The sequence below is a fragment of the Lates calcarifer genome, linkage group LG6 (genome assembly GCF_001640805.2).
Source record: "Lates calcarifer isolate ASB-BC8 linkage group LG6, TLL_Latcal_v3, whole genome shotgun sequence".
Lineage (NCBI taxonomy): Eukaryota > Metazoa > Chordata > Actinopteri > Centropomidae > Lates > Lates calcarifer.
Genome location: NC_066838.1, coordinates 9215538 through 9494469, shown reverse-complemented (window position 1 = coordinate 9494469; position 278932 = coordinate 9215538). Strand labels below are relative to the sequence as shown.

The following is a 278932-nucleotide window of genomic DNA, read 5'->3' as shown; positions in this document are numbered from 1 at the left end:
AGCATCCTGAACAGCCAGTTTCCCTGTCCAACCATAATAGACCCATCTCTCATCCATATGTACGAGGGCGCGCGCATACATGCACATACATACACACACATACACACGTTGTGTACACTCAAGCTCTTTTTCTATAAACTTTACGCACACGACACATGATCTCCACGCAGTTTTAGCGTGGGTATCCCATCTGCATGCTTCTAATGGGCCCATGTTGTTAGTGTCCAACTGAAACAAACCATCCTCGCCCCCCTGCTTAGAAACTCCGTGCTGCAATTGTCTCCTTTAGCTTGACTCTTGGATATTTTAGCGTCCAAGCTATCATGAGATGCTTGTTTATCAATGTTATATGGTGACGACGAAATACAAAGCTCAATCTGTTGATGGAGATGAAAGATGTTTGTCTGGTAGTGCACACTGCCTCTCTGCTCCGTCGATCAGGTTCTGTTTGAACGAGTGCTTTTAACTTAACTAACCTAATAGTTGAAAAACGATTGGGAAGAAGGGCGTGAAGCTGTAGTTTTATTCTGACATGGTGATATGTTCCCAAAATAGAAACACAAAATCCAAAGAATTACAAATATAAAACTGTAGAATATGAGCAAAACTGCTATCCAAGGAACTTGGCGCTCAGTGGCATCAATCACAAGTCTGCAGTCAACTCTGCACTAATATTTTTTGTCATATATAAAAACGTATTATTTTATTATTATTTTCCTACTTGCAATACTCATGCGGTTTGATTTCTTTTGTTTTTATGGCGCACTGGATACGAATCCTTTATATGGAATCTGGGGAGATTTAGCCACGCATATCTTCTTTATGAGTATTTACACAACTTGAAATGAAAAATAATACAGTGTACAGAGTCGAAATGTGCAGGTCCCCATCATTCAGACATGATGATCTTGTTGTTACTGCTTCACAACAAAAAACAAAACAAAACAAAAAAAAACCCAAGCGCTGCCCTGAAATTGAGAGGCACACTTGCTGCACGCGCCCCTCACCGTCCCACTGGGATGGAGGGATGATGGGGGTTGGGGCCAGGGAGGCGGGGGTAGGTGGGGGGTATACACTTCTCCCGAGTTTTTGCTCTTACGGTTAGAGTCCTCTTTTGTCTTTTCAAGCAAATTCGGCGTCGGTAACCCATCTGTGCAGGCCGGATAACAGGGAGCCTTTGTCTGAAAATGTTCCGACACTTCATGGGAATTAAGAGTCACACGCGGGCTGTTGGATGGGGGAGAAGCAAGGAGAGGGACTCCACCTGACTTTTGCCGCAGCGTGATGTGAGCTGAGAGGCTTCGCTGTTTTTCTGAGTCACAAACAATGGCAGACGCCTTTTTTCCAGCTACAACTTCTATAAACATCGTTTGGTTGCCATATGTGAACATCAGCAAGTATTAACAGTTTCAATTATCAAAATAAAACAGAGTATGTTGATATATTTTATTAAGACTGCGTGTTTAGCTCTTATCCAACTCACTTTATAACGAAAGCAGTCTCGAGGACAACACGTCAGACTGCGCTGCTTTTGTGGGCAGACAGTATCCCAATAATAGCTCAATGAAACATTATTGCTATTTAGTGTTTTTCAGGTAAATATCTTATGCATTACTTTTCTTTATTGGACTGACTGATTGTGTCAGAGCACCAAGTCAAAGTTATCACGCTTTGAGTTTATATTTATGGACAATCTCGAGCCATTTATCATAAAGATTTCAATGTTTGCTTTGCTATAAAATAATGGATTTAGCTATTTTTTTTATTATTTGCTCTTTCTCAGTGAAAACAGTAAGTAGAACTAAAATTAACAGGAAAATGTAAAGCTGAAAAAAGGGGAAGTTTAGTTAGCAACAGTAAACTGGTTTTACTGCAGCCTATGGTTCAGTTTGAGTGCTGAGCATCAGACTGGGTGCTACTCATCCAATCTGTCAACAAATAACGTTTTACACAGAGTACACACCACATGTTTGCAAATGGTTATATGGGTCATCTCCAGTTCTTCACCTGATTTACAGAGAAGCATGGACTTTGAGAGTAGAGAGACTTTGAGAATCTAATTTAAGCTGCTCTTTGCTTCTTTCTCACAGCTGTCATGTGAAATTGTTGTGGTTCATAACAATATCACTGATCACAGAATTAAACTAATGTGATGCCAAAACAAGCAATCTGACACTTAATCAACTGCAAATCTCTACCCATAAAGAAAGTGATGTGTACAGATAATATCATGTCCTGATGAAGCCAAAACAATAACAAACTGGGCAACATGGACGTTAGTCTTAATAATTAATAACTGTACATTGCCATATTCTCCTTAGACGCATTCATGTTTTACTGATTTACAACCTTGAATCAAGGGGATTTTTTACATTGACCAAGAAACAACAATTCTTTAAATGTTAAAGTTAAAACAGATCAAAGTGATCCAATTTCTATCCAATAAAAACATGCATCAAGTGTTCACCCCAGTAGAACACAGTTAAGTCATGGTGCAGCCACATTGTTTTAGAAATCACAGCTGGTTAAATGAAATCGAGGGGTTTCAGTTGGTTGTAGTATTAATACATCTGCATCTCAAAGAGAGTCAGTATCATGGCAAAACCAGTACCAGAAAGACGGAACAGTCCCAATAAGTCAGCCAAGACAGACTGTGAGGAGACACAAAAGAACTATGAGGACTCTGAAGCAGTTTCAAGCTTCAGAGGCTCAGATTGAAAAAACTGTGCATATCAAAACACTCCGGTTTGCCAGAGGGCATGTGGGAGACCACCAGATTAACCTGTTCAGTAGTTAGTGTGTATCTTCACAAGTATACCATCCTTGATAAAGCATGCTGCTGTGGGGAATGCATCTGCAGCATGTCCTGAAAGGCTTGTGGGGGCAGAGGGTAAAAAAATGAAGCTGAATGCAGTCTGCTATACAGCGGAGTCCAGTTCTCACTCATGATCACCCATGCATCTGACAGAACTTAAAAGGTCTTGCAAAGGAAAATGGGGAAACATCAGCAGTGTCCAGATGTGCAAAAATATATATTGATTCAGTCTGTAATGATATTAGTCAATTAAGTGAAATTTGCAGGCATGAAATTAATTTTAATAAATCAGGGGTAATGCCAATGGGTTGAATGCACCACACTCTACTCCCAGTTTAACACCTTTCCAATGTGCAACACAAAGCTTTGCTTATGTATATTTTTCACTTCTATGCTTCAAAAGATTACAAAACCAACTTTTAAACTCTGCTTAAATGACAGATGGGCCTCTCTACCACTTTCAATGCTGTGAAGAGTCTCTGATCAAAATATTTTTCCCCAGCTACCTTACCAAATCCAAATGATTCCAATCCTGCTAAATAATAATACCATGAAGACAGAAAATAGTTGGTTTGGGACATTCATTTGGAACCCAAAGAGACCACAGCTTAAATATGCACATTACCTTTAGATCAAAGAGGGAAGGCAGTCCCCAACATTAATCTATCAGATTCTGTCTGATTGGATATTGAAACATTCTGGATAAACCATTAATGCTAACTAGTCTCCCATTTATCTTTAAAAGGAGGAGCAATTAGAGGTTGCAGATGGTAACTTCATTGTTAAATCTACACTAAAGGCTTAAAATAAGATTAAGAAAAGGGAAAAAGAACTGATACTCTATCAACAATAACCAATTAGACATTCTTCCAGGAATGACAGATAATGGAGTTTCTCTGTGGGAAAATGCAGGTATTGCAATTTTGAAAGAAAGGGACAGAATGATGTTATTTGGTCACCAGAGGTTGAAATAGAAACTACCTCAAACATATTTTTATATTCCTTCAAGTCTTAAGTTCTATCTAGAATCAAAGTGTGTGTAAAATTAATTTGGAAATATGACTGTCTAAGCAACAGGTTTACAGTAAGATGATGCTATTAGGGACCTTTACAGTCTAGTAAAGTAAATGATGTTGTCATGCAAATGTGAACTCAAGGTCTTGATAGTAGAGAGATGAAGCTACAGGGACAGGTATATGGGAGTAACATATCCATAGATTATAGAGCAAAAGAAATATAACTCAGGTTGTTGCATTGCCCACAGATATCACCTCATCTCAGATATAAGATGGACCCAAAGAAGTCAGCTTTGTGCATCAAGTGTAGTAGGGAGGTTGGAAGTTTTATGGACTTGTGTACATATTTAAGATTTCTGGGTGAAAGTAGTGTCAAAGTTTGGATCACGTATATCTTACATTTGGAATGCCACTCCTATAAATCGAGGGGATTTACAGTCAAGGGGAGCTGGTAAATGTTACTGAATCTTCAACCTCAGCCCACCCCCAACCATTATCTATGACCCCATCCCCCACAGCTAACAGCTAATCTCCCTGTCCAGCCATGGTAGAGCCATCTCTCATCCATAAGTACAATATGATCGATGCATAATTGAAAATAAAAATATGTTTAACAAAAGCCACATTAACTCAATATTGATTTTGAAAGACAATAAGAGACACAAAACACAGGAGCATTAAACATGAAAACTTCTGAGGGTGGCAGATACTTGTGCAGTGCAACTGTTTTCCAGTGTTACCCCTTTCCTGTACATTTAATCCTCCACTTTGTAGACAAAAGGTCTCAGCGGATGGTTAGACAGTAGAACTTGTGACATCTTTTTGATTTACAATAATGTATATTACATTATGTGTTGTACGTTATGGCAAAGTTTTTTGTTTCTTAGGGATAAGCAAAAAGTTGTGCTTTTGTCTTAGTCACCTGTAAAAGACATTGCCACATTACAGAGCATTACATGCATTTGTTCATTCGTGGGCTTTTAATCTCCATGGGAACAAGGAACAGTCAAAGCCAAGTAACAGTGAGCCCAGCACAGTAATAATTTAAAGGAAAATTTCTACTTTCTCATCATTTTCTATTAATATACTATTTATTCTGTCAATTAGTGAATGAATAGTTTGATCCATTAAAATGTCAAAACAGTGAGAAAGAACAAGACATCTACAAATTGCTTGTGTGGTCCAAACAAATCCCAAAAACCCTGAGACATTTAACTTACTGCCACACAGGACGAACAAAAGCAGGAAACCCTCCTAACTGAAACAAGCAATTGCTTGGTATTTTTGCTTGAAAGATAATCTAAATGCTCTAAGAGTTATTGTTCATATGCTCTATACAAATGTACGTTTTTAAATTCAGTTTAAGCTTGTATGAGGCTTCAGCTGTCAGACTTAGTAATATTAAGTGAGTGTGGTTACATGATATTTGCATTATTATATATTACTGGCCACTGGTTTCAGTTAGTCAACCTAAAACGACAGAAAATGTGCTTGAGATGTAGCAGGTTATCTATCAGGTAACATGTTGGTTTACTGAAGAATTCTCTCCACAAATCCAACATTTAATACTTATGAGCTGTCTGTCTGTCTGACACTGCATTTGCAACAATAATGTCAGAAAATAAAACCTAATAGAAACAATATTTAATCGGGTATGGTGTCAAAAGGATCATCTGATTTTGGTCATCTTTAATGGGGTTTCAAAAGATCCCCTGCTCTTTGTTTCATTACCATAGTAGAATAATATCACATTAGAAATTCTGAGAGGAAAATAAACAGAACTAAGCTAAATAAATGAAAATAAAAATAAGGTTATCTGTCTCAAGTGTGTTTCAGGTCTCTATAAGCTGATTTTAAAATGAAGTGAATGAAATAATGTCTGCCTAAAAGCTGAGAAATCAAACTCCACGTTACTCCTCAGAACAAGTTTACCTCCTGTCACAGCAACAGTCTGCGTCAACAGTGAGCAAACAATATTACCACTTACACTTAAGATAACCCATATCTGAACATATTACAGATACAATAGATGCATACAATCAATAGATAGATACAATCAATTAGAGGCCAAGAGATGCTATGTATAAACCTCCATAAATCTTTATGATGTTATATTTAAAAAAAAAAAAAAAAAAAAAAAAAACATATGGTGCGCAAAATTTAAATAATACTGAAATAATACTTTACTACTGAGTTAAGTATTAGAATTGGTCAGTATTATTCTGCCCAGGTTCAATGAAATGTCAGAAAGTCGTATTAATAGGACATTCATAATGGCTGGAGAATGAGGTTTGTTTGAACAGAGCACAGCTTATTTTCTGTTTAATGGAAAATTATTTTGTTGTTAAATTGACAGTATATCCACCACTTCCTGCAAGAGTGTAAACTGGAGCACCAGTGAATATGTCTTATATCCCTTGAAGTCAGCAGTAAATATGGAGGGGATTCTTAAGAAATAAGAAACATCTACAACTACAGGGTGTACAATCTTACATGTTAGTTTAAAGAATAATACACATGGGAAACAGTAGTAATAACTTCCAATATTATTGCAAGTGGGTAATTCAGGGTACTGGCCAACCATGCATATCACTGAAAAACTGCAAAGCCTTCTTGTAATAATAGGTTATTATGTTGTGAGATGTATAAAGGTGTGAGCACCAGTTGGTCTATAAATCTATAAGTCTGCTCCTGTTACATTTGTTTATTCATTTATTAGGAAATGTAACATATTGTAAAACTACTGGAAACAAGTGTGTGTTTTGGGTTGTGTGAAATCAGTCATCGTAATTCACAACTGCGGTCATCTCAGTGTGTGTCCCATCACACAACCAGTCCAACTTCTTCCCACCAATTTGGCGGCAACTAGAGAGGCGCCACCAACAATAGAGCAGCTGCTCATCAGCATCAATAGGCTCCGGCTGACCTGTGGCTTTATGCGTTTGCGCGCCTTTTTTATTCCTTTCATATCCCTGAGAGTCCTCGCTTTAAGACGCCTGAGTCTAATGATAAGTCTGAGATCCCTTTACCACCACGAAATATAAAGATCACACAACACAACCATCTTCGATGAATGTACATTTATTGAAAATCTTATGTCAGTGACAAAATATTTGTTTCACAAAACATGTTTTCCTCTTACACGCCATCAATGGATAATATATAATCCTATTTAACACATAGTGTTTACAGACTATTCTGTTGCACAGACCAAAATACTTTTAAGTCCATCGTGCAAACCTCAAACAAAATAACCCTTGGGGTTTTACAAAAGTGTTGTCTACAACCCGCATCTTTGACACCCCAAAGAGGATTGCATTTTTAAAAAGCTCATAGACTTTACAGTTTCTTTAAGATCTGTGCTCGTGTGCTCTCTGGCATTAAACGCAAAATGAGCCAAATGCTGAATTAAATTATTATACAGCAACTTTAACAATTCTTCTTCTTAAATCACTACGACTATAGCTAATGGAGGACAAGTAGGAAAAATCACAGCACAAAATAAATAACACACATTAAATAAATGTTCAGCTAATCTACCACGGTCTCCACACGGCAGCGCTGACGGGCTGCGGGCCTGGCTGTGCTCGGCTCGGAGCCGATGCGCTGCCGCTGCTGCTGCTGCTGCGGGACTGGCTCTCCAGTCTGGAGCTAAAGCTGGATTTGAGGCTCAAGAGTCTCTGTTGGATCTGAGGGAAGGTTCTGGAGCTCTGAGCGCAACAGTTCAGACAGGTCGGGGTGACGGTGGCGGACATGGACTGCTGAACGAAGTCGTTCACCCGCTGGCACGCGTCTTGATCCAGACTCGTTTTGGGAAGCAGAGCGGAGACGCGCTGGAGGCAGGCTTTGTAGCCCTCTCTGTAACTGTCTGCGGAATCTGGAGGAAGCAAAGGAGATATTTGATCAGTGACTGGAATTTAATGGGAAGCATATATGAAACAAGAACCTTTGAGCATTTCTTATCGTAGTTCAAGAGATGATGCTCACCTTTGACTGGAGAGGAAGGAAGGTCTCTGAGGAAGCGGACTGTCATTTCCAGAATATCAGCTTTCTCTAACTTGGAGTAGCGTGCGTTGTCTTTGCCAACAAGAGGCAGAATCAGACTCTTCAAATGACTGAGACTGTCATTGATACGAGCACGTCTTCTCTTCTCAAGCAAGGGTTTCAGAGTCTGGAAGAAACGATGAAAAACCATTATTCCACTGCACTTTTAAAGGAGACATAATCAGAAAACATTTCCAGTAAAATGAATGAGTTGTGTAGTTTCTCTCTTTTCCTTACCTTTCTCAGTTCGTTGGCTTGTTTCCTCTGGGCCACGGTGGACCTGGCGGGGAGAGGCTGGCTGGCCTCGGTAGTGATGCTGGGACTCATTTTGGTTGCTTCTTGTTGTTGTGCTTTTTTGATAGGGAGGTACTTGCTCTTGGAGCGGCTGAGCTGAAGTGTGAGGCAGAGCTGGAGAGCCTCCTATTTATGTGGGTCCGGCGCGTCATAGCGGAGGGAAACACAAGCCATTGTGCTTGGGCCTTTGACACGGAAGGGGGGGCGGGGCGATGCCTTTGGGAGATGAGTGAAGCTCTGTCTGGACCATCTGGTCCCGTTGGGCCCCTGCGTCTACCGCTGGTATGCGGAGTTTCGTGATGATGTTGCGCTTTATTGCGTTTAAAAATTTCAGTTCTAACGTTCCTCCAAGATCCACTTACGCATACATGCCATATGCTGGTGTTGTTTTCTCTTACCATATAGGGTATAGCAAATACCTGCTCTTTTCATTTTCTACATTATGGTCTGCTTCTTCTCTCACTTGGCTTTGTTATTAAATTATCTTTCTGTTTATTATTCAGTTGTTTTGTTTGTTTTTTTTTTTTGGAGGGGGGTGCATCTAAAAGTCTCCACAAATCAGTGGTCAGATCAGTCAAAGATCCTTTTTGCATGGAAAGTTGCTATAAATGAACAATTAAAAAGTTAGACCAAAGAATAGTGAAAATATATTAGTCCAGTTCGTTTATTAACGCTTACGGGCTCGCACTGTCCACCCAACATAACAAAAGAAACATAGAACCAGACGAGTAATTCTGAGGTGACAGGAGTAATCTATTCCTAAAATTAATAAACCAGATACCCACGCCACGCTATGTATGGATTAACATCTGCTTATGGACCCCCCAGCAGCTTGTTTCCAATATCAACAACACGGTGTTTACCTGGAGCAGCTGGGGGAGGAGACTGAGTGTCAACCTGCAACAGACGCAGAGAGGTGCGTGCATCAGCGCAGTATGAACAGATATGTGTATACAAAGAGCCACGCAATACGCAAGTCTGCTCAAACACTGTAGACTGCGTGGACGACTCAGAGAGGAACAACCCCGTGCTTCGTTAAAAGATTGGACTTATTTAGAGTGGTATTCCCCTCGTTTCGATAAACAAACATATCATTGTATGTATTTTAAACTTAAACGACTTTTATTTCTACATCTTTGAAAAGTTTCAGTCCATCTCTGCTGTTGACCATTAAACCAAACAGTGCTCTGAGCTGCCAGTAGGATTCACGCGTTCGGCACGCGCCACGGCCGCGCAACAGATGGGAAACCCCCTCCCTTCTCATCGTCCGCCTCTGCACACCACACACACACACACACACACACACACATCCCCACACCCCCACCCTCCCCCAGGCTCCCAGTGCTGCACCACTCTGCTGCTGCTGCTCCCATCAGCATCCCGGTTCGTGCTCCCTCACCATCAATGTTCCTCAACAACGTTTTTTGTCTCTCTCTCTCTTTTTTTTTTTTTTTTTTTTTTTTTTTTTTTGGCTGGGTGGGGTCACAGAGCATGGGCCCAATGGCGCAGTTATAAAGCAATAATACATATCAAACCAAGTATCAACAACACAGCGCCATAAAATACTATAAGGAAGTCCTAAAACATGCCAAATGTCATATAACAGATTAAACCATATTCGGTTATAGATTTTTTTTTTGTTTGTTTTGTTCTGTGCTGAATATATTTGAATAACACATTTCCATATACCGGCTTTACGCACCAAATTCACGCACGGAATGGTGCATTGGACATCTCCCAACCTTAAGGTTTCAGGGAATAACAAAGAGCGGGAACATGTTCATCAGACACAGCTTAATTTCAGGTCATTTATTTACATTTGGAAACAGATATAGCTCAACAAGCTTTGGTAGAAATGATGCTGCTCTCCGGCTGCAAGCTGTCCTGCTGTAGCTCGAGAGTTTTTCAACCCTCTTATTTTTTCAGTCATTATAAATGCGTGGTTTTGCACGCGTCCTGCCCCATGGGGCCCCACATAACTGCCACCATGTCCACTCCGGGAACGGGCCCTTCGAAATAAGAAAAAAAAAAGTTCAAGAGAGGCTTCGGTTAGGACCCTTTTTGTCCTGGTTTCAGCGTGGGTATCCATCTGTGCAAGATGAGCTGAGAGCACAGTGATCCTTTGTTGAAGGACGTGCAGAAAAGTGTAATGACGAAGAGTTTCTAGCAACTGCACAGGAACGAGATATGATTGGTTTCTTTGTTGTCCTCCTGTTAAAGTACAGAGTATTGCATTTAGTCTCTGACTATTTGTGTAAGATTTAAGTCAGATAATGGAAAGTCGTAAAGTACATTATTACATTTAATCATTATTAGTGCTGCTATTGTTTGTATAGTAACATCAACACAGTTTGTATAGTAACATCAGTTTTAGGCAAGTGTATAATGTGGATCAAAAATATTAAAAGGTAGAAGATATCCTCCAGAAAACATCTTTAGAGAGTCTGAGAATAAAATAATAAGTGAAAAATTGGTGGTATAAACGGCATGAGACTGACACGAGCCAAAATGGCCAGACAGATGGAGGCTGCGCGGATTTACTGAGGCGTGAAAAATCAAAAGCGTCCACGGACCCTGCCTTGCTGAAGGTGATCGTCGCCATAGTGGCTACACGGAGGCTCAGACTTCTAGGTTTTTCCAGCCTACAAGTCGTGACTCAAAGCTCAAAGGATGTCTGGCATCCCAAGCCAAAATCTACGCCAACATTATCCCCATGGTACTGAAGCATCTGTACTGCAGGCTGCTGTGTGTCTCAACACTGTGGTTCAGACTGAACATGTCGAGTTTGACTGAATATCCTGTTGTTCCCGGTTTGTCTTTAAATTGACTGAAAATACATTTGTTAAAAACATTTCTTTTTACCACGATACGCTTAAATACCAGGTTTTGGATCATAAAATATTCTAATGTTGTGTTAACTTAAAACTAAAACGTGGACCTTACAACTCTCATAGGTGTAAAGACTAACATAATATATTTTATAATTCTCTTGAAATGATAAAACTGGTTAGAAAATATGAAATGATTTCAAAATTGTTTCCATGTTTAAATGGTGCATAGTCTGGTTTCCCAATCTTCAACATCACTTCTGTTTTCTTTGTACTTAAAGGGAATAAAAAAAGATCATTTACCCTTAAGTTATTTAACAGAGGATATCTGTTACCTTGGTTATCATTGAACCAGGTTTTATTATTAAAAAAAAAAACCAAATCTATTGAAACTCTACACTGAGATACTTCATACTCATGTCATTACTTTGAAATGTGTCTAGTTATTGAAAGAAATTTGATGAGTGTGCCTCACTTACTCTGAGCTGGACGGTTCATTCATTCATTCATTCATTTTTCTAGAAACATTCATACTGAAATTTCAGTTTGAAAAGTCAGTTTTGCATTATAATGCAACAATATAAAAAGCTATTCAGTATCATTACAAACCAGATAAGCAACTTAACACACTGAAGTGTTTTGTGTGTGGGTAACACAGAGCCACTGAATCAACCATGATGGCTTAAACTGCCAGAAGCACCAAAACCATCAAGTGTCATATCTGAGGATATACCACAGAGGACAAAGACAGTGAAGTTGCATGATCAAGCTGGGTTTACAGACATATATAAGAGGTGACCTAGTGGAAAGGTCACAGTTAATAGTTGCAGCCATCTGTCTTAATTAGGTTAAATATAAATGTAACAAGCAATAAAACAACAGAGAACTCTCCAGCAACACATGCAACAGAAATCTCAGTAATACCAACATGTTTAGGTTCGTGGTCTATGGACAGGGAACGAGGAGAGAACAGATTTAGCATTTCCATGACTTGTCCATACACATTCAGCTGTTCCAAACAAACCCTCTTCTATACACTGCTGCCAGTGTGGTGCAAGTATAGGGTAACTGACAATAGTACACTTTTTTGTTTTTTGCTCTGATGTTTGCTCTGCTTTCAGTACTTTTTTCCTTGTTCTGTGGAGTAACTAATTCAGCTGTACCCCTTTTTTTTTTACCTGATAACACTCTCTGTTGACGTGATATTAGGCTGATACCTGGACTGTTAACAGGACTGATGGTTTTCTGAAAGGCTATGGCACCAGTGAGTTCATCACTAATTCATTTGTTAGGTTGTAATTTTTTTTCCTTCCTAATATTTGAAATGTTTAACAGCTAAATTTATACAGTTAATATAATGGTTTTCTCAGGATTATTCCTTTGATATAAGTGGCTTAAAAACACCACAGTTTTTTTTCGGTATGAATCTATCTCCACTCTCTGTTTACCTGACGGCAGGATAAATGACTGTTACTATTCAAGCTGCCTGGACAGTGAATTCTTAAGTAGGTGGATTTAGTTTCTTCCAGAAAGCTTGACTGACTGATAAGCTCCAATATCAATAGCTTAACCCTTTACAATAACTCCTCAATAATATGGAGCCACTCAACTGTGCAATTTTGACAACAGCTTTCTCTTGGCTCTTGGGCACATCTCTCTACTTTTGTGTACCCAGGACTTCATGTGCTTCCAGCTCAAAGTAAAGGTGTAAAGCGACTAAACAACTAAACTAAACAACTATTCCCTTCCTTTGCCCTTGGAATACCAAATGTTCATTATTATTTATCATAGAAGGGCTTGAACTTTCTGAGGAGTGAGCTATAAGATGTACATCATGTACTCATGACACTCTGGATTTGGACTCAGCCCAGGATGTCCTTTTTTCATGCTTAAATTGTGGTCACACTTCACTATTATTAAAAAAGGACGTCTAATTCTAGTTTCCTCTGTAGCTTTCAACAGCATCTTCAGTTTATATCAACAATATGATTAAGGTCATTAGATTAAGCTGAACACTCCAAAAAGCCAGTAGGTTGACCTTGAGTTAAAACAACATAACACTCAGGTTATTATTCTCACAACATTTATGGCTGGTCTCTATTCAGACTGACAAATAACATGACAGGTCAGAAAATAACACTCACTGTAATGTTAACAAGGTTCGGTTTTTTTTCAATGATGTCATCATCACAGGATACAACATGAGCATCAATATTAGTTAAAAAAAAAAAAAAACATGGAACTTGAGACATCTTTGAGACATGCACTCCTTTCTGTGGCTACTATCATGAGGCCTTGTGTGGCTTTTCATGTTGGATCAAGAGGAGTCAGGTGTGGGTGACTGGTCAATACTTCTGCTCCATGTGGTGGTGCTTTGTGAAGTGATCTCTATCCATAGCGCTGAAGAGTGAGAGGGTGTTTTTAGAGGTGAAAGCTGCCTGTGGTGCCACATTTAGGCTCTGAAATAATTCATTCAAGCATGACAGTACATGTTGGTTCATGTGTAGGAATCGCTCTCGATCACTGAAAATGGTTCAGGATAACATTTTCCTGATAACCAAGTGAGGGACTGGTGCTGGACCTGCCTTCTCTTTTGTTTAAATGTAGTATGTTGCTTTACTAAAACTCTGCATGAGATGTGTGTTGATGAAATGGAGAGGGGACCTCTGTGATTGGACTTCATCACAAGAGGAACAAACAAATACCCTGCTAGAAAGAAGGAATCCTTCAGCACAGCAGCTCTAATATCAGTCTCCATTATGGAGGATGGCATCTAATACAAAGACCCACCTTCAGAAAGTCTGATTTTGGTCACGTAGCTGTTTATCTTATCCTGACTGACACGTAATAAGTGCAACAAAGACGTCCAAACTCTGGAGTAATAATAACCATTTTGTTAAGAGCAAAAGGCCGTGAAAATGTGTATCATATATTCGGCTTATTAGGTACACCAAGCTAAAACTAATGTAGTCTCATGGAGCAGTCCTGCAATAAATTCTATACCCTCATAATGCTTCTACAGTTCAGCTTTTGTTGAGACCTTTAAAAAGGTCTTTATTCATCTCTATGATCATCAGGATATAATTTGTGATGCTGTTAAACTGTTTTGTCTTATTCTGATGACTGTTTCTACTATTCTGTCCACCCTATGGCATATCAATGAGAGCAGGATGATAACAGTAACACCACTGTGAATAATGCAAAAGAGTTCAACAGCAGCTCAATCTACAGCCTCCAAAATGATCAGCTAAATCAACACCTAAAACTCTTTCAATAAAAACAAACATTATAAACTTGGTGAAAGGAGGATTTCATGTATATAACTGTTATATCACACTGCATTACTTTTGGCCAAGTGTACCTAATAAACTGGTGACTGAGTGTACACTCTTGTTTCCCTTAGATAATCAACCCACTTTGTTGCTGTTACCACATGGCTCACGTTTAACTAAAATGCATGCTGTCTTTGAAAAAGCAAAATATCCTCAAATTATCCTGGGCTGTAAACCCAACCTTAGAAATAAAAAATAGTCAAATATTGGTTTCTAAACGTTTCTATATTGCGTTTTTTGTACTTTTTGTTCATGTTAGCAAAGCTGTGATGTGACATTGTATCACTTCTGCGTCATAAAGATGCAAAAAGAAACCCTATCAAAATATGCCGTGAAGCTTCCCACGCCTAAACCAACGCCATTTTCATGAAGCATCTGCTGCATCAGTGACGAAAAAACCCTAACTTTTGTTTTATCCTGCACGAGGTCCATTTGACGTCACTGATTCTGTCCAGAAGTCTACCTCTGCATCCCCAGAGGTCACGTGCTGACTGAGTCGGTAACAAAGGACACTGATAAACAGTACAGTAATCTGTAAATAAAACATCGCTTATCAAGCAGCCGCAGTGATACAGAAAGTCGACCTCGTTATCAATTTGGTCTGTGGGCTTTTTAAAAAGTTATTTAAAATCTTAAATATAAATCCAAGAGTCTAAAGATATCTTATGATGATGTTAGATTGTTTCAGTTGCCTCGTGTCCTCAGAATAATGCCATGGCTTCTTCAAATGACGTGTTTTCTTCCGGTTATTTGCTTTTCAAAACTATAAAACCAAAGTATATTCGTTGCGCCTACACATACACAACACTACCGACACCAGAGCTGAAACTGTGCGCTGTGCACGGCAGAAACTGAACATCATGTACTATGAAACATCCCAAAATATGCCCCAAAACACAAACTAAAGACACAACCTACACAAAGACGTTGAAGATCACAGATTATGCTTTTCTAAGAAAACACAGACTGGAGACTGGAGAACGTTTGACAAATGTATAGACGTTTAACCATTTATCACATCCACTGTCACTGCTCCACTTTGATGATGAGGTCTATTACAGTGCAAAGCATCAAGCCTGTAGCGTCCTTTTCAGAGGCGGACAAATATTTTTGCCTATACTGGGCTACATAAATCAGAGGGATGGCTCAGACAGGATTTGAATATCCAAATAAGCCTAACCAAGCCAAAAGCCAAGCTGTAGGGCAGAATACACATCTGGTGGCGCACATTTGTTCTGTTCCTCAAAGTTGACAAAGGTAAACTTAGGCTACAGCGTCGCATTGGCTTCTCCACCAATAGCTGTCCTCTCAAGCTCTGACAGACTCACTTCTTATTCGTGCGCAAACAAACACAGCCAACAGTCCAATACTGTAATGATGCTCAGAGATAAAAACACACACACACACACCCACATACAACATAAATCTTCAAATTAAATTGTTGTGTATTTCATCATCTTTTCGTTGCTGCAACATAGTAGGGATTAGAGCGGTCCCGGCTACAGGCGAGGTATTGGACACGCCGGACAGGCGGCTTGTTGGCGGGTTTTTTAAATATTGGATTTCTGATTGAGGGGCATCCATTGTGCTGTCATATCAGGGGCACGAGAACAGCACGAGCCAGGCGAACAAAGGCAGCAGATGGCTTTCCTGCTCCGATGAATTATTTTGAAGTTACAGAGACACAGGGGCTATTAAGAGTTGTCCGGGGGGAAATTAAGGAGCGGGGGGTTAATCACAAAAACACATTTATATGAAGCTGTTACATATTGCAGTAATGTCCAATATAGAAGAAAAATATCATCCAAGTGGTATAATAAAAGGCTGATTTCTTCTGTGTTTCAAAACTAAATAATAATACCAATGTTGCAACTGTTCATAACAATGGAGTGTATACTAATGAATAAACAGAATAAGAATAAAGGTTCATATTTGACCAAACAAAAAAGCTGGTGCCAGTTCTCCAGATGTATTCCTTGTTGCATGAGAATATCATGCATGTATGTCTGTCTCTGTCATTGTGGATTTCTTTGGATCACTTAGCTCATAAATGTGTGTGTGTGTGTGTGTGTGTGTTTTAATTACATTTTTAAATTTTTTAACAGCAAATAATTAAATGGTTCTTCCTCGAGTCTATCTACTCTCGCAGTGGAACACAAGGCTGCCGAACCAGTCTATAATCAGTCGACTGGGACAAAATCTAGCAAAATTAAATCAGCTCTAGCCGAGTATAATTTAATTTAAAATCTTAATATTCTTATATTTCTCTGTGCTGTTGCATGCTCCTGCAGTCCTTCAAGGCTGCAGCAGAGCCAAGCTATGAGAGGGCGTGGCATGTACAAGGTCTCCGCCCACAAAGACAGAGCGTCTCTGTCATTGAGCCACAAACCTCGTGTTGTAAAAGGGCGCTCAATACAACTGCAGCCTTCAACCAGCAACGACCTGCAAGCGCTGCTGCACTGGCTTTAAATGACGAGCAGAGGTGCAACCAAGCCACGAACTGGTATGTTATTTATTCATTTGTTCTGCGTTTTAAAATTTGTTAGTTTCATATTTGTACTTGTCTGTGTTTTGGACATGTCACGTATGTGGGGTGTATAGAGCTTAATTTCATCCCAGGACACATGAAATGTTAATTTGCTGTTTTAATATGATAATAGACTTTAGAATCGAAATATTAGTGTCAGTTTTACATGTTATGTTATCTGTGCTCGAGTAACGAGGTCTGTCCAACAAGTTGAAAATGACATCTGTAACCAAAGCTGTTTTAAGTGTAACACAGGACTGTGGATGGATTGGATTTTAGAGCCTAATATTGAGACGTGCATATAATCTGCTACTTTATATCTTTACATTTCTTGTATCGGATATAAGTATTGTGGCTCCATTGTTTGATCTACAGTTATTTGGTGTAGCTACAGTAACACCACTGAACCTGACCTTATATGTTATAAAAATAGTCATCTGAGACAAACAGTCCACGTTACCACATTTCCAATAAATTATATCACCCCAGAGTGGCCTCAAACTTTTTTGACTTTTCACTGCAGACGCTCCATTGTTAAAACGCCTGTCCTGTCAAATTAGTTGTCCTGTTTCTGTCTGCTGCTAATGAGCCTGAGTGTGAGAAAGTCTGACCATAGAAATTCTCACTGCAGCTCACGGATGACTGGGTCGTAATGGGAGAGACGTCGCGCCTGCATGGTGAGTTCAAGGGGACAGAAGACGTCCCACTAACGTAAAGGCTGCGTGAAAGACAGAAGAAAGTTCAACTTTAGGATAAGATGATAGAACTTATGAGATCAATCATCTGGTATTTCAGAAAACAAGGGTGCTTGCTTTTGTTATTATGCAGTTTGAATTTCACACATATTTTTATATGGGAATCAATCATGAACTGTACATTATACAGAAAATGTGATTATCTTTATAGGTCTACATCAGTCAGGAGCCTATTATGTCCATCTAGAAATTAAATTAGGCTCAGTTGCCTATAGGCTCAGTTGCAGTTGTTTAAACAGTGTTTACTACATCTATCAGACAGTAACATGACAGAGACATGGGCAGTTTTAAAGCTCACACTGTATTTGTCCGTGGTCAGAAATGTAAACAAAAAAGTTGAGCTTGTACTAGTTAAATGTTTGTTAAGATGAAGGAATCTGTGATTGTTAGGGTTCAGAGTGAGGAGGGGAAATCCAAATTAAAATGGAATGGAAAATCATTGAAAACTGAAATCAATTACACTATAGGTAACACATTTCTATGCTACAGAACCTCTTAAATGTTTTGTGCTTTACTCAATAAGAGCAGTAGCCCACATGTCTAAGTATTACTGTGCAGGCTATGGCCTAAAAACAAGATTTTCTTTGAGGAAATATAGAAATATAACCTTTTGAGAATGCTTCATATCAGACTGCTTTGAAGTCCAATGTTTTAAATGTGATTACAAATTAATTTCATCTCCAGCAAGAATGCCAGATAGATAGATAGATAGATAGATAGATAGATAGATAGATTTAGGGTAGAGGGATGCAGAATAATAAATAAAGTAATTTCCTCTCTGTGTGTGTTTGTCTTCTTTCAGCTGCTTAATAAAGTTGACTTTGTCTGGTGTCTTTTTTATAATCAGTACATTTTTATCATCAGTTATGGTGAATAGGTGTGTGCTTTTTATTCTTTATACTATAACGTTAAAATATAGCTTACTCAGTTTTATTATTAGTACTGTAGATCACAGACACGCTTCTCTCAGTGGTTCAGCATAGACTGAGGGCCCCCTCCCTGCACGCGCCCAGGTTCTTTCAAGCGAAAGCAATTACTCTACGGCACGCGCCAAGCAGCTGAGCCGTTGCAGATGGGCGCGAGGTGCTGTACATAACTACAGTCCTACACTGTAATGTTGCCATAGCCTTGTTTTAAAATTGAGTTAAAAATTGAGACGCCCGACATGGTAATGGGTATTTGAATAGAATTACTACTACTACTACTACTACTACTGTTATCGTTATTATTGTTGTTGCTGTTATTAATATTATTATTATTATACTTTATGGATCAAATCGGTAGGCTATAGCAAAATTCAGTCATCATAGAGAGTGGTCCTCGCATAAAGATGGCTCTGGGTCGGCCATAACAACAACAGGTTGTGATATCTGTGATAAGCGCTGACTGCTATGAACAGTGTTAACGCTCAAATTTAGGAGCACACTGATAAACTGTTCACTATCATAGCGATCCTGGGACCTTTTTTTTGACTGTATCCCACAGTTGAAGTTATTTCTGGGCCATTTATCGTTGCAAACTGACAGTGGGTTGTTAGGTAACAAACAGCGTGAACTTGAGCAGAAAATGTCCTAATTTGAATGTTCCCGCGCGCAGCAGCAGATGTGACCATACAATAGATGGGGCCCACGCGCTGAATAATTGAGACCAATTTGAATAACTGTCGCACGTCTGACGCGTGCAAGAAGTATTCCAGCTTTCCCAGGCTTCGTAGGGAAAACCGTTGGCAGCCCCTTTCCAGTTCAATAGGGATTTAGCTTCTCATTACTTGAAGTTGTGGGAGCGTCTTTGAAGAAGCCTGGGAAAAGACTCCAGTTCACCTACACATGATTGAACCCTGTGTGAGACCCTTCATTATACAGAGCTGCTGGGCTGCAGCTGCACCCAGGACGTCTTATACGTTTTATGTCTGGGCCTCATTTACCACAGAGAAAAGGACAGGGAAAGGAGGATAAATTCAAAAAGACAGAGCTGACCGTTAAGTAATCAATACCATTTTTAAAAATAGGCAATTCAATTCATTTGTGATATTACGTTTTTTAAACTGGGTCGAATATTATATTACATATTACATATTTAAACAAAGTGTGTGTGTCTATATTTTTACGAAACGAAAAACCACTCTGATTATTCAATTAAATTTACTATATTGATAATGAATCAGTGCTTTGCAGCGAGTTTTCTCTGGGCACATATATTGAAAAAATACAGTATCCCTATGGAAACCAATAAATATATTCAACCAAATAGTGTGGCTAATATTATATTTTTTACATACATAGAGGAGGTAATTTATAACTCCTTCAAGATCTTGTTATACATATTTTTATAAACAAGTAAGCATATCCCTATCATTCCTGTAATATAAGATGTGTAGGTCCATGCAAGATAATGGGCTGTAGTGGCATTAATGTAGTGTCCCTTCAGTCGTGTCAGAGAGTTGTTATGTTCCATTTCCTTTTGGGAATTGTACCATTAGTTAAAATGCTCGTGGGAATTTCCCCTCCCATCCCCCCGGTGTCTATGACAGTTGGACATGTGCAACAGATGGGCCGAGGCGGCACGCGCCGAGCACGAGACTCACCCATGCCCACCCCCCACCCCTCCCTCTGCAGCGCACACACCCACATCCTGCAGAGGCCGTTTGAGCGGAAAAATCAATCAACCTAATCTGACAGTGAAGAGGCAGAAAGTGCGGAACATGGTATGAGGCTGCAAATTTTTGTTATTATGATGCCAGCCCCCAAAGTATCTCATGAAAATACAGAATATTTCAAACGTATGTTGGGCTATAAATAAGCCTGAACACTATGCTGGCTTGAGTTTAAACGGCCCTCATATTTTCAGTGTTTAAATAGAAGACTTCAGAGCAGTGAAACTGGTCCAACGTTGTCACAACAGAGTAAATTTAGATTTTTTTTTTAATATAACTTCTATTATTCATTATTAGTCTTATTTTTTTTATATGTTTAATGTCCTAACGTGTGTGTGAGATAGCTTACAGTGATTTAGAGAAGCCAATACAAACTGATGACTTGACACCTGGACGCCTCTGCAGGTAGAGTTACACCTTACAGATTATGAAGCTTTCCTGCCACCGTTTGGTGATTAAAAGTATTACAGTTCACTACAACGCCAAATTCATAAACTGGAAATATCCGTTATATTCATGACACATTCCCATTAAAATAAACAAAAAACAGAAAACAAAACAGAGATCATGATGTGTGTGTTCAGATCTAACAGCATGTATTTAATAGCTTTGATAAAAGCTGCCCACAGTAACGTACAACTGGGCAGACTTGTAGGCTTTGGTTGGACTGTTATTGAGTTATTTGACTGGGTGAGTGTTGAGGCTCGGACCTTTGTTATAAGTCCTGCATTTGAAATTTCACTTAGGTGAAAGTACAATTATCCTTAAAATACGACTAAATGATAAAAGTACTTCCTCTGCAAAATAGTCCCTTTGAGAAAATTATATGATTATACAATTAAAGATGCCTTCACTTGTTAGCAGTATTTTACTGTGGCTAGGTACTTTATATGCTGTTAGGAGCTCCCTATGTTAAAGGCAACTGTCTCTATTGAACATACACAAATCTTAATCTGTATAGTAACAATACTAAAATTGTCAGATAAATGTAGTGGAATAAATAGTGCTACTGTTTCCTTTTGTAAAAATCTGAAGTTGCATAAAATGAAAATAATCAAGTAAATAAAAACTGGAAAAACAGTTCCACCACTGGACATCACACTATAACACTATAGTTTAAAAATAGAAATGGTAAGATGATTGTCTTCTCTACTAATACAATCCAGTCTTCACACAGTTATAAACTGAAGAGATTCACCACAACCATCATCTGTTTTTCAACTACTGATTTTTTTCATTTTCTCACTTAATAGTGAAACGAATACGAGTTAGGCTGCAATTATTTAGAGTTACAGTTTTACAAGAGACCACCAGATGGACCTCTACAGTGCACAGACAGTAAGTGTCCACTGATGCTGATTTCACGGCCAAATGTAGAACTAATGCCAGTGAAAGTTTGCAAACAAGACCGGACATAAGTTCAAAAGTTCATTGCTAAGTTGGTATCTAGCCTTAGACCTATCCTTGACCCACACCCACCTCCACCACCACAGTTGTATAACTTTCTCTGTCGGACTATACTCAGAGTTTAAAGCAGCCTGTTCGCACTGCCCCTTTAACTTCTGAGCCGATTTCCAGAAAGCAACAACCTGTAACAGGCTCAGCGATCCTCCCCCCTGATGGATTATTTAACAGGCGCTGAGTCCCATGTCGCCATCTGCTATAGGAAGAAAAACACTGCGGAATATTCTCTGAGGCACATGATACACGTTAGTTGCTCTGAAACAAACAAGGTAAAACAAACAAATTAGATTAAAAAAAAAAAAAAACCACTGTCCACTGGATCACAGAAACCGAACTGGTGCAACAGGTGTTCAACATCCTGCGGGCGTCAGACAGAAAAAGAGCGGATAACTGGCCCACATCATCGGGCAAAACATAGAGAGCAGGTCAGTTTACCAGTCAGATACACAACAATGGACTGAGTTTTATTTCAACATGTAAAACGTGCTGCTTATTAAAATGTGCAGCTTATGAACAGAAACGGATCTTGCTTTGACCGTTTGGCTCTGGAAAGATGTGGAGCGACAACTGAGCTGTCCGACAAAATTAACTCACTGAAAATATCTCAAACTTTGTAAGTACAATGCTGATCCCATCCACACGGTGAACTGATCGGGCTCGCACCAGGCAACCGAAAAGAAGGGAGTCGTCCAGTCTGCAGCAGTCATGGTGGTGGAGGGGGACAGGACGCTGCTCGCTGCAAGGCAGGGGGATGTGCAGACCCTCAAAGTGCAGTTAGCGGCAAAAGCGCTCACCAGCGACATCAAGGATGTCCTGGGGGCTTCGCCGGTCCACCACGCAGCCCGGGCAGGAAAACTGACCTGCCTGCGTTTCCTGGTGGAAGAGGCTGGACTGCCGGGCAACTGCCTGGCGAACAACGGGGCAAGCCCGGCGCATGACGCAGCAGCCACCGGTAACCTGGCCTGCTTACAGTGGCTACTGACCCAGGGTGGATGTCGGCCTGAGGTGAGTGACCTGAGCTATAGCTGGACTAGCTGTGTGGCAGACAGTTGCCTAATTCTCCGTTTCCTCTGACCTGGCTGACCTGGCCGCCAGTTGTGTAGCCTACCTGCCAAAGCCCCGCACCCAATCCAGTTCCCTTGGACCTTTCCAACCAGGGCTGAAGAAGTCCAACTGGGGTCCAGTGGATCTGGGCTATATTCAGACTATTGTCAGTGTATTTTCATGCCTAAAATAGACATGTTAGTGAATTCAGGGTTTGCACTTGGAAGTGAAAAAAAAAAAAATCTAAAACAATATTCTGACCATCAGTAGGCTAAACAAAATCCAACTGGTATTTGAGCTCAAGGCAGACTGATACATCTGCTCCTTCTCATCTAGTAAACCCATAGACACAGTACAGTCTACCCATAATTGAGAATTACATTAAATTGCGAAATAGCATGTTTCAAATATATTGTACAGCTTTTACAGAGTGCTGTTGTGTGTCTGTTCAAAGAGATACTTCCACAAGTTCTCAGTTGACCACAAGGCCAATGAACATGGTCTAAACCTAATCACAACACTGTCGATACACTTCTAGTCTCTAAGGTTCTGAAACCAGAAACCCAGAATCCTTTTCATCCTGAGTGGTGATCAGTTATCATTCTGTATCATATCATAACTGATCCAAGTTATCACTGCCTCATCCAAGATGACAACTGCCTGTAGAAATTCACCAGTTAGAAGCAAATTTAGCACCAAGACCTTATCAGACATCTGAATGTGGTGTCTGTACAGCAGTCTGGCTGAAAAACACAAACAGCTCCCTTTCAAACAGAAGATATCCTCATTCACAAGAGTCTGAATGCTGGTTTGTTGGCATTTTAATAAAGACATACTGAAAGGCATTACATGCTAAAAACATGAGTAAGAAAAACTAATAAAACACACAAAACTTCAGTACTAAATTACTGTCAACTGTGGGTCACTGCAAATGCACTGAAAATGTTGTGAGTCCTCTTTGTGACTTTTGTTCTGGTTTAAACCCCATTGCCCTTCCTCATGTCCCCATGGCAATGAAGTATGCAAAACTGCATTTGCAAATGTAATATCCTTTGTACAGTACATACAATGACTCAAAGAGAGCACAAATAGAAATGCACAATGACAAGTGTAATTTGATATGATAACCCAAGATGTTTGGTACTGTAAGTAGTATGGTTAAACCTTCTCGTGATAGATTAAATCTTATGAGCTCTTATGACTCAGGTACCTCATTTCCATGTCCCTGCTGGTATTAAGATGCAAAATATTCACACCAGAGAAGGAATGCAGCACAGACTTTGAAAGAGTCTTAGTAGAAGCTGAAGTACAGTTGTATTTCACAAAGTATACCCTCGTGTACCACTAAGTTTATATGTGCATGTGTTTACCAGCACTTAGCCATTATAGTCTGATGTGACTTTGATTCTTGTAATTTATATATGTTGTTTCTCTTTAGAAACACAGAATATCTGATACAATCCAGCCATCAATTTTCAATTTCTGCTTATACTGTGCTAAGGTAATGCTGCAGGGTATCCTAGCTTGCTGTAGGTGAGAGGCAGAGTACTCTCTGGACACGTCCCCAGTCTATCACACATAGACAGACATACTGTTCACAATTAGTGGTAACTAAAGATTTTACAAATCACCTTTATGACTGCAGAAGGAAACCCATACAGACATGGGGAGACTACGCAAATTTCACACATGAAGGACCCAAGCCAGCTGGGTCAGATTCATCCCATGACCGTCTTGGTCTGAGGCCACAGCGCTAAGCCCCCGTGCTGACCCAAATTATGCATTCTGTTAAAAATAATTTTGACTAACGCAACAGAAACAGAGGTGCAACACCCAGGTCAATCAGGTGCTCGATCTGACCTGTCATAATCTGTGATTCTGAATTACTCTGAAACACTGAGTAATAAGAGCTCTATTATCTACTTACTGTCTCCATTACTTTTGAGGACTGCCTGACAGAGTGCAGAAGAGCGACAAAGAGCATCCCACGCCAAGAACTAACTGATAAGATACTTGGCTGACATCTAGTAAAACCTATCAATTACCAGTTGCAGTGCAATTTAGGTGATGGGTGGTCAATGCTAGCTTCCACTTTTCACTATTGTGGCTTATGCTTCGTGTTAATGCATTATGATCCAGAGTTAGCTGGATGTTAATGATGTTCATTTGAGTCATTCTACTGCCTCACACTACAGCCTTAGATTCTTTGGTAAGACATAGGTATTCATACACATCTATCCAACGAGCATGCAAATACAAATCTCTATTCAACTAAGTTTCTTTGTTGTTTAGTTGACAAAAATAGAAAAAATGTTTTTATTCAGCCCTAAAATGAAAACATGATATCACTGACTAAACTGTGGTGGAGTGGCACTGGTTACTGATAATGTTTTTTTTGTCTGACACTATGACTTGGCTCTGGTCTCTGAATACAAAGCATATGCAAGTTTGAAGGTAGTAAAGTTTGCATGAAAATGAGTAAGTCTTGAATTTGTTGAAATTTGATTGTTAAGTACTGATTCCTCGAAAGATGTGAGCTATTCATTTCATAATGTGAGATCAGACTGCTGGCTACAGAGCTGTACAACTGATTCACAGTCTAATACTAGGTGTTATTATCTTATTCTGTCAAAGCATTTTGGTTACTGGTTAAGTTTTTTTGTGGGAAAATTTCAGAACCCCAGCTCTGTTCCTTTCTGGTTTCATTTATAGGACAAGGACAGCTCTGGTGCCACTGTTCTCCATCTTGCATCCCGCTTCAGTCACCATGAGGTCACTGATTGGCTGCTGAAGAGTGGTGAGGTGGATCCCGGGGCCTCCACCGATACAGGCGCCCTACCTGTTCACTATGCTGCTGCCAAGGGAGACCTTCCGTCTCTCCGACTGTTATTGGGGCACAGCCCAAGGTAAGAGAAGCATGGTTTTGTCTTTAAAGTGGTCCGTGAGCTTCCTTTCACTGTGCTCAGAATCTGGACTGTCATTTATAAGCTGTTTCTTCTTGCTGTTGACTAATAGTGATTGATTTAGTAACTTATATGAATTTCAGTGGATCTTATGTGCAGGGGTTGCAAATACTTTGGTTTAGAACACAATCTATACTAGCTCTCATTGATTGCATGCAGGAGAGTAAACAGTATTCCACAGAGATTCATTTCTATCTCAATATACTTTTCAAATAGTTTGTGATATTTAGTAATACACAGGATATGGTGGTTTTGTCACTTCATGACAGTGACCTTAACTGATCAGTCCCAAAATATGTTTGTCTCTAGAAGTTATTTTTATATCAGCTTTTTGTTATTCCCATCCCATATGCTGACGAAAATGTGAACTTGAAAATTGAAATGAAAATCTGAGGGAGGACAGTTGTGTTAACTGTTAAACACAGACAAAACAAAATTAGGATAAACAGCCCAAATCAATATGAAAGTACATTATCAGAGTTATTTATATTGCACATACAGGAGGATTTTTCAGCTAAACTTTCATACCTAATCTACACTTTTTTTCTCTTTCTTTGACCTAGCACCATTCAACACTGCCATGAAGCCAGCAGGGCAAATTTGATTCAAAAGCACCTTTAGGCTATTACAACTTATTTTTTAAAAGTCTACTGTCAGTTTTCTCCTGCAGTTTGTAACCGAAATAAGCTGCAGTCAATTCACAGTTAAGATTCAGATTCCACAGTGTTGGCACTCCAGCAGTCTGGCATTGATAAGTCAACTCTTAATCCTTTTCTGATTCTTACCAGCTATTTACAGAAACAGTCAAAGTTTTGGTCAGTAGTTTAGCTTCAGGCTCATGCAGTATAGGTTCTATTTACAGCACTAACTGGCAGTGGTTGGAACCTGAACATCTCTTTTTGATGCCTGTCGAACAATCTTAGTTCTCAAATCCCATTTAGCAAAAGAAAAAAAAAAACTCTTAGTGGTTTAACTTTCCTAAAATACTGCATGCTACCATAGCCCCCATGTGCTCCTTATGTAATACATTTACAGTTATTTCCATACTGTTGCCAGTAGTGTGTATACCTGTGTGAGTCAACCAAGCATGTGAGCGCTGCAATTTACAGTTATTTTCATTATCAATTAATCTGCAGATTATCTTCTATGTTCATTTATTGGTCTGTAAAATATCAGAAACGTGAAAAAGTGCCCATCACAATATGCTATAGTTCTCTCATTTGAGAACCTGTAACTAACAAATGTTTAGTGTTTCGTGTCATTTTTTCTTTAAAAAATTATCAAAACATCTATCAAAAGAGTTGCAGATTAAAGAGTGTTAATATGTTAATAGTGTACATTTGTGTGTGTGTGTGTGTGTGTGTGTGTGTGTGTGTGTGTGTGTGTGTGAGATTACCCCTTGATGAACATCATTCTTAATCAGTGCAGAGTCAGCCCCCACCCATGCCCTACAGAGATAACATGGTTACCATGGACATAGGTGAGGTGTAAGGGTGAACCATCCTTTTTAAGAAACAGCACTGATCGCACAGGATAAGCACCAGCTAACACCACAAACTCTTTATATGCAGCAGTCATATTCAATAATATTCATAGGGATTTGTGTTTGACATTGCCAAGTAAGTGGGTGAGCTAATTATTGGTTATTAGCCAGTGATCTGCAACCCTCTTGGCTCTACATACATGTATATTCTATAACACCACACGTTACTGTGTCTGTGTCTACTGTGTCTAATTCCAGAGCATTAACCTGTAGTCAGTGTAAAAGTATTTAAACTGCAGGAGTGAAGGTGATAGTTACAGACTCTGGAGTAAACACTGAGAGAGAGGGTGTCAGCTGTTGTTCTTCTAAAGAAACAGTTCTTCATATTCCATCAAAGGCTCCATGTCCTGACACTTTATCTCTCTGTTACTGTCAGATGGTGTTTGGTTTGATATTTCTTATGACTGCATTGCAACACTACATACAAATAAATGCACTTAGCTGACATACAGCAAATTAACAGAGAGGATTCAGTGTCTTGTTTGGAGCCATCTCAGTAGCACGGCTGTTGACTCATGCCTCCCTACAGAGAGTAGTGATCGATAAAGCTTTTTAAAAGTGCTAGTATCAAAGTGAATTTTGTGATCCATCTGGGTTATGTCATATGGGCTGGACCACATGGCCTCCTTCAGTTTGTTTTTCAGTTTAGCATTATTGGAAGGAATATCTGTCTGGTTATAAAAGAATAAAAAAGGAAAATATGGAGATAAGTGTAGAACTGATGTTCTCTGTTCTGGTGTCTGCTATGAACAGTGATCACTGACAGCTGCCATAAAAAATAGAAATGTAATTATTTTACAGCTTAGTCTTTAAATTAAACTGCTGTGTCTGTTTTGACTTTGCTGACCTCGACAGGATGAGCAGCTCGTCCAAGCTCTGTGTTCTGCACCTCCAATATTGTCTGGTTGCACCCCAGACAGGTGGATAGCTGCTGAAAAATTAATGAGTCTCTGGGACACGGTAGCTCCCTGATAGCTGGGTCCCATTCACTCTTCTCCACCACCCCTCCCTCTGTTGCTGTTTACCACCATCTCCACGGCGACACACAGTAGCGCCAACCGGCGATAAGATAATGAGGAAAACAAATCCGTTTGAATAGACAGACTGCTTTCTAGCCGCCCGCCTCAGGCTTTGTTTAGAATGGAACTTTGCAGCAGTGAGATAGCATTCTCGTCTCACGGTTTATTACCAGCCACAAATTTGTATCAGCCAGTTTTAAGAGGTAATTGGATGGCTCAGAGGTTGTTCTACTTGAAAAATCACAAGGATAACATGACCCTCTCTGTTACATCATCACTTTAGTAACTGACAGCCTAATGATGGTACAACATAATGAGAGTGTTGCTGCTTAGAGGTAGTATATGCTAACAGTTAGGAAACAGTAAAAAAAAAAAAAAAAAAAATAAAAAAAAAAAAAAAACCACCACACTTCAAGTCCTGTGCTACATTTTCCATTTCCAGTATTATACTACAGTAAGTTCTATTTCACACTGTTTACTCTAACACAGCCTTAAAAACTGAAAAACATTCCCACCTAGGCTTGGACCAATACAGACTTCTGAAGTCTTGTATTCTTAACATAGCATTTAGAGTAACTAAAACCTACAACAACCACTTAAATTCACACACAAAAATACTATTACAATACAATACAAAATATGATGAAAGGTCAGCTCTGGTTTAACCATACATGCAATACCCACTGAGATGGCTTCAGTTTTATTTGCAATTTAAAATATTTCAAATGTGACACAGCAAATGAGTTTTCTGTAGAATGACATGTGGACAAAAGTCATATGTGAACTAAGGACAAGAACTCAGTGGAGACGTCTTATCATAGAAACTGCTGCAGTATTTAACTGCCTGCAATCTTCTACTCATTATGCAATCCCTGTCTTTTTGTTTTAAGATTGGGGGAGCACAGATGCGGCTTTGTTTCCAGATAGTTTTGTTAGATTTATTAGCCACATCTGAATTGGTAGGTCATTTGCACGTTCATCCCAGTGAACCAAAACCAACAGGCTCATGTGCTGTGCCCTCTGCTGATAGCCTCAGTACACAAAAGACTGAATGAATGAAAGAAAGAGAGAGAGACTACAGACAGGTTATGCAATCAATTAGTGCAGATTAAGATCTTTGGCCAAGCCATAATTCCAAGATGCAGCTGAGAAGGGTAGATCTCTGCATTAGGATATTCTAGAAAGTTAACTGTCTTTAAACATACAAGGTGGACACAAAGGCAAATAACCAGTTTTCTGATTGCTTATTTTCTTTTCTTTCTCACTTCTCTTGTTTGCAGAACAGCTTTTGAAATGGAAGCATGTGCATAAAATGATAATAAATGTTTAGCATTAAATTTACATACACAGAGAGTAAGTTTTTCATTCAGCCCTCAGCTGAGTTGCACTTATTTTCTTCAGCTTTAATCTTCTTAATAACTTCTTGGTACAACTTTCTGTTCTCTTTTACAGCAGGAGGTTTAAACTAAGGAAATGCAATGTAACCTGCATTTTCAGATGCTTTTGGGCAAAGCACCCACAGTATTACAGCCAAACACTTTGTAAAAGCATTGTAAACAAGTTAAAATCTCAGATGGCTAGAATTCTTGAAGTAAAGGATTACATGCTGCTCTAGAGGTTTCAAAGCTCACGAAATAAACTGGCATTATGCACAGGCATCAGGGTGAACACAAGGCTGTTTTATATAGTTCTGATTATGTGTAGCTTTGGTGGGAAATATAACCCAAACCCCTTAAGTGTTCTACTCATTTAGGACTGCATAAAATATCCTTATTTTGTTGTCCTTTTGTTTTGAGGCTCTATTGTCAACTAAACTATAGACAAGAGTGGTATAAAAACCTTTGAAATCTAATATATAAGACACTGTGGTCACATCACTAAATATACAGTAGACATTTCCCCACAACAGTTTTCATTATTTAGACAGGAAAAGCCATTAAGAAGGTAATAAGCCTTTATCAGGCAGGAAGACCATTAGTGTGACATCAATTACTTTACTAGTAATGAAGATAACCTTGGTCTTTGTTACCGCATACATGGGGGGAAGGGAGGGAACAGCATACACACAATTACTGAGGTAAATTACTCATCGGAGCTGAACTGGAAATATATCAAATGTCTGCTACTTCAGAGTGTGTTTTTTTTCTTTGACTGACAAAGTGACGGACAAGGTAGTACCCCTTGTGCCATTCGTTAGCTGTGTCGTCACACAAGGCTAACCTCTTTCTTTGCCGTTTGAAATCCACACCTGTTCTCCAAAAGCACTTCTTCAGTGGGGAGAGTGTTCAAGCCTATTAACTTTGGAGAGTTGAGACAAAGGCAGTGCGTGCTTTGTTCAAATCGTATCCATCTTTACCTCAACTACACCCAGCGTTGTCACTCTTAGAGTTTGTGGTTAGGATTAATGACAAATGTAAGCTTCTCTCCAACAAAGACCCCAGTGCACAGGTGAACTTCAGCCCACTTCGGTTACAGTCATGAATTATGTATTTGTCTGCCCACTTCCTGATGACAGAACTGCAGTTTACTTCCCCTTCTTATTTTGAAATATTTAAGATGTGCTTGTTTTCATCCAAACAGGCCTTCATTGTTTTTCCTCAAGGACAAATCTAAGCCATAGATTTTTCATAGATTTTCCATCTATTTTCTGGTTCACAATAAAACCTGATTGATCATGAGCAGATGCAGCCTTGCATATTACATTTGGATCAGAACAAATTATCCACATGTAGGATTTTTTTTTTTATTCTGAAGAGTGTTGGCACTGAGCCAAATCCCTCTGAGGGAAAGCTTGGCAGGGTCATGTTTGTGTCTACAGGATCCACCCACCCACTTAAGCCCTGCCACTCATTCCCCTCACCTTCCCGACTCCTCCTCTTCACCTACTCAGTCCATCTTGGCCACTGGCAAACCTGCGTTAAGCAGGTAGCAAGTCTGGCAAAGCCAGTGGAGTCATAATCCTCTTAGGAGACTCATTGCTCATTTGTCAGTGTCCAAATAAAGCACGACCTTATGGGATTTAGTGGGGAAGCGCTCATTCACTCCCTGACCTCCCACTGTGACTGAAAAGATCTGGGACAAGGAGGAAAACACACATTGGACAAGCTTCTGCATCAGAGGCGGAGCTAAGGGCCTGTGGAAATAACGGAGAGCAGGATTTGGCTCAGCATCACCACTGTCTGCTCTCAAAATAGTCACTTGTTGACATTAACAGTGGCATGTTTTTCTTTCACAGTTACCTGTTCCCTGCAGACTACAGCTACACTTTCAGATACATCTGAAAACACCGGTTACATAAATAAATAAAAAAATTTGCATCTTTTCAAATCATTTTGAAGTGTTCCATCACACTGAAATGAGCCAACAACACATCACCGACAAGAACTGCCTTATAGCCAGCATCTGGTATGGAGTGGCATGCACACATCCAGATTACTTATTTTACTTATGATCTCTCCATTATCACTTTCATATGATGTCAAAACAAACATGTATGCAGTAAGCAGCGTAACAGAGTACATTTCTGCTTCTGCTGTTAAAACAACAACAATAATTTGATGGCAAATTGTGTATTGGCTGATTATGATATCGGTCCTGCCTCAACGTTAAAATATTTTTTTTCAGTTTGGGTGTCAAAGCAGAGTTTTACTGTCAAGAACTAAAGAAAATTTGGGATTATATATTTAAGAAACAGATGGGTGGATCCATTAGTGAATCTGACCGTTTTTAGGCACAACACCAGAATGTAAAAGGTGTTTTGTTTCTTTTGACAGACTTGTCATGACTATGTCATGGTTTTGCATTCAATTAAATGTTGTACTGTCATTTGAAACCCCGTCTCCTCTCTTCAGTGCAAGCAATCAGTGCTTTCATTAGACTTTACACCACTTCACTTGCCTTTATTGATACTCTACAAAAAATATTTTCACAAGGTAATGGGAGGACAAGTTCCAAACAAGATACAAGATGCTGCAAAGCAGAATCCAATCACACAATTGCAGTGAGTTGAGTGTAAATAACTATCTATTTCCGGATGTCAGTAGATCTTAAATAAGATGTCACCAATCATCTGATGCAGACTAGTGTGCACAATTAACTCTGCTTTTGTTTGTGTCCAATCATTTACTGTAGGTTTAAGTGTCAAAAACAGGATAAGCTGTGACAAACATCCTCCATCATTGACATGGTCTCTGTGAGGCTTTTATTTACCTTTCTGTTTCATTTCCCTACAGCGTTGTCAACTCCAAAACTAAGAATGGTGCCACACCGCTCTACCTGGCCTGCCAGGAGGGTCATCTTGAGGTCGTCCAATTCCTGGTCAAGGACTGCGGAGCGGATCCAACCATCAGAGCCAATGACGGGATGACACCACTGCATGCTGCTGCCCAGATGGGCCACAACACAGTCATCGTCTGGCTGGTATGTTGGAATGTCAGGGCACTACAGATCAAATCTTGTAATCAAATACAGAGTCCACTGATTTATTCCTATATCCACATACTCTATGTCTTACATTTTTATTTGTTTATTCTTTTTACTAAATCTGATAAAATGTAAATAATGATCAGGCAAATAAATGTTGGGTAATTTATTTGTTAAAATGATAGAAAATTATTTATCTAGTCTGAGTCTGCTAGATATTTCAAATCAAAAATGACTCTTCATGAACACCAGAAGAACTTACTGCTTCATCATTTGTATGTGCCAGTATCTTGTTGTTGAGCATGACTGTGACTTGTGTCATTATTCTCTCTCCCTCAGATAAGTTTCACAGAGATCAGTCTGACTGACAAGGACAGTGACGGGGCCACGGCCATGCACTTTGCAGCCAGTCGTGGCCATGCAAAGGTGCTCAGCTGGTTGCTGCTGCACGGAGGAGAGATTGTCAATGACAACTGGGGAGGGACTCCACTTCACGATGCAGCAGAGAACGGTGAACTGGAGGTGTGTGAATGTATCTTCTTTTTTCTTTTTTTTTGCTTGTGTAGTGATGCTTGAGTCAGACTGGATTTAACGGTGACATAGAGTACAGAAAAATAAAACTTTCTGTTCTGTAATAGTTTATATTAAACACTGTTTACAGCTCATCTCTTCAGTTTTGCCATGAGTTTTTTTCTCAAAATTAAAATAGTACAGTAGAAATTTAATAAAACATAATTTTAATATTGGCATTCTGTAAAGATATTTGGTGTTGTTAGTGGTTTCATTTTTAATTGGTCAGTGCAGTGATGTTGTTTATTACTTTACAATATTGTAGAATATTTATATAAGTTATATAGGAGCATTATGATTGTTGGTGCTTGCATATCCATACTCTGTTTCACACTTAACCATGTGTTTTGAATAAAAGGCCTCTAGCTTATGGTTTTGCTACAACTCCAACCAAATACTTTGACTAATATTTCGTTGTATCCAAGTCTGGTCAGTCAGCTGTTTCAGCATGAGCTTAATGTAAAAAAAAAATGTAGGGGAAACTACATTTTTGCCTTATATTTGCATTGAAATTGAACTTAAAGGAAATTAAGCCAAATCCTTGACTTAGAAGGTGCTGGCACAAATTTGGGACTGGAGAGAACATTTTTAAGAAGCTAACTGAAACAGAAGTCAATGTGGAAACATAAAGGTTTCTCAGTCTGAGCGGAATAGGCTTCGTCTGGCTCCCACCTGGCACTGCCTGTGTTTTCCAATCAATGCTTTTGTTTTTTGTTTTTTTTAACAACTCTTTTTTTTGCAGAACTAATTATCTGCAGCCATGTATGTGTACATTTATTTTTACTGACTGAAGCGGATTTTAAACACAGCAGTCACTCTCACTATTAATGTAATTTTCCATATTTTCTTCCTATATCACTTTGTCTGTCTCCTCTGCCACTATTCAGTGCTGTCAGATTCTTGTGGTCAATGGTGTGGACCTGGGCATTAGGGACCAGGACGGCTTCACAGCAGCCGACCTGGCTGAATACAATGGCCACTCCCAGTGTGCCAAGTACCTGCGCACTGTGGAGAACATGGTAAGAAAAACAGCATACACTCAACATACAGTGGGGGAAATACCAGATTTTGGTATTAACTCAATAAAGTGAAATGACAAAGGAAAAAAAGACAGTATAAAAAAAGCTGATTGATTTGTTCTCCTATGTGTGCTAAATACAATCAGTTAGGTTAGTGCACGTTGGAAGCTTAGTATTATAAAGGGTCACCCACTGCCTGAAAAATCATTTGTTACCAAGCTCTCATGCAAGAAACATCATGATGGGTAGAGGCAAAGAGCTTTCCTAAGACCTTTGCAACAAGATTGTTAAGCAGCATGGCAATGGAACTGGTTACAGACAGATTTCATAGTAGTATTCCAATAAGCACCATTTGGGGAATTATCCACAAGTGGAAGGAACATCACTCCACCATCAACCGACCACGTACAGGAGCTTCTTGTAAGATTTCCAAACAGGCAGTCAGAAATTGAGTCAGAAGAGTTGCCCAAGCTTCAGAAAGACCTGGAAGCAGCAGGTAATTGTCACAACGGGCAATGCTCTCCACCGCCACAGTCTTAATGCATGATCACCCCGGAAGACACCATTACTGAAGAAAAGGCATGTTTAAGCTCATTTGAAGTTTGCTACACAACATCTGGAGAAGCCTGTAGATTACTGAGAGAATGTGGTGTGGTCAGATGAGACAAAAATTGAACTTTTTGGCAACAAGACAACACACTATGTTGGAGGAGAAATGGCTCTGCATATGAAGCTATAAATACAGCACCTAAAATGTAGTTTGTCATGGGGTTTCCTCTCTTCTCATGGCACTGGCAATATCCAAATGATTGAATGGAAAATGAATGGAGCCATGTACAGGGAAATCCTTCACAAGAATCTGTTGCCATCCACCAGGACGATAAGACAGAGGTGTGGGTGGACCTTCCGGTAGGACAGTGATCCAAAACATACTGCAAAGGAGACTGTCTGCTGGTTCCACAGGAAGAAAATAAAGGTGTTGGAGTGACCCAACTAATCATGATATTTAAACCCAACAGAACATTTGTGGAAGGAACTGAAGATCAAGATTCACCAGCAGGCCCCCAGGAATCCAGATTGAAAGACTGTCTGTGCAGAAGAATAGGCCAAAATCCCACCTGAACACTGTGAGAAATTACTTTCCTCATACTGGACGTGTCTTAAAGCTCTCATTGCGAACAAAGGCTTCTCTACCAAGCATTAAATAGTTTTCAGTTAGTGTGTTTGATACTTTTTCCCTTTGTCATTCCACGTTATTGCACATAACTTTTTTATGGATTGGAATGTTACAAGTTCTTTAACTGTGAAGTTTTACTGAGTTAATGCCAATATCTGGTCTAAATTTCATGTAAATAGCTACATTGAAAATATGTTTAATGACAAAAATGCTGGTGTGTTGAATACTTATTTCCCCCACTATATGTTGCTGCACTGCATTCTCCTGCAACCTTCCTGTGGACAGGATCAAACTGAGGTGGAATTTATCAGTGAGGATCACAGCATTTTATCCACACAAACATCACAGGTTCATACTAACTACAAGGAAATAAGTTATACTTTAAGTTTTCATCAAACTTGGGGACATATGTCTTACTGATGTGTCATTTGCATTTCTGAAATTAATTGGCCCTGTGGGAGCTCAACTTTCACACGTCAAAACAAGAGAACATACAGTATTTGTTCTAGACCAAGAACGTTTGTCAAGTACAGCATGTGAAATGTTGCCTTGTTTGTTCTATCAACAGCACTAATACCCAGCTTCCATGTCACCCTGCTCTGAAATTATTAATTATTGTATCTGCTGCAGTGACTACATGTTCCATCACCAACTTATAGTCAATATTCTACATATTAGTAAAAGATTTTTATTAAAATTTTTCATATTATTCTTAATACTAATTCTAACTTGGTTTGTGCACAAAAAATATAATGAAAAACACAAGACTGCGCAGACTGCAGCAACAAAATAGTTGCTGAGCCAACAAGTCCCTTGACTGACATCAGTTTTCCTCACCTAATTACTAGAGCTATTAACACTTGACAGTGGCCTACATAACTTCAACCCACTGAAATCCCCAAGTGGCCAGAAGAATAATAACTCCTCCACGCTGAACTCTCTCTGGTGTGTGGGAAACATCCCCCCTCCCATGTATTCTTCCCATAAGGGACATTCAGCCAACTGAGTACTGCTCTGTGGGAAAAGCAAAGGGCCCCAGAGCCTTTCTGATCAGCTGTGAGATGTTTCATTAGTGTGCAGTAATTAAACTCATGCTGTCCTCCTCATGTAACTCATCAGGGACTGAGAGGAGGTGGGAAGGGAAATTATCAATGAAAAAGATAATTCATAATAATAATGAATTTATCCATCGTTTATAATGACACTGTATCCTAATGGTTCAACAAAGCAGATATAATGGCACTTGTATTCATGAACTGCATCCTCTGACAGAGTGTTGAGCATCGTGTGTTGTCCCGGGACCCCTCAACGGACCTGGAGTACAAGCAGCCGGACTCGGGCCTCTCGTCCCCAAACACCACTATGCCCCCCACCAGCCAGGTGGCACACTTTGACATCAGTTCACCATCCAGCTCCCTGTCCAACTACGACTCAGCCAACTCAAGCCAGTCTAGCACTGGTGAAAAGAGGAGCAGCTTAACAATGTCACGAGGCCCGCCTGCTCAGCTGAACACAGTTGCACATGCAGGTCTGAAACTTTTTGCACTTTAGACTAGAATTTTGTTTTCTCAGGTGAACCAACAAGGTAACTAGAAAGATACTTTGTATGACTTTTTCATTTTAATTCCAAATGATCCCAAATGGTCCCACTCTGTTTCTAAATCGAAATATCAAAGGCTGATGAGCTCAAGAATCAAATAGATTTTTTTCAGCTCATAATCAGAGTGACAGGTGAAACAAGCTTTGCTATCTTCAACCATTTAACCATAACTTCTCAACTGCTATTTCTTTTACATGCCAAACATAGCATCTCAGCAATAGTGGAAACCTCAGCGATGTACTTCAGTAGAGCTAACAACATACAGCAGCTTGCTTCCTGCTGTCCCAGTTGTACTGGTGCTGCACCCTAGTGGTCTGTATGAAGAAATTTTGTAATGGATGGACCATTGGAGTAACTTGTGTTACTCATTCATGTTTGAATAGTGTATTAAAAGAATGGAACTGAGTAAATGTTGATTTATTTAATGCTTTGTTTTTTTCACTTTTTTTCCACACACTGTTTACATTAAACATGCCTACACGGACTGTCTTTGTTACAGGTGCATCCGAGTCAGCCATTTCAGACATGCAGGCGTACATGGACATGCTAAACCCAGACATTGGCTCTGACATTCCCAAGAAGAAAGACATGCCAGATGAAGCCACCTCCAAGCCCCCACCACCACCAACCTATCCGCCCCCGCCTCCCCCACAGGCTCCTCCGGCGCCCCCTCCGCCCCCAAGCTTCCCAGCTCCACAGCCCCCTCAGGAGCCATCGTCAGCTGAGTTCCTGAAGGTGAAAAGCAACTTGCGGCATGTGGAGAGCAACTCTGGCAAGAAGGAGGTAAGGAGGGTGGTGGTGAGTTCTGAAATGAGCTCAAAAGATGAAGTGGTTTCTAAGTTGAGTATCAGAGATGTGCAAAGATTTGCTCATCTAGAGAGAAATCTCTAAAGAATTCCCTCATTACATTTTTCATTGTGATCACTGATGGTGCCTGTCCATCAAACAGTTGCACTGTGCAGAAATAGCAAATAGGCTCTCACCTTCTCATGCATTTGTAGTATAAAGACAGGCAAACAGACAGACAGTATAATTCCCAGTCTTTCTTACATGGGATGGGAGGTCATTATAGCTAAAATATGGTAACAGTTTATTAAAACTGTAGTTTTGACATGATAAATGAAAATAGAACAATCATAATCAAGCAGCAGGATCGGGTGTTTGGGATAAATTGGCTGTTAACTGCCATTTTCCCTTGTGTCTAATCAGTTGGGCTGTTGTTTCTGTGTAACAGTGTTCCTTGTCTGGGTGCCCACAATGATGTTATTGTGCTAGCATGGCTAACGAGGCTAACAAAGATGCTCATTACCGTGACAGGCCTCTGGGTTGACACACATAATGGTTGTTGTGATGGGTTTGATCTTAATTCCAGTAATTAATCTGGCCACAGATGACTCAAAAGCATGTTTAAAGAGCTGACAAGGAGGAGCAATTAAATTTGACATCAATAATAGTTTCAGTGCTTCTGGTGGTGGTTCAGTGCTGCTGTAAAGTACATTAAAACTGGTTGTGAAGTTGTAATTGAATTGAGTTGTTCAGGGAGCATTGTGATTATAGATGAAAGATAACCAATCTGAAGAATTGCTTTCACCTCATGAAGAATTTGTTTTGTTACCATGTCTCCCAGTATGATGATAACAAGATATGAGTGTTTGACCAGTTTCTTTAGCTTAACCAAATAGCACAAGATAAGATAACGTGAGATATACATTTCTTAAATTCTAGATCATTTGCATTTTAGTCTTTATTTCATTAATTTCTGCAAGTGTAACAGAAGTAAAATGTTTGCTTCTATCTTGCATAGTAATTGTCAAATGGCACACCTCCATGTCAGCGTTTGTAAAGGTTGTCTGTGCTGTACCGTTTCATCTAGAAGCAGTAAAAAGTTAGGGAGCTGTAGAACCAGATGACGTGCAGGTAAAATCAATTGTTCAAACGGAAAGACAAGGGCTGTATGCATAGATCTGCTATGCAAAGTTGCCTGCTTTTAGCTGTTATAACGTCCACAGATAGCAATGTTGTCCTGTCTCCAGGGTGAGCTCTGTGTCTCTGTATGTACACGCATGCGCCATCAGCCATGTGGGGGAGAGTTTTTTAATTAGTGCCACCCCCTCTCCTCTCTGTACCCAGGTGACCAGCCTGAGGCGTGCCCTCATTAACAATTTAGCAAAAGGAACACATGTACAAATGCGTGCACACACACACACGTACAATTAAGATCAGTGTGTACTATATACACTGGGAAAAACAATCTACCTGGGGCACCATAGTAACAGGGAACAGTAACCTCATCCAGGGACACAGCAGATCAAATGGACCAAACAAACTCTTACTGATTCTCTAAAGTGTAGGAAGCCTGTTGAATGCAGTTTTACGTCAAAGACTTTTTTTTTCCAGAGTTTTTTCCCGCTTCTCCCCCCTCATTTGTCTGTATTTGCTTTGACTGAAGTCAAATGTTTCGTGTGAGGCAGCCAAACAAATGACTGCTTTGTCATATATTCATATATTCTTCATTCTTTAGACCTACTGTTGATCTTCCAGTAAACTTAGTATTTTTTTCTACCATTTTTGGCTGCTACTTTGGGGCACAGAACACTAGAATATTCTAATAATCCTAAAGCTTGAGAGATTTGAGTGCAGCCAGCCATGGTGAGGGCAGCACTAGGGACGTTGTGTTTTGCATAAGAGGCACTGGGCTGGGTTGGGGAGTGGTTGGTCTGTGGGCTGGTGGTGACATCATTGTCACTGCTGTGGACGGTACGATAGGTTATTGATGAGGCCTGTGGGTAAAGTGAGAGGGCAGGTAGAGTGACAGGTGTAGCGCTGAGCGGAGAGGTGGTGACGCTCTGGATCTGGTGACAGCTACTCTCTGTGCTTTGCTGAGCTTTGTGGATAAGGCTTTGTCCAGCCTGGAGGAGAGCTGCAGGAGAGGATTTTTAACACTAAGGTAAGGTGTTAAGAGGAATGAGAAAGCTGTAGTTTTACTAGGGGCAAAAGTGGTGTCATGTTAAGGATTGAGCTACAGATGCAGTAAACATATTACAAGTTTCTTTGTATATTTTGGCTAATCTCCATGTTCTGGAGCTGCTAAATGGTTGAACAAGTAATGTATGACATCGTTTGTCATAATTTAACTGTGTCCTTTGTATTTTAATTGATTGTTGTAAAGTATTCCATTAACTTTTTAACTTTTTACTTATTTTACTTATTTTCTAAGTCTGCCTGTGTATGACTGTAATAATATAATCGGAGGCTTTTGCAAAACCACATGCAAATGTAACTGAACCATGTCAAACAGCAAACAGACTTCACAACGCATACAAGAACATCAGACTGTAAGAACAAATAAATACCAATGACTTTATGCTGACAGACAGATCCATATACCAGGAAAAAAGGCTGTGTGTGTGTGTGTGTGTGTGTGTGTATGTGTGTGTGCCTGTGTCTGTTGGGGGTAGGAGGGTGCAGCTAAAATGCTTTGTACATTTGCTATTGTTCGCCCACCTCCCTGGAGGATGACAATCAAACCATCTGTAGCGCTCGCCTGCTCACATTACCCTCCCACCTGATGAGTGTTCAGGGACCATTTCTTTGACAGCAGACATGAGTCAACAAAAACTAAACAGGCTTATGAGAACTCAGAACATGACACCACAAAGGAGGAGAGGTCAGGGGTCAATTTTTAATTATTTCCGCTTACGTTAACATCAGACATCTGCTTGACGTCTGAGGCTTTGGATTTCGTGAGGAGTTGTGGCGCTAGTAGGCATTAAAATGTAAATGAACTCAAGTCAGATTTGAAAGGCAAACTAACTTTAAATTTAACTTCAAAGACTAAAGCAGGCTTGTAGTTGACAACTTGCAAGGTAGATCTCTGTACATATACTGTAAAAAGGTGCTTACCTATTCAAATTTACACATCATTTTTGTTAAACACATTGCAGGGAAAAGATTTAATGCAAAGTTTATTTAGCAGAATAGTAAATGCAAATGCAAAGGCATTAGGAAAGAGTCTCCACTGATCGAATACAAGAAACATATTGGTCATAATTCCTGCTCAAAATGCGAATTGAGCTTATTCCCTGCTAATGACTGGAAATATATACAGTCTGGTCCACATATATTCAGCAGCATCCAGTGAGGACTCTCAGGCTGACAGAAGTTTGATATCCTGCTTTTACAGCTCCAGGATGAGATAGATGTCAGAGTCGAAAGTGAGAGTGCTGAAAGTTAGTGACCTCTGACCCCGCTCTGCAGACAGAAAGGGTCTTTTACATCAGACCCAAAGCTGCATGTGAAATCACGCATGTTCTGTGGCCCCGTAGCCTCCACATGAAACATTAATGCTAATGTTTCACTTGGACTGAATTAAAGCTTTGTTCTGGTATTCAGATAAAGCCTCTTTGGTCACATGAAAGAGCTAATCTGGCAAAAAAAAAACCCACTAAGTATATTTTACAGTGTGTTGTGCCACAAATGATAAGTTCACTCCCAAAGCACAGATTAACCATATAAATCCATGTCCCAGTGAGTATTTCTAAAAGATCTTGATTCTGTTTTTTTGTCAGCCAAATACGCATTCTTTTCTTTTTTTAGAAATTAATTCAGGATGTATTATATGGTTTATTACCATACAACATGTAAAACAAGCAAATAAAGCTCTGTGATTGGTCTGGTTTCTGGACTACATGTTTTGCATAGTGAACTCTGAATGTCATGTTTTACTTCCCACTTCCTGTATTGAAAAGAAATTTACCACCTTGTAATGTGTAGCCAGTTTTACTTTGGGCTCTAAGTAAGACTTAGGAGTCACATCTAAGAAACTGTAACCAGGGAGTGTTTTAGGTAATTAAACATCAAAACAGTTGAAATTTTACTTTGATCAACTAATTAATTTATAAAATATAATTTCAGCTCTAACTTAGTTCAACCATTTAAAGGTGCTAAAAGCAAAAATATTTGTTTCTCACACAAATCTTTTAACTGCCTGAATGGGCTGAAGTTGAATTTATAATTTCTGGAATGATTGATTACAAAATGCATTGTAAACACTTAAATAATAAAAAAAAACTAATGAATAGGCTGAACCAAAGCTATTTATATTTCTCACTCTGATTTATTTTTTTTTTTAATTAATGTTATGTCTTAAGCAGCTCACTACTGGAGAAAACCACGAGAAATTACGGCGTGTGGATTCAAACAGGAAGTCGAGGAGCTTCAGTAAGCAGCCCAGCACTGGGGACTACTATAAGACCCTGGGCAGTGACACGGCTGAGCCCCGTGGGAGCAAAGGCATGGCCCCCAACGAGGAGGTAAGACAGATATTCAATGTTGTGGCAACATCACAAATATGGTGATGGATGGATACATAAAATGGCCAAGGTCCAATAAGCTTATTGTATTAAAACGTCTTTCTGCCATTTTGTGCTTTAATTAAAAAAACATTTTGTTCTATATCACCCTTGCAATCCTGTAAAATGATATGTGTGGGAAGGTGAACCATAAACCAACAAGCACTGACCAGATGACTGAGAGGAAAATAACACTATTTTTAAAAAAGTAGTAAATAGTTTATTCGTGATGGTGCATGGGAACACACATATTTAGACATCATGACCTGCTTTTTCCTGTTAGAGGGCATTTTATGTAATTTATTCATATATGTTATTTAAAAAACACATGCACAATGATGATGATGTAACTGTGTTTACAGCCAGTCATCTGACATCCACTGGGGAATAATCTCTCAAAACTGGGTCACCTCACAAATGTAATTGTTACATCTTTTTGACACAGTACAGCTTTGTTCAGAGCAGTAGCTGATTTCAGCCAAGGGCTGATATAAAGGGCTTTTTAAATAAGATTTAAGATCAGTTACATCATGTATTGCTATGTAATGTATCTTGCACTGCCAAGTGTTTGTTTAATTGCAAATTAATAGTTCAATGGCTTTAATTGTAATGGTATACTGGTATATATACATGATATATACATGCATACATACTGGTATAGGGTTTATAAAGGGTTAACACTGTGCCCTTGTAAGGTCTAGGATTGTGAGGGCTCCTCAACTTCTTACAAGGTCCTGTTCAGGATAAGGATACAGCTGATGGCATATTGGCATTAGGTTACCACACTGACTGCACTATTTGCCTGTGCATTATGCCACTCAGCATGTTATGTAATCTTGTGTCCTCTTGAGCTTTTGTTTGCTGCCTGATGCAAACTGCCCCCTTATTTCCATCAGCTCTTTTGTCTCCACCCCATTGTGTAAACTGTCCAAGAATCTACAATGGAACAAGGTCAGGACAATCACAGGCAGAATGCTTAGCAGGACCAATGACCAGATGTCATATTAAAAAAAAAGAGAATACCCCTTAATTTTTTTTTTTTTTTCTATGGCCAAGGATCTGGTTCGTGTATTCAAGTATGTTAGTGGCTGCTTTCTCATTGTATTATTAAATTGAGATTGATTGGAGATTAAGCTACAGATGGAAATTACATCAAATTCTAAACATTTACAAAATAGAGCACTGGTCATTACCCAGTTCAAACAATGAGCCTCAAAAGACTTAGACTTAGACTTAGAAAACACTGCTGTAATGATAGCCTCATGAGATGAAATAATTTTCTTATAGATTTTTTGCACCTCATGAAATAGTCTGGCCAACTGGGAACTGAGTCTGGGCAGGCTGTAAGAATAACACTATCATTTTTCAGATTTTGAGTGAATAGAATACATTTTCTTGTGAAAGCAAGTTTGTATAAGATGCTAGATTGCAGGTCAGAATACATGTGCTTTTATATGTGCCCTAAAAATATTCAGCAAGGAAAATTTCTGTCTGACTCCACCAACACCTGTTTGCTGCCACATGCCTGCACAGGCAGCTGAATGAGGAGTCTGTTGGACTCTCATCAGTGTCCCAGAAGATACAATCCCATGGGTATCAGGGGGTGGGGGTGTCCTGGGTGATACGGGGTATAATCCACATTTAGCCAATTAAGGCCTCAGTGGGGCCCCTCCTGGTCTCAGAGGCACCCTAGCAGATGGACCAGCTAATCAACGGAAGCAAGGCACGTGCTGCCAAGGCCCATCTGGACATAGCCCACCCCCCAACTCTCTGGGGGGTTGAAAAGTAAAGGGTGCAACAATGATAAGCACGCGTCTGAAGAATAAAGGAGGGGCAGGGTCGAGTTAAATGTCACGGTCCATTAACTTGCACCCAGCAGAGTTATGGCACACTTTCAGAACGTGTCAGACGCGTGCGTGCTAGGGGAGTACAGGGCGTGGCAGTTAACGCTTGCAGTGTCACTTGCAGTGACAGATGGCTTCTTCCCTCTGTTTCCCCCTCAGTTTCCCCCAAGAGATTAGGTCATATTAGTGCTATTATTACCAATAGGGTATTATGTCTTTATGAGTTGATTAAAGATGGCAGGAAGCAGAGGGAAGGCACCTCTATTTGGGCTGCATACATCTGTCACTGTTGACAGTCTGTGTGCGAGAATTTAGGGATTGCTTATCCCAGCAGGAGTTTCAAGTGGCATGCCAATGCAAGCAGGCAAAATAAATTCAGTCACTGTGGATTTAGTAATTGTTTTGAATTTTTTTTTAATTTTGAGAAAAATAAAAACATTTATTTTTTTTCATTTGTCAAAAAAGTATTTTGAAGGAGCAGATGTATTTAAAATTTAATATGTTTTTTTTATTATTATTATTATTATTATACATGTTTTAAGAATATAAAAGCACTAATCACCAGAGGCCAAAAAAATCTTTTGGATTTTAATTATCAACATTTAAGAGGTGTTTAAAGTTAAGTGGGCAACATCTTTGCATGGGCCTCCTGTCTCATCCCTGTTATCAGTGACCAAATATTGGCTAACACAGTAATACAACAATGTAGTTGCTAGGAGAAATCCTACAGCGGTGACTACAACAAGTTAATGGGTATAAAATATGGCTGACTAATTCTGCCCTGTCCTTCCCTCTCGTCTCCAATCAGGGCTCCGTGTTATTGGAGGAGCCTAACGACAGTCCCGCCCACAGTTCTGAGAATGGCACCACAGAGGAATCCGTCCCACCCCCACCTCCACCACCTCCACCACCTCTTCCCCCAAGCAACCAGACGCCAACACCCCCTCCACCTCCTCCGTTGCCCCCAGAGACGCCAGCCACCCAGAATAATACCAGCACTACTTCCTCCAACCAGCGACGCCCATCTTCCTCATCAGGAAGTGAGTGATGTTTAACTTTTTTTTTTTTTTACCCCTACTTTCACCAGCCTTTAATTCTTCTCTTTATTTACTACTTTTTTTCTGGCACTTAATATCTGTTCAGAGATCTTAAAAAAACACTAATTAATTTATGCACATTTTACTTTTGTTTGCTTATACAGCATTATTATAATTACTCCTAGAAAGCAGAGCCCTTGTTATTATGGGCACAATGTAATCTCACTGGGTATGGATGAGTTGAGTTTGACCCTAGCATCCTAAATAACATGATAAATTAATGATGTTGAGCTACGATTACCTTGAGACCTGGTTTAGTGTTCAGCCATTTCCTTAAGTGCCCTGTTGCCCTGGATGCTGCTGCCTGACAGTGTACATGTTGTCCTAGTTACAGGGAAATTTTAACTGTGCAATGTTGTGAGTTTTTAAAGTATTAAATTTGAATAATTCTTAAATTTGGTAACACCTAATGATATGTGTGATTCCTGCTCAACCACAGGACAAAATAAAATAATAAAAATACTTAAATAACAGATAAAGCACACTACCATATGAAAGACAGTTAAGATATCTACATAACTGAGTCCAGCCTGTAAAGTGCTGACAACTCTGGGACTGCAGTGGATGAGGAAAACATCCCAAAGTAACCTTTATTTGTCAAAAAAATGAAGGAACTTTGGGTCAGTCAAGTTAGAGAGGGGTCCAAGAAGGCTGGTATGCATCTAGTGAGAGGCGACAAGAGTTGAAACATACAGATTTCTCTTTGGTTAATTATTATTATACTGATGCTCTACTTCATTCTTCTGATTGTCACGCCAACACTGTTCTTCTGCTAATATTACCCAATCCTTTTCTCCCCCATTAACCTTTTTACATTTCTGTTTACATGTTCCTTCTTTTACCTGCTCCTTTTCCACCTGTTTTTTTAATCATCATTATTTTTGCCTGCCATGGTCTGTCCTCACTGCTCCATCAAGGTGCGGATATCTCTGCCTCTCAAACAGAGGGAGGGGCACTAAGACAGATGAAGAGTAAGTACAGACTGGGGAACCAGTCTTTCAACTAAATCAGTTCACCCCGTTACACATCACATTTAAGGTTCACTGTAAGCCTTCACACTTTCCTTGTAAGATTCTGTTTCAGAAGAGTGTTTCATAGAAATATTTTGCCACTCTCTGTTGCAATCTTATTTAATGAAAACCCTGCTTCAACCTTTTTCCAGCTTATTAAAGGCATAAGTTGCTGGTCTAAACAACCAGTGTTCAATAATAATAATAAAAAAAATCACACCCTCTTTCACAGTTATTATATAGTACATACTGTATAGATTTCCACCATGGCTAGACAGAGCAACAAAAGAGCAACACCTGCGGAAAGCAGCTGCATTACCTTAAGTCAACAAGGGAACTCTACTAAGTTCCCTGCAAATTAAAATACAACCACAATTACCTCTAACAAAATTAGACTTAGAAAGCTTAACAATTTTCTTGTACAGGCCATAATAGTTTGTTTTTTTATTTTACAGTATTAAAAAAAATGATCATCACAGTAGAAGGTCTTTCCAAGATATTTAATTGATTTACAGTGACCAATAATTAATTATTTTTATTTTCTTGCAAAAAAAAAAAAAAGTCACTAAATTATTTCATCTCAGTACAGAAAAAACAGTTCTTCGGTATTCTGGTTTGGGCATATACTCTTTAACATAAGGTATATTCATTATACTAAACAAATTTTCTCATGATTTTAAAAATTAGTAAAACAGCCACATAGGTTGGAATAAGAAGTAAATGCTAGTTCAGAGCAGAATCAGACCAAGCATGCGAGTCAGCTCATTATCTTGAGCAAAGATTTAAGTGAAGGAACAATTTCATTATGAAATGGCTTCAGCTCTGTGTCATCATCAGTTAAGCTTTAAACTATTAAATCCTTCATTTAGGCACTTTTTACAGTCTATGTATTTGGTCTTTAAGCTTTGTTCACCAAACATCCAATTGTCTCATCTATTAATGCTCCACCTGCTGCCTAATGGCAGGATGGCAATAAAACACTTAGTGTATTATGGTGTATTATGCAGTGTATGTTCTCTAATGGAAAGATTTGTGCTACAGCATTAATCAGGCAATAAACAGGCAGTTAGGTGGTCATAAAATTAAAAACAACCAACACATCTCAGAGCTCAAGATGAATTTACAGCTCAGATACTCATTGAGACGACGGCAGCAAAACAGGTGGCTGAGTGAAATGGCTGCTATAACACTGTCGATGGTTAGATGTTCTGTATTGTTTTCTATTGATCAACAGAGGGAAGAGGGTTGTACTTTTTATATTGAACAGGACATGTCTTTATCTTAAGTGCTAAGGAGCAGTGTGTGCTCTCTAATGATAGGATTTGTTCTATAGCATTAAATGGGTGATAAACAGGCAGTTAGGTGGTCATAAAATGAAATACCACCAACATCTCTGAGGGCTCAAGAGGCAGTTACGGCTCAGATACTCACTGAAACGATGGCAACACACCAGGTGGCTGATTTAAAATGCTGCTGCAACATTGTAAATGGTCAGAAGTTCCTTATTGTTTTTGCACTGATTAACAAGATAGAGAAGATCCTACGTTTATATTACAAGACATACATGACACACCTCTATCTGATATGATTTGCGACAGCACAGCTGTTAATAGAAGCAGCAGTTTGACTGCGCTTTAAGTTCTACCCCAGAGCAGAAAACTTTGTGCTGCGATGTCCATCATGAGAGGCTATTTGTCAAATGTTCTCTACCTGTCACAGCTCCACCCTCCTTTACACTCACTCTGGCAGATCTGTTGAGTCCACGCCCCTTGCCTAAACAGAATTCAACTAACACACATACATAACCTTTGACTCCAGAAACACACTGATATAAAGGTGTATTCAGTGTACCAACTTCAGTCCAGTATAATTTTGTAGCTGTCATCTGACTGGATAATCAACTGTTCAGCAGCACAGGGACTTGTCAGGGGTAAATGGATGAAGGTAGGCTGTTTATATTGCCAAAACCTGATATATGTATTTTTAAAAAAATACTGAACCACTTATATTTTATTTAAGAATATTTTTAGTAGCACTCACCACATCTGGCAATGACAATTTACTGAACAATATAATCTGTTTTAAAGAGCTGTCACATGTTGCCATAAAAGCATTTCAGGGTTCAAAAGCTGTTTCCTTTCATCCACAAAGTTTATACAGGCAGTTACAACAGTTTGAGCGTTTACAAGCACACACTGTATAAGGATTATGAATGCTGGTCACCAGTCTCTCTTTCTCTCTTTGTCTCTCTGTAATCCAGTAAACCGTATGCTTGTCATATATGCGTGTATGAGTGAATTGTGTGTCAGGTTTGTTGTGGAGAGGATTGGTGCCGTAGGGTAGACTAACGAGCTGGGGATTGAAGGGTGACTCTGTATGTGTGTGTGTGTGTGCGCGTGTATGTGCACATGCCTGACCGCATCCGTCCATGTGTGCGCGTGTGTGTTAATTCCTGGCCAGCTTGCCAATGGCTCGCTGTCACTTCTAGTTACTGGTGATTCCTTTAGATTTCCCCCAACTGTGATGATGGGTCTTTAATAGAAAGCTGTTCTCTCCTCCCCGAGAGAGAGACAGGGGAAGAGAGAGCAAGGGAGAGTGAGGAGGGTTGGCAGGCTAGCGAAGCTCTGTGTTCAGCTAGACCCCATTGTGGTCACCTCAACAGGGAACATTTTTACAGGAGGACTCTTTTTCCATTCAGCTCATAGAAAATGAGTGACCAGTGAGGGACTAAGGAAATTCAATTCACTGGAGGTTTACATTCACTAAATAAGGTGAGGTAGCTGTTGGTTCTTGGTGTATTTGGCCCACAATATGTTGTAAAATAGATATGTGTAGCTGCTATAATAGTTGTATATTACATTATTGTGTTTGATTTGAACATTTTACAGTACATCTTTAAGGTTTTTGTATAGATAATGCTAAAATAATAGCTACATTGTCATTGTTCCATATTTTAGTACTTTCCCACTGACTCTGGAGATTGCAGTTTGAGTCATCATGTATTACTGTCACTGTTTTGAAATGCTGATGATTTGGAAAAACATGTACAAATAAGCAAGTGAACTGTATAAAAATATGGCCTCACATGTAAGCACTACTTTGCCTGGTTGACATTTCAAAATTCTTTAATTTTGTCTTTCCTATGAAAACAATGTTCCTCTGTAGTACTATTAGCAATAGAGGCTGTAGTTGAAATCTGTATGAATTTGCTGCATTGTTCACCATAAGCAGATTAGGGTGCGTAGAAGCTGAATGTACACATTTTACTATTGCCCTACTTTTTAAAAAGATGAAAGTTCAGCTATAGCTTAGCTGTGTCCAACAGCATAGGGTGACAGATTATGTGCCTCCTCTCTTTGAGTTCACTGTAGTGAAATAATTCTGAATTGCTCCTCCCCATCTAATCCCAGCTCACTAAGTGTGGACCGATGAAACAGTGCTGAACTCTCACCGGTTTATCTGCAATGACTCTGAAATGTATTCATTGAAGTTTGGTAACAGGGAGACCATTTCATTAACCCAGGCAAATGCCAATCAAAGTAAACAAACCTAAAAAGAAACGTTATTACACTTATCCAAGAGACAGTGGCTCAGTGCACCATAATGACCTCCCATCACTGTCCAACCTGCTTCAGGTCAGTATTGTTACCTGCCTGATCGGATGAAATATTTAACACTGAAATGCCACCCAACCCCTCTCTCGCTCCCTCTTCTTCAGTGTATCTCACTCTCTCTGTTTCTCTTTCCCTCTGTTCCATCTTTCTTTCTACCTGGTTTCACTTTTCTGCTCCATCCTTTTGTCTGCAGGCACAAAATCTTTCAACATGATGTCCCCCACTGGCGACAACTCAGAGCTGCTGGCAGAGATCAAAGCAGGGAAGAGCCTCAAGCCCACACCTCACAGTAAAGGCTACACCACCGTCTTTTCCAACAGTGGACCCACAGGCAACAATGTAGGTCCACAACCTTTCTCCAGCAGTGATGACACATTTATGTAACAGTCACTGACAAGTACATAATTGCTAAGTTCAGAAATTTAACCACAGCTTTCGCCATTACTTGTCGAATGGGAAGTGATTTTGTCATAGGGGGTGTGCTTGCTCTACAACAATATCTAAGTGGGTGGTATGTGTCAAAGTAACATTGAGATTATCGTTAGGGGACACTAGAGCACGTTGATAGTTCCCTAAGGCTAAGGGGCAACTGGCACTCCATGAACCCAATAACTTAACATACATCATGATGTCATAATTTAGACTGATTTAGAGTCAACATGATCACACACCATATGAGTTAAGCTCAAAAGATCACATCTCTCAAGAAACTAGTTAATGTCATGATCTCAAAAAAAATTATGCATCATCTGACATTAAATCTGAGTGGTTATTGGTTAAAAAAATTCACAAGAGTTTTGTTGTGCTCCGTGTTCTCTTGTTCATGTGTCTCTATTTTCCCTCAGGGAAACGCCACATCTCCACCCGAGACCCGTCCATCTAGCCCACCAGCCAAGCCATCATCCCCTCCACCACCCAATACATCCATCACCTCTCCACCACCCAATACATCCGTCACCTCTGCACCATCCAATGCATCTGTCACCTCCCCACCCACCACCCCAAGTCCCAGCCCCAGTCCCACTGGCTCTGGATCTGCCAGGACCTTGTCCACCTCTGCGAGCTATGAGCAACTACCTTCCAACTCTGTGATCAATGGGAACAGTGGTGGTGGCACTACAGGAGCCGAGTCGGGACGGAAGACTAGCCTTGCAGACGTAGAGGCACTAGTGCCCACTCATGACGAACAGGGAAAAGCGATACCTGAATGGAAGAGGCAGGTGATGGTGCGAAAGCTTCAGGTCAAGATGCAAGAGGAGGAGGAGCACAAGCGTAAGGTAGGCATGATGTTGCAAGGCTGTACAAAGATCCAGCAGTTCTGTTGTGTCTTAGCTATCCCTGTTTGTGGTCCGGTAAATGTGATGATATATGGCCTCAGTCTCAAATGATAGACACCACAACAGGGATAGCTCGTGTTGAGTGTGGATTTTTGTGATTTTGAACAATGACGTTGTACAAATGTGTTACTGGTATTCATGCATGACATACATTTGCTCTCTTTATGACTTGTCAGTCAAACAGTTAGTTGAGGGTGAAGTCAAGACTACAGGTTCATAAGTTCATCTGGCATCTATGCCTTCTTGACATAATAGCTGAAGGAGAATGAGTTTGTGTTGTATGTGTCGCAATTAGGGACTTGTTCACTTTTTGAGTATTTTTGCAGTTTAATTACAACAAATGCCATGGCTGAAGCTAGAAGCTGGCTGAAGATTTGGGGCAGCATACTTAACTTTATATCCAAATTTGATTATCTTGCATCTACCCGTCAGTTTCTCTCTTGATGAAGAGTCACTGCAGTGTGTGGTAATATGTGTATTTAGACATAGTATAAATTAGTAATTCATACCGTGGCAATCTGAACACTTGTTCATCCTGTGTAATACAAGAAGGACTCTAAGCGATTGATTAAATTTGACTAATTAATAATTTATTGTTATCAAGGATTGCAATCCTATACTCCTGCCTATACTTGAATGATCCAGTAGGTAGAATTTTCTCTCTAGTATTCTTTAGTGATGCTGGAATGTCGCAGCTTGTTTATTTGTTGAGATGCAATAGTCATTAGTCATTAGAGTATCATTAGAATATCTAACTGGCCTTTGGGCCTAAAAGCATTAAACTATGCTGACCATAAAGTATTTTACTTAAAATCTACTTACACATCTGTTCACTATTTTAGTTACTCCTGTGTTTCTTTAGGCATCTCTATGCATGATTTTTTTCCTCATTATAGTGTTTGTTAATATCAACAGACTTTTTGGAGTGCAGTGAACTGAACACTTGGCTACAGTGCCCATCACAGCATTAACACACTTGACTAACAGATTCACAGTGTGGGCTGGTGTTTGATGGAGTTTTGCGGCTTCAAGTTGTTACATGCTGATTCAGTGGTGTGATGCCGGGCCCATTCACACTACAGGTCAACCAAGTAATAATAACAAAAAAATAAATAAATAAATAAAATAATAATAATACTAACTACATTTGTACCGTACTTGCAAAATACTGCAAATGTGGGTGCACTAAAAATAAATAGAAACAATATGCCATCGTCTTTATTTTTTTCTTTATTTTTTTTGGCAAGCAGATCATGACCTGTTTAAGAGTAATTCCACACCAAGTCCCTTACTCAGAAAAACCTTTGTTGCACTGACGTCTCTGAGTTGACAGTTTCAACTCTGTTGCACCTTTAACCACATCCAGTGTGGTTTCCTATCACTGTTGGGTGTGGACTGTAGCGTGTCTGTCACTTGCACAGTTGCCAGTACCCAACAGTGATGTAACACTGCACAGTGGTGTTACATCAGTATTTGGGTTGTACACAGAACACGCAGCAAGATGAAAAATTCAACTGCTGGATGTCAGTAAAAGCAAAATTCTCTGTGTTTGTATAGTCGCTCTTTAAGGGAAAAAAAATATTAAAAACTGGAATTGAGAACTAAGGAGGAATTGAGCAAATATAGATGTTAAAGGTCTGGTCAGTGTCAAATGCCTAAGAAATACAAATGTAGACTTCTTGTAGTTTTGTAATACTTATGATCAATATTCTATATATCAGTATTGGTATAATCAATATTTGCCAAGTAATGCTGAAAGGACACAGCTTTCTTTGTTCTCTTTGACTAAAAATTAAAAGTAAAAAGTTTTGTACTTTTATTGAGGCAGTGCCATTGCACCACTAAATCCATGTAAAACCTGTGTGTCAGGATGGATTTGCACTGAAGCGTGTATTCACACCAGGAACTTTGAGCTGAAGGGACCCTTCCCTCCTTCCCTTTTTTCTTGTCCTCTGGTCTCCTCTGACCTCTGATTTAGTTTGCGGCAAGTGGGCACTACCAGCCTCAAGAATGGCACTACTCCCATGTCCACAATGCCATTTTGGGCCCATTTGGGGAACTGATGACAGAGGATGACCTAAACCGTATTGAGAAGCAAATTGAAAACCTGCAGGTCATGCACAAGGTCTCAGAAGTCGAGAAGGAGCTGGAAGAACTAGAGCGCGAGCTTCACCAGCTCCTACCAGTTTCTGCTGCCCTCAATCAAGGGCACTTCTCAGTCAATCCAAAGCAGGTACATGGCCAAGCTGAGGATCTTCCAGCTTGGTGCAGCAAGATTTCTACCCTACTTAAGAGTATGGCCATTCTTCTTGCCACCCTGGGGGGAAAAGAGATAGACATCCTGGACCTTATATGTCCTGGATATTCTCAGGAAGAGGCAAGGACTGTGAGTGCCAGTCTGTCTGAAACGGCAGTATCAGCTGGCACTGGATTTATTGGAAGATCTCAGTCCTTCTCAACAAGAGAGGATGTGGAAAAGGAGATAAAGCAGTGTGGGGTTTCAGTGAAGAACCTCAAGGCCAATTATGAAATTCAGAATCAGTCGCAATCTGTAGACAACAAAGCAAATAAGGTATACAAACGTAAGAGGTCACTTCCTGTGGTAAGTGAGTCTAGTTACCCTCCAGAGATATTTCAGGAAGATGTCCCTTGTTCCTCTGCTACAGTCCTTGAGTCCAAGACTAATGGAGATTTACATTCAGTAGAGGAAATGGTCTTACCACTTGTTGAAGAACCAGTTATCATTGCATCTCATGCTCCTCAGACATATGTACACCCTGAGATAATGGCTCCACCTAACATCGAACAGTTCAATCAGGTTCTTTCTGCAGACCCTATTTTAAATAATGATCAACTAACAAGAAGCTTGGAGGTACAGACAGATCTAAGCTATGTCCAGGAATGCATTGAAATGAGGAAAGAGAGAATTGTTTTCCTATTCCTTGAACACTGGCGGAAGTACACTATCTCTGAATCTTATCGGACTAAATATACAGGCAGGAGAGGAAACCATTTAGATGTATGCTGGGAGGACTACAACCAATTTAGTGCACAGATTGGTGGGGAGATACAGAGTGAGGATGACAAACTCCTCCTTTTCATGAAGTCAAAACAGGTAGTAGGGAATTTGATAGGCCACTGGAGGACAATCATGAGTCAAGTGCCCACAAGACAGATCCGGCGGCTGAGTCGTGCCCAGATGATCTACTGGCCAGAGCACTTTTTACCACACATTAATGGGTCACCCGTGAGCTATGAAAGCCTAACTCTTGACCTTTTCATGCTTGGATACTTCCAGCTGCTGGAAATGAACATGTCTCGTAGTGAGCGCAAATTCCGTCACCTCTTGTGCTATGAGATGTTTGACCGTCTTGGTAGCCATAAGTGGGAGGTGCATAAGGCAGTTTCACAAGGAAGTCATGGAGGAAATTGAGAGAGGGAAGCGAGACTGGGCGGATGGTTTTGAAGACATAAAACTAAAGTATTTTGGAGACTCTGGTGAGGGGATAGGTGTAATGACAGCTTCTCTACAGTCCATGTCTCCTGACATGGCCACTATGCCAATGCAGGAATCACTCCCTCCCCCACCTTCACATCCTCCACCTCCTCCACCACAGTCTACTACTATACCTGCCCCATCACCACAACCTTACCCACCAGCCTCACAATCAGATGTTTCTCCCTCATCATCACCACCTGCTGTAGCCCAGGATGGCATATCCAACAATAACCAGTGTGTAGAGCAGAAAACCCTTAAGAACTCACTGGAGGACAATGCTCAGGGGAACGTAAAAGCCAGTGAACAGATTACATCAAATGAGGCAGTGGTTTGTAATGGGAAAAGTTCAGAGCATGACCAGAGCTTGGCAACTGAAACTGTACAACACACTAATGGAATTGCAAAAGCTGAGACCACACAGACCACAGCAGAGAGCTCAGGACTAGATCCAGTGAAAGATGTTTCACCTGTTACAGTTAAAATCATAGAGGAACCTCATGTTGATAAACCTCAACGAAGAGATGAACCTACAGAAGACTCAATTAAAGTGATCTATGAGCTAAAAGAGTTTAGCAATGAGGAAATCATCAGATACATTGACCGAAGCTTTGCTTTTTGGAAAGAAAAAGAAGCTGAGCTTTTTGATATCTAACAACTATGGATTTGGTCAACTAAGAGCCCAGTTCACCTGTACAACCAAAGAGGAAAGAGCAGGATCAGAGAAACTGGCCTGCAGTGGAGTATGCTGAGAGAGGAAACTAATCTGGTGTGTTAGCATTTAAGGTCACATAAGGGACTTAACTGCAGCAAAGCAAAGAGCATCCACTTAGCTGTGCTGACTTTATCATTTGTATTTGCTTAAGTGGATGAAAAGATAGTGTGTGATGTCAAAAGACACATAAATTTGCTACAACTATGTCATTTTGAATTGTGTTGAAACAAGAGCTTTTTGAATCTAGTATGATTGATTGCCATGGTACACTGCTTCCAGGAAAACAAGTTTTTGAAGGAAAAGATTTGCCATAAAAGTTGTAGTGTATTGTGTTTTAGATCATCTTTGTAATGAAGGACAAAACTGATAGAACTCTACACACGTGGTATATACTGAATAACTCAGATTGCACTTCATGTTGATATCATTATTTCAGGAAGGCAAGGAATTCACTTCACAGTTGAACTCAGTACCTGATTAGACAGTTAATAGAAATAAAATGATAACATTTTAATAAAACTTTACCTTTTATTTTTTTCAAAACCATATTATAATTTTAAGTGCTAACTTTTTAAATGTTAACTTTGTTGCTTTATTTAAAGGCAATGAAACTTGGTTATCAGTTAGTTTAAAGAGTTAAGGTTATATAATGGCTCAGAAATGGTCCTTGTTTTTGAGTCTGTAATTTTGTTTATACAATGTGTGCCTTCAGTATACTTTACAAAGATAAACAGTGTGGTGAATACAAACCCTTGTTACTTTTATCATTAATATTCCAGAACTTGAAAACTACAAATTTCTGTCAGCATTCAACTGACAAAGCAATTATCTGAATGGAAAAATCAGAGAGTTTGTAGTTGTTTCACAAAGTATGCTCCATCCTTTTGTTCCTCTATTTATAATTGGGAGTGTTTTTGAAAGATTGGCTCAAACTTTCTATAACTGAATTTGTGTTCCTTTATTATTTGATTTCTACATTTCTGTTAGAAATAAAGTTTGTCAACATTTTTGTGATAACAGGATTTCAGTAGTTTTTCAATTCTATTTTAAGTGTTGGAATTACTGTACTGATGAATATATATTATATATATATTCACATACACACATATATATATATACACATATACACACACACACACACACACACTTAAGACTTTATATATATATATATATATATATATATATATATATACTAATATATGTACCAATGAAAGGACCAGTGTCAAACACCAAGTGAATGCGTAATCCTCCACTTAGGCACTTGTGGCCGTCAAGAACCAAGAACCACACTATTCTCATAGTGCGTCCTCTGCAGCATCAAGATTACCTTCAAATAACCCTCTTAGCACCACCCGCTGTCATGCTATCCGTGGCTTACTGGAGCCATAAGGAGGTTACAGTGAATCTTGATCAACTCACAGCCCAAAAAGGAATGTTGTCAACTGGTAAACTTAATGGCATATATATAGATTTGTATTTATGCAAAGTATTGGCATCAGATTTGATGAAGATGATGATCAATGTCAACTTCCTCTTTATCAACATTGGCCAGACGAATGAAAGTGGCACAACCACAGGTCACACAAGTTTTCCCTGATTCATTGGGAATTTTGAAAGGCTTCCCTGTTATCTTTTATTTCATCTATTACTGATAACTGTAATGGATGCTTGGCAGGCTAATGCAATGTACTGGCAACACACTCTGGCTCAGATGGATGCAGTCGAGTAGCGCAACAGTTGACACCCAAAAACCAACACCCTTTAGCGGAACTTCAACAATCATTGTCCATTAAATTTACATTTTTCATTACTTTTAACTGAAATACCCTAGCAACTCCTAAGCAGCAACTTTTACAACTGATTAGCTTAACTTTTGCCTTTACTTTTTGAGTATGTTATTAGAAACATGCTTCAGTTTTAAGGTTGTAGACCATTAATATTTCCTACAGCATTGGCAGGTCTTGACTAGTTCCATGTTAATAGCTTTGTCCCAGTGGTAATACAAAACATATTTGATCATGTAAATTAATTACAAACAAATTATAATTCTAGCAAATCTATACACAAATATTGAGCTTTTTTTTTTCTTGCTCTGTAATTCCCAGGGGAATCATTAAAAATTCACAGTGTAGATAATCTTACCTGGATTCATGTTTGCCAAGGCAAGTGAAATGCTTTAGTAAAAGGAATGCATAAGGGTAATGTATCTTGTCAGGTGAAGATGAGATATCCAAGATGGCTGCCCTCTTTCTCTCCCCCTGCTCCACCTCCAATTACAGCCTGAAAGAGAGTAAAGGATCCAGTTACTGTATGTGTGCACTGTCTGAGAGAACATCCTATAAAATAGTGTCCTGTCCTTTCAAAAGCCTTTATTTTATTTCAAAGACACAGGAGAAGAGTACCTATTGTGAGCTCTGTTTGCTGTCAAAAGTGCAGTTTACTGAGTACACTATATGCAGTGTTTAGTCTTCTAAGTCTTTCATAAAGGCTATTTGACTAAAATTTGACATTTGAGAATGTCTATGTTGGTTGAACTAATTGGTGGGGTAACATTTCATCACAGTTTTCTCTTGATGCAGGTACTTAAATGCCCTCTCCAATGTTTAGAGGCTTTATGTGATGTTACAACCATCTCTAATTTCCAATTCACTCCCATTTCAGTGAGTAGGTTTATTATTATCCACTGTGACTGTAAAGTGGCAAATGGAAATGCAAAAAAACTAAAACAAAACTGCAACACAAACTAATGTAAGTGATCAAAAACTAAAATAAGGTGGTTAATGACTGTTTTACAAATGTTCAGTATTTCTGCTGTAATACATCACTGTGGGACACAGTTCATTGCATTGAGCATCAGTTAGATCATGTCTAAAGTGATTATCCAAACATATATTTATATTAATTTTCATTTAGACTAATGATTGAACCTGTATTGCAAGACTGATCATTTTGCTAACCATCTATTGTGCTGCAACAATAAAGACTGTATTTCATAAGTAGAGGGGGGTTACAGAGGCAATGCCCTTAAATTTATACTATAATTCTTATTTGAAAGACAGCTTAAAAATTGACCTTCAGATTTGTTGAAGGCTGGTCTCCTCAATGGGGGATTAGGTTGCACAAAGAAGAATAGCAGGGCTGCTGTTACTATTACAATCCTTTACCAACTGGATATGGGCCCCTATCTATCTCTCCCCTCTGTCCCTCTACAGGCAGAAGAGGAGGCAGCACGCCTGGCATCAATGCCGGCCTGGAGGAGAGACATGATGAAGAAGAAAATGGACGAAGAGAGGTGAGTAACGAAGCTGTGCTGCTCTGCACATCTGGTTTTCATCTCATCTTAACTATATTTATGACATCTTGAGCCAGCAGGAGAAGGTCATGCTTCGTGTTTGTGCATGTTAGTGTGTTTCTTTTTTGATTATAGAATGCTGCCTCACCCAAAAGGTTCCAAAACGGAGCCTGTACATGAATTTTAAGTAATCCTAGTATATCAGCAACAATCATGAGATGGATATTGTGTACAATTCCACACTACCTTGATAGAAGCTTGTTTGCCACTGTTTTGATTAACAGGTGCATATATTTGTGGCCAGTATTTAAATACAAATTAATACTAAGAAAACATTGCCACCATAATGTCCAGTGTATTGCGCATTCTGCAGACCATCTGCTTCGACATTTGATGATTTTGCATTTCTAGTGGCCAGTCTTCACACCACTGTTCTATTTTATTATTTGCATATTTAGGCATTGCCTGTTATCTTGAACTATTGATGCATTTCTCCTGACAACTGTTATCAGTGATTATATTAACAAAGAAAGCCTTCTTTTAAAAAGAATTCACTACAGAGCACAAAGTCTTATTTTTGAGCCTGAAACAAGCATATCTGGCACTTGTATCAGCAGTACAGTATGTTTACACAGTTTATCGAGGCACAGGCTGAGGACACAGTAAGATTTTGAAATGAGATGCATCGCTAACATAATGTTGGAGATGTCTGACTTATTATCTTTAACATTTATTTCAAAAAAGATGATGGATGTTTTCTTTTGCAACCTTCTATAAAATTAGGTGCTTAAGTCTTCATTTATCTATAGAGCATTCTTTTGTGGATCTGTTTGAAAAGATATTTCTTCATATTTTTACAGCTATAATTGTTACTCCATTCTGTATTATTTTTAACTAACTGTTGTTGTTGTTTAAGATATTTACGCCTTTCCCTCTTGTTCTTACGTTCTCCTGATGTGACAGGGAACAAAAAAGGTAAGGAAACATTATTTATTCCACACATTTACACAACATCGGGGCTTCTTGAAACGTGTTAAATGTTAAGACTACAAATCTACGATTAGAGACAATGAATCTGAGATCAATAATTCCACCTAGTGGTCAAAAATGGGTACATCATGTCACATACCTTACCACTAAATAATACAAGGTTATGAAGAATCAAAAATGATACGGGGGAAACAGAAACAAGTTCTTATCTATAGTATTAGCTAAAAGCTGCATATTATCTATCCTGTGTTGAAACTAAAGGGGAGAAATTAAAGGACACAGAGGAAGGCTGTCACGGACAGAAAAAGTGTCGTGGTTTTGTTGTTGTTGTAACGACTATCGCCACTACGTTGTGCCCTTCCTTCTCACTGACAAAGCTAACACTACTGGAGAATAAGGTGGGCATTTTATCTTATGCTTAATATTTCCATAATTATATCTAACCGCTCTTAAAGTTAAGATAACGGGCATTAGGTATTTTTGGGCACACGACAACGCCCTATGGTAAAAGTTCACCAAACCACCACACACTCACCTGTCATTTTGAGGCCTAAAACACTGTGGAGCAGGTCGCATTGTGGAGTAAGTCATAACACATACGCATACGAGTGTTCTCTAATACCTACTGATACAAAAAGTAGTAGTACAAAACGACTCCTAAAACTAGGAGACGTTTATTTCAGTATAGCTGCCAAACGTTTGACTGCTGTGGCGATTTCAACGCAAGCGTTTTGCTCGTTTTTCAAATTATCCCCACGTGGGCTGAGCAACCAATCCCATGGCCTCGTTACAGAGCGACGTAAAGTGACATTACTGATTGGTTGATTTTTTGATCGATCCTGCAACGTACAGAAATGTACAATAATTTTAGACATCGTGTACTTTTTTACGGCTACTTATAGGGAAATTAACTTAAAGGGAATTAAGAGAAATTCAATACAACACACAATTATATTCAAGCCATAAGTATGCATCACACTTCTGAGTCAACATGACAATTCCCCCCATGCACAAAGCCATATCCAAGGATGAGTGGTTCTCCCAGTTTGGTCTTAGAGACCTTGACTGGCCTGCACAGAGCCTTGACCCATCAAAAATTAAGAGGAACATCAACCTGGGGCTTGTCACCCAATCAGTGCCTAATCATGTTGATGAATAAAAGTAAATCTCTGCAGTCAGGTTAAAAAATCTCGTAGAAGGTTTTCCTAGAAGAGAGGAGGCTGTTATAGCAGCATATTGACGCCCAGGGTTTGGGAATAGATGCTGGTGTCCACATACATTTGTCCTTATCCTGTGAGATATATTAGAGAATCAAACTAGCGTACTTACTAACTGTATTAACAGTACATTGTCACTAACTTTTTACATTTGTGTATATTACTTTTTGTTATATAACCTGTTTTAGTTTGAAGATTTGCATGATTGTCTTATTAGAAGTTGGACCAGTGTTGAGACACTTATTCTCAAGTTTCTCTTGTAGATGTAACTTGGAAGATGAACAATTTCATGTGATGAAAACCTAGAGTGTGTAAGTTTCTTGTACAATTCTAATTGCTGTTTCGTTTTTCAACCTTTCCTCATGGATGCATCCAGGAAAGCCGAGGAGGAGGCCAAACAGGCGAAGGAGATGGAGGAGAAGACAGAGCTGGAGCGACTGCGGACCTTGGGCTACGATGAGACCAAGCTGGCCCCATGGCAGCGGCAGATTATCTTGAAGAAAGGGGATATAACCAAACAGTGAACTGGGCTGTCCCCCCGTCCTTTGCCCTGCAGCACTCCCCACCCTCACACGCTCGCCCCACGGGCTTCACTGACCACCTTCCCTGTCCCTGATCCTCCACCCTGCGCAGTACACTGGACAGTGGGGAAGGGCTTTTCTCCCCTGAACCCTGTCTGACTCTTCGGTCTCCAGAAACACAGGACCATGCTGTGGTTGCTGCTGTCCACAGGGCCTCTGAGGCTCAGCTTGAGTGAAACACAGCACCTCACACTGAATGTCTCTCGGACACAAACTCTTGGCACTGATTCTCCTTCTTAAGACATTTGCTATAACAGCATCTGTCCTGAACTAAATTAGGATTATCTATAGAATCTTTTCCTGCAAATCAATAGAAGCTATTTTACATACAGTAGTGGATTTAAGAGGCTTATGATAGATTGAAAGTGTCTACTTGTGAGCATTTTTGCCATGTGGAAAAAGCCTGTTATTGCATTATTTTCCCTTTATTAGCCCCACTCTCCATTAAGAAATGATTGGAATAGTAGCTCCTTAACAGTTTTGTCATCTAAACGTGGCATGGACATACAAAGCAGAGGCTTATTACACCCTGAAGCAGCTAATGCATTATGTATGTAGACAGTATCACATCTTTATCATGTCATATACTTAGTCATGAGACTTTTGTATCAAACTCATAGAAGCACTTTCTAATTTGCTTGATTTTACTGCCAGAGTTTTAATCCTAACACTGCTCAAACTAATCTCTTTCTTTATATAAACTTGTTGTCATTTCTCCATGGATTTGGAATATTGATATAAATCCTATTTTAAATAACATAAAAAATTATGTAGTTGTGCAAATCGAATATTATTAATTGGATTTGGAAAAAAAGCTGCAATGTTCCAATTTCATTTTTCTATATGTGACCTAAATGTTCAGCTATTGTGATCATGAATGTGAAATGTTGTGTGCGATAATGTGTATCAAGCATTTTGTGATGCATTATTGAGCACATTTGACCCCAGGGCCCTGACACAGTACAAACACAGTGTGTACAGTCCTGCTAGGTTCTATTTGGATGTGGCCTCTACAAAAACAACAACAACAAACAAACAAACAAAACATGCACATGTGTAGAGAAGCAGACATCTCTCTGCACACACTGAATTTTGCAAAAGTAGAGAAAAGACATCAGTTTATCTCTGTGTGTTGTTCCGGCCTTTGTCCCATTAACCTGGGGGATGAATCTTTGATGAGCAGATCTGCTTACAGAGTGCTCTCTGTCCACCACAAACAGCTGTGACATCAAAAAGGTACTGTTCTTAGAGAATGTCAGTTGTGCTTTGGTAATATGCAGCCACTAGTATGAAGAGTCCAAATTCAATACCTGACCCAGTGTCTTTGGTCAAACATCTGATCACAAAAATGACTGACAAAGGTTATACAATGTACTGTATAATTAACTGTAGATGTTTGACAGAACTGACACAAATGCCAAGTTGATTATTATACAGCTAATTTTATTCATAATCTCTCTGATCTAAACAGCTCCTTCCAGTTCCAGGTGTTTAAGAGTCCCAGGATTCACACATTAGTTCATTCATTTGAGGTTAAATATGGAAATGTGGAAAATCTGAGTTGAATAATTCTGAGCGATCTGAGGAGACACAGAGATTTTGGCAAATCATGAACCTGTGCACTGATATGTAAGAGTAACTGAAACTCCCAATCATGGTGGATGTCTCTCTCTGAATATGAAACACAGGTATTCCCACATGATAGAAAATACTCTCTATGTTTACTACAATTATGTTGGATGTATGTTTTTACAAATGTAGGGTATTGAGCGTATGCCTGTTGTCATGAAAGACATGATCCTGGTTGGGGAATCATTTGGAAATATTAAAATTCATTTTCATCGGATGCCATATGATGTTGAAATTGAAAATTATGTAAACGTCATTGCCATTTGATTTTCTATATATATATATATACCTTATCTATATATATAATTTCTGTATATAGTTACCCTCTTAGAATTTTGTCATTTCATTGTTTCCTTATTGCATTATATTACATGTCTCAGCCTTGCTTGACTAGAACATCGGCTAATTCATGTATATTTTCAGACTGTTGAAAATGAAGAAAATAAATCTTTAATCACCAAAGTTCACAATGTGTTTGTGTTGCCTCCAACAGAAAACGTGTACAATAAAATCCACTAGAGTAGTGCAACAATAAAAATAAAAAAAATAAATAAAAAATAAAAAATAAAAATCCCATGAATAAATGATACCTGAGGCTTATAATGTTCAGCTTTTGCTGAGGTTGATTGGGTTGTGGTGATTTTTGAAGCCTCTTCTGGTGCTGCTATGTTGGACTGAGTTATGAAGGGATTTATTTAAGCTTTTAAAAACTGAATGCGGATTGTACAAAGTGGATTTTAACTCTAATGCACAATCACACATCACAACTTGAAGGCAGAATGAGATTTTAAAAGAATGCAATATAGAGCCAAAAAGAAAAAAAAAAGAGGGAAGAAGGTATCACACATTTGTTTTTTAAGTAACTAATAAAGTAAGCCCTACAGACTTATTGGTTGCTACTTTTGATGAATCCTTGTGAAAAGAAAGCTCCAACCACAAAACTGAAATTTGGGAAGGACATGTTAGCTGTTTGTACAGGGGAGTTTTCCTTAACATGCATTCTCTCCATACACGAGATCATAAGCTAATGCCTACTGTTGGTCACTAGAAGGCGCCAAAGATCTGTCGCCATTGATATAGACAGAATGTCAATAAATATTAGAATGAAAGAAACATAGTAGAAAAACAGTGGAAGATACTTTTTTATAGAGAACATATTATCCTTGCGTACTTGCCTAAGGAATACAGCTGTGCACAGGTCAGACCTTTAAGTTTTAATGCATTTGATTGAGAACTGGTCGAGCTTCATGTTGAAACGCTGTAAAATCCAAATATTAAAGTCTCTCTCTCCTGTGGAAAGTCTCTCCTGTGGCCGCATGCCTTTACCTGCTTGAATCTAAATTGGCGCTTTTCTATGATTGATTGACACTCACCTGTAGTGACGTAGGCAGCGCGGCTTAATGGGCGCCAGCAAACAGAGGAGGAAGTGAGTGAGTAAGGAGAAATATGTGACATAGTGGAGCGAAGGACTACAGCTGCTGCTAAAGCTGCACTTCTCAGCGCACCAGGACAGCAGCCCTCAGACAACTCGGAGACTGATCTGTGATAACATTTAAGAAGGAAGCCTGCTGTTTGTCAGCTCACCTCACACAGGTAAGACAGCTGTTAGACGACTAAACAGCCTCGGTGTTTGCTGAACTGCGTGTCACCTCGGTGTTATGAACCATGGGAATGTGAGGCGGACATTTTTTTCTCCCACCCTAATCCGTCTTTCAGGCGGAGAAGTTATTGGAAATTCAGACTGCGACTGAACACAGAAAAAACAAGCTGTTGATTGATTCTGCTGTGTGTGTTATAACGGTAGGTTGTATATTTTAAACCCGCACTTAAAGCTAATTAATTACTGTCTGTTGTGAATGTCATTTTAAGACTACCACTATAATATGTTTATAAGGGTTAGGCTCGCATAATAACGTCCCAGTGCGTCTGCACTCACAATCTCTGCACAGGGCACATCAAGAGTATTTATCAGGGGAAAAAGTGTACATTCGTTTTTTTTTTGCTGTAGTTTCTGTGGTGCACAGATTTGTTGGAGCAGGTCTTTATGTTCTTTTGTGTGGACAAGTGCAGAGTAGGAGTGAGCGGTGAGTCACGGGTTGAATCCCTTGATATGAGTTTGAGGACTGACACAACTGGCTGCTCTGCTCTATATGAGCAGGGAATTTGATCATGGGTTAGTCTCCCTTCTTTGATGGGAAGAGATCTGGGAGCCTTTCCCTCGTCTCCATTGAAGTTTATGTATGTTTTCTGCTCATAGTTTGAACTTATGTCTACTAGTTGTTCATGTAAAAGCTGTGTCCACCCCCCCCACCCAGACTCCTCCAATGTTGTAGGTGCTGGAGTTCTCAGTAGACCGGGCCGAGGTCACGGCAGGAGAACACCATGTCCGACAGCCAGTCAGACAGCTGTGTGGGCGACCATGTCCCTCTAATTCTGGAGAGCCAGTTCTCCACAGAACTACATATATATGAGCCAGGTGATGAGTGCTGCCAGCCACAATGCCCCTCCACACCCCAGTCTGAAACAACCACACCCAAGGAAGATGTAGTAGACACGCTTGTGGTACCTCAGCAGGTGGTTTTGAGCACCCAGAGTCCTGCAGCGCTGAAGGTCGGCACCCAGCAGCTCATCCCCAAGAATTTAGCCATGACTAGCCGGCCTAAAAACCGCCACCACACCACCGTGGTGACGTTCCCAATAGGACTGGAACACTCCAGCAGTGGGACCAGGAGCCGACACTCGACCCAGGGGCCAGATGTGTCCTGGGAGGATTATGACAGTGATGGAGGTGGTTTTGCTTTGAGGAGGAACCGCAGGAACAAGTCATACAGAGCAGCTGTGACCAGCCTGGATATTGAAGCCATGGCGGCAGGACGAGGGGGTACGACCACACTGAAACCTGTCAGAGAGAACAGAGCACCCAGTCCTAGTCCAGCTCGCAGCCCGGGACGCAAGGTGAATATACCAAGAAGCTGAGGTTGTACACAGTAAACTTACCATAAATGTATAGAAATTAAATGTAATGTGATAGGTAGTTGGCATTTATTTGGAAATCTTGGAGGAACTGCAACATTCTTTGATTTGAACCCAAACAGCCTAATGATAGATTGATGTTGATTGATGAAACAGTTTTGTTTCCGCTAATACAGTTTTGTTTTTCAAATAGTCTGATAGGTCACAGCCAGCATAGCCATTAGTGTTGGCAGTGACATCTGTCAAACTCTCCTTTAGTCATAGGGATGATGACAACTGTTTCCTATCTTCTAGACCAGTACCAGTGTTGAGTAAGTCCTCACAGGGTTTTTCCCAGATTCAAATTAAAAAATACAACATTTAAGGACTGAAAGAGAGAGGCAGTGCTGAAGAGAGAATGAGAAGTTTGGGGAAAAGAAGATTAGAAAAACAAACAATCATTGATGAATAAGTATTCCACTGTGATAATGTCAGACTACACTGCTGTCTCTCCTCTAGCGAACCCTGGGGAGAAAGAGGAAACAAAACCATCGTGGATCCTTCAAAGACGGTATGTTCACTAATGTGTCACTAATGTGTCACTGCTCTAAATTTGACTACATGACTACAAATAGCTGGGAAATAACAACAATGTTTGGTGTTTTTTTTTGTTTGTTTTGTTTTGGTTTTTTTTTGTTTTTTACTGGATTGCAAATGAATTATGTTTATATTGTATCTCTGTAATGAAAATGTTTACTGGCTAGCTGGACTTGAAATGTGGATACCATAATCTCCATGACACAGCTCAGAAAAGATCCCTTAAGGCAACAGGAGAGGGCCGAACAGGAAATCATTCACTGTGAACACTCCCAGCATGCTGTCTGTTGAAACCTGAAGGTGGATACTTGTCCCCTGCCTACAGACACAGTCACTGTGATTTTTCAATTCTATTTATGTGAACTTGTAATCATGTGGAAGTATATGTTGAGGAATTGTCTGTCCTTTTACAGAGCTGATGTATCACTGCACAAAGGCTATGTAAGAACAGTATAAAGATGTCAAAATTAATTTTGTAAATTTAAGTTAACACTTAGCACTTAACACTAAGGTAACACATTGAGGAATCTTTTGACCTCTTCTAAAAATGTAAAATGCAAGAGCGGCCATCTAAGAAGACCATTTAATTTGTTTTACTTACCTTACTTACTCTTCCCTGCATGTTTAACAAGCAGAGAATCACACCGGGGACTGTTCAAATGAATGGTCTCTGTATTATTCTGGTAATGAAACACTGTAGGCAGAAACCTGCATTTAAAAAACTCACTATGAGTTTTATTCCAAACAGATAAATTCTCACCTCCCACGCTACAATTCTCAAAGTGGCCCATGTTATTATGAACTGACAGATTCCAACTCTGCTTTAGCATTTTGTTTCTCACGCTTTACAGAATACCTACAATTACCTTCTTTCAGTACATCAGGCACATTTATGGGTCCATAACAACAGACTTCTGAATGCATTGGCTCATTATGTAAGAAATTTTTCAGTTTAGTGTGCATTTTAGATGGGCAGTGTGTTTTCCCTGTTTCTCTGGTTATGACAAAGGTTCTCTGTGTGATGTGAAAAGTCATGTAGATCCAAACTGCAGAACCATCCCACACTCAGACTCTGGTAGTCAGTGATGTTTGTTGATGTTCCTCAGCTACTCCGCGCCTCTACCAGGAGATCCGTGAGCGAGGCCTACACTCCACCAACCAGGACGAGCTGCTGGATGACTTTGTGGTGGTGGAGCCTCCTGTGGAGGACCAGAGTATCGTGGTGAAGAGCTACCGGCCAGCGCAGCTCACCTGGAGCCAGCTGCCACAGGTAAACCTCTAACTGTCCTGACTTACAGCGTGTGAGCACTGAGGGAAACAAAATCAAGTGCAGCCTCGAAGTTCTGAGAAGGTGCTTGAATTAGTAACAGTTAAACAAGTGTGGATGTCCATAAATCCATTTCAGCCACTTCCTTAGACAGAGAGCACGGACAGCCAGCATGTCAGGCTTCAGAAAACGATATCAAAGCTTTTACAGTACATCTTCCCATTGCAGCATTAATTCCCACACTCCATGGCCCTGTGTTGTTTGCTCTAGATGTCAGAATATCCACTGAGCTTGTCTGACAGGCTGGAGGTGTTGAGATTTTTTAAATAATTTTTTTTATCATCTTCAAAATAAACTTTATAGCCCAGTCTAAGAGCTTAACGTTGGTTTCTTTTTGTGTCTTTAACAAAGGTTAAGGACACAGGTATCCTGACACTGATTACACCGCAGGAGAGAAAGAGACAAGAGGTAAATGTGTGTGTCTGTGTGTGTGTGTGTGTGTGTGTGTGTGTGTCTGTGTGTCTGTGTGTCTGTATGTGTGTGTGTGTGTGTGTGTGTGTGTCTGTGTGTGCATACATTACATGCATCTCAAAGTGTGCAGAAATGTCATTTATCTGGATGTAAGAAAGAAAGAAAGCAGGACTGCTCTTATGCAGCTCTATGGCAGTGATAAAATATCTGTAGGAAAACACAATGGCTTGTAAGAAAATGTAAATATTAATGCACATATTAGTGCATCAACATGTTACATGCACCTTTAGAAAACCAGGCTTCATCACAAAACAAAATAGTATTTTCTGCTTTGTGCTAAAAAATCATTTCAGCACTGTTGTTCAGTTTCTGTTTATATCCTCAGTTTTTTTCTGTGTTTCTGCATTGAGCTAGAGAGGAAAACAGCTGCAGCATGTGGTTACAATAAAGACTGTTGCTGGAATAATAAAATCTGTAGGAGTAATCATTAATAGTTTTTTATTATTGGGTTCTCCAATGATTTAGTGTTGCACTTCCATAAAGTGAGAGAACTTATAAAAGACAGATTTAAAAAAGAACAGTAAGAAATAGCAACAGAGGCCATGATACCTGGAATTTTAGTCCCTCAAAAACAGCATTTCCCATGCTGCAATTCAGTAGCATCCTCATATCCTCATTACATCTGCTACCAGTTTTTTTTTTTTTTCAATCCCAGACCTGCCAACATTGTCTGGAAACTCATTCTTGGAGGTTTTGTCAAAAAAGCTTTCTAGGAAATGAAGAAGAAAACAAAAAAGGATACAGGAACAGGTTTTGACACAACCACACAGCCAGTTACATTTCATTACAAAGTAATTCCATGAAGCAACTGAATATCACAGTCTGATATCGTCTACGTAGTGTAACACCATCTAAGGCTGGATTTCCCCTTTTGTAATGTGTCTTTGCCAGCAGCAGATGTTGTGTCAATACCAAAGGTCCACCCTGTGTGCATTACAGTCCCTGAATAAAGCCACACCCTGCCTGTGTAATCACACTCAGGGCCTCTCCTGAGCAGGTGCTCATCTCGCTCTTTTGTACCTTTTGGTCTAGTTTTACTGAAGCAGTGAGCTCCAGATTTGTAGCTCTCCGTGGCAGGTTTAATTCTATGTTTTTAGGGATGTAAAAGTATTTGGGTGAAGTTTTGTTTTGGGGAGCTAAGATCAACTGGTCCTCTGGGTATGTTGTAATGTCAGAAATATCTCAACAGTGAAAAACTCACCCTTCTTTAGCTCAAACAGAGTGGAGCTCTAACAGTTTCACCATTCACAAACAAATACAGTTCTGAAATTCTTAGATTTTAGTCTGAAACATTAATGCTAGCCTGAGATTTTCAGGGAAGTAGTGTTCTTTATTTAGTTAAGCTAATGCTCTTTGGCCCTTTATCAGTCACTGCAGCATTACAGGAGTGTGGAAGGTGTGTTATCACCACCTGATAGCTCACCTAAGATCCTGACCACAAACAGTGGAGGTTAGCAAATACCATTACAAAATAGTTATACTGTTATACAGGAAGAACCACTGTACCTCGAACACAACTGCTGCTGATTTGTCAACCATTTCTGGAGCTCCTTTGTTGTCTGCTGGTATATTTTTGACATTCATTTGGATAGTTGGCAAACAGTTACTCTGCAGCACAAAGAGAATATGTTTCCATGGAGTCTTCAGACTTTTGTGTCATCTAGTATCAAACCCTAGATTCACCATTTTGCACCAATATTCAACACACAGGGAGAAATTTGTCAAGAAAGAGAGCAGAGATGCAGAATCCTCCACCAACAGTTGATTTTGAAGAGCTCCATTATCATGTTGCTCCTACTGCCAAGCAGAAAACCTACAGCTAAATGCAAAAATTAGAGGCCATTTTGCTGGAAATGAATTCTGGGAAATGTAGGAAATCACAAAATCACACAGAAGAGAAAAAACAAGGGGAAGGAAAATGGGTTCAGGAAAAAGTCAATGAAAAACTGACATGGCATCATGACAAAATAACACAGGATGAGTTTCTCCTTTTTAAAAGTCGAAGCTGAAATGAAAGCACATGATTCACGATGTCCACTTGTGTACTCATTTGGGTATGTGTGGTCATTTGACAGGCAATTTTTGAGATAATCACCTCAGAGCATTCGTACCTGCACAGCCTGGGTATCCTGGTGCGTCATTTCAAGAACAGCGAAGCATTGAGGAAAACTATGACGACCACAGAGCACCATCACCTCTTCTCCAACATCTCCGTCATCCACCAAGTCAGCCAACGGTGGGCACAACGCTCCTACAGACTTACTTGAGTGTGTATGTGTGTGAGAGGGCGATGAAAAACTAGCTGTGGGGAATGTTGGCCGTCTTGTAAAAAAGGATCTGATGATGCTATCAGTGTGTGAACAGTCCACAGGGCTGTTGGTTTATCTGTATAGAGGATCTGCTGTACTTTACAGATTTTAGCTGCATATTTGTGTTTTTTTAAACATATAGTCATGTTATATTCTCACAGATATGCAGTTTCAAGTGACAAAAGTGGGTTGTGGGGTTGACTTAAAGTTTAAAATAGAATATTTGCCCTTAGCATGTCTTTCTATCCTGTGGGCTTCATCAACATGTTAAAACATGCTAGCCAAACTGGTTCTGCTGCCTTGCTGCTCTGAGTGGTATTCCACGGTTTTATGATGATAATGTGCTCGAGAGCAGCCTGTTCATTGCTGGCTGTTTTGTTTTGAATGAAAATAGATAGTGTCTGTCTGTCTTTGATCCTCTTGTCTATTTCCAAGTAAAACAGGATCTGTGAAACTAGAGGGCAGAGAAATCTGACTTACAGTATCTGTGTGTGTAAATCTGTGTTCCATAGTGGCTTCCTGGGTTGGGTTGTTGTTTAGGTATCATTTTACGCCTTTATGTTAAAAGGCCACTTTGCAAGGGAAGGGCTGAAAGTCGTTCAAGTCAGAAGAGACCACCTGGATCTGTGTGATATATAAAATTACATAGGTTTAGTGTGTTAGTATATTGGAAGCTTGAAATTCTCAGTCTGTGTGCCTACAGAATTTTCTGAAGTTCACATTTTTCACATATGCACTGAGGAATTCATTTCATGTCAGAAATTACAGCCTCAAAAACAGTTTCTTCTAGTCATTCAACAGTTACAACATTACAGAAAACATAACTTTCCACCGTGGCACACTAATATAAACAGGCTCTAGTACAATATGTATATCTGACCAACCTGGATTGGTTCTAGTATTAAGTTCCTACTTAATTAGATTGTCATGACTGACTTGAAATGTTACTAATGTCATGGCAGTGATCATCATTTATACACTGACGGTGCAAGTGCACTAACAGCCTGAAATGTAATACCTAAGTTATCACATTCAGTTCAGACTGAACATAGTTTGTCCTCACACAGCTGTGTGTATCCTGCTCAGGTAATTAGTCTGTGGGAGGAAAAACATAGTCCTCTCACTTCTTTGCTAACCTCCCCCTCTCTCTCCATTTTCAGGTTTTTTGAGGACCTTGAACGGCGTCACTATGACAACCCAGTGATTCGGGACATCAGCGATATTGTTCAGAACCACGCTGCCCACCACTTTGAGCCCTACATTGTCTACTGCTCCAACGAGACCTTCCAGCAGAGGACACTGCAGAGGCTGCTGTGAGTAGCAGAGCAAACTGTAACGTGCTGTTGAGTTTTCTGCAGTGACATAGCAGGATGGGCTAAACTTCCGTTTTCTTTGTGTCTCTAAGGACCAGCAACAGTGCGTTCAAAGAGACCCTGAAGCAAATTGAAACGAGCAGTGAATGCGGAGGCCTCCCCATGCTCTCTTTCCTCATCCTTCCCATGCAGCGAGTAACCAGACTGCCACTGCTGCTGGATGTTAGTACAACCTTTCCTTCAAGCGCAGCTCTCAAACATAAAAACGAAGCAATGCCTTGTCACAGCAGGTGTCGCTTTGGAGAATGAGGTGCTTTTTTTTGCCAGAAGTGCTTAGAATCAGGATCAGGTATCTGACCTTTTCTAAAGGCAGGACTCACAAACATGGAACATCAACCTGGAGATCTCTTTGCAAAACGTTATGACAGTCCTGCCAGGATGGGCTCAGTATTGAGCAAAATATATGTTAATGAATTGCCTCAGTAACAACACTTTGCTGAACATGAGGTTTCCATTTTAGTTCACACAAATTGTCCCATTCTTCCTTCAGTATATTTAGATTTCTCTTCCCTTTCCTATTTTTGTTTTACACACAATGAGTTACATTTTGTTTGTTGTAAACCCCTATAAAGTTTTGATTGTCTTATGGTTTGAGTTCAAAACTTACACCTCTATGAAGAAGAATATTATCTAAATACTCCACCCATATTTAAACTGATGTTATCTACAGTGGTGCTGCCAGTTTATTTGCTGACAGAAGTAAATAACTGGTATTTTCATACCTGTTTTCTCCTCACAGACAATTTGCCAAAAAACTCCAGACAGGACAGCGGAGTACTTTGCTGCTGTTTGGGCACTGCACGCCATCAGCAAGGTAGAGATGCAGAGATCAGCTTGTCCGTATGATGAATCTCCAATTCCAACTAAATGAAAGTGGATTATGAAGTTGATGTTTTGTCTTCATTGTCATCATTGTCTTTGTTGTGATGAATATCTTGACAGTTGGTCACGAGCTGCAATGATGGAGCGAGGCGGATGGAGAGGACAGAGCAGATGTACACCATCCAGAAACAAATGGATTTTGGTAAAATCAAGGTAAGAGCTGATCATATGTTTCTGCACAAACACCTTCATGAAGAATACAGTCAATGTAGAATTCCCAGGGTTGAACGCTGAAAATGGCTAAAATATTGGCTGTGGGTGTGAATATGATCAGCAAAGAACATTATGAGACTTCTTCCCTTCGTGTAGCAATAATGCAGATCTAATACAGAAGAAAACATCTTGTTCCAGAGTGCTAAACTGATAAACCTTCTGTCCTCACAGCCATTTCCTCTGGTGTCGTCATCGCGGTGGCTGAAAAAGCGCGGCGAGCTGGCCATCTGCACCGAGGAGCTCAGCATCTGGAGGGCTTTCAGCAACAGGAGCTACTACCTGTTTCTCTTCAATGATGTACTGATCGTTACCAAGAAGAAGAGGTCAGTTCGTTTTGAATATTATTCTCTTAATTTCTAAAATAACGTGTTGTGGAAAAGGGCCTTTTACAAATCTGATGCATTTTTAAATCACAGAAATGTCAGTAAATATTCTCCAGGATGTCAAAATAATCATTGTACTGTGATTCTCTAACCTTAGAGTTTCCTTCACTGAACAAACCTAGTTGTGAATCTACTAAACTTGGGGCTAGAGAAGACAAAGTTCAGAATCACAACCACTTTATAGAGCATTTCATGAACTTTGCGGCTCTTTCCTGTTGCCTCCTGTGGATACTAAGTAGGCCCAGCTGCTGGTCGGCAGGGAACATGAGAAACAGAGAGAGAGGACAGGGGAGGAAGGGGACAGAGAAAGGAGAGTATGGATGTGGTGCATGCATACTTGAGATTCTTCAATCTTGCATTCAGCATGTCAGCTCAACTGACTACAGCTTTCTGTTTTGAGTTAGGGAGGAACCAAACAATGTCAGCTCAGAGGAGGGAGTGACCCACAACACTGAAGTCATTTTGAGGGTTGTTAAGTCGACACTGCGACCCAGTCTTCGGGTTATAATGTAGGAAATCCTGTCAGCAGATAGCCAAGGAATGGGGTTTGTTTTGCTTTTTGTGTGTATGTGTGTAAATTTATACATACACAGTAAAACTGCAGCTGGGTTCAGCTAGTCTATAATGTGCAAAAACTGCATTTACAGTCACATTATTTCTGTGAATGTGTCTGGATCTGGTTAAAAAGCATGAGCTAAAAATTGCTACATGAGTAAGAACTGTCGTGTATATCCAGTGAGGAGAGCTTCGTGGTGATGGACTATGCCACTCTGGAGAATGTGGAGGTGGAGGTCGTAGAGGAGGCTGAGGGACGAACATCTTCACCTGCCAAGGGCAGCTCCAGCCACCATCTTTCCTTTAAACTGCAGATGAGCAAAAACAGCGAGGGGAGATCAGAGCACATCTCCCTGGTGGCCGAGAACAGGTACTGCTGCTCTCACTGTCAATCAGCTGTGTCCTGTATCTACCGTAATTAGTTCAGTTAGTATCTCTCAAGTGGGAATTTACATTGGAAATGATTTATGCAAATATAGTCTTGCTATATCTGTAGACAGTAACAGTTTGGCCTCTGGGAAACTTGTTCCTGTCGTGATTTATTCAAAATTGCATTACCGTGCATGATCTGGAAACCACATCTGATATGTCATCTCTGGCTCCCTCTACTGACAGAAGTCTGAATACCAGTCCAAAATGCTCCCATACGTTTAGCTCACTCATAAGAAACAGACTTTTTTGGTCTTATCACATGTACAGTGGACTATACCGGGTGGGGTGGGATTGTATTTAATGGTGCTTTTTTGGTCTCTGTTGCCAAGGGTGGACCAGGCACGTTGGATAGTTGCTCTTACAGAGCACAAGCAGGCAGGTGTCTTCACTTGTAAAGATGGTAAGTGAGCATGCTTTATTTACCAAGGGTGTCGTGCTTTGAAATATGCAGTTAACTCTGAGTTTGACCATCATTTTCAGTATGTTTGTGTCTAATCTTTAAAAGTGACAACTAATGACAGATCTGGTCCCTTACCTTTCATGTGTAAATCATTCATTACACAGTTGGGTAATGCAGTGTGTTGCTCAGAAAACAGATGGTTCACATTCATTTTCCATTTCAAATGAGTCTGCATCTATTTGAAATGCTCCCTTCTTTGCCAGGATTTTGACCTATTTCTCAACATAATATTGATCTGTGTGAACCCTGACCAGACCATAAGCCCAGGGAACTCTTTAGACCTCAGCCATAAAATGGTGGTATGGCATAGATCAGGGCATGGGTATAAAACTATTTCTACAGCTTTCAGTGTTCGTGGGAGCACAGTGGACTCAATAATTGTGAAATAGAAGGAGGTTTGGAACCACCAGCACTCTTCTAGAGTTAACTAAGTAACCTGGCAAGAAGGGCCTTGGTCAGGAAGGTGATGAAGAACCCATCAGTCAGTCTAACAGAGCCTCAGAAGTCCCCTTCACATCAGCAGCTCTCCATCAGTTGGCTATTTATGGTAGAGGGGCTCAACAGAAGTCACTCAGAGTAAAAGGTATGACAGCCTGTTTACTCTGAAAACATGAGAAAAAAGATTTTATGGTCCAGTGAGACGAAACGTTAACCTTTGGGCAGAACACCAAACAAAATATCTGACTAACACCAGACAGTGCTCATCACCTGACTAATATCATCCCTGCTGTGAAGCATGGTGGTGGCAGTGTCATGCTATCAGGGTGCTTCTCAGCAGCTCAGACAGGGAGCGTGCTCAGATCTGACAGAGTTTGAGAAGACCTGCCAGCAATGTTCCCCCTAATTTTTCACGTGTCTGAGCATACACACAAACTCCCTGAGAATTCCTTGGACCACTGTGAGCAACATCAGACGTGCACACTGTCGCACATGGTAATTTTATGCGCTACATAGTAGTTGCTGTGCGTGGAGAAAGCAAGAGCAGTGCACAATTGCGCAGGCGCGCAGCTTAGCCTGCCAGGAAGAATGGGATCAACTGTGATTAAGTGTAGATTGATGGGCAAATTATTTTTTCAAATTAAAGCAGTGACCTTGTTCATACAAAAACACGCCCTTGTGATACTCCCTGATAATGAGGTATATTGCAACAATGACATTAAAAACAAAACCGTCATACAGGCAGCAATTGCAGTGGGTTTGTGTTATGGCTATTGTTTCAAGTGTGTGTGCATTTCTGTTATTCAATATCCTTATCAAAGGGTGTGCCTTTCCAGAGAAAATGGCACATCTCAGGAAGTAATGTGATGGACAGTATATATGTTTTTACAGTACAACAGGGCTCTTAAGACTTCACACCAACTCATTAAGAATTACGTACACAGAAAACAGAAAAATAAAATCCAGGAAAATATACTGCACCTAACATAAAAGCTTTGGTTTTATTCACCACATAGCATTACGGGAATATGTTTCAGGTCTGCCACAGTATGAGGCCACTAAAGCCTACATGCCAAAGGAGCCAGATGAGCTGGGGCTGCAACAGGCTGAGCTTGTCATCGTCTTACGGAAAGAGGAAGGTGAGGCCCTGGTTGTCACTACCTGTAATTCAACTTAGAATCCAGAGCTTCCAGCTCAGTCAGTGTCCTGTCTATTACAATTAATATCAAAGCTTGCAAGAGTGCTCATATCGAAACTGGTTCTTCTTAGCCTGGTGCTATGGGGAGAGAATGCGAGACGGAGAGAAAGGCTGGTTTCCTGCTAGCTGTGCCACAGAGATCACCAACCCCACTGCCATGGAGAACAACGTGCAACGCATGAAGCGCCTGCGCAAAGAAACCAATGTCTGAGTGACTCTCAGTGGCCATACTATCATATCAGGATGCACAGGGGGTGGACAAAATAACAGAAACACCTTCCAGTAGATTTTTGATGCTCAGTGTGTTTAGTTTTTGTTGAGACGGCATCACTGATGAATTGAACTGGACCATTAAAACTATGAATTACTCTTAACAGTGGTCCAGAAGTCCATTACCAACAGACTGAAAGCACATTTTAAAGCATTTAAAAAGCCCATTAATGCTGTCCTGGTGCCCTGTGGTATAACATGTATGCGGCTGTACATTTGGGTCTTTGTTTGAATCTAGCCAGTGTCCATGTTTCATGTTTCATGTTGCTCTCTACTGTCAGACTATCCAAACCATTTGTTTTAAAACACAGCCATCAGGCTAAATGAGAAGTTAAATTTCAACAAAGAAGAGAAAAAACAATCCATCCAATCCAAATGTATATTGAGGTGTTTTAGTCCACTCTCTATACTGTATGTGGAGCCAATAAATCAGACTTTTGCAGTAGCAGGATTTATTGGCCAACTTGTACAGGACTACTCTGTTATTACCTTGTTGGTGTGAATGTAGATTTGAACTTAATGGCTGTAGTAAATAATGAACCTCAGGTTTTATTTCAAGTCTAGGAACTACAAAATATAATTTTATTGTCTACATATAGAATGAGAAATTGCATGCAAAAAATGATTTAAGACTACAGTATTTGCTACACGATGCGTTCAGGAGTCTTGTCACCTGACCTCAACATGAGGAACCTGATCTATGTAGTGGTAAATACTGGTTACATTTCTTAGTATCACTTTATTTTAGTGTTGATTAAAGATGTTGTCTAGGGTTTCTTTGTTACCAAGGTTTTGGTAAACACTTACAATTTTAAAATATAGTTTTTGGTATAGCCTTTGTGCCATTGTTTCATCTGATTAACATTTGCTAGACCATATAAGGTTGTATTTGTCTAAAAATATGAAATGAAAAATACACTCCAACTTAACTGTCTACTGCCTGTAACTGAAAGAAAAATGATGTGGTTTGTGCCATTGTTTAGAGCCTGTGTACTTGAAAATTAAAATAAAACCACCATGAGACATTTTTCCTGGTTTCTGGACTTTTATTTGAGCTTGCATTTTGTTAAAATGTTTGAATACATAAAAAGTTATTTAAAAATGTCAAACTGACCAGATATCAAATTCCATTTTTTCTTTAAAAACCATTTGGTGTAAAAACTTAGGACAGATTTAGAAAAACATTTGCAGTTTCCCCAAAACTTTTTGTAGCTGTCACATAAAAATAATGGAAAAAAAACAAGTCTGCATAGATTCTGCAGGCAATCGGTGGTAATCTGGTCAAATGCATGGTGCAAGCTTGTGACGTTCGTCAAGTCAAATCTTTATTGCTCAGATCTTGTTTGATGTTTCTTCTTGTTGACAAAAAAACTGTAAAAGAAGAAAGGTGGCAAATTAATTCATTGGACATTTTCAATCATTCAGGTTTAGCCATGTAGCTTCCTACATAATGAGTTGCCTGAAAATGTGCATCATCACCAGACAGCAGAAAAAGAATCCAAATCCCAAAGCTACTGCTCATATGGAAGTGAAACAATAGTGAGTGGGCTCCATGGTGCCAGACAGTTTGCTTTATCAAATCCACTGCATTACCTCATACTTTCAATCATCCATTACAGAGCCAGAAAAGTGCAAATGACAAGCCCGGTAGCAGAGCAACTACTGAACTTTAATGATGCAAGTTCCCCCATATGTATTGTCAGTATCTTTTACAGTCAGCTCTAGATGTGAAATCTGAAGAAGATTGTTTGTGCAGCTAAAGCTAATGGAAATGCTGAAACTGATGCTGCTCGGCCATTACGAGGCTAGACTCACCCGGACGATGGTAAAAGATGGTAGGTGCCGGTGGGCAGTTTGCTTCCTACTCAGCCCCACCCTGCTGGGCCTCGGGAGCGGACGTTTTCTCTGCAGATGGGTCACCTCCTGTCTTGGCCTCCTTGGTTTCCGGGCCGGGTTTGCCACCGGTCTGTTGGCGTCTGCGGCGGTAGTTGAAGTTACGGCGGTAGCGCCGCTGGCGGGGCTGTTGGTTTTGACCACCTTCGCCACCCTGATTCTCCTTGTCCTCCTCACCGTCCCGCACCGGTCTGGGACGGGGTGGACCCCTGGAATGAACAAGGAAAAAAAAAAAAAGAAGAAGCGATAAGCAAACATTAAGCAAAGTGGCAATGAAATGGAGATATCATGCAAAGAACACATCAACCACATTTATTACTATTATGCAGTATTTTTTAGAGGACCCATTTTATTTGGTGGACTTGAGGATAGGATCCAGCTCAATGTTTCACTCTTCTGTTATTGCAACCCTGCATCAATGATCATGCAAACCTTGGTCGGAAGCCTCTGTAGTAGTTCTGCCTCACTGGTTTGTTGCCCTGGTCTGGACCTCCCTGGCTCTCGTCACCCTCACCTCCCTGAAAGCAAACAGATCAAACACCAACGGACACACAACTTTATCGAGAGTCAGTTTTGGATGTTTTTATGTAGTCTACAGGTTGTAATGAAACTGGCCAGGTTGCCTTTTACTGTTGCAAATAATAAAAGTGCAACATCAGTTTGCTCTGAAGTAGCTGAGGGGCCTATTTGTGTCAATTTGCTAAATATTGGCAAGACCCCCGATACACCAAGATTAATTGTTCACAACCACGTGAGTGTTAAAAAGGAGAGTCGAGTATGACATTAACATATCAAGGGTCCCGACTTTGTTACGGGACAGCTGGGTGCCTGATTCAGGATAGTAGCCCTGTGACGGCGTACCTCAGTCATCTCTCCGCGTGGTGCGTTGGTGTACGGGGGCCGGCGGCCGTAGCGTCTACGTACAAAGTATGGCGGGTAGCGCCGTCTGCCAGGATAAGCGGGTCTGCGCTGCTGTTGCTGCGAGTCTCCTTCAGGGGCGCTCTCTCCCCCTTCTCTGCTGCTTTTGTCACGACCTCCGCTGCCAGGCTCACCCTCTCCGTCACTCTGGTAGTTCTCTGGATAGTCTCCACCACGGGGAGGGCCCCTCCTTCGGGGATAGCGCCTATAGCGGTTCCTGTCAGCGGCGTACTTACTTCCCTGGACTGCAACGCCTCCTGGGCCGGTGACATTTGCCGCCTCTGCTCCCTGCGCACAGTGGGATTTTTTGTAAAGAAACACAGTTACCCAAATAAAAGATCTGTGAAATTACCATTAATTGGATGTTTTTAAGGATCTGCAAACTATAGTCAATATTTATGACCTAGCACAAAACTCAGTTACCAACCAGGGCATAGTTTACCTTCTCTCCTTCAACTACATCAAACTCCACAGTTTCTCCATCTCCAACACTGCGAAGGTATTTCCTCGGGTTGTTCTTTTTGATGGCTGTCTGAAACCACAAAGAGTTACAATGTGAGATTTTCATATTCACAATGGTTTTTTAAAAAAATAGGAAAATAAAACTACCTGCAACTTACCTGGTGTACAAAAACGTCCTCTTTTGTATCATTCCTAAACAAAGGAAGAAAATCACTCTCAGTTACATCTAGTTGGCAGTATCCTGCTGAGCCACATAATGCAGCAATATATCTCTAAACAGATTGCAACTAAACCAGCAAGTCTAAGGATTAATTAAGTGCTTCATGTAGCAACTGTATGGAGACCAGCAGACAAATCGTCTGGTCAGCGTTGTAAGCAACTCAAAGCTATAATAGGATTGGGAATGTTCCTTCACACACACACACACACACACACACACACACAGATGATGTCAGGGTCTTTGGGAAGCCTGGGTGGGGGTGGCATTCACTTACCTATTGATAAAACCATATCCATTCCTGACGTTGAACCATTTGACTGTACCCAAGACTTTTGTTGCTGCAAAGAGACACAATAAAACTGAATTATTAAGCAAGTTTAAGGCCAAGTCATTTCCTTTTAAATGTTACACAGAATATATCACACTGTGTATAAATGAAAAGCTTCAAACAATGTTCTCTGTGATTCACAAGACTTCTACCAATGAGAAACAGTAAAGGAGTCAAATGACAACAGATGATGAAAAACTAACCATGGCCACAGATAATGTGGATGTTATATTTAACTCCCAACTGTTGCCCTTTTTATAGATCCTGATGGTTAGGGGTGCTCTACGCCAGCTGCACTTGGTGTGAGGAATGACCACCGACATTAAGGACTGAGTACACAATTTCTCATGTGGATCTCAAGATGTCTTCTTATCCGCACTATCAGCGCCTCTGTCTTTCAGGGCTGCTTGTAGTACAGCATGACAAAGATGGATGAGGTAATAAGATAGTGCGCCGTGGTCGCTGACAACATTTCAAAGTTCAACTCCTACAGACCTACTGCCCCATTTTAAGCCGCACTGCTCAATGCCTGAGCGTTCACACGTGGTAAAGTCGCGCCCGGATACGTTAGCAAGCAATGAGCCCAGCTGGCTCGTTAGCATAGCTATGTAGCTAACTGGGGTTTCAACCATGTGGTTGGATTAGAGCCAGTGAGCGGAAATGGCCGTAATACATAAGACAGCATTTCTTGTGGCAAAGGACTTCGTAAGAATTAAAAAAATATGTCATTGTTGTAATTGTTTTCAGCAGACAAACGACTAAATGGCGAAAGAAATCAGTGGAATCATGCGGCGGACATTTTGGGTGGCCCCTCCAGCCATGTAAATAGCTAACATTAGCCAGCTAGGCTAACGTGGGTTCGTTAGCCAACGAGCTAACGTCGCTGTTAAGTAGCTAGGCCATAATGATAGCCCTTAAATTCGAGCAAAAATCGACGACCGTTGACAGTTGTGCTCTAGTGTATTTAGAAACCAGTCTTGATATGATCGTTTCGCCACCAACACGGGACGAAAGTTTGTGTATACTTTTCGGCTATTTTACAGAAACAAATACCATCGCCGAACCAGGCTCATTCGCGTGAACAAAGGGACGACCAGTAGCTAACGTTAGCTTGCGTTCGACGACAGCCGTAGCCGGTTTAGCAAGTGTGAAATAACTTCGTGTTCCACCATGGTGTGTGATTTACCGTTGGAACAAAATAGCTGAAGTTGAGTTTCTCGTGTCTCGAGGTCAACTACGGTTACCTGACAACCTGACATAGTGAGAGGCAAAGTGTTACTACGTTGGCGAAGAAGCACGGGTCTTAGTATTAACTTCAACGGTCGTGCATGTGACGGCCAACCGGCAACATGGGATTCCATTGCGGATACTGAACGTTAAGAGGCCGACGGAACAGTAGAGATTACCGACTAAAATTAAAGGATTATTTATACCAATCGCACACTCCCACCTGAAAGTAATTTCACGTTTTATAGACCCCGTTACTATTTTACAATTGACATTGAGTAAATTACCAAGCACCGGTAAAGCTAGTAATGATAACGCGATTCATCTTCCGACTGTTAATTTTAGGACTAAGGTTAAGCTAGTTGACAGCAAATGGAAATTCATTTTACTTTGCTTATGATAAAACCTCTAATAGTAACACCATTTTAGATAAAACGTTATCCAAATTTGGCAGAAATGTAGTGATATTAGCTAAATTAACGTTTATTTGACCTGCCAATTTAAAATATGTTATCGGAGTTGACAATGCCAGATTAACATTGATATCCAACGGTTAGTTGAGCCAGCGATCGGCTCGTTAACGTTAGCAACCGCCGCTTTTGCGCATCGCCTCTACTGCCTCCCAAACCACGTTAGCTAAGTTAGCTAACTAGCTAATTTCCCGTAGTCTTACCGATGACCTTCTTATCCCCCGCGGAAGCTGCGGCTGCCGGGCTGGATGGGCTCTCCGCATCGGCAGCAGGTTGCGGCGGTTGTTGTTGTGTCTCGGCCTCGCTGCTCATGGTTACTACTGGTTGGTAATGGCTTCTGCCGGCGGCGGCTCTCTGCTATGTTTCCCGGTGCTAGATGGTAACCTGGGCCGGCGGTGGTGGGGGCTACTGCCTTCGGGCTCTCAGCTTTCCTCTTTCCGCTCCCGTTGCCGATCGAACTGGGCAGAATGAGAAACTGTGCCGGGGAATGTTCTTGTTCAGGGGCCCGCCCAACGACTGTTTGTATTGGCTGGAATCCTTAGCGGAAAACAAAATGCGTTTCTATTGGCTAATACAACTGTCAATTTCGTTAGGGAGACGCGTTTGCTAAAATGATTGGCTAAAGGAGAGTGTACCTGTCTATTTTCACTGCCCCATAGTGATGTCAAAGCCAGACGAGTCAGACAGATAACCGTGACACTTTAGGAACAGCGTGTCTTAGTCTTTGTGTGTTAGTCTTTTGATGGATTTTTTATACACTGTGCAATTACCTGCCAAATGGGATGACAACAGTTATTATTATGCCATTCTTGCATAAAATGGCGTCTTGAAACTGTCTCAAAAGACCCGGAATGACTTTGAGATATCTCCATTTCACGTTCTGTAATTTTATGCCTATATTACATTTGCCCATTGAGAAGTGAAACAAAACTTGATTTTTTCCTATTTGTCTCTCAAGGTTTGAAGTATAATTGTCATTTTGTAAAGGGGTTACTTACCTAAGGTGTGTGTGTGGGAGGGGGGGGGGGGCGGGGGGGTCCTGTATGGTTACCATCACTAATGACTAAATATTAAATGCCTGTAGACAGTGCACACACACTATGTTTATCCTCATGTGCACTCTTATTGAGGGACAGCTGACCTAAATTAAGGGGAGGATTATGAAAGCCTTATTATTGCATTTAATGAGTATGATGTAAATGTTAAATTAATTTTAATGCAGGGTCACAGCAGCAGTGAAGTACCTCTCAAACATATATGATACCATGGAAGATTAGGAAGAGAGCTCATTTTGTTGCTCTGCACAGAACATTATGTTCTCACCAGCCAATACAGTCTGTATATGTACTGTAACAACACAGCTAACAATTGAGTACACTGTGCCATATCACAAAAAATGTCTATGACCCCATTATAGTTGAAATGTGATATTATTACCCCCAATCAATAACTGACTGTCTTAGATAAAGGTCATCTTAGGACATGGCACTCATGATGAACAATAAGCGCAATGTTCCTTCACAAATGTAAACACCAAGCATGATATTTGTATCATGAAATAATTCAGTTTTCACTGGGAGAATATTTAAAATGCTGTCAGTTCCACTTTCTTTAAATTGTTTCTTACATGATTATCCATCTTGAATTGTAATATATACACAAAAGCACAAATGGTGACACTGAATCCTGGTATAATACACTTAAAGTGTTCAGCACAATAAACTAGTTAAATGGTGTCGTTATCCTGAGAGCATTGAGAAACTCCACTTCCAGTAGCACAGAGCAGACAGACCCAGACTGAGTGCGAGACAACCCCACCATAGCCCCCCATCCATTGTCATGTTAATGCTCCGCTGGCACTGTTTATGAGCACTGGCTGATGTGTGAAGAACTCGGTGTTAATGGCCGAGCCCCATTCTTCCACACAAAGATGGGCTTTAGCATTGACCCCGGAAAGCCTCCCCACGAAGAGACCCCCCCAAAAAAAGAAAGAAAAAAAAAACAACCTTCTTCCTGCCTCCATAAGAACAGAGTCTACATCTGAAAGGATTCTTTTGTGCCAAGGGAACAAGGTCCAAGGCAGAAGAGGGAGAGCGTGGATGGGGGAGGGGCTCCGGTGGCTTGGATTTGTATGGATGGCTGGGACAAGAGGAGGTAACCATAAGTTCAGCGGAGGATTGCTTGGTACTGCAGTGAGTGCCTCTGAGGACTCTTGCCTCTCATTGTAAAGTGTTTCCCTACTCTGCACTACGGCAGTAAGGCTGAGATTGGTCATCGCCCATTATCACTTCCGAATCCAGTTATACATCTCTACACAATTGCTAAATGATAAATACCATCTATTTACAAGCTAAAGACAACATCCCTGTTTTCTCCAAGGTCAGACACACATGAAGAGGAGAAAATTACTGAAGAAAATCTACTAAAAACAAGACATATTACCCTGAGTACACAATGTTCTTAAGATACAAAGGTGAACTCAGAGCCGTTTACAACCCTATCAAATCAAATGAAAAGGGCCTGTTAAACTGCTACATATTTTAGATCTTTGTTACTCATTTGTAGTTGGTCTCACACTCCATGGTTATTATGAATATTGTAATAAACATATATTTTGTGAAACTAATTGACACTAGTTAAAATCCCTTGTTATGAGCTTAATGTCAGAATTAATTACATATTCATACAGCATATGCAAATAGTATGTACACTTTCACTATTTGGGTTTGAAAGAACAATATTAAAACTTTGAATACAGACAATGGAACAACCCAATATTTAAAAAAAATCTTCTTAAGAATGCCATTTAAAGGTACAAATGATCACCTCTGAAAGTTTATAAAAATGTAAAACAATTTATTGATAACAAATGATACACAGTGTGACTGATTTAGGAATGCTAACCAAATTCTTAAGGTTTTTTTTTTTATTTTTTTAAAAAGACAACTTTTCTTATTTCTCTTACTGTGACAAGATGTCTTCATTTGTATGAGAAAATACAACAACCGTGCTGTTCACAAAATGAATTTCAAACCCATATATTAAATTACATCCTGTCTTTATCAACACCTACAGGAGATGTGAGTCATCTTATTTGGGTTTGGATGTAGCTGTTAACCTGGGATTAGGCATACAAAACTCAGAAAATGGCCGAAATGATGTACTGCTGAACTTTATCATGTCCTTCAGTGTGTACTGTAGGAGAAAGAATCCATACAAGGAAAATAGGTGGACTGATATTTTCAGAGAAGTATCAGGCAACAATTAGCTTCATGTGTACAGAGGTTGTGTAGTTTTTACATCAGTGTTGTGAGCAAGATGATCACATCTCTCCACACTGTGCGATGATGATGGGGAGTTTGGGCTTGTTGTTGGGTCCCGTAGGAACATTCTGTTGGGAGGAAGGAGCACAAATTTAGAAAAAAGCTCAACTTTAAAATAAATGTGTGAACATCACACCTAACTACATTTACTGCAAGTGTCAATGGTTGGATGCCTGCTTTGCAGTATTTCTGGCTCAAGTTTTAAATATCACTGTGGAGATAATAATGTTCAGGACAGTGAAGCCAGTCACACATGATGAACGATAGAGGACATGTAACAAATCAGTACACTGCTGTATGAAGAAGAAAAGGCCCTTTAACTTTAAACACATTGTGCAAGAGCTGATGCTTTCAGACCATATTTATATGCTGTGTTTAAGCTTGAAAACATTTTCTTATTTTTCACTATTTTCACTTTGTGGGCTCCCTCCCCTCCCTCTCCCTCCTCTCTGTTTTGCTTTGTATTATTTGTCAATCTACATATCAGTTTAAAATGTATTTCTTGATTTATTCCTGCCAAAAGAGGAGGATAAATGTAAATAATTGAAACTATCAAAATTATATTTTATTAAAATTATATATTATTATATATATATATATTGATATTAATATAAATTAATATTCAGATGAGTTTTTACCTCAATTTTTCTCATGATCAGCAAACCATCGACCACTTTTCCTGAAACAGTCGTGAACGGGACAGTTAAAATCTGACACATAAACAAATTTTAAAAACAGCTCTAAATGAATATGAATGCACATTTAATGTTGTAGATTTACTCACCAAAAACAACATGCTTCCCGTCTAACCAGTCACATTTTGTACAGGTGATGAAAAACTGACAGCCATTTGTCCCTGGACCACTGTTTGCCTGAGAAGTATTTGGGAAGATAAAGGACTTAAATGACTGAGAAATAATGGCAGCTTTAAACATATTTAGGTTAGGGTTAATTCACTCTGAATCTATTAAACAAATCCTATTGTCCACAGAGGTTGGGGACAGTCCATATTGAATGGATTAATCAACTCTTAACGAACCTTTTTAGTTTGTACAATAAAATACAGGGCATTATTCATTTACTTTGACTTCAACCCCCTTGATTTGGTTGAAGTCAAGGTAAACAGACTCTTTCCTGATTCAGAAGTGTCGCTAACATCAGTGGTTTGATCTACAGACATACCATAGACAGAAGACCAGGCGCAGAGTGCCTCACTTTGAAGTTCTCATCTGCAAATGGACCTCTGTAGATGCTGCAGATACCAGTTCCATCACCCTTCACAAAAGACAAACAGCACATACAGTAAGATGGGGTTCACAACGGAGAGAGAGCTATACATTCAATGTGTTTAAGTGCTGTAATTCATCACATGTCCCCCAGATGGAGTGTTTTCTCCCTGCTCAGTTCAGAGTTACACTGCAATTAGTCCAACATCATGGTGACATTTATTTAATGTAATGAAAACAAAAAGCTGCCGTGAGTTATGATGGCTCAGCTCCTACAGTGACAGTCCATCCACTGAAGCAACCTACATACCTCAGTTTAAAAAACAGTGCTGACTAGTTCACCAGCTTTTAAAGTATCACTTTTTTTGTTTGTTTGTTTATGGTAAAATCTTCTGCTCACATTCAGATCTGTCTTACCTCTATCTACCCCTCCAAAACATTAATCCTATCATAGATGATTGAATTTGCATTTACCTATTTTAACCACTCACATGAGCTTTAGCACTCACAGCAAGCAGAAATGTATTGTTTCTTCTGCTTAGAAGAAAAGATTCTACTTTTACTCTGTAACTCTCTACTTGTTTGTGACATGAGAATAAGAACATTTGTTGCTCTGGTGTAAGATATGTGGATGTTCTACAAGTTCCCATAGTTAACTGTGGCCTTATTCCAAGCCATACATGCAAACACAGACAGACAGACAGACACAAAACATTAAACAATGATTATTTACTGTTTTCCTACAGATGCAACAAGAACACTAACACTAATCAGATGAGGTGTGCGTGAACTTACATTTACAAAGTCCCCTCCTTGTATCATAAAGTCTTTGATCACCCTGTCAAGGAACAATTGAAAACATGTCAGTAATCTCAGTTTTGCTGAAATAAAAGCTCACCTTTGGAGGGAAAGAAGATGTAACCAAGCAGTCTGAGACACGTTGATACAACGCCCATAAAAAAGTATTCACCCTTTTCTGTTGATCTGTGTCCAACAAGGACACTTTAAATTTACTTTGATCACGTTCTAAAACAGTGACATATGAAAACTTGATGGTGAATACTTTTTGCAGACACCATGGTTCCTGTTAAACACTGCCAGATATAATCACTGTTTAATCAGTGTTTATCACATTTATTTCAATATGTGTATTCTAGTCCGTGCATATGCATTATTAAACAAAAAACAGATACTATTATGCCCATGACAATGTTATTTAATATGATTGTAGGAAATCTGGGACCAACAATGGTCTGTATTATTTCATTGGTTTAATAATTGCAGTGAGGATTCTCCTCTCCAATGTGGCATTAAGTGCCCACCCTGCGTATTATTACAATTACTTTCATTTAAAAAGAACAAAAATGACAAAAGGTTGAAAACCTTTACTAAATGTTCTGTTTTAGAAACAAACTTCCAATTAGTAATTTTGCCTCCACAACAATAAAAATAAAGAGAAAAGCTGTTCCACAAGGCAATTAGCCATCAGAGGTTGTAGGTTTCTAGCTGAATTGAAATAGTTAATAAATAAAATAATAATAACAACAACAATAACAATAATAATAATAATAATAATTCAAAAAGTATTAAAAGCTATTAACAATCCAAATCCAATGTCCAACATCTCAGTACCACATGAGCTACACAAATCAAACTGCCAAACTGTCAAATTCTCCAAACTACCTGTGGAATGTGCAGCCTTTGTAACCAATGGGGACTCCATCCTTCCTGTGAGACAGATGTTTGAGACCAAACAAAATGAAGTTAGCAGTAAAGGCAAAACACTGTATCACCTCTCACAAAGCAGGCTTTTCCATGTACAGTACAACAACATGAATATGACAGTAAGTCATTATTTAAACAGGAATTAATACATGCTGCAAACCAAGATTAACTTTGGGCTGGCAGCTGTTCAGCCATCATCAAAAGGAACCTGTTATAATATAGCTGGCTGAGGTGTTCATGGAGACACCATTATATTTCACAGTGTGTGTGCAACAACTATCATCTTTGCATTTTGGAACAGCACAAGGGAAGAATGCTGGTCGCATTAAGAGCACCTAGTGCTGTTAAATGGCTTCATATTGGTTTGTGTTTGACGAGCATTCAGAGCATTTATCAGCCTGGGTGCAGATCCACAGCCATGTTTAATAGATGGCAGCACACACTGTGGGTTTAAATGCTTCCTTTGGCTTTCTCCAAATAAACCCATTCAGATGCAGAAATAATAGAGAAACAGCTCATTACAGTGTTTGTTTTCTTTATTCTGTTCAGTGTTTAGATTCAGAGTTTGTGCTTCTAACAGCAGGTTATGACTCAGTGCATACTGGATTACAAGGTCACAGTCACAAGTGTAATATAAAACCTAGTTTAGCTATATATTATAAATCAGTTTGAAAGAATCTACAGAGAAGAGGCCTGAGTAGAGCACATAATTTTTATTACTCTACGTATGCACTTAAATTTTATAGACATTCGACTTATCTGCATGTTATTTTTTAATTTGAATTTTGGCTACAACTTTTTTTATGTGTATGTATCACACATATTCATAATAGTTTGTCATAAAGAAAGCAAGAAATACTTACTACATAATAAAGACCCTTATAATAATTCCTGCATTTATTTACAGCATATCCCTGGTCTTATCTAATGCTTGGAAAGTATTTCCTGTGTTTCTACAACTTCTACCTCTGTCACATGAACTCATACGTAGCTGGACAAATAACCTTAGAGTTAACCGAGGCAGTTAATAACCAGCTTTGTGATAGCAGTTATTCAGGATGGTTGACATTAGGCTCGGCGAAGCCAGATAGTCTGCAGCCATGGCTGGATTGGGAAATCCTGGGTGGATTTACTGAGTTGATAACCACCAGCCTAAGACCACTTAGCAAGACCGCAGTTGTTGGGTTTAGTGAAGTCAGATAACGAAAAGATATCCAGGGTATACTGAACTTTACAGACTTTAGTACAGGTCTCTGACAAACCCTCTGTGTTTATCAGACTTCTCTTTATACCTTAATCTGATAAAGAGAAATGGGCATCTTATTTTCATATTCAAATATCAGGTTGGCGCCAAACACTGGGACCTATCAGGTTATTTAAGTATACAACTAAAGTACAGTGTATGAATGTGTGCCCAATTTATTGTGCAGAGTGGGGAAGCAGTGTTTTTGTACCATCAAAGCATATAACCCTTCACTGCCTTACCTGAACTCTCCAGTGCAGAACTGCCTGTAAGAGATGACGAAAATCTTTTTTAAATCAGAAATAGTCCAATCCACATGAACACATGTACAGTGAATGTGATGCAGTAACCTGAGCATCCTGTGATGCAGATTCTCTCCTTACCGGAAATTCTCCGCTGTCTTTGGAACCACATCAGCAAACAGCTCGACCTTCATTCGTCCAACATCCTGACAAACACACAAAACAAGAGATATCCAATGAGGACAGAAACATACACAAGTAAAAAGATGGGACAACAGACTAGATGAATGGAAACTGCTCATTCATGCTCCTGGAAGCTATTCTATTACAGCGACAGCCTCATCTGGACTAACCAGTTACACTCCGACTTGGGCAACAGGATCTAGCTGGAGGATATGTTCTGAATAACTGGTGTAGGAATTCTCACCCGCCTTTCTTCTGCTTCTGACCTAAGCACAATAACACCTTAGTTTATTCCTTTTACAAATTTCAGTTTCATGTTGCCTTTGCTGACGACATTAAATCAATTCATCCATACAAGCTACTTTCTGATTCCATTTTCCAGTGGTCAAAGCATACATAATAGAAATATGGAAATATGACAATGCCACAATCTTGATGCAAAACATAATTGCACATGAAATCCTCTTTGAGCTTTGTGTTTATGAGTATGTGTATGCATGCATTCAGCAGCAGGTCTCCCACAACCCAGAGGGGCATGCAAATGCACAATTGTTACAACAATGTCTGTGTGAAAACAAACAATGAGCTGGTGTTAAAAAAAAAAAAAAAAAAAAAAAAAGAAGAGTGGTTTGTCCTCATGACATCACTGCACAACCGGCCCTTCACACCACACGAACAACTCACTGTGAAACAAGCAGCCATTAGATCTCCTGTCTTTGCTACTTAGACAATGCAGTATATTTGTGTCAACCCAGTGATGAAATGAAACACAGAAGCTGAGTGTGCTGACACGGAACAAATGCCAAACACTGAACATTTCATCTGCTGTTTTCTCTGGATGGAGAGTGATGTTTACTGAAGTAAAGAGCCTAACAGGTAAGGCGACTTATGTCATAAAAATGATATAGTATCTTATCAGTGTCTTCATTTTAGAATTATGAGGAATTTATACAGTTGTACTGCTTTTTAAAGAAGATGAGAAAAGAAATGATTCAGACACAAAGCCAGTGGTTTCACTTAACACTCATCTAATCGAGTACAAAGTTCAGGCACTGCCACATCTACCACACCCACACTGACTCCTCCTATACCTAGAAGTGTGTGGACCTTTACGTGTTTATGACCTATATTTACAACAAGAGCAAACAAGTCAAGCAAACAACCTGTGACAAACTGTGAAACAAAATTAAATAGTCAACACCCCTTCTTATCGGATTGATTTTTGTAAGGTTTATGGTGTAAAAATATCAAATGTCATGTCATGCAATACAAAAATGACATGCTTTAACACAATCACTCCACATGCTTTTCAACTTTTATCCTAAAGCTAATAATTAACAATACAGCAGCCAGAGTTAAAATGTAGCTGCTCCTAGATTCCTTGTTTGAACAAAACCAGTCGCAGGGTGTGGTTTCAACTCACAAGCAATGCATAAGGATCTGAGTTTCATCTGGGTTACCTATCACAGGGAACGCAAATTAACACAACAAGAGGAAGCCACCTCTGGGGCATATGGGAGGAAAAACAAGCAGGTTTCCTTGAAGACAACACAGGTGTGGCCTATCAGCTGTTGGCATTCACAATGGAAAGGTGGAGCCATCAAGAGCTTATAGGACAACTACACCTAACAGTCATAAACCTGCACAGATGAGTCTCTGTGACAGTGTGCAACATTACTGGAGAAGAGTTAAGCATCTGGATCTCTACTGAGTTTCACTGGACAACAGTAACCCTGAGCAGACAGGTATAGGCAGCATCACGTGGTGTTTTACTTTCGTTGTTGTTGAGTAAATGCTGCATGCTTCAAGTGACAGAACATGCTTTACCTGACATTAATGTTACAAGTCATGTGGAAATTCAGGATGGTGTGGGTGCTGCTGTAGTGTATACCATTGATTAAACAATGTAAAACTGGCATGGTGTTTCAAAGCTGCAATGATAAAAGTCAACTTAAATGTCTTTTGCAAGAAAAAAAAAATCTTTACAAAAAATGAATGACACTGGAATCAGCAGCATTTTAAATATACCTTCAAGAAGTTTGCTGAGGTAGGTTGTGATGCCTTTTTCTCTTAGGCAGAAAAGTGTAGTCAAAGTCAGAGTGTACAATAATTACCATTAGGTAATTACCATATACCAGGAAAAGACAGATGTTGTACGACTTAGAGGGAAAAATGCAAATACTGTTTCTGGTGTATAGATTTGAAAGGGAGGACGAGAGCAGGTATCAAGATTTTCTACATTTATCACTTGTTGAAGTAATGAAGGAGTCTGTAGTGCAAAGGTTTTCCAGACTGTATTTTGTAGCAGAAGTGGGTCATCTCACCTGAAACAAAACCCACTGCTAACATCATTAAAAAATGAATACGCCCTTAGAAAATATAATATTAAAAATGCAAAAATATTTCTAATTAGCAGAAGTGTTGTTATTAAAGCTGTCATCTACAAACTAAATTGACAAGATGCATCTGGTTGACTTCCAACCTTGGCAAAACAATTTCTCAGATGAAACCCTGGTACCTAATCAACCATGCCTGTACAACCATCCAAAGAGTGTTGCACCTGCATCTACGTGTAATTTCTTGTAAATTCTAGCCAATGTTCCTAATCAATATTATCTTGTTTTTCACAGCTTTTCCAGGAGCATCTTGATACTAAACTGAGTGTTGTTGCAACAACTTCATCACACCTTCAAAATGCTGGCCATAGTAGAGCAATGGGTGGAGAGCTCTGGCTGTCACACCGACAACACAGAGAAGTATCTCTTCCTTATGGTTTTCAAGTTGGGACTGGATGCAGCCATCTTTTACCTTTGCTGCTGGAAGCTGCGTACATCCTTTTTAAACATGTGCAGCCTGTCCATTATCCTGGCTGACTTGGTGATGGTATCTTGTACGGCAGCTGTGTGGTTTCTTGGGGGTGAAAGGTCTCCTGTGTCATCCTGTTTCATTTTGGCTCATAGCTCTGCAATATTTGGAGCACTGCCACTGCCCATGATTTGCCTGGGTTTATTTGATTACTGTATAGAAGATACCTGCATTGGCAACAAGAGCGCCCTCTGCAAATTCCTCAGGAACGTGGTCTTGACATTGCTAGTGTGGACGCAAGCTGTTATCTACTCCTTTGTTTCTGTGAAAGCTGAGGTGACTGTACTGGATTATGCGAGAGGGATAAAGGCTGCGGTGTGTGTGGTAGAGGAATCTTCACTGATTATCTACTTCATTTTGGGGCTTTTCACCACAGTAATTTTTGCAATGCTGCCCTTTTGGTCCAGAATACCCCAGTGGGTGAGAGAGGCAGACAGGTTATCAGAATTGAGGGAAGAACGAGAGAATCAGAGGAGCGACTTGTTCACATCGTGCCCCCCCACAGAGACAAAAAACAGTAAGGAGCGTTATCCAGAGGAGACCATCGAGTCACGACCACCTCTGTGGTTCAGCCTGACTCTGGGCTTTACTATATTTTGGATGCCTTATCTCGCTGTGTCTGTGGCTTGTCTGGTCTTTGGCTACGGAGTACCTGCCTACATCACTGTCAACCTTCTGTGGTTGGAGTGCACCAACAGTTTACTGGTGGGTGTGGTGTTCTGGATAAAGGGCAGATCACTGGGGCCATACAGCCATCTACCAGAAAATGTATGCTTATGGCGCATTTACTGGTATTTGAGCAAAGGAACACAGCAGCAGCAGCTCCCTGTGGCTGTGTTTAACCCTTCAAAAGACAAGAGAAACACCCTTCTCTATGTGTGATATAAAGAAGCTCACACCACAGACTTCATGAGAATGAGCCAGCCTTTGTAGACAGTTCACCTATGTGAATGCTGTGACTGTCAAACAGCTCGGACACAGACATGCTGCATCTCTAGCGTCTAGCACAAGTTCCCTGGAGCAAAGACTTAGAAAAAGACTTGCAAAAATGTTGCAGTTGACGAGAGATTTTGACTGGACTTCTGAATATAATTCTTTGAAGAGCTGAGCAGCAAAGTATTGTGTATTGTGTCTTTACAGAAATTATCAGGAATTTTATATTTTCTAGATTCCTTTGTAAATGTTTGTCATATCTATATACAATTCCTTTTGATAATCCTAAACAGATGTAGCTTTCAAAAGGCTTTTTTTTTAAATAAAAAATTGTTCACATGGCAAATTTCTATGTCTACTGTTTTCTTAATGCTCTTCTCATTAGATTTAAGTGGGTGGGCCACAGTTTGGAAAAGATTACAACAGGTATGCCAATCGAAATCTGATGACAAAAAGTTATTTGCTCAAGTTGCATGAGTAAACCACACCCACACAGTCCCGATAAAGCTTTTCTAAGAACTTTAACTTTGCATATTTCCCTCTCCTAGTAATGACTATTCAATGGTACATACAAAAGCTTTTCCAGTTAGGAGTTTTAAAAGAACTGTCAATATGCAAGTGATAGCAAGTCCCAGTCCTGTGCTTCAGGGTTTTGTTGTGGGCTGACTAACTGGACCACAGACTACCTTTAAAGGGAAACTTAATCCACAAGGGACACACCAGAACCAAGAAGTCCCATAAATCGTCACAAAGCCTGTGTCACTCACAGAAAACACCAAGTGTTCAATGAAGGTAGCTTACTTTAGGCAACACTAAATGTATCCTACTTGACACAAGTTATTGATCACTACTGTGTTTTTAAATGCACAAGGTAAAAAGGGTAAAACATTTCCAATGCAGAGGCTTGGTTATTATACCTCAATAAGTCTCTCTTTTTCCACTGTGAGCACTATGACACCCAAGAGGAAGACAATCACTAAACAAGCAAAGAAATCAAGGTAAAATCACAGAGGAGGAGGTGAACCTGAAAAATATTGCTGCTTTCATTATACCAGCATAAACTGTGGAAAACAGGACAGCAGCCATAGTAATGTGTGGGTTTTCAGGCAACATTTTTTTCATTACCAGTTAATCTGATTGCAAAAGCTGCAAAATGTAGAGAAACATACTGTACATTTATAATTTCAACAACAGTCATTGACTGAACTTATTCTAAACTGAGACTGTTGAAATGATTCATGTCGAGACTGATACTTACATAAAAACACAGTTGAATGACAAGTTTTTTGGGGAAATATAGATAGATTTAAAAAGAGCTGGTAAGTACTTTAAAATAAATAACTTACACACTAAATGTACTGAAATATCAAGCCAAACAAACTGCTTTCAAACTACCATTCACTGAGAGGTATGTGCAGTATCTTGCCATGTATGTACTACATGTGTATTTGGAAACTACTGTCAGTGAATGCCTACGTCTCTAATACAGAGATTAAGTGTATTTATTTTTCTCTCCAACAGCACCACCTGCTTTTCCCTGTAGTATTTTCTACTGCCAGTTACACTGAATCTGATTGGGATGTACTGAATTTTAAGCAATAATGACTATGTATAACTATAAAAATAAATCTTTATTTATTTATTTATTTGGTTTTGTTTCTGTTTTTACAATTACATTTTTGCTCACGTATTAATTGAGTTAACTGACTGGCCTCCAGGAAAATGTTTAATACATTTTAAATTAGTACACAAAGTAATGTATTAGCACATAAACATAATAAACATATTTTTATTATTCCCCAATGTTAAACAGCAGGGCCTGTTCCTACAGCAACATGTACTTAAAACCTTTAGTTAAGTTCACATTTCATGGTGTATGGAGTTATATCTCCCATTTCCAGTCACGTTTTTCCGTGTAGCTCCGTGGGGTTCTGGTTATGAACTGTCAGGTCAGCTCTGAGTTCAGTATTTTCTTATTTGCAATAAACAAATATCTTATGGCGAAATAATGATGTTCAGAATTCAAAACTTCAACACCTACACCTCCCGTTTTAACACTTAGACCGTAATCACGCTACAAGACGCTCACCACAACATAAACCGCTGAGAGAAAAGTTAATCCTGTAAAGTTAAATACCAAAGGAAGCAGTTTAAACATTACCAACGTAGCTCACTATATCACAACTTGTAACCAGAACGAGACATTGTGGAGACGCTAGTGAGATGTGGAAACGTTAACTCAACGTTAGCTGTGAGCTAAAGTCATTGTTAGCTAGGCTCATTCTTCTACTCACCTGCCCTCCGATGGTAATGTCGAAGAAAACAATGGGGTTGTTGGGATTTGTTGCTTGAACAGACATTGTGACAACTTCCTCACCTTTTAAAACTAAAGAAATGATACTGCTTTATTACACGCCGGTAATTTGAACATCCAACATTTGCGCTGGTTAGAACTACGGTGGCTCATGAGGGACATGCTACGGTTCGTCGCTGGGGACAAAACAATGCAGTCGCGAAAGACGCTAGAATAACAGCTTGGGTAATAATACAAGGGTACCAGCAGGTGGTGTCCCAACTTTATGATTTAGATGTGTAACAAAATATAACAAGAAACCAAAATGTGCCGTTATTGTCAGGTAACTTCGTGAGTACTTGTGAAGCCACTAACTTTTCATTGTATTGATTTCTTTCTTTTTATTTTTGTTTTGTTTTTGTTTTGCAGAGAAATACCTACCACCTAGGCCCCAGACAGAAACATGTATTCAGGACAGGTACACAACAGCATACCGTAATCAGCAAATAATATAAATTTGGCTTTACATTATGAGCTTTCTGTGTAGCTTTTTCCTTTTTTTCCCCTTTTTTTAATCTTAAAGCCTTTCCGATTATCCTCTCTGATTAGTGACCAACGTTTACTTTGAGCACATTTTAAAGGAAACACTTTTTACTTGTTTTGAACATGATATAAATCCTTTCGCTACAGCATCCTCTACATGCACAGAGTATTAGTTGCAAAAACTTAACCCAGATGGAACATCTTAGACAGACATCAAGGTTTCTGATAAGGGTTTTATTTTCACAATAAAATGTTATGTTACAATTTAACATAACGCAAAGGTGGATCCACAAAAAATAACAAATTGCAAAGTGACTACAAAGATTTGTCAAAGCTGTACTAAAGCACTGTGATCCAAAAAAACATATTACAATAAAGGTTTTAACAGACTAGTGTGTCAGCAGGGAGATAAACCTAGCAAAAGCAAAAAGCCTCCAAGAAAAACAGTTCTATGTGAAGTAATATGGTTTCTTGACATTGACGCCATATTCTGAGAGGGCAGGAGTCAGGTCCTCCATAGTCAGAGTGTACTTCTTATCCTGTATATGAAGAAGACAAAAGTGTCACAATATTTTAACAACACTCCTCTTTTTACACACACAGCACTGTCAAAATATTGTATAGAGGTATTATTTAACACTGACCTTTGTCTTGCTCCTTGAGCTTCCTGAGGCAGTGCCCTTCATTTTACAATACTGCAGTGCATCATTGGCAATGTCTGAGATAAACTTCTGAGAAGCAAGGGAAATCAGACGAATTCTGTAGAATGAAAATGAAAATTATTACTGTGATTTTGCCTGTCTGCTCACAGCCAGACTGTGTCTTTCAATCACAGGGAAAAGGCAAAAGAAAGACAGACAGACAAGAAATCATAACACAAAGAGGACTATAAATGGCCTACTGGGCTAAAGGTCATGTAATTAATGATCATACATGTCAATGACAGGGAATATAGGAAATTAGTAGCAGTACTAATGTACACTACACATATACCAGTATAAAGATTTACAGGCATGGCTGTCATGGTTCAAGTGAGTTTTTCTTTGTTTAAAAGTTTATATTAGTATTATTTACTCAGGAATTACCATTATCATTCAAACAACACAGCCAGTCATTAAGAGTGGTAATTACAACTTTTTGTCAAGCTACTTTAACGCATGAAGCAGATCTTATTTCCCAAATCATTGTAAACACTGGAAAACATATTAAACAGGTTTCAGATGTAATTTGAAATAGTTCTTCTGTCCATAAGACTTTATTTAACTCCCCTTGTGCCAGTTTTGCTACGAGTAATGTTGTTTGGTTCCACGGCCTATTGGGCAGACGCACTCACACTGAAACATGCAGATTTAAGACTTACATTCTTGGATCAGAAGCCTCAAAGCCAGCCCGGTTGAGGTAGTACCCTGTAACTGCATCAGGAATCTGAAAACGAAAACAAACAGCTGACTTGTGGTCAAGATTCACACAGCTGACTTTCATTGCTACAGATGAAGAACATTATTACTGTGTCTACCATTCAGTGAACAAACTGCATCCATCTGCACATTTACTATAAACAGTTTCCTGAGTGAATTCCACCATATCTGATGGGTATCAGCTACTGTGGTTAATAAGGTAGACAAGCTTGCCAGATGTTACCAGCATTAATCACTATTTAGCTGCTAATATCACAAACATAAGCAGTGCTTTGAGTTTCTGGCCTTACTGACAGTGTGTCCTTATGTGTGAATGCAGCAGAGGAAGGTGACTGACAACACTTGACTTACTGTGGGAGTGTACTCTTCCAGCTGCATGAGGAAATCTGCCAGGGGCGTGGTGGAGACAGCAGGTTTAACGTCTCCATTGGTGATGCCACCAGGCACATAGACGCCGTTTGAGACAGATGTGTCTGCTGATGGTGTCACCATGGCCGCTGATGTGGAAGCTGTGACAGAAGTTATTGTGATGAGTAAGAATCAGAATAAGACTTTATTGCCAAAGAAGTTTGCACATACAAGGAACTTGTCTTGGTATGTCGGTGCTAAAGAGCAGTGATAGTAAACAAAGACAGATATATCAAATCGAAGAAACAAAAATGCATACCTATCTGCAACATGTCCCAAATAATAATAGACTGCAATGTCTAAAACTAAGTCCAAACCCTGAAAACAGGTATTGCACAATATTTCAGGTCCACACATGAGGATGCATGAAAAATGCATGATTACGTACACTTAGTTGCCAGTTTGTTCAGTACACAGAGCTAACATTACTAGACTGCATTGGCTTTAGCCAGGTAGACTAACAACTGAGGGGATATTGTGACAGACAGACAAATAATTCATCTTCACTAGAAATAAAGCACTAGCTACAATGCCTTGAACTAAGCTAAGGCTATGACATTAGCCAAAGTTACATAAATAACGTTACCACTACTCGTGACGGGAGGGATGCTGCTGACGTTAGTTGTTGCATTATCATTTGCGATACAGTTACTTGAAGTTGAAGACGTCGTAGATGGCACTCCAGTTGTGACCGACTGATTAACGTTGTCGATATTCATGTTGATGTTAATGTTAGCTAACGCGCTAACCTTAGCTAGCTAGCACAGAGAAACGTCCAAATACGCCAAAAGCGGCTCCGTGCTGTATAGCTCTAAGACTAGGCCTCTACAGAGTACTGAGTTATGAGGTGAACCTTCTTTTGAAAGTCGGAGGATATTACAATTACAGAATCAATCGTTAGCTAGCGACAGATATGTTTTGAAGCTACCGTGCTACAGAGAGCTGAGCTCACGCTGCAGAGCTGGTCATGTGACCCTAACTGTCTGTACTGATCGGATCTGACGAAAATGGCCGAAGATCTCTTTAGTGTCTCGATATTTACGTTTGTTACACTTTGGTAAATATTAAGTATGTATCTGTCAGATTGTAGACTGCTTTGTTTCATTTCTGTCAGCCGCTAACTGTGAATATAACTGCATAGCTAACAGAAAACAAGTAACCCCTTTAAATGTTAGAACAGTTATATATCTGCTAACCGTTATTATGATAAAATGATTAAAGGTACAACACAGCTGCCATTATTAAACACAAGAAACAATACACAAAATACAAAAATGAAAGAATAAAACTAAAAGCTAAAAACGTTGCCTTCGGGTGCTGTCGGAAATATCTAACATAATCTGTTGAGGCAGGTGGTGTTAAATTGTGATTCATCGGGCAGGCCTGCATGGTTAACCAAATAAAAGACCCTTTCAAGCGCAGCAATTCTTTTAAGACAATGAAGACATGTTGTTTAACAACGTGGAGGACGTCACACCACCACAATGTGATTTCTATCACGCTGATAACTGTCATGTGACTACTACTACCTTAATGACTCAAATGTGACCTCCACGACCCTCATGACGCCATCGTGTCCGAAACAGCTTAGGTAATCAATGGTTTAAACAAACAAGTAGAAATTAAATGCAATATCTCCGGTTTTTTTTTTTTCAAGAGATCAATTAAAAAACAGAACTAATGATATTAAATACCATACTCCACAAAAAGCTAAAGAGGTTCACTTTAAAACGTTAAGACTGATAGCCTTTATTGCTCGGGGTAATTTTTCTAAGGTAGTAGTTTGGATTGTACTAAGTGATGCAATTTCTGTGATGAAAATCCCTAGTCAGCCGAAAATATGTTTAATGATTGTATGTATAATGAAACATTTTGGGCTTATATTAATCACTGGTTGTTTTCTAAAATACTTGGTTTGGCTTATTTTACAAAGGAGGATATCATTTTTGTAATCACCTTGAAAGACAAAGGACACAAACAAGTCCTAAATACTATTATCATACTTTAAAAATTCTATTTGTGCATGTTAAGATTGAAGAAAAGTAAACAAATCCTTCCTAAGCTGTCACCCCTGTTCATCCTCAAACTTCATGAACAAAAAAATGCCAGAAGACTGGAAAATCTGAACATTGACTTTTGTCTGTCAGTACATATCTCTGTTAACAATTTTTGAGTCTCTTTTTATTAATTCTTATTTATTATTATTATTTATTATTATGGTTGTAAATGACTATGTTCGTGTAGTTTTATCTACATTTCCTCCAGATATCCTACTACCCGAATGACTGATAATGTCCAGGTGTGTGTCTGTGTGTCAGACTGAAACTGGCAGTTAACGAGGAGCAGTGAACGCAGCACATTGACCTCCTGCACACTGTAGGGGGCGTTAGGAGAGTGTTTGTTCGCCTTTGGGCTTGTCTTCGTTGCTCGAAGAAGTGACTTGCTCTGCTGATGTAGTCTTTCGCTGAGAGGACACCGGTGTCTCTGTTGTCGTGTCCAGAAGAAATTGGACCAACGCGGAAAATAGACAGAAGGTTTTGACAGCCGTATGGGACAAAACAGGTACTGAGCCAAACAGACATGCAGAAACTGACAGATATTATTTACCGGAAACACTACATTTTATTGGGCAACCTACTCTCAAAACTGTCTGGGATTGAATCAGCGTATTTGAATCTACAAAGTGGTGTTTAATCTGTAAATGAAGCCCACCTTCAAGTGATGGCTAATCTACATGTAGTGAACTGGAGATGTAGAGAATAATAACCCAGATTACTGGAAGTATGATCCTGGCAGGGACTGTCGAGGTGATCTCCTCTGTCTGATGAGTTTGGCATTGTTTGAGGTGTGTCAAACAAGCTTTGTGTCAAAGTTCACAGGGTGCCACAATGACTAAACCTGTCCGTGTCATCGTGGTGGGAGCTGGCTGTCGAGGAGAGATCTACTCCCAGTTTGCATCCATCCATCCTGATCGCATGAAGGTGAGGGAGGTTGCTCTGCAGCCCGATGTTGTCAACAAAGGAGGCAATTCAGTGAACAAATTTCTTTTGTGGACCGTGTTCTGAATTGACAGTACTGATACAAACACACCAAAAAGTCTATGTGGTATGGAAGCCCATTCACGCCAAAGTGCTGAAAAAAGAATCCCGTAAATCGTAACTTTATTTTGTTAAAATTTGTTATTATTTCGATCCTTATAATGGGAAACTAATTTAGTATTTTTTGAGATTCTAAGTCATCACTTCAAAATAAGTAAATAATTATTTCAAGTTTCTCATTATAATGATTAATAGGATTTTTTTCACATTGACAGAACGTGGCTTCCAAACTGTAAGCCAAAGAGGAGATCATTGACAAGATGCCCATGAAAGAAATACCTGAAGTATAATAGAAAAGTTTATGTCACAGTACGAGGAGAGTCTGTTTCCTGTAACAGTATAGGTTGGAAATGTGCAGTGAATTAACTAGTTTCTTAACTGCCATGTCCTTAACTTCCTTGACTGTTGTCACCAGCTTTTAAATTCATTTTGGTGATAATACAGGATTTTTACACCTAACAGAGTGTATTCTCCTGTTATATTGCTACTTTACTTCAGTAAGTAAATCATCAGAGTACTTTTTCCACCGCTGCCCAGGTATTGAGTTGTAATGTTATGACAAAGAACTTGTTATATCCCCTTTGTTTACTGTTACTTTATCAATTTCAGGTTGTTGGAGTTGCTGATCCAAGGAAATTTGCTCGCACTAAACTTCAACGGCAACACAAAATTGCAGATGAAAATGTATTTGATGGTCAGCATCAAAAGAGAAAAAAACAACATAATTTTATTGTTTATTATTCTCTGCTTCATGCTTAATTATTGAATGCTCTTTTTTTAGACTGGCATAAATTAGCTGAAAGAGAGATGTTTGCAGATGCTGCGTTAATTTGCACTCCAGACCGACTTCATAAGGTAATCATACAATGTCTATGCATACTCTATATGTATAACAAGGCAGTGTCATTGTCAGTCATTGTTTTTTTGTCCTATTTAAACTACTTTGCCTTTTCCAGGAACCTGCTGTGGCCTTTGCAAAGAAGGGCTACCACATTCTGCTGGAAAAACCAATGGCAGTGAGTGTTCTGTAAATGAGATTAAACATAAACTGTGTTGACATAGAGCGCAATTTTAACTTTGATACAAATGTTAATGATCCTACAGATTGATTTTTACAGTCATTTCTTGCAGTTTAGTTTGTAATTGTGTATTTTGAATTAAAATGACCCTTTTAAGAAAACACCTCACATTATCTTTTCCATCACATTTCAGTGCAATTTAATTCATATGTTGCAAAGATTAGATTTCTTCCAAGCACATCGCAACTTTTGGAAAAGATACCATTTCATTTTCTATTTCTGAATTACTGAGATTCCCCTCTCACTTTTTCTCTTTCTATGATTACCTTTGTGTGACACTCATGCCCTCCTTACACATTCATGTGTCCACATGACTTTAGACAACTGCTGAGGACTGCAAAGCGATTGTGCAGGCTTGCACGCAGAGTGGTGTGATGCTGTCAGTTGGACACGTTCTCCGATACGATCCCACCATCCACAAGATAAAGGTGAACACATTTCTGTATGTAAATTTGTGTACATTAAGAACTACTAGAATTGTCAGTTCTTCATTAAAGTTAATAACACAACACATAACATCTACAGAATTAAGATCACTCAGAAAAAATAACCTTTTTCAAACTTAAGTCCGTTGGGAGTAATAGCACCTTCAATCTGCAGAGTTAATAAAGCACTCAGTACGTGTTGGTTTAGGAAGTCTGACAGCAGCAAACCTGTGATTAAATTTTCATAAGGTTTGGTTTGGTGAAGTTGCCTTCTTGGTCAAAAATTAAATTACACAATCTCTTTCTAGGAACTGATAAATGCTGGAGCCATAGGTGATGTGATCCATATTCAGCACTTTGAACCGGTAAGATCCTGAATTTCTTTCAAGGCCCAACTGTTAGGCCTACAGATACTAATTATTATGATAATACAAAAATCCTGATAAACTCAAGAACCTGATGTTGTCCCAGGTCAGACCTATATACACTTATATTTTGTAGAGAATATGTTATATGACATTAATACAAAGTTACATTTATACAATATGTTGACAAGCAGCATCAACCTCTTCTTCTAGGTTGGTTTTTATCACTTTGCTCACTCATTTGTTCGGGGAAACTGGAGGAACGAAGCTGAGAGCTCTTTTGTTCTTTTGGCCAAATCGTGCCATGACATCGACCTAATACATGACTGGGCTGGAGCTCGCAGGTAAACAGTAGTCGATGATCAACTCAAAGTTTTTCTAAGGTTTAGAGATTAATATGCAGTCAACACTAAAATAGAAAAGTTATTTGTTCAACTGGGTGATATCAAGTGTGTCAGTTTGTCAGATGATAGCAGATCAAATGATGTTAGCAGGAACTAGACCCATTAGCCTGGTGGTTTTGTGGAGCCTCAGTCTCTGTGTTTTCAAGTGTACAAGTTTGTTTTCTGTTAATTTATTCTGTTTTCCCAAGATTAATCATTAATGCAGCAGTGTGTACTTTCCAGGTGTGTGAAAGTGTCATCATTTGGATCTGTCAGCCACTTCCAAAAAGATGACATGGTATGTGGTCTGTTCACACTACGTGAGATATGAAGAATCATTAATTTTACAAAGTAAATTAGTAGCAATTACAGATTGGAACAAACAATTTTCTGATTGTATTTTTTTTCTTTTATAAATGAATCCTTTTTTTCCTGAAGATCTATGGACACTTTGTGGAACAGCACATCACAGCACTTAAATTTTTCACTTTTCAACAGCGCACAGTTGTGTTTTTGTGTCATTAAGATTATTATATTATATTAATATTATATCCATGACTGTTCTCTGTACTATTGCTAACAGAGGAATTCTCTATACTGAGCATGAATATTAAATATGACATTGTTTGTTTTGATTTTTGCCAGCCAACAGGTGCAGGGGATCGCTGTGTGGATTGTCCAGTAGAAAAAGACTGTCCATACTCAGCATGCAAAATCTACCTGGACAGAGTGAAACAGGTTCACACTTCAACAAATTACTCTCACCAGCTATCTGCTATACCTAACCACCTGTGAACATAATCTTTTCCTTGTCATATATAATTTTATATGAACTGTGTGTATGTATGTGTTCCCAGGGTCACACTGGCTGGCCTGTATCAGTCATATGTCCGAACTCGTATCCAGACATCGAGTCAGTAACCGAGGCACTGAGGACTGGACCATATGGGCGCTGTGTGTACAAGTGTGACAACGATGTCTGCAGTAACCAGGTTAGAAAACACTGGCTTTTTAACACATTTAAGGCTGACTCTTCATCTCCATAGCACGACATCTCTGTTTAACACATTACATTTAGTTTCTGCTTAAATAAAACCCAAATCCCACCAGGTATGCACCAGTAGCCATTGTGATATCAAACATATCACAAAGTTTCAGATCTTTTCAGCTGATATTTCCAGACTGCTGCTACTACTGTACACAGTGACCTGACATGTTAGAAATCAAAGTAAACCATCATCTATCAAAGACATTAAAATATAGGGCGATTTTCAAATAACAGTTAAATATGGTCTAATTCTTAGGTTTTTTTACAGCATCATGTCAGATCCGGTCTAGAATTAGTTGGATACTATGTGCCAGCACTGTGTTTATTTTGCCTTAAGCTGTATTGCCCTCTTGCAACTGTCTGCTTTGTATTATTGCTCATGCTGCCTTTGATTAATATTATTTCACAGTTTTCAAGGATAGGTATTTAAACTGAAATTTCATAATTCACTTTACTCTAGAAATACTGTGTTTGTGGCACTGAAGTATTATGTGAGGCTTACTTAGATTCAGAAGCTTAACACTTTTTCCCTTTTTGTCTTGTTTGTCCATTCTGTTTGCCCAGGTTGTGAACATGGAGTTTGAAGGGGGTCTGACGGCAGCCTTTTCCATGGTAGCCTTCACTGAGGAGATGTGCAAGCGAAAAACAACCATCTATGGCAGCAAGGTAGGGCCAGAGGGACTGTGGTATTGCAGGAAAAAAGGGAAAACAAATGGTATTATTTAAGATACAAGAGGTGCTGTAAAGGAAAAAAGCACACGGGAATCAGCTATTGGCTCACAGAGAGAGTAGTGTTGACCACACACTCTGTATGGCCAAAATTACAAGTAAACAAAAACATTACACCATATGTCATTTAAGAACCATGATTATCAAAATGCTCTATAACCTTAAGCCTCAGCTTTTATGGGAAGACTTTTCGCTGGATTTTTGAACCAAGCAACAGGGATTTGCTCCCATTTAGTTAGATAAGGTTAGATAAGATTAGATAAGGTTAGCTAAGGCCAACCTTGCAGCTGTTGCTCCAATTCATCCCAAAGGTAACCAACAAGGTTGAGGTCAGGGCTCTGTGCAGGCCAGGCAAGTTCTTTCCACACCAAACTAGAAAAAACATTGATATATGGACCTCACTTGCGTGGGGGCACGGTTATGTGGAAACAAGAAACCAGTAATCAGTGAGTATTCCCCCTCATGGAATTAAGTGGCCTTGCCCATACCACAAGTGTGTGTTATCAGTCTCAAAGAAATTTAAACACCTGAAAGTTTTGAGAAAGAAAATCGTTAATGTGTGGATCAGATTAAACACGGTCAACTGTCATAACCTTAAAGACCATAAAAACAATTTTTAAGCTACTGTATGGTGAGCTGATGTATTATAAGATATGTTAACTAGCTAGCACTGTATCAACTAAATGCTACAGTACCTATATAATGAAGTGTATCTATACAGGGGGAACTGTCATATGATGGCCATGAGGTACACGTGTTTGACTTTCTGACCCAGAGATCCACTAAACACACAGCCAAAAGTAATACCCCCATGCACTTTGGCATGGGTGGACATGGTGGAGCAGACTACCACCTTATGGATGCCTTTATTTCTGCTGTGGCGGTAAGTACTTATAAATACATATAATTCTTTAATTGTGTCACTATATAGTTTTCTGCAGAGCTTTTATTTTTAAGAATCAATTCATTTGGTTTATGCAGTATATTATCAGTTTTGATATAGCTCCTTTATGGACAGTTTTTAAAGGATTTAAAAGATGTATAGGATTTGGAAACATTGACTGTGATGGTTGATCAGCCACGTGTGTTCGTACGTGCAGAACAATGATCCATCCCTAATCCGATCGGGTCCTGAGGAGACGCTGCTGAGCCATTTGCTGGTGTTTGAAGCTGAACGTTCACGACTGGAGGGCAGGGTGGTGTGCCCTGCTACTGCTGATATTAACCAGAGTTAGAGAACCAAAAACACTGTCATGAAAATGTCAGCTTAAAAATCAAACACTATGATGATACCTGGATGATTAAAGACACTGTTAGTCTGGTGAATGAAATGCCAAATCCATTAGTACTGCTATGCTCATGATGCTGATGATTCACTTCATATTGTTCAGGGGATTTTGATACTGTGTGTTTGTGTTTGTGAGTGAATGTGGGGACCTGTTTAGTTTTTTAAATTGATTAAAGTACTAAGTCAAGAACTTGATCATTTATTGTTCAGCATAATGTTATGACGTGATCATTCTCAAGCAAGTATTGTTAATGAATTCTCATAATTTTTAGTAAAAACTTCTGAATCTGTGTAATTTCAGTCATTGTTTCACTCTTAATGTGCCTCCAAATATACCTCAGGATATTTATGATAGCTGAAGTGATAGATCTGTCACCCTGGACTACTATTTAGCTTGATTACTGATTAACCTTTATTCAAGTGAAGAAAATAATGAAATAAATGTATTGAATGCATATGTACCACTTACTGTGAACAACTGCACATACACAAGATACACAATGCTTCTTTTTAATTTAAGTTGTTACCTTAAGAGGGTTACTGAATAACTGGTGTGTTTAAGCTTTGCAGCATGTCTATATAAACTCACTAAAAAGCATACAGTATAATATCATGTCTGAAACTCATGGCCTTGTGTTGCTCCATGATGTAGCTCATGGCAGCTCCAAGGAGCAGCACCAAGTGTAACCATGAGGTCAGTCTGCCTTCTTTTTCCTCTGAATCTGAGGGATGAATTAAAGAAAACCTCATTTTTATCATGTCTACAATAATCCCAATGAAACAGACAAAGATTTAAAGATAGGAATATTAGTGAAAAGGTTTTACAATTTGCTTTGTACAAATCGTTTTTTTGCATTTCTTTAATCTTAATTATGTCAATTGTACTCACCCTTCTTATTGACCAGTGTCAGGAGATCGTCTCTACTCAATGGCTCCTTTGCATCCAGCAGCACTGACTCCACTAAGTCTGGATCGTTACTGAGGTATCACACAAATCAAAAAGGCAAGAGGCTGATTAATGATTATACTATTGCTAATAATCTGCCCATGATTGATCTTTGTCCATCATTGATCTTTGAGAGTCACGTCTGAGATCTGCACACTTTTCAAGATAAAAAAAAAAACAAACACTTACCCAGGTGCGGGAGTCGCAGCAGCCGTGGTCAGACTGACAGATGGTGGAGTTATACCCAGGAGCTGGCTGGCAATAGTATTGAGACTGTCAATGTCCTGGAGGTGAGACAGTGCAGTTACACAGTAAGTAGTAGTGAGATTTTCATCACGTTCTAGCAGAGGCCACACTCAGTTTTCTGACTGCACTGGCTGCTATGACAGTATCTTGACTCTCCATTGACAAGATGTTTCATGCCCACATACCCACTGGCTTTCCTGGAAATGAAGATAGGACTGCAGAGCGAGCAGCTCGTTGACTCTGTCCTCCACCATTTTCAGGTACTCTGTGACATCTTCATCCTGGACCCCATCGGAGGAGCTTAATTGGTCAAAGATCTCAGAGTTGTTATAGCTGATCTGAAGCAGTGATTTGACACCTGGTAAAAAGAGTTGTGAGATATTAAAAAAAAACTGCTTCTACAAAACTGATGTTATATTACCTTTATTTTATCTCCCACCGTTGGATAAAACTTCATTGTCTGCAAAGTAATGAGCTATTATCTATACTTGTGTATACTTTTGTTTGATGATCCTGCTATCAACAGCTGCAATTGTTACCAAAAACAGAGCAAATTTACATGATTTAACAAAAGCATTTACAGCCTGTTTTTGCTTCTGTAGATGTACTCTAACCAAATAGGTGTGACTCTATGTGTTGTTTTTACCCTTCATGATCGTATCAATGAAAGAGTGACTTGACCATTTCACATGTCACTACACTTATCTGTATGAATATTTTTATTTTGTTTTTTATACAGTTTTTCCACATTGCCATGTTCATAGATAGATGGACACAGTATACTGTATATCCTATATATGATGTTACATGACGTTTTCTGCTGAGAAGAGACAAACTCCATTGTCATGTTTCTGTTGCCCCCCTACAAAGGATAATTTTATTCAGAGTCCTATGCTGTACCTTCTTTGAGCTGATCTAGGAGCTTTTCCATGAACTGCACACGCTGTTTATAAACTGGAAGCTGTTGATCAGTAGCTTCTTGCTTAATGGAAACCTTCATCTGACGAACCTGCTGTACGTTCCTGTTGCTGCTGGTCCTCAGCTGAAAAAATCTCCCTCTCACTGAGAAGCTTTCAGTCCGGTGCATAATGGAAGACAGTGTACAACCACAATATTTATTTCCCTCTTTATCTGTCTTCCTCTCCCACACACCACCACACACACCACCAACCTGAGAGATCTGTCTTGAATGGTCTCTGCTTCATTGTGCTGATAGTTGACAAAGTTCAGTAAAGTGTAGTTCTGCCCCTCCACTGATGGAAATATATCATAACATATTCTGATTACTGTTAAAATGCCCAACTTCCACTGCTTCTGTAATGTTAAATGGTGTGCAGAATTTTTCATACTTTGTATGAAGTTCCTGACCAGTTTGTCCAGGTCACTTTCTGCTGTCTCTCTGAAGATTTTTTTCATAGCATCCTCAAAATCCTCCAATGCCCATTCCTTTGACCCCAGCTCCTTGCATTTCTCCACTATGAGGACAAATGTAGAAAAATCATATAAGACCTTACTTTACCCATCATGCCTAATAGATGAGTAATACACCAGAGCTTATTTGCATAAGGAATGATTACAGCAAACTTTTTTTCTCTTACTTTTCTTTCTTTCTTTTCTTAAATAAGTCAAGTTAGTTAAATTGGGTTCCAGGAGTCCACAAAGGAGACTTGTATTGACCCATGTGTCTTTATCCATCTTATTAAATACCAATAAATAAAGACATTTATTATTTATAATGACATATTGACTCAAAATGATTAGATAAAGAAGATGCACAAACGTGCCAAAAAAGTTCAGCAGGACTAAAATTACAGGAACAAATACAGTTTGACCATACTGTAGAAATATTGTAATCAGTGCTAATATAAATAAAATATATAATTAACAATTATTTATACATTTCTGTTCAGCCTCTGCTCAGTATTCAGAATTAATAATAAGTAACAATGGAAAAATCTCCCCTCTGTCCTCCTTGTCAAGTGTTTGTAAAGTGTGAAGAAGTAACATCTTTTAGACACAAGGTGTCACTAGTTTATTTGATTAGAAGTCATCGCATTTGATTAGAAGTAAACATAGGCCTGGGATGACAGTAGTCAGTCTGTTGTGTCAAACAATCTATAATAAGCACTAGCAGACCTAATACTGTGGAATATTAAAGTAATAATGATAGGGTATATATTGACCATGTGGAAAAACAATGTCAGCAAAATGAGAGAGCAACACACTGCCAAGTAGCTTTGGCATAGCAGTGAATTAAGTACATAGTGCCACTCTTTATGGGAACAGCAGGGTGACGTGGTCTTACTGCCATGTCACCCTGCTGTTCAAATATTTGACATGGCGTAGTCAGAGGACAGTAAGGGATTTTTCTGATATGCAACATTGAGTGTATTTGTTATTGTTATTATCCTAGTTTAGGGATTCAGAATAATGTGATCTGACTCATCTTGTGTTAAAAGCATGAACTTTATAGTCACCTTGACTGTGGTCGATTTCCTGGTTCATGCGCACAATAGTCTTTATGTCTAGGAAAGCCTTAAAGTTGCAGTAATGGGAGATTCCTCGTTCCAGGCCTCTCCTCTCTTTGATGTACTGAGCCATATCCTTAGCATTCTGGTCCATCAGAATCCTCAGTTTTTCCTGGATTTTCACACTAGTTATAGCCATAAATATACAACACACTGGACAGTTAGACATAGTGGATGTATTTTATCATTATGAAGTCTAATCTCATGCAGTTCTTTTTTGTTTAAATGTTAAATATTAAAACATTTAAGTAAGCAATCTCTACCATTTGCTACTCAGAAAGCTTAATGGGAGCAAGTGATTCTTTGTGAGCATCACTGTCCCTGTCCAAATCCATCTGTGCTCTAACATAGCAATTGTGCAAAGTGGGTCACAAGAAATGCACCTATCTTCAGAGTGCTGCAGAACAGTTTACCTGGCATTAAAGGCTTCGGTGCATTTAGTCATCATGTTACAAATATCCTTGCGAATGGCATGCAGCTCCTGGAAGAGATAACAGAGTTAACTGACTATAATCTCAAAATATTTAAAGTCAAATCAAGTCAATTGTATTTATATAGCACCAATTCAACAACATAAGTTATCTAGGGGTACTGTACATATAGAGCAGGTCTAGACCATACTCTTTATCTTATAAAAGAGAATTATAAAATATTTCCCCTTTAACACCCATTTACTGGCAATCCATCATGAGAACATCTCCTAAATTTTGTCTGATACATTTCCCTGTACTCCCCAGCTTTGTAGACAGTGTTAAATCTTCTGTTGTAAGATAACGTGATTCTACAATTTTCTGTGATTTCGGTAAGATTTACAAGTGAAGGGGAAGAGAAGCATCATTCTGGCACCTGTTCCTTGGTATCACTCCAGTTGCTACATTTTGGCCCGATGTAGCAGCAGCAAATACAAATTTAAGAATTGACTGAAATAAATCTACCTTTGTCCGCTGAGACTGAACATGAAGGAAATGTTTCTTCTCCATTTGTAGTGTTTTCAAATCCTCCCTCAACTGTCCATTCCTTGTCATCAGCTCATTGAAGCATTTGCAACCCTAAAACAGAAACATACCTGGAGTCAGAATAACCAAAACAAAAAACAACAAAAAAACACAACTACAATAAAATAAAGAATGTTTACAAAAATATGAAGTTGGTGGAAATCTGATTTCAGTTAATGTAAAAGTGGATTGTCTGTGTAACACTAACCCTGTCCAGTTTGTTTTCTGTTAAGCAGGTGGTTTTAACTAAGTTTCTGTTATCAGATTTCCAACTATGGCATGTAGTTCCACCAGTGGCCCTCTTTCCCACCAACTTCCTCTCCCATTTCGATATCTGAAAAAAAGCCAATAAGTGGGGTCAACTGAGGAAAGAAAATCGTGATGAATTCACTCTCACGTGTGTTTCCACAGGAAAACACACTTGATATTACCTGGTCTTTCAAAGATGCCACTTTATCTTTTTCAGCCCTCAGCTCCTCATCTAGTCTGTCTCCACAGGCCAACAGGGAAGTAAGGTCTTGAACAGTGCTACCATCAGTCCAACTGCTACAACTGGTCTGAGAGACGCCAAGGTTGCGTAAAAGCTTGTCACGTTCATCTTGGAGTCGCTGGATTTCTCGTCTCATGACACAGACACACAAACACATAAATACAAAGTTTGGACAAAACATGTAAAACTTACAAGTTATGCTTCTGGAAAACACCAAAACAGAACAGATGTTTTTAAAAAGCTACATAAGTCTAATTAATTTTAGTATTAATTGTCGTTTTAACTTCACTACTCTTTCTACTTGTTTACAAAGCATCCTAAAGTGACATTGTTTACTAAAGGGCATTCTTCCATCTTCATTCTGGGGCTTCAATCTAACCCATAACCTTTGTACATGCCTTATTCTTCAATCTAATCCCCCTCCTGTCCTCCTCTGGCAACTAGTTTTATGCACAAATGACCAATTGTTTATTCAATGATGAAAAATACACAGAAGTCTAAAATTACCATCTGCACCTTCAGAGGAAAATGTTTCTATGAACATTTCACTTAATGTGATGTCAATGTGGACTTAAAATATATCATCATAAATTGTCTCTGGAGGTGGCAAGAACTGGTTAATGAATGACGCCACTCACCTGTGTCTGTAGATGAGGACTCTGGTGTTCTTAGAGTATGCCCGCTTGACTGCCTCTGATCTGCGATACTGCAGCTGCAGTTTGTTCAGGTCCGTTTCCGCTGTATTAAAAATATGATGTAACTATGTCCCATTTCAGAATTACTGTTTACGCTACTATAAATTTTATTAATTATTGATTTAGACTGGAAATTAACGCTTTTCGTGTTGTCTGGTGCAGAACTTCAGGAATCAGCATCACTTGATGTGTAGCGCTTAGGAATAGCTACAAAACTTACTAAAAAATTCTCCAAGTAGTTGACTTCTAACAGCCGATGATCGCTGACTCATGTTGAATTTTGGTCTGTCTTGAGTCTGAAGAATAACAGAAGTCAAAGCTGTGCCTGACTGCTAACTATACACATACATACATACATACATACATACATACTATTGTGAAAATTCAATGTTAAATTTAAAAGAGGCTTAGCTAGGTTAAACTGTGACTAACGGTAGCCTATCGTTGGTTGCAAACAATTGTCAAGTAAAGCTGCACTAGCTAAAATAATATACTATCTTTATACGTGTCTATGATGCTAGCTTTAGTATACTACCACATAAATACTTACCACTTAAATACTTAAATAATATGCTAGTGTTAAAATAGACCACAATGCCGAACTACTATTAGCTAATGCTAGGACATGTACGTAACATTAGACATAACGCTAGCAAAACTCAGCTACTTAGCTAACCATTTGAATTTGTATTTAGTCAACTTGATTAATTGGCTTCGGTTCCTCGGCATTAACGTCAAACTCGCTGAAGGTACCTAACGCTAAAAGTTAAAACGGCAGATTTATATAGATGGAGACCTTTGTATCAAAAGGCCTAATTTACTGTGTATGTTGGACAAGCTAGTTAGGAGCTAATTAATTAACGGTAATCACATAGTACGACCGTTAGCAGTTTTTTTTTTGTTTTTTTTTTTTAAATAAAAGCTAGGTCTCAACGTCCGTCTCGCGTGTGATTAGGGACATAAATGATTTGATTAAACTATTAATTAATAACATTATAATATATAACTCACTTTACGTCGCAGGAGATGGTGCTTGCTAAAGTTGGTTTCAGATAGCCAGTGTAGTAAGTAGTAAGTAATGAAAAATCTCGTTGAGTGTGCTCTAAATTTGTAATGGAAAACAAAACTAAAATAATGAACATTTCTTGTCATGGGATTAAACTGTTTGTTGCAGGTCTGCACATGCTGAAGTAGATTATGCCTGCATTTGATTTTCCGGAAGCAGCTAATGCTCATTGTTTTTTGTTTTCCAGTTTTGGCTTGAAATACAACCATCATTTTTATTGTGATTAAATTTAAACTGGCAAGTGAAGCCAAACAGGTCATTAGTGTGCATACCCAGTGTACTGAATACGTTATGACTCATATTGCATCACACTCGGGTAAAATAGTTGTACAATTTTATCAGGCAATCACATTCCATTATGGAGGGAGGTGTCTTTCTCAATTACCCTCTGAACACAATAATGTCCACAATAGCACACCATTCCTGGACCTTGCAACACAATCAGGATGACTAATTCTGAAGTGTGTCCCAGAGTCCATACTCCCAGGTGGATCACGTTGTGTTGATAGTTGGACTGACACAGTTATAAGAATATTGAGGCAAGAAGGGTGTGTAGATAAAACTGAAGAAATGACGAAATGATTGAATCACAGAAAAACATTCTGGTGCCAGGATGGGATTACAGCAGTGGTGTGAATAGGCACTCCTTTGGCCAATGCTGCATTTTCCATATGATGTAATCTGCCTATTCATTTTTAATGTCAAGTGTTAACCTCAGTCTAAATGCTCTCTTTTTCAGCATAATGAAGATTAATCTGGAAGAGGATCTGTCTTTATGAAGATGTTTGAACAGGTCTCACACACGTACACACACTCACGCATTCAATAAGCCAGATCAACTGGCGACGTGCTCCAGGAGAAGTTTGCAAACTGAGTCAGCAGCTGTATTTTTGAATGACTCAACCAGTCCACCGCAGAGCCCTTTCGTTTCTCAGAGCCCTGCCCTCAACCCTCCCTCACACACAGGCATGCACTGCCTACATTTACGCCAGGCCCTTACCTCACCACAGCATCACTTCCTCCCAATTTACTAGGATACGCCTGGAATTGCCAATAGCAAAACAGAAATATTTTCCAAGGAACTTCAACTCAGTTATCAATATTTTTGGAAAGGCTATGTAAAGGCTTACTTTATGTTTGACCTAATTATTTGATTTAGTTTTTTCTCACTGTCTCCTTTATTCCCCTTTTTCACTTTAAGCTCTATTTTTTCCATTAACGATACAGACTCTTGACATGCTGTGGCGAGTGATGTGGTGAATTTTCTGCAGCGCTAATAATCCTCTGATCCTCCGAGTCATAATCAGTCACATTGCCAGGAAGAGACTCCTACGTCTGCTTTGACTTTTCTCAGGCTCATCTGCTTTCATGCAACAATATCTGCTGGAGGGCTGTTATATTGTCACACTACGTTTTTCCTACTTACAAGACAGGCATCTGTGAACAAGGAAGTTGGAGGAGGAAAGCAAGGAGGGGAGCTGTAAACTGTAAAACACGGTGCAGTCTGGCTCTATCGATGACTCAACAGGAAATGATGGAGCCGAAGAAAGGTGAGAGAGAGAAAAGGGAGGAGGGTGGGAGTGAGAGATAGAGTGAGGAAAAAAGAAAGATTGACTTTGTCATGCCTCAGGACTCTGAGCTATGTTGTGTGGAGAGACAGACTAAAAGAGGTCATTACCATGATTTTCTGAGGAAATTTGTGGGCCGTGAAAACACAGCTGGCCTCATCATTTCTCCCCTCCCGGCTACTCAGCACAATAGACTTGTGACGTGCACACACAAAGTAAATAATAAGCAGTCAATCAACTCTATTACCAACCTTGACTATTTTCCGTTGCCCTCCTGAAAGATCACCTTGTATGTCATGTGGTGATTAAAATTGACTTTTACCTCAGGACAAGTTGGAACAGACAGTGTGGAAACAAGCAAATATTGACAATGTCATCCTGTCATGCATTTCCACAAAATGAAAAACACTCCATGTCCTGAGGAGCGCCCCCGTGTCAGTGCCAACAAATAATGTTTTTCACTCTGACTACAGGGGTAGAGAAGCTTGAGAGTGCAATATAATATAAAAGAATAAGTCCATTGCCTATATACACTTTCTCTGCAAAGTGCTTTTCTTCCTCCTTTATCCTCCCTCATTTCAACTGAAACTCTTAATGAACTGGAGATCAACTTCACAGTGCTGCGGAAGGCACCCTGCTGGGCCTGCAACACCCTCTGCCCACAGTGAGACCTGAGATCACGGGTACGGAAGCTGCCGAGGCCTCACAGTGCTGCATCCTGGGCAAAGAATTGCTCTTTTCATGCTTTGGGTCTCTGACATTCATTGAAGCTGTCACCATGAAATCAGATGTCACAGAGTTTAAATCACTTTAATCCTCGCCACTTCCTCAATCACTTCTTTGCCTGCTGATTCTGTTTTGTCTCTCTCTGTTGGTACCCTGGGAAAAAAATTCTCTGCTTTCTTTTATATTGAAAGTACCGCAATACATAAGGCTGTGTGTTTGTATATGTATTTGTATGAGTGTGTTTCACTTCTTATCCATTAATTTCCTTGTAACTACATTTTCTTTACAGGATACATTAACAGTAATGCACGTTAAATTCAGTTTTGCATCTGAATAGGTTTCACAGAAAGTATTTTCTTTTGGCCCTGGGCGCAGTTCCTGAGTTATCCAACAATCAAAGGCAGCCCAAACATCATTCTTCAGCCCATCCTCCTCTTCTTCCCAGTGGCTGTTGGTTCTTTGATAACTGAGCTGTCCCCTCACGGGATGAGGTCAAAGGCCATGGTGCGAAGCCCCCTCAGACATTTGAGGAGCCCGATTCCTTCCTGACGCCTCCAACTTGTCAGACCCAACAGCAGATCCATTAAATTAAAAAAGATTAAACGAAGGATGTGTTTTTCAAATCGCACATGCCTCTGCAGACAACAGTGATGCGGTCTGAGCGAATGGTAGGGATTCAGAACTTAATCATAAGTCTTTTGTAAAATGAATTTGTGAATATACATAGAAAACATATCTTCTTTTTGGCAGTCTACTGTGAAATAAAAATGTCAAACATGACTGTTCCATGTCAGGCTGAAGGAAGTGGTGGGTGGTGGGAGAGAAGCAAAAAGTACTGAGGCAATAAACTAGACCTGAGAATTTCCAAATAATCTCTCTCTGGTTTCTCACAAGTACTGCAACACAAGATTTGGATGACGATGCCCCTAGTCTCGGCTCTTGTGCCCCACTACATAGTTTACTCATCAATTCAGAAACTTTTGATTTAATGGATAGGAATTTTAATTTCTTACACATGTACCAGCTGTAACTGAGGCCTTTTTACCTAATTATCTGTCGTAAATGTGTACACAACTTTGATACAAGTCTTTCCATTTGTTGAAATATCTGGTATCGATTCACATTAACAGTGTTACGATTAAAAGGAATGTGAAACTCAAACACAAGATAGGTCGACCGTGACTTTGAAAACAGCCACAGGCTTGTCTGTCTCCAGTCTGTAACGGTGCTCTAATTACTATTACATGTTTGTACACAGCTGGTTCCTCTATAAGAGAATTCCCTGTGTCACCATGTCAGCACATCAACCTACACAAATGTATTTACCATAGAACACGTATGTTAACACCTACTTACTTCATTTCCTATTCCAGCTTGGGATGCTGTTAAATGTGTGGTGGGCAGACATTTATCTTTTGAGATATTCCTCATTTCAGGGGTTATCTGCTGTTCACAGCATTTTCAGAGGAGATATGAAACAGATCTGCTGTACCTATCCAGTGTGATATTTCAGGAATTATCTTTGCTTTTTATTTTTAACTTGTACTCACTTTTTTTCCAGCTCTAACCTTGATGTTTCATGCCTTTCATCAAACTGAGGTCATTAAAAAAAAATCATGAAAAGAGGCCCTTGATTTCAGTCCGGCTTTGATGATCCATCTTTAATTTTGAAGCAGCATGAGGGAGTTCCTTCAGAGCAATCCATCACATCTTTGAGAAAAGCACAAGGGTGGATGGGTGGGGGGTGGGGGGGTTACAGATGTGGGAGGTGGGCTTCTGACTACACTGACAGCTGTGAGGGACGGAGGTCTCTCAGAGCAGGAAATGGCTTGACCTCCCCTGTGGGAGACTGGCCCACCCCGACAACAACCCCCACAAGCTCTGTTGCATCCTGGGTCGCAACAAGCACCCACAGAGGACCCGCAGATCAACAGCAGAGCAGCAGGGACGAGAAGTTGTGCCGGTCCAGGTGGCAGAGATTTGACATTTTTTGGATGGTGCTGTGTGATCTCTACACAACCAAACGACACAGAACAAATGGCCAGACTAAGACCTTTAAAGGGATTGTATGTATTGAGTTTCAAAATCAAGACATGAGCTGCAACATTACTATTTAAAGACAAAGCCTTACGTCACAGCTGACAGCACTTTAGCCCATTTATGTCACGCCGAATTCACATGTGCTACCAATCACTTCATTGCACAACAGGAAGTTGATCAAACAGCTTATTTGCTAAAACGTATGAGTGTCCCTTTAAGCAAACAAAGTTATGTTGATAGGAGAGGGACAGTTGATGATTGCAGCAATACAAGCACATTACATGGAGTGTATTTATTTTGTGGGTTTTTGATTTACAGTGGGTATATAGGAGTATGGCACTCCTTAATCCATATATGCCCCTATATGGATTTTATTGCAGTATTTCAACAGTGGAACAAGTGAACAATGGTAGAGAGGGAAAGGAGGTCACAGGGTCATTTGGCATCTCCTTTACACTTTTATGAGGTGGTTATTTTATTCAGCACTTTGCAATACTTAATGTGCCTATTTTTGTGAGGATTTATTTGGATTGTTACCACAGTAAAAAGATTATTTGGCAGTCTGGAGGAAGACTGTAGGCTCAGTGTGGTCTGGGCTCTGTGGTAAAAACAAGAATGGCCTGCACTCACTTCCCTGCTATTTTCTGGTAAATGGCCTCCTGTATTGTCCTACTGCCTCTCTCAGCGTGGGCGAAGACAAACACAGACAGTGAACTCCTATGTGACATGCAGGCTTCAAAACAAGCCCCCATCCACCATGATTAGGCTGCCAATCTTGTACTTGTTCCTCTCTATCAGCCCTAACTTGTACTCATGCCAGAAGCCACCCACACACCCTTTGACTCCCACACAGGTCAGACCAAAATTGTTTACTGTGTTATGAAGGGCAATTTCCCATACACTCAATCATTACACAATGCAGATAAAATGATACAAACCCTGATTCTGGAGGTCTCTGGAGGCCATTTTTGCTGTTTCACCTACAGAGTTACTTTGCATAGGAGAAGCATTGTTTCTGATTTAACATTGTCTCTCTGATTTCTGTATATTAACATGAATTAGCTTAGAATAACTGAAAAGTATTGAGAACAGACATTTTGTCAGACTTAGGGCCTTGAAGTGCTCATGTCTATCACTGATTTTCACAAATTTCCTGATCCAGTGGCAGTGAGGACACACTTTTGTGGATAATGACAGCTATAGTGTGATTGTCTGTGTGACTACAGGATTAGTTGACCCATAAATTGAACTGAAAATCCACCCAGCTAATAACTTCCTCTCTGGTTCACAGTGGTGGAAGTTCAGGTCTTTTAAATACTAATTATACTAAAGTGTCAAAAGTAATTACTAGTTATGCTGAATGACAGCTGTGTTGGACAATGACTGCTGATACTTATGTACAAGCAGCATTTTGATGCTGTGGCTGGTCAAAAAAGATTTGAACTTCTTTGTACAGTTTGGTAGTGTAATCAATGCACTTTAATGAGATTATCATGTGTTTCATGTGTGAAATTTAAATGGGAAAACTAAAAAGAGGCAATATTTGTAGAAAATCCCTCTGAAAAAGGTGGAATAAAGTCAGATAGCACATGTTAACATTTAAGTAGCCTACAAAGACATAACAACCAAACACAAAGAGTAGTTATTTATGGTTTAAATGCCATAGGCTATTTTTCCTAACGGTGTTTAAATTTTCCTTTTGCTTTTGATATTTTAGGGGGGATTTTTTTCCTTTAAGGCGGTGCTGGGTGGAGTTACAGTAACGTGCTCGGGGTGCTGGATGCATTTATAAGGAGATGTGGAAACCCGCGTCACTCTGACAAAATGAGTTTCACCTCCCAGCCTTGTTGACAGAGGAGGGATGTTGCACATGGTTCAGTTTTGACTGGGGAGTCCGGACTCGTACTATCACAGAGAGCATTTTCTTTCTTTGGACGGGAGCAGATCGCCTGACAGGAGCTTTACGTGATGGAGAAGTAATCTGCATTTTCATGGTAAGACTTCTTCCCGTTTAGCTGCGAAAATAACCATTTAAATCGATGGTAATCTATTTAAACTGAGGGCACAGGAGCAGTGTTTTATGTAGTGTGACTGAGACAGCCACTTTATTTTAAATTCAAACTTAGAGAGCAGGACTGGTTGGTTTTCTTTCTCTTAGGGAAGTTAAACGTAAAAAGAGTCGGGAGACGCGGCCGTTGGTCAAAAAGGTTGGTCATGAATAGTGTCGGTTCTTTGATAAGACCCTTTGGTTGAACTGTGTGTTGATTGATACAGCTCATTTCCTCGGGTAACTTGTCTGTGAGCAGCGGTAAAACTGTTCTCCTTAACCGCGGCATGGCTCCCTGGTGTCCGCCAAGTGAATCCATCGAGGCGGGATGGTTCTGTGGCATTGCTCGGCCCCTCCCCGGTGAGCCGCTAGTGGGCGCTGAAGAGGCAGGTAGTCAGCAGTTTAGCTGGTGCATGGTGTTTGGTCAAAGTATAAATAAATAATTTAAAAAGAACTGATAATATCTATCTATCTATCTATCTATCTATCTATCTATCTATCTATCTATCTATCTGTTTGAGTTGCTATGTAGTTATGAAAATATTGGACATGAATAATGAAGTTAAATTGTTGCGTCACAAGATTGTTGCTATTTATGACCGGTTAAAAAATATTCTCCCTCTGCTAATTCAGGATTACTCATTTTTATTTGAAAGATGGATTATAAATGTGCAAGAATCCAAAAATGCCATTTTGGATAACTATAAATAGTTCAGCCTATAAATATTAAGCTTTTTTCTCCATCAGGTTTTCTCTTATCTACCCTTGACAGTGATGTTGGAATACAGGCACTGTAATATTAACCAAATTATTCATGTAAAATTTGTGAGTGCACTGGAGTCAGTGACTTAATTTAAAGCGTTACTGAGTCAAAATTTCTGTCTAGAGCCGTCATTCACTAACTCAGAAAATGTCAAATTTGCTCCATTAGCTCCCAGGGTAGATTTCCACACCTGCTGCCTTTTTCTACCACCTAGTGAATCAGTGTCAATCAGAGTCTTAAATAAGATTCTTCTTAATGTGAACAGTGTTTAATGGTTAATATCATAATGAACTACATGACTGTCATTGAGTAAACTACAGTGTAGTTCATGAATGAAATGAGCTAATTCCAGAGACTGATGATTCACCAGCATTGGCCTACAGTCAGGAGGATTTAAGTCAAGATTTAGAGAGTTTTATTTAAAGGCTTTATTCTTTCATATGGTAACACCAAACTACAGTTTGTGTAGTGAAATGTAATGTGGCACACTGAAGAGGGTAGAGTGCAATAGTGAGTAATGATTAGAAAATACATAAGTAAATTAATTAAGTAAAAAAATAATTAAATTAAAGTAAAAATATGAATTATGTAGTATAAAAATTAAAAGATAAATGAATAAAAATATTGGTTATATAATCATTATTATTATATTATATATTATTATTATTATACATTGGTCTGGCATCTCTCATATACTAGCCATGTGGGCTGTGCAACTTTTTCCAGAATCTAAAAATGTGAATGCAAAGATTGAATTTCCACACACTGTCAGCATTTACTTTATCTGAGAAATAACATTTTGTTCATGGTTATGCAACAAAAAAATGTTAAATATACTAACGTTTAAAAGCAAACTATATAATAAAACTCTATACACAAATGATAAAGAGAACTAAAACTGCATTTTGTTTTTAGTCAGATGTCTTGTCCCACACCACCGACTACATTTTTTACCCACATGCCACAAGGTTGGATCATGCCACTTGTATCCCATCATGCTTTATTGCGCTTAATTCTCATTATGTGGTGAACTGAATGGCTCGGCCTTGTCACATCTACAGCACAGTCCGCACACACCAGACCCATTACAAACAAATACATGTAGAGCGTACCGTATGTCTGCAACAGGTCTGGTTTGTTAGTCAACTGTAAAGCTCAGTGAAAATCCCAGTCACACATTTAGTTGTCTTTCCTTTAATAAAACAATTCACCAGATTATTTTGTTGAGGAAATGTTGAAAACTGGTCTTATAGCATTTGTTTAGTATTGTGGCCTACTAATGTTGAGGTGGAAATATTTACATCAGAGGCACTTGGTAAGATTTCTGCACAGAATACTTGACCAGTAGTGTTTACAATAAGTTGTATTTAGGTGATGTAAAACACATACGTTCTGCCAGCACCATAACTAAATCATCTGTAAAGGTCCAGTCAGTGAACGGCCTGTTGTCTGAAAAACGTGAGGTGGGGACAGCCAAGGACAGCACATTAAGGCTCCCGCGTGAGATAAACAAACAGCTTTTTCCAGCCTCAGTGTTGTCCTTCCAATGATGCCAGTTGAGGCAGTTCTCCTGCAGGGGATCTGTGGCACAGTCTCATACCTTGGCCACGTTTGCTTGTCTCCATGGCGTATCTTCAGTCCTAACCTCATGGGAGAGTTCACTTGAATTTTCAGGCCTGTTTCGCTGCGCACCAAAGTGACACAAAGGCCCATTCATGCCTGAGAGTAGCTCCATTCATGGACACTGAGTAATTGCCGGTAGAATTCATAATTGTTCAGCGTCTTCCATCTCCGAGGTTCACTGGCGGAAATGACGCCACAGTCGGTTGTTTTAAGGATCACATGAATATTCAAATAGATGCATGGGTCACCGTTTTGTTTGGAGTGGGTCTTTCGTTGTATTATGCATACTCTGCATTGTTTCCCTCCCACAGTGACTGTAGACCTATCAGTGACATGAAACAGAGCAGACTTTGAAGACTAAGATTGCAGTGTGATAGTAAAACAGCAACCTTCAGGCCTCCAGGCAAGTGTGTGTGTGTGTGTGTGTGTGTGTGTATGTGGATGGACTCCTAATTAGCAGTTTGGAGGTGAATTTCTGCATTTAGTTCTATAGAGTGTACAGCAACAGTTTAGTGCTTACATTTTATTGTGAAATGTAGTTTTTACTGTAGTTAATGAAGGTAGCAAGTGTCCATGTTGTATCTGCATTATAAACATTTTCTCATGTTTATGTCTTATGGATAATTTACTGTCAGAGTCAAAGTTACCCAGAGGTATTACATTGATAACATTGGCACTGCTGGAGGCTGGAATAGAATTAATACTTTGCACATGGACACAGCACCATGGTAGAATCCTGCTGCAGACAGAGGGTTTCACTCAGTTTTAAACCTCTTCAGTTGTCAGACGGTGTGAATTATGCTATATGGAGGCTGGAATAGAATTAATACTTTGCACATGGACACAGCACCATGGTAGAATCCTGCTGCAGACAGAGGGGTTTCACTCAGTTTTAAACCTCTTCAGTTGTCAGACGGTGTGAATTATGCTATATGGAGGTTGGAGTTTGCTTCTCTGGCTTGACTTAACTTTTTTTTCCCAGAACACACAACTTTGACAAAATATTTTTTCACCACTCTGCAGATGATAACATCTTCTTTAGCATAATTTAATACAGACCTGTATTACATTTATCTATGTTATTATTTATTTTTATGATCAGTAAGATATTTCCCAGTTAGTTGCATTGTGATGTCCTTAGCTGTCCTTTTTTCACAAGTGATAAATGAATAAATTAAAATATATTAAAGTCACATCTTAGTCAGGCCAACTTTTCCTTCAAGTGTGTGTGTATAAGGGCGGTGCTTTGGTGTGCCGTCTCAGTGGTGGAGTTTGTCATTCAGCATCACAGGAATGCTGCACAATTAGTCCCTGTTGTAAGGGCGGATACAGCATGGCTTCATGGTCATGGAGAGGAAGGAGGGTGAGGAGTGCTGCTGCCCTCCCACATCTGACCCAGAGGTTGTGCAACAGCCTGCTCATCAGACGAATGGCTTTAAGCTGGAACCACAAAGAGATACACATGGCAGCTGCCAGAGCAGACTGAAGTCATTTACTGGGCTTTTGTTGTGATTGTTGTTTCTTGGAGGCTCACCTAAAACAATGCAGTGTTTCAGGAATGCAGATTGTTATTTACTGTACTCAGCAAATAGTGAAGACAAACTAAAGATCAAAAATCTTTTGCTTAATACTCTCACAAAGTGCTTTTTATTGACTCAGTTATGTTTCAGTGCAGAGGCTTTTTCACAGTGAGAAGGAGTAACAGGACAGAGTGGATATATATATATATGTATATATATATATATATGTGTGTGTGTGTGTGTGTATATATATATATATATATATATATAGTGTTTTGAGCCTCTATGAGTTTGTTCAAGAGAATCTGGCCTGACCTTTAACCTGACAGGATGGGAGCATGCAGCTGTGCGTGATGGGTGGTGCTGTGTTCCATATGTACATGGTTTATGTGCCCTGTTTATGAGCAGGTGTGACCAGAACAAACGGAAGGAGTGTTGTAATGCAAAAGCAGAATGTGGAGGATTCATGTTTTTAGTGTCTGTACTTTGAATGATGATGATCCCTTCATCACTCACTTTTCTGTTTCTCTCCAGCAGCTCACCACTGGCTAAAATGAAGCCGTGATGGGGGGTTCGACGGAGCTGACTTTTGTTGGAGCTCTACCAAACAGACCTTGATGATTTTTACGAACACAGCCACCTTTCTGCCACAGTATGGCCGGGAGTCAGAATAACTACTGGGGACAGCATGACCTGAACAGGTACACAAATACCACTCTGGCACGGACAAGAACGAAATGTAAAGAACTCTCAGAAATGATTATACAGTCTGAACCTACCATCACTGTTTTTACCTTCATCATATAGTATCAGGAGTGATTCTGAGATTGCATTTTTATTGTTTATCCATGTTTGACGTATAAACAGACAAAAAAATAACCAATAAAGATGAAAAGGCTCAGCACCTCACCCTTATGTAAAAACACATCTTTAGGATGTTATAACACCTGCTTTCATTTAAAGGCCATCTGACTTGCATTCACTTTAAATCACTCCCAGAGGCAGTCCTCTAATTGTTCCCATGTGTCTGCGATCAGAAGTCATCATATTCTTTTATAAAGACAGTTTTATTTAAACAGACCAAAATCACAATTTTGCCCTTACAGTCTATACACACTAAAGATGCCCCCCATCTTTATACCGTTATCTGACATTAGAACATTAGATAAGGACAGACAAAAAAATTGAGTCGTAAAAAAGAGTCATACCGGAAAAGTTAGTAATTAGAACAGAGGAGGGATTCCTCTTCCAGGATGGATAGATGTGAAATAGAGTATATATAGAGTAGACGGTATTAATAGTAAACAGTAGAATGAAAATGAAATATAGCTAAATAATATGAAACAAAATGTTAGTGTTTGGTAAATAGGGAGCAAACATGAAGAATATGGCTCAGAAAAGATGTCGGGCAACTTGCAGTGGTCTTACATAATGTAAATACATAAAGATGAACAGAGCATATGCCCTGTTAAAGCATATGTCATGCTTGTTATTTCACATATAATGACTTACTCTTGACAGGTTATGTACAGGAATGATTTACACACAGGCACAACTCTGTATGGATTTCTCAACCTCTCTTCCTTCACAGAGTGTGCTTTGGCCTGAGTGCTGACATGGAACACAACCTGACGGAGCTTCAACAACAGCAAGTGGCCAAGGAGTTTAACTGTGAGTCCTTTACATATTAGTTTTACATGAAAGAAATGTTACACAAGAATTCTACAATTACGGCAGATTACAGATTGGAAACTAATTACAACTAGCACCAATGTATGTGGCACTTAGGACAGTTTAAATGCTTTGTGAATTTGAGTTAATATTTCTGAGGAATGTTATAACATAGATTTTTATCAGTGATTATTTATAATTGCAGAAATTGGGTTTTGAAAATTAATTGCTGCAACAATATGTCTACATTAGAGATATGAAAATAAAGACGGGTATGAATTATCTGCAAAACTGAAATAGAATAAGCCAGTAAACAAAGAATAAAACACTTTCATTTTTACAGAAATTGTCACATTATTATGTTACTATGTTGTTACTATTTTGAATTATTGTGAAACACTTCAAAGGTTTAACAAGTGCTTTAAATTTTTTTGATACATCATAGAGAACTCTTTAAAAAATTTTTGTTAATTTATATAAATTTGCCAATATAATAAAGTTATATTCTTAGGTTCATCCTGACTTGACAAATGATAGTTTAAGTCCTGTTTGACAAATAAAACAACAGATAGACAGGGTTTAGGTGAGTTTGTCATCACTGGACTGAGTGCTGTAGCATAGAGGAGAGCGGGATGAAGGAGGAGGGGAAACTATCACTCCCTTGTCACCAGCTGTTCCTGCAGTCTGGGGCACGTCGGATGTTTCCACAGAGAAGGTTATGGGAAGCTCCGTTAAGATTAGGGCCTGCCCCGCAGATAATGACGATTCCTGTGTTAATCAGGGTGTTGTGGCTGATGTTTGACGAAGAGGGTGATAGGTTAAGCGGTTGTTTTCAACACACTCGTACCCTTGTTTCCTGTAAGATACCTTCATCTATGTAGAGTGGGCAGCCCACTTCCCCTGGTATTTCTCCCCTCCTACACCATCACTACACTCTAGTCAAGCGTTTTTTCTCACTGCAAGTTGTTTTCCATGTTTCTTCCTCTGAGAGTTGTTTCCACTCTGAAGGAAAACAACGGTGATAGCAAAACCTTGTATAAAAAAATCAGTGGTTTCTTGGTGTACTGTGCAATTTAGGATGTCATGAGGACATTGGATTAATACCCGGTTCTTTTCCCCTTTTCCAGCCAATATACCCCTCCCCCAGTCTCCTTTCTACTCTGATACTTATCGCTTGATGTCTGATAACATTTTGCGGTCTCATGAGGGAGACCAGGTGGTCCCTTCTTCCCAGAGACGGACAGTGTTTGGGGGCCCCCAGAGAGAGGCCAAACCCCTGCCGCCTCTGCCTGACCCTGAGGAGCTCATGTCGGATGAAGCAGCTGATAACGAGGTGGAGTTTTTTACCAGTGACCGACGCCGCCTTTTGCCCAAAAGCTGCCCCAAGGCCATATCCAGGAGCAGCAACAGAGACTGTGGCCAAGTAAATCATGCCTACCAGGAGAGCTCGGTGGGGGCTGGTGGTGCTGGGATTGGCTCCATGGCTTTCTCCTGGCCAGGCAGAGAGGACAGACCAACAGGTAGAGGAGGTGAGTTTGGAGTCAACAACTGGGCACCTGCTCTCCACAGAGAAGACCACCAGCATGTGGTGTCAGCAGTTGGGGATCCTTTGTGTAGTAAACAGCCAGACCAACACCAGCCATCCAGGTTTCGTTTTTCCTTCATTGGCCCTGCTTTCCAGTCGCACAGCAGCACCACAACCTGCCCTGCTGACAAGCCACAAATCCCTCCCCGCATCCCCATCCCACAAAAACCTCCTGTTCTCTCAAAAACCGTGCGCACTAACGAGGAAGACAAGCCTCCCAAAATTCCTCCAAGGGTCCCTTTAGTCCCACCCTGCCCACCACGTACCCCAAGCCCTAAAAGCCTTCCAATTTATATCAACGGCGTGATGCCTGCCACACAGAGTTTTGCTGCTAACCCAAAGTATGTGAGTAAGGCATTACAGAGACAGCACAGCGAAAGGTCGCCACCTGCAGCTCAGTTTTCTCCCTGCATCGTTCCCATTTTGAAGGACGGCAGGCAGGCCAGCGCCACACACTACATCCTCCTGCCGCCGGGCCGACCGCCGCACACGGACAGACGAGAGAGACTCCTCAGTGAGCCGGCAAGGATGGGAAACAGCAGCGTCTGGCAGAACAGATAACCCTCTCTTATGTCACTGTGTCTGAAACTTGATGAATACAAAACTGTGACTGACATCATCAATAACTGTGTGATACACAATACAGAGAGTGTGAAAACATCCCCATGCTACATTTGCATGTCTAATGTCATGTTGGTGTTGTTTTCAATGACTGATGTATTCTAAGATCACTTACACCAGACCACACTGTGAGGTTTTTGTCCATTTTTTAACTGAACATTTTACCAGTCAGTATTTTAGTGACGTCTCCTCTAGTTCAAACCAGAAAACATCATAACATTCCAGCGTTTTCTCTAACAGTGGAGAAATGTTTACCTCCGATAAACATTTTTGATTTTGGTTACTGGGATACTGCAGTTATCTCACAGGGAAATGCCTCATCACTCACTTATTTTTAAGCCTGACAGCCACTTGCTCATATCACTAAAAGAAACTGAGCTAATACTATATTTCTTAGAAGTGAGCAAATAATTACTGTCTGTACAAGCTGGGCTTGTGCATGTATTTTGTATGACAATGCTGCTTTAAATCCTAAGTATAATGTATTCATAGATTTCATGTGTTGCAGAATCATTCTCAAATTAAGGTAACGATTTGTGGTAGATTTGACATTGAATGACACGTTTTGAACTACAGTGATGTTCAACAATTCACCTGATAAAACTCTTTCTTCAGTTTCAGTGGATTCTAGTCAATTTCAATGCTTTCATTGTTTTGTGTGTAAGTGCACTTAATTTTTGTTAAGCAGCTCTCACAATGAAAAGGCAGATCTTTTTATTCCAAAGTTACACCGAGCTACAGTCTACATGCAAAATACTCATTTGCATTTGAGACATTGATTCATTCATTATATTATAATTTATATTAATGTTATAATTTATTTAAAGCTACAGTCTATGATCCAAATGCAAACAGTTGCCAGAACATATGACTGAAACCTGCTGTCACTCTTAATTTGATTGACAGGTCCTTTGATACACATATGAAGAACATTAGCCAACAACTAAGTCATTAAGGTTTTTTGATGCTGTTAACAGTTTTACATCAGCTGTGTTTATAAACACATTTGTACAAGAGGCCTTTATTTTTGATAACAGTCAGTTGACAAACACTAAATATTAATCATTAAGGCAAACTGTTTAATAGTGTATTTGATGGTCAAAAATGTACAGATTGGACCTTTATGGATTTCCTTTGTGTCTGTGTGTGGGCATGGAAATGTTACATGTTACATGTACACTGTCGAAGTGCAGACCCACATTTACAGCCTTTGTTACACCAATGGTTTTGGAAGATCTCATGAAGGTTCTGTCAGATTTGACCTGAGCAAAGCCTGTTTGTAAGTTCATCATGTTGTTGTGTCAAAAGTAAATCAGTGTAAATTTGTGTTTTTAATCTATTTATAGAAATAAAATAACTTATTCATTCTATGAACTAAGGTTCCGTGTTCTCTGTGTCTATCTGAAAAGTGTCCTTTCCCAGTGTTACTGTGCCATAGGTGTTTAAAAGAAAGATGGAGGAAATCATTCTCTTAATTAAGAGGAAACATTCTAACAACTCTTCATTTACTAACAGATTGAATGACTCTAAATGGTGATTTTGTCATGACACAACACATACTATAATGCAGACAAATAAAATGTGCACCACTGAACTATCAATAAGGTTATGTCCTACACCTAGATTGAGTCAGATATCATGTTTACTTGATACATATATTTTTGCAACCTCTCAGAAAGACTGGGAAAGCAAAGAAGACACTCAGACTGGAATTCTGAGACAAATTTTAATGGAGCATCAACAACAGCAGACCTTAAATCAAAAGTGCTCACAAACAAATGAGCAGCAGGATGACTGATGTACATAAAATAAAGGCTACTGTTGGTCATCTTCCTTGGTGAAGCACGCGATGGTGGAGACAGTGTGACAGTGCCTTTGGTGAGAGAGTGTTCAGGAAAGCAAAAAATAACCACTTCTTGTCCATGTTACATTATCTCCTCACACTTTATATTCACAGTTCATTTACTAACAAACCAAATGACATTTTGGTATCATGGCGTTTCAGCAGGCTAAAAGTACAAACCATACAACTATGGTATCGTACCAAATCATGCTCACGTGTCTTCTGTGTCTCTTTTCTCTGACCTCCACATGTATCATCACTCTTCATTCAGTCTAACCAAGCAGAAATGTAACAAAACATAATCTTGGGGAAAAAAATCATTGCTTAAGTATCTAACTTTTACATGTGTTCATAAGAGGAACAGCTGTGCTTCCTCTGCCGAATGCTCTGTCTTTAAAAAAAAAGTGTCTCTATTCTCCAGAACCAAGTCGGGAAACAACACCATAGTAAAAAACAGCAATCTGTACTGGTGACGTGTTTGAGCATCATGCTCTGAGGAAGACTTTATGCTGAAACAGGTCAGCAGTTGTGCCAGCCTACTGATTGTAAATAAATTCATCCCAAGTACAAAACCTCAAAAACTCTTTTACCGGACTTGTTCCTGGAAAATGTAGACACCAACTTTCACATGTGTTGGAATTTCCAAACTCCACAATTTAATAAATTCAAGTCTGTTTCATTCATTAGTAATTAGTTATGTTAAACATTTAATCAAAATGACATGGCACAAAAAACAATTATTCTACTATGAAATAATTCCTTGTGCTTGCAAAATAAGTTAAAAAATAAACACATAAATCCTTTACTAACCCCTCCTGTCACCCCCACCCCGCTGTCCCCCTCACCCCTGCAGTTCCTTATGGGCCTTATTGAACTTTGACCTGTGTTCTTCTACAGGCACAGCCTCAGCCGTCTCATCTCCTCGGGCTGAGGTCCTTCGTGCAGCCTCGGGGCTGTCAGAGATGGGTATTTCGACGATCACTTTACCGCCAGGCCCGGTTGAGCAGTTTGACTTCTGCCAGGCGTTTGCTGATCATGGTGGCGAAGAAAAGAGCAAAAAGTACGCTGCTGATCAGCATGTAGTCGTAGTCATCTTTTAGTACGTCAAACTGCTTCGACGGATACACACGTGTCTGGTAGATGTCGAGACCATATGCCACCACCTACAAGGAAAAAAGTACCACTATCTTATTTTCCTTAAATTTAATTGAAGGGGGTGGAAACAGTGTGTCTACTACAGCTCTTTTGGATAGATTTGTCATTTACTGAGCACTCAGTACATCTATGTTGGTAATCATCATTTAATGTTTGACAGTATTGTGATGGCACTCACCAGACAGGTCGACTCTAGGCCAGAGGGGGCAGTGTAAATTCCTCGCACTCTTGATACAGTCTGATTGTAGTTGATAAACCACTCTGTACGGATCAGTAACTCTGGTGCGTAGGGTATCAGGTTCTCTTCACTGTAGATTAAGTGGTTAGAGAAGTTAGACAGGAAAAAAAAAAAAAACAAAAATCAGTGAAACGTTTCAAACCAAATCTGACTAAAGGGCTCACCGGCTTTGCTCAGACACGATTTCTGGCCTCCTAGGGTCAAGGAACATCTTGGGCAATGACAAAATCCCTCCTGATGGTAAGCCAACTGTGACAAAGCAAACCCAAAGAAACATTAATAAAAGGCAATGGGCCAAGCAATGTTTAGAAGACCTTTTCATTTACGAGAAAAGGTGGATTGTTCTCAAAATTGCATCTAACTGGAAAATCTGCGGCAGACAGCGATACATGCCACTGAAACTTACTGAGCAGATGGCGGCTGGTAATGCCCTTCTCAGTCAGAGTGGCCTCCATGGTAGAAATGGAGGAGGGGAAAATGTAAGATTGCTGAAGCACTTGAGGAGCATGTGGCCGATCCAGTGAGCTGAACACAGTGCTGTTGTAGAGCTCCATTCCTTCATACAGTTCGATTACAGAGAACTCGTTCCTGCGAGACTTGGTACTCCAGTATTCGTACTGCGGAGTCAAACAGAGGCAGGGGACACATTCGGTTGTTAGATCATGTGACCCTCTGGGCTTTCACCTGTGTTCCATGTCACCCACCAAGTGTGGGGTGTGCGACCAAGCAACAAAACAACAGAAGATGATCTTTATTTATTAAAAGTGACTGTAGCCGTCACCAGCACTCACCACCACCCAGTTTTCAGAGTGCACGACATGTACCGGTCCTCTGGCCTTTCTCTGGACAGCCTCATGGAAGATGCGACCAGTCACGCCATCAATCAACAGGATCCCAACAAAGCTGCGCTCCTGATGTAAGTCTGTGCTCTCAGTCACCACCGCCAGTAGATTGGGGTTCAAGTACTGTAAAAAAAAAAGAAAGAAAGAAAAGTTTTGTATAGTTATTGTACATTTTAGGGTAGTTATGTGAAAGTGCAGCTAATGAGTGCAAGAGTAGAATGAGTAATGTTACACGTCACAAAAATTATAAGCAAGGACTACGGTAAGGAGTGTAAAAAAAAAAAGTTGATTCTTGTTCAGAGTCTGTGGGAGAGAGGGAACATGATTCACTGGGGAAACAGTGACATGACGTACAGTGTTTCTTGTAAAGATGAGTTCTCAGTTTACATCATGAGACAGGGGGGTGACTCTGTCTGCATGACTGAAGTGGGAAAGACGAGGTACAACACTGACCAAATCCAGCACAAAAAGTAGCAATAGCATAATTTCTAAACTTTCTCAACAGTTTTACCAAACCACAGCGTTAGTAACGTTTTATGGGAAGTTACTGTACCTTATACAGGACACTACGGTCTCCCATTACTCTGCCCTGAGAGTGCACATGCTCATTGGGCCTTTTCCCTTTGACCGAAACAATCCTCTGCACCTCAGTTGGGATGACAACCTCCCAGATCAGCTCAGTGGACAAGTCCTGAGAACACAAAAATATCCAAATTTAGTCTTTTTTCCAATTAGTCAATGCTAGAACAAATATAATCCTCTATTGATTTCAATCAAATATACTATACTAAGTATTTGTTATATAAAATAGATTTGAATGTTCTTGATCACTTTTATCATGTTTTCCATTACTGAAATACAGAAGAAAATTGTCACTGCACTTATGAACAACAGAAAAACTGCAATCATCATTGTCATCTTTGGCAATCAAAAGCAGAAGCTTGGTGGTGGCTAGGGTTTCTAAAACCTGTCCAAAACTCTCAAACCTTAATATGGAAAGAACCTTGAAATACTGCGGAAAAAAAAAAATACAAAAAAAACAAACAAACAAAAAAAAAAAAGCAATGGTTCACTTGCCATTCGTAGCCTGTAGCCAGAAAGTCTTCCCTGGGCAGAGTCAATAAGGTAAAAGAATATGGATGAGGCCATCTCCTGGAGCTGCTGCAGTACATTCTTTGTAGAGGGAAAGGCAGACACCTGGGGAAAAATCAAAAGCATATGATTTTTACAAGCTATTTCCTGGTATCAAATGTCACTCATTCAAAACAGAATATTACTACAGACAGTTAAATTCTATATTTATACAATTGTGTACTTTTTTACAATCTGTGGACAGACAGAATTAATCAAAGAATGAAAAGCAAAAGGATCAGAGTTGCTGAGTGTTGGTGTGATGGGCATGGATACAAATGGCTTTGAAACACAACCTGTAGTATATGCAGTAGTTAATTCAGAATGTCGATCTGGTTTGCAGTTTGGCACTGACCTTGTACTGGTCATCAACAAGAAGCAGGACTTTAGCATAATCCTGGTCCATGAGTGGCAGCATGAGTGACTGAAGTATCGGCTGAGGCAGAGTGGGTGGAGTGATGTGACTCTTCTTCCCAAAGATGGGGTTAAATACATGGAGTGTGGCCAGGCCTGTGTCCTGATGAAAAAAAGAACAGAATAAACATTATATGAAATAACAAAAATAAATACACACCACTAAAATTACACATAGGTTTCAAAGTAAAGTAGAGCTGAGAGGCCTTGTTATTAAATACCTTGTCTTTGATGAGTAGTGTGCACTGTGGGGGATGAGGGAAGTGTGCAGTTGTCCGTTGCACCATGAGTTTGAAGGCCGCATTCGATGGGATGTTGTCCAGGTAGTGCCTCCACAAAATGCTGCCAGTCTTGCTGTCAATCCCAAAGAGCTTAACAGAAAAGAAGCAAAAGATCAACTGTACAGGAAAATGTGTGTTTCAAATAGGTCTGATGGAGTCTGTTTATTAGTACTTAATTTTACTAAAGGCCTGTATGATCTTAGACAAAATAAACACAACCTAGTTTGACCACAACTGTGCAGCACAGCTCGTCTCCCCTACACAACCACTACACAATAACTAAATGAGAAGGTAAGCTTTTGTTGCATACCTTCCCAGATGCAGTAACCATAACCATCATCTTCTGCAAGTTGAACTCATCTCTGGACAGATTCTCGATGGTCACATCATTTTTAACTTGACTGCGAGGCTTCCGTGCGTCATAGAACAGCTTCCAGAGGTGGCCGATCCAGGCCTGCAGCAAGATGAACTGAGAGGAGAGCCTCTTCAGCACCATGGACATAAGGCCGTCTAGACAAATTACAGCAAGGGCACAGAAGCTGCTTAATGACTTTCAGTGGATTCAATTCACATGTAAGCATGTAATTTAACAATCACAACTTATTTGAACTTTGTCGCTGCAGGCAAATCACAGGTGTACATCATTAAAGGGCTCTATCAATCACTGATCGCTGTGTAAGAACTAAAACACAGGAAAATAACACTTGTTACACAGCATATTGCTTGTATCATTAATAAAAGAGTGTATCAAACAAGACAGGTGCAATTTTACATTAACAATTTGTGAGAGTATTATAAGACTATATTCTAAAGTGAAATCAAGTGTTGGTTGGGGGGTGACCCAGAAAAAAGTTCAGTGGATGTTACAGAAGATTTTCAGTCAACAACAGGAGACTTTAATCTTTAGAAATCAAGTGTTTCTGAATAAGAGTAGAGAAGTCTGTTACCTTGAATAGCTGAATCCAAACGCAGCAAAAAACAGAGCAAAACAGAAGAAAGTGAAGCTAATAGCAACCAAATGATTCATGAACTCAGCATACCTAAGAATTGTTTTTTAACTGGCCAGCCACTTGTTGCAACCGCTAAAATAACAAAAAAGCTACAAGTCTGATGATTGAATACAGATGCTGGGAAGCTCAAGTAAAGGTACAAGCAACAATTCACATGCCTAAATTTCACTGTCAGTTCTAAATTAGTGGCCCATAAATGTCAAATTGATGTAACAAGCTTTATAAAATAACTCAAATTAGAAGTTTGACAACTTTTGTTGATGTTTCTAGAACACGCAGGCGAATTTGACTGAAAACAAGAGATAAAGTACTGAATCCTAATCCAAAGCAGAGACTGGTACTTAAAGATGGGAACTTGGGAATAAAGACAGGATTTTGGCTTGACATTTACCAGCCTTTTTGCCAAACTCTCCCTCCAGCTCTGCCTGCGTTCCTGTCAGGGGCAGATCCACCATTTCCATTGTCACCACATCTGACAGGGCCTCTTCTCTTGTCCACATTACACGCCCTGGAAAACAAGACTCATTATTGTTCTGTAATCACTCATTCCACTTTCCACACCCCGCGACAGTATGCAGTTTGTGCTGACGCTTTCTGTGAATTATGACATGACACACTTTTTTTCCCTCCTCATGCTTGTGGAAAGGACAAGATGATGTGTATATTATGAAAACTGAGACACTGTTGGTACTCCACACAGTGGTGAGATGTTGGCAGTATTCATGGTGATTAAGAGGTGGAAATATACCAAAATGTTATCATAAGGCAACGTCTGGCTCACCAGTGTTTTTGTACTTTGGAAATATGTATTTGTTCTTAACAGTAAACGCCACAAGGGATAGACTCTTCTCATAAATCAAAAGTTTCACCTATTGACCATTGGCTGGCTGTGATTCTCTACAACACACCACATGCAGACAACTATGAGGTCCAGACATTAGTGTAGTTGTGGGATCTGGCCAAACTACATCCCTGGAAAAAAAGCCTCCTTATTTTGTCTGTTATTTTGTTACCATGACAAGAATGTTTTGACTTTGGTGACCCTCAGTGGTAGAATCAAACGGACACTGACAGCAGTCCACACTAATACTTGAGATAACATTGTCTTCTATTTTCCCAACACTTAGAAAGCTTCCTGTTTTTACCTGGCTGTTGTAAGAAAGTGAGTGTGTGGTCTTCTGTCTGCACCATGACCCTGTAGCCAACAGAGTCGTCTTTCTTGAGGAATGCCTGTACATACAGCTGAAAGACAGAATGAAGATGACTTGAGATTGGAAAAAAAACAAAAAAACAAAACATAATTAACACCCTAAATCTTGATGTACATAAGTCAGCTCCCAAACTAAACCAATCTGCTCTGAAAGTAATCATGTTCAACTTTGTGTAAAATCCATGGCTGTGTGACTAGCTACACAATGATGGGGAAAAAAACACAGACAAACCTTCTCTGGTTTGCCACCATTAGGGTCCACATTAAAAATTAGTGTTGTGTCGAGAAGTCTGCGTCCAGTTTCTGCACTAAAGAGGTTAAGACTGCAAGCCTGAGGAGGAAACAGAAGAAACTGATCATTTTCATTTGACTTTAAAGACATCTCGGATTAAACTCAAAGACCTTTGAGTTTAAAGACTACAAACAATCCCTACAGCTTAACAGCCCCGTAAAAAGCCTGACTAGGAGGAGGTGTTTCTCAGCTTTAGCGTAACACATTTGATTTCATCATCAAGCTTAATCAATACAGCAATCACATATCAAGCACACAAGGGGACAAATAAAAGTACAAAACCTGCCGGAAATATACTGTAATGTGAGCACAACAGCAAAACACATACTTAACTAATCTGTATAAATGATTTCTCATTAACTCACAGTTTTATTCTTGGGTGACATGACAGCAGCAACAGTCTTCTCTCCAGTGGTAGCAAATGAAACCAGCATTGCCTATGAATCAAGACAAATTAAATGCATCTTCAATCATTTTCACAAACTGGCTCTTGAACTAACAACTGCAATATCTCAGTATGACACACTGAGATATTCTCTTTTTTAAATGCTAAAAATATATATTACATATTAGAAAAGTATTGACTTGGAGCCTAAAAATAAGGACACGTTTTAAGAAAATACTGTGAATTTTGCCTTACAGATAGCCTGGTTATTTGTAAAATTTCCATCTGTAGATGAACCCAGCAATTTGCATCTGACAGTCAAATACTTGATCAAGAAACATTTACATTTAGACTTGTAATTGAAGCTTTTTCCTAGAGTGACATGCAGTACAATAACTGTAATACCAGAATGAGCTAACATTCTTGAAAAGAGAACATTAAAAACAACAGGTAGACTGGATTTTCATTTTCAGAATGTCAATCTTGTGTGAGATGGAGGTGTTATGTAGAGAAAGTTATGTACCGGCTTGAAATCCCTCAGTGTAACAATCTGACCATTGTTGAGCTGGAGAAGCAGGTAGTGTTCTGGCCCGAGCTGGAGGAAGAACTCTGGCAGCGGCGGCCGAGCTGGGTTGGGCTGGGTGGACATCAGTGCTGGATGGAAGCCAGGGGCAGCTTCAAGTCCCAGTGACTAAAAGACAACAAATGGGAACACACTGTAAAATATGGACAAACATATTCATACAGAATAATAGATAAGTATATAACAAGAGACAGTTCTGTTATTTTAGTAAAGAAATGCTGAGAAAAGAGAGAATTGGGGACCAACCCAAACCAGAGCAGAGAACACACATGGTCATTTCCATGTGTTCCATTTCCAAAGTGAAAAGTTTTATTGAATTTGTTTTATTTTGGTGGGTACCTGTAGGGGGATTTGGGTCATCTGTGATTGCATGTGTAAATCAAGAATGTACAAGGACACAGTTGCAGAGTCTACACATGTCAAAATCCCCTGGCCGACCACTGCACAGCTGGCCTGTATGTTAGACAGCCACGGAGCTTCGACTGAGATCTGAGGACAACACAAGCAGACACGTCAAAAACAGAGTTTTATTTATATATTGCTACATTACTTTGGCTTTTTTTATGCAGTTAAAACAATGATTATGTTTAAGTCTAAGTTATATAAGAATGACATTATGTATCTTCTACAAAGCATTTATACATTTAATATTGATACAATGGATCAAGATTACCTGCTTGATTATCTCTCCATCCTCCACACTGTAAGCAACAATAGTAATGTGGGAATGGGGAACGAGTCCCAGTGCATAAACTTCACCATTTCCACCAGAATACACAGCCTGGTAATCCACAGTTTCACTGTAAAGATAAAAAAGACAGACAGTTACACAATTGTTATATACAAACATTGTTTATAAAGTTAGCTGTTAATTGTTATATAGTGAAATGTTATGTACATGTTCATTCATTCATTTATTTTTGATTTGATTTTTCAAAATGTTTGGGTGTCACTAACGTGTGTATCAATAAGAAATTATCAAAATGATTATAATCAGCTCTTTTTGATTCAGCATATTTAATATTGCTATCATTTCCCCTCATTTACATACTATTATAACAATAATGGGAACCTCGACCAGCATTTTGTGATATAGATGGCACAAAAGCATTCAATCTGACAAAGTACTTAATTTCAGGATAGGCATTTTGTCGATGAAGAGAATTTAGCATTAAAAGTGTGTAGGTATAAACGTGGCTTTAAATATTGACACATTAACTTAAAAATTATGGCTTTTTACCTTTCTGGAAGATTCTCTATCCATTTCTGATGACCGTTAGAAAGGTAATGTAGAGATATGGCAGTTTTCTTCAAGACAGCCACATGTTTCACTGTGTCTTGCTGTCCAACCAAACATGCGGACTGGAAACTAGATGTATAATACAAGCAGTTAAGACCTGGTCAAAAATAACAGTAATTATATACTCAATCACTGTCAGTCAAAAAGATAATCACCTGCCAGAGTCAAGCACAATCTCCCAGTTCAAACCACCCACATTTATCTCCCAGGAGCGCAGCAGACGGCCATTACCAACCACCAGCACCGCATCTAAGAGACAAAAACAGTTTAATACGTTTCTGGGTTCAGTGGAGGTACTAAAAGTTCTGTAAGATAAACTGCAATGAGAAAAATCACCTTGTCCATGTTGCAGGAGAGCATCAATGTTTCCCTCTGGTCCTGTCTTATCCACATGTCGCCAGACTGTAGCAAACATTGACAAACAAGTAATTTAATCATTAATATCACTGTTATGTACTTGGCCCAATAGGACCGTCTCATACCAGGGAGTACCAAAATACTCACAGAGTTCTCCAGTCCTGGTGTTGAGTGCAGCAAAAACATTCTTCTCTGTTGCCAGAAGCACCTTTTTGGATGACTGCACGTGTGTGTCAAAATGAGAAAAACGAACCTTGCCTACATATTGTTGCCTCCTGTGAATCACAAAGGAGAGGCGTCAGAGGGTCAACAAGCTGGCTAAACCAATGCTTGTATCACTACAGGGATCAAACACCAGCAAAAAAAATAAACAAATAAATAATTAAAAAGTGTATTCATGGAAGGTATAGGTTACTGGTTATTATCAGTTTGGTTACAAAGCTTTCCAAATGGTTAGAAAAAATTTTCATTCACATTTACTCTTTGACTCTACTGCACCATAAGTTTCCTCAAGACAAATTTACGACAGCGCCCATGGCTAGATAGCAAATAAAATTTCTTGCATTCATTTTATCTTATTTTTTGGCCTGTTCTCTCATACAAAGTCCAGTACAAACACACCGGGTCGCAGCTACTGGCTGTGACAGGTGTTAGCATTAGCATCTCCACGTTAAATCATTACTCTAAATAGCGCACATATTTGATTGGTTCGCTAGATTCGTCTTACCAGTCAAATTTTCCTACTTGATCCTCAAACACAGCCTCGATAGTGCCGCATAAAATAGTAAATTTCAGGCACAACAAAATTAGCTTTGCCATTGCACCAGTAGCTTTGGCTTGCTCTTCAAGGGAAGGAGGAAGTCGGAAGTTGACTGGCTTCCTTTTTGTCTGGTGACTGGGAGGTGGTGCCTCCTACAGGCGAGGAAAGGGACATAGCTCCGATAGATGTAACACAGCAACGCAGCAAACATGAATGAATTTTAAAATGTTTACCCTTTACCTATCTGCAGAAGTTCAAATAACATGGTGTGGTGATAATATTGTTCCATGTAATAAAGTCAATAGCTTTGTCCAAGATAAATTGATCCTCTTTCGTCTTTTTTGCAATTAGGCTTTTAAAAGTAGAATTATTTCCAGAAATGTGTGGATACCATACCATACATTTTATGTATTTTTGAAGGACAAGTCAGAAAATAAATAAATGAATAAATAAATACCGCGAATATGAGAAATCACAGCCTACAGGGCAAGCCTGCATATTCGTTTTTAAAGTAGTTTGCTCTCTGAACATCATGTTTTTCAAAAGAAACTTTTCCCCTATTTAGTTCTGTGAAAAACAAAAATATTTATGTCATATGAACATGGCCAATCATACTCTCCTCACAGGTTAAAAATCTCATTCTGGACCTAAAAAAATATACACTTCCGATTGAAATGGTATTTGTTTACTGTTGTCAGAAATTATATCAATAATTGAATACACTGTTAATATTAGAAAGATTACTATAATACTAAGGTAGCATGGGACGTAAGTACAATAATTATTTCTTATTATATTGGACCATCATTGGTTCAGGAGGTAATCAATGCAGTCAGCAATGTTAAGGTGCCATCACTGCTACAACCCCAGATTTCAGTGACAGCTGTCCGATCTGCTGAATGCACATAAACTTTTACTCACAAGAATGCTAAAACATGTTTCTTGACATGAAATGACATAAATTGAATGTTGCTCAACATGCGCAGTCAATGACAAGGAGAAATAAGTGACGTGTATGGGTGATAAACTTTATTTGTGTATGGGAAAGGTGTTGTTTTGTTTTTAAGTGCAAACCGGGAGTCTCATTATTACCTCTTGGGACTGTGGGATGGAATATTGATCCTTGGAGACAAACAGTAAATTTTCAGCCCGACTCATCAGATTTTGTGCGCCCCCTGTGATTTACCTTCACAGTTTCTTCTTCCAGTAGCTAGTTTTTTCTAAGGGATTTCAAGATGGCGTCGAGCGGAGGAGATGGGGAACACGAATGGACAGCGGCAGTGCGGCCGCTTTTATCGGCTTCGTACACCGCTTTTGAAACGAAAGAGCTACCTCAGCTTATTGGGTCTATAATCAACAGGTAACCGGTTACATGTCAATCATTTTTGGGTCTGTATTTGCTCGTATACTGGCCGTGTCCACCCAGGAGTTAGCTGGCTAGCTAACTTGCTAACTTAGCTCGGTTAGTTGAGTTCGATGGGAAACGTTACCCACAAAGCTAACGTTAGCGGCTACCAAGCTACCTGAGCTTAGCTTGTACTGGCACCGAGTCAGTTGCTGACGTTAGCTAACATGCTAACGTTAGCTAACTTACTCAAAATGTTGTGTAGCTTGTACAGACTGATAGCTCATAAACGATTTGAAACAAAGCACGACCCATGACTGATGGACGTTGGTCTTTACTTTAACGTTATCGCTGTGCAAACGTTGATCGACGTCGCAGTATAACGTGTAGGAATTTTGCTTCATCATTAGCTAGCTAACACAAACATTAGCCAACAAGCTAACTGATGGGCCTTCCAAACGGACTGGATAGCGTAACGTTGTAATGGCCACAGTAATATTTGACTACGTCAGCCAACTTAACTTAGCTAAATGTGATTCGGCTTGTGTGCTGAGCTTGCCATATCCAGTCTACTCGGGCATGGCCATGGACTGTTTATGTGTTAGCTGATTCACAGCCCGTCAGTTTATCGTTATCTGCTGTGTCTGTCTGTGGTTGGGTGGAAAGTAGGCGGAGACCCTGTACTGTCCACTCAGTTTTGGAGAGAAGGTGATGGGTTGCCGTTAATGTATTGTCATTCAAATGAAAATCTAGCGATGTTGTTGCATATTCAAATGTATAACCCAAGTTGTTGTAGGAAATCCGACATTGTGTTAAACCTTTTTTGGTGCAGTGGCTGTCATGCAGAAGGAGCTTGTCTCCGGAGACGAGTGTCACATCCACGCACAGTCATTGTCGGGGAACTTTCACTGATTTTCTAGGTAGTCTGTGTACATTCCGCACACGCATACAACACTACGAGTTGATTATCAAGTCAACAGCACCTGCACTGTGCGTTAGCCAGGTTGTCACCTGACACTTCTGTTCAGTGGTGACATCAGCTGATACCTCTGGGCATTCGAGTGAAGAGCTTCCTGCTGTGTTTTATAGGTTTCATTTTCCGAAGCAACGACCGATGAACCATGAGTTTGTTAGTTTCGTCATCAAGTAAAACAAGCAGTCAGCAAGCATCAAATTTAAAATGATTTTAGGATTCTTGTGTGAGGAGTACCTACTATCCACACAGTCCATTATGTAGTGCTCATGTTGGAAAAATTCCTTTTTAGTTGAGTAACTATGACAAGCCTGTTTATCACTGGGCCACAGGTGTTTACAGAGTGCAGGAAAAATTAAACCACACTAAAAGAAAGTTCTACTAATTTCAGTACAAAGGTCATGTTTTTATCTCTAATTAGCTATTTTCTTAGGGGTTTGTAATTTTGTGGACGTTAAAGAAATAGGTATGTCGTTATAGTAATAAAAAAATAAAAGCCATTATAAATGTCTTAAACTTCATTTTACAAGGTGCATCAACATTGAAGGATCTGTCAAAAGATTTTGGTTGCAGTTATGGAATTTGGAGGAAGTTGCTGTCCTTTGACCTGAGAGATCTGGCAGTTTGATAAAGTAGTAGCATGATGGGTATATGATACAGTCCAGACCATGACCAGACCATGCATGCTTTATACACCTTGAGTGAAACCTTGGAATGGACTGTACTTATATAGCGCTTTTCTAGTCTTTTCGACCACTCAAAGCGCTTTACACTACAGATCACATTCACCCCATTCACACACATTCATACAGCACATATTCTATATTTAATGTGCTTTCTAAACACATTCACACACCGATGTGAAACACACACATCGGAGGCAATTTGGGGTTCAGTATCTTGCCCAAGGATACTTCGGCATGCAGACTTCTGATTGGTGGACGACTGCTCTACCTCCTAAGCCACAGCCCCCCCTTGATATCAGTGATGAACAGGAAGCCAATGGGGTTGTTTGACAACTGTAATATGGTTACACTTAAGTCTAAAGGGGTTATTTTCAGAAGTCTAGCAGGTCTGAGGTGTTTTAGGCATAATGTCACTGCACCATTACCCACTGGACAATTTATAAAGCAGGTATTAGCATGTGGCTTAAATGTTTGTTGGAGGTGTTTGTTTCCCTCATCCTGGTAATGTGCAGCTTCTCTGTGGCCAGTAGTTCAAAGCTTGTTTTAGGAGAAGCTTGAGAAAAGCTGATTGTGTTTTGTAGTTTTTGAAAGCACGGATGTTTTCTGTGTATTTATTTGTTTTGGTGATTGTAGATACTTCGAGGTGTATATTGCCATGGAGTGGCACACTGAAGTAGTTTTGTACTGGCACTTGAGCAGATTAATGTGTTGGATACTGCAGAGAAACACTCACTGGTATGCAGGATATAAATTAGGGGAAAAAAGGGTTCTTGTCCCTATGAGGGATTTATGCTAACAGCAGGTTAGCTACACAGGTCAGTTCCAGCAACATTTCCTTCTGCCTGGAAGTACGTGATCAGATCACAGATTGAGGAGGTGTCACTTGGCTCAGGCAGTTTGTGTCAGTGCTGGAAAGATGGTGTAGGACACTGATGATGTCTGTCAGCAGAAGTACTGCGTCAGAGCAGTGTATTTGCAGGTGTTTTTAGGACATTGAATAGGCTAATCTTAAGAGCATAATTAACTATAAAGTGGTGTTCCCTTGTGGCAGACTGCAATTAGCAAAAGAGGGGTTCTGTCAGACATTTTAGAGAAGACTACATACATGGTGTTCCAGAGGGCAATAGACTGTGTAATGTCACTACACTGACAGCCAGGACCAGTTCTTTTTATTGGCTTGTGACATGTGGCTAAATACAAGTGTGCCTATAGAAAAATAATTTCTCCAGTTCCATCTTAACAGTTACTAACCACAAAAAGGCAACAGACACAAAAATGAATCAGAAGTACCAAACATAATGTCACACCATTTCATTTATTATCACTTGCGCAGTGTTAATTATGACATCTGAAAGTGTGTTCATCAGTTATAGATTTTTTACCCCGTCCACATTTTTGGCAAATAACTGTCAGAATCAGAATCAGAATCCTTTATTAATCCCTTGTGGGAAATCGTTGCATTGCAGTGCTCCATTCCACAAATACAGTACAGTACAGTACAAGTAAGTCTGGGTTGTAGGAAATTATTTGACTGTTGCTAAGTGTTATAAGTGGCATTAGGTTCACTGTACTGAAGCGTTTCTCTTATAAACATCATGAAACAATCTGTCTCTCTCAGCTCTCTTCTCCAAAAAGAGAAATATGAAAAAAATGTTCTATGAAAAGTCACATTTGACAGTATTTAACGAGATACTTCACTTGTCATTTGCAGTGAATCAGACATTCTTCACCACGACAAACAGTATGAGCCTTTCTACTCATCATTCGTGGCACTCTCTGCACATTACATCACCACAGTATGTGGACAAAGTATGTATTTTTCCATTTCTTCTTTGTAATAGATAAAAAATTGCCACTGCCATTCAACTAGAATATTTGAATGGGTAGTTTTTCTTCGAACCAGTAAATTATTTTTACTCTGTCTTCCTAGTACCGAGAAATCAGTTGCTGTCGGTTGCTGCCGCGTGCAAAGTATTGATTGAATTCTCATTGCTGCGCTTGGAGAACCCAGATGAGGCATGTGCCGTATCACAGGTAAGAGAAACAAACTGCAGGAGAGAGTATAATGTTGTGGGACTGGATTCAGTGGATGATTTTTCATTTTTAAGTTTTTTTTTTTTTTCATTTAAACTTTTTTACATCTTCTGCTGTATTTGCTGCTGGAATGTAATTTCCGAGGAGTCATCCAAAGATCAATAAAGTCGTCTAAGTCTAAGTCTAAGTTTACATTAACTTGTTTTTCCTGCTTGTATGTTCATTTTCTATTTAAAAGAACATGAATCAGCCAGTTATATTCTTCATTTTCTCCTCAGAAACACCTGATTCTTCTAATAAAAGGACTTTGCACTGGCTGCAGCAGACTAGATCGCACAGAAATCATTACTTTCACTGCTATGATGAAGTCTGCCAAGTTGCCTCAAACCGTCAAAACCCTTTCAGATGGTAAGTGTCTGTGTACTTTTAGAGATGAACCAAAGTTAAACAGTACCTAACTGATTATGACACAGCATTACTCACAGTCTTGCACAAAGGCCTATGGGAATATTGTCTCAATTCGCCTGTCAGTAAATAATCTTCAGGAATTGACTAGCGCAAAAGCCTGGTAGAGACAGACACAGCTAATAACAATTTTAATGGATTATGGATTTGTGATCTTCAAAGGTTTGGGATGTGACTGAGAAAATTGTTTCCTTGTTCATTTAATAGTGGAGGATCAGAAGGAGTTGCCCAGTGCTGTGAACCCAGAGCTTCGACAAAAAGAAGTACAAATGAACTTCTTTAATCAACTGACTTCAGTTTTTAACCCTGACCTTACCACCATCTTGGCCTCCCCATCAGCAGCACAAATGCAGGCAAGTGTTAGAGACCAGCCCTCTGGCTGCTCACTCTGTTACTATCACAGAGCTGTTAGCCACAACAGCTTGTTCAAGTTTCCTCTTAGCAGTATTCTGACTGAAAATAAACTCACTCTTAACCCTAAAACAGCTGCTCTTTGACTGCATTGACGGTCATATTAAATCATCATAATTGTTATGTTTTTAACTCTTTCCAATTTTAGGCTGAGAGCGATTGCGATGACCAAACCACAGATCAAGCTATTCAGGCCAAAATGAAAAATGCCTTTGTCTCTCAGAATGTGTCAAGCTTACAGGAACTTGGTGAGTAGTACCATGTTGCTTTATTGCAGGACAGTGTTGGCTTATTGACACTAAGTAGTAATTAATATGGATAGGTAATTGCTAAATACATTTTTCTGTGTGTCTGTATAGCCACTTGAAGTATTCACGTTTTGTTTACAATAAAGTTATTTCCAAATTGAATTTCAGTTTGGAATTTTAAGGCCTCTCAGTGTAATCCGTCTGCTGATGCCACTAAATATATGAAACACAGACTCAAAACATTAGAAGTGTGAAGCACCCATCACCTTGCAACAGTATCCTGCTGGTAATTTATCAGAATCTTGCTTCAGCATGTTTTACCTTGAGCTTATCAGGCCACACGACAGTTACTAGTGTTAATATTTTGCTATCATAAGTGAGAAAAATTGTACTCTAGAGCTCTAAAGTACCTTTTTTACTTAACATTTTAATGTCATATGGTACGTTTTTTTGTGTCTTTTCTCATTAGAGTTAATAGTTTTTTTTAATAACTTGTGTTTCCAGGTGGGTCTGAGAAGTTGCTACGAGTGTGCCTCAACCTGCCCTACTTTCTGCGCTACATCAACCGTTTCCAAGATGCTGTATCAGCCAACTCTTTCTTTATCATGCCTGCCACAGTGGCTGATGCCACTGCTGTTCGCAATGGGTATTTTATTTTTTTTTTATTAAAATGTTCTACAGTAAAAATATGTATCATTATATCATGCGTTACTATGAACAAGCAATATAATCAGTTTAAGTTTCTGCGTATTTATTACACGACTGGTGTTTGGAAAGGTTTTTCCTTCCAAACATCCAATTAACTTTCTGTACTTGAAACCTGTACCCAGATTTCACTCACTGGTGATAGACGTAACCATGGCTTTAGACACACTTTCCCTGCCTGTGCTGGAGCCCTTGACACCAGGAAGATTACTGGATATGACTGTGCTGGCTTTGAGCTGTCTCTATGCTGGTAGGTGATAACTCTGAGTTAAATAAAATAATACTGTATTTTGTTCAACAAACAAACAAGGAGAAATCATTAACAGGGAAGCAATAGCATTTTTCTTCTACAAACAACAATTTCAAGAGACCATGGAAACAGTGCAGTAATCTGACATGTGCTGGAAAGTACTAGCGCCCCTAGTCATTCCCCCTATTTCATCAGCAACTGAATGCAACAATTTCCTAGTCTTTCTTTGAATAGTGTTGAAAGTCAAACTGGTAAATGTAAAAACCGTTTTTACCCATTTAGGTGTGAGTGTGGCCACTTGCATGGCCATTCTGCAGGTAGGAAGTGGCTTGCAGCTTCGATCTGCCTCCACTGGAACTAAAGAGGAGGACTATGAAAATGACGCAGCAACAATTGTCCAGAAATGTGTGAGTATTATGATTATATACAACATGGTCAGTGTAAGCTCATATATTAGTTATGAGACAATGCCTGGTGTTACATAGAAACCTAATTCACTGTTGCTACTCACAAGTTTTTACACAGACCATATATACTGACTTCAAATACTGAAAAAATTGTGGGGAGATATATTTGTATTCTGACTATGTCTACACAGAGGGTATTATCTCATATCACATCACACTGCATCAAATCTCCCCCTATGTTTCCTTATAAATAACTAATGACTGCCTTCCAAGCATGTGTGTCTTAACAAGACACGGCACATTGAAAATGGTAACAGGTACAAAATTTGTGTTTGTAACAGCTGGAGATCTATGAGATGATTGGACAAGCCATCAGCAACTCCCGCAGAGCTGGAGGAGAGGTTAGTACCATGGTTGAGCCCTATACTAGATTATAGTACAGTGCCTTTGGATTTCCTTAGACTGTGCCACTTGAGACATTTACTGTTTTTGAAGCTAAACTAAGTGTTGAATTGTGTGTGAGCTGTAAATTCTTGTTTTTCTTACTTATTTGTATATACAGCATTATCAGAACTTCCAGCTGCTTGGAGCCTGGTGCCTTTTAAACAGCCTGTACCTGATTCTTAACCTGAGCCCAACTGCCCTGGCAGATAAAGGGAAAGAGAAGGATCCCTTGGCTGCCCTGCGTGTCCGCGATATTGCTGCTCGCACCAAGGATGGCGCCGGATCGCCTAAACTTGGTCCTGGCAAAGGGTAATTTCCCATGAACATGAAATAGAGTAGTATAATCTTTCTAGTGTCATTGTGGCTCCATTGTATTTTTGGATTTTCATCAGTTACACTGTTTTTAAAATTTGTATAGATAAAGGTTTTGGCAGTGGTTCCTGCTATGAAATGTCATGTATTTTGTCCAGGAACCTTAGTTGGTCACAAGAAAGCATTTTATTTAGAATTAACTATTTCTGGGTATAGAGTGAATTAGGTTTGTGTGTATTAATTATTTTTGTCTTTTTGTTATTTTTCTCAAGACACCAAGGGTTTGGAGTTTTGTCTGTTATCCTGGCCAATCACGCCATCAAACTTTTGACTTCGCTTTTCCAGGATCTGCAAGTTGAGGCTCTCCACCGGGTAAATGAAGTACTTACTTTATATTCTTCCTTCTTTTAAAGAAAATATCCATTATTTTACAACATTTGTCTTCATAGTGTACTTGAGGCCTGCATGATTACAAGCACAAAACTTGACTTGTCACTATCATTATAGAGCTTGTGGACATGAACCCTATGCTGGAAACATTATATTGAATGCTAATGTGGCTAATGAAATATGAACTCTTATCCTGTTGTTTAAAGAACAAAAAAACTTCCCGTTCTTCAGTCAGGTTGCCAACATGACTTCTCTGTATGACTTCTCAGTTGTTTTGGCCAAATCATGTCACATTTTCAAGAGATAACAAAAAGCAGACATACAGGTTTTCCAATCTACTTACAGAGGGAAAGTATCCTTAAAAACATATTTAAAAAAATAAAAGTATATATAAAAGTATCTAAGTGTATGCAAGAAAAACTTTGAAACCTATATTCTTTGAGAGTCGTGTTTCTTTATTCCAATCCCTCCATCATTCCACTTGCAGGGTTGGGCAAGTGATGGGCCACCAGCCGAGCTCAACATCATGGCACAGAGCACTTCCATCCAGAGAGTCCAAAGGCTCATCGACTCTGTGCCCCTGACCAATCTACTCTTCACCCTTCTCTCCACTTCCTACAAAAAGGTACAATCATTTCTATTCACATATCTGTGATTTGCATAATTGCTAGTTATGTTTTGTTATTAATTTCACCATGCAGTGTGATATAACCCAAAAGGTGACATATAAATTACAGTGGATGGATATAGACCTAATAAAATATACATAAAAAACAAAACAGGTACTGTGTTACAAAACATTTGATGGAACAAAAACTGAGAAATATACTCTACATACAATTTGTCCAACAAAATTGGTGGCTGATTGAAAGAAGTACAAAATGTGTGATGAAAGATTGAGAGGTATGATCATGATGTAAGTCTGCTGTTGTTTTCACTGCTATCAGGCTTGTGTTCTCCAACGGCAGAGGAAGGGCTCAGTCAGCAGTGATGCCAGTGCTTCTACAGACTCAAACACCTACTATGAGGATGATTTCAGCAGCACAGAGGAGGATAGCAGTCAAGGTATTTTATCTTTTTGGATTTAAGCAGTTATATCAGCACTTCAGAAAGCTTCCTTAAAATTAAAAGTTCATGCTAGCGTCTGCACCCACATAGCAGCTTTAGGTCTGCTCTGGACATATCCTGGACATGATTTTAACTAAAATCCTGGCTGTAGGAGCACACATGATATGAGGAACAATGCACATATTTTTCTGCACAGCACTGATAATACAGGAACAACACAATTCTTATTAAAAAAATATGAATTTGTAGTTACATAGTACTAAAATGCAGTTAAGCAAAACAATAAGACAGGTGGCTATTGGGGTGTTGAGTGAATAAAATGATGACATAGCCAAAAGTAGTACATTATTGATAGCATTTGATAATGCAAGGATTTTATAGAGTGTGTTGAGCCATAGATGTCTCATGGTCCCAAATGATCAGTTATATATCACATTTAGATGCATCAGAGTATGGGCCATAAAAAGAAGGTATGATCAGTGCCTCATCTAATTGTAGATGTGATGGAGACACACCTATGTTACTAAGAAGCCAGTATGCCATAAGGTTGGTGTAATGTCATCAAGGTACGCCTCAGATTTCTTTCCATCACAGTGTGGATGCAGGTGCTGAAAGCAGAGTCGTGTTTGTGTTTGATCTCTGAGCTAGTGTCAGTGCTGAGCTGTATCAGCAATGCAGTGAAACAGGTGTGCTGTCAGCGGATCAGTCAGTCAGGTTATGGCAGCAGTGAGAGGGGTAAACACATACACATGCATACAGTTTCGCAATTACATTTTTTTTGTCCCTTCATCACACGATGACAGTGTAGTTGACAGTTTCTACTATTTCAGCAGAGAGAAGACAGGAGAAGACAAGTGCAGCTTGTGTTTCAGGTCAGCAGTTTTCTGTCCTTAGGTCAAAGACTTGGTGTCCACTTCACTGTCCTAGATTCATTTTGTTATTGTATGTCTCACAATTTAGGCTCTGAGCTGTGGCCCTAATAGCTTAGAAAATGACAGAGCCACAGATGACGAGGCTTTGGCAAAATAGCCCCATCTCTGAAAGGTGCTTTGTGTTGTAATTGACATGAACTAAATTTAGATTTTTTTTTGTCAAAGAAGTTCATCTGTGGCTCAATGTGGTCCAAAGGATAATACCAGTGGTGTTGACATGTGGGTGCTCATCATTGTCTTTACAAGCATTAAAACCTCACAACAGAGCTGGGTGATAAATGGAAAAGTCACTGATACTAACATTTCTACTAACCGAACAACTAAATTTCCTCCTCCTGGTACGTTGAATAAAAAGATTTTTCCGTGTGCTTTCGTGAGCTGTTTCCTAAAAGCACTGTCACCCCTTTGTCATCCAGTCTGTGCCCCTGCTTTGTCCTGTAGTTTTCCTGTACAATCATTCCAAATAAAGCAGCTTCTGACATGAGGAACACTAATGCTTTAATAGTTCATAATAAACATGATCTCTCTGCAGATATTTTATGGCAGACTTAGATTGTAGTTAAAGGTCAACTTTTGTAAACATTACTTAAGCCATACCTCAGATTGTATTAATTTTTTCTTTGGTCATTATACTCTTCTTACTTGTCATCCCACTACTCGTCACAAATGTCTGGAAATGTACTAAATATAAAAATACTGTAGCACCCACATCAAAACAGTGGTATTATTCTTGAATATGACAAATTCAAGTTGTGCTTGTAAAAAATGGGCTTAAACACACTATGCTACGTCTTGCTGTCACCTGAAAAGTTATGATTTTTGTATGTTGCATGCAGATGTGAATATCAACTTAAAGTGATATTCTTTGAAAAGTTTAAAGTTGTTTCTTGTTTTTGTATTTGAATTAATCTGTACATACTTCAACTGGCTACGACTGCAATCAGATGCTTTTCAAGTCTAATCATAATCTTGCTAAAAATACATTTCATTGATTCATATCTAATTAATTGGGTAGCCTTGTGGGGCCACTACCCCATGTGAGGGTTGAGTGCACTGCCAGTTAGGTGGCAAGTAAAGGCAGGGGCCTTGACGGACCAACCCCACTCTCTGATGGGGAATCAGCCAAGGTTAAGGTTGGTAAGGAGGAGGTTGAGTGATAAACTACATTTGGTTGGACTCAGTTCTGACACCGAAGCCCTGGATAGGAGCATTGCTCACTCCTCTTCTGGAATTGTTCAGTGTGAGAAACATTGAGTGGGTGTGGGAAAACTCAGAAACAACCAGCTGAGCACTGACGTGTCAGAGTTGTTGGAGAACAAGATGGTCAACTCTGTGCAGCTGCCTGTCACAGGGCTCTTACATCATCTCATCTGGCCGTCCTGGATTTGTGGGGTTTCAGAGAGGCCGCCATCTGATGACTTTATAGTTCTTCTGGGAAACTTCATGCACATTTGTAAAATATTGGACACACCCAGAGAGTGCTGATTGGAAAGAATGGCCTGCCTGATCTTAACCCAAGTGGTGCCTTGTGACTTCTCCGATGGTCATGGACTGTGGATGATAACACTGTATGTAGATAAAATACTGGTAGTGTACTTGGTAGCAAAAACACCCTGATGCAAAGATTAATGATTGACTTTATAGTCATATAATCAGATTTGCTGACATGTCTTAAACTCAGATGAAGAACAGGAGCAGAGCTGTCATCTGAGCTGGATCATCAAGGATGCCAGACAGACTCTGTAAACCCCAATGTGTTGTGAGGGTGAACTGAGAATGTCTGCCAGGTCCCCAAATCCCACCTCCAGAGGAATATTTCCTGCATCCCATGGGCAGCTCGGGCCCCAGAATCGAAGTCAGACGTGATAAAAATTTTCCGTAGCCTAAGGGCAGCTCTAAATTGTGGTCAAAAGCTAGTTGAAAACATGTTTTGGCGGTAAACCAGAGAACCTGTTGATGGATACCAGGAGAAGGGAGCGATAAAGCTGAAGAAAGAGACCTTTGTGGCCTCCATGATTTAGAGCTAAATTTAAACAAAATATCTTATTTTAACTTAATTTAAAATGTCTATTTGTTCTTCTGCATGATGCTAGTACATAAAACAATCCAATGCCTGTGACACGTTGATTGTAACACGAAGCTCTGTTATGGAATAATGCAGCAGTAATGTGTTCTCAGTTCAGCAGATACAACTTCCATTGAAGGGTAACAACACATGTGTTGCATCAAGTGTGAACCTGACCAGCACTGTTTGTGTCATTGTTGTTAGTAGCTCTATACACAAATCCAGGTATGAACTCAACATTGCATGCTATTTCAATGCTTAGAGTTTGGACTGAAGTTTTTAAAAAGGGCCTGACTTTGATTAGCTCTTAATTTTAAGTTTTCCCAATCAATCAAGGTATTAATGGAAGTACATATGTTGGAGCTGCACAGTCAGCAAACATTCATTTGTTCATATTATCTTGAGGCAGGATATTGGCCATGAGGATGTGAAACACTGTAGAGCAGAGGTTTTTTTTCAGCATCTACGGTGACAGAGAGACACCACAGCATAAGCTCTGTCATTATCATTTCAGTACCTGTTTTGATGGGCAAGTGTAATGATGAAAGAAGAGGAAAAAATCAGCGAGCAGTTATAAGTGTATGTTTTCTGAGAAATATTCTCAGAAAATTAACTCTTTTGTTCTTTAAGTGGATATTCACCAATACAATGTCAGTATATGTTCACTTTTTACTGCAGTGTTTGCCTCTTGTCCACCCGCCTGCACAGTGCTGTAGGTGTCATGAACTAGTTTGAAGCTTTTTTTTACATTTTGCCTTTTGATGACACCACTACCACTCCACACACATCTTGTTAGTCCTTGAATGTTTCTAAGCTCCAAGAAGTTCATATGAATAATTTTGTCTTCCTCTTTGTAGATGATGACAGTGAACCCATCTTGGGGCTTTGGTTTGAAGAGACAATTTCACCCACCAAAGACAAAGTAGCCCCCCCGCCACCTCCTCCACCCCCACCCCTGGAGACCTCTCCGAGACTGAAGAGCCCCAGCAAGCAGAATCCGAGCGAGAATGGCAACATCTTAGCTGGCCGTAAAGACCCAGAGCTGGTGAGGACTCATGTATGTGTATCTGACAACATACACAATACTGCTGCTGCAAGTCCATAGTAAACAGCACGTGTATGTTTTTTTTTTAGTGTTGGCACACCTGTCGTCATATCACCAGTACCAACTTAGTAAAGTTATTAGTTTTAATGTGATAACACAACCCACCCATATTTGTTTGTTCCTGTAGTTCCTCAGTTTGGCCTCCAGCATTCTGAACTTCATCACCACCTCAATGCTCAAGTCCAGGAACAACTTCATCCGCAACTACCTGAGCGTGTCTCTTACAGAGCAGCACATGGCTACACTAGCCAGTATCATCAAAGATGTGGACAAAGACGTCAAAGGTATGGCTGAAAAAAAATCACACACTGCTTGTCATATCTCAACTATTTTCCGTAATTTCCTTCTTTTGGCCTAGTAGCTAATGATGGGTCTAGCCCGTAATTGGTAGACAGCAATACGCTGTACTGGGTTTAATGTATTTTATGTATTTTTCTATTCAGGCTCCTCAGATGAAGTGTTCTCTTTAGCTCTGTATCACTTCAACCACACACTGGTGACATCAGATCTTCCATCCCCAGCCTTGCAGGTAAGAGGAATTTGTTTGTTACACCAGTAACTTAACCAGTAACAAAGAGAAAAAGAGACTCTTGACAAACAATTGCTGCGATTAGCTTTTAATTATCAGAATTTGGTATTCAGTGTCAATGTCTTATTTTACCTCATGTCATTCACAGAGCACCCTTCTTCAGCAGTTGGGCGTTGCTCCCTTTTCAGAGGGTCCCTGGCCTCTGTACATTCATCCACAATCATTATCAGTCCTCTCCAGACTTCTCCTAATATGGCAGCACAAAGCCAGTGTGCAAGGAGAACCAGATGTGCCTGAATGTATGAAAGTTTGGGAAAGGTATGGCAACCATGGCATTCCCAGCTGGCTTTTATGTGCAATGTAGTGGTTTACATTGTCTTGAGGCTGTCATCATAATACCCTGGAGTTCAGTTGATAATACTGTAAACTACTTCTGCTGTTGTACCTTTTTAAGCAGTAATTTCAAAACATTCTTCACTTTGGCATCCATGTTAAGCTTATGAATATTCTAATGCAGTGGACAACTAGTGGTCTATAGCCTGTAAAACCACGCCTGATTTCTGGAAATGAATACAGTTTGTACTATGCAGTATGTATATTCTAGCTTACACCTACACACATACTGTTTTAAATTGCCCCCCCAATTTCTCCTTTGTGCTCCTAGGTTTTTGGGAACACTGAAGCAACACACTATCCAGGGTTCTGTTCATGGAGACGATGACCTTAATGTTGAGCACCTCCAGCTCCTGCTGCTCCTTTTCCACAACCTGTCAGAGCGCGGGCGACGGTCAGTCCTCACCCTGGTCACCCAGGCCATCACTGAAGTGGCACAGAGCAGAGACTCCCAGCTGAAGGCTGTACCCCTCAACCTGGCTCGCCTGTTGCTGGTTTTTGACTACCTGCTGCGCCACTACTCCAAGGCTCCCTTATACCTTTTCGAACAGGTTAGCTCTTGTTTTCTAATGATTGTAGTATTGTCCTGATGGTAACTTGCGCAGATAAGAAATGGTTATATTTATTTGATAGGTATATTTGTTACATGATTCTTATTCTTATCAAATAAAATACATCCAACAATGTAATTGATTTATTAAGTAATCAAGAGCAAAGTAATAGATATCGTCAGTTATATCATAAGTCTCAAAAATGTCCACACAGTCACTTTCCCAGTAAATTTCTTTCCAGCCAATAGTTTACCTCTTGATTATACAACCAATTTAGATGTATCTGTAACAAATTGTTAAATACATTAGCTGTAGGAATAACATGACATCCAAATGAAGTGGTATTCCAAATCATCATTTTCTAATGCTCAATCTTTGAATAAATGTGTGTGTGGGACTGTGGTGACGATAAATTTATCTACTCTCCACCATGAATATTATTTATAGGTGCAGTACAACCTACTCACCCCACCATCCACTGGGCCAAGTACTGTTCAGGAAGGTGGCAAACGTAGCAGTCTCCCACTTTACTATGGTTTCAAAGAGGTGGAGGAGAACTGGGCTAAACATTGTTCAGCAGGTAAGACCAACGTGAAACTTTTATATCCGCTGGCCACAGCATGGTGATATCTACAGAAACTCACCAGCTGCAAGGACCGTTTAACTAACCACATTTTTTTAGGATAAAGAACATTTGTGCACTGGTTGTCCATCCACCAAAGTCACTGGTAGAATGGATAAACTTAAATGGCTACAGCCAAGATTCACCAGCATTGACATTGCTGGCAGTAATCTCCCAACGACAGCAAAGTGCACTAATATATTTCCTATTGTCTGTGTTCTTATTTCTTTTGTGTTAACAGGATGTTGCTGCTTTCACTGGTAGTAGATGAGAAAATTAAAAAAATTAATGTATTTCAATCCTTTTTAGATTCAAATGTACAGCCCAAATTCTACTGCGTTCTGTCCCCTGAGGCGTCTGAAGATGACATCAGCAGACTAGACAGCAAGGTGAGACTTTTTTTAATGAAACATAGTTGTGTGTGTGTATGTATGTGTTTATTTTTATTTACATGTCTATATTTCCCTGCGCTTCAATATGTCCAAACAACTGTTTTTTTGATAGGTCTTTCCAAAGCTGTTCAATGGAGCAGTTAAATACGATGAACTGTATGCGTGGCTCATCTCACTCCTGGCAGCAGGTTCTCAGTTTGACACAGCAAGGAGACAGGAGAACAAGCCCATCACTCCTATGGTGAGAACACACCACATGAACAAACTGTGAACTGTGCCAACAGGGTAAACAAACCCATGATACAGGTGTATTATAGTATGCATTATTTAAAACTGCTCTGCGAACTCACAGGCAAAATATCTGTCTTGATATAAGCTTTCTCAGTGCGCTTCAAATAAAAGCACTCCAGTGTTTTGATTTTAAAAGCCTTTAGTCTTTTGATGTAAGGACCACCAGAAAGTGTTAAGTCTTAATTAATAGAAGCTTAACAGCTGGGGACTTCAGCAACAGCATCTGACAGCAACTGAGCACAGCTTGTTGAACAGTGTATGTTTATTTCCCTGCACAGGAGGCCTGCTCCCTTCAGTACTACTTCCTGGTGCTGTGGAGGATCCTGGGTGTTTTACCTCCTTCAAAAGCCTACGTAGAGCAGCTGAAGACTGGCTGCAGTGATCCCAGTGAGAGCGACATCCTGCACACACTGCGATGGTCCTCACGTCTGCGGGTATCTACCTACGTGAACTGGATCAAGGTCTGTTGACAGCTGAAAGTACTACAGAAAGCCTTATTAGCACAATAGGTGCCAAAGCAAATGGGTTTGTGGCCACTTTTACAATATTTTCGTTATTCTACACATAATTATTTTGCTTTTAAAAATAAATTAGTTGAAACTGGATGCATCAGATTTGCATTTGGAAAAAGTTTGACCTCTAGATTTCTGTCTAATGCAGTTTCAAATGCACGCATTATCCTGTACCCTGCCCTTAATCCTGTGATGATGTGTGTTCATTGTAGTTAATTTTGATGTATGACTGTGTCCAACCCATCTCTGACAGGAACACCTGGTGAAGCAGGGAATGAAAGCGGACCAAGCAGCCTCACTAGTTGAGATGACATCTGCTAAGTGCAGTACCGTTAAATACGATGTCGAGCTAGCAGAGGAGTACATTGCCAGACAGGTAATAATTATAACATAGTCACTGATGACATGTGCATCTATTGTTGTTCAGAGCTTTGAATTCTGTTGTCAACTTGATTTTGTTGCAGATTTCCACCTTCTCCAGTGTAGACCCGAATGTCATTCTTCCACTTCATCAGTTACCCTCTCTGCAAGCCATCTATACACTTGATGCAGTCATCTCTAAAGTGCAGGTTTCCTTAGACGAGCATTTGTCCAAGGTTGCCATTGAGGCAGACACTCATAAGTCCTCTGAGATCACAAAGAACCTGCTGCCAGCCACACTACAACTCACTGATGTTTACACGGCCTTCACAAGGTGAGAAAGGATCTCTAACAGCTGTGTTGGGCTCACCTCTTAACAAGTTTATCCAGGCCATGGTAAATCTAGCAGGCCTAAGGATTACTATATGACTGAATGTTTTTTGGGGGGGTGATTTAAGCATGCATATTAGAAGTCATTGAGGATTAAAACACAAAAGAGCCAAAGGGCCTCCACATGTTCCTCCATATGTAACAAACATCATGATAAGAACAATATAAGACCAATACATATAAACCAAACAAATAGAAATAGAATTTCTAATTGTAAAGTGTAAATTGTGGTCTTCCTTTTATTCATGTTGTAAATTACTGAGAAATCATTTTTTCAAAGCCACACAAAGAAAATCATCATCTGTTTTATAACCCCTTATCCTAATTAAATAATTAAACCAAACTTGCCATGACCAGGTCTTACCTACTCATGAACATCCCAGAGGAAGGAGAGAACAAGCTGACAGATGCCAAGCTCCAAGGTTATGCTGCAGTTCTGTCTATTGGCTCCACCCGCTGCAAAGCCAACATGCTGGGTATGTGGAAGAATTCCTCAAGAACAAAATTGTTAAACAGAACTTTGACTTCCACAGCTTTTCTTTACACCCACTGTTTTAACCTGAACTTTTTTAAATGAAATTTTACAGGTCATAGTATTATGCAGAACTTGCCATCAGCTGTACAGACAATATGTGAGACTTGGAACAGCATCCACACCAACGAATTCCCCAACATTGGCTCATGGGTACGTGAGTAAAATTGTTGCTCATAGCTCAGTATAATTCTGTCCTTCTTTTAAGCACATTCTACAGAACAATAGGCAGTTTACTCACTCTTTGTTTTTTTGCCCTTTTTAAACAGTACCAAACCACTCATTTGAATCTGCCTTGAAGGATGAAGTGAAATTTTTTTGTAACACCCACTCTCACTCTTTTTTAGTGTTTTATGTGTTATTTTATTTATTTATTAATACAAGTTATTTCTTCTTGTTTTTTTAAAACAATAGATTAACCTTATTTTTAGTTATAGCTATAATGCACTATCCTAACCACATCTGATTGAATTTGTTATTTGCTGTTCATTTTGTCAAATTTAAGAATAATTATATCAGCAATTATGAGACTAATAGTCTGGTTTGTTTTCTTTCTCAGCGAAATGCATTTGCCAATGACACCATTCCATCAGAGAGCTACATCAGTGCCATCCAAGCAGCTCACCTAGGCACACTGAGTTGTCAGTCCTTGCCTCTGGCCTCTTCCCTTAAACACATCTTACTCTCGCTGGTTCGTCTCACTGGTGACCTCATTGTGTAAGTGCTTGTCCAGTCTTCTTTAAAATCTGAATCATTTAGCAGATGTGATCACTAGTTAATATTGTGGCATGTTTGACTCCTCAGCACAGAGGAGCTGAATCCCTCACAGGTTGTGCGGACTCTGCTGCCCCTCCTGCTGGAGAGCAGCACAGAGAGTGTGGCTGAGATCAGCAGCACCTCACTGGAGCGCATCCTCGGCCCATCAGAGTCCGACGCCTTTCTAGCTCGCATCTATGAGCGTTTGGTGACTGGGTGTTACAACATCATTGCCAATCACTCAGATCCCAACAGGTATACTTTTTTTAAACCTGCATTAAACAATATATTGGACATAATTAACAATGAATCATGATTCTTTATTGTGTGAAACTAGTGTTGGTAGAGCTGAACCCACTTACTCTTAAGATCTTGGTTCTTTTATTTTTCTAGTGGTTTGGATGAATCTGTCCTCGAGGAATGTCTTCAGTACCTTGAAAAACAGCTTGAGAGCAGTCAAGTCCGCAAAGCCATGGAAGAGTTCTTTTCATTCAGGTATCTGGTCAACTGCTAATCCAGGTGCCATTATTACACATTTATACATCTACCTCGCTTATTTTGTGTTCTTTTTTTCCCAGTGGTGAGCTTGTCCAGATCATGATGGCAACAGCCAATGAAAACCTGTCAGCAAAGTTCTGCAACAGGGTGCTGAAGTTCTTCACCAAGCTTTTCCAGCTCAGTAAGTCTACTGAGTTCGTTCCAACCAAGACTAGCTGTCTACCAGTAGACTAGTTTGTATTTAGTGTTGTCCACATGTTAAGGCAAAAGTGTTAAGTACTTTCCCAATTGACGGAGTGAAAAGCATCCATTCATACAGAGGGGTGAGAGGCCAAAATAGTACATGGTTGTACTTGCTTGTACACCTGAAAACTGGCAGAAGTACTTGTGTGAAAATGGAAAAAGTTGGAAAGCTCGAGAGAGTTCAAAACCTGCATACTTCATCACATCTACATGCTGGGTGTGCTTGTCTGATATTTTGCTTTGGAAAGTTACAAAAATTGTATTCTGATATCAGAAAGATGTTGGGGTGGGGTTCCAACAAACACTAAATTTAAAGTGTCAAAAATGACAAATCTTGAAAGCTGCAAGCTACAGGTGCATCAGTTGTATTTGGAAGCTTAAATCTCCCTATTGTGCTGTGTCCCCCAGCGGAGAAGAGTCCAAATCCCAGCCTGTTGTGTCTGTGTGGCTCTCTGGCCCAGCTGGCCTGTGTGGAGCCTACTCGTCTGCAGTCCTGGCTGACGCGCATGACGGCCACCCCACCAAAGGACTCAGAGCAGTTGGAAATAGTGCAGGAAAACCGACAGCTTCTGCAGCTGCTCACCACCCATATTGTGCGTGACAACAGCCAGGTGGGCGAAGGAGTGTGCACTGTCCTCCTCAGCACACTCATTCCTATGGCAACAGACATGCTGGCCAATGGTGATGGAACAGGCTTTCCTGAGCTCATGGTCATCATGGCCACACTTGCCAGTGCTGGTCAGGGGGCCGGCCACCTGCAACTGCACAGGGCAGCGATCGACTGGCTGACCAGATGGTAAGAAATCAGTTCAATTTACTTCAGGGACCTGCATGTCTTTTTTTGGCATCAGTGCTAGGGTTAAAGTTACCAAACAAATTGCTCGATAAAAGGACACACATATTAATGGGTAGTCCTCTGTAGTGGGTGACCAAATCCCTTGACCATGAATATGCAGCAATAGGATCCTAAATTTCTGAATATTTATTTTAAATTGCTCTAATTTTCCTCTGCAGCAAAAAGTATCTAACACAGAAGAATGTTGTGGAAAAAGTAAGCACAAATGTTTCCCAAGGAAAGGTATGTTTTTTTATATATATATATATATATATATATTAGTATATTGCACCAATTTATTAAAGTGTCTTATACCCTTGACTCCATCCAGGTGTTAATGCATTTTAAACACTGGCTTAACATGTTTCCTATTTGACTGTGAAGTAACTGATGAACACCTGTTTCTTTTTTGTCAGCACGCAAGCATGCTGGAATGCTCGTGTCACATCATCTCCTATCTGGCCGATGTGATGAATGCTTTGCGGCAAAGCAGTGGACAAGGCACCTCAGCACTGCTGATGGAGGGAGAAGAGAAGGCCATGGAAGTGGACTCAGACTGGGTGGAGGAACTTGCAGTAGAGGAAGATGATTCCCAGGCAGAAGACTCTGTGAGATCTCACCCCTTTAAGTCTACTCTCCTGAAATAGGACCGTATTTTGTCCGCGTTTACACGATAATTAGGGCTGGGTACTGAACTTCGGTTCTTTTATGGCACCCGAACGAAAGCAAGATTGATGCCAATGATGCGCGATGCAGTATTTGCAAAAAGGACATCATTGCTAAGGCAACACGACCAATTTGATGAAGCATTTGAACATGCACAGGATCAATTTAAGAGCAGAAAGTTGCTCCGTGTTCAACTGCACCAAGATTCAAAGGTCCTTCATATGCAGCAGTGAGCATCAGACACTGACTTGTCACTTGTTCTTTTGCACTGAAAATTATTTGTTGTATATTTTTTATGTTAGAAAACTGCTTTGAGTGGAAAAATACCTGAAGCTGAATAATAAAACTCAAGATTTGTACCATAATAGGTAATGTAATTTTCTTTGATAAAATTGGTTTTGAAAAAAGTATCATTCAGGAACTGGCGTCAAAGTCAAGGTATCAGTATCTGTACCGGTATTGAAAATTTTTGAATGATACCCAGCCATATGTATAATGCAGTCTCTTGGATTTCTTAACTAAACTCAAAAGCCAAATCATCATGCAAAGAAGCCCCCTGACTAATATCAGACAATAGAAAAAAACAATGTTACTGAAAACCTTTGTAGACCACCTGCCCCAGAAAGCTGTTTTAATAACTCTTTTCCTGCTGCAGCCTGACTTTGATGTAAAATCCCCCTGGTTGTGCTGCATAGTATGTCTTGGCTCTTAGTCCAGCTCATTGCACTGTCCAGTAGAGCAAAAATTACAAGGATAACATAACGTAATAGGTTTTAGCCTCATGTAAGTTTCCCGAGGAAATGGAGCTCATTGTGCTTTGCAACTAACAATATGATATTCAAAGTCTGTACCTCTTGATTTTCAATGAAACATATTTAAATAAGTTTTGCAGTTAATTACTTTGTCTTGACTCAGTTTGGAGCAATCTGTCTTAACATGTTTGTCATTGTTTGACAGGATGAAGACTCCCTTTGCAACAAACTCTGCACCTTCACCATTACCCAGAAGGAGTTCATGAACCAACACTGGTAATGAAAAGTTTATTGTTCCCTGTGAAAACTTTGATAACTCAGAATAAAGGAGAAAATCATTGGGCACATTGTTGGCATATGTTGTTGGATAATTCCACATTATTGACAGTGAAGAAACTGTATACAAAACTATGTTAATTTGTACTTTAGTTAAGCATTAGGTAGATTAAATGAAAACTATCACTATGTGTTAGTGACACATTTTCTTTAAGCAGTGTGTTTTTTCCCCTAATGTGCTGATGTGTTAGATTGTTAACAGTGAAGCCAACTACTCAGTACCCATTAAACGTCTGAATTCAGGTCTGGGAAAATATTTGTTTGCTTAGTGGTATGTGATTTCAAGTGATTTGAGCCTCCCGTCTTGATATAGGAGTATAGTACACCGGTGAATTTCTGTGCAACTAAACTGATGCACTATCTACAGTCTTGCCATCTTCCTTTTCATTCTGCAGGTACCACTGTCACACCTGTAAGATGGTGGATGGGGTAGGTGTGTGCACAGTGTGCGCCAAGGTCTGTCACAAAGACCATGAGATCTCCTATGCCAAATATGGCTCTTTCTTCTGTGACTGCGGTGCCAAAGAGGATGGCAGCTGCCAGGTGAGACCGAATACCTCAGGTCATCATGGGAAGAGAACAACAGCGGTAACTTTGGCTTGCAAGTCATTCCCCCATTGACTTCCATCCAGTCATTTCATTTGGTCAGGGTTATAGCTAGCCCACACATGTGGCCAGAAAACAAGAAAAATCATGTTACAAATGTCTGTCGTCAACATTTTGTGTACTAAAAAGGCCAGTTTTCCTAGTTAATCTTAACTGGATTTCTGAATGTGCATGTGATGATGAACAAACCATCAACTACATTTTACCTTCAGTTTACTTGTAGTCTAAGTTGTCTGATAGGCCTTTTGCATTCTTTCTTTGTGTTTGTGATTGCTATGTCTTCTGTGTTAGTCTTATGATTATAATGGCTCATAATAGTTTGGTTCACCTTTATTTACTTCTTTCACTTTTATTATTATACACATTATGAGTTGAACTGTCCTGCAAGGGCATAATGAAGTGAAAGTATATGCTACTGGAATTCAGAAAATTCCATTTATGAATCCAGTCGATAATTGTTCCAGTGCTATCAAGCGTCTTTTTCAATCAGACTGATTTTTGTTTGCCTGTGGGGGCAGTTCAGATTAAGTGCGCCTCCATCCAATGCAATCTCTCTGTCCATCCTTTTGATTATATACTCCACAATGTGGAGAAGCTAGCGAAGTGGAAACAAAATCAAGTTATTCTAATTGTAAAGAAGCTAAACCAAAGCTTGTATTTGATGTGCTGTATTTAAGTATATATTTATGTGTGTATGGACGCTGTTGCTGTTCTCACTGCTCTATTGTGTTTTCTATCATCTACAGGCCCTGGTCAAACGCAGCCCCAGCAGCGGCATGGGATCCACTCTCAAAGAGTCTTCTGCGTTCCAGAGTGAATTGCGTATGCCTGAGAGTGCTATCCGCCACCAGAATGCCTCACCCTCCGACAAGGGCAAGGTCACAATCTGTGATGGCAAACCTGGTGATGAGGACAGACCAAAGAAGAGCAGTGTGTGCAAGAGCATTGAGGGCTGCCAGGAAGAGTTGCTAGCTCAAGTGGTGAGCAAAAATATGCTTATCTTTTCTGGATTTATCCCTGTCTTATTTTACATGCTCAGCACTGTACATTGTGTGACTCACACCTTTGGCGCTCTTTTCCCATGGCAGATGGGATCATCCACTGCAGCAGTCATACTGGAGATGCTCATGTTTCTCATGGAAGCCATCCAGACCAACTTCCAGCAGGCATCAGCAGTGGGAAGCAGTAGCCGGGCTCAGCAAGCCCTCAATGAACTGCATACTCAAGACAAAAATGTGGAGATGACAGACCAGTTAATGGTATGACAATCTATAGATTTTGGAGGGGTTAGGAAAATTCCTCAATGATTTATTTAAACTTCACCAGAAACTGGAAATTTGTTACCCGCTGCAGTTTTGTGTTCTCATCTGTTGCTCTTTTCCCCTAGGTGCCCACGCTTGGCTCTCAGGAAGGGGCTTTTGAAAATGTGAGGATGAACTACAGTGGCGACCAGGGACAAACTATACGCCAGCTCATCAGTGCACATGTCCTGCGCCGTGTTGCCATGTGTGTCTTGTCCTCACCCCATGGCCGCCGCCAGCACCTCGCAGTCAGCCATGAAAAAGGAAAGGTAAGCCTCACAAACTAGATAGGTGAATCCCATAATTGTTTTCGGTTTCTTAAATTTCTAGACAACTAAAGGTATCTGCCAATAAAAGCTGCGCTTTAGGCTGTGCAATTCCAATCACTGAAGTTAGTTTTCTTTTTTAGGTTCATCAGTAGTTTTCAGTGCCTTCTCCTGTTACAACACCCCATAAACAATTATCTCTCTCTATCCCCACTTGACAGATAACAGTTCTGCAGCTGTCCACTCTCCTGAAACAAGCTGACTCGAGCAAGAGGAAGCTAACACTGACCCGACTGGCCTCTGCCCCAGTCCCTTTCACTGTCCTCAGTCTCACAGGCAACCCTTGTAATGAAGATTACCTGGCTGTGTGTGGCCTGAAGGTCAGAAAATCAGCTTTTTCTCAGTTTTAGATTGTTGTCCTAAGTAGTTTAGTTATTTATTTAAAATGAAAAAACATTCAAAAATATGGAACAATGTAGGTTTTGCTGTTTAGGAGGAGAAACCACAATTCATTTGCCTTAAATATTAATAATTGTGGAATCTATAGTAGATTGTCCTGCAAGTTGTGCAGGGATATTTAACAGATTCTGTATATAAATACAGCTATAGAGATTTGGTATTTGACTTGTCTTTGTTGTTCTTTCATGTTTGTTTTTTTCCCCCAGGACTGCCATGTACTAACTTTTAGCAGCACAGGATCTGTGTCAGACCATCTGGTGCTGCATCCACAACTGGCCACAGGCAACTTTATCATCAAAGCTATCTGGTTACCAGGCTCACAGACTGAACTTGCCATCATCACTGCTGACTTTGTGAAGGTATATTAAGAGAATAGGCATATTTTAGGTACTCAAAGTGAGACTATTGACCTATTATTGGTGATTTGATTAAATTTTTCTATTGATTTGTCAGTCACGGTGACTTTATCTATTTGCCTCCTTTGCCAAACAGATATATGACTTATCAGTGGATGCCCTCAGTCCCATGTACTACTTCCTGCTCCCAAGCTCCAAGATCCGTGATGCTACTTTCCTTTTCAATGAAGAGGGGAAGAACATTATCGTCATCATGTCTTCAGCAGGTTACATGTACACGCAGATCATGGACGAATCTAGCAGTGCGCAACATGGTCCTTTCTATGTCACAAATGTTTTGGAGATAAACCACGAAGATCTGAAGGTAAGTGGGATGTGTACGCATAGGTCATGAAAATATACTTTAAAAGTCATGTGATGTTGTGCAGAACGCTGTCACATCTGCAGAAAAAGATATGATTGTTTGCCAAAGGGCTCTACACTTGGAACCCTGCAGTGTATTTCTGTTTTTGGTTTGATTTGATTTCATGTTTACACACACAGTCAGATCAGTATGATATGAGGTTTTTTAAATTGCTAAATGACAGAAAGCAGTATTGAGGCCAGTTCTCTCTGTGTGACTCCAGGATAGCAACGGGCAGGTAGCTGGAGGTGGCGTGTCGGTCTACTACTCCCATGTGCTTCAGATGCTTTTCTTCAGCTACAGCCAAGGAAAGTCCTTTGCTGCCACAGTGAGCCGCAGCACCACAGATGTTCAGAGGCTTTTCCCCATCAACATCAAAGGGTAACGCTTGTTCTACTCCATATACAGTTTCTCTCACTTCCCTGCCACTGTACTGAATCTGGGAAATATAATGGATAACTGGAAGAGATAATCCTCTTGTCCTCCTGCCTCCTTTAGCTCTAATGGTGGCAGCAGTAAGATGTCACCTGCTCTGTGCCAGTGGTCTGAGGTCATGAACCATCCAGGCCTGGTGTGCTGTGTGCAACAGACGACAGGGATACCGCTGGTCATCATGGTCAAACCTGACACCTTCCTCATCCAAGAGATTAAAACTCTGCCAGCCAAAGCTAAGGTAATGGACATTTACTATACTGACATGGATCAGTCATTAGCAGGTTAAAAGATGAATAGAGCTCCAGTAATCAGAAACTGATGTACAAAATATAACAAGAAGTTCATTGTGGAAAAGAAAGAGCCTATTACTCAGACTACAGAGATCTAGTTCATGCATGTCTGCCAGTACATAGCAAGCTTTTGCTCTTTAAGATGAAGACTTTTTATGTTGTACTTGCTACTTACTCTCAAGTACATACATTGTGGGAAAGTGGTAACTATTATTATTTGGATGTTGATCCAACACATTAACAAAACATAATAATCATGAAAATGCAGAAGTAACTGTGAGACCTTATATATTTTTTCTTTAGAAAAGTGTTGTCCACTTGGATGATTCATTTCCTATGGTTAACATACATTTATTGTCTCTTTACCCCAGATTCAAGATATGGTAGCTATCAGACACACAGCCAGCAATGAGCAACAGCGCACTACCATGATTCTTCTCTGTGAAGATGGAAGCCTGCGAATCTACATGGCCAATGTGGACAACACCTCTTACTGGCTCCAGCCCTCATTGCAGCCCAGCTGTGGCATCAGTATCATGAAGCCGGTCCGCAAGCGCAAAGCAGCTGCTACCAGTGAGTTTTGTGGCCAATAAAGTACAACTGTTATTAATCACCAGGATCATACGCAAGTGGATTCCAACATAGAGGAATAACACACACAACCTCTTGTAGAAAAATGTGATCATTACATCCAAACAATGACTCATTATTTGCCAAAATACGCAGTTAATCACTGCTGACATTTGAATGATAACCCTAACCCAGAACTCAGCTCAACAGTATTTCAGTCTGATGTGATGTTCTGATGTGATGTGTCAGTTCTTTTATTTTGAAAGTCCACATCAATCCAAAATGCAATCCAATTTTCATTTAAAAAAAAAAAAAAAAAAGTCTACCCAATAGACCAACTGATAATTAAATGTTCACTCAAAAACGGTAATTAGAACAGGGAGAGCAGAAAATGTTTACTTATATACATATGCTGTGTTCTTGCAAAATGTTCAAACTTTAATGTAATGATTTTGCTATTAGCCACACGCACCTCCAGTCAGGTGACCTTTCCAGTGGACTTCTTTGAACACAACCAGCAGCTGACAGAGGTGGAGTTTGGCGGTAATGACTTGCTGCAGGTCTACAATGGGCAGCAGATCAAACACAGGCTCAACTCCACTGGGATGTATGTGGCCAACACAAAGGTATGGATATTTTAACAAACCAATTCAGTGTTAAGAATGTGTGAGACTACTCTGCTTTTTCTTCATGTAGTGATTAATACAGTCAGTCGTCTGTGCGTTTATTTTACACTGTTTTACATTAAAAGCAGAAACTATGTGCTGTAAGTGAGTAATGTTAACAGCTATAACTAAGTGAAATTAATAAATAATGGGACAGGTGTGAACCTCCATTTCACAGTGGAGCTTTTTTGGCCAAAAAGGACCATACATGCTAAACATGTTTATACTGTAGTTGTACTATTGTGTGAATGGACAAAATATGTAAAACTCTTCAACAGAGGTTCTCACAATTCTGCTTGTTTCATCCTAGCCTGGGGGATTTACGGTAGAAGCAGTCAACAACAACAGTTCGATGGTGATGACGGGCATGCGGGTGCAGGTTGGCACTCAGGCCATTGAGAGAGCTCCTTCCTACGTGGAGGTCTTTGGCCGCACCATGCAGATAAACCTGACGAGAGCCCGCTGGTTTGACTTCCCCTTCACCAGAGAGGAGGCCCTGCAGGCTGACAAGAAGCTGTCCATCTTTAGTAAGTGTTGCTGTGATGATGATATCTCGTTATGGCTTGTTGTTGTTAAGTAGATCTTTTTTGCCACCTGTATAGACAAATCTGTTTATGTAATTACCTGTTACTTCAGGAATCATTTTAGTCACTTTTGCAGCTACAAGATTTGACAAAAAAATACTGTGAATGTTAATATTTTGCATCATGTATCTGTGTCCTTGGCACTGAGAGCATATAATGACTGTGTAACTGAAGTTATTATGCAGCAAAATTAATTATTGATATAATAACAATGTTTTGTTCATTTTAAAGTTGGAGCATCTGTCGACCCAGCTGGAGTCACCATGCTTGATTCAATTAAGATCTACGGTAAAACCAAGGAGCAGTTTGGCTGGCCTGAGGATCCACCAGAGGATTTCTCTTCTGCCTCGGTTAACAACGTCTGCAGTCCCAACCTCAACCAGGGCAATGGTGCCTCTGATGGAGACATAGCCACCCCCACCACCACCAGCGGCACTGTCCTGGAGAGGTATGGATTTTCCATTTTAGGGTTCATAAGGTCAACACAAATTGTTGGAATTTACAGTTCTCAATCCTGTGTAGTTAACTTTACCACACTCCTGAACTGATGAGATAGTGTTAACATTTCTTTAACGTTATACTTTATATAATTTTTAATGATTTTTTTTATGCCTGACAGGTTTTTAATTGGTTTTCCTGAAATTTTACTATGTTAGAGTGTATATGGATGTTGCAATTAAAAGAAATATGCATTCTGTGATAGTTGTTGTAGATCTATTTATTTATTTATTCAATCACCCACTCCTAGCATCTTTATCCTTCATGGGTCTAGCTATGTAGCAGGAGTTGTTGGGGACGAGCCTGAAGCTTTAACATCAGGGGTTGGGTTCACTTTAGAGTATTTAGTGCATGGCTATCGTGATGTCATCTTTTCTTGCATGCTTCTCTTTTGTTCAACTGAATCATTTAATTTCACTTGTTTCTTTCTGTGATCCTCACACTTTTTTTTGTTCTTTTTCTTTTGCTCCCAAAAATACAATAAAAAGTTGTGAAACTGAGTCCTTATCAACCTTGGACCGGTTAGTAACTGCCCTTTCTCTGCTTGTTTGTATGGTTTTGTGCATGTGTGCCAGTTTGTCCATGCCTGAGACTGTGAACATGCCATGCACCATCTCCATGCTTGAACAACAACAACAAAAAATCAAACAAAACATTTTTTTTCCCTTACAACATTTATTCTTGCATTCAGTGTTGTTTTGGCATTTAGAATAGCACAGACTGCAACAAATTGAGATTTCCTTTTTGTATTTGTATGTTTGGTCGATTAATGGCAAAACCTGCAGTATCCACTGTGTTGATCCTGTTTCTTAATTTCAGGTTGGTGGTTAGTTCCCTTGAGGCTTTGGAAAGCTGTTTTGCAGTAGGTTCCTCTAGTGAAAAGGTAAACAGATACAGATTTTATTCTTTGATGTATTTAAAAGTAAGACCATGTTTGAATGGAAAATCCTGTGCTGTCTTGTCTTGCATTGTTGACGGTATGTCTTTTAACACTTTGTAGGAGAAGAATAAGTCTGCAGCACTGGAGTTGGCCACTCTACTTCTGTCCATGCCGACACCCGCAGGTGTACAGCAGCAGACCAAGGGGCTTCTTGCCAGCCTGCACACCAGTCGAACTGCCTACCACAACCACAAGGTTAAAAAAAAAAAAACAACTCAACCAAAATCATACTCAATCAATAACATTACTATCATCATTACCTAACAAAACTTAAGTAAACTTGAGTAAAAATAAATTATTTACTTGTTATTTAATCAGTTCAAATTATCAATCCAATAATTTTGAGTGAAAGATTAAAGGTAATATATAGTGCTTGAGTGAGGAAGTAACAATTAGTGAGCCCTTCATTTTCTTGACCTTGTGTGATGGAAGTAACCCAACATTCGTGTCTGGAAATTTGATGAATAGTGTGTCTCCAGCCCTTCAGTTTGTTCAGAAACCACACCCTCAGAGCTGTATAATGAAGGTGTTAAATGTGCTCATCCTCTACGTCGTTTATGAAGAACTAATGTGAAATTTCTGTTTTCTCTGTTCTCTTTTCTTTAGGACCAGTCCTTGTTGAGTAACGCAGTGCAGTGTCTAAACAGCTGCAGTCGTGAGGGGAGGGAGCTCGACCCTGATGTCTTCCAGAGGCTTGTGATCACTGCCCGCTCCATTGCAATCATGAGACCCAACAACTTGGTGCATTTTACAGAAACAAAGTCACTACACCATGACTCTGGTAAGAGTCTGTTTGGCTGCTGCTAGATGATGTCCAAGGAATAGCAATTAATGTGTAGATGAATACACTGTCTGTAGTCACGATTTCATGATGTACAGAAAGCCTTTAAAACAAATTCTCTTTAACAACTATTGGTCAAAATGACTTTGTATGTGACTTGGAGACTAAATAATATAAATGTGCCAGAGAAGAGTCATTATGCCCCTCTTGTCATATTAATCCAGAAATGACAGACGATGGGCAAAAACTTGTGGATGGCGAAAGCTGTAATTTCATCACACAGCTGATGAATAACTTCTGGAAGCTTCATGCCCTCAAACCAAAGAATGCTTTTCTTGCTCCTGCTTGCTTGCCTGGTAAGTGCAAACATTCAAACCCCAAAGTTTTATATTTATTGAATGTCAAAAATACATAGACAGCTACATGATCATGAGTGAACATGGTTCTTCTCCTCCCTGTAAGGCCTAACTCACGTGGAAGCAACAGTAAATGCCTTGGTGGACATCATCCATGCATACTGCACATGTGAACTGGATTACATCAATGTAGCCTCCAAAATCTACATGCAAATGTTACTTTGCCCTGTAAGTATCAAATTCACTAGAATCATATGTCGTTTGGAATTCTTGATTATTGTTGAGATATCAAATCACTGACTGAATTCTGTGATTTTGGGGAAAAATGTGTTTTAATGTGTGTTTTAATCCATTAATGTTGAGTGTTGCCACTGTAACGTTACAGTTTCTATCTTATTAATACTTTTATTTATGCAGGCAGGGCTATCGTATTTACATTTAGAATAGGAACTGTTACATGGATTATTCCAGTGAAAGGCAGTATCAACAGCCGATCATCAAGTAACCATTGTGTATTTGAACCAATTTCAGGACACAGCTGTGAGCTTCGCCTGTAAGCAGGCTCTGATCAGGGTGCTCAGACCAAGAAACAAACGGCGACATGTGACCCTTCCGTCCCCTCCACGCTCCAACACACCCATGGGTAAGTTTGCACAGGCTTTATATAGAGCATCGGTGTATACATTTTATGTTCCCAAGGAGGCTACTTTGTTCTAAGTGTTAAAACCTTGGAGTTCTTAAGTGTTTCAGCATACACATCCCATGGCTGCTCTGTGCTCTGAATGTCTTAATGAAGAATTGAAGCCTATACTGATGCTCCTAAGGTCACAAGTGGATTTAGTTCTGTAAAATTTGTTGGATCATTTCCTTTACCAGGAGACAAGGATGATGATGATGATGATGATGCAGATGACAAAATGCAGTCATCAGTGCTGACTGGAGGAGAGGAGGGAAGACAGGAGAGTCAGGAGCAGAATGAAGTGGACCATGGTGACTTTGAGATGGTGGTGAGCAAAGAGGGGCAATTCAGTCTGTGGGTTGTACTGACATTACTCCTGCATTGTTTACATTATGAGAGGAAACTGGCATGTGTTTACTAAGTCTTGATGCAGAAATAAGAAATAATTGTTCTTCTGTTTCCTTAGTCTGAATCCATGGTCCTGGAGACAGCAGAGAATGTCAACAATGGAAATCCATCTCCCCTGGAGGCTCTGCTGGCTGGAGCCGAGGGCTTCCCCCCAATGTTAGACATCCCTCCTGATGCAGATGATGAAACTATGGTAGAGCTGGCCATCGCTCTCAGTCTTCAGCAGGATCAACAGGGTAAGTCACCAGAAATCATAGAATAAAGAAATAATTCTGTGGCAACCCAGCCAGCCTGGAAGTCCTACTTTACTTTTGGACAGCCTCCCCATCTGTGATGACATTGTTCTCTGCTATTAAGAAGAGAGTTGTTTGAACCAAAAAATTAACTTAAGGACAGGAGGAAAGTGCTGAGAACATTATGGTATTTGGTTATCATGGTCCTCAAAGAGTTGCCTGAATCTTCATCAGGTGAAATATCACTTTAGGGATCAGTATGTTGGGCTAGCATTTGTATTTTTTGACATTTGTAGGCAGTAGCAGCAGCGCCCTTGGCCTTCAGAGCCTTGGCCTGTCTGGCCAAGCCCCAAGCTCCTCTTCACTGGATGCTGGCACCCTTTCAGACACCACTGCATCAGGTAATAAGAGCACCTGCATGATAGCATGTGATCATATGTGATTTTATACCTGTAAGGTCACAGTGACTAATAAATCCTTAACATGAGAGGCACATAGTTTTTTTTTTTCATAGACACAATGTTTAAATTACCTAAATCTAACAGTATTTTATGCATGACTACTGATCATATCCCACCTTAAAACTCATAACCTAATCTGCTGCACAGCTTGTGATCTTAGTTCATAAGTTTGAAATTAAACTATTTTTTTCCTCTTTTCAGTTTCTCAAGTAGCTGTAACATAGCTTCTCACTGTCAAGTTAAACGTCATTATTTTATATGACAATGCCGACAATAGGTTGTCAGAACAACCAATAATGATAGTTGAAGTATTTTGAATGTACTGTATGTTTGTTTTTGTATTGTTAGTGCACAAGTGTAAACTAAGATCATGTATCCTGGCCAGATGACCGTGGTGTATTTACTGTTACAGCTATTGCTATGATTTCAGCCCCGGCGTCAGATGATGAGGGCAGCACAGCTGCTACTGATGGCTCCACGCTGCGGACCTCCCCAGCTGAGCACGGAGGCAGTGTGGGCTCAGAGAGTGGAGGTTCTGCAATCGACTCTGTAGCAGGGGAGCACAGTGGTGGGTGATTTCAGAAAAACGAGTGCCCCTCGAACACAACCAAATGCGAGATACTGGCTTTTGAAAATGCTAGATTTGTTATGAAATGTCATATATGTTTATTTATTTATAATATCTAGAAAATATATAGATATCAGTCTGAATATGTTTGGAGACTGATTTTCAAACAATTTAAGGGGTAATGAACGTTATGCTCCCCAAGCTGTTGATGAGTCTTATCAAACAGCCTCTTAATACACTAGTTTTTAAGTTTACAGATCATCATACATAGTGCCTTGCCGATCCTTCCCTTTCCCCATACCTCAGGTCAAAGTCATGATATCTCCATGATCTGTCATGTCACTAATTCACTCTGAGAAATTGTTTTGAAAATATCTAAACTTAATCATATTTAAACATAATTATTTTTTTCAGTTTGAAACAAAACTTTAACACTTAAAATATACGTACAGTATATACGTACTTCAACTATATCACCATGTTGCCAATTTGCTTAGTTGCATGTGTGCATGCTTGTGTACAGTGTCAGGGCGCAGCAGTGCATATGGGGACACAGCAGTGGAGGGCCACCCTGCAGGCCCAGGCAGTGTGAGTTCCAGCACTGGAGCCATCAGTACCACCACAGCCCAGCAGGAAGGCGAAGGCTCTGAGGGAGAAGGAGAGAATGAGGGAGACATCCACACAAGCAACAGGTCAGGCATCCTGAATGTGAATGAGGGATCAAGATTAAGTGGGATGGTTCAAAATTATGCTCTGCTGACAACAAACATCTGCCCTTAAGTGTTAAGAGACTTTCTCTCTCTACCATCCATGGGTATTGGCACAACTAGGGAAAGGAAAAAGATGGCAGAAAATGTATTTGCTTTTTAGCAGTAAATGTTATGAAAAATGCTACATTAAGCTTAAAATGGTCATCTCTGTTGTAAAAGAAAAAATGTTTTTAATTTTTTTATTTTGTGTTTCAGGCTGCACATGGTTCGTCTTATGCTCCTGGAGCGCTTGCTTCAGCACCTTTCACAGCTCCACAATGTAGGTGGAGTCCAAGCCATCCCTTACATGCAGGTAATCCTCATGTTGACTTCTGACCTGGATGGTGAGGATGAAAAGGATAAGGGTGCCTTGGATGACCTGCTTGCACAGCTCATTGCTGAGCTTGGCATGCACAAGAAGGTAACCACAGTCTCTTTGTGATGAATCAGGCTCAATGTGTCTGTAAATGAATCCTTGCAATGATTCATTAATGATGCTTAAATTGTTATTCCTGTAGGATGTGTCCAAGAAGAATGAGCGTAGCTCCATCAACGAGGTTCACTTGGTCATCATGAGACTGCTCAGCGTCTTTATGTCTCGAACCAAATCTGGCTCCAAATCTTCCTCTGAGGTACACTCTCTGTCTTTTCTTAATGCTGTTCTCATAGATTTAAACCAGTACCAGTGCAATACCAAAATGTCTGGATACAGAAGTGAGTTTCAGCAGGAGTTTCACGCATATTTTGATGGTATTTAACTTGATATACTTGATGTTATACTTGATATTTTGTACTGAATGAAGGAATTACTGTATGAATTTTGACAGCTGTTGGTTTCCTCTCTCTCTCTTTCAGTCTTCTTCCCTCATTTCCAATGCCACAGCAACTGCCTTGCTCAGCCTGGGTGCCATTGACTACTGTCTCCATGTGCTCAAGTCACTCCTGGAGTTCTGGAAGAGCCAACAAGGTGAAGAGGAGCCTGTGACCACCAGCCAGCTCCTCCGCCCACACACAGCCTCTTCTCCTCCAGACATGAGCCCTTTCTTCCTACGCCAATATGTCAAGGTATCACTTTTTATCACTGTAACTTGAAATCTTACTGTGATGTAAGTGAAGTTTATGTGAACTCACTGTGCTTTTCCTGGCATCAGGGGCATGCTGCTGATGTGTTTGAAGCCTACTCTCAGCTGTTGACCGAAATGGTGCTGCGGCTGCCGTATCAGATCAAGAAGATTGCCGACACCAACCCTCGCATTCCTCCTCCTGTCTTTGACCATTCCTGGTTCTACTATCTGTCTGAAGTAAGCTATTGAATGCAGGACTTGTTTGGTTTTCCTTTTCAACATCTGTCCTCAGATGACAAATAAACTCAACTCCTTTTTTGTCCTCAGTACCTGATGATCCAGCAGACTCCATTTGTCAGGAGGCAAGTCAGAAAACTGTTGCTGTTTATCTGCGGCTCCAAGGAAAAATATCGTCAGCTGCGGGATCTGCACACTCTTGACTCCCATGTGCGCAGCATCAAGAAGCTTCTGGAGGAGCAGGGCATCTTCCTCCGGGCTGGCGTGGTCACAGCCACGTCTGGCTCAGCTCTACAGTATGACACACTTATCAGTCTGGTGAGTATCATCAAGATTATGTATGCAGAACTGCCCTTGTATGTGCTATACTGGCAATAAAATATGTTTATGTCATACTCCTTATTTGTCATTTGTCTTAGTGAGCTAGCATATTCTGTGCATATATTCAATAACCCCCATCTGCCAAATTGTTGTTAATACGCTGCTGTACAGATCAAGATTTTTATACCATCCTGTACTTAAGTGTGTGTTGTTTCTCTCGGTTTAGATGGAACATCTTAAAGCTTGTGCTGAAATTGCCACTCAGAGGACGATCAACTGGCAGAAGTTCTGCATGAAGGATGACTGTAAGTTGTTTCAAATCAGTTTTTGTAACTAGAAACAACCAAACTTTCAAGGCCTGCAATGTTAACATTGTTTTTGTCTCTTTTCTCTCCTTTATCTGTCATTGTCTTCTCTTTCCAGCTGTGCTGTACTTCCTGCTCCAGGTCAGCTTCCTTGTGGATGAGGGTGTTTCCCCAGTACTGCTGCAACTGCTGTCCTGTGCCCTGTGTGGCAGCAAGGTTCTGGCCAGCTCCTCCTCTTCCTCCTCATCATTCTCAGGAGGAGGATCCAGTAGTGCTGGGCAGACAGGAGCTTCTCAGTCCTCTCAGAGCAAGTCCTCCAGTAAAAAGAGCAAAAAAGAAGACAAGGACAAAGACAAAGAGGGTGAGGCAGCACCACAGACTTTCTCATACTTCACCCGATAAACCTTAACAGGAGATTTGGGTATTAAAAATTGCTAGTGGATGCTAGTGTCCTGACTGTTGTATCCTTGTGGACTGACCACAGGTGATGGAGTTGGCAGCCAGGAGGATCAGCTGTGTATGGGTCTGGTCAGTCAGCTTAACAAGTTTGCAGACAAGGAGACACTCATTCAGTTCTTGCGCTGCTTCCTGCTGGAGTCAAACTCATCTGCTGTGCGCTGGCAAGCCCACTGCTTGGCTCTTCATATCTACAGGTACTGTTTAAACACACAGACAGTGTAGTTTAGGCTCACTCTTTCATTCTGTCACACACACACTGCCTGATTTACACAAGATAACCTCTTTTAAAGTTTTTTCTTAAATGTAGGCTAATTCAACCATAATACAAAATGTTGCAGCACCTCTGAAAAAAACAAAACATTTGGAATTACACACAATGGAATTAATTTGGGAACAAAAGCATGACTAAATGATTAAATGGTGAAACCATAAGCTGGGCCTTTGGCTGACATCTGAATCTCTCTGCAGGAACTCCAATAAATCTCAGCAGGAGCTGCTGCTGGAACTGACTTGGGCCATCTGGCCTGAGCTCCCTGCATATGGCCGCAAAGCTGCCCAGTTTGTTGACTTGCTTGGATACTTCTCTCTCAAAACCCCTCAGACAGAGAAAAAGGTTTGTTTGAAGGCTTCACGAACTAGGGTTGTACTGACTTTAGCGTTGTACTGAAATCAGATCAAAAGCATCTATGAAGTAACTACATTTCTTAGTGTTTGCTTAACATCGTACTCTGCAAACCTTGGTTGGGATTTTTAGTCCTTGTATAGCTGTTAAAATTCAGCATTCAATAGAACATGGTGTTGTAATGATAATATCCGTAAGTCTCTGAAATTGTTATAATTTTTTCCCTTTCCTGTTCCAGCTCAAGGAGTATTCCCAGAAAGCAGTGGAAATTCTGAGGGCACAGAACCATATCCTGACAAATCACCCTAACTCCAACATCTATAAGTATGTCTACACAAACATGACGTCTTTGTAGCAGGGAATACAACTTTAAGTAGTGGATCTCATCTACATAAAACTGTCATCCTTTGTGTTGTCTCCTGCAGCACTCTGTCAGGCTTGGTGGAGTTTGATGGCTTTTACCTGGAGAGTGACCCCTGCTTGGTGTGCAACAATCCAGAGGTTCCCTTCTCGGTATGTGCAACATAGCCTCACTTAATGGTCAAATATGTAGTCAGAAAGTTTTGCCTTACTTTTGCATTGGTTGAGGGTTTCTGTTTCATCTTGGGTTAGTAATTTGAACAGCTAATGCAAGATGTGGCAGGCTTAGGGTGTTCATCTGATCTATTTTTAGCTATTCATAATGAAAACCACGACAAAGTGATGAATATGTGAACAGAACACAGACAAGTCACAAAAAATACTTCCTTGATCATCTATGGTTCGACCCAAGTAACAGAAACACAGTCTATGATTGTTTTCAAAGTTGTCATGTGTGTCTTCCAGAACATAAAGCTGTCATCTATCAAAGTGGACACCCGCTACACCACCACACAGCAGGTTGTAAAGCTTATTGGCAGTCACACCATCAGCAAAGTCACAGTGAAGATCGGTGACCTCAAACGCACCAAAATGGTCCGCACCATCAATCTCTACTACAATAACCGGACTGTACAGGCTATAGTGGAACTAAAGAACAAGTATGTTTCAGCAAAGAGCTGCTGGTTTTTCTCTCTCCAGTGTTATGTGTTCATGTTGGTTATAAAACATTTGAAGATGCAAAGAATACACTGTCACTTGACAGTATGAAATTAAAGCTCTGCTGTGAATTTGTAGGCCTGCTCGTTGGCACAAAGCCAAGAAAGTTCAGCTGACACCTGGACAAACAGAGGTGAAGATTGACCTTCCCTTACCCATCGTTGCATCCAACCTGATGATTGAGTTCTCAGATTTTTATGAGAACTACCAGGCCTCCACTGAGACCCTGCAGTGTCCCCGCTGCAGTGCCTCTGTGCCCGCCAATCCAGGGGTGTGTGGCAACTGCGGTGAGAATGTGTATCAGTGCCACAAGTGCAGGTGAGTTATAGGTTTCCTCTGCAGTTCTGTAAAGGTAACAGGAGACATTGAAGTTGATTGTATGTAAACTCTGTGGTTGTCTTTCAACAGGTCCATCAACTATGATGAAAAAGACCCCTTCCTGTGCAATGCCTGCGGTTTCTGCAAATATGCCCGATTTGACTTCATGCTTTATGCTAAACCATGCTGTGCTGTGGATCCCATTGAAAATGAGGAGGACAGGAAAAAGGTAAGCAGTCAAGAAAAAGAAAGGATTCAAAAGGGTTTTACAATTCCATAACATCAGCTTCCATGCATGCAGGTGTCCCCATTTGTTGCAGAGGAAGTCAGTTAAGAGAAGTAGTTTCCTCTGTTTTATCTCCCTCTGCTACCATTTAATTTGTGTCTTTATTCTTGTAGGCTGTGACCAACATCAACACCCTGCTGGACAAAGCTGACAGGGTCTACCACCAGCTGATGGGACACCGACCTCAGTTAGAAAGTCTCCTGTCAAAAGTCAATGAGGCAGCACCAGAAAAGCCACAGGTCAGTCATATGAAGGGCATGAACAGTACATGTGTTTCTTCAGTCTAATACTAGATGTCGGATAAGAAACTGTGGCATGAATACTGTTTAGGAAGCCACTTTGTCCACATTTGCTGGTATGAACCTAAATATAAAGTACTGTATTTACAGATAAATCACTTAAATACCTGGGCTATTTTTTATGTGAGTATTCTTTTAAAAAACATTTTTCAGCAAATGCAAATCTCTGAAAGGCTATAATAACCTCTGAATAACAGTATTGACATATCGCTGATACATAGTAGTACAGTAAAATCTTTTAAAAGCCCGTTTCTTATGTCTGTAGTTTGTTTCAATGATATTATTATCTCCTCCAGGATGACACTGGGGCAGGTGCAGGACTTGGCACATCCTCTGCAAATGTGAACAGGTACATTCAGCAGCTGGCTCAAGAGTACAGTGGAGACTGCAAGACATCATTTGATGAACTCTCCAAGATTATACAGGTTAGAATAAAAAAGGACTCAATCTTCCGTGTAACTTGTAGTATTTGTTTTTGTTTTTTTTCTTCTTCTGTTCCTGCTCACATTTAACTATGGCATTTTCTTTTTGTTTACAGAAAGTGCTTGCATCTCGTAAAGAGCTCCTAGAGTATGATCTGCAGCAGAGAGAGGCTGCCACCAAGTCATCCCGGAGCAGCAGCAGCCACCAGCCCACCTTCACTGCCAGTCAGTACCGTGCCCTCTCTGTGCTGGGCTGTGGCCACACATCCTCCACCAAGTGCTATGGCTGTGCCTCAGCTGTCACAGGTCACTGTATCACACTGCTCCGTGCACTGGCGACTAACCCAGCCCTCCGGCAGATCCTGGTCCTCCAGGGGCTCATCCGGGAGCTGTTTGAGTATAACTTGCGGCGTGGTACAGCAGCCATGAGGGAGGAAGTGCGCCAGCTGGTCTGTCTCCTCACCAGGTATGTCCCTCCCTTACCCGTCTGGTTGTACTAAAGTCTAGAAGTTGAATAGAGTCTCTGCTTTTTGCTTTTTAATCTGCTTATACATTGAACTGAAGCAATAGTCATTTATTGTTCTCTCTCTTCTTTCATTCCATGTTTTCCTGCTTTAGAGATCATCCAGAAGCCACCCAGCAGATGAATGACCTCATCATCGCTAAGGTGTCAGCTGCCCTCAAGGGTCACTGGGCCAATCCTGACCTGGTACGTCATCTCACATGTCCTACTATAAGCTGAAGAAATAAAGCTGAAGAAATGAAACTAAAGTTGTTGGAAAATCACTTTTTAATCTTAACAGCAGAGCCACTTGATTGAGCATTTTAACTTAGTTGAATAATGATGAACATGATGTCTTGTTTTCCCGACAGGTTAGCAATCTACAGTATGAGATGTTGCTGCTGACAGACTCGATCTCAAAAGAGGGAGGATGCTGGGAGTTGAGGTTGCGTTGTGGTAGGCTTGATTTCCTAACATTTGCCGGAACTGGTAACTTGTCTGTCTCTGCCTGACCTGAACATTTTTCTGGAACTACCTTCTTCTGATTTTTTTTTGTCATGTTTTCACTCCTCTATCGTACAGCCTTTACTGTGTTGGGGGATGTCATTGTTACTGGTCACAACTTAAGTCTGTGTCTAAAAGCATTGTATGTTTTTGTTCACATAGCTCTCAGTCTATTCCTCATGTCGGTGAATATAAAGACGCCTGTGGTGGTGGAGAACATCACTCTTATGTGTTTGAGAATCCTTCAAAAGCTGATCAAGCCCCCTGCTCCCACCAGCAAGAAGAACAAGGTAAATATACTGTAACTCTGTAATTTCACCTCATACCTGTCATGTAATCTGCCTTTAGATAGTTTTAGGTGGCAGTGGTGCAGTTAAGGTCGAAGATGGTTGAAGAAATTTCAGTCATTAGGGCCAAACAAAAAATACCAGAGTCAATTTTGTAAGCTGAAATGTAATAATAATAATAAATTAATTTTGATACACCAGCTCAGGAAATATAAAAGTTACATATGCAGTGTCTGTCAGTTACCACATGGTTGTTACACGTTCTCTTATGCTTTTGTTCAAAGGATGCTGCTACTGAGTCTCTGACCACAGTCAGGCCCTACAGCAATGAAATCCATGCCCAGGCCCAACTCTGGCTCAAGAAGGACCCCAAAGCATCTTATGAGGCCTGGAAAAAGTGCCTCCCTGCAAGATGTAAGTTCAGTGTCTGAACAAATATGCAGCATGTCAGTGTTACAACATGGTCCTCTCATTTATTTATACATTTATAGTGAAATAATGAAAACTCATTATGATGAGCTTTTCTTGTTGACTTTATCTTGATTACCACAGGCCAGGAGACCATGACGAAACCTCAGGGGAAGGCAGAGTTGCGGAAGCAGTATCTGCTAGAGAAGTATGTGTGGAAGTGGAAGCAGTTTATGAGGTCCAGAAAAGGTGAAGGCCTGTTCCCTCGCCTGCTCAAACTGAGTCACAACAACTGGCTGCGGCAGGTAAAGGGAAAAAAACAAAAAATGATTGTTTCTGTTGTTGTTACATTAATTGTACTTAAATTTTAACTAATAAATGTATCCTCTGAAAATAAAATTGTTGACTTTGTTGCAGGTCTTGTTCACACCTGCCACTCAGGCAGCCAGACAGGCAGCCTGCACCATTGTGGAGGCCCTTACAACAATCCCCAGTCGCAAGCAACAGGTCCTGGATCTGCTCACAAGGTATGAACCTCAAACAGTAAAACTGATTATCACATCATGAGGATTGTAAATAAACTGTTATTAGACTACAGTAAGATTTACGCTGTACAAAAGGTTAATATATATGATAGTAAATATTCTACTGTCTTTATAACAAACAAATATGTTTGTCAGAAAAAAATTGTTAAATGTTTCAGAAATTGTCACACAGAAGACTCTCTACTACAAACATCTTGAAATGAGAAAACTAAAATTAAATTGTAAAATTTAACTATTGATTAAATTAAAAATGTACTCTGTTCATGTTTGTCTGTCAGTTATCTGGATGAGCTGAGTGTAGCTGGAGAGTGTGCAGTGGAATATCTGGGTCTGTACCAGAAGCTGATCAAGCCAACACACTGGAAGGTTTACCTAGCTGCCCGTGGAGTCCTGCCCTACATTGGTAACCTGATCACCAAGGTAATGCGCTTTCTTCCCCAGAAAATAACATTGTGCTTTTTATGTGTTTTATTTCATTTAAAGTGTATTTATCTATACTGATAACAAATATGACAAATGTCAATAAAACTAAATCTTTTAATTCTCTAGGAAATAGCCAATCTGCTGGCTCTGGAGGAGGCTACACTCAGCACAGACTTGCAGCAAGGCTACGCCCTCAAGAGCTTGACTGGTACATTAGTTTTCCTGTTACTGTTTATCTGACAAAGCAGTGTAAGGTATAGATGAGACTTGAAACACGATTCTAAAACATTTGATAGAGATGATTTGTTTCTCATAAGCAGACTGCAAAGCAAACTTTAATATTAAATTCATTAATTTTTAAAATTTGTTTTGATGCCTTTGATGAATATTAAAATGATTTGTGTGTGTTTGGTGCCCCTGCAGGATTGCTCTCTTCTTTTGTGGAGGTGGAGTCCATCAAGCGACATTTCAAAAGTAGGTTGGTCGGCACAGTGCTCAATGGTTATCTGTGTCTGAGGAAGCTGGTGGTGCAGCGTACCAAACTCATCGACGAGACTCAGGACATGCTGCTTGAGATGCTGGAGGACATGACGACAGGTCTGCACTGACTCACTCAAAAGTCATGAAATTCAACCATGTCACAAATGATATTGTTAGAGCAATTTTTTGTTTTCACACTTGATAACATAAAAGAATATTTTTGGTCACTATTAAGAAGGAATCCACAAAAAATCTTGTAAAGTGAAGAAATTCAACAGAGGTCATTATATGTTGTATGTCTATGAATCTTGTTCATAGGTACTGAGTCTGAAACCAAAGCCTTCATGGCAGTGTGCATAGAGACTGCAAAACGGTACAACCTGGATGACTACAGGACACCTGTGTTCATTTTTGAGAGGCTGTGCAGCATCATCTATCCTGTGAGTTCCCTGATGTGTTTCATTTAAAACGCCCTACAGAATAATGCTGTAAAAATCAGTGTAGCTGTGAATTTGTCTTAATCTGGGACTTTTGTTTCCTATTCTTTGTCTAGGAGGAGAATGAGGTGACAGAGTTCTTTGTGACCCTGGAAAAGGATCCTCAGCAGGAGGACTTCCTGCAGGGCCGAATGCCAGGAAACCCCTACAGCAGCAATGAGCCCGGCATTGGCCCTCTAATGAGGGACATCAAGAACAAGATCTGCCAAGACTGTGACCTGGTGGCGCTTCTTGAAGATGACAGTGGCATGGAGGTAAAGTGACCTATTAATTATTTTTGTTTTTTGTTATTTTTTTACTTTCATGTACTTTTCCTGTTTTTGATGCTAGCTTTCATCAAGCTCTTGTGTGTTTCTCAAGGAATTTTAAAATCTGACATATTACAAGAATTTGTTTTGATGTCACTTTGTTCCCTTTAGCTTCTGGTAAACAACAAAATCATTAGCTTGGATCTGTCAGTGGCTGAGGTCTACAAGAAGGTGTGGTGCCCTACAAATGAGGTGAGAGTCCCAAACAGTTTGTGAATGCATGATACTTTAAACAACATTTTGAATTTTGTGGACTGTCATCAAATTATTACAGTACTCCTAATAGTAGCGTAATAAGGTGATTCGTGTTAGTCATAGAGCCTGTTGGTTTTCTTTTTTCAAGGGTGAGCCGATGAGAATCATCTATCGAATGAGAGGTCTGCTGGGAGATGCTACTGAGGAGTTCATAGAGTCACTGGATTCCACCACAGGTTTGACTTACTGTTAATTTACTGTATGTTTTGTTTAACTTGTTCTGGACATTTTGTTTGCCACCACATTCACCTGTAATTAGTATATTCTTGAAAGAGATGAATATGCAGTATCTCATCTCTATTGAAGAAAAAATATTGTACCTCGGCTTTTTACAGATGAGGAGGAGGATGATGAGGAGGTGTACAAAATGGCAGGCGTTATGGCACAGTGTGGAGGACTGGAGTGTATGCTCAACCGGCTGTCTGGAATCAAAGATTTCAAACAAGGAAGACATCTGCTCACTGTAAGCCAACATTTTTTTTCTGTCAACAAATCCTTTACAATGAGAATTTAATCTTTATTCTCTGACCTTCTTAGAAAAACTGAAACTAGAATTTTGCAAATAAAATCTGATGAAAGTCGGAAACCTTTTCAGCTTTTCAAGCTCATCATCTCTCGCCTGATGTGTCGATTATCTTTACAAGGGCTGCAACTAACTAGTATTTTCATTATCAAACTGCTGATGATTTTTCTTGATTAATCGTTTGGTGGCATAAAACATCAGAAAACAGTGAAAAATGCTTATCACAATTACTTAGCACAAGGTCATGTCATTAAATGTCTTTGTCAAATCAACAGCATAAACATAGTCACATTTTTTTTTTTAAGCATTATGAGACTTTGGAAACAAAAGCAGAGCTGCAGAGTTGACCGGTGTGTATCTGTCTCACTCACAGGTTTTACTGAAGTTGTTCAGTTATTGTGTGAAGGTGAAGATCAACAGGCAGCAGCTGGTCAAACCAGAAATGAACACACTCAACGTCATGCTGGGAACTCTAAACCTGGTGAGTGTTACACTGACGGCGATATGTCATCTGATTAGTGAGGAGAACGGGTGCAGTGTAATCTTAACCACACTTTTAAAATGCAACATATCAGTTATTTTGTTATGTGTTTTAGAAAATCTTTAATGTGTTTTGTTTTGTTTTTTTTAATTTTAGGCTTTAGTGGCAGAGCAGGAGAGTAAGGACAGTGGTGGTGCGTCCATAGCAGAGCAAGTCCTGAGCATCATGGAGATCATTCTGGATGAAGCCAACGCAGAGATTTCAGAGGACAAGGTAAGACTGTAAAGCACATTTAACACTATGACTTAAGAAGTTTGACACTATTATATTAACCTGAGGAAAAAAAACATCCCAATTCTTGTTTGATTTAAATGGGAATCGGTTTGTCTTTCACAGGGTAACCTGCTGCTGACAGGGGACAAAGATCAGCTGGTCATGTTGTTAGACCAAATCAACACCCCATTTGTGCGCTCCAACCCCAGCGTGCTACAGGGTCTGCTGCGCATCATCCCATACCTGTCCTTTGGTGAACTGGAGAAGATGAGGATTTTGGTGGAACGTTTCAAACCGTGTTGCAGCTTTGACAAGTGAGCATTACTTCTTTTTTCAAAATGGTGTGTTTGTGTATTGACAACTGTGGAAACTTAACCTTTCATTTGTTTTCTAAGGTATGATGAGGAGCACAGTGCAGATGACAAAGTGTTTCTGGACTGCTTCTGTAAAATCGCTGCTGGTATCAAAAATAACAGCAACGGGCATCAGCTCAAAGATCTTATTCTCCAAAAGGGAATCACACAGAGTGCACTGGACTACATGAAGAAACATATCCCAAATGCCAAAAAGTAGGTGTCTCAGAGCTTCAGATGTGTAAAGAAATCTGAAGTCATAATCTTTCATGTAATAAAATATTTGTGCTTTTGCTTCAACCTTCTTAAATCTTTGTGCTCTGAAATCTCTCATTAGTCTGGATGCAGACGTCTGGAAGAAGTTCCTCTCCAGACCAGCTCTACCCTTCATTCTCCGATTGCTTCGTGGTTTGGCTACCCAGCATCCCCCCACACAGGTACTAATACTTGTAATAAAAAACTCAGCTGCCTAATGCCTAGTTCCCTCACATGGAGGAATAGACACACAGTGAACTCCACATCAACAAATACACCTAACTACCTAACATGACTGGATGTCTACTTATCTTCTGTCCAGGTGCTAATAGGCACAGATTCAATAACCAACTTGCACAAGCTGGAGCAGGTATCCAGTGACGAAGGCATCGGCACTCTGGCAGAGAACCTTCTGGAGGCCCTGAGGGAGCACAGTGATGTCAACCTGAAGATTGAAGCAGCGCGCAGGGAGACGAGAGCTGAGAAGAAGCGAATGGCTATGGCCATGAGGCAGAAGGCCCTGGGAACACTGGGCATGACGGTACTCTTCTCCTCTTTTATCTAACTTTCTCCTCTCCATAGTCTTTTTTTTTCTCTCCTTTCTTTGTTGTAATACTGTTAATTTGTACTGTTCTGCCACTGTCACCTTGTCATGTCATTAACACAGCCCAGTATTAAATTGTTAATTTCTGCTCATGTGTTTGCCTTTCAGACCAATGAGAAGGGTCAGGTGGTGACTAAGACTTCGCTGTTGAAGCAAATGGAGGAGCTGATAGAGGAGCCGGGCTTAACCTGCTGTATCTGTAGAGAAGGTTACAAGTTTCAGGTACAACAACACATCAAGGATTATGAGTGGATCACATCATATAGTATTTCATTGATTGTTAAAAAATACATTCTTTTTTTTTTTAAGCTGGTGATCTCATTGTAGATGCTATTGAAACACTCAGCTTTTACATGATGACAGAAGTTGCAAAATTTAGTTTGGAGTAAATTATTTTGCCTATCAGTTGTCTCTGATAGTACTTTTACGCAGATAAAGTGATAAAACATTGTTGAGTGCAGATTTAGAAGTCTATTTAAGAAAAAAGTCTTGGACTGATTTGTGTTGGTGTTTTGAGTTAACATTTGTCTCTTTTTTCCTAGCCGACCAAAGTCCTGGGTATTTACACTTTCACAAAGCGTGTGGCCTTGGAGGACTTTGAAAACAAGCCTCGCAAGCAGCAGGGCTACAGCACTGTGTCGCACTTTAACATAGTCCACTATGACTGCCATCTGGCAGCTGTCAGGTAACAATAAACACCTTCTGCACCTGCTGATGTTTAAAGTACTAAAGAAATTTTCCACTGTAACTTCACCTTTTACTTAGTCTAATTTTTATTTTTCCTTTTTCCCGGGGTAGGCTGGCTCGTGGGCGAGAGGAGTGGGAGAGTGCTGCTCTCCAGAACGCCAACACCAAGTGCAATGGGCTGCTTCCTGTGTGGGGGCCGCATGTTCCAGAATCAGCCTTTGCTACATGCTTAGCAAGGTAAAATCTCACACATCAGCATGCACACAGATGGCAAAAGTTTAACTTAATTTGGCACACAATCAGTCATTCCACACTGGGTTTCTCTCCGCTGCACAGGCACAACACATATCTGCAGGAGTGCACAGGCCAGCGGGAGCCCACGTACCAACTCAACATCCATGACACCAAACTGCTGTTCCTCCGCTTTGCTACCGAACAATCGTTCAGCGTGGACACGGGAGGAGGAGGCCGAGAGAGCAACATCCACCTCATCCCCTACATCATCCACACTGTGCTCTACGTCCTCAACACGTATGTACCTCTTTGATGTAAAATTGTATCTGACCACAGAAATTACTCCTCATACGTTCCATCAACACCAGCGCCCAGCTGCTAGATGTGTGGTGAAGAGATGACACATAAACTAAAAGTCACCTTATCTGACCAACATTCGGGTGGTATGTCTCATGTATTACCATCTCACTTTACTGTGCAAACTCTGTCACTGCAGTACAAGGGCTACATCTCGGGAAGAGAAGAACCTGCAGAGTTTCCAGGAGCAGCCATGTGAGAAATGGGTGGAGAGCTCGTATGAGGTGGAAGGACCGCACTATTTCACCATCTTGGCCATGCACATCATGCCACCTGAACGCTGGAGGAGTTCACGTTTATACTTCCTAAGAAGACTCCTGGTCGCCGCACATGCACGCAAGGTCTCGGCAGTCTGCGCCAACAAGTATGACACTTAATCTCTTTTTCATTTTTCTATCTCTGTTTTACAGCTGATGCAGAGTTAAAGCAGCAGCTTTGTCAACCATATAAATTAACTTCAGGTTGGATCAAGTTGGAAATACAGCAACATCAAATGCTAATTTTATTCTATGGGTGGGATTTAAGGGTGTTCACCAAAGACAAGAATTTCAAACATACAAATGTTCTGAGTTACGAAAATCATACTGAAGTCTGTGTACTATATTTATATTCATATTTGAAACACTGTTTATCTCAAAACTGTCCTCCTGTTTTATTTTCAGGCTCACAGACAAAGCACCAAAGGAATATGCAGTCTATCGCTCGCCTCTTCTCTTCTGGGGCCTTGTGGATCTTGTCTATGACATGTTCAGGGTAAATGTGTTAAAAATCAAAACCATTGTGTATACTGACGCCACAAACCAATTATATTCTGCCGTTTGTGTGTTCTGTATTTTGTTGGGATGTTTTCAGTTCAAGTCTTGTAAAGACGTGACGTAATATTTCTTATCTGCTGTTTGGCTATACAGAAAGTTCCCACCAGCAACACAGAGGGGGGCTGGTCCTTCTCGTTGGCAGAATATGTCCGCCACAACGACATGCCCATCTATGAGGCGTCAGAGCGAGTGCTCAGGACCTTCCAGGATGAACTCATGCCCGCCGAGTCCTTGTCAGAGTTCTTTGATGTTGTAGGTCAGTATGCATACACACCTGATTAACTTCATCACTGTTAAATTATCAAAATGAAAAGGTAAAATTATTCTTAAACACCTCAGCTTCAGAGATCAAACTCAGAATCTGAATTGAAAGCTGATGTCATGTTTCTCTTCCAGGTCTCCTCTCTGAAATCGCAGACCCAGACCTCTTCCTGCAAGAATTGTTGAACTCTTTGCCCTGATGGCCAACCTCAGCCCACACCCCTCCAACACACAACATAACACTGGGACACCTACCAACTGAAAGAAAATGATTTTCTCTTTTTACACACTGACACACATGCAGAGTACACACACACACACACACACACACACACACACACACACAGTACACACCATGCTTCCTGCTCACCTCCCTCCCCCATATGACATCCTCAAATTAACTTTAAGCAGAATCTATGTGTAGTCTAAAATAAATCATCCACTTTTGGCAACGTCTCTGTAACGTTTAACGCAAAAACACAATGCTGTTAAAGGCTGGGGGTGGGGAGACACACTAAAACAGAATTTTTTTGCATTGTCCCCCTGATTCAGAACGCTTCAGTGTAGAGTTAAGTATGTGACTAAGTTAAGTATGTTTCTTGCCAAGTTCAAGACAAGAGATCTGTGACTCAGTTGATCATTAAACCAGAAACATTTTGTGTATTTTCTGGTTCAAGACTGTTAACGCCAACAAACCTGAAGCTCACAGATTGTCACAGAATGGCGGGATGAGAGTATTTAATGATGCATATTTTGAAAAAAAAAATAAAAAATTGTCCACTTGATGTGAAGAATTCTGTTTTAGGGTGGACATGGTTTTGGCTTTTCAAACCCCCCTACCCCCCTCAAATTTGGGGTGTAATGTGAAGGTAACTACAAATGTTTTGGGATTTGACCCACCACGTATTAGGAGTGGCATTTGATTTTATCTTGTTTTCATTTTTCATTTGTTTGGTTTAAGTTTGTTTTTGGTCAGGGCTTTTTAAAATGGCAGAAGGTTTCAGTGTCACATGGTTATGAGCCAACCTGTCCTTTCTTCCGGGCTTTTGCTGTTTGGTCTTCATGTAGGTTCTAACTGGAATTTGAGTGATGGACAGAAAAAAAGCTTTTTGATTTAGTGTGTTTGTGTAAGGTTTCTTTTATCAGCCTCTGAAGCAAAATGAGGAAAAGAACGATGAATAAAAGTTTGTTTTATTTTCTTCCATAAAGCTATGCCTTGGTCACTTTGGACTTGTGAAAGATTCGATCTGTTGCAACTAAATATCAGACCTGTCTAAATTAATAATAAAACAGACCTACATTGTATCCTATAACTTTTTCTTTGACTAATTGTTTTGTCGTTCAGTTTGGTTTCTTCCCCCAGCAGTCTATTTATTTCTCGAGCCTCTCTACACAACTTTAATTTAGATTTTGATTTTTTCCCCCACAATCACTGGTAACACTCTTGTTTTCAATCCCCACAACAGATTTCTAGATTTCAAGTAAAGCGCCGCTGAGTTTTATCCTCAGCGACTGATCGATCAACCTTTCAGCTGAAACAGTTAAAAAGGTGTCCTTGTACTCGAGAGTCGAATGCATGGTGTGGAGTTCACCCAGTTTATTGTTAATTCGCCTATTCCCGCTGCTACAATGTTCAACTGTTGCTGAATGTCTGCTTTTTGAAATTAGCTCATGATTAATAAAGCCGTAATAATTCCAAATCTGACCCAGGGTAACCTCTTCTGTTCCCGCTGCTGTTAATGCTCTTAAAAAGGGATGTTACCACCATCTGTTTGTTTTCTGCTCAGCTGATGACGGTGCTGGTAAAATGTCCTGTGAGGAGGCACAGGATAGACTTGCAGTTTCACATTTTCACATTGGAATTGCATCAGATCACCATATTTACACACTGAAAAATTACAACAACCAATACTTTTTTCAGTGTAAATAAAGGCATGTTGGCAGTGTTTTAAAATGGCTTTGCTTTCTTTCAGTTTAGTTCTTAAACTAATATTCAGCCTTTCATGGTGTTGGCCTGTTTTTTGTTTTTTTTAAAGGACCAGCAGTGTTTCCCCAAAGACCTCCAGTTGGTCTGCCTGGTATCATCCCCTGGTGTTGTGGATGGGTCTTCTCTGTCACTCAGATTCATTTGTATTGATATTAACAGTAACAGAATGACCCACATAATATCAGTACTGGAGATGCACTCAGAGATGACACCTGAGTGAAGCATTTAATGATTCACACACACACTACACAGTACTCTACACCTGAGCTGCTAACAACCGGATCATGTGGGTCTAAAAGCTAACTGTCTCTCAGCCTGGTGCTATAACATCCATCCTCTGACTCTGCTCTTCATGTCCAGTGATGAAATTAGAACGAAAACCTGAAAGACTTGTGGGTCAATAATTTTTAAAAGAACCTATTCACCTGTTCTTCTGAGGTGTTAGGTTCATGAGAGTCCACAGAGATTATGTCATTAGGTACACCAGTATAACGGCCACTAGAGGGCGATATTCACTAAGACACTTAGATGTGTCATTGGTGAGTTGATGTTCCCTGTTTTAGTTTAAACCTAATATAAACAGTCAAACTGAATAATACTGGGGGGGAAAATGAAAAAAAAAAGTTCTAACACAACAATTAAAGAAAACATAAAAGTTTATTTTCAACTTGTGTATAAAAGCACACACTGCACATTTTACTTTCAGCTTTCAGTGAGACATTTTATACTTAATTAAAAATAACATAATTCACAATGTCATAAAACATTTACAAAACAAAGTATGCATTGGCATAAACATTTCCCCTTTGTACAAAGGAATATGGCTTTAAGTTAACAAAACCTCAACAACATAAAATATACATTTCAAGGCCCAGTTGTGGACCAATAAGATCACAGTATAAGGTCATAGATCTGGGTATAGAACTCCAATCTTTTCTACCTCTTACACTTACTGTTGAGTGAAAACAAAAAAAAGCTGAAAAACATTTTCCATGCAGAGCTTCTTCTCCACATAATGCGATATACTCAGTGTTTCAGCTTGTAGATATTCACACACATAGTCCCACATGCTGTTTCACGTTGCATGTTGTCTTCATGTGTCTGCCCAGTTCTTACTGTCAGCACAGTGGGGCCACATCCTCTGCAGGTGAGGGGAACAGCCTCATGGCCTCTCTGGAGGATTTGGTGTAGCCATTGTGGAAAATCAAGGCCTTCTTCACTGCAAAGAAAGAGACTGTCTTGTCCCACACGTCAGAGCCGGACACCCCAGAGTTGAGTTGGCTCTCCAGGGCCGAGCGGAGCCTCACCGCTCTGTCTGTGCACTTCCTCTCCAGAATCATCATTTTACACATGCTGAGGACAAAAGAAGAGAAACATCAGATCATTGTTGCAATAGCAAAACTGTGGAGGCAGATTCTCAGAAATGAGTATCTTAAACCTTGGGCATTTACAATCCAAACATAAATCCTACTACGCAAGTGAGAAAATGTTTTTTTGTTCATTTGGTTGAACTGACCCTTTAACAGATCATTTTGAACAGCTGCCCCAAAAGCCAGAACTTTCAAAACTTTCAAGGTAGAGATTAAAGAAGAGAAAAAAGCTGAAGATCAGTAAAATGAACTTCTTCTAGAGATGAGTTTCCTCCATTTGAGCTTACGTTGTGTGCTGATCCCTCATGGTGAATGTGAAGTCAGATGGCGTCCAGTCAGTCCAGGCCTGTGTCGGGTAGAAGAGGTGTTCAGGGTTATGATTTTACCCACCGAGACCTCCATCCCTTATATACTTATACCAACTTTCCCATCGATTTAATGCAATGCTGGTTCTCACAGTGGTTGGCCAATCACAAAGCAGTGTTATGACAATAGGATGTGAATGAATTAGTTGAATTCATGGGGTACAATGGCCCCAATCCAAACAAACAGGTGGGAGGGGCCCTTCGTTGGCCCCTTGTCGCTCGGCCGATGCACCACAACGAGGGAGAGATCCTCATTATTGTATGGGCCGGGAGTGATATGTGGTGGGAACGTGGTGGAAAAACATCTGCCTGAGGACGACCTACACAGAAGAGAAGGACATCCATTTACAAGACGTCTCTGTGTCCATGTAGCAAGATGGTGGACAGAGATGTTAAGTCAAAAGCTGATTGGAAGCAACCTGAGCTTCTACTTTTTTAGTCTAAAAATTTACAGAAATTGATTAAATGTAGAAGTAGTGCCCATAAGAGAAGACTTAGTAAAAACTATCAATACTTGAGTTTCTAATGTTTTTATTATTTATTATATTTCTGTTTTTTTTTTCTGAATCCTCTTTCTGTCGCAACAATTTTATAATGTGAAACAATATTCACTCTTTCTCAGCCCTTCATCTCTCATCTCAACATATGATTTTTTACACCCTTTCCTTCCTAAACTTTGAAAACAAACTCATCAAACTATCCTCAAAGTTTCCCAGCCTCCACACACACACACACACACTCACACTCCCTATTCTTTTTATTTAACTTTCTGTCTCTATTTCAGCCTTTCCAATTCTCACGGTGAGCGTCTCCCATGCTTGATTGGCTGACAATAGTGTACGATCAGTCCAGATGGTGTGCCTGGAAGCCCTGTTGACAGCCCTGTCTTCCTGGGTGTGTGTGTGTGTGTGTGTGTGTGTGTGCTGGGAGGAGGGTGGAGGGAGGGGGGTTGGTCACTCAATCTCTGTTCGATGGGGCACACTTCCTTTGTGCAGCCGGCCTCAGTGTCATTAACACTGAAGTGTGGGAAGCCTGGGACCACAGCGGCTCCCACGTTCCACACAGGCAGGAAGGGAGCGTGTGACTGAGACGTGGCCAGCGGCAGGCGGGTCAGCCAGCTGTGTGTGTGTGTGTGTGTGTGTGTGTTTGTGTGTGTGTGAGGGAGGGAGGGAAGGAGGGAAAGTGTTTGAGAGTGTGGCTGTCTGTGTGAGTGTGTGGGGGTTTGCCTGATGTGTGAACATGTGCTTGGAGTGTGGAGACTGTTTACAGTTGAAGCACTTTTCTTCACTTACAGTTCAGATCACGTTCACATGCCATCTAATTACAGTGGACAGACTGAACTTCAAAAGCTTGAGCACTGAGTCAAAGCAAAATATCCAGAGTTAGTCTTGATTTTTCATTTACACTTACTTGGAGTTTCACAGTGTCACATAGAGTCATTTTAACTCCTTAAAAAGGAGAAAATACATTTGAATAGCTACTGAATTATTAGCAGTTAAACAAGGGAAATTATACAGATATTATAAACTGATAAAGTAATTTACAGTTTACAACACAATAAATGTCAGCAAACCTGGCTTCTCAGAACTGTGTATGTGTGATTTGATCAGGTTTGATTGACAGTGGTGTCTCTATGGTAACATAAGCAAACAACACAACAAATGTCATCCCTTCTTCTTAAAGGAGGATTACATAATCTAACAATTTGTGAACTTATTTCCTCTCTTTTGGCCATAACCTCTATTAGTAATACTTTAAGGGGTGTTTACAACAGACATTTATGGATAATTATGACCCACAGTAATATCTGACATCACCTTGCCAGTGGAAGAGCACAAACAAAACAGAAATACATAAATATATCGTGAAAGAACCAATATTGTTCTAATTTTGACAGTTAAAAGTGTTTTTCCAGCACTTGCTGTGTGGCCCAAAACCTCATAGAAAGTTTAAAGCCACAGTCTACACATTCTCTTCTCTTCATCAAGAAAAAAGGTTGTTTCTGTTTTGTTTTTTCAGCCTTGAAACTTGCTTTTTTAACTTCATCTCTGAGACATCTCAACTGTTGCACAGCTCCACGAGGGAAGTCTGCCGTGTCAAACTGGTGGAAGTGGCTGCATGTAGATCTTTTCTAATGGCTGGCCCTCTGTAACACCCACGTGTGCCTGGTGGCGGAGGCACTTTGTGCTCAATTACGTGGCGGTGGAGATGACATGAGACAGCGGCATGCTTCCCTCTGGGGTCACCACTTTCCCATATCAACACAAGCACTGGGTCATTCTCCCAGCTACCCCCCTCCCCTCCCTCTCCGTCACCCCCCCCCCCACCCTCTCCAACCTCCCCCCTCCACCCGGGGGCTCTTTCTCTCGCACTCTATTCCTCCACCTGCTCCCCGGAGACACACTCATTGTCCCCACAGCTATAAACACTTCATTGAGCATGTGGCAGCTCTGCGTTCCTCAAAGCCCTTCCCAGTGCTCTCATTGGCCCGTGGACTGTGAGAAACTCCAACAAGCCCAAGACCCACACATTCATATGGAGATTTGGGCGTATAAATACAGGGTAGAGGCAGAGGAGAAGGCAGCTCAGATTCAACTGGCTCTTCAAACCGAGCAGGAACACTCTCACTCTACAGCTATGGCTCCCACTGTTTTTGGACAAGCAAGCTACTCTAAGGAACACCTGACTCCTGCTCATAAGGTAAACATCTTTTCTATAAAGTCACTCTCTCCCTTGTTGACATGTGTTCATATTAAATTCAAATGTTTCCAGTATTCAAGTGGACTAAATGTTTTCTCTTTTTTTTCTTCAGCTGAGAAAACCAATGGTGGAGAAACTGCGCAGAGACCGCATCAACACCAGCATCGAGCAGCTGAAATCCCTGCTGGGTCCAGAGTTCCTCAGGCAACAGCCCGATTCCAAGCAAGAGAAGGCGGACATCTTGGAGATGGCCGTGTCCTATCTGAGAAGCTGGCAGCAGCAAAAGCAGCAGCAGCAGCAGCAGCAGCAGCAGCAGCAGCAGCAGCAGCAGCAGCAGCAGATTAGTGTGACCTCTGGCCTGGCGACGGCCAGTGACGGCTACTCCCGCTGCGTGCAGGAGGCCGTCAGCTTCCTGTCCCACTGTGAGGTCCAGACTCAGGCCCACAGGCGGCTGCTCAGCCACTTCCAGGGCTTGCAGGCGTCCAGCAGGACCAGCCACAGTCCCTGCACCCCCTCGCCTCCTGGCTCTCCTCTCCATCAGGTCAGCTCCAGCAAAGGTGTGAGCCAGGCTGGCTGTGGTCTGTGGAGGCCCTGGTAGGACAGAGGCAGCATCACCTCCACCCAGAGAGAAAGAGAACTACGTCTGTGAAGGTCACGGACAGAAAGTTGAAGACTCACTGAAGTCTGTTTCCTTCTGCTTTGGCAGGAGATTGAATATTGTTGAGTGTTTTACTAGTGTGGCAAAATGGGTTGAATGTCCCAGTATTCCTTTGGAAGGACTGAAATGATTCAGGTTTTACTGAATATTTACATCATGTGTATACACATTATAATACTACTCTACATAATTTAGAGTGTTCACTGTGATTGTGTCAATTGTTCCCGTGGAAAAGCTGAATTTTGTTTGTTTTGCAAACAGCACTGAATTATCTTGTTGTGAAACCCATGTTGGGTGAAAACTATTTTAGTGTTTGAGACACTGTTTGACTGATGTGTTTAAACCACTGTCTATCTTTGATGCTGAGTATCACTGACTGATCTGTTTCATTAGTTTGGTGCTAATGAATCAGCAACATCCCATAAATGGATCCCATGGATCCACTTTTACTGTAAATCTAGTTATGATTACACTTTATGATGACTATTTGTAACCATTATTTGGCCAATGTGTGAAAGAGTTTTACTGCTGAAATTGTACCTATTGACTGTTCAGTTGTGATGTTCATAATAGATGTTTTTTTTCATCCTCAAATGAATACCTTTTATAAAGGCATTTTATGTTGACATCAATCTGTTGGATTGCTTCCTTTAGAAGTTTGTTTTTGACTATGAAAAAAATAAATGGAAAACTTCACATGAAGTTTTGCAAACATAAATAACGGTGGTGTTTGTCTTTAATCAGAAATCTTTAACCCTGAGTGTACATAGAAAATCTTATGTAGAAACTGTAGCCAGCTGAATGAATAATTAATCAGTTGCTGTAAGAAGGAGAGCTAGTAGAGTCACTAAACATGTTTTATTCAAAGTTTAAACGTAGCTCAGTTGAGGACAACATACCTCCACACAGCCAGTCACACCAGAGTTTATCAGCACAGCATTCAGCTGACAGCAGCTTCACTGTTGTATCTTGCTCAAGGGAACAGCAGCAGTCTTTTTGTCTGTTTGGGCAATGCTAAAAATGTGCCAGTTTGTCAGTTCAGCATAGCTAACTCTGCATGTTCACTCTGTTACCATTCAGGCATCCACTGCTCCAGACAGTGTGTTCATATTAGTGAGAAAACGGTGTAAACACTCTATATTGCACATTGCAAAGAATCTAGAGATGGAGAATATCTAAATGAGACATAACAGAGACCATGCACGTAACTCCAATTAAATTGATGTACTTATATTAAAAATTCACTTGTTCTCATATTTATTTCAAGAAATTAATTAAAAACACATGTATGTTCAAAAACATAATTAACACTATTCAGAGAATTCATCATTCAGATAATTTAACTGCAGGTGATGGTTCTTTTGGGTGTGTGTGTACAGTTTTTTTCCCCAGTATCTTTTTCTTGATCTGGTGTTTCCCACAGGGATCATTAACGTTTTATCTTCCTAGTGCACAGGTGTTTAAAAAATGGAAATCTGGGGTGAGGAGACACCCCTGCCCCACTTATGTCACATGTCCCACTTCTGTTGCTGTGGTTGTGGCATGCTGTCTAGTGCTTGAATTATGTCTCAAGTGCCACAAAAGTCTTTCACAACTATTTGTGTGTGCAGAAGTTGTGGAGAATGTGGCATGCCTGGGACTTTCTCAGGGTCTAGTTGGCCAGGCCAGATGGTCTGGCTGAAGCCGCCTCCCCTCCCCCTTCAACAGGAGATCAAACACCGTAGCTAATGTGATGTGTAACAAGACACACTTCTATTGTTCCCGTCTTGGGGCCAGTGAATAGGCACAGAGTGTGGGAAACGGGAGATACCACACTCACAGAGAGATGGCTGACGGGAAGCCGCTCTGTGCCGCCACAGGTCTGAGCGATGGCCGAGACTTTATGGCAGGAATTCAGAGCTGTGGTGGGAGGGGAACTCGTCTTCACACACACTTGTAGACAAAGACCCCCAGCAGCCGCGTAGTGCACACTAACTTTCAGAGGAGACACAAATTCACACAAACATGTCGACAATGAAATCAATGGAGGGGACGGATAATAAAGCCAAACATGAACGTGACTTGACAGATTGGTTACTGTGTTTTCAGATGCTACAATGACGAGAGACAGAGGAGATGTTTACTCACATACCTAAATAATATGCAAATGTAGAGCAAGGAAACAGATAGTATTGTTTGTAATGCTGAATGCAGCATCTGACCTGGGTTAAATGGAGATGGTGAGCAGCAGATAGAAATTTAAAGCACTTTAAGTGACACCCTAAAATATCAACAGGTCACAAACCTGTTCAGGTGGAGGGAAGTAACTAAGCACATTTACTCAAGTGCTGTTGTTCCATATGATTGCACAGTGCCAGATCCTTCACATTAAAACTTCTAGTTCTAGATAAGCTTATAAGGTGTAGCTGTTGTCAGGAAAACAACTTCCCTATAACTCTGAGACAGCCTGTTTTGATGATATAATGCATTTAATATTGTTTAAAGTATTTTAGAGAACTTGTAAAGGAGCACGTGACACTCTAACTGATCTAAAAGTAGGAAAATAATGATTCGTCATAGCGTAAGTCCAGTTGGATTTCCATTATTTCATCGCCTCTGATGTAGAAGAGTTTCACTTTTCATGTACCATCATGTTCCATAAAGGCACTGGCACTGCGCAAGTCTACAATCTTATGCGGTCCCTTCCTCTCAATTAGGATCCAAAAATGTAATGTAATGTAATAGAGGAGTATTACTGTTTTGGCTTTACTTCCATGACTTAATTAAACTTTAAGTACTTCTTTCAGCACTGTGGATGGGTGGCTGAACTCTTAAATTAAAAAAGTCAACTCAGACCAAAGGCAGACAGACCACTCTGTGCCAAGCAGTGAAGCCAGTTGACTTGATTTTTCCCAGATGGACCAGGACACAGAGTTTCTGTTTGTCCTGCAACAAAAGATCAATTAACATTCCCAGTGGAGCATTGAGGAGCGACATGGCTTTTGTAGGTCATTTACCCTGATGTTGGGGATTGGTGGGAAACTAGGGAGACAGGGCTACTCACACTGCGCCTACAAGGCCGGCTTCACATCTGGGGCCAGCCAGTGATGGAGGCCCTCAGAGGCACACTGCCAACCCTCTCATAATGCCATTAACTTGACACTAATTTGACACAGTTCACTTACAACAGAGTCTGTAGAGCCTTGGGAGAGCTAAGACAAAGGCTTATAATTAAGGTCTGGCTTCAGTTTTTCCTCAGAACTCACTCACTAAAAACAATAATAATTCAAGTCCAGGCAGTAAAATAATTCTTTTGAAAAATCAAAGATAAACTTGGTGAAATGATAAATTTGCAAAGTTAATCTCCATGAGGGCTGCACTCATAAGGTTACAAGTGTCTTTCATATCATTATTTCCAACACTGACACCTGTCGGAGTAATGTTTGGAAGTTTAATGAAGTGACTACCATAATCTATTCTAACTTGTTTCCAGTCCCACACTAATACTGCATAACACATGCGGGGCTTCACTGATTAAAAATCTGACTATATTCTGATAGGATTTGACTTTCTGTTAATTTTTTTCTTTCTGTGTGTAACGCAGATGAAGACACGGCTGAAACGCGATGTCGGTTTTGTTTGATCTTAACGAGGGGCAACTAAAAGTCATGCTTGACTGCATGCGAGATCATGTGCTTCACTAACTGCGCCACTGTGCCGCACGCGGTCTTCGACTCGCGCCGCCGAGAACGTGCGCAACTTGCCGGCTTTCACACCTGAGACGTGAGTCGGCGGCGGCCTTTGATCAGTCAGTGTCTCTCCTCAGATTATTACAGTGTTTTCTCGCACATTAATCCTGTGGGAAACCCTGACGTTTAGGAGCCTGACGTGAGCTTTAACTTTACGCAGCGCATAGTTACAAAAGCAACAGGTGGAAAAATGAAATGTTTCACCTGTAGCCAGTTGTTGTCGCTCTTTGACTTCCCTACCTGCTCTGTCCTTTCTCCTCTGTCTTCCTCCTTATTTTTAACATCATTTAGCCAAACCGTGATGACCCTGTCACCAATTAAACTGTAACCTTTTCTAGTGAGAACAATATTTTCATGTGTTCAGATGCTCCTGTTTGTGCACCAAAATGCTGTTTTGAGGAAGGGCAGTTGTCTTTGAAGAGAAAATGAAAGCCCTCAGACTATATTGTTTTACTGCTGTGAAGCATTTGGTCCTTAATTGTAGTTACCCCCCTTTGAAGATGTTCACTTCTGTATGTATCACCTCTTATTATTCATCTAAAAAGTCAAATTCTAACCCTCTGTCCATGACAAACTCTCAAGCGATTGCTTAATAAAATGTTAATTACCTGTTGCTTATCTTGGGAAACATGCCCCGCACAGATACATGCCCTATGAGTTATTGACGTGTCTTCTATTGTTGTGCTGGGAGTCCCACTGGTCAGAGTGTGGGAACCCCAGCCCTGCCTGAGCCACATGGCTTTGTTATGCTAATCTCCCAGTATAAAATGAGGGGCAGCTCCTCCAGAGACATCAGAGCTTAACACTGCCGTCCAGAAGAAGCTGCTCACTTCACCTGCACAGACATGGCTCCCTGCTCCACCAACTACTCCTCTATTCACCACATTAGGATTTCTGAGAAAGACAACATCAAAGTGAGTGCTGGAGGAGATTTCAATGGTTTTGCATTTGCTTGTATAGTACAAATGTCTGATTGTGTGTTATTGGCTTGATTCGTGAACTTACCTGACTGTCTCCTCTTCCACAGCTGAGAAAACCTATTGTGGAGAAAATGCGCAGAGATCGCATCAACAGCTGCATCGAGCAGCTCAAGATCATCCTGGAGAAAGAGTTCCACAAGCAAGAACCCAACTCCAAACTGGAGAAAGCCGACATCCTGGAGATGACCGTGAGCTTCCTGAGGCAGCAGCTGCAGCCGGGCCTCTGTCAGAGCGACTACAACCAGGGCTACTCTCACTGCTGGAGGGACTCTCTGCATTTCCTCTCAGCCGGCTCCAGCACAGAGGCCTCCATCGCTCCTCTGCAGGGCCTCCAGCAGCAGGAGCAACAGCTCCATCAGGTCCAGAGAGCCAGCAGCTCCTCCACAGTCTGCTCCACCCTCAGGTCCACCACACTGCAGGACAATAGCAGCAGCAGAGGTCCTGTGTGGAGGCCTTGGTAGGGACTCTGTCATACAGACACTCTGAGACCTGAGGGGATCTTCTCTGTCCCTCACTATGTAGGAAATATATTTCCAGCCTGCTCATTCATGGTGGGTTTCCTTATTGTCTCATCACATTGATGGACAAGTAGTAAAAGCGAAGGCTCTCACTTATTTCAAGATTGTCCTGCTTTGACTTTGATTCACATCTGATGTTTGCTTTTTCCTTGTGTTTAAAGCTTGAGGTTGATTTTTGAGTGATGATGGTTTTGTTGAATCTTGTGAAATGATTGTTTACTCCAGTGGAGTTTATCTTTGGATGCTGCTTGATGTAACAGTATATATATCTGCCATACTGTATTTGACTGACAGCTGCTGTTGAGAATATTTCTCTTCTGTTTTGAATTATCTGTACCAAATTCTATGGATGAGAATGATGATGATGATGATGATGATGATGGTGGTGATGATGACGATGTGTGTGTGTGTGTGTGTGTGTGTGTGTGTGTGTGTGTGCAAGTGGATGTACATATTAACATTTTGTAATAGGATGTTGGTATGGCTGTTTTGCTATTACATTTTGGCTCTTAAAACTTATTTCTAACATTTGTATGACAATTAACAATAAAAAGATACAATCATTTAAAAAAAAAGCTGATTCCAGATTTTTTATTTCAGAATCTGAATGTAAACAATTAACTTATTTTTCTACAGAGCATTCAAGAAGCTTGTCTTCATAATGATGATCTTCCTCTTAAATGAAGGAAATGATCATACTGTGTCTTTTGGATAATTTTTATAAAGATTGTTCCTGAAGATCCCGAACTTGTTTTTATTGTGGAGGAGGTTATGTTGTGTTTGAGTCAGGAGGTAACAGGTATCATGATGTTTTTGTACATACATAAATACTCAAGAAGTTATGTTAAGACTTAAAATACCAATACAGACATGTCCTGCTTTTGATTTAAGCCTTACTTATTTGGAAACATAACAGTATTTATTTTAATTCTGTCAATCCAGAACTAGTTCTATGAAAACAGATAAACACACATAAAGACATATGCAAAGTGTTACATGGCCTTTTAATTAAAAGTAAAGCCATGCGAAAAACTAAACCAATCACTCTCTCTCTCACTCTCTCACACACACATACACACGATAGATACACACACAGTGTAAAGAAAAGTCCAAATATATTTTATTTAAATCATTTTTCCAATACACAGCATTTACTTACGATACAACAGAATACACAGCATACACAAATGACCCACTACATAAGCCATGACAGATGCGTTCAGTAAACCACTCTAGTCTCAAATATAACCTGACATGAACTTCAGAGCAAGTTAAGCTTCACACAGTGAAAACATTTTCGGTTCCATAAAGAAACAAAACATTTCTAATAACCTCACTGTGAGGCATGAGAATATCATTTTACTGGAGGTAGCAGCGCTGCACGTGCGGTGAATAATCTCCAGTGTGAACTTGTGATTAAGAGGATAGAATATCTATTACATATCTTTCATCAGTATGATGAAACATTAAAAAAACACTCAGTATCACTGTGAATGAGCAGGCTGGAAATATATTTCCTACATAGTGAGGGACAGAGAAGATCCCCTCAGGTCTCAGAGTGTCTGTATGACAGAGTCTCTACCAAGGCCTCCACACAGGACCTCTGCTGCTGCTACTGTCCTGCAGTGTGGTGGACCTGAGGGTGGAGCAGACTATGGAGGAGCTGCTGGCTCTCTGGACCTGTTGGAGCTGTTGCTCCTGCTGCTGGAGGCCCTGCAGAGGAGCGATGGAGGCCTCTGTGCTGGAGCCGGCTGAGAGGAAATGCAGAGAGTCCCTCCAGCAGTGAGAGTAGCCCTGGTTGTAGTCGCTCTGACAGAGGCCCGGCTGCAGCTGCTGCCTCAGGAAGCTCACGGTCATCTCCAGGATGTCGGCTTTCTCCAGTTTGGAGTTGGGTTCTTGCTTGTGGAACTCTTTCTCCAGGATGATCTTGAGCTGCTCGATGCAGCTGTTGATGCGATCTCTGCGCATTTTCTCCACAATAGGTTTTCTCAGCTGCGGAAGAGGAGACAGTCAGGTAAGTTCACGAATCAAGCCAATAACACACAATCAGCGAGGCCTTAAAAATGCTCTGCGGTACTCACTTTGATTCTGTCTTTCTCAGAGACCCTGGTATGGTGAATAGAGGTGTTACTGATGGAGCAGGGAGCCATGTCTGTGCAGGTGAAGTGAGCAGCTACCTCAGGATGACACTGAGCTCTGATGTGTCTGGAGGAGCCGCCTTTCATTTTATAGGCAGATATTAGCATAACAAAGCCATGTGACTCAGGCAGGGCTGGCGCTTGTAACAATAGGACATACATCAATACCTCGGGGTAACGCAATCACAGGCTGACCACTAGAGATAAAACCATTCCCAAGATATATATCAGACTACGAATGATGTGCTGTCAGTTTCTTATCAGGGGCTGCTGCTTATCTCACACTCCAGTTACACAGGGTAACACAGGCAGCACCTGATGTGCACCCGAGGAACAATTAAAGACAGGTTGATTAATAGGAGTGGGTGTTACGATCCCTGACGTTTCAAATGTGAAGGTATTGGCCTCAGAGAAAACACACGCTTTAAACATGGCGTGATGATATAATAACATGAATTTTTCCTAAGTGCACTGGATCAAAAAGCTTGTGAAATAAAACTCCCAAAACCTTCCCAGCAGCAACTTGTACTGAGTGCCTGGAGTACCGACAATAAAACTCCTGCTTGTTCACCCATGGCACACTTCGATTGTTGACTGAGGGTATTAAGCTGTGAGTGGACAGGGAGACTGTGGGAAAGCCAAGCCCGGACTCTACTCACACATCTACTGGTCAATAGCGCTGACCTCTCAGCCACAAAAGGCCTTTTCATCTCCGCTCTCAAACAACAGCCAACAGCAGCACTGTGACTGTGTGTGTGTGTGTGTGTGTGTGTGTGGCTGCACATACACATAGGCACAAGACAAGCCAATTGTGTATTTATTTGATATGCAATGAGATGTTACGTCATGCTGCTTCTCTGAAACTTTTTTTTCTGTGACCAGCTGCCCCTGGTTGTTGAATCCCTGGAAATAAATATGATCATGACACTTGTTTTGTTGACTCAAGCCAACACTTATAAACCAGAAAAGCTTTACAGATCCTGTATTCAAACATCAAACATGAAAAACAACAGCATTTAGATGAGATTGTTTTCCCCCCTCTGACGCATTAACATTTTTTATGAGATGATTTCCTTGATTTTTGGATGATCTTCTGGAAACAAGTGAAACCTTCTGAGATCTCATTACTGACCTCATTGTTTTCACAAAAATAAAATCAGTGTTTTTTGTGTTTCAGTTCCTACTACAACTAGCAGGGGGCGCTACAATGAAAAAGTTCTCCCTGTGTATTAATATGAGATTCTCCTAAAGAGTAGCTCCTCACATCCATTTACCTTGTGTTTGCTGGTGGTAGCTGACTTTTTTATCAATCAATCAGTGACTGTTTTATCAAAGGATCATCATCCAGGTAAAAAAAGACTGCAAAATCAGTCATGAATCATAGACATCCAAATTATGACTTCTAAAATAAATATTTTATCAGCTTTAATTCAGCACTTATTGTTTCCAAACAAGTAAAAATGGATTTCACAAATGAATACACACGAGTCAGATTTTCTTTATTTATTCTATTTGAGGACACAGAGCCACAGTTGCTGATCTGTGTGAGTGTGGAGATCCAGGAAAAACAGAGTTCTCCCACTGAGACCAATTTAATACAACTTTATTTGTGTACACACAATAAAGATTGAAACTCAGTTGTGAGATAAATATAAGTGAAATGTTATTTAACACACATCGTTTGTAGTTACTTGTCTTCTACTTTTCCTCAGATAAAATCATTATAGGCTTCACTGTTTGCTCATGGTGTACATTTGAATGCAGTTCTGGAAATGGGCAGTCGTGTTCATTTGTGGCTTCAGGACGATGATATAGATTTTGGGCAGGAAGTAGCCCCCGAAGAAGGCCAGTACGCTAAAGAGTATGGCAAACACGTACGCTGCCATGGTGAACTCGTCTCTGCTGATGAGATATAGAGTGAAGAAACTCATCCAGGAGATCATGTACACCATAAGGCTGAAAGTGACACACTTAGCCTCATTGTAGTTTGCTGGCAGGTCTTTTCCCATGTAGCTGAAAGAGAAGCAGAGGACGCTGAGCAGGGAGACGTAAGCTAGCTCAAGACCTGAGCCAGGTGAGAGGGTGTTACTGCACTCCAGGACAATTCTGTCCTCGTAGAAGTTAAGATCCTGGGACGGCTTGGGAGCATTGAGGGCCACACGGAGCACAGAAATGAGCAAGATGGTGACAGACACCAAGAAAATGGTAAACTCTGGCCCATGATTTTTTGCCCATTTGTCATAAGCTGGTGGCAGCTTGGATGCAAATTTAAAAATGCAGACAACCTGGAAGGAGCGCACAGTGATGCAGGCCAAGCACACAGTGACGCTGAAGATGAATAGAGGCTGCATGAGGATACAGGCCAGAGGAGACGGCCGGCCAAAATGGCACAAAGAGCTCATGGCAGCGGCAGTTAGGGCTGCCAGCATCAGGAGGCAGGTGCGGCCTCCGGCGGACTTGGCCACAGGCGTGTTCAGGTTGAGCAGGAGGATTACTGCAGAGCTGGAGGTCATGAGAAGACAGGTGGCCAGAAAGAGGAGCAGGGCAATGGAGAGGGGGGCGTCCCAGGCGAGCAGCAGGACAGTCCTATTTAGACACTGCTCGCTTTTCGGGGGAGCCCACTGCTCCGGCAGACACAGCTGGCACGTAGTGGGCTCTGGGGAAGAGGCACAGAATAGATGTAAAGAGAAAACCTGGGTTGTAAAAGCTGTTTTTCAAATTTAATGTTAGTGAGTCATCCCTGGAAGAGAAAACACACACTGCAGCACTTGTTAGGTGTATAAAATAACATGTTGTTAGGCACTGGTGACTCCTTTCAGAACGGATCTGGAGTCAGCCTGGCTTCTGCACCAGCACATAAATGAGTGTCATGCGCCACCTGCTGGTCAATCTCCCACACAACAGCTACAAAATACTGCTGTGTTGAAGTTTTGACACTTTGATCAAACTGGCTGTAACTTTCTTACAGAGAATTCAGAAGAAAATACACACCTGTACCACTGACAATGCTGACATCCAATACATGTAATTTGTTTGACCTATTCAATCTACCATCAGCCAACAGGTAAGTTGTCCAAAATCATCATTTCTCATTTCTCTCATTTCATACTGTCATTTAGTCCCACTCCATGGAACAAATATCTCCTTTCCATCTGTCCTTTCTTTGTTATTCTTTAGATATTTGTCTGACCTTTGACTGTTTGTGTGAGTGTCTTTATCTTACCACTTATATTGAGGAACGTGGCAGCAGGACAAGCTTGGCAGTAAAAGCAGCAGATGTGCTGCCCTGTCAGCAGCTTCTTGTGGCCCGGCGGGCAGGGCGGAGAGCAGATGGACAACGGCACCTACACGTCAGCAACAGGGTTTGAGACAAATTGTAAACAACCTATATTAATCAGGTATCTCACTGAGGTGGAAATCTCCAGATATTAGAATATAAGATAATGCACAGAATAAAGTGTGTTTTAAATTTGTTCAGGTTGTTTCAGAGTGTGAAAAGTTCTACAAACAGTGTACTGAAAAATACGCCACTTTGGTCTTACTGATCTTGAATGTTCTGTGTCACCGTGCCACTCAATTTTATCATCATCAACTATGAGCGTAATGGGATCTGGGCTGAAGGAGCCCACCACTCTGAGAGACCAGTCTGTCCCCCTCCAAACCCAGGAGACGATGTCATATCCTGTGGGTGGGTCACCATTCCTGTCAAAGTACACAGAGGTGTTGTCCAGAGAGAATCGCACCTGCTTAAGCCACAAGAGAAGCTGAGGTAGAGAGGAAAGAGGAGACGTCAGTGCTTCGTAATATCTGGTTGTTCTTTGACACACAAAAACACACATTTACATTTGCTCACCTCCCATGGATACACCCTCCTCCTCTGGCACTTTCCAGAGTCACAGCCAAGAGCTTGGTGCAGTGCGTGAGCCACGGCTTGTACCGCCTTATACACATTGAAGGAGGAGATGATGTCATATTTCTCTAATGAGAAATTGTTCTTGGCGAGGCTGTACAGGTCTGTGCTCTGCAGACAGTCATTGCTCGGGCTTATGGTCCCATTAGAGACTTGCAGGGTGGCGCTCTGTTGCACAGAAGCCTCAACCACCTTTCTCTCAAAGTCCTCAAAACCAGAAATCGCTGCATATTTGACGGACATGCCGAGGACAGTGCCGATGGTGTGGATCCCACGTATCCCTGATATAAGAGTAGCTACCGACCAGTCCTCCGTTCCAATCCACACCTTACCTGTCACGTTACGCTCAACGACAAATGGGAAGAAGCCGCTGAGCTTTGTCTTGCTGGAGAAGACTACGATGGTGTTGACTTTGGTCATCAGTATGTTGTCCACCATGTTCCTCATGATCTTGATTGTGTCATCTCTGAGTGAGGGGATGATTCCTTGGTAGGCGATGCAGATGCCGTGCTGTGGTGCTTCTTTGGAAAAACTCTGCATGCCCTGAAGGCCATAGGAGTTGTCGCTACCCAAGAGAGCGATCCATGTCCATTTGAAATGAACTAAAAGCTGGATTATAGCTGCAATCTGGTTCTTGTCGCTAGGAATTGTGCGAAAAAAGGCTGGATACTGGAACTTGTTGCTGAGCTCTTCATTTGATGCCTCATAAGAGATCTACAAAGAAACCAAGAGGATGTGAAGAATGACTGTGTTTCATGTGGGAATTTTCAGGTCATATTCCAATGGCAATGATTAAAACTTTCCAGTTGATAACTTACTTGTGGTATGAGATAGGCCCCCAGTAATGCAGCAGGGGTGAAAGACTTGCTGCTGCTGTCTGGCCCAACCACAGCCACTGCTCTTTGACTGTTGTCATAGTCTGGGTCCGTGTCCCCTTTTCTCTCAAGCGTAGGGGGGCTGTGGCTCTGCTGCTCCAGCAAGTCCAGTGTGGCCAGGATACTAGCTGACACTGAACAGATGTCGTACATCTGGTAGCCCAGCTTCACTCCTGGTAAAAGAGGCCGTGGTCCGCTACTGTTGTTGATTTCTTCCACAGCAAATCTCATGGCTTGCATCAGGTGAAAGCCATGTCCGTTGGTTCTACCTCTAGAAAAGGTAACAGGTAAATAGAAAAATAAAGACATGTTAAGTGATACACTAGATCAGTGCAGCTGAACATTTACTGTCCAGTAAAACATTAAGACTCACTCATCACATGGACCCAGAGCAGGTAAACCAGCACTTGGTTCATCTGTGTAATGTAGAGGGAACAGCCCAGCGATGGAGAAGTCACCCTGCAGCTGCATCCCCTGTCCGTGAGAGGTGTAATCCAGTTCCCCGTCTGTGAACTGGACCATTAGCCAGCTCAAGCAAAGAAACACAGCACCAAACATTTCCAAGCTTTACCTCCACCTCACACACGCTGCTGTGAGAGCTCGGTGTGGTTTGTAAAACAGATCAGGGGCTGTTTTTCTAAGTGTGGACTGACAGAGGGAGGGATGAGAGGATCACTTTTGCATCTTTCCGGGGAGTGGTGGCTGACTGAAGCATATTTGCGTGTGTCATTTGTTTGTGGGACTGTAGAGTTTCCCTCCTATTAAAATAAATTGCATAAATGTAATAAGCCATGAAAAGGGAGACCGGTGTCTCCTCCATTAATCTTTGAGAAGTGACATAAAACAGTAAACCAGAGAAAACACAGACAGTTTGTGGCTCAGTGCAAATCTGATTGTTATAAAGCTGTTTCACTTTATTAAATCAGTTTTGAACAGAGAATCTTCTAATTCAAATGATTTTTAAAACATTTTCAAAATAACTCTTTCAATATTTTTGCTTATCTCACTTGACAATTCAAGAATCATTATGTACTGCCTGGCTGGATAAGTTCATAATACTGTTTTGATGCTGTCTTTCTTTTGCTATTTTTACTTTTGAGAAGACCAGTGCACTCAAGACACAATGCACAGGCCAAAAATGACAAATCTTGAAATTTAAAGACTCTGCACATTTAGGTCCAATGCAAGCATTTAAGTAACATAGAGTTTATAGCTTTCTAGAACATTTGATTGTGTACAACCCCTGTTTTTGTCAAATTTCACAGGCTGAGGAATTACAGAGTAAAGGAGACTTTTGAACCTATTAGTCTTTTTCATTTTGCTATTTTCACTTGACAGAACAGGAAAATCACGGTTGTTATTATCAACACTAACGATGACTGCACCTCATTTAAGTGAAGCAGTTGCATGGCCCTGAAAAGTCAAAATCTCTGCTGTGAAAAAGCTCTGTTGTCCACACTGTCTCACTAACCAAAGCTTACTGGCAGAGGAACAGAACCTTCATTAATCAGTATTATTAGTTATACTTGTGTTTTGTTGCTTAGCTAAAATGTCTGTCATGAAAAAGGTTTGTGCAGGTGTGGCTGAATTTGCATGATGGTTGATATTTGAGGCTCATTTTGTTAAACACACCGGTTGTACAAACATACAATTTGCCTGATGCTCACCTGTGTCCAGGACCAGAACCCTTTGTTTTGACATGAATATTGTGCATTTTGTCAACCACAGTATTATGTAGGCAAATAGACCAGTAAAATTTCCATGTCTATACAAACAAAGATTTGAGTGAAAAACATTTGCATTGGGCAAGCTTTCTCATTTTCAACAGAAAAAATATTTGATAATGTTGTATTTGGTAATTCGTAGTTTTCAAAAGACTAACATTTTTATTAGAGACAGAGTAATAGTTGAAGGTAATATATTGTCTCCAACATGTAGCAGCAAACAGTTTAATCGTAAGTTTAAGACATATAATGATTAAAATGGGGCGCACCTTTGAATTCTATATACAGACCCAACACACTAAAAACTATATACAGACCCATTAAAACAAAGGCTTCAGCGGTGGATGTTATTTAGTTTTGTTTTCCTGGATTTATTTGTTGGAATTTATGATTCTGATACTTAATAGTGAACAATTTTTCGTCATTAAAACCAGTTATAACTTCAGAAGAATTGTAACAAATCCCACAAATTACCTTTTTTCTTTTTTTTTTTTTTTGCAGAGGACACGTCATAAAGGCACAAGTGTAAAGAATAATGTCAGTGATGGCTCCTGGGTTGCTCCAGTGAATCGTATCAGTGAGCCAGCATACACAATAGACCTTTTTCACAAAAGACACTTTGACATGTCACAGAAGGAAAACCACAAGTGTAAATTCCTGTGTTTGTTTCTATGCTTTTCTCTTGTTGATTAAATTCCCCCGATCTTCTGCTCTCATGTTGATACTTATGTGTTAAGATCTTACATTGTTGAGATATGATCTGTTTATACTGATGAAATTATGAATAATTTTTTTCCATTTTGTTTATCTGATTTATTACTTATAGACTAGCCCATACATTCATATATATTCAACTTTCAGGATAAGTAAATAAAGACTTTTATTTAAGAAATTCAAAATGCATTAAATTTCTTAACCTTCCAAAAGTCTCTATTAACAAGCTCTATTACTCATTAAGAGACTAAATAAAGCTAAATAATCAATCAGTTATTTTATTTATTTTATTAAACATTACAGTAGGCACATTATGATGAAAAAAAATCTACATTAAATGAACAATAAGAATATCAAACAAGGAGAGACCTCCAAACAAACAAACAAACAAACAAACAAACAAAGAGACCTAGAACAAAATTTTAGCTTCTTACGTCTAGCTGCTGTATTGATACATCTCTGGATTATATCTATATTTTGGTTTATTATGCAATTATGTTGCATCAACATGATCAACAAACGTAGTTATTTTTCAGCAGCCAAATATGCGGTGCCTTATTGTGCAAACATAACGAATTGGTAATAATAATAAATATAGAATAAATATCTAACAATTAAAAATATTGATCAAATAACTAATAAAAATAAATCTAGCGTCTCAGCTTCACCGTCAGATTTCTCTCCTGCTGGTACAGCTTGGTTATGATATTGATTTTTGTTTTTCCAGAGTAAAAATATAAAAAATATTTATTTACTTTGTCTCATCTCTGGATAAAGAGAGTGGTGTCTGGTACTGTTTGCGTCACTGCTGTGCGACGCACATGTCGAGGTGAAAGTGCAAGGCTGCCATTTTTTCGAAGAAATCTTCCTGATTAGTTAGACGAGCAAAGAGAAACTGTGAGTTTCAGCGTCACTTTTCGGCAGTTTAGTTTCACCTGTCGGCGCACTGAGGACATACTGTGCAGCGATATCATACAGGCTCTGTGTATTTGAACTCTGGTCGAGGCTCAGGCTTCGCTCGGGGCTGCACAGGTCTGCAGATGGCTGCTTAGCTCGGCGGGCTAACGTTAGCTGTGGCTGTAAACAAACACTACAAACTGTCGAGAAACAGCTGCTGGTGAAAAATCACACGCTCCGCAGCCTTTCTTGAACAGTTCTGGTCAAAACCTCAGCCAGGTAAAGAGTTAATATCAGGGGAGAGGCGCGGGAAGCAGGAGGCGGCTTGACGCTGCATGTCTGTAAGTTTTTGACACAACTTCAGTTTTGATGACAGTGCGAGTTTCTTCACATCAGATTGGAGCTCAGTCGCTTTAGAGCGGGTCGGGGGGTCTATCGGGCCACAGGGGAAACACACACACAGCGGCATGTCGTCCTTCTCGGAGTCGGCCCTGGAGAAGAAGCTGTCGGAGCTGAGCAGCTCGCAGCAGAGCGTCCAGACCCTGTCTCTGTGGATCATCCACCACCGCAAACACTCGGCCCTCATCGTCAAAGTGTGGCACAGAGAGCTAAAGAAAGGTGAGAGCTGCCACTGCTGACTGCAAAAATATACACTATGAAATACATGTTGTGGGTTCTGTGCAATGGAACAGGATGCTGGCAGCGTGAGCAGCACTGATTAACACAACCATGACTGTCAGTAGATGAATTAATCTGTAACAGACAAACTGGTACAGAGAAGACACTGTCTGTGCTTTACAAAAAGTTTAACCACGATAATGAAACACTTTTCTTGTTCCAGACTTTGCTACATGTTTTTACGTGCTAAGCTTCTCAACATTTAACTTAGGCAGGTGAGAGACCCCACGTATCTGCAAAATGTCAAGGATAACATAACATAAATAAAGTTGCTGAGCCCTCCAGCCCTATGAAAGATGTCTTTGAGATCCTCAGGGGCTCTGTTATAATGTCTTTAGGTGGTATAATGACTAATTTGTCTGACCTTTTGTCAAATGTCACTCTGACAATTTTATGTTAGTCCCTCAGCATCAAAGTGCTCAGGCTTAGTTTGAGATTTGCGGTTTAGTTTGGACATTCAGCAGTCACACAGAGTGAACACAGAACACAGAATATAGACCAAACTACCCTGATAATTGGACTTAATTGTAATTTTGTCTCAATCTGAGTTGACTGTCAATTCAGGGGATTAATCGACTTCACCCAGGAAATCTGTTGTGTTTTAAGTAAAGAGGCATGATTTAGAAACCCATCAACTACGACTATGGCTGCAATAATAAACATACTGGGAAATGTGATATGGCAGGTGTGTTGAAGAAAAGACACAATGGCAGAGTAAATCACACTTTATTGCAAAATAATTAGCATGTCTTGACCATCACAGTTTGATAATGCAGTGTAACTTTTCTTATTAAATCTTCATATAGTATTGTATAATGATTTCAGTAAGCAATTTTTCATGTATTTTACAGCTAAAAGCAACAGAAAGCTGACGTTCCTGTATCTGGCCAATGATGTCATCCAGAACAGCAAGAAGAAAGGACCAGAGTTCACCAAAGACTTTGAGTCCGTCCTTGTCGATGCCTGCTCCCATGTTGCCAGGTAGATAATAATACGACCAGTGTACGGTCTCAGACTCCTATAAATGATGGGCTATATAATGATTGATTGTGAGCATGCTTCTGTGTGTTTGTGTGTGTGCGTGTACGTAGGTGGCATGCTTACTGTCCTATTTTTATCCTTCTTGTGTCCTGTTTTTTTCTCAAAGAAATCTGCTATTGTGGGGTGGGGGTATTTTAAAGGTGGAATTCCCTCAAAAGTAAAAACTTTATTGTGATCTTTTTATCCCATTCAGTTCAAAACCCCATCAAATTTTGTTGGACCATCAAAAAAATTGAAGTAATATGGAGCTGCATTTATCCAACTCATTTCCTGAACACTGTTTTTGCAGCATTTTGAGCAAATTATCTTGTCCTTCATCCTACTGAACTGTGCTGTTCCCCTGCCTCCCTGCAGTGAAGCAGATGAGAGCTGTAAAAAGCACATGGAGAGACTGCTGAACATCTGGAAGGAGAGGAACCTCTACAGAGGCGACTTCATTCAACAGCTCAAACTGGCAATAGAAGACACTAACAGTCCCAGGCCTTCAGGTTAGACAACTGTTACATAATCTCATTGTCACACCTACACATGAATACATATGATATTTGTCAGAGGTGGGTGATGCCACAGAATTAGGTTTGGATCTGATACCAGTAAAACCAGGTGCAGGAACACTGATAGTTTTTGTTATTATAAGCAGCTAATGTTACATGTAGAGGGCATAAGTGTGCCATGTAAATTACCACATTAACACAAGACAACTTTTAAAAATAAATAACAAATATTTATTGTGTGACTTCTCTAAAATGAAAAGGTGATCACTGCACAAATGCACAGAAGTGTACAAAAAAGAGAAGTAGTCATGTACCCAGAATGTGATCTAACATGAGATAGTATGTCTTGTTTTGAGTATCAATCACCTAATACTTAGGCACTGATACTTCATTGATCTGCCCACCTCATTTGTATTGTAAAACCTGCTATATTTCGTAGTTTAGTGTTAGTTTACATATTGAAGAACAGCTTGACAGTCCTCTTGTTTTCCCTTTTGTAAAAGCTGGAAAGTAGTGTTTATCACTTGATTGAAAAATAGCTGACTGATGACCCAACTGCCATTTTATAACTCCACCTCTGCTTCTAACAAAACTGGCAAATTTTATTTTTTCAAAATAACATCAAAATTAACTTTAGTGTAATTTTCAAACATTAAAAAAAAAAAGAGTTTCATACAATGACTGGTACTGGAAGAATTCAGTTTTTGTTTCATTTTATTATATATCCACAGTATAATATGTAGGATTAAATTGGTGGCATTTGACATGGTTGGTTTTTCTGTTCTGTGGTCTCCAAATTTGACACTGCAGAAGAGAAGAAAGCTGTAAAACGAAGCTATCAGAAGATACAGGAAGATGAAGATGATGAGGACAACGACTACAGAAGCCACAACTCCCCTCACAACACAGATGCCGCTGCAACTCAGTTGGTAAGGAATAACACAGAATGCAAGAAAAATGCAGTAAAAACATCCCACAGTTAGTGTTAAGATATTTGTCTTGTGTTTTATGCACTTCCCATTTTTCTCCTCTCTCTTATTCTCCCACTTCACTTTGTTTTCGTCTTCTTCGTCTGGTCATCATCCCCCTCTCCGACTCTCATTAACTTTCTCCCCCCCGTTCCCTTTAAACACACTCTGATTCATACTTTCAGACAGAGGAGCTGGTGAAGGCCCTGCAGGACCTGGAGAATGCTGCATCAGGCGACGCAGCTGTTCGTCAGAAGATCGCCTCACTGCCGCAGGAAGTGCAAGACGTTTCCCTGCTGGAGAAGATCACTGGTAAGAACAGACAGCTCTGGATATTTTACATAGATATTCAGCATTAATTTGCAATGTTCTTAATAATTTTTCATATTTTAAAATTCCTCACATAACTTTCTTGTTCTTGTGCATTTTCCATCTCATGGTGGGACTGTCTCTGTTGAATTTTCCAGGGTGTGTAGTGAGGATTGTCAGATGGGTTTAAAATGAGAGAGCAGATTGCAATAACAAAGTAATATGATGTAGCTACAGAAAAAAAAAAACATAGAGCAAATGTACACACACACACACAAACAATGTCCAACAAGATAAACAGAGAAGAATAATAAATAAAAAACCCAGTGTTGAAAGTAGAATGTAAACAATTCACAATTATTCAAACCAGGTGTTGCGAGCAGTCAACTTCTTACAGTCAGTAAGTTTGATCAGTTTACAGCAATATTCTGTACATGATGTACACATTGTAGTAATTATTTGTATAACACTTTTATAAGCACAGGTGATAAAGGAACACGTGTAATACAAATAAGGAGATGCTGAGACAAAAATATTCAACAGTAAAAATAAACTGAGTGAATGAACAGGGGAGAGATTAAAAAGGTCTAAAGTTAATACTTTGTACTTAGAGAAACTATGTAAATAAAAGTCGTAATCTGTAACTTTAACAATCCGTCTTGGCCCCACTGTAGACAAAGAGGCAGCAGACAAGCTGTCGAAGACAGTGGATGAAGCCTGTTTGCTGCTGGCAGAGTACAATGGTCGACTGGCTGCAGAGCTGGAGGACCGGAGGCAGCTGGCTCGCATGCTGACTGAATACATCAGCAGCCAGAAGGAGGCGCTGATGGAGAGAGAGAAGAAACTAGAGGTAAGGCACTGCATACACAAACATAACGGCCAACAGCATACAGAGGACTGACACATAGATCCCTTTTTGAATATGTCTGTGTCTCTTTCTTCATGCGCAGAAGAAAATTCTTTCTTCTGGGTCTGGTTTTCAAATGTTAGCGCAGCTATAACTCTTGTTTTTACACAATATCCAGTTTAACTTATTTTAAAGAGAAAATCAACTGTAAAATCACCACCAAAAACTGTCCATTGTAAACATCTGTCACAGTTCATAGACTTCCTGATTCAACTCAAAGTAGGTATTATTATTGACATTTTGGCTTCATACACTTTCAGTTTATTCAACGTGTCTAATTGTCTGATTGCCTATACTTGTTTCCAGATTTCAGAAATGACTCTTAAGCACAATGTTGTTATTACGAGTAGAGAGCCCCATATATAGTGATTCAGATGTGTTTCAAAAACATCAGTTAGAGAAAAGGAGGAATTTTGTTCCATGCTTTATGGTTAAGAAAGAATTTTTAGCTCATATGTACCTGTACTGTGTCTTTTTGATTGCCCTCTGCAGGAATATAAGCAGAAACTGGCGAGGGTGACCCAGGTGAGGAAAGAGCTCAAGTCCCACATCCAGAGTCTCCCTGACCTCTCCCTCCTGCCCAACGTGACTGGGGGTCTGGCCCCGCTCCCCTCAGCTGGAGACCTCTTCTCCACCGACTGAGGGGGTCCTTGCCTGGACGAACTACCCCGACACTCCTCCACACCCAAACCCAGCCCCATGTTTGATTCACAAGAATACTCCCAGCTGTTGTCTCCAGCCAGAGGACACATGTGGTCAAACCTCTCTCAGCAGAGTAGCCAGCCCACCTGCTAACTCCAAACCTGCAGGACGAGAGGGAGGAAGGGACATTAGAAGGAAGGTTTGGTGAAATCGTAACGCTCTGCAGAGGAGAACAGAGACTCTGTCAGCCTGGATCTTTCCTGTTCTCACTCAATCAACAAGGATTCCACTCCACCAGCTTGGAACGAGTTTGTGTCCTGTTTGTTTTAATTTTTTTAAATGCTGGAAATGTCACGGAGGAGGGGAGGGGTGAAGAAGCAAAGCATCGACAGACATAAATGCTGGTTGTCAGGGCGTGTCAATCAAAGTGTCTTTCTGTGTGGTATATTTTGGATCAGTGAGCAAAGGTGGGCCGTTTGCTCTCCCAGTTCTCAGAGGTTGTGACTACACTGTGAAGAGGATGTACCATTCATTAGTTTTATTTTTATTTTTGGCTTTCAGTTGGTGGCTTTTTATTGACACATAGTCTGATAGGTGGTTTTGATGAGTGTGTACAATTAGAGAAGATTTCAAATTGGGTTAAGTGTATGTCAGATTTTGAATGTTACATGAATGCTCATGGCCGACAGCTGTTACACAGCACACTCATTTCAGTAACGCTGCATAGAGTCTGAATGAATAGGATTTGTAAGACATTTGTCATCCTGACAGTTTAAAGTCAGTAGATGCGCTTTGGTTTTTGTGATGTTTTTTTTTTCTCATTCACAGACTAAAACTGAGCAATTCAAAGTATTTGTTTTCACACTTTAATTTGGACAAATGCTTGAAATGTGATGCGGCTAATTATGTTCATATGTGTGTACTAGGCAAGGTTTGTGTTTTACCAAAAAAAAAAAAAAAAAAAAAATCCTAGAGATTGGAGAAACAATTCAAAGTTTGCTTTCTAAGAAACTGCCTGGTTTTTATTTGTAGGAAAACTGAAATGCTAAAATTCAAAAAGACAGTATCTTTTGAAAGGGAAAAATGGTGAGAAAGAACTAAAGAAAAGTGTTTTAGTTTTAGCGTATGTAGGGTTGGCAGATATGGAAAGAAAGAAATATCACCATAACTAGGTCAGAACAGGAAATCTCTTTGATCTTGTTGTATATCACAAGATCTGCTTTGGTATTGAAAGTCTAATCTATTCCACTTTATCTCACATATCTAATTCAATACATCAGATATGTGAGATAAACTGAGACTGTCATCCTCAGCTCCAAGTATTTAAGAAAATAGTTTATGATGATTCATTCACATTATTACATTCACCCAGTATGATTAAAATGCTTAACGATGATTGATACATTAAATATTTTACTAAAAAGTAGAAGCATCAGACTCACCTCTAGAGTCTTTTATTAAAATTGATAAAGGCTAAGGCAAAGGATGACTTATTCCCAGTGAAATATTTAGAAGTTTGTGAGGGCTCTCCAAGCTGTTCTCTGTCAAGGCCAGAACTATAGGTATCATTTGTTTGGCTCATATTTGATTTTCAGTTGTCTGTATACAGAAAATACAGGGAAAAAATCATTTATGGAGAAGTTTTATGATAAATTGTGCGATATGTTTACCAAGACTCATTTTGTTTAAGCTTTCAGAAGCAAATCACAGCTTCTGCTGTTGGTGGGATGAGTGTTTTCATAAGTTAAATAAGATTACAGTAACTGTAATTTAACTGCTGACGCAACAAGCTTGGGGTTGAGATGCTGCGACAAATCCTTTTCAGTAAACTCTCTGATTGATTGGTGTCTCCTCACTGTCCTGAACCACAAAATGTTTCAAACAGCAGGTGAAACTGTGACTCACAGCAGCTTTCCAGTGTTTGTTAAACCAAATGTGTAAATGTCATCACTGGAGTCATTGTGGGGCCCAAAACAAATAATTAGCCTTTAAAATGACATTAATGTTAAACAAACTTTGGATGTTGAATATTAAAGTGGATGAATTTTGACCCATTATTTGTTTAAAGATAATTACAAAAACTGTTCAATACAACAACTGTACGCCAGGAGGGATTTCAGCAACATTTTGACCCAGGTGTGCTTCACTGTTGATATTAGTTAGAAATTTTCTTACCTACTTGCTGTGTGGTATGTGTTTCTCTCCGCAGAATCATACTGTACTACCAGGACTCCACCAGTAAGAGTAGTGTTTTTCTGTAATGAAAGTGATTCAGTGGATGCCAATAAACTGGAACCATTTGAAATATTACTACATGTGTGTTTTACATGAAATCAGTATAAGGTAAATATACACGACACAAAAATCCCACACTGTTAGATGTGTTGCTTGTAGATTTTTGTGTGTGAAACAATACAAATGCATACTCACATACAGTATGAAATCAAACAGTATACGTGACCACCATCAGATGATGACAACATTTCCCAACCACAGAGTGCAGACACCTCCTGTTTTATGTTATGGTCTATGCTATATGTTATGAATTATATATGAAAATTAAAAAAAGAAAAAAGAAACTTGCAAAATCTTTATATTCTTCAATTTTCTTAAAGTAACTTCAAAGTCCAAACATTTTAACACACTGGATAACAGATGCACCTAATCTGTCTGTTCCAGCAGCTATTGTACATAATGCATACACACAATTGACAAATTCAAATTATGTCATCTATTTATACCATTACACTGAAAATAAATTGCAGATAACCTGTGCATCATTTTATGTCATTGCAATGTTATTAAAATACAAAAACTTGCAAGATTAAACATCCTGACATTTATCCAAGATTACCTTTCATCTTCTCATGGTGTGGGCCTGACACCTTTTGTTAAGGCTCTATGAGTGATGAGCTCCTCAGTCTACCACCTCTCCACTGTCTGAAATCACAAGAGCAACATGGATGTAGCTTCACAACACAGTCTCTTTTTTGCTTCTGTTTTTACTGAAACTGGGCAAAAGCACAATACTAAGTAAATAGGTATGACCTACACATTTTAGTCATTTTGGAGGATATGTGGTGGTGTGATGAATGTATGAGTATACTCCGCTCCTCTCATTCCCTTCTGAAACAGTGTGGGAGGGAGAAGAGTCCAGATTGCAGAAAACTGGAGTAGAAGACAAAGCACAAGAATATAAAACAAATATGATTAAGTGGTGTTCACAACATAGAGTCAAGAACAGATAATGTCATTTTTTTAGTCTAATCTATGCTCATGACAAAGTGACACTCATGTTCATATATAACAACCACCTTAAAAGTAGTTCGGAGGAAATAATCATTAATGTTGTTTGCGCACAAGTACAGTCACATAGTATAATTCATGTTTTCATTATTACTAATCTATATTTTTGTTATTAAAGTGGTAATCTCTGACTTTGGAGATTCCTACTTGTAGATTCACCACAAATTTCAGGGTCCCAGTTGGCCTACGGGTTAAGGCACTGACCAAGGACTTTGAAAAAAAAAATTAATAATTTCCCATCTCTCTCTCCTTGCTTCCTGTCTTTTCTCCACTCTCAACGATCTAATTAAAGCATAAAATGCCCTGAAAATGACTAAAACATAAGTTCATAAGTTCAAAGGTAAATGAATGTTAGCATTATTAATTAACTAATGTAATAAAGCTGTGACAAAAATTACATATCTCAATAATAGGAAAACTGCATTTCTTCAGGTAAAGAGGAACAATGGTCACACTTGACCCTTCCACCACCACCACTGACCGAAAGACACCTAACAGTACAGCACTGCCTGTTAAACGATAAATTCTCATTCTTTCCATTACTTAATTCCTCATATATATACTATATATAGTATATAATATATATATTATATATATATATATAGAAATCACTGACTAACTCTTCTATTACTTTTAGCTAATTTCCCCTGTTGAGATCAATGAAGTTTCACTGCTCTCTAATTTCTCATCTCATCTGTTCACAGCAGGATATTTACTTCTTTTCACTTCAACAGTCAATAAAATATGTGATGTGCCCAGGAAGTGGCCACACTTTTGCATACAACTGTACACATCTAGAGAACACATCTCTAACACATTTAGAGAATGTGATTTGTTTCAGAATGTGTTTCAGATTATGACAAGATTCTCTATTAGTGATCTATTCTAGAACCCCGTCAGGTTCTGTGGGAGTGGACTCAGTTCTATCACACAATTACAAGCACATAGTGAGAGAAACCTGAACTATAAGGTCTTGTGGTGAAGAGCAAAGATGGGTGACAATAGCTCAGTGTATAATGAGCTCCGCCTGGAGCAGCAGCTTTGTGATGCCGTGATCAGAGTGGACAATGTTGAATTTCACGCGCACAAGGTCATCCTGTGTAACTGCAGCTCGTACTTCAGGTGAGCTGGTTATTGGGTGTTAACAGGGGTATACTGCTCTCTACTTTTCCAGTAAGCAAAAAACAGCAGCATGTGTTGTAATATACAACAGTTCTTAAACTAAAAAACAACTCAATATTAGTAAGTGAAGTTGATTCATGAGCAACAAGTTGTACCAACAAAGTGAGGATATACTTAAATCAATTATATTTATAAACACATGAATATGAACCTGCATGTTTGCTGTCTGCACACATTGAACAAAGTTTTACTGTCTTTAACTGTACAGTATGCTGGAATTAGACAATTTAATTTGATGTGACATTTACACACAGATTTACAAATTGTTTTTAATGACATCAGAATTATCATTTGAGTTCAATATGTGATTGTAAATACTAGTACTAAATATTTCTATCAAAGTAGAAGTTAACTCTTTGGGTTCCTGGAAACAGATGGAGCTTTTATCTATGCACATCATTTAAACTCTGCTCTGAAAGGGAAAACAGGAGCTTTACGGTTAGTTTGTGAAGTGTGAATATGAAGAGAACATGTTGACCACAACTATCACTCTCTTGTTTTGTCTCCTTCCTGGACCACAGAGCTCTCTTTACCCACTGGTCAACCCCAGACAGTCGGGTCTTTGACATTCCCAATGTGTCACCTGACATGATGAAGCTCATCATTGAGTTTGCCTACACTGGCTTTATTCCTGTGACACAAATAAATATACAAGAACTGTTTATAACGGCCGACCGGTTTAATGTAATGGGAATCATAAAAGCCTGCAGTGACCTCCTGGTGGAGCAGCTGACCCCACAGAACTGCCTGGGCATCTGGTGGTTCACAGATGCCTATTACTACCCTGAACTGAGACACACGACCTTCCTCTTCACGCTGAATCACTTTGAGGTTATTGCTGCCACCTCAGAGGAGTTCCTGCTACTCTCTGTGCAGGACCTTGCCAAAATCATTGAGAATGACCAACTCAACGTGAAGAAAGAAAAAACAGTGTTTGAGGCTATCCTGCGATGGATTTCCTACGCACCTGAGGAACGCAGAGAATACATCTCTCTGCTTTTGCCCAAGGTAAGTGGGGACTGCTGAGCTGCCTCTACATTCACCTCTGCATCTTTTACTATACGTCTAACTAATGTTGTTATCATAAATACAAAACCCCCTTTGTAAAGTCTGACAGTTCTAAGAAGAGATGGTTTTAAATCAAGGCCAGATGTAAAGAGGTCAAGACAAAATAAGAGCTGACAAAAGTTAATGAAGGGGAAGAGAGACGTAGATCTGTCTGTAAGAGCTTTGTCTTAAACTTTTTCATCAAACAACTATTCTAGGATTTTGATGAATATTTCAATAGAAGTTTGAGAGATCCTACAATCTGGTATAGTTCCTTTAAAAAATGCCTTTTTTAAATTTTGGAAAAATTTGGTGAACAGGAAAAACTATATGGTTGAATGAAGTCTAATTCTTAGATAAAAGTTAGTAAAGGAGTTGGTAACAACTCTCAGAACTGAAGCAGTGTGACTAAAGTTTTACAGTCTTTCATTACATGATGGAGGTTTATTCCTAGAAACTTTTACACTGAAGGCAAGGTTAAATGAGGTTAAATTCATGAGTTAGAGTAAATAATGTGTGCAAAGGTCAAAAGAAGAATATTAGAACATGTTTTTCCAAATAATCTACCTCATTTAACAAATTTCAGACCTCCACAAAACAGGATCTTTTAGGCCAATCTTTTTTTAACATAAACACATATTTTGGTAAGTATGCCTTAAATTAGGTTTTTAATCTTTTTCTAAATTTCCTTTAATTTCCTTTGCCATCTCTATAATTTCTTGTAACTTAAAGTCCAGCTAACTATACTAGCCATGCCAGAGTATTGGTCATGCTCCATGTCTCTGTGCAGGTCAGAATGGCTTTGATGAGTCCAGAATACGTCATGGAAAACATAAACGACAATGAACTGGTGAAGGCAAGTGATGAGTGTCGATCAGTTCTCCTAAAGGCATTGGAGGCCATGCTTGATGTCAGAACAGCGAGGTTCTCCAATTCTATTTTCTATAATCCTTTGGTCCGTCCACGCCTGCCCCCTGCCATCCTGTTTGCCATTGGTGGCTGGAGCGGTGGCAGTCCAACCAATGGAATTGAGGCATACGATGTCCGTGCAGACCGCTGGGTCAATGTAACTGAAAATGAGGAACCCCCCCGGGCCTACCACGGTGCTGCCTTCCTCAATGGATCGGTCTACTGTGTCGGTGGCTTTGACAGTATCGAACAGTTCAGCACTGTGCACAAGTTCGACCTGGATACACACACCTGGCAGGAGGTGGCGCCAATGCATTCCAGCCGCTGCTATGTCAGCGTAACTGTGATGGATGGGTACATATATGCCATGGGAGGTTATGATGGACATGATCGACTCGAAACTGCTGAACGCTATCATCCTGAAACCAATCAGTGGACTTTAATTGCGTCCATGCACGAGCAGAGAAGCGACGCCAGTTGTACTAGTCTACGTGGCAAGGTGAGGAAAACTCAGATGGCTCTATGTTTTGGCAGGGAGAGCACAGAAGTTGCACATTTCTTGCTTGACAGAAAGTTAAAAAGAACAAACCTAACTATTTAGATGGTGCGATATGTATAAGATACATATGTACGTATACATAGATACATGCATATACTTATCCATTACATGTGTAGAATACACTTTTTGTAAGAGATACTAGGTTAATGTTTCTGAATATTCTTCTTCAAAAGACCACAAACCTCTTTAACTCTCTCCAGGTCTACATTTGTGGCGGCTTCAATGGGAACGAGTGTCTGTCAACGGCCGAATGTTACAACCCAGAGACCGACCAGTGGACATTGATCGCCTCCATGGGCAACAGACGCAGTGGGATTGGGGTTGTCGCCTATGCAGACCATGTGTTTGCAGTAAGCACGCTGAAAACTGCTGACACTCACCACAGAAACACAGTGGCATGAAAAGATGCTTTCATTACAAATCAAGTCAGCATTGTGCATCTCTGATAAGATGGAGTTTTGTCCCTAAAAACCTCTGTAAAAATATGTATTGGCATAAAGTGTCAACAATTTTACCCAGTATGGGTTGACATCTTTTATTTTACCTTAGAACAACACATCTTTATTTGACTCACACATTAATGTCAGGGGTTCGTCATAGATGTATACCTTGAGACATAAAAGAATATAAGTAGAAGCAATCCTGACTTCATATTTCACCTTTCCCTGTGTAGGTTGGTGGTTTCAATGGAACAAACCGTCTGCGCAGCGCTGAGGCCTACAACCCTAACACCGACACGTGGCACAGTGTGCCCTCCATGCTGAACCCCCGCAGCAATTTTGGCATCGCTGTGATTGATGAGCGCCTGTTTGTGGTCGGGGGCTTCAACGGTTTCACCACCACCTTTGATGTTGAGTGCTATGATATCGAAGCTGGTGAGTGGTCTGGTGCCCGTGACATGGAGATCTCCCGCAGCGCCCTGAGCTGCTGCGTGGTGTATGGACTGAACAACGTGGCCGAGTACGCTGCTACTCGTTACTCCCTGCAATTCTCTGATGAAGAGGTTGAAGTGGAGTGAATGAAGATCTGACTATGATTTGTTCTGTAAATAAATGATTCTGTGCATCAAATTACAGCATTCCTATTTTACAGTTTGTGTGATGAGCTGTCAACTTGATGCCCAACCACTTACATAACTCACAAACCACCCTGACCTCCCTCTGGAATGATGCGGGGGGGCCAAAAAATTTAAGTATCACAAAAAACAGTCAAAGTGAGAGTCAACATTACTTGACAGCTACAGCTGGGAGCAGGGCCACCCATCCATAAATGCAGAGTGTGTGCTGTTCTTTTTAAATGAGCAACTTCAAATAGAATTAACATTTGTCTCTGTCGCATTATTTGTGCTTTCCAGAGTCACATTCAGATTCGGCTACATCCCTACTCTGTACCTTATTCTACCTCTCTATATATCAAAACTTAATGGACTCTGGGGATAAAAGACATCTTATGTTTCAGAGTATGAAATTGATAATGTTTTGTGACAGAAATAGAGGGAGATGGGAAATAGCTTTTGACAGCTGAAATAAACAGGTATGTGCTTGAAATCATAATTAATATAGACACAAAGATTATAAAAGACACAAAGAGAACTCAGACCAATGGTAAATGTTCCTGAAGAAAGAAGTGGGTCCAAAAGTAACTGTGATGTGGGTAACTGTGATTATAGATATTGGTGCATGTCAGATCAGTTCAGCCGATTTTGCCTGCCAGTGTCATCCTGTAAACTTGTTGTGGTAAAACATACAGCTGATGGCTCTGCTGCACTTGTGACCAGTGTTCATTAGCTTCTCTCTCTCATCATTTCACATCCCCTGAATGCTAACTCGCCCGATATTAGCTGGCTAGCATTGCTATCCTAGTTAACAGTATCCTACTTACCATCTCGTTTTCTCAGATGTAAAATTCTTGTCGATTTCCACCGTTTTGAGCTGACAAAGTAAGCAGTGGATAATGTGACTGCTGTTTCTTATCGTTTGAAAGGCGAACGGGGTCATTATGTGGGGCCAGGGATACGCTTGCACGTTTTTCTGAGGGAGACACGGTCTGTCATGTTATTGAACTGCGGTCAACTGAATCGGGGATGTCGTGGAGGGGGTGGGGCCACACTTCCGCCCACCTGCGGTGCTGCTGCTATGATTGGCTAGTAGGCTAATGATGATCTCTAGCAGCCGGACTACTGCTGGTGCGCGTCCGAGCTCAGCTGAATTTATCAACAGATAAGTGAAAGTAACTAGAAGCATGCAGCCCAATGAAACGGACTTAAAGTACACATATTTCCTCATAAATTTAGTATTCTGCAAAATAACTACTCTTAGAAGTACACTTGTCTACAAAAAAAGAAAGAAAAAAAAGTAACGGTGTAAATGTAACGCGTTACTACTCACCACTGCTTATGGTCTGACATATCATCCAAACTGGGTTTTTGTGATGCTGTCCCTGTCCTCTGCTAATCCTTTTTGGTATTTGTTTTGGGGGGAAATGGTCCCTGTGCCTGATGCACATATTGTTATGACACTAAGGTATTATCACTGTCAGTGCATTAAGGCATAAACAGCACACTCTTGTAGCTGTAAGGGTAGTTTAATACAGGCCCTTTCTGAAGGGTCAGCAGAAAAATCTGTGGAGTTGTAACATGATGGGCCTGGAAAGAAGAAAAAAGAAAGTTCTGATACAAAAATCACTTTTCATGTTTTGAACTTTTGTTGAATATATGCTTTGTTTTTGGGGAAGTAAAATAATAATTAATAACTGATAATAATAGATAATAATGATAAAAATAACTGACAGACATCTGAAAAGTTCTAATAGGGCCCCAACTAGACACTGATTTTTTTGTGAGGGTTCACAAGGCAAATGGTTGGGAACCACTGGCTAAATCTGATGTGTTAGTTTCCACAAATGTAGTATATTTAGAACCTTTTTGAAGTTTAAAGTCAACAGACAGACAGACCATGTGTAAGCCCTGGCTGTACTGCTGATGATAATGAGGCCAGAAATTGTGGAGAGAGAAAAGAAACACACTTTTACATGCGTTACAGATAACAGCAGAAAACTGTCATTTTGCCTCTCTTATATCAAATTCTGGATGACCTATAATTTCCTTATATTGGACAATGACAAGTCAGAGGTCATTTCGTTTGGCCCCACTAAATTCGTCAGCTCTGTTAGAGCTAACTTTGGTGGCCATTAAGTAGGCTGCTATCTTGAGGTAATCTTCAAAGCTAACCTCTGTTTTGATGACTAAGTCAAGAATATTGTTAGATTTCGTAGTGACTTAGTGAAATTTTACTGCTCACCTTTAAGGTCTTAAATGACCTTGCTCCTAAATACGTACCTCTCTAATCTATTGACCTGGTGTGTGCTCCTTCTACCACTGAGATCTGCTGCCACTTACTCCCAGGTCACAGTTTGTGATCAAGGGTAACTTGGCCATTGTCTCATTTTATTTGCTTTGTCTGGTTTTATGATATGGTATAAAAAATATAAGAAAAAAATATTTATCAATTGCATTGATAAACTCTTCATTCATTCACCATTCATATAACTCCTCATGTGCCTTGCCATTACTAACAGTTATCTAACAACTGGATTATATACAGCTTGGTAATATTATAAGTCATTCAATAATTTAATAGAGTCAGATAAATTGTATTTTACACAATTTTTACCAATCTAGTGCATTCTGCTGCCCTATAATGATCAGACATGTATGGACCTTCCAGCCTGATGTTTTCCAACGTTTGATAACTGTAAGTTTTATATAAATCAGTCTCCTGATTATCAGTTGAGAGAAAATGCATAAAAGGTATTTTCATTTTAGGAGGAACTTCAGTTTACCATAACCAGAGTATTTCCTTCTTCCTTCCTTCTTCCGGCTGTAATTAATTTGAAGACACCTGTCATATGAAACGTGCCTAACAGAATACATTTATTTGTAAATGTAAATGTAGTTGTAATAATGTTAGTTTGTAATGTTAGTGTTACAATGCAGCTATTCTTTGGGATGCTATCACCTTGAGTAAACCTGAGTAAAATGCATGTTTTTCCATTGGCTTGTCAGAGTGGTTATGTCTTCCTGGCGTTATGTGGTTTTGAAAAGCTCTAACAGAGTTTCTAAGTGTTGCTAGCCTTGCAATTTTGGTTCAGTTTGAGAAGTGCAAATAAAAGAATGTGCTGTTGCACAAAAAAGAGGCTTCACTGTGTCTAGTGCACATTATTCATCATTACTGAAATAACAGTGGACTTAAACACACAACTGTGTGATACCCCCTGTGAAAACTTTTCAGTGAACATTTATGTTAGGTCAGAAGGGGTGGAAGTACAGTGAAGTGCACTCATTTAACTTACTGGAGGAAAGGACTTTAAAAGTACAGTCAGAACTTGAGAGACCACTGTGTAGTATGCCAGATTTTCCACTTGCCATCACCCTTCTGTCTTAACGTTGGGTAGTAACATACCCGAGATTCCCTAAAGCAGACCAGGTTGTCCTCCTGTGCTGGAGGAAACAGTTGAGCACATTTGAGTTTGGGTTTTCCCCTTCTTGGACCTTTTGACATTAAAATTCCCTACACAAATGTAGTATATTTAGAACCTTTTTGAAGTTTAAAGTCAACAGGTGCTTATATTATATTATATTATATCATGCCTGCGTTCTGGGTAGGAATGTCAGGTGTAGTAAACATTCTATGGAAGACACATAATGCTTTTGAGGAACCTGTGAAGAACGTATGTAAACAATCCACTACAACTTTTCCCAGCATAATCTGCTACACAGTTGCCACATCTGGGACGTGTAACAACATGATCTAATGTGAATGTCTGATTTTTACACAAAACAAGGTGCAAATCAAATGCAATAGTATAAACTTTATAAGAGCCAAAAATACAAGATTCACCATTTTACCAGTGTGACCACTGTAATATAATTTTTATATAGTCTATAAATACTATAACACATCCCAGATTATAATTTAGGTGATTGCCACAAATCTCATATGAATGCAATAATAATACTATTACATTGGTGATTGAGTTGGTGGTTATGGGGTTGTGGTGTATAGGGCTGTCCTGTGCGTAGAAGGAGAGGGTGGGGGCAATTATCACAGTATAACAACTTCTACAAACTACACTAAACCACTACATTATTTCACAACTATAGTGTTCTTAAAGCATCTATTTTATTTAACTAATTTCAAGGTTTTATTTTGACTATATTAAAAGTACCTGTCACACTGGATAAAAGGAGACTTGTTTCATTGTGAAAGCCTTCCACTAGATGGTAGTATTAGAACATTTTTGAGAAAAATGTGACATGCTTCTCAGTTGACTGCACTTGCATGCATAATTTATAGAACTAACATAAATGTTGGATATAAAACTAACATAAAAGCTGCATATCACTATATCAAGGACAAATCATACACACCTCCGTGGCATGGTTATATACTGTAAAGATTCCTCACCTGGTCAATCACGCAGGAACTACACCCAAAATGTTAGACGCAACCTATCCTCGTCTAACCCCACCCATTCCCATTGAGTTTAAAAGACAGAGCTGTGTGTGTCTTTACGTACATCAGGGCAGAGAGGACAGCACAAAGAGTTCCTGAACAGGTAGGTTTACAGACATATCTGAAACACCTGTGATCTATGTGTTATTGTGAACAGTAAGTCAGTGTAGCTTACGCTAAAGTTAATAATGTATGGTGGGGTGGGTTCTTTTGATTCATTCTTTTTACAGTACATTTGATTGGGGGCCGAGCACAGAGGGTGCAAGGAACCTTTCATTATTATCTGTATTATTAGGGCCCAGTCAGTGCTGCTCACAGCTTAATTTTCTACACAAATTCAATTGGTGGGAACTGGCAAAAAAAAGGAATGTGTCATTTTAGAGTAAAATTATAAAAGTATTTATTTTCATCTTGCAGTAATCGAGTGTCCAGCCTTTGTTTTGCAGCGTTCATGGATCAGGCCATTTCTTGTGGGTATGTAGTAGAATGGCAGATTTCACTGTACTGAAACTGCAGACTGGCCTTACCTGGTATTAAACTGATACTGCTGGTGTTTGCCTATTTCTGCAGTACATCATTGTGAGTCATACTGAGATACTGTATGTTGAGTTAGAGTTACACTTTTTTTTTTATCACTATTACTATTCACTTCATTCTATTGATTAGGCCTACTGAGGAGAAATATAATATCTATATACAATGTGAATATAAGTAATGTTTGTAAAGTTAGTTGTAAGATAAAAAAGACCATAGATGATCTGGCTGCATAAACTGACTTGTTTGGAAATATAACGCTATCATTTAGCTGATCTAAAGTGTGTTCAGTCTTTAGGCTTTAACCCTTTCCCCTCTGCACTCACAGATCTGTAGGGCAGCAGCACCTGGTGTTGAGGGAACTGGCCCAGGCTGTGATTGGGCCACTGAAGAGGGGGCTCCATTCCCTCAACAATGTCTCAGAAATGCTCTTCAGTATGAACGCACACATCGTCCTTCCTGGATGCCAGACCTTTCGTGATATTAGACGAGAGATTGAGAACATGAAGCAGGAGATGGAGAAGTCAGAGCAGGCAGCCACAAAAGAGCTTCAGTTGCTGGATAAGGAGACTGAGTGTCTCACTGCACAGCAGAGTCATTTAGCAGAGCAGAAAAAGCAGAAAGAGTGTGAGTTAAAAGGCCTGCAAAAACAGCTGGAGTCACACAGATCGTGTCTTAAGAGTTACAGTGAAGCCCTGGAAACACACAGGCGAAACCTGCAGACAGCAGAAGACACCAAGCACAGCATGAGACAGAGGAGAAATCGGGCTGAGACAGTGACCAATGCTGGGATTGGTGTCTTGGCTATCCCAATTTTTGGGTGGATTGCTGGTCAGAAAATAAATCTTGAAATGTTACAATGTTACATTTTTAAAATATTATGTAATTAAATGATTGTATATCTGACTGAAATTACACATTATTAATATGTTTTGCCCTTATGCATGTATTTTACCTCTTCTCAGGGGGAATTATGCTAAGTGTTGGTGAACAAGACATGGCCCGGGCCTCTGATGCTGTCAACAACGCTAAGATGGAGGTACAGAACTGTACATCTCAGATGAGATCATGCTCTGACAAAGTGTCTGAGTATAGTTCCTTGATCGATAAAGCTCAGTGTGCTATCGTAGAGGCCAACAGGAAGATTGATGAGACCAAGGACAAACTGCAGGCTATGTCTGTGAGGCGACATATTGTTGCTGATGTTCAGGCTAAAGTGAGACGAGGCGTCCATCATCTGGGGGTGCTGTGTGGGGTGACGAGTGTGCTAGAGCTGCAGACCCGACGCCTGATCCTGCTGAAGCCTGTGATGGAGGTGATGGAGGAGATGATAACAGCACTGAGACAGATCACTGGAGATGAGCTGCTGCACACAGAAGGCGTGAAGAGTTTGATGTGGGACAGTGGTCCAAACTAGACTCTACAGACTCTGAACCTTCCTACTTTACTGAGGGGAATATACTGAATCTGTCATTCGTCTGCAGCACAAAGGCAAAAACCAACCACCTAAAATGTTTAACAAACTGATTGAGAAAAGATGATCTTACCTCGCATGTTCTCACAGTGTGGGGGATGTACTTCAGCGTTGCGGTTTAGAAACAAACAAACAGAGGGACGGAAAAAAAATCTCTGTTCTTTCAAAAGCAGTCACCAAACCTCCGCAATGAGGACAGCGACTCCTGTGTGTAGGCGGAGACGTCGGCAGCAGGCTCTCCTCTGCTCAGCTGCTGCACAGGTAGAAATAAAAAATGGAGAAAAAAAGAGAAACTTATTCAGCACTTGAAAATGTGTTTCATTGGAGCTTGGAGCCTTATAGACGCAATAGTGACTTCATCATTTTAAAATATCCCTGTGCACATTGTGTTACTGACATGCTTTGTTTAATTGCATCACAATCGATTTAATCTGTACATGAAACAATAATACATAACAAACAACAAAACATTAGTATTAGTATGCCAACATTAGTCGGTGGTGTTATATTGAAACAATTTTATTAGACTAAAATGTTTTTCCCCCTGAAAATGATGCGTTGCAACACTCTACATGTGGCCATCATAAAGACCGATATTATCCTAAGATGATGAACTGTCCATTATTTGAGTGATTCAGCATGGAAGGCTGTAAATGACTGGATATAATGTTCAGGAGATGGCGACATTCATCTGCTGAGAATTTATTTTGACTCTGCGGGTACAGTTGGCCCACAAGACAGCAAATAACACAGAACCTTAAAAATGTACTTCAAAATTTTATTTTCATTTTTCTTTCTGCATAATCAACAACATTTTCCCTAAAAAGAAACGAGAAAGCTGCTCCCTCAAAACAAAACAAAACAAAACAAACGCTTGTTATAATCACATCTATTGTGGCAGTAATTTTATTGTGACATTTAAATCTAACCAGTCAAAGAGAAAACAATCTTATTAATCATTCATGTAAAACAGATGTGTGAGTTATTTATTCTATCATAGCTTACTACATCAGCAATGTACATAATGATTAGTGGATGTGAATCAAGTTACTGTTTTGGATGACATAATAGCATAGTATATTCTAGTATAACAAGTGGATGAAAATAATAAGTAGATTAGAAATGAAGTCTATGGCCTGTATGCCAAGGGTAGCCCCATAAACTTCAGCCACTCCACTCCAGTTACACAACAACATAAAAAAGCTGTTACTGTTGTCAGATTGGCTCAGTCCTTCACAACAACGTTGACAAGGCTCTTGATGTTCCTCAGTTTGTTGCTGTCAAAGTTCACCAGCAGCACGCAGGTGCCAACGCTGCTGGGACTGAACTCAACAGTGGCTTTGGCCTCCTGTTTTGGGCCCACAGCTCCAGCCCTGCAAGAGTCGGTATTCAACAGTGAGCGTCATCTGTCAAAACATTCAGTTTTATGCTGATCTCCAGTCTTATGCACACAGCTCAGAAAAAAATGTTGCAGTAGGTATGGCATCAGCCTCCATTGTATAAAGGTATTATTATATCACCACAAATCACAGAACAGACTCTTTTACTCTGAGCTGTAAGTAATTACAGATAGAGGAATCACTGTATGATAGTTACTGGGAAAAGTTCACTGTACTTGACTTTTTGTAAGCTTTGAAGCCTCATCACAAACAATTAAAAGTTAAGTTAAAAACTATATTGTCCATTAAATTGTAAATAAACTGATATGGGAGTTGGGTGACACAAGGAAACCATAGAAAGGTAGAAAAAAGAAGGAGGTGAAGCATAAATCTGCTCATGACACTTGGGATGGAGTTGACATACTTCGCTGTTATGGGTTTGCTGCTGGTGAGGCCGACCCCCTCTATGGTGAAACTGCAGTCCTGCAGCGGCTCTGGTAAAGGGTTCAACAAGGTCAGCTCTGCTGTCACAGGCTGGTTCACTACGGCTTCTTCCAACAGCTGCAGAGATGGGTTCAGGTTAACAGGTTTCATTGTGTAAGTGTTGGTGATATTGTAAATGACTGAATTATAAATCTGTACAATTTTATGGAAATTTATATTCATCAAATAACACACCCATTTCAAACAATCACAGCTTTAGAAGAATGACAAAAAGGCCATGGACTAAAGTTGAAGACTGAAGAAATTACAAAATGTCACCAGGTGCATGGGAAAAAAGAAGGATAAATATAATGCTTTCGTCAACTCTGAGAGATCTGAGGCTTTTGGAAATGGAAACTCCATCTTTGCAACAGAGGTTTAGAGTGATCCCCATTTCCAGTATGCCTGTAAATCAACAAAAGCTCAAATAGTGTTCAGGCTACCAGTTAGTCTAAATAGCACACTTTATACTTCAGCAAATATCAGCTCTTCACATAAACTCTGCTTTAGGTGACGTTTCAGTGTTACATTACTGCATAACTGTTAGAAAAATGCAAAATCCACACACACACACACACACACACACACACACAGACACAGAGAGAGAGAGAGAGAGAAGAGGTATAATTTATCTCATTATGCAGATAAACAAACTTGATTGGTGTTGAGTTGGCTCATCATGGAGAGGGTTGCAGAGAGGATAGGCCAAGAGCAGTGCAAACTCCCCCTTGTTGCAGAACAAGCTCACTCTTTTTAAAATAACTCAAATTAGAGAATAGAGAAAAAACTTGAACTTGAAATGTCACCAAACAAGCCATCTCCAACTGACTGACGCTGACCCTATTGATTAGTGACAACTGTAGTCAACTCATCCACAGTCAAGCCAGTCCATCCTTGAACTTTTAAGTTGTGGCTGCAAGAAAAGCTGCCATTGAAAAAGCAAAAAAGGCCTTAAAGTGCCCAGCTCTGTGTTAAAGTGGAGACTGAAGGGGATGGTGAATAATAGGTTCAACAAGTACAATAACAACAACGCACTCAAACAAAGGTGTTTCTGAAATAAATTTTTTAGGGTTGTAAGTCTGTGTGTTTGACACATTCTTTTTAAGCTGAATGGTGAATATTGTTCTAACCTTTTCACTGTGTCGTCAGGGTTAATGAACAAGAATTAAGCTTTTACAACTCTACACAATGTGCATGCAACAGACATGATACTATGAAGTGTAGCCTAGGTGATTTCCTGCTCAACTGAATTCTCCATTATCTTTTCACCTGAACAGTTTATGATGTTGTATATGGAATCATTGTAATACTTCACCATGAAAACATTTGTCTTATCATGTTAGTTCAGGAGATATGATGCAAAATACATAAATTGGCTATAGCAGAGAGTAAAATGGGGATTTTTTAATAGCTCCGTTTCTGAAAATATGAATATGTCACTGTAAATTTGACACCTATCACCTGGACTAATGTGCTGAATAAAAGAATGCTCTGCTTTGAGCTCAAGTGAGCTGATTTCTTGTTACGTTCAAATTATTGATGATTGATACTGGAGTTTCTAAAGGACAACACTAGAGAGCTGTTTTATTGCTCATGACAAGTTTCTTAATTTCTTACCTCTGTCCTTCCATCCATACCTTGATCTTTATGTCTGGCTCATCTAACACAATGGTCTTCTCAGCCTTGTGGTAGTCAACTGTCTGCTTGTCAATGGTGATAGCTGACACTAGGATCAACCTGTCTGAGGTGATCACCGTTCCATAGCTGTCATAGTCAAGTTTGAGGGACAGCTGCCTTTCTGAAAAACACATTAAAACAGTCATGATGCAATTTCAGCATGAGAACAGGAATTTTTTGGCAGCCTATGAAGCAGGTTTGATCCAACATACATTGTAAGGAAGATGTATATCCTGAGAGACATTTCCATGGTACATTTGAATGAGCTTGAGTTGCTTAATTCAAATATTAGTCAGGCATAGACAGCTCTGTTTCATTGAGGTACATTAAAAACAACTGTGATCATTTTTGTAAGATCATTAAATTCACACCTCAGATGATATGGTGTAGAGTGTTAAGATCAGAGCAAACCTTCTCCAGGGGGCACCTCCACTTTTTCTGAGGCATATGTCGCAGCTGTCTCCCAGTTTTCCATTGTAGTTGGCGGCTTTGGCGAAAAACAGGAAGTTGCAGGTTTTTGCCTCCATGTCGTTGTTGGTGAGGATAGCGTACACCTCAAAGTCTGAGCCCACCATCATGTTGTCAGAAAGCTTGATCTTAAATGAGAATTATGAAGTGCTTTATCTAATTTAATAAGTGGAACATACAATATTAACCTGCACAAAAATGTGTTTGACATTAGCAGGTAGTTCTGAAATGTGTCTGAAAAATAATTGTTTTCCAAAATCTAAAACACGATTCAGTTTTGTTGTAGATTCAGTTCTAGTGTGATAATAATAATATGCAATCAAAACATCATCATAATCAGAACATCCTAATGAAAGTGGGTACAGTCAAATGAATTTGAGGCTAAGGCAGGAAATAAAGCGATGATAGAGTGATTAGGTTTCTATCTGACCCCCCAAACCATCCACGCATTTAACAAAAACCGGACACTTAAGGAAACTTTGAAGTAAACAAATCATAACTGTACTGTGGTTCATACTAGGCTGTGTGCCAGTGAGTAGTATTTGACAACCACGTGCTGAATGTTTGTCACATCAATGTTGTTCCTCTTTCTTATGCCACAGCCAGTCTGTTTTGCAAGTATTGGCGCTATTATTGAGACTCATTTAACATAGTAAAATATTTTTTCAGTTTCTTTTTCAGTCTTATTTATTTATTTATTTACCCAGTGAAACTACAATTTAGGCACAGATGGCGTGACCTCTTTGGAACTATTGTCTCTAGCTTATATCTCCCCAGTAAATCTAAGTATGAATGCAGGGAAAAAAAAAAAAAACCTTCAGATGGAGCCCCGGCTCTTCTCCTCGTTGCTGTAGCTTGTTGTGGTGCTGGGCCTTCTCATACACTTGCCTTTCCTCCTTTGAGCCTGAAAACCATCAGGAATACAGCTTAATTTTCATCAAAGCTCCAAAACAGCGCCAAACACAAAGCCTCTTCAAAACTATGATCATTTGAATTCAACAGGCACAAATTCTATGTGATTATTTTTCTTTTCTTTTTTTCTAGTAGTATTAAAATTATTAGTACTTTTTTTTTTTTTCTTTGCATGTACAGTCAATATGTGTGTGCACATGTAACTCTGCAGTACCTTCTGGATACTTGTACTGGTGTGTGATGTCGTGTCTCTCATCTGAGCCCACAGCTTTGGTGCTGATGAAGCGTCCAACAGACTTAGTTGACCCACGGAACTTGACAAACTGTCCATTCGACAGACGCACCATGTCCACAACATCTGCATTAACCTGTCTCCATGCATGATATGAAATAACATGAGCCAACACTACATACAGAGATGTCTTTACACACATACGTATATACATATAGTATCTCTTAAATTGTGTCTCCTTAAAATAATTAACCAAATGAATCCGTTTCTTTTGGGTGGGTTAGCTGGGATCAGGTCTTAGCAAAATTTTTAACCTCTTACTCTGACCATGACTAGAAAACTATGGTAGTCTATGGCATCCATAGCTAAATTCAAACTATATATATGTCTGTGTTTCTCTTTAAATGTTACAATAAAGGGTTCAAGCAAAAACTCACCTCAGCAAAAATAAAGGGAGAGTCATACTTCTTGGTCAGCTCTCCTTCCTTGATGGCTCTCAGTGAGGCCGGTCCACAACAGAAAACACCTGAAAAGTAAATCAATAAAGACATACAAATCATTCAATATTATGAAAAAAACAGTGTGAACAGAGTATCAAGGTCACATTATCTGTGTGCATTAGTAAAAACAATGAGTATCAAGGAGAACAGCCTTGTGATAAATCATATGAACATAACAAACATAAGCTGTCACAAGTTTACCAAAGACCACAATCATACACTAAATCTGTGACTGCTGCCAGAAATTGGAACTAACCACTGTGGTTAAATACCGTGATGGCATGCAACCCGTTATGACGCATCTTATTTGCAGTAACAGTAAAAGTTATCGTTTGAGTTTTTTCTTGTGTGGCAATGAAGATAGTCAGCTCACAGATCTACATTTCAGACTTGGTAAAGTAAAATAGAATAGTTTTGAGGGAAAAGGCCAAACTCCATTGAAATCCAATTTCACCATCACTTGTCTCCTGCGGGGTTGGGTCACTGGTTTGCCATCCATCATACTCAGACCCCAAGTCTGGACGAGTCATCCAGCTATCCACCCAAACATGGAAATTCCTGGGGAAACATGTAAAATAAAGGAAAAGAGCATGGTGATTCTACGTCTGAGGAATATTAGAGAATAACAAGAGAGTGTAAAAATGATGTACTATAAGAAACAGCTGTGTTTATCTCTACCATAGACTCACCATATCGAATCTTCAGAAATTCTTTCGCCATTTTCATCATACAGGTTTTCTATCACTAGGTTAGCGTCTGTATCGTGAGCTGACCCAAAGTTAGTAACCACTCGACATGGGATGCCCAGGGCTCGGGACACTGGAGGAGGGAGGAGAGCAGCACCTCATCACCACTTTACTAAAACACGTGCGTGAGATAATGTGAGATTAGATAAATTTAGGGTTTTGCTTAAAAAAAGAAAAAGAAAAAAAAGGCTGGATTGGCAGTAGAAGTGGACTGGTGGATGTAGCAAATGAAAGACTCCCTCAACCCTCAGACAATCAAACCAAGACTCTCATACACTCTGTACTGTGTTCCAACCTGTGCAGGCAACAGCAGCAAAGACCCAACATTGGCCATAGCGGACGGGGCCGCTTTCTGCCCACTGGCGCAGAATGTCCCCGCTGCCGATCCACTGTCCTGGATGAACCCCACCTGAAAACTCTTCCCACTGTCCTACCAGTACACCTCTGTCGTCATTACTGTTGATCTGTGGACACAGACGGAGCGGACACAAGCACAGAGGTGAATGCCAAGAAATAAGCGGGAATCAAATATACAAGACTGAACATTTTAGCATTTGTTAATTCAGTCAAGTCAAATTTAGCATTTGACTTTGTAAAAGTCTCCTACATGATGCTTATATTTTTGACAGCAACACTGGTTTATTTTAGGCAGAAACATCAGGCTCACAAAGATCTGGAGGAAAAAAACCAAGCACAAAATTTGGATTTATTTTCTTTTAAAATCCTTCAACATCTTTCAAGCCCTTATTTTAGATGTGATTTTCCTCAGACATCCATCAGCTTTTCAAGACAGAGGTCTGACACACGATTTAGTACTGACAAAGCACATGATGCTCTAGACATTAGACGTGTGTTTATAATCAGTTGATATAATTTGGGAGAAAGTGAATAAAGACCAGGATCTTTTTTTTGGTTGTTTGATGCCATGTGTGGGTGCATCCTTAGTCTGTCATGTAACCTACAAATAGTGCATGATGTGAACATGCCTGGTACTGATTTATTGTGGAGTGACAGCCACTGATGTGTGACTCCCAGTAGAAATAACTTTGGATTTCTCATTTAGCTATTTTAACTTGCAGCAGGAATAAATTCTGACAGACCTAATTTATTTGTTTGTTATTAAACTGCTTTTCGCCACCTGCTTGGAACCAGGGCTGCACATGATGTCAAATTTTACCTCTCTTTGCTGCTGCTTTGTATCACAAAGGTTTGCTGGAAGAGAACAGAAACTCTCTAGAGAAGTAGAGTAGAGTGGTTGCCCTGCATGCTGAATATAAAGTAGCGGACAGAGAGTTTTCTGGAGCACCATGGTAATCCCTGTCCACACAGCTAAAATAAAGGCTATTCACAGGCTGGTCCACAGGGTCTCAACTCTTACTAAAGCCTGGACACCTACCATGGCACTCAGCACTCTGGACACATAGATGGGATTTCTCCTGGCAGAGCAGTCCTTGTCGGCATCAGACACAAATTTGGGGTTTTCATCCAGGATCTTCAGACAGATATCCAGAATTCCTGCTTCAAACTGCAGAAGAAGGGTAATATTGAGCAGCATATAAAGAAAAAATCATATAAAATCATATAATTGATAAATGTGTACCTGTCCAAAGTTCCAGGGTGTCCCTTTGATGCGTTTATGTGTTCCCCTGTAGATCTGCCCATGTTGTGCCAAAACATACTCCTGCCTCTTCATTTCACTGCGCATGTAAACAGCATCCTCTGTGGATCAGTGCACACAAGACACCAACATGAAAGCATGCTACATGCTACTTAACATCTCATCTTGCTGTTGTGCTATGTGAAACACAATATATTTTAGTTATGCAACAGATGTAATATACAAAATATAAAACACAAACCAATACTTTATGTACTCACTGGGGCACCAAGCATTAAAAAGTAGGGTGAACTGTCCTAAACTGGTCTTCTGCCCCTCCTGGTCCAGAGTCAGAGAATAAACTCCTATGGGGCTATTGGGGGATGAGCTGATAGACACAGACACTGTGTTTCCAGAGGGATCATTAACAGATGCGCTCCATTCAGTGTCAACTGTGGAGTCACTTAGACTGAAGGAAACCTTTGTGCCTGATTCTTTCCTGGGTAGCGGACCTGGAGACACATAAACATTACATCTAAATCCAGATGAGAGACACACAAATCTTCATGCACACACTGCTGCTGCTCTCATGCATACACACTCCCTCCAAATGTTTCTTCCTTGCACACAAATAAACCTAGAGGCATACCAGTTTCTACAATGAGTGTGAAGCTGGTTTCACCCAGTTTGAACTCCGTGCTGCCAGGTTTCAGATGTAAAATGATGATAAATGGATCTCCCCTCCTGACGATCAAACACTCCTCTCCATACCGCTCTGTATGATGGCTGCTGTTGTTACTCTTAATGTTCAGATCACAGTGCTCAATGTCCAAGACTGCGTGCAGAGACAGAAAAACACAACAGTTGTCACCACAGTTAAATACATTCTCATCTGTAACAACACGGACAATCTAGAGGCACAAACACATGACTTGATAACTTGTCAAAATCAAACTGTCAAAATTTCTTCACCAATGATAAATCACAAGAAATCATCAGGACGATCTGCAACACAGATTCAGTCTTACTCTATGTTCTTGATCTGAGGTATCTCATGTCAACCACCATTCCTGCTCATCACATTTCACACGACTCTCATTCTGATACTTATTCAAGAAGGTCTCTCTCTGTGAAGTAACACTGAGAGATAACTTCATCCTCAGTTGTCAATTATACAGTCAATTAATAACACCAAAATATGAAAGTTTTTTTTCCCTCTCCTTACCTTGACTCATGTCTGCAGAGAAGTTCTTGTCTCTTTACTTCTGTGAGGACAGTGACACTTCACTGCTGCAACCTGTGCTTATTGGCTAATACCCCTGCAGTGTAACTGCCCCTGGAGGATATTTGTAGCATGTGAAACCGGATAGGGTTGCCCCCATCTGTCTAGTCACCACATCAGTAATTCTGTTTTTAGTCAGGCAGGGCAAAGACACTTACAACATTCCTTCCTTTTTATTCTTCCTTTTTATTCTTCAATTTGACTATGGTTCCTGCTGATCTCTCAACTCAAATAGCAAATTTTCTTACGAATATAAAAATGAAACCACCAACATTTTTTTTCATAAATTATTTATGCCATATATTACTGTATGATTCAACATAGACAAAATGTTATAATTCAAAATGAATCAAAAACTGCTAAATTACATTTTATAATCCAAAATAAGAACACATCCAAAAATCACACATTTTTCAGCATGATGAGTTTTTCACTTTCACTTTTTGAAGTATGTTGTGAAAAGATCATGAAACTGCAACCTGACAGTTCAGTTTTCTATCAGTTAGGTTGCAGATCAAAAGAACAGAAGAACAGCTCAGCATGACTGAGTGGACAGAGGGAGACTGTGAAATTCTGCATTTCATAGAAGTTTACCATAAAATGTAAGACCACCCCTGACACATGAAATGAAGAACTCAAAAAATATTTCTATTTCTTCTTGGGCAGTGGCATTAGCGCCAAACTAAAACCTGCACATAGTAGCAATGTCTTGCGAAGTTTTGAAATAAGTGTCTACAGCTGTCTTCTGAGGAATCACTCTGTCTGTGGAATAAGGAAGTGAAGCATCATCCCAGTGGTGCCACATCCTCATGTTATTCCCATCTGTCTCAACACTTCCAAAAGGTGGTACAGGGTTCAGAGGAAAAACAATACAATATGAAAAGAAAGAAAGAAAGAAAGAAAGAAAGAAAGAAAGAAAGAAAGAAAGAAAGACTGCACTGACCCTGCATTTGAATAACAAAATCATTTACCCATAAATGAAAGAAAAAGCTAAAGTAACAAAAAAGTAACAGAAAACAGAAAAAACATGGATCTGCCATGTCATCAAAAGTCAGTGGTTTCAAAGAAAATTTAAAGAAAATAAGTCGACATCATTCAAAATTTTTAAGATCCTGTCATCATTAATATACTGAACATTTTGCATAGACAATAACAATGACTTCACTCATCTTCAGCAAGTTGTTGAGAAAACATAAAAATACATTTAAAAGCATTTAAATAATCACAAAAACACTTTGTTGTAATGGTCATTTTCATGCAAGTGAATGTGGAACATTGATGAGTATGGAACCATTAGTGGACCCTAAATAACAGTGAGTGGTTTTTGCCTTTAAGCATGTTGTCATATTTTGTCTGTTTGCAGCAGTTGCGTTGCTTCTTTGCTCGAGATTATAAACAAGATCCTTTCTCTCCGCATTAAATGAAGCAGATACAGAGTACTTCAAATCCAGGTGTGAAAACACAAATCAGTGAGTGGTCTGTCCCTCCTGATAAATTATTAAATATACAACTACTGTAAGAGCAGTCATTGGTAAAAAGAAATGTTCAGACCCATAGGAGAAATAACTTCTTATATTGATTAATTGCCATATATCCATTACTACACCATCAAACAATTTATACATTTCCATATCTGTAGATGTATCCACATGTTTCTCCATTTATAGTCATCAGCTTTAAGTTTGGGTCTGCTGCTTGTCCTGGGCTCATGGCCAGTGGATAGTTCTAGCCATGAGCTGTATCTTGGCACCACTGAGTTTCCCTTGTGATCTTGTAACCAAAACAATGTAGCCCAGCTTTAAAGAGGATACTAATACAATTGCACTGTAAGCAATGCTTTGTCTGCTAGCACATGAAAAGGAGTGTGTAACGCAGAGAGACTTTTTTTTTGTCTCAGGACTTAAAGGGGTCTCCGATGTTTATGGACTGCTCTCAAATACAGATGCTGGTCCTGTGTGTCTGTTCAATAGTGTCTCATTTGACCATATTCTATATCATTCTGTGTTAATGTAGCATGACACAGAAATGTATGGCCAAAGAGCATGTTTCACATTTCGAGTTAAGAGTATAGTCAGTAGATATGTGACATGAAATGTGGGCAAATCTGGAAAAAAAAAAATAATAATAATAATTACAAAAAATAAAAATTACAAAAAATAAAAATTACAGGTTGTTTTTTCATGAGGGTAAAATGTTGTTGGGGATTTTATGTGTAAATAAATTAAAACAGACTCCCATTTTAGCTACTTATGCTCAGGACATCGAATAAACTATGGTCTTCATGATTCAGGGATAAAAATTATTCTCACGGGGCAAAGAACGGAGACACATTTTATGAGCAAATGGCACATTTTCTGTCTTTGTGGGTTAACATTGCATGTCATTACAGTATTGTGTTGCAATGACATGCAAACCAAGCCTTGTGACCAGACAACGCTGATGGCCTCATGATTGTGTTTCACAAAATAACTTTTTTCACTCAGATAAAGCATCTGTCTGCAGGGCGAGCAGAGGATCTCCAACAACACTGGATAGCTTCAGTTGACCAATAATCTGCAACAATATTTAAAGCACAAATCATTCAATAATAACAATAACAATAACAATGATAGTTCATCTTTCCTAAAATGTTTTCTCATCAAATATTAATGACCTCAACAGGAACTGAAAGCACACAGAGAAATAACCGTCAAATGCAACATCATTCCTGATTCAGCGTTTGTTTTACTCTGCTGCTCTGAATTCACACAGCTCTCCATCCTTGCCCATAGCTGCTACTTTACAAATAGAAAAAAATAATTTATGAACTTATATGTGGTCGTTTTTTCTTGACTGCAAGAACTATTAACAATGTTCAATATACCTGACTACATGTTGATATTTATATATTTTTGTTTTTCCTGTTTAATTTAGTCTCAACTTCAGTTATGTTGATTTTTTTTAGATTTGCACCATAACTCTAAGTGTATTTAGTAATGTAACTTGTTTACCTTCTGCATAGAATCCAGGGTTAAACTTCTGTTGATTTTGCAATTATGATTTCTTCACTCTGCAATGCAAGATACCAAATATTGTATTATACTGTTAAAGCTATCAGAGAAGATGGTTTTCAGGAGCAGTATTCAGAATGTTGGCTTAGTTAATCTAGGCACACACACATTTAAACTCTTTTCAAACCTTTACGACTGCTATCATTAGAGAAGCGATGTGTAATTGAGAACATTGCCTTCAGTGTATACACACACCAGATTACATTATTATACCTTCACCTGTACCTGAGCATTAGCCAGATGTGGCGGTCTGGGTGTGACACCCAGTTTCTTTCTGATAACCAGCGGTGAGCTGTTTCTCCTCAGACTGGGGGTCCGACACAGTGGTGGGCAGGGCTTTGAACTCTGGGATACAAACGAGGAGGAGTCGTCATTTACCTCTCCACCAATGGCGGACAGGCAGCTGCGTTCAGAGCTGCTGAAGACGTTGATGCATTCCCCAGATGATTCAGTGCTGTCCGCTAAAGCAGAAACACATCAAACACATTGAGAAACAGTGAAGGCTGAAGTTTGTTTTTGAAAATGTACTGTATATCAATTCAAATTTGATTATAGCTTCCAAAAAATGAGCAGACCCTTGGGGAAAAAATGTTCCCATTGTCCAGGTGTTACATATCAGTGTCATTCTTGATGCTACCACCAGATAGCGCCAAAGGATTTTTTTCAAAGTGGCTTTAAAAATACCAACTCATTAATAATCATGTAATGTTCATTGATCAGAAGTTTATTTAGAGCCTGAGCAAACAGATCCTTATATTTAATAAAGACTTCACTCACTCAGAGGATGATGAGTTTTCCACTGTTCACAGTCACGATGAAGATGATGCTGATGAAGATGATGATTGTTGAGTTCATTGTCAGTCACAGCCTCAGGGGAGGAGCAGACGGCAGGACTAGTGTCCACTCCCTGTGATTGATTCCCAGGATAACCAGCAGGGGGCAGCGAGCCGCGGCCAGAGGAGGAAGACGATTGGCTGATGGTGGTGGAGGCCGTGCTGCCAGAGCCAATAGAGTGTGGCCGTGGATAGTCTAAGCCCCTGTGTGAACAACACGCCACAGGGACTGACGACACACATAGATAGATGTCATCAATGAGAAAATGATGTGCTGGGTCAGTGAGCAATGAGGACACAAGCATGACTTCTGCAGTTATTTCACAAACACATTGAGTTTTGTTAAATTTTGTTATTTTGTTAGCGACAAAATGTAAATAATGTAAAAATAGTTTTCACTTTTTAAATTAAAAACTATGCAAAAAAGTAATTATAATAAATGATTGACACTCTACAGCTTTGCTAGCGGCTCTGTGAGGCTAAATGCTAACAATGACATGAAGATGTTTAGGAGATGTTAACCATTTTAGTTTAGCGTATTAGCATGCTAATATTTCCTAATTATCATCAAACACAAAGCAATGCTGAGGCTCATGGGAAAATTAATTATACAGATATTCTGTGATAAACAAAGTCCAATTTTGACCTGATGATGGCGCAAGATGAAAAGTCAGAGAATCACCAAAGCTGCTACAATTCATCCTGAGAGGATGGGTTATTGAGACAGTTCAGTCTCAGAGTTTGATTATAAAATGTAGTGTAAAATATGGTGAGTGCAGCTCCTTACTTCTCCCTGGCAGACCACAGCTGACGGCTCGGTCACAAATTGCAGCGTCACTGGGTTGAATGTCCATGAAAGGTTTGCCGCCCATTCCCATGAACACCCTCTCCTGCATACGTAGCTCTGGGACATAAAGTGTGGTGACAGTGTTTTTTAGACCCATAAAACACTTTGTAAACTGTGTTCTATGTTAGTTCTGGATAAAAAAGCTATGTTGTTGTTGTTGCAACCTCTACTGTGAGTGGCCTGATCCCATAGGATCCTCTCCAGATCGGTGGTCCAGGCTTTCTTCACCTCCATGCTGGAGGCCCTGAGGGTGTAGGTGTCCTCGCTCTTCCTCCTGCGGAACCAGATCTCAAAGCACAGGCCGCTCACACCAGAATTATGGGTCATTCCAATGTCACTTGTCTGGGACAGAAAACATAAAGAGACACATGGAAATTACACTGACGGAAATGTCATATATGTTTAGGTGTTTTGGCTTCATGAGGTAGCTTTGAATGCTGGCTCCACAGGGCTGTGAGGTGTAATTCAAAACTACTGGAAAAATGCTTGTGAAGTAGAATACACTGTATATGATGACAGCTAAAAATAAGATTGAGCATTAAGGCTCCAACACTCTTGTGTGCTGACCTTGAATGACTGCTTGTAGATATAAACGTCATTGCCAATGTCTGTCCTCTTGGTCTTGCTGAAGAGGATTAGATCTTCAAAGAGAAAGATGCGGCGGACACATTTCTTTTTTCTAAAGAAAACTGTGAACTCATCCTGACGAATCAGCTGGCCCTGTTCTTTTAAATTCACCTGAGAGAACAGAGGAAAGTACAGCAGAGCAGAAAGGAAGAGATGGTTGACTTCATTTAACTTCTCTGTTTCAAGAACGGCTGATCTACCATTTTAATATCTTACATCGCAGTCCTGGATGGCGTCCATGGTGAGCAAGTCGTTGCCGTGACGCATCTGAAATCGAACCAGGTCGGCAGCAGCCTGGATCTCAGCCCTCTCCCGCTCCCTCTCACTGCTGGTCAGATCAGGCATATACACGCCTGGGCCACGCACACTTTGTGCACACACACCAGATGCAAGCAGTGAATCCTGGATTAAGTCTTTTGGCCTGTATGAGCCAGCCAGAGCCAACATGTCCTGCAACAGGAGGCTGTACTTGCTGATCCTCTGGATGGGTCTCAGCAGGTAGGATGAAAGGTCCATCATGTCCCCCAGCTCCTGCTGCTTCTTCTGTGAGGGGAAACAAAGTGGACTGTAAAGCTGAAAAGGTAAAGCACAGCACTGATCCTCACAGGATAAGGGGTGTTATACAGTAACTACTGCTAAGAGACTAATTCCTTATGATTGGAAGGGAAGATGCAATGATGTGAACTAAGAATTAAAGACGGCAAACACCCAGAATCTGAAAGTGTAGAGTTCCACACTGAAATGATGAAGAAGAGTTTGTGTCAAGTACAACAATTTCTGCCACAATCCTAAAATGTAATACTTATTACAGTTGTGCATTACCTCACTAATATGTGTAATCTGAATATACTGCTCACAGTGTCTATCATATGTGACACAGCCTTTGTTTAAGCTAATGTGTCATATATTATAGCTTCAATGTAGTGCTGGTACATGCAGCTAAAAAACATAAACTGTATATGAAGGTGTCAAACTGTGTGGAAAATAACATGTTACTTTGAATCTGAATACTGAAATGAAAAATTAAGGGGGGTATTGGGAATATTAGGGTTCAAGTTATCAAGTAATAGATAATAGATCAAGACTAAAACTGTTCATCATGAGATGATCTTCGACGCTGTCTGCACAGGTCAGATGATTGTGTTTTTCATGTATTATATTATAGGAGTTGTTTTCAGGGAGACTGTTTGACGAACAGGACTAAATCTAATCTAATCTTAAAATTTTCTACATGTCTGTATTTCAAACATGTGGACAGATATGATGTGCTAAAATTGAGAATTTGCAGGAAAGAGGGAGCTTGTGTAGGATGAAAGTTGTATTAAATATCTGCTTAAGCACATTGACAGTGGGAAAACTAAACCTCTTGTATGTTTCAGTGAAGAGAAAAACAGGACATAGAAACTGACCTTGAAGATGTCATGGCGACGGTGAAGGATGAGCGCATCTGACTGGGGTTTGTTCTTACTGTACAGAGCGTACAAGCCAAAACTCTCACTCTGGAGACAACCCCAGTAAAACCATGTTAGAAAATGTATTTTATTAATGATACCAGTTTTAACAATTATTAGCCACTTGCTAATCTGCAATAAAAACAGATTATTTTACTGACCTTTAATGATGATATAGTATATTGTATAAAGTATATACAGTATATAGTATAACCCTGTTACTGTACATGTCTACATCTAGTTTCATCACATCTCAAGAAGTGCAGTGAAACTAAATAGACATTTTGAAATTTGCTTATTTAATTACTTTTAAAATTATTATTGTATTATATTTTATTATTACAATTATAACAAAATAACAGAGTATATCAGATATAAACTAACCTACAAAATAACCTGCAAAAAAAAAAAAAAAAGCCTCCAAATAAATCAATCAGAATTAAAAATATTACAGACAAAACATGTACTATATATACAGCTAAACTCATTACAATTATACTACTCACATGTCTGAGAAAGCAGCGGGCCACCATGGCAGGCTCCCTCTGGCACGCCTCCAGCTCCGGCAGGAAGTAGTGGCTGTGGAAGTCGTAAAGCTTCTCCAGGTTCCCGAAGATGACGCCTCGCTTGCCCCTGAGGTCCTGGGGGATGTCTGGTCTGTCCAGCAGGGGGAGATAGTGGGTGAGGATGTAGCCCAGCGAGCGGACGTACTCTCTCTCTGTGAACACCAGCTCCTCCAGGACACGCTGCAGCCTCCTGATGACACAAAGACAACAAATACGTTTGTACTGCTGCCTATAGTGCAACTAACTCATCATCCTTTGAATACCTGATGATGGGTGTTTTTTTGTTTTATTCTCCTTGCTGAATGACACTTAACTTTATTTTCTACACACTCAAATTAATCAGTAGATTAGTTGTATAATAAGTTCTTTGTCTTTTGAAACATGCTTGTGATGAAAGAATATTGATACATTAATTCATGGCAAATTTTTTAAATACTCTTGGTTTCTGTGTCCTCCAGCTCTCTGAGGTGAGTGAGTAAAATGAATAAATAAATACAATTTATCCATGATTATGCATCATAATTATCATCATTTTCTTTTACATTTTGTCAGATGACACAGTCACATGCTGTCATTCTACTCTCTACATGCACTGTGACAGAAAAGAAATATGCCAAGCATGGATGGATTATGAGAGAGACAATGGGTCCCTGGGCACAAATATAAAATGCTCCTATTCTACAGTAAACATTTTTTTACTGAGTTTATTGTAGCCCAAGTATAGACTGGGGAGCTGTATAAAATAGGATATCCTAATTATTATATATAATATAAATGATAATTGGGATGTTCCCACTTTTGACTGAGCCACTGAAACTTTTCAATGTTAGTAATCAATTCAAGCTGGAGGTCTGTGCCTGGTAGGGAATCCATCCATGTTGCCAAATTAAGAAAGAAGCAAAGAAAGTCTGAAGAAATGATACCTGTAGCACTTCATTGTCAGCTTAGAGACAGAAAAGAGCGCATGGAATCTCATTAAGAGTCACGAGATTAGTCAAATTTAAGGCGTATAATTAAATTCTCTCGGTCATCTCACAGAATATTATCTTGCAAAGCAGATGTCTGATAATTCAGATCATTTTTAATCAATAATGCAAGTTAATTACACCCAAGGATACTGTGATAAACTTACAGGGCATTGCTGGCACTCTCCTGTGGATTTGCCAAACAAAACGCCCCCTCATATCTCCCAATGGGCAGGCTGGAGTGTTTGCAGCATAAAGTCCCATTAACCCCTGCAGCGCCTCGGTCGATCATGCAGGAGTCCTCTGAGCAGAAGCTCCCATGGCGGGAGATCTGGAACTTCTGAGCCTCCTTGAGAATCCGACAAGACGGCTGACCGTGGTGGGAGCAGGACGATGGGGGTCGAGCCTGCTCTGGAGGAGTGGATGACCCTGCCGTCGCTACTGCTGTGGTGCACGAGTCTTGGCTCACCGACCTTGCCCTGAGACCTCGTCCCCATGGAAACCACTGGCAGCCGACAGTGTGGGCCTGAGACAGAGCAGCGGCGTCACGCTCGCTCCTCGCCCTGCTCGCCTGTCTCCTCCTCGTCTCTTTTTCTGTTCTCCTCGCTGATCTATTTGAAAATGTGTTTTTTTAAATTCATTATGTAATGTTAGGATTTCTGTGTATGAATGACACAGTGGGTTACAGAAAAGAAAAGTTAATGATCAGTTCATTCTTATCACAAATATCTGTACCATCACGAAAAGTTCAAGTAGAATCAGACAAGTGTGTCTTTCAAACAGAAATGTTTGTTTCAGTGGCTAAGCTACTCTGATCAAGTGAGATGAACAGACTAAAGAAGTTGTATTACCTGTGAGGTGACTGTGGAGTGACCTTTGACCCTTGGCTGGTTCCAGTGTCACTGTGATCCTCAGGTTTGATGATGATGTTACAACAAGCTACATTTGTTGAATTAGTGCTGTTCCTGCCAAGAATTGTCTTTCTCTTCCCTAAATCCACTGCTCCTGACACAATGCCCTCCCACTGCGGGTGCCGAGGCCCGGGGGTCGATTGCACCACCAGACCCTGGCCACCAGGTGACGCTGTCTGAATATTGGTGCTCACCACATCGACATAATGACATTCACACCAGCTGCTAGAATCTGGTTTTTGGTGGTAAATTTCATTCACATCCTGCATCCTTTCCTGAAGCTGCTGCCTGGCCTCCTGACATCTCAGCCAGGCTACATTCCAGACCCGCATGCCCCTGGAACCCTGCAGGGCGCTGGCCTGGGTCTTCACCTCCTGAAATCTCTCTGGGCAAAACTGGAGGAACCTGTCTTGGAAAGTCTGAAGGATAGAGCTGTCATTGCCTGACAGTGAATCACTGACAGTGGCTGGGCCAGAGTCATGTCCTGTGGGCAGTTCAGGCTGGCAAAGGGAGGTCGTGCTTGGTCCAGAGACTTGGTTCTGGTGTTGAGGGTTTGTTTCACTCTGGTCCAGGTAATCAGTGCATTCACTGGCCAGAGCCATAGCCTGTTTGTAAAAGAGGTTTTCTTTTACTATACAGAGAAATAACATGTATGTATTTATTTTCTTTGTTTATATGCTACCATACCCAGATACTTAAGTATAAGAATAAAACAGGGGGAATTGTTTTCCCTCTTGATTGTTATTTGCATGATGTCTTGTTTATAACAGCAAATCTGTCAGCTCTTTAGTTGTACATTATTAACAAATCATCAAGACATGAAGTGACTTTTTTCATCACTGCTGGAGTGCTGCCCTCTTTCCTTAACGTCTTTGGGTAAAACAAAAACACACGCACACATAAAAGTAGCTCTTTTGAACACAATTAGTGTCAATTTCAATATAATAAATGATGACCTGAAGTTATTTTGAGATTTCTATACAAGAGAAAGGCACACCAAAGCAATATTTATTACAAGTTCTTCCCGACTTTTACATAACAACATAATTGTAACTGTGGTCTATTCTCTAATTCTAGTCTCTGCAAAAGCATTTAATAGAAATACCTCAATAACAATACATTAATAATTTAAAGCACAATTACAGATTTTAGAATGTACTCAGGTATAATACGAGAATAAAATACAAGGATTCGAAAAAGCTGCTCAGGTAGTTTTTGACTGGTTAATCTGACCCTGTATTATTCTCCATTTAAATGTTTAGTTGAATATACTGTAGCTGTATACAGCATATAAGTGCATTCTTTCCAAAAAGGATAAAAGTAACATAAATTAAAAACAGCAACTAATCTTGATTATTGAATACCGATCTTACAAACCTGCTCACAAAAATCACACACGTTGACCATGATCTGCAGCTCTCTGCCGCAAGCCTCCGCTCTGCACAGGAAGTCCTCCAGGCCTGATTTGAAGGTGCAGACAAAAGTCCTGAATGCCTCTGTCTCTGGGTAAGAGAGCCCGCTGCGCTGGAGATGCTCTGCCTCGGACACTAACGACATGGCATGGTGCCTCCGGTCCTGGGGAGGGAGAGGAGAGAGATTCAGACAGAGAAACACAAACACAGACAGAGGGACAGACACGAGAACAAACTTAGACTCACATTAGCTTCAATAAGGAAGCCAGTGAAGCTGTTGAGGATCTGCTCCATTCTGTCTCCAGAGTCCTCGACTGACTCAGCCTCCAGGAGGTGGCGCTCTCCTTCTACATTAAACCACTGTTGCATCTGCAGGGGTGGAGGATGCAAACAATTATTGTGTTTGCTAAGTAAGCATGTGCTTTTTAAACAAATTTATCTAATGTGTCTTATTTTGTTTTTGTTCTATAACAATCTCCCACTTTGTATAAATTCATGTTACATACAAATGAACGTGTACAGGTGTGTATGCACCTGTTTCTGTGTGTTTTTGTTCACTTCAAAAAAGAAAGAGGGAAATGTCAGAGCAAAATATAAAGTGTTTAAATTTGCTCTCAATAAAAGTAGAATTAATAAAGCCCTTTATCACAAGCATCCCTTAAGTGATAATACAAGAACAAAAAACCTACCAAAATCTCACAAATCATGTGTCCCAGAAAGGAACTAAGTACATCAACAGAAATTTGTATTTTTATTTTCCCTTAGGTCAAATATGTGTTCACTGGTTAACTCCTGAAATCTAGTCCTCACTATACCAACACATGGTAAATTACTGTCACTGGATCATTCCACAGCTTCCACACACTCAGGGACATTAGAATTTCTTAAGTCCATAACTGCAGTGTCGAAACCTTATTTTCTTTGAAAGTAAACTGCACTCATTTAAATGTCCATAGGCTCAATTAGTATAATGTACAATACCTGGGTGAAGTGTCCCTCCATCTCTCTGAGTTGCAGCAGGTACTCCAGGTGTTCCAGTGACATGTTGGACCTCTGCACGAGGATGTGAGCCTGCTCTTCCACCTGGTTGTACAGGCTGGTCACTGAGTCCACTGCATCACTGCGTGTAGGAAAAAGACAGATCACAGCCTTAAGAAAAAAATGAGAAAGTGATGTTCAAGAAGTAGATTCTAGTGGAATATTAGACATTTTATTCCCCATGATTTATTACTTTATTAATTTCATTTTTCTTTCTATGTATCTTGCTGTTTTCTACTGTGTCCTAACATATACTATGGCTTTTCAGTATGTCATCTATAAATGATGTTGCTATAAATATTTCTGTGTACTCAGATCTCCCGGGGAAATCAGATCTCAGTCTCAGAGAGTGACTTTTGATGGAAAAATAACCCAGTAAAGCCAATACTTATTCTAAATTGAAGAAAATACTTGGCTTACTTAAATATAAAGAAAATTACTATGTCATTAAAATATCTAATTCATTTCACTTTTGGTTTTGACCTCTGTACAAAGTCTCAGCTATCGCTAAATCAAATAATGAGGACAGTGTCACAACTGGACAATTTCATGATTTTTTGCTGGTGCAGTCTCCTGCATTGGCACTGATATAACAGGCCATGTAAACAGACAAATCAGACTGCAGGCCAACGTCTGGTTTTTTTCTGTACATGTAAATATAGCAGGTGAGAGCAGGAGTTTTTCCTCAGTGTTTACCTGAGGTCCTCGCAGTGGGGGTATTTGAGGTCACTCTCTTTCCTCAGCCTAGCCAGGATGGCTCCACCCTCCCTCTGCAGGCTGACCAATCTGCTGTCCTCCAGTACATCCCTCATCAGAGTCCTCCGGTCCATCATGCACTGCTGCACTGTCTGTTGGACAAAAAAGCAAGTGATACAGTGACTCCTTCATATCAAGAATTTTGGGGAACTACCTGTGCTGCTATTTTCTGAAGATTATCTTGACAGCTTTTCTATGTGCCACCACTATTCACCAATATTTTTTAATAGCTACAGAAGCTATTATCCCCGTAACAACATACTGCACATACTATATTATTAATGAAGTAAGAGTTACATTAACCCAGCTTCCAAAGTCCAAATAACATCATTAGAAAGCAGTCAAAGAGCAGCGTTAAGGTACCTGTACAGTGTCCATCCTCTGTGGCTCCTCTAACCTACTGATGGCTCTCAGCAGCAAGCTGGATGCCTCATGAAGGTCAGATACAAATGGAAAGAGTTTCTAGAGGATGAAACATGTGGACAAAAATAAATTGTGGGTGGCAAAGAAAAAAACAAGTACACCGCCTGATTAGAGAGGAGCGAGGCAGAGAAAAAGAGAAACCGGTAATGTACAGGAGGTGACTGTCTCACCTGGTGCAGTTCTATCCAATCACAGTGGCTGTGAGACAGTGTGCCATCCAGGCGGGAGCTCAGCTGACTGCCCTCCACCAGCTTCAGCAAGGCTTTCATCGACGTCACCATGTCAGTCTGCTTCAAGGTAACAAACGTCAAAGCATGTTTTCGCAGCTACAGTGCTACATTAACAAAAGGAGCGCTCATTGTTTGCTCACCAATTCAAATGTCTGAATCATTATTGTGCTGATTTTTCAGTCTTTATAATTGAAACTAACTAATATTTTAGATTCAAGGACAGAAGGGTCAGCAACCTATTGTTTTTGCTGGTATTTCTTTGACTGGGCCCAGGTAAACAGTCGTCCATAGCCTCTTTTGTTTTGCTTATATTTTCTCTTCTTTTTTCTTTTTCACAAAGAACAATTAATACTGCATATTTACAATGGTCAATATATCAGCTTATTAAATGCAAAAAGGTCTCATGGTAAAAGCAACGGTAAGCATTTTCTTTGATGAAAGATGAGTGGCGAAGTTGAAACAGCTGCAATTGGAAGACGAAAACACAGGACGATGATAAGATATTTTACTGGATTAGTGAAATCTGTGACCTACACCAAAGAAAAGCTTTGTGGCAAAATTTCATGGCAACCCACCCTATATTTGTTAAGATATTTCACTCAAAACATTATTAGAATTAATTCTCTCTCATGACTAGAAACACTCTGATCAAAGAGGTTAATGAAGCTTCAGATTGATCACACTTAGTAGCAAACCAAACAGAGGTGTCTTATGATTAGGTTTGTGGAGGGTGATATAAGCTGACCTGGACCCCTGGACATCTCTCTGGCCGGATGCTCCTGTCCTTGTCCACCAGCAGCACCAAGCTGTTTAATGCCTGGGGAGTCTGCTCCTGCAACAGTTTAACATTCAATAAATCCCTACACTATCTCAATACAATTAAGTGTGTTTAATTTTGAGTTATAAGCTTTTATTTATCATGAGAATAAATTTACAAGAGTAAAAAACATGGGTATAAATGCTAAATGGAGCTAATTTCATTTCCAATTTTATAAAGTAAATGGAACTGATATTAACACTAATAAGCTGTATCACACTTGCAAATATAAACTGTGTCATGGGGTCATTCAGTTCAAGACCAACTTGTATATCGTTATACGGTATATTGTATGTTTGATTAAAGCAGTTTGATTTGATAAGTGAAGTGAACAACATCTTTTGTCACATTACACACTATGACTGTTTCATAAACTGGAGAACATCTAGACATGTTGTTTATGTTCAGGAGCACTCCAGTCTGGCATTAACACCTAAACAACAGCTGAGAGCTCTGATCTGCTGTCGTCTGATGTAAAGCAGAAGTTTGTGTGCTTCTTACCTGAAGCGTCATCAGGGCCTTATAGAGCTGCGGTTGAGGATTTATCTTCCTTGCATCAAAAATGAGCGTCATCCCAGCTTCTCTGACTTCTCTCCTACATACAAAGATAAAATGACAAATTAGTGCAAAACCAGTGACCACAGCAAAACAGACAAGAACACACAGATGCCAAAACTGCCCTCTGAGTGTGTCTATAAATGGACACTTGGTTTATTTTGACCTTTTGGTGGCTCATGTATTTCTTGACTGATTTACTGGGATATGAATATTACTCCTCACCTGGTGATCGAGTGGAAGTAGAGCAGCATCTGGAAGAGTTCCTGACTTGTTACAGCCGATCTCCATCCTTGGTGCTCTCCATAGAGCTCGACTATTACCCTGCCTGTCCTGTCTCTGCCGCCTGGAGGGGTTAGAGACAGAAAAGATCAGGGAACATCTAAAATGCTGTTTTCTGTTTGTGAGGATTTTTACTAACCAGAGTGAAAGAGACAATTTAGTTTACAGTTTATTGTTTGTTTTGCAGCTATTCCATGTCACACCTAGAGAGCGCTTGATTTATTTTACGTTTGTCTGTCACCCTCCATACTTCATGTAGAGATACTTGCTTCCATTCAAATAGAAAAGCTAATTTTGTACGTAATTGTGGCACCCTCTGGTCTCACATGGAAGAACGGAAATGATTTAGGCAAATTATTAAGCACAGTTGTCATTGAAATAGCTACTGTGCATGTTGAGAAATTTATCTACAAACACACAGAATAACTCATGGTTTTCATAGTACTGTTCAATTATTATTTTTTTAATCAGCCATTACAGTTGCAGACTGATATACTCTTAGAGATACCAACGTGTGTAAACATCAGTTAAATATATAATAAATCTTGATCTCTATACATACTTTTGTATGTATTTTTCATGTAATCTATTTCTTCTCTCACATATGTTGTTGTTGATCTACTGCATTTAGGCACTTTGAAGAACTATGAAGCTGCTAAACTGTGTGAGCGGATTATAATGAGTATTGTGGTTGCTGATGTAATTTCCTGCATCTGAAACTAACTTACCTGTGAGAGATGCTACTCCCAGATAGAGGGGGTGGGCTCTGGGGTCTGGGGATCCCAGGGGGAGATGGTCAGGTCTGGGTCGAGCAGAGGCAGGCTGGGAGATCTTCTGCGTCTCTGCTGCTGGAGGTGGATCTGTCTGTGATGGGTTCTCCGTCTGATGGCCATTTCTACTGGATATGGATGTACTGCCGGGCTGAACACCATCTAAAGACAGTGGATATATTTTATTATAGGGAGCCTGCTGAAGACTAGTTTTCATCTGTAACTAAACCCCAATGAAAAGAGCAAACTCACCACGTTAGAGTAGAACACATAACAACAACATAACTGTACCTTGAATGACCATCTTCCTCCTGTTGATCTTGGGTGAAACCAGTCCAAAGGCTGTGCTGTTTTTACATTTGACCACATGTAACTGGGGAATCTCTGCACAGGAGTCGGTGTTTTCTCTTCTCCTCACATTCTGACCTTCAACAATGACCACTTCACACTTCTCTGACGTGTCCACCACCGCTGTAGAGAGAGATGAACATCTTCCATCTGACATGGATTCTCGTCTGTTTTGTGGCGCTGTATGAGACTGAGAAAAGTTTGGACTCATTCCTGTGGAACTGGTTCTGTTTCGTAGTCTCTCACGCGGTTTGAGGGTCATGCTCATCCCTGAAATTTCACTTGAACTAAATGGTAATCCATGGTGTTTAGCAGAGATCACAACCGACTGTTTGGGATCTTTTGAGCTTGACAAATCTCTATCAGCGTTTATCTTTGTTCCTGCTGCTGAATTCTTCATGTTCACATTGTGTGAATTGCCATGAGGTTTGGCAAAGTGTTCATCCCTCGGTTCCCTGAATGGCACAGTGGTCTTTTCAGCTGTCTGCTCTGGTAGCCCACCATAGTTTAAAGGATTTGTACCCCTGTACTCCATACAGGTGGCAGTGTTTGAATCTCCTGGTTTCCAATATGGAACAGTGTTTTTTTCTCCTGACTCCTTGCAGATGGCTCCACCAACAGAGAAAGGAGGCTGGCTTTGGATCTCAGGATCACACCATATTCCTTGAACATTACACCATGGATCCCCTGTTTCAGTCCCTGGTGGCCTCTGCCTGTCATCGCATTGCGAGAAATCACCATCCTCCTCCACCACAGCTAGCATATTTGCCCTGTCTTTCTCCTGTCCAAAGGTGACAGGGTTTTGTATAGCAGCCTGGTAGGAGTCCCTGTATCGACACCTCAGCTCCTGAGCTCTGGAAGCCTTCCCGCCTTGTCTCCTTTTCATGCACGGGGTGCAGGGTTTCTCTGAGAACCGGACAGTGCGGACACACTGAGAGGTGTCAGGGTCTGGGTGATTGTGGTGTAGATGGGAATGGTGGATAGCAGATGGAAGTCCTGTCTCTGAGGACATATTGGGCCTTAATGATAAAGGAGCCTCTGATCTAGAATGACTGTGAGTTTGTGGTTTTGTAGGTAACTGCACATGTGCTTGTGATTGCGCTTGAGGTGGTGCCTGTGTTTTTGGCTGCCTCTGCATTTGCCTGTATGACTCTGTTTGTGCATGTGGCTGCATTTGTGCTTGTCTCTGTGGATGTCTTTGCATTTGTGCTTCTAACTTCTGTTGATGTTCTGTTACTGACTGAGCTTTAGCAAAAAGCATAGTTGCCTGCAAAATATCAATATATTCCCCTTCTGCAGCAACTTGGCCTACCTGCCCACTTGTGCTTATATCTTGTTGGTTTGTGACTTTGTGTTTATTTTGCTCTATACTTTCAGAAACAGTCAGAGTCTTATCAGCACCTTTGCATATATCTGTACTTGCAGGAGTGTATGTACCTGAAACAGCGCTTGTTTTTGTACCTGTGTCTGAATCTGTCCCTGTAAAGCGACTGTCCCACGTATTTGGGGACACCCAGCCTATAGGCTTAGGCTCAGTTTCAGTCTCTTTCACTTTGACCAGCGTAGATGAAGAAGCAGTGCTAGTGTCCACCAGGCAGAGAGACACAGCAATGCCGTGCTTCGCTGGACATATTCTGGTCTCCACAGAGAGGGCAGGGGGGTGTGAAGAAGATGTTAAAATTGAATTTTGAATGCTTACGTTACACTGTTTTCGTGCAGGTTCTTTTGAGGGAGAAACAGGAAATGAATGATTTAATGAAGAATTCTCAGGAAAATGAGGAAGAGGTGAAGGAAGAGGAAGCGGAGGTGGTAGAGGAGGATATGAAGGAGGAACAGAGGCCATGCTACTCCCAGCACACAGTGGCGCGTCCACAAAATCAGGCACGGCCACCCGTTCCCATGGCAACCTCACCACACCCTGCTCGGCGGCAACGAGACACTGGCTGAGAGGCGTTCCATGGCGGCCCTGGTTGATCTCTTCTAACCAATCACAGCTGAATATACAAGGGTAGGATGTTTCAGGGATTGGGGTCTCCTCGACTACTTCCACTCTAAGCTCCTCCTCTTCCAGGAGGCTGCAGACCACGATGCGAGCTGATTGGTCACAAAATGGCGCCACCTGGAGGTAAAAGTCTCCAGGCTGAAGAAGCAGGGGGTCAATGGGGGCGAGGTGGACAACAACTTGGTCACGCAAACACAAAGGCCAGCCCTCACATAGGAAGAGTACATCAGAGTACTGAGCCTGAAAGGAGAAATGAGAATAATATAAACATTTTTGTGTTTTTTTTATAGGTCCGGCAAGAAGATCTTAGGGCAGCTTTGTACTCTTTAGACCCTCACACAAGCTGAAATGTACATGACAGTGACTTACACATGCAGCCTGCTGCACAGTGTCTAGGATGTGTTTGGCTGGGACCAGGAAGTCCAACAGGCACCGCAGGGCGTCTCCCTGATAATGACTATCAATGATTTGGAAGAGCTGACTGAGAAGAGTGGGGGCGGTGGCCTCGAAGGGCGGGTACAGCACCGACAACAGGTTCTGGATCGAGCCCTCCAGAGATTCAAGATTCTGAAAACACAGAGGAGAGAAAGCAGAGGCTGTGGCTGACACAGTGCACTACTTCTACAACAACAATTAGTCCAAATGGAAATAGTTACTAACTTTTGTGATTTCAAGAATAACTTGTAATTTCTGACTTTCATACAACCCAAATATTCACATGTTCAGCTGCTCGACAAAGGAAGACAATGATATTGATGAGTCAGCGCAAAAATACAACATTTCAATTAAAAAGCAAATGAGGATGAACTACTATTTCTAAAACAGTTTATTTATGTTGAATCTCTGGTAGGGCTGCAACGAATCATTATCTTCATTATCATTTAATCTCCAAATTATTTTTTCAATTCGTTTGTTGCTCTGTAAAATATCAGAAAATCACGAAAACTGTCCATCACAGTTTCCAGGGGACCAAACACGTGTTTTCAGATTGCCTGTTTTTCCTAACTAGCAGTCCAGAGTCCAAAGGTATTTAGGGTTAGGGTTAGGGAGAAGCCAGAATGAACAAATATTTAAAATATTTTTGTTTGACAAATGATGATAAATAAAATTCTAGTGATTGGCTCAAATTATCATGTCTCCTCTGACGTTATCATTTATCTTTACTACAGAAATCAACAAAAACACTTGCTTAAATCCCCTGTAGTGTGCAGCAAAGCCACATATCAGGGAACCTGGGGTCACTTTCACCTGACTGACGTCTTACACTAAATTACAGAGGCCTTGTCCTCAACCTCGTGACCTGCTGAGAGAATAGCAACACAAACACAAACACTCTGCGCTCATCATTAAACATATAGTCAGCCAGCCTGACAGCAAACATCCAAGTAAACACAGTGTGGTGGCTGGTCTCAAGGCTAGCTAGCCTCCTGGTTTATGGTTTCACATTCCCTTTGACCTGAACTCATGGCCCGCTACCCACTTTTAGGCCCTGCTTTATTTAGCCCGGCAAAGGCCACGGCAGCAGACCTTAGGGGTTAATGTATATACATGCATGGAGTCTCTGTGGGGAGCTATACGGTATCAGGAGGGGTGATGTGTGAATGTCGACGCATAGCATGAATGTTGGTGCCCTTTTTTCTCAAGTGTGTGTTCAGCGGATTTTAACTTTCTTACACCAGTGTCAGTGTAGGAGAAATAGTGGAGCCACATGGAAATGCTTTGTGGTTCAACATTTACAGTTATGTTCTTAGTTTCTAGTGAGTCTCATATTTAACGGACAGACATGACAGTGGTGTCAATCTTCTTCTCTAATTCTCAGGCAGAAAGCAAGTAAACATATTTCCCAAAATGTCCAACTATTCCTTTATTTTTCATAAAATAAGAAGAAGAATAGGACAAAATTGCCAGTCACTGTCATCATTCACCAATACAGCATTTGCAATTCAGTTCATATTAAATTATGTTCAAGTCACATATTTATCTTCTCATTGAGATTTTGTTTGGATAAATTGTTCTACACAACTCAAGGGTTCCCAGCTGTATTGACAAAGAAAGACAAACATGGATACGGGAGATGGAAACAGAGAGGGGTGTGCCAGGGCTTGATGAATTATATCCCCTTAGACCAACACCAGCTCACTGCCTCTGCAGCCCTGCTATCTGTAGTGTACCTCTCTGCACCTTTAGAAGGAAAAGGGTCAAAAGGCCTTAAGACTTTCAGGATCTGCACTGTGGAATAGGTGGATTAAATTCCACTAAATTATTATTCTTATTCTGTGTATTGTGCCCCTGAATGTTTAATTGTTTCCTATGTCTCCTGCTGCCTGTTCTCATTTTTTTTCTCTCAAGCGACAATGCTCATCACCACCCTCTCTATCTTATCCTGTTACATTATCATCTAAAAACGCTGAACTCTCAGCCAGTCTACAGCCCCCATGGCTCCAGAAACAACAGTGTGACTCAGAGGTTTCTGGTCAGCCCTGCCACACCCTGCTGGGACAAAACACAGCGATGGTCATCATGATAACATGAAGGAGAAGGAGGAGGAGGATGGCAACGGAGGCAGTGGTGGTGGCTGTCAAACAAGAGGGGGGTGAGGACGGTTGCGTTCAGAAGCACAGTGTGCACTGTGAGCAATTTTAGTTCACAGCTCATGAATTTTAAATTAAATGTCTTCCCATCCTGAAGACAATGAGCACCTGCTTCATCAACTCTTAAATAGTGCCAGTGAGTTCCACTGTTTTTCTCACTTAGGGACTCAAGTTTTGGGTCAACAATTTTTGGCAAAGGGCAACTTAAAAATAGCAGAAATGTTAATGGATGTGATCTTTAGAAGGAAACAAAAAGGTGATGCTGGGTTGGGTCCGCTGGCAACGGTGATACATGCTTGTAGAGCTCACAAAATGAGAGTGAAATTTAAATTTAATTAACACTGCTGGTAATATGAGTCAGCTATGAGAAGCAAGACACACCACTGCTTACTCTATGTTGCTTAAAAGGACACATTTAAATACTGGCTTGAAGATGTAATGCTGTAAAACCAAGAATGCTTTGTTGAGCGTGTGTTGTGTTATTTATTGATGTGTTTATTTGAGAGACTGTCTCCAATACTGTGGTGTATGAGTGGGCTGTATGGACCTGTCTCCCTGCCCAGGCCCAGCGTACTGTTGCTGCAGATTCACACGGCTTTATATAAACACCCAGATCTCTCTCACTGAGGTAAATGACGACGCTCACATTACTGTGGATAAGATGTCCCAGTGTGGGAGCTGAAGACAGTTTGAATATCTCTGCCCAGTGTCATTATGAAACAGAAATAGTCTTTGCACATTCCTGATGTCAAGCAGCTTCCTGCCCGGACAAGAACAAAATACTTAACAATGAAAAAATAAAAGCAGTCATGGTGACTTAATACATTCCTGTGGGACATTTATCGCCTTATACAGTAGGTCTTGAGCTGTCACATTACTTTTTTTTAGTATTTTGAGCTTTTCACTTGATTGTATCTGGTAGAGAATCACAGGAGATTTGGGGAGAGGTAGAGGAAAAGCAAAAGTCCCGATTTGGGATTACATGGTCGCATCCCATGAACTAAGTCACCAAGACGACCCCAACTGTGCCATTAGATGATATATAATAGTGTGCAATATATGATGTATGATAGTTTCCACAACCACTCATTCATTTCAATCCTAGTAGTATGGATAAACCACATCTTGAAAATAAAAAAACAAAACATTTACACTTTTGTTATAAGACAAAAAGTTAATGCTGAATTCAGGTGTATAGGAGGGACAGAAACAGAAAATTATTACTAGATCCAAAAATGGCAGTTTATAACTGCCATAACTGCCACTGTACACTAACTTCAACAACTGATTTATTTTGTTTTTACTTCTTATTATTGTATTACTGTATTACTGTACATCCCCTCAGTTTATGAGTCCAATGAAGTATCCTCACAAATATTCAGTCTCTGTAATATTACCTAAACAAAATGCTTGAGAAATATGTGAAGCACAATAAACACAACTGATGTCATTTGGCCAAACTTCAAAGCCTCTACAGACACTGATACAGCTTCTAAATAAGCATGAAAAGAATCAATTTCCTGTGTTTACATTTGTGGTTTTTCATCTGAGCTGATACGGACAGATTCCCTACTGGATTACTGGAAACTATTTAAAATGGTTTCCCTGCTGCCCACACACAAAAAAGATGAGAGACAGAAATGAAGGAAGGAGTTCTTTAATCCAAATCCAGAAATAAAACCTCTGCGAGTGTTGTGGAATGTATTCCATCAGTCTTGACTTTTCAAGAATAACATTCCTCTTGAAATGACAACATATCTGAGTTGTGATTTTTTCTCAGTGAGATTTTAATACTCCAAAAACAAACTAAGACAGTTTCATCGTAGGGGGACTTTTTGCATCTGCTCTGTTGTTTTCAGCAGGAAGGGCACCCTCACTAACATCTGCGTCACAGCACTCTGCAAACGTTGAAAACACACTGAGGATGACAACTTTCTGAATGACAACAGCTCTCTGAACACGTGACCTGACCAAGAAACGCTGATAGTGACAGACAATCTTAACTATTTTGTAATTTGGGGGAAAATTCAATTGTGCAGTAAATGCATTAAGGACTGACGCAGAGGTTGTGCAAGTGACAAGCCACAGAACAATCAATAAAGCACAGCACAGCCTCACACCAGGAACATTACATAATGCCTGCAGTGATGAAGAGTCAGATGCCTGTAACATTTGAGATTCTTTCATGGTGAAGAAGCAACATGTCAAAACTATTCATCACATTGTTTAAAGAATGTTCATCAGCTGTGAACTCTATCTGTTAATAGTTCACCCTCCCGAAATATTTTTAGTAACTACAGATTTGTATAAGCAACTAATTAGCATCATTAAGGCACCATATTTACTATGTCTTTATTCATGTTTGTCTTAGCCTTCTTTAAAATATAATTCATATGCTATCCTCAAATTACTTTTATTGTAAGCATGTTAGCATAAATCTGATTACAAAAGACAAGCATGTCTTTGCTTTATCTTTATTTTTTACATTTATTTTGTATTTTCATATTGTTTTAACCATTTCTTTGGCTGTTTAACATTGGTCTATTGGCTTCCTGGATTGTTACTGCCATATTCAAAAGCACACATACAGATCTGAGATGAAAATACAGACTATATCAAATGTTTTCTCTTTTGAGTCTTTTTGTTTAAATAATTTAATTAATTTTATAAAAAATAAAAATTTAATTTAATTTAATAATTTAATTCTATTCTATTTAAAACTTGGAAATCTGCAGCAGGAAAAGGTACCAAATTTCATCTTTTGTCAGGGGGGCTTTGCTTTTTTGGGAGTAAATGGATGTACCTAACAGATACGGTGTTGTACCTTTTAGCCTAAAAGCCTCACCTTTAGATTAAAAGGTACAAAGAAAGTCACAAATGTTTTTTTTTTCCTTTTTTTTTTTCATGAATGCAACATCTTGTGCCTCTCTACCTCAACACACCGGGTGACATCCAAGCACAGGCACAAACCAAATTACACTGGGGTTGGACATAAACACAGGCTGAGTGGAGCTTCTGTACATGACCGCTGAGGCACCAAGACGGCCAGACGGTATATTTAGTAGCTTCACGGGGATCAGCAAATCGGAGCTTGCGGAAGGCAAACACTAATCATGACGGCCTTGATCAGCAGGACGGTTTGAAGGTGGCTGTAAAGTAGCAGTCAGGAGGCAGTGAGGCCTGTGTTTAAGTCCTTAAAAACACGTCAGGGAATTATGAATGAGCCGAGACTTTAAGCACATCTTTAAACTCATCACGAGCGAGTTGACGTGTCTGTGCTGTGTGTGTGTGTGTATGTGTGTGTGTCTGAGGCGTGTTATTATATCAAAGTGTGGCTTAGCTTTCACTGACACACACATCTCATCTGTAATTAGCCCACAGCTGTGCTTAACGTAACTCACACCAGCAGATTTCATAACAAACAATCAGAAACGATCACTTAGATACAGGAAAACCAGGTGAAAACACAGATGAACCGCACTCAGTCACGCTAAACAGACCTAACGCTGAAATACAGGACGTCAGATCTTTTAAATCTATCACACTGAATTTGTGCAGGAACACACAGCTCAAACAATTATCACACTAATTGGGACTAAGGAGGCATATAAAGCTTTATGTGATGTTTGAGTACATTCATATGATGTGCAGCTCTGCAAACATCTGAGCTTAGCTGAAAAAGACTATTAGAAAACCATTGATGCTCTGAGTCTAAACAGGGGAAATGATCAGTGCATGTTTTGCTCAGAGAGTAAAAATGAACACTTTGTAGTTGGCCACACCCATGAGAATTAAACACTTTGAACAGCTGCCTCAGAGCCATATCAGCTCATTCAACATGTCGACTCAAAGTCTACTCAAAGTCTCAGAGTATCATCAGAAATGTTGTTGCTGTGTGCTTTAAATGCAGATACTGCTGAGTTCCCTGCCAAAGCAGTGTTAACTAGCAGGTTCAGGTAGAGATGAGGTGATGATTTGTAGTTTTGCAAACTGAGCTTTTGAGTTGACTGTTGTGTGTTTTCCATTGAATCACCAGGAGGGGACAAGACGTCTTTTTGCTGAGAGAAAAAAGATGCTCTGTGTAACCTGGTCAACACAGGAACAAATACCCAAACATTGAGGTCACTCCCAAAGCAGGAATAGTCGGGTTAATGGACTCTGGTTTCAACGACACGGCAGATTTGCAGGAAACAGGGTGGGAAAAATACACACACACACACACACACACACACACGCACACACACACACGTATACAGCGTCCTGCCAAATCAAACGTACAGGAGAGCTGGGCGGGCATTTTAAAATTCAGCTCCCTACATAACATCCTCCCAGTCGGTGAGTGCCAAACAAAATCAACTTTATGTACAAGTGAGGGGCACACCCTCCCTGCAGCCGAGGTAGGTGTAACAACACATAGAAAATACATTCATTCAGGACTTTCCTCATCAGAATACACAGGCTGAGATTCTCAAAAAATAAAAGAAAATGATGACCTTCTCAAGTTAAATCTGTGAATCACACAGCACTGAATCTGAACATCGCCTGACACTGTAGGATGGTTTCTTCATGCCAGATCCGCTCCAGCTCTTGAATGACTCACATGCCAGTAAGAGGGAATCCAGGAAGGAGCCAGATACAGTGGCTGGTTTGTGAAATCTGCCTTAATGCTCAGTAACCTGAGACCTTCACCTTGAGTCAAAACACTCCGGCAGGGAGCAGCAGCCAGTGTAAGCTATGGGAGCTATGCTGTATGTTGTACATGCATGTTTCAAATAAAAGGATACTTGTCAGGACATAATATATAAATGACTCTGCAGGACTATTTAAAAAAGAGACAGTGCTGTAACAGTCACCTCCTCTAGCTGTAGCGGAAATTGTATATGTATTAATCTTTACAGATGTGGTAAAGAGTTAAAGTGTGCATTAACAGACACTTAGGGCTTCTGGTTATGATCTCCATGATTTATTTCCAAATTAACTGTTTTAGCCGAAAAATCAGAAAACACTAACATTTGAGAATCTTCAATCAACATTTTTGCTTGATAAATGACAACATTAATCGACTTTCAAGTCAACTTCTAAAGCACCTCTGTCATCTTGCAGGCTTATGTCGGGAAAATGATATATTATGAGCCGAATGCCATGAAACAGAAACTCCACAGGACATCCAACACCCTTTGACAGGTTTGCTTCGCAGGAAATCAACACATAGTGTGGAGAAGGGCTTACCCTGTTAGCTAGCCAGAGTGGAGAAAAGATGTAGTCTAAGATTCAAATCAGCAATATTTAAAGTTGAAATATGATTCAAGAACGGAAGCTATTGCTTTTATTCACTGAAAGAGAAAAGACTAAATCCTGAGTTCACTCTGAACATAAACAGAACAGGGTGGAAGTAAAGGCATCTCACAGCAAACAGAGCAGACTGTCACATTACCATCTTCCTTTCTGCGTGCTGTCATTCCCATTCATCACAACAGCAGCGGCGTCTGAAATAATCCACAGGGAGTGATGGTCATCTACAGAGCTGCTGCTCCTGCTCGGTGGCTGCTGAACTAAAATGAAATCCATTCTACCCAGACACTTGGTCACAGCTGAGTGAGTGTGGACAACCTTAAGCCAGCTGGATGAGCATTCATCGAGTCCTCAGCTGAGCTGCACTTAGTCTGTGATTTGTCTTGTTCTCCTTCACTTTCTCTGTCTCTCTGTCTCTGATTTACTGTGTTCTTTCTGTTCTCTCTCTGCTTCTCTGTCTCTCTGTGTTTGCTCTCTCCCTCTCGCAGCACCTCAAGTGCCGGGTGCTATGTTTGTCTGAGACGGGCACTGTGACCAAACACGAGGAGAGGTGAGAGGGAGGGAGGGAGGGAGAGGGAGAGGGAGAGAGAGAGAGAAAGAGAGAGAGAGAGAGGAACATGTCTCATAGTAAATCCAAGTACATGCAAAAACAAATTCTTAGGTTTTTCTCTGTGGCATTTTCTATGCAAACACACACACTCAGGGTTGAGCTATCATTTTGCTTTGGCTAGCATCGGCTTGTTGGTGTTAAGGATCATGTTCCCTGTTGCCATTATAGGTTAATTATGACCACGTTATTGAGCTTCTGCGTGTGTGTGGGTTTGAATTACTCATGTTGTGAGGACATGATCAAACTGTACCTGTACAACTGTGTAGTTACTCACCTGGAGACTAAGAGCTGGTCCCTACGAGGTCAACCATCAAATTTTAAGGTTAAGACTGCTGAGGGCTGAGGTCAGACATGTAGTTCTTATGGGTTAAGATTACTGGAGGCTCCAGGGAATTCATGTAAGTCAGTATAATGTACAATGACTAAAGTGACACGAACACCTTTGTGTGTATGTATGTGTGTGTCAGACTGAAAGGTATTCAGAGATGAAGGGGATGAAATAGTTGAGAGTAATTACTGTGGACAGCTAATCCAAGTTTTCTTTCCTTTTGACTTATTTGTGTTTCTTCATTGAAAACAACAACTTGAATCTTTAATGCTGATTTGCAGGACTCTAAATCTGGAGACATTTTTAAGTTAAATATTAATACACATCTCTAATATCGCTTTCTCTGAGAGTGTTTTTTATCCCAGCTATTTTATCTGCTTACTGCTTACTAATCTTTATTTTTCTGTAAATGTTGTGATTTTTTCTATATGAAATATGCTAGAAATAAAGTTGATTGATTATCATTATGATCATTGTTATCAAACAGGTTGCTGAGCACCTTCACTGATTCATTTCCTCTGTTTGAAAGAGTTTAAATCTATACATTAGCTGCGTACAGGTGAGAGTAAAGGTAAACTGGAAGCATGGATTAAAAAATATACACATGCACTAGATGCAAGCTTCCAATTATTTTTCTTGTTAACTTACTAACGTACTTCCTCTTCTATGTGTTAAATATATATTTCTTAATCAGTAACATCACAGCACACGTTGGCAGCTTTTTTAACTGAGAATTAAAAAGAAAAATGACAAAACACAATTAGCTTTTTTCCATTTCACTGATCTGTGCAAACTCTAAAATCAGGAGGGAATTAGTCAGCTTCCCAGAGGGCTAACACGCCGGCTAACACAATCAAAGTGACAGCAACACATTTACCAAGTTTTTGATACACCCGGTGCTGTCACTGTGGCAACAAAACCACCGTCCGCCACTGCCTCACTCTTTCTGTCACAAGATCATCATGAGGACAAACTGAAAGGGGCATCGAACAATGTGAAGAATCAAAAAGTAGAAGGAGAAAAGAAATATTTGCTCTTAAAACGAGGTTAAATTTCAGGATCCTAAATAACATCATATTATCCATATTTCAACTGCTTAGCTACATTCAACACAAACAAAAACATTAGGAGAGGCACCTCAGCTGAAGAGTTTTAAGATATTTTGGTGACTGGAACTGAAACAAGAGAAGAGACAGAGCAGAACAAGAGTCAAGGAGGTGAAGACTTGTTCAAACGGATGGGGCGATGCTACCAGGTGAAACATCATACGGACAGCAGCTGTTGTGAAACAGTAGCAAGAATATCTCATCTCTGTACGTTTGACCTGGTCACGTCAATGCAGAGACAAAGAGAGAGGGAGAGAGAGGGACAGACTGACAGTGAGGTCTCTTGCCCTTCTCACTGACACAGACTGTGAGACAGTATCCATACAGCACATTCCTCCAACACTTGGCTCAGCTCATCAAAACGCCACAAACTGTGTATGAGAGTGACACGTGCACATGCAGGTTTAGAATTGTGACCTGGGTTTTGAGCTTCAATATTTTTTGAGTATCAACAAATATGTGTGTGGAACATTGATTATTAAAAATTACGATGTATAAATGAATGACAGCTCACACTGGCTATAAATATGTCTCTTTAACTGCTAGATGCTCCACCATCTTCACCAGCCTAGTCACTAACTGTGCCTGTCTTTGTCTGTCACAGTGGGTTTACCAGAGCTTCTCTGCTGAAAACAGCTGCTTGCTGTGGACAAAAACAGTGCTGAAGTGAGCTGTATGAGTGAATCAAAACAGTTATATTTCACACAAGAAACCCAAAACAATGAAAGATGGTGAACCCCGCATAGAGTTGAGGGGAGCTGCAGAACTGGGGGATGATTCTCTGTGAGTTTGTCACTACAAGAGTCCTGTAATTCATTATTATAGCATAAATATATTGACTACAGCAACTTTTATCTGTTTCCCAATTCCATAATAATAGCACACACATACTATGAATATTGTCATGGCACACTAACGTTTTTGCAGTTAGTATATCCAAAATCCACATATTTCAACAAAGCCACTGCCAAGGAAACCACAAAGAGAAGGCAAATTGTATGTCTAAAACAACACTTTTTTATGTGTGTATGTTTTCTGCTTTCTCACCACCAGATCTGCAATTTGTTTTGATGTGCTGCAGCTGTTAGTGTTGTACTTCCCCTGTTTTCTGCAAGTGTCCATCAAGAGCACACTCAAAAATCAAGCAAAAGTAGTACTATTCTTAAATTTACACTTGAACAAAGTCTGTACTCAAAACTGGATTACAAATAACATGTAGCATGCAATGGAGACAGATCAATCTAAATCAGAGTTTTTTGGATATATTGTGTAATATTTAGATAATGTCTTTAACAGCTGCTTGTGTTATTTCAGCAGTAAACATATAGGAATCATAGTATAACTGCATGTTTTCAGTAAATGAGATTTTCCTAAATAAGGTTTTGAAACAAGTATAATTTCAGAACGGGCTGCAACTCATAAAAACTGTATAACAATAGAAATCAATCAACTGAATCATATTGTTATATTTAAATGAAAGCTAGCTCTGTATGTGTATGTGCCACTCTGGGCAGTAACTAATGTGATGCACCAATAAGAACAGAAGGAAATAGCAGCAGTATCTTACCCAGCAACTGAACAACTTATTCATCATAATGTATCTGAGAGTCGCGTGCCCTCTGCCTCGACTTCAGAACAAACCCCGAGGACAAACATGTGTGTTGATGTTGTTATTGTTGTTGTTGTCAAATACTGGAGCTATCATTGTTGTCCTCATGTTCTTCCCTCCCCTCTGCCTCTCTTTCCCTCGCTCTCTCTCTCTCTCTCTGGTCCTCCTCCAGGCTCTGTTAATGCACTGACTCCTCCGGGTGACAAGGCAAATGTGGAAAAGTCACAAAGGGACACAGAAAGAGAGCAAGAGGGAGAATGGGAGGAAAAAGAGGAAGGGAGGGGGATGAGAGAGGAAAATAATATGTGTGTGTGTGTGTGAGACAACATGTCTGTGGTATTAGGGTTGAGAGGAGCGAGCATGTCCTAGCCAGAGGAGAGAAGCTGTTGATTCAACTGGTCATAGCCAAGGCCCTGTCGCCCTTGTCCTCATCTCTCTGTATCCCTCTCTGTCTCTCTCAAAATCCCTGTCTTACCCAGTCTCCCTCTCTCCATTTCACTCTTATATATTATAAACAGGACATTTTACTTAATCCCAAATCTCTGCCCCTCCTCCTGCGCTTCTTTGTCAGGTCATCATTGTGAATTACAATCTGCACAGAACCGGCTTGCCTGGTTAAAAATAAATATCTAACAAAGATAAATCCACATTCTCTGCCTGTGTGTGTGTGTGGGTCTGTGTGCGCATGTCCTTACAAACCAAGCATTCTCCCTCGCAGAGGATGACAACTGTTTCCCTGTGACACACACATCTTACAGGGTGGACATGGGCTATGTGAGGTTCAGATGAGGACCACTGCCGAAATGAAAATGAAATCATTACTGTATGTTGTCATGTTGATTTTTAATATCTGTGTATTCTTAATTCAGGGTACCAAATTTGTCCATATAATAGTTGCCTGCTGCACTGAAGACAGTAAAAACTCTGCAGATCTAGATCTGCTAAATCTGTCAGTCAGATCAGGAACAATTTTCAAATTTTCACATTTTTAACCTGACTGGAAAACCAGAGTGAATTTTAGAGATCAGTGTCAATGAAATGGTCAAAATGAGGAACTATAGTCTTAAATAATTTCCTCATAAACAAGCAAAACTGCAATTTAACTTTGCCTATTGTGGTCAGGAGCAAAATCTAAAACATGAGTCAAGAAAGCTATCTAAAAATATATCATCAAAAATTTCAAACATTTCCTGCTTCTCAAATGTGATGATGTGGATTTGGATTGATTTTATAGACAAAACAGTAAGTGACTTAATAAGCAATGAACTTCTGTAGTTGCAGCCCTCACCTGAACAGGCCACTGATGAATTAATGAATCTTGACACTAGATGTCATTTTAAAACATGACTGACAGTTCTCTCCCTGAGTCATACATCAACATGAACTCTTCCTACACCTGATTTTGTTTACAGTTTTCACACTGGCGACCAAACTTTTCTTAAAGTATCTCAGCAAGCAATTTCTGAATAAGGTGAGAAATAGATAAAGCAACTGCTGATTCAAACCTCCTCTTCCTAATATTTATTAACATTGTTTAGGAATTTACTTAATTAGTCATATAATCATCTTAACAACAGTCTGAGCCAAATCTCAGTGGACATTTATTCTGACTCAAGCTAGAAAAACACAGTCTGGATTTTCAAGATTTATTGTCTGACACCTCACATAGGATAAAACGCACCATAAAAAGTATTTGCAGGTAGTATTTGTGTTGAATCTGCAGCCTACCCTGTCATCTTTCTATTTGTCCTTGCTGTGAATATGTGCCTGTGCAACATCACCAGATCCACACATAGAAAAACAGCCAATAAAACAACCCTGCTGCTCTGAATGTATCACTGGCTTTACTGTATTTGGAGGCAGAGCTGTCAATGATGCAGCGTGTCAGAGTGGATTTAAAAAGGTGTGTGTGTGTTCATGAGTCTGCATACTTTGTTACAATAGCCTTAATGGAACGGAGTGTTTAGAGGCCGCTAATCCCCACCAGTGATGGAAACAAACGCACCTCGAGCCTTGGCCTTCTATTTTTGCCTCCAGCATCCTCAGCACTTCAAGCATGCATCTTCCCAAGTTCTGGCTTAGGCAGCTAGCACCTCATTACCATTCTGTAAAGCAGTTAACATAGCTGGAGATGCATTTCCTCCAGTGAGCACACCGGGGTCAAAGCTGGGCTGCACAGGAAGTTCACATAATTGACAGTTTTATGAGGAATTGGCTGCTTCAGTGTTTCTTAAACTTGTTTATGGAGCCTTTGGGATACTGACGTGTTTCTTGTGTTGAACAGAACAGGATTTTTTTTCAAGACTGAATCCTACACAAACAGACACATAAGCAGCCACTGTAGATTTTTGACAACTATTGAAGTCTATGATTACAGATGATCAAATTTAATTTGAACTGTATCTGCAAACATTTTCATTCAATGTAAACATTAGTAAATAAATCATTTCTGCTTTTATGATTTATTAACTGCTGGTCAATATAGTTTATTCTCCAAAGAAAGCCTTAACAACTACTTCTGTTGGATCTGCATGGCTGCAACCCAAACTTTTGCTGTATGTTTTTATCGGGTCCATGGTTTCTTTATAGTTTGTTTTTGCAGCAACAGTTCTATTTTCTGCCCAGATTGAGAGTATACAGGATTACTGCCTGGGACTGCATGGAGGCTTTTCAGTAAAGGTGAGAGATGAACTCATTAACCTGGAGCAGTGTCTGTCAAACTATCCACACATGAGAAAATAAAACCAAAGACGAAAATAAACAAGGAAAAGAATGAAAATTAGAGAATGACAAGAAAAGACTTTGGCTCTACCTCATCTGAAAAACACTAACCACAAGCTTTTCATTCCTGACTGTTTATGTATCTTGTGATCTGTAATCTGTGGTCGGTGGACAAGGAAAACAACTGGCAAAAAACCCTATGGTTCTCTGCAAAGCTGCACTTAGCTGTATCCACATTGGTTTTCACCCAGGCAGCAACCAATACAGCTGACCCTCGGGTCCGGTGTGAGAGCACCTTCAGATGCAGTACCTGTATCAAACACCAGATGCTGGCTCCAAAAATGATTCCTGTGTCTAGGTCAAAGGTGACCTCTCTCTACAAGTTGATATAAGCTGCGATCTCAAAGGCTTACTTCACATGTTTTTGTCACAATTTTAAAATATGTGTACCATCAAGGCTTCAAGAGGAGTATATTTTGGGGTGTGTTTACTTTAACTGACAGGTGTGTGAATATTGCAACACTCAGGTGTAGTGATCACCACCTGCTCAACCGACCTCACCTCAGCTGTTGCCTCAAAGTGCATATTCTAACGCTATACATTAAAGTTAATCTAACCCCAGTTTGGCACAGCAACACTATGTACAAGCACAGTGAAGAATGTGTACATGAACTGACCCACTTTACAAACGTGTGGACAGGCTTGGCAGGAATGTCATCATTACAGTCACCCATGTGACATACAAAACTGTTCAGCTAATATTATACCACACCGATGTTAAACCCAGTATGGGCACAACGCTGAGCAACAGAAAAACTCAGCAGTCAGGGTCTTTGAAGAGACTGACCCAGGAGGATCTAGGCTGCATGATTCAACACTTGCTTTACAGCAACAGCCCTGGGTTGAGAGAGACAAATCGACCCAGTGGGGGGGGGGGGGGGGGGTCTATTTTGGCTGTCCGACTGACTGACTGTGCGAACCCTCACTGCCTCCTCTGAAGCTAACCCTGCCAACCATAAATCACCATGAGCTGTTTGGGTCACTCAGAGAGAACTGTGAGGCTATGGATTTTTTTTTTTGTTCTCACAGAGGTGTGTGTGTGTCTGTGTGTCTGTGTGTGTTGGACTGAAACACGATGCCTACAGTAGCCGCATGGATAAACAAAATAACCAGGGAGGAATGGTAGGAAGCTGAGACATTCACTGAAGAGAAAGATGAACAGACAACCTACAGTGATGGAAAAAATAGGGTTCTAAGTTTGATGTTTAAGGTATTGCCATTCTTAATGATTTTCCTGTAGGATGCTGCAGTACATTACTGACCAAGTGCTGCAATCTCCTCTAAAGAAAAATCAATCCACAGCCTCGACACAGTTCTGGCCTGCTGGCAAGGTCTTATGGACCTTTATGTTTGACTCAGACAGTGCATGTTCCTTAGGCTGCTTCTAATACTGTGACTTCTATATGATTCACATGCAACCCTGGCCTTGAATGTCAAGTCACAGCGGGCCAGGACAAAAAGTCGTCATTCACATCACTAACAAACTACAGCGAGTAAGGAGGCATGTTTTCCTGAGGTGCATTTTCCCCGTGGTTACTGTGAATTAAAACCACCTCTCAAAGACACAGAGGGTACAGCGGAGAGAAGTTCTACTGCTTGTCATGCTCAGACTGATTTTACTTAAAGAAATCTTTCAAAATCCAGAGACAACAGACTAATTTGCCAAGGTGAATTTTATTTCCTTTGGACAGAGCTAGGCTGTTTCCTGGTCCCAGTCTTTATGCTAAGCTATGCTAACTGGCTGCTGACATGAGACATGAGAGGTGGTGTTGATCTTCTTATCCAGGTCTTGGCAACACGGAGAATGAGTGTGTCTTTGTAAATGTCAAACTATTCTTTTAATAAACAGGTTAGTGAAATCTGTGTGGCCAGGAACTCTTCCCTTTTAGGATCTCAGCAGGAAAAGTAGCTTTTACAACACTTCCTGTGGTTGGAAATTGTCTGCTACCCTGTCTTTACACATTAAGTTAGAGATCTGTTAAAATATTTGCTTATGAGGTAAAACTATATTTTAAGATCTGGGATGCCCAAAAAGGTGCTTTGAAAAGATTTAATTTGAAACTCTAATCTTTTATGTTAGTAATTTATATCTCATACAGTTGTCTTATTATGGCCTATCTGCACTCTGTATAGATATTTCTCAACATGTAACTAAGTGATCTCATAGAACACTGTCACCATCAGCTAAACCTAAACCATACTGCATGTTGTACACGACTGAGTATGTTGACCCAGTTCTGTTAAATACTGTGGATATAAAGCTGTCAATATTTAGATCTCTGTATGTGACTGTCACTGCTGGTGGTCTGCCCTGCAGAGTCGGGGCCACTTTCCCATGCTTCTGTCCGTCTAGAGCCAGAATGCACACACACACACACACACACACACACACACACACACACACACACACACAGAGGGTATAATTTATCTCATCTGTTCAAAGTTCAGAAATAGCATAAAAACCTCAAAATACGGGTTCTTAAACTTTTCTAATTACTCCTCTAAATTTTCACTCAGGATGCTGTGCTTGGCAAAGAGGAAATCCTCCCTAATTCTCACATAGGTCATCTTAATTTCATCTTTTGATATCTGAGCCTCAACGTTTCAAAAAAATGTACAAATTACAACCCTATGATATTACTTACATTTTATATCACAAAACACATGAGTCATGTTTCCTGTAATTGCACATGCATATGAAGCTACCTACTTATCTTTAAGAATTAAAAAATGTAACTAAAATTGTTTATTTGGTCATAAAGATGCAAATACACACACACAGCTAAAGCACAGGTGATGCTGACCCAACACAAACAGACTGAAACCCTTAAGGTAAAAACAGGGTGGTAAGTGCTGGGGGGGGGGGCAAAAACCTTATAACAGGCCCGAGAACAGCATCTAGAGGCCAGCGAGTACACCTGCACTCAGAGCAGACAAACAAACCTTCCAAGCAGCTGGTTAAACAACACACACACACGCAAAAACCTCCAGCCTCTTATTTATAACCTCGCCCACACAGCAGAGAAGAAGCCCCAGAGCAGAGAAGACGCAGCCACACAGACAGACAGTAACAGCTGGTTACAGGAGGGAAGCCACACAGTTCAGGTCACACAGGAGGTACATACACTGAACCTCAGGAAAAACACTGAGAGAGCAGTTAAAAGCTGGAGCAGATATTTCTCCTCCTGTTATCTACTTACTTTACTTACTTTCACTGACTGTTTAGCCTATAATATAAAAAGTAATGAGAAATGTCCTCCACAAATTTCCAGAGCCCAAACTGATGGATTAAAACTGAATACAAAGTACCTACCAACAGCCAAAAACCTCATTATATACAATTTCAATACTATTTCTTTCAAAGACGAAAATCAACTCTTTATATTTGTGAGGCTGAAACAAACGATTCTTTGGTCCAGCTCAAGTAATCAAAGACACTGATAATCTGCCATGATTAATAGTCAGAATCAATTAGTCAATTTAAAACATTCGCACTGGTACCAGTTTAACTGCAGGATAAATAAATAACCTGAGTCATTTCTAAGTTGAGTTTTACATAGCTATTTTTGCAAATCATCATTTCCTGTTTTGTCTTAAGACAAAATTGCTATTAATCTATGACATGTAAACTTTTAGCATAACTGAGGAGCAATGTGCCATGAAACAATGAGTTCATTTACAATCATGTCTAAAATAATAAAGGCTTTGCAGAGGCCCGAGTATAAGAGGCTTTTTCACAAGCATCTCATTCAGTAGCAAAAAAACTCTCTGCAGTGATGAAGATCAAATATCAGCCCTTTGAAGATGAGTCAAATCTTCAATCACGCTAATTTTGATCCAGGCCAGTGACACTTAAGCTCACTGAGTGTGTGAGCGTGTGTGTGTGTCAGATCATCCGTTTTAGGTTTATGTAACTGACCGCCAGCAGAGAAAATAGTTGGAAAGATTATCACCTTCCCCTTGGCTTCTGATTAAAAGAATATCTGCATGGATTAATCAATCAATCCTCTCTGATGTTAACTTTGTTGGAATGAAACACAATCTTCTGGGTGCTGATGTATGTTTGAAAACATGGTTTGATTGATTTGGCTGTGCAGCACTGACGCACATGTGATCGAACCAGATCTGAATAATTCCTGAAATGAAATATTGCTAAAGTCTATCCAGCAGCTCATTCAAATGAACTTTCTACTTGATAGTCAGTCAGCCTGGGATCTCCAGCAGTAACATACTGCAGTACATGCAGATATAATGCAGATATAATGCAGACATCTGTGGTGGTGAACCTCCTCACTATTTAAAATACCTCATCTCAGTGTCAAAACAAACACTACAGGCCTGTTTTCTTCAGTTTTCGTGGTTTGTAAAAGGCTTTTCCAACTACAGTGCACATGACACTATGATCCACTAAACTGTGACCTGCTAATCGGATCCTTCTTCATTTACTCGCCAAAGGGCAAACACTGTTGATTCGGCTTGACACCATCATCATCCTCCTTACTGTGCCAACTTCTAATACAAAGCATTTCATTGTAGCATTAGTTTACGAACTCTGTCTGCGGTTTAGCATTTTCATATAAAATAAATTACATTCAGACGCGCCCTTTTACAGACTCACATCTATCAATCATCAGAACATCACTGACAAACTTAATGAATGTGGGCGCACTCTACCTCGCGCGTCGCTCCTCGTGTCCAGACTGCGAGTTAGTTAGAGCAGGAACATTCCGCAGCAGCGCGAGATACTAGAGGCTCCAAGCTCCGTCTGTCCGTCTAACTGCGTCCGTGTGTGTGTGTGTGTGTCCACCTGGAGGTGTGTGGGAGCTGACTCCTGGCTCCTGTTGTTCGGGGTCAGCGGTGCGACGTCCTCCTGGTGCCGCAGAGTCTCCGGGTTGTGATCCACCAGGCAGCGGGAGCGCGCAGCGGGGATGCGCGTTCAGTTAGTGGAAATCAATGGACAGCCTCCAGAGTTAGAGACAAGCGAATGAAACCAAACGTTAGAAAAAAACGCATTTCTGGATACTGGATACTGAACATCACGTGTCCACTCGACATTGGCCTGGGACCAATTTAAATAAAGTAGAATCACTCTCTCACACAATCAATCAGTCAAATGTAACACTGCAGCTCTGATAGACACATACATGTGTGAGTAAAAATCCCAAGTATAAATAATGTTAGACTGCCTATTTTGTTCTTTACTCAAGATAAATGTTTTCATATATGTGCTTTATTTGAATAGTGAGTATTGATTGATTGATGCCCTGATGTTTTCTTGTCCTTCTTGCACCATGCTATAAAACAAGTGGATGAATTATAAAAGTAAGTGAACAATGAGACAAGAAAAGAATGCTAGCACTTTAGGAGAAGCCAGGCTTTCTAATGTCCTCGTGAAGCAAAAACTTAACAGAGCCTACATCATTTCAGTCAGTCGAAACACATCAGCTCACAACTCAGCCAAGAATTGATTGTGTGACGATGAGAAAAAGTAAGGTAAGGTCTAAAGCCGCACAGCAAGTCTGAGAGATCTATGTACTGATACATCCCAGCCTGATCATCTCTGATTAGCTGAATGTGTGTTATTGTAAGGACATGCAGCATCAGACACACACACACACACACACACACACACCACAGATTACAGTATGAAGATGCTTCACATGCCGCTGCTGTTTACATCACTGCTTCCTTTCTCATGGGAACGATGAAGAGCAGCTTATTATAATATAGCCTGAGAGGGCACAGAGGAAGTTTCTTTAGCGTCTGGGGTTTTCATCATTTCCACAGAATATGAGAAATGTGGCTGACTACAACATTTACACAGAGAATCGCTGCCATTGATGTAAATCTATGACAGTACAACAGAACAGGAATTAATGGGTTTAATGTTACACTCTCAGACTTGCAGGGTTTTAATGATGAGAAATTAAAATCCTGATTTTCTTAGATTCATATTTTAAAGGTAGATACACCTGCAGATCCACCTTTATTGTACTGAGACATCCTACTCATATATATGATGACAAAAACATCTTTTTTGGTTTCACCTGAAACCATGCAAACATGACTTATTGTAAGTGTCTATTATTTAAAAGATACAGTAAAGTGTCAGTGTATAGTTTATTGGTCTCTGTTGTAAATCGTAAGAATAATTTTTTTTCTTTATCTATTTTTTAACCATACATTACTTGTCCATAATCAAGTAAACTACTGCCCACAGGAAGCTGATTTACTTGATTTTATTCAACTAAAAAGAATCTTTTTCCCCATTATACCATGAAATCATCACTCATATCACCCTACAGGAAATATATGATATCAGTGCTTCACTGTTGCCTCTTTGATTTTGTTATCTTTTTCATTTCATATCCAGTCAC

General features: G+C 40.1%; 21 protein-coding genes and 1 long non-coding RNA gene across 40 annotated transcripts; 11 read left to right on the top strand and 11 right to left on the bottom strand.

Moving 5' to 3' along the window:
- Positions 1-6896: 6896 nt before the first annotated feature.
- Positions 6897-8451, bottom strand: hes2.1 (hes family bHLH transcription factor 2, tandem duplicate 1). Its single transcript, XM_018688946.2, has 3 exons — positions 8113-8451; positions 7819-8002; positions 6897-7708 (listed from the first exon to the last, which is right to left on the bottom strand). Exons 1-3 carry the CDS (start codon positions 8200-8202, stop codon positions 7368-7370), a joined length of 615 nt encoding a protein of 204 aa, XP_018544462.1. The 5' UTR covers positions 8203-8451; the 3' UTR covers positions 6897-7367.
- A 13476-nt stretch (positions 8452-21927) lies between these two features.
- Positions 21928-63710, top strand: espn (espin). The gene is made up of 14 exons (XM_051071154.1): positions 21928-22733; positions 25485-25678; positions 32530-32716; positions 33059-33241; positions 34177-34308; positions 36758-37013; positions 37609-37868; positions 42239-42397; positions 45089-45320; positions 50195-50340; positions 50847-51278; positions 58762-58841; positions 59805-59816; positions 61425-63710. Exons 1-14 carry the CDS (start codon positions 22434-22436, stop codon positions 61570-61572), a joined length of 2721 nt encoding a protein of 906 aa, XP_050927111.1. The 5' UTR covers positions 21928-22433; the 3' UTR covers positions 61573-63710.
- LOC127142557 (actin nucleation-promoting factor WASL-like) lies at positions 54632-55624 on the top strand. Its single transcript, XM_051071155.1, has one exon. It carries the CDS (start codon positions 54692-54694, stop codon positions 55487-55489), a length of 798 nt encoding a protein of 265 aa, XP_050927112.1. The 5' UTR covers positions 54632-54691; the 3' UTR covers positions 55490-55624.
- A 962-nt stretch (positions 63711-64672) lies between the features above and the next one.
- arhgef16 (Rho guanine nucleotide exchange factor (GEF) 16) lies at positions 64673-78361 on the top strand. 3 transcript variants are annotated; one of them, XM_018688881.2, is made up of 16 exons: positions 64673-64851; positions 64975-65058; positions 65574-66213; positions 66730-66781; positions 67914-68077; positions 68486-68542; positions 70681-70841; positions 72075-72227; positions 72320-72449; positions 73027-73101; positions 73230-73322; positions 73554-73705; positions 74502-74690; positions 75082-75152; positions 76688-76789; positions 76920-78361. In XM_018688881.2, exons 3-16 carry the CDS (start codon positions 65641-65643, stop codon positions 77057-77059), a joined length of 2112 nt encoding a protein of 703 aa, XP_018544397.1. In that variant the 5' UTR covers positions 64673-64851; positions 64975-65058; positions 65574-65640; the 3' UTR covers positions 77060-78361. The 3 variants fall into 3 exon arrangements, with proteins under 3 accessions (XP_018544397.1, XP_018544398.1, XP_018544396.1); XM_018688882.2 differs by lacking the exon at positions 64975-65058 and having other exon boundaries at positions 65592-66213; XM_018688880.2 differs by lacking the exon at positions 64975-65058.
- On the bottom strand, positions 78144-83114 carry ybx1 (Y box binding protein 1). 2 transcript variants are annotated; one of them, XM_018688931.2, is made up of 8 exons: positions 82840-83114; positions 80886-80949; positions 80550-80583; positions 80372-80461; positions 79873-80217; positions 79444-79529; positions 78934-79220; positions 78144-78489 (listed from the first exon to the last, which is right to left on the bottom strand). In XM_018688931.2, the coding sequence occupies exons 1-7, from the start codon at positions 82946-82948 to the stop codon at positions 78980-78982; spliced, it is 969 nt and encodes a 322-aa protein (XP_018544447.1). In that variant the 5' UTR covers positions 82949-83114; the 3' UTR covers positions 78144-78489; positions 78934-78979. The 2 variants fall into 2 exon arrangements, with proteins under 2 accessions (XP_018544447.1, XP_018544448.1); XM_018688932.2 differs by having other exon boundaries at positions 79936-80217.
- Positions 83115-85471: 2357 nt separating this feature from the next.
- Positions 85472-96864, bottom strand: ppih (peptidylprolyl isomerase H (cyclophilin H)). Its single transcript, XM_018688951.2, has 9 exons — positions 96671-96864; positions 90537-90601; positions 90396-90419; positions 88869-88913; positions 87981-88023; positions 87142-87234; positions 86744-86831; positions 86598-86638; positions 85472-86027 (listed from the first exon to the last, which is right to left on the bottom strand). The coding sequence occupies exons 1-9, from the start codon at positions 96734-96736 to the stop codon at positions 85959-85961; spliced, it is 534 nt and encodes a 177-aa protein (XP_018544467.1). The 5' UTR covers positions 96737-96864; the 3' UTR covers positions 85472-85958.
- Positions 91201-95416, top strand: si:dkeyp-100a1.6 (probable G-protein coupled receptor 160). 2 transcript variants are annotated; one of them, XM_051071153.1, is made up of 2 exons: positions 91201-91454; positions 93209-95416. In XM_051071153.1, the coding sequence occupies exon 2, from the start codon at positions 93273-93275 to the stop codon at positions 94323-94325; it is 1053 nt and encodes a 350-aa protein (XP_050927110.1). In that variant the 5' UTR covers positions 91201-91454; positions 93209-93272; the 3' UTR covers positions 94326-95416. The 2 variants fall into 2 exon arrangements, with proteins under 2 accessions (XP_050927110.1, XP_050927109.1); XM_051071152.1 differs by lacking the exon at positions 91201-91454 and adding an exon at positions 91508-92323.
- Positions 96865-97425: 561 nt separating the features above from the next.
- On the bottom strand, positions 97426-100036 carry taf10 (TAF10 RNA polymerase II, TATA box binding protein (TBP)-associated factor). Its single transcript, XM_018688950.2, has 5 exons — positions 99625-100036; positions 98982-99139; positions 98573-98637; positions 97857-97971; positions 97426-97751 (listed from the first exon to the last, which is right to left on the bottom strand). The coding sequence occupies exons 1-5, from the start codon at positions 99755-99757 to the stop codon at positions 97662-97664; spliced, it is 561 nt and encodes a 186-aa protein (XP_018544466.1). The 5' UTR covers positions 99758-100036; the 3' UTR covers positions 97426-97661.
- Positions 100037-101432: 1396 nt separating this feature from the next.
- zgc:154075 (uncharacterized protein LOC556929 homolog) lies at positions 101433-107753 on the top strand. The gene is made up of 14 exons (XM_018688903.2): positions 101433-101600; positions 101911-102019; positions 102746-102830; positions 102918-102991; positions 103093-103152; positions 103536-103643; positions 103949-104005; positions 104219-104349; positions 104632-104686; positions 105034-105126; positions 105246-105380; positions 106001-106102; positions 106887-107048; positions 107266-107753. The coding sequence occupies exons 1-14, from the start codon at positions 101587-101589 to the stop codon at positions 107398-107400; spliced, it is 1320 nt and encodes a 439-aa protein (XP_018544419.1). The 5' UTR covers positions 101433-101586; the 3' UTR covers positions 107401-107753.
- Positions 107754-107947: 194 nt separating this feature from the next.
- On the bottom strand, positions 107948-114251 carry LOC108891656 (outer dynein arm-docking complex subunit 1). 2 transcript variants are annotated; one of them, XM_051071150.1, is made up of 14 exons: positions 114030-114251; positions 113574-113649; positions 113297-113396; positions 112600-112789; positions 112377-112502; positions 112109-112222; positions 111587-111654; positions 111123-111298; positions 109995-110120; positions 109817-109898; positions 109546-109715; positions 108831-109003; positions 108589-108683; positions 107948-108431 (listed from the first exon to the last, which is right to left on the bottom strand). In XM_051071150.1, exons 1-14 carry the CDS (start codon positions 114030-114032, stop codon positions 108329-108331), a joined length of 1602 nt encoding a protein of 533 aa, XP_050927107.1. In that variant the 5' UTR covers positions 114033-114251; the 3' UTR covers positions 107948-108328. The 2 variants fall into 2 exon arrangements, with proteins under 2 accessions (XP_050927107.1, XP_050927108.1); XM_051071151.1 differs by lacking the exon at positions 114030-114251 and adding an exon at positions 113904-114014.
- Positions 114252-119743: 5492 nt separating this feature from the next.
- Positions 119744-129957, top strand: LOC108891666 (ERBB receptor feedback inhibitor 1). 2 transcript variants are annotated; one of them, XM_018688916.2, is made up of 4 exons: positions 119744-120747; positions 125244-125407; positions 126298-126377; positions 127505-129957. In XM_018688916.2, the coding sequence occupies exons 2-4, from the start codon at positions 125361-125363 to the stop codon at positions 128521-128523; spliced, it is 1146 nt and encodes a 381-aa protein (XP_018544432.1). In that variant the 5' UTR covers positions 119744-120747; positions 125244-125360; the 3' UTR covers positions 128524-129957. The 2 variants fall into 2 exon arrangements, with proteins under 2 accessions (XP_018544432.1, XP_018544431.1); XM_018688915.2 differs by having other exon boundaries at positions 125241-125407.
- A 338-nt stretch (positions 129958-130295) lies between these two features.
- On the bottom strand, positions 130296-140508 carry emc1 (ER membrane protein complex subunit 1). The gene is made up of 22 exons (XM_018688866.2): positions 140352-140508; positions 139772-139899; positions 139604-139669; positions 139423-139516; positions 139208-139336; positions 138641-138767; positions 138307-138456; positions 137908-138075; positions 137365-137436; positions 136940-137038; positions 136643-136739; positions 135889-136005; positions 134798-134997; positions 134428-134577; positions 134148-134309; positions 133739-133858; positions 133215-133352; positions 132611-132784; positions 132226-132436; positions 131984-132068; positions 131760-131889; positions 130296-131589 (listed from the first exon to the last, which is right to left on the bottom strand). Exons 1-22 carry the CDS (start codon positions 140441-140443, stop codon positions 131410-131412), a joined length of 2889 nt encoding a protein of 962 aa, XP_018544382.1. The 5' UTR covers positions 140444-140508; the 3' UTR covers positions 130296-131409.
- A 1081-nt stretch (positions 140509-141589) lies between these two features.
- ubr4 (ubiquitin protein ligase E3 component n-recognin 4) lies at positions 141590-190657 on the top strand. Of its 13 annotated transcripts, none has more exons than XM_051071140.1 (107): positions 141590-141744; positions 145100-145197; positions 145319-145422; positions 145701-145830; positions 146095-146240; positions 146447-146546; positions 147051-147192; positions 147377-147501; positions 147784-147908; positions 148250-148309; positions 148471-148661; positions 148937-149036; positions 149542-149679; positions 150002-150119; positions 150953-150994; positions 153977-154164; positions 154352-154508; positions 154668-154753; positions 154902-155071; positions 155418-155697; positions 156145-156277; positions 156629-156708; positions 156824-156952; positions 157281-157463; positions 157768-157890; positions 157979-158208; positions 158622-158740; positions 158852-158949; positions 159356-159513; positions 159601-159807; positions 159946-160047; positions 160131-160231; positions 160702-161089; positions 161308-161371; positions 161545-161736; positions 162752-162822; positions 163278-163470; positions 164235-164468; positions 164577-164747; positions 164876-165058; positions 165277-165435; positions 165721-165873; positions 166007-166234; positions 166497-166654; positions 166772-166946; positions 167370-167571; positions 168031-168194; positions 168544-168760; positions 169049-169265; positions 169804-169836; positions 170135-170198; positions 170316-170450; positions 170862-171036; positions 171261-171392; positions 171499-171620; positions 171924-172035; positions 172269-172399; positions 172538-172715; positions 173009-173113; positions 173586-173741; positions 174265-174433; positions 174707-174911; positions 175009-175122; positions 175346-175555; positions 175642-175791; positions 175882-176109; positions 176339-176417; positions 176536-176778; positions 176902-177070; positions 177345-177489; positions 177737-177822; positions 177924-178011; positions 178324-178517; positions 178654-178893; positions 178984-179122; positions 179293-179418; positions 179569-179601; positions 179775-179903; positions 180017-180366; positions 180519-180609; positions 180774-180858; positions 181069-181196; positions 181478-181607; positions 181746-181906; positions 182019-182128; positions 182425-182566; positions 182696-182777; positions 182993-183166; positions 183368-183489; positions 183603-183800; positions 183966-184046; positions 184198-184285; positions 184445-184572; positions 185006-185113; positions 185270-185386; positions 185510-185700; positions 185782-185955; positions 186077-186176; positions 186317-186535; positions 186707-186820; positions 187141-187283; positions 187397-187522; positions 187622-187816; positions 188016-188240; positions 188539-188629; positions 188785-188947; positions 189088-190657. In XM_051071140.1, the coding sequence occupies exons 1-107, from the start codon at positions 141620-141622 to the stop codon at positions 189150-189152; spliced, it is 15648 nt and encodes a 5215-aa protein (XP_050927097.1). In that variant the 5' UTR covers positions 141590-141619; the 3' UTR covers positions 189153-190657. The 13 variants fall into 13 exon arrangements, with proteins under 13 accessions (XP_050927097.1, XP_050927101.1, XP_050927098.1 ...); XM_051071144.1 differs by having other exon boundaries at positions 148937-149045; positions 163278-163425; XM_051071141.1 differs by having other exon boundaries at positions 148937-149045; positions 173604-173741.
- Positions 190658-195113: 4456 nt separating this feature from the next.
- LOC108891679 (transcription factor HES-5) lies at positions 195114-196753 on the top strand. The gene is made up of 2 exons (XM_018688941.2): positions 195114-195374; positions 195487-196753. The coding sequence occupies exons 1-2, from the start codon at positions 195114-195116 to the stop codon at positions 195970-195972; spliced, it is 747 nt and encodes a 248-aa protein (XP_018544457.2). The 3' UTR covers positions 195973-196753.
- Positions 196754-200571: 3818 nt separating this feature from the next.
- On the top strand, positions 200572-201810 carry her12 (hairy-related 12). Its single transcript, XM_018688954.2, has 2 exons — positions 200572-200674; positions 200788-201810. Exons 1-2 carry the CDS (start codon positions 200606-200608, stop codon positions 201199-201201), a joined length of 483 nt encoding a protein of 160 aa, XP_018544470.1. The 5' UTR covers positions 200572-200605; the 3' UTR covers positions 201202-201810.
- A 949-nt stretch (positions 201811-202759) lies between these two features.
- Positions 202760-203483, bottom strand: LOC108891631 (transcription factor HES-5-like). The gene is made up of 2 exons (XM_018688843.1): positions 203340-203483; positions 202760-203250 (listed from the first exon to the last, which is right to left on the bottom strand). The coding sequence occupies exons 1-2, from the start codon at positions 203481-203483 to the stop codon at positions 202837-202839; spliced, it is 558 nt and encodes a 185-aa protein (XP_018544359.1). The 3' UTR covers positions 202760-202836.
- Positions 203484-205035: 1552 nt separating this feature from the next.
- LOC108891643 (taste receptor type 1 member 1) lies at positions 205036-208760 on the bottom strand. Its single transcript, XM_018688875.2, has 6 exons — positions 208555-208760; positions 208125-208452; positions 207250-208020; positions 206939-207160; positions 206620-206740; positions 205036-206052 (listed from the first exon to the last, which is right to left on the bottom strand). The coding sequence occupies exons 1-6, from the start codon at positions 208737-208739 to the stop codon at positions 205127-205129; spliced, it is 2553 nt and encodes an 850-aa protein (XP_018544391.1). The 5' UTR covers positions 208740-208760; the 3' UTR covers positions 205036-205126.
- A 2671-nt stretch (positions 208761-211431) lies between these two features.
- rprd1b (regulation of nuclear pre-mRNA domain containing 1B) lies at positions 211432-218865 on the top strand. The gene is made up of 8 exons (XM_018688930.2): positions 211432-211795; positions 211913-212134; positions 213046-213175; positions 213590-213723; positions 214540-214658; positions 214883-215009; positions 215681-215856; positions 216406-218865. The coding sequence occupies exons 2-8, from the start codon at positions 211984-211986 to the stop codon at positions 216553-216555; spliced, it is 987 nt and encodes a 328-aa protein (XP_018544446.1). The 5' UTR covers positions 211432-211795; positions 211913-211983; the 3' UTR covers positions 216556-218865.
- On the bottom strand, positions 217476-225661 carry LOC127142554 (uncharacterized). Its single transcript, XR_007813380.1, has 3 exons — positions 225440-225661; positions 219608-219723; positions 217476-219495 (listed from the first exon to the last, which is right to left on the bottom strand). It is a non-coding gene; the product is annotated as an uncharacterized LOC127142554 (long non-coding RNA).
- Positions 220806-224673, top strand: LOC108891655 (kelch-like protein 10). Its single transcript, XM_018688891.2, has 5 exons — positions 220806-220983; positions 221565-222051; positions 222881-223498; positions 223759-223908; positions 224232-224673. The coding sequence occupies exons 1-5, from the start codon at positions 220853-220855 to the stop codon at positions 224574-224576; spliced, it is 1731 nt and encodes a 576-aa protein (XP_018544407.1). The 5' UTR covers positions 220806-220852; the 3' UTR covers positions 224577-224673.
- Positions 225662-231843: 6182 nt separating the features above from the next.
- On the bottom strand, positions 231844-240461 carry LOC108891649 (protein-glutamine gamma-glutamyltransferase 2-like). Its single transcript, XM_018688885.2, is given in 16 exon segments — positions 231844-232452; positions 232883-233019; positions 234579-234739; positions 235030-235066; positions 235068-235214; positions 235902-235990; positions 236213-236366; positions 236668-236756; positions 237185-237288; positions 237420-237549; positions 237772-237940; positions 238873-239001; positions 239077-239195; positions 239355-239585; positions 239723-239908; positions 240299-240461. Coding segments are annotated over 16 exon segments (2040 nt in total). The 5' UTR covers positions 240309-240461; the 3' UTR covers positions 231844-232304.
- Positions 240462-240545: 84 nt separating this feature from the next.
- Positions 240546-256119, bottom strand: LOC108891637 (pleckstrin homology domain-containing family G member 4B). Its single transcript, XM_018688863.2, has 22 exons — positions 255847-256119; positions 255062-255182; positions 254783-254876; positions 254210-254296; positions 253405-253521; positions 253175-253273; positions 252752-252903; positions 251999-252137; positions 251264-251386; positions 250983-251180; positions 249546-250210; positions 248862-249305; positions 247670-247919; positions 247122-247211; positions 245929-246255; positions 245653-245823; positions 245250-245427; positions 245026-245142; positions 244183-244467; positions 243631-243866; positions 243346-243404; positions 240546-242908 (listed from the first exon to the last, which is right to left on the bottom strand). The coding sequence occupies exons 1-21, from the start codon at positions 256103-256105 to the stop codon at positions 243366-243368; spliced, it is 4191 nt and encodes a 1396-aa protein (XP_018544379.2). The 5' UTR covers positions 256106-256119; the 3' UTR covers positions 240546-242908; positions 243346-243365.
- Positions 256120-278932: the final 22813 nt, after the last annotated feature.

What these genes read in the sequence shown, in the direction of transcription:
- taf10 (XM_018688950.2), bottom strand. Translation starts at nt 99,757, where the DNA reads ATGAATATCGACAACGTTAATCAGTCGGTCACAACTGGAGTGCCATCT. An exon ending in CCCTCCCGTCACGAGTAGTG is followed by an intron (nt 99,140 to 99,624) that starts GTAACGTTATTT and finishes CTTCTGTCACAG; the next exon opens with CTTCCACATCAGCGGCCATG. An exon ending in GAGGCTTCTGATCCAAGAAT is followed by an intron (nt 97,972 to 98,572) that starts GTAAGTCTTAAA and finishes TTCATTCTACAG; the next exon opens with AATTCGTCTGATTTCCCTTG.
- LOC108891655 (XM_018688891.2), top strand. Translation starts at nt 220,853, where the DNA reads ATGGGTGACAATAGCTCAGTGTATAATGAGCTCCGCCTGGAGCAGCAG. An exon ending in AACTGCAGCTCGTACTTCAG is followed by an intron (nt 220,984 to 221,564) that starts GTGAGCTGGTTA and finishes CCTGGACCACAG; the next exon opens with AGCTCTCTTTACCCACTGGT. An exon ending in GTACTAGTCTACGTGGCAAG is followed by an intron (nt 223,499 to 223,758) that starts GTGAGGAAAACT and finishes AACTCTCTCCAG; the next exon opens with GTCTACATTTGTGGCGGCTT.
- LOC108891666 (XM_018688916.2), top strand. Translation starts at nt 125,361, where the DNA reads ATGGCCGGGAGTCAGAATAACTACTGGGGACAGCATGACCTGAACAG. An exon ending in GGACAGCATGACCTGAACAG is followed by an intron (nt 125,408 to 126,297) that starts GTACACAAATAC and finishes CTTCCTTCACAG; the next exon opens with AGTGTGCTTTGGCCTGAGTG. An exon ending in AGTGGCCAAGGAGTTTAACT is followed by an intron (nt 126,378 to 127,504) that starts GTGAGTCCTTTA and finishes CCCCTTTTCCAG; the next exon opens with CCAATATACCCCTCCCCCAG.
- hes2.1 (XM_018688946.2), bottom strand. Translation starts at nt 8,202, where the DNA reads ATGAGTCCCAGCATCACTACCGAGGCCAGCCAGCCTCTCCCCGCCAGG. An exon ending in AAGCCAACGAACTGAGAAAG is followed by an intron (nt 8,003 to 8,112) that starts GTAAGGAAAAGA and finishes CGTTTCTTCCAG; the next exon opens with ACTCTGAAACCCTTGCTTGA. An exon ending in TCCTTCCTCTCCAGTCAAAG is followed by an intron (nt 7,709 to 7,818) that starts GTGAGCATCATC and finishes TGCTTCCTCCAG; the next exon opens with ATTCCGCAGACAGTTACAGA.
- zgc:154075 (XM_018688903.2), top strand. An exon ending in AGATGAAAATGTATTTGATG is followed by an intron (nt 102,831 to 102,917) that starts GTCAGCATCAAA and finishes CTCTTTTTTTAG; the next exon opens with ACTGGCATAAATTAGCTGAA. An exon ending in CCTTTATTTCTGCTGTGGCG is followed by an intron (nt 107,049 to 107,265) that starts GTAAGTACTTAT and finishes TCGTACGTGCAG; the next exon opens with AACAATGATCCATCCCTAAT.
- LOC108891643 (XM_018688875.2), bottom strand. Translation starts at nt 208,739, where the DNA reads ATGTTTGGTGCTGTGTTTCTTTGCTTGAGCTGGCTAATGGTCCAGTTC. An exon ending in GCTCTGGGTCCATGTGATGA is followed by an intron (nt 208,453 to 208,554) that starts GTGAGTCTTAAT and finishes TACCTTTTCTAG; the next exon opens with AGGTAGAACCAACGGACATG. An exon ending in ACACAGAACATTCAAGATCA is followed by an intron (nt 206,741 to 206,938) that starts GTAAGACCAAAG and finishes GCTGACGTGTAG; the next exon opens with GTGCCGTTGTCCATCTGCTC.
- espn (XM_051071154.1), top strand. Translation starts at nt 22,434, where the DNA reads ATGGTGGTGGAGGGGGACAGGACGCTGCTCGCTGCAAGGCAGGGGGAT. An exon ending in TTATTGGGGCACAGCCCAAG is followed by an intron (nt 25,679 to 32,529) that starts GTAAGAGAAGCA and finishes ATTTCCCTACAG; the next exon opens with CGTTGTCAACTCCAAAACTA. An exon ending in CAGAGAACGGTGAACTGGAG is followed by an intron (nt 33,242 to 34,176) that starts GTGTGTGAATGT and finishes GCCACTATTCAG; the next exon opens with TGCTGTCAGATTCTTGTGGT.
- ybx1 (XM_018688931.2), bottom strand. Translation starts at nt 82,948, where the DNA reads ATGAGCAGCGAGGCCGAGACACAACAACAACCGCCGCAACCTGCTGCC. An exon ending in CACGCGGAGAGATGACTGAG is followed by an intron (nt 79,530 to 79,872) that starts GTACGCCGTCAC and finishes GTTTGCTTTCAG; the next exon opens with GGAGGTGAGGGTGACGAGAG. An exon ending in TACAGAGGCTTCCGACCAAG is followed by an intron (nt 79,221 to 79,443) that starts GTTTGCATGATC and finishes TGTTCATTCCAG; the next exon opens with GGGTCCACCCCGTCCCAGAC.
- LOC127142557 (XM_051071155.1), top strand. Translation starts at nt 54,692, where the DNA reads ATGAGATGTTTGACCGTCTTGGTAGCCATAAGTGGGAGGTGCATAAGG.
- si:dkeyp-100a1.6 (XM_051071153.1), top strand. Translation starts at nt 93,273, where the DNA reads ATGCTGGCCATAGTAGAGCAATGGGTGGAGAGCTCTGGCTGTCACACC.
- LOC108891656 (XM_051071150.1), bottom strand. An exon ending in GGTCAGGAACTTCATACAAA is followed by an intron (nt 109,899 to 109,994) that starts GTATGAAAAATT and finishes TATTTCCATCAG; the next exon opens with TGGAGGGGCAGAACTACACT. An exon ending in ATTTCCAGGAAAGCCAGTGG is followed by an intron (nt 108,684 to 108,830) that starts GTATGTGGGCAT and finishes TCTCACCTCCAG; the next exon opens with GACATTGACAGTCTCAATAC.
- ubr4 (XM_051071139.1), top strand. Translation starts at nt 141,620, where the DNA reads ATGGCGTCGAGCGGAGGAGATGGGGAACACGAATGGACAGCGGCAGTG. An exon ending in TGTGGACAAAGACGTCAAAG is followed by an intron (nt 154,509 to 154,667) that starts GTATGGCTGAAA and finishes TTTTCTATTCAG; the next exon opens with GCTCCTCAGATGAAGTGTTC. An exon ending in CCGTGTTGCAGCTTTGACAA is followed by an intron (nt 185,701 to 185,781) that starts GTGAGCATTACT and finishes TTGTTTTCTAAG; the next exon opens with GTATGATGAGGAGCACAGTG.
- LOC108891637 (XM_018688863.2), bottom strand. Translation starts at nt 256,105, where the DNA reads ATGAAAACTAGTCTTCAGCAGGCTCCCTATAATAAAATATATCCACTG. An exon ending in AGAGATGTCCAGGGGTCCAG is followed by an intron (nt 253,522 to 254,209) that starts GTCAGCTTATAT and finishes ACCTTGAAGCAG; the next exon opens with ACTGACATGGTGACGTCGAT. An exon ending in CTGTGGTCTGCCAGGGAGAA is followed by an intron (nt 244,468 to 245,025) that starts GTAAGGAGCTGC and finishes GTGTGTCGTCAG; the next exon opens with TCCCTGTGGCGTGTTGTTCA.
- her12 (XM_018688954.2), top strand. Translation starts at nt 200,606, where the DNA reads ATGGCTCCCTGCTCCACCAACTACTCCTCTATTCACCACATTAGGATT. An exon ending in CTGAGAAAGACAACATCAAA is followed by an intron (nt 200,675 to 200,787) that starts GTGAGTGCTGGA and finishes CCTCTTCCACAG; the next exon opens with CTGAGAAAACCTATTGTGGA.
- ppih (XM_018688951.2), bottom strand. Translation starts at nt 96,736, where the DNA reads ATGTCTGTTCAAGCAACAAATCCCAACAACCCCATTGTTTTCTTCGAC. An exon ending in AAGACAGCGGAGAATTTCCG is followed by an intron (nt 90,420 to 90,536) that starts GTAAGGAGAGAA and finishes CATCTCTTACAG; the next exon opens with GCAGTTCTGCACTGGAGAGT. An exon ending in CGGGAAGCATGTTGTTTTTG is followed by an intron (nt 86,639 to 86,743) that starts GTGAGTAAATCT and finishes CGACTGTTTCAG; the next exon opens with GAAAAGTGGTCGATGGTTTG.
- LOC108891679 (XM_018688941.2), top strand. Translation starts at nt 195,114, where the DNA reads ATGTGGCAGCTCTGCGTTCCTCAAAGCCCTTCCCAGTGCTCTCATTGG. An exon ending in ACCTGACTCCTGCTCATAAG is followed by an intron (nt 195,375 to 195,486) that starts GTAAACATCTTT and finishes TTTTTTCTTCAG; the next exon opens with CTGAGAAAACCAATGGTGGA.
- LOC108891631 (XM_018688843.1), bottom strand. Translation starts at nt 203,483, where the DNA reads ATGAAAGGCGGCTCCTCCAGACACATCAGAGCTCAGTGTCATCCTGAG. An exon ending in CTGAGAAAGACAGAATCAAA is followed by an intron (nt 203,251 to 203,339) that starts GTGAGTACCGCA and finishes CCTCTTCCGCAG; the next exon opens with CTGAGAAAACCTATTGTGGA.
- arhgef16 (XM_018688882.2), top strand. Translation starts at nt 65,641, where the DNA reads ATGTCCGACAGCCAGTCAGACAGCTGTGTGGGCGACCATGTCCCTCTA. An exon ending in ATCGTTACCAAGAAGAAGAG is followed by an intron (nt 73,706 to 74,501) that starts GTCAGTTCGTTT and finishes GTGTATATCCAG; the next exon opens with TGAGGAGAGCTTCGTGGTGA. An exon ending in TCCCTGGTGGCCGAGAACAG is followed by an intron (nt 74,691 to 75,081) that starts GTACTGCTGCTC and finishes TCTGTTGCCAAG; the next exon opens with GGTGGACCAGGCACGTTGGA.
- rprd1b (XM_018688930.2), top strand. Translation starts at nt 211,984, where the DNA reads ATGTCGTCCTTCTCGGAGTCGGCCCTGGAGAAGAAGCTGTCGGAGCTG. An exon ending in GCACAGAGAGCTAAAGAAAG is followed by an intron (nt 212,135 to 213,045) that starts GTGAGAGCTGCC and finishes TGTATTTTACAG; the next exon opens with CTAAAAGCAACAGAAAGCTG. An exon ending in CCTGCTGGAGAAGATCACTG is followed by an intron (nt 215,010 to 215,680) that starts GTAAGAACAGAC and finishes GCCCCACTGTAG; the next exon opens with ACAAAGAGGCAGCAGACAAG.
- emc1 (XM_018688866.2), bottom strand. Translation starts at nt 140,443, where the DNA reads ATGGCAAAGCTAATTTTGTTGTGCCTGAAATTTACTATTTTATGCGGC. An exon ending in TGGTTACTGCATCTGGGAAG is followed by an intron (nt 134,578 to 134,797) that starts GTATGCAACAAA and finishes TTTTCTGTTAAG; the next exon opens with CTCTTTGGGATTGACAGCAA. An exon ending in CACTACTCATCAAAGACAAG is followed by an intron (nt 134,310 to 134,427) that starts GTATTTAATAAC and finishes TTTTTTCATCAG; the next exon opens with GACACAGGCCTGGCCACACT.